This window comes from Prinia subflava, chromosome 1, assembly GCF_021018805.1.
Source record: "Prinia subflava isolate CZ2003 ecotype Zambia chromosome 1, Cam_Psub_1.2, whole genome shotgun sequence".
Taxonomy (NCBI): domain Eukaryota; kingdom Metazoa; phylum Chordata; class Aves; order Passeriformes; family Cisticolidae; genus Prinia; species Prinia subflava.
Window position 1 is genome coordinate 83,657,730 of NC_086247.1, and position 283,579 is coordinate 83,941,308.

Below are 283,579 nucleotides of genomic sequence, written 5' to 3' on the forward strand. Positions count from 1 at the left end.
GAAAGAAAACACTTTGTTGTCAAACTTGAGATCAGCCTCTGGTTCCTCGACAAGAATCTGCTTCCCTGCTACGTCCTGCAGACACTGACAGCAAGGGAAGCATATGGCTGCAAACAGTGAGAAAACAGCCAGGGGACAACTGTAGACATCCAACCTTCTTGCACTCGTTTGAAGCAAAGAAAAATCACAAGGAATATGCTAGTGGTCTGTTCTGCTACAGATTGAGTCATTGCATCTTGCTGTGAGGTTGTGTTCTGCTGATTGACATCACCAGCTGGATTTTTGGTTTTGCTTTGGCCTTCCTATGCTTATCTCATCCATGTCATCAGAACCCTTTGTGGTTTAAAAATCATACAGAGAAGTCTTCATTCCCTTGGTCCTGGCTCCAAGGCCATCAGAGACATTAAAAAACGTTGCTGGACAGTGAAGTAAAATTTTGAGGCTTTAAGTCAAAATAACTGCAAATAGATAAATGGTGCTGGGCAGAATTTATCCCTAAGGATAAGTGTTATTTACAGTCTTATCTAAATGTGTGGGATTTTAGGTATAGAAAGCAGGTCAGTCTGCAATCCATTCCTCTGTGCCTTAAGGCAACTTTACTATGACAAGCATCTGACCACCAGCTAAAAAGGCTGTCTTTGAAATCTACATTCTTGACAGAGTAGTCTAACTATCTGAAACAAAATCTGTCACTGCCTTTTTATTTGAAGTGCTTTTACATCTTCATCTTTTTTTCTGCACAATAACATCTCATCAACTACTTCTCTGTAACCTTTAGAAAAAGTCCTCCTGCTATTTACCCTTTCCTTTTAGCAAGGTTATGGAAAGGAATAAAGAGAGTCTCCTGATTCTAAGTACTCTGACCATCTTCAATCCTCTCCATTTTTCTCTGGCCTGCAATGAACCACTGCATTATTCAAAGAGCAAGATGGGAGTCAGAGATCTGGAAAATGCAGTGCAAGTCCTAGTCCAGCTTTCTGTTCAACAGCAGGATGAGCTGTAGCTTTGCCTTTCCCAGCAAGCATTTGCACAGTGTGTCTCCTCAAAACCTACAATTCAGCATATCCTTCAATCTGCTTGAACAAAAACTCCTGGATTTCTCAGATACTCCCATTAAAAAACTATCTCTGTCTAAGCCACACTCTAACCTACACTAAACTAACCTAGAACAGGACAAAACAGCAAAGCAGGAGAAGAACAGCAGGGACTGTTCTTTCTGAGAATGAATGCCTGTCCAGCTCCATTGTCTGTAATTTGACCACTGACAGAAAATGATTCATGTGAAACAAATATCCACCAAATGGAAAAATGGAGCCAAAGTTAATCTTCAGATTAACTCAAAATGAGTTAAGAACAGGAGAAAGAGAACAAAAGTCTTTTGTTTTAGAACAAAACCAGAGAAATAACAATGATGAAGAAACCTGGAGAAACCTGCTCACTTCAGACAGTTAAGATGAGCTCCAAAGTATTAGAAAACTAAGCAGGTAAGAGAGAGTAAGAGAGTAGTGTTTCACTCTGTGAGCATATTAGATAACTTGAACTTTGCTTTAACAGATTCTTACATAGAAGAATGCATTTTAAGGGTACTTGTGGCTTTAACACATACCCCTGTGCCTAAAGGCCATGAATTATTGTGCTTCAGGATTGCAATTTTCTATTCACTGTATTAATTAGGATTAAAATTAACAGTATTCCTGAAAGACAAATACTTGGTTGTGTCTTGCTGCTCAAAAACCATCTCCTTTCTCTTCTGGGAGACACTTGGATGCTACCCTGACTTAAAACTGTTATATCTTGTAGCTCCTACCTGTATACTTTCCCCCTCTTATATTCCACAACATTTTACCTCCAATTGTGCTGTGCCTAGTACCCAAAATAAGAATGCAGAGAACAGCCCATCATAGGAAGAAGGGGAGCAGTCTCTGCCCAGTTCTGCTCTGCAGTTCCCTGTCAGTGACAATGCTGAGTGTTGGGGAACCCATTCAGTGCAGGTACCTCGGGGTGCAGCTGCCGAGCTCTGGGTGCCCACCCAGTGCAGAACAAAGGGCCCAGGGAGCTGTGGCTTGGCCAGGGAACCAGACACTGGGAGACATAGCAGGAGCCAAGGACCTTGGGCTTTCCCACACTTAGGTGGTGAGGCTATAAAAGCCCAAGGTGTCCTTTGTTTGGGGTCCCTCCTTGGAGGCACCAGCTCAAGCTGATATTTTGTTATTGCACCATGATTAAATTATTTTAAGGACTGAGATGTCTGAGGTTCTATGATGGTAAGGAAATCTGGTGTGACTGTGGGTGTGGGGGCTGCAGCTGTGAAGTGGCCTTGATCCGGCCTTGGGTGGTGCAGATGTAACTGCTGGAGTGGCTCCTGGATGGTCAGATAGGGAAGTTCCCTTGACACTGAGGAACAGGCTCAGCAGGTGGGTTTTTAAGTGACTGTGATGGAGAGCAGCCAGAAACCAGGAAAGCAAGCCAGGTGATTCTTTGGGAAATTTTCTTGCCCCAGTGTTAAGCAAGTTAAACCAGAATCCATGGCTTTCGTTGCTTCAGGCAAAATCTGTGCAGGTCTGACTCTCTTGTTCTCAGGGCTTGAATGAACAGTGTGTTTTTAATTTCTATTTCCTCCCAAGAAATAGCTATGGGAAAATTCTAATTGAAAGAGAATTAAACCTGTGAGTACTTTATGACTGATAGGAAACTGCCTTCAGAATTTCCTAAATACCAGAGGAGCCCAGTATCCAGTTGGGTTGATGTGTAAACATATCTTAGTAGTGGTAACTAAGTACTTGTTACAAAACAGTGTTGTTAGTGCTTGCATACACTCATGTGAATACTTGCCCACCCACACACCATATCAGCCTGAATGTGAAGAAAGATAATTTCTCAGGAAAATAACACCAGAAATATACTACTTCTTACAAGTAGGTTGCTCTGTCTCTGCTGCCTATGCCTTGCTGAAGCATTACAAGAAAATGATCAGGCGTCCTCAGAGACACTGACAAAAATGAGGATTAATGAGAAGTTCTGGGCTAAACTTAGGATATAGTTTAGCCCAGGACTAAATCAGTGGGCTGGTTAGCAGTATAATTGTTTCTACTACAAAAATTGTATGTTGCATTCATTGGTACCACTTCTGATGTGAAAACACAACAAAATTCTTAGAATTATTTTTTTTACAAGTGAAAAAACCCTCTGAAAATGCCTTTATTTCTAGGAGTTTACTTTCTTTTTTTATAACCACTTTGATTTTTTTTACATCTTAGTATGCATTTAAAATTGTGACTTTTTTCTGAACTCCTAGGGATATGGAGAATGTCAAGATTCCACAACAGGTCCCCTAATTATAGGAACTGGTTGCAACAGACAGAAATGTGATTCATCACAAGTGAAATTTACGCTGCCACTGGGAGTGGCAATGATTTTTATATCCCACTGCTGTAGAGGCTCCATCAAGAAGCTCGACTGTCAAGTTGACACCGTCAGTCCCGAGGAGAAGGTAAATATCTCCATAATCTTTAATTCTAAATGCCAGAAGTAGGATCTAAGGATCAATATGCCCATTAGTAATATACATACCTTCTTTGCACATATATATGGCATGTGACATATTTTGAGGAAGTGACAATATTTCCAAGTTGCTGTGCAATGTTTCGGATTACATTAAAATGTATGGGCTGTTGTAATCAACCTGTGCTTAACTTTGATGGTACTTCTAAACTTCTACTTTCCAAGTGTGCTTCAAAAGAAGATTAAAACCATTTGTCACTTATTCTGTATGACCCAGACTGGTAATTTACAAAAGCACAGTCTTCTTATAATGCTCTATCTTTCAAATGCTTATACAGATAATTCTTCTTGTGCAATAGGGGAAATATGCTTACTACATGTGTGGAGGAAGTCATTCAGACTCAGTAAGAATCAAACCAAATGTGACTTAGAATAGTGGAACTTCTAAAATACTGAACTTATGATCAGATGCTTCTACAACACTTTACTGGATGCCGACACTGGGAAAAAATCTTTCATGAGAAAGGAACTCTCTTCTAGGTCTAAGATAGGAAGAGTTTTGCATCACATTCAAGAGGGTCTACTTGTAATAATTGTGATTGTAACTGAAGGATATCTGGGAAAAGGAGTTTAAGCTGCAGAAAAGAGAGTTTAAGCTTCAGGTAAAAATATATTTGGAATTTTCCACTAATGCATGTGTTTTTGTTCAAAATCTTACTAAGTGAGCCTGTCTGTAGTTCTATTTTCTGTAAAACATTTGTTAAGCAACCAGCATTAGAAGCACACAGTATGTGAGGCACAGCTGAGTAATACACACAAAGTTTTTAGAGAGAAATAAAGAGTAAGATATGATCAAGGTTGTAATTAATAAGTGCCATGCCTGGAGGACTCAAGGCAAAAAGATCAGGATATAAGGTGAGCTGGAAGTTTGGTTAGGACAAAGCTAGAGCTAAGTGGCAAAGCCATAGCTATTGCATGAGCTGGAGAAGCAGCTGAATTCAGGATACTGTTTCTGCAAATGTGTTTCTTCTGCTATTCAGGGTGCTGGTTTTCAGATTCACTGTGAAATCCCAAATGTTAATGAACAGGAAATTTCCATGAAGTACCAAATAATTCAGGCAAGCTATTGCAAAAAACCTTAACCAGAGCATCTAAACATAGCAGGTGTAAGGCTGAGAAGCCTAAATTATTTTTACCCTTGTTTCAGGTGATCACAGTGCCACAATGTGCTCTCTCAGTGCAGCCAATGCCAGGTTCTGTCTTGACTTTTTCAGAGAGCTGAACAAAAGAAAAAGAAATGAAAACATCTTCTTCTCCCCATTAAGTCTGTCAGCTGCCTTTGGAATGGTTATCCTTGGAGCCAGGGGCAGCACACTTGAGCAGATTGAGAAGGTAGGTCTTTGCTCTGAAAAGGGAATAGTGGCAAGATATGAGCCAAGAGGCTGATTGTACCATCTGACATAGTTCCTAAACAGCCAAAGTGCTGAAGCACACAGAGAGCCCTTTTAAAAATACATTATGCTGCTCCTAATACCAAACTTCTCAGACTAAGCAATATTATTGAATTGACTGTTCAATGAATGCATCAGTCCTAAAGAAAGTGTTTTGGGGGTAACCTTGCACTCTCAGAGCTCAGAAGAGTTCCTTAGCTTTTATGTGTTTTCTTGCCTTCTCTGGACACCCAAAGCCTCCTTTCTCATATGGAAAGACTGAAAAGATGTCACGCACTCACCATCTCCTAAAACTACTTGTTCACTTGCAAGGATTTTATGGTAAAGAACAAAGGGGCCTTTCCACAGGAACTGTGTCTGGCTGTGTTTTGGGATAGTCTTGCAACAGTGCATTAGCTTTGAAGTCCCTTCACTCAGCTGCATTCACCCAACATTTACATTGCAGGTCTTTCATTTCAGAGAGGTTTTGAGCAGTACGAGACAGGAAAACAGAAACCCTTCTGAGGAGGTAAGACACAATTGCAGCTCTGAGCTGGATCAACAGGAGCCAGTTTGTCAGCCTTTTTCCTTGAAGACAATCACCTAATCAGAAAGCACAGCAGGGCTGATCAGCCTCTCCATCTAGATATGCCGACCTGCTTATTACTGTTCCTTTATTAGTTATTTAAGGGGCCTTGTGAAATCACACATTTCAACAGCCGAGCCTTCTCGTTACGGGTTTCCAACCAAAACAGCAGTTCCAATCTAAAATGTAAGTGCTTCAATTGCCACCTGCAAAGGTTTGACTGCAGAGCATGCCACCTTGGAGCTTGCTTCTCCCTGTCTCTAAGCCAGCAGCCTTTTGCTTAGTGTGCACAGGGACATCATTGTAGGATACAGCATGGTTTGGAGGTGAACTAGTGCAGGCCTGATGGGGAACTGTTTTGTTGTTCTGTAGATGGCACAGGGGGAATAGGAGGTGGTGTCCTGGTACATTTATTCCAGTGCCTGTATCAGCTGGGTGGAGTAGGGTTACTCATGCAGGGAGAGGCTGCAATTCACCCTCAGGTCCAACTTTGCATAGGAAAGCTCAAGCCTACCACGAAACATCTGTTTTCCTGTTTGAAGTGTGAAGAAGATGAAGGAGTCCATTCCCAGTTCCAGGCTCTGTTGGCTGAAGTCAGTGAACCCGGACCAGGCTGTTGTCTCACCATTGCCAACAGGCTCTTTGGAGAAATTACTTATCCATTCTTCCAGGTAAGCAACCCTGGTCTCCCTTGCATCACCTCCTGGAGTGGGGAGCTCAGAGGAATGTTTTCCATCAGAAAGCACAAAGGGACATATGCCTTTTTACTAATTTCTTTCTTGCTGATATACTACATGGGATTGTCCTGAAGCCATCACATTCTCTATCTTACAAAAATAATCACATTGCAAGAAATTTCTCCAATTTTTACTTTCCAGCAATACTTGGAATCCACAAAGAAATTCTATCGAGCAGAACTGGAACCAGTAAATTTTAAATACACTGAAGAAGAAGTCAGAGACAAAATTAACTTCTGGGTTGAAAATGAGACAAAAGGTAAAGAAAAAAATGTGCAATAATGGGTTTTGGTTTACAGTTGAACCACTCAGGAATATCACTCTCTAGTTTTTTTCCAAAGATAGCAAGATTTTTATATATTAAACATCCACACTGGTTTTTTTCTTTTCAATAGAAAATAAATGTGGTAAGGGGAACAAAAATGCCTTGAGTTCCTTGATTCCAAATCTATACATAAATATTTGTAATTTGTCTGACAGCATTATACCATTTGTCAATTTAAAAGAAATAACAATTGATAGTCAAGATCAGCTGATTGCTGGAACAAAGTAATAATTCTTAATTCATTATTTTTAAAGGTAAAATCAAAGATCTATTTGCTGCTGGTTTTATTGATCCCTCTACTGTACTTGTCCTGGTCAATGCTATATATTTTAAAGGAAAGTGGGCAGTAGAATTTAAGAAAGAAGACACTAAGGAAATGTATTTCCACCTGAACAAGGTACAGTATGGGCAGGAGCTGAAGCAGCTGGGGGATGGAGGCCAGATGTCTGTCTCCTATAATAACAGATGGGGGCTTTTCTCCTCTCTGTTATCCCAAGACAAAACAGTGGTCTTAAGTGAGAACAATAGAAGGCTGTATTTCTCTGTTTTCCTAACCAAATATGTAAATGTTTGTACCAATTCACATCAGAAGTGGTTCTTGTGCAGCTGAGATCCTTGTTGGATCAAATCCACTGAGCACATGTGCTAACTTTTTGGGGATTTTGCAACTAAGGGTGCTGTTTCAAAAATAGTCTGCTCTTGAGACTGAAATGGAAGATTTTGTGTCTCTGCTACTATTTATGAATAGAACAGTGTGTGCTTTCGGGAAAAAAAATGTACTGAAGACAAATTATCACAGGGAAATGTATACATTATTCATGAAGAATTTAATTTATGGTTGCAAAAGATGTATTTGTTTCCTCATCTGACACCAGAAAAAAGAAAGATGTAATGAGGAACTTGTGAGTAAAGTAATTTGACACCATTAGAAAGGGAAATGTAGTTTTTATGCATCTCAAATGGATAACTTAATTGGGACTACAGTTGAGAGGAACATATCAATGCTACAAGTACATCAAATGCATGACCAGTTTAAATAATGCTTTTGAGCCGAACTCTAACCTCAGTGCTCAAACCAGTTAAAACCAGGGTGACAATTTCTGTATTTTCCATTTAATATGTCTCATGTGTTCCAGAATGAGAGCAGGAAAGTGCAGATGATGTTTCAAGAAGGATATTTTAACATGGCCATCATAGAGGAACTGAATACAAAAGTCATAGAGCTCCAATACTTCAATAATGAACTGAGCATGCTCATTCTTCTTCCTGAAGATGACTGTGAGGACTTTACTGGCCTAGAACAGGTAACACTCCATTTCCTCTCTAGCAACATACATAGAGAGCAGTACTTTAGCATTGCTCCAGTGTGGTCAGAAGACAAGTGTTAAAACTGAACTTGCTTTCCTTGCATTCATTATGGTGCCAATCATTACTCCCAATACCACCTTGCAGCTTGAATGTGCCCTCACCTATGAAAAACTCACAGAATGGACAAGCTCGGCCACGATGCAACCACTGAGCGTGAAGGTGTACCTGCCCCAGTTCAAGATGGAGGAAAGTTATGTTCTCAACAGCACTCTTCAGCAGATGGGAGTAATGAATGTTTTTGACTGGGGAAAAGCTGATTTGTCGGGAATCTCTATGAGAGATGGCTTGGTTGTGTCCAAGGCCATCCAGAAGACAATTGTGGAAGTCAATGAAGAGGGCAGTGAAGCAGGTTGTTCCATGGGGCTTCTTGCAGTGCCTCTGTGTTGCCCAGTAACTTATGAGTTCAAAGCTGACCATCCATTCCTCTTCTTCATCAGACACAACCAAACCAAGACCATTCTCTTCTTTGGAAGATATTCTTCTCCTTAAGTGGAGGTTATATTGGAAATTAGATCTTTCTCCCCACTTATATCCTAACTGATGAGCAATAAGGATAAAAGACAAAACAAAGACATCTCTGTAGCCTTTATCCTAAAGTCTAGTTTGCTGTAAATAAAAAGACTATCTGAGAAGACCCAAATTAAAGATAAAAACTTAAACTCCACGAATCTTAGGCATATTTTACTGTTAGGAGGCCTCATGAAAATGACATCCACCTTAAAATACACTATGAGGTATTTGCCAAAAAGCTGTAGTCCTCTAGAGACATCTGCAAAGAAAACTTTACTTTGAGCCTTTCCTAATGTAGTATGGATCCAATAAACCCATGACTTTAGTGCCCTGAAGATAAGTGATACATGCTCTCATGTGAAGTAGACAGGAGGATATGGATCTGCATTAAAAGTGTAACCTCAGGTACTTTGTCTCTCTTAGCCTTACCTACCTATAGTCTCAAGGACAATACCACTTCATAGAGGAGCAGCAAAATATTCCCCTGGGGCCTCCTATTCAACATTGACTGAGGGCAGTGTTTCAAACTGGAGCTCTCAGGGTTTATTCTCAGAGAGCAGAGAAGACAGAAGATTTTCTGGTGTAATTTTGCTTGTTCTCAGAAGGGCAGACCCATTACTTATTTTTTTTTCTTCTGTGAAAAACCTCGTATATGTAAGCAAATTCTTCAACTTCCTCATAAACTTCCACATAACAAAATAAAAAAGGGTTTCAGAATAATGGAACAATTTTCTGACAAGGTGTGCTCTGTGATGTCTGGGAACGAGACACATAATTCCCACATTAAACTTTAAGTAGTGATCAAAGAGTCAGCTCTGTGTGGGCCTCAGGCAGCATGAGTTTCTTATTCCAGCTATTTTATTCATCATTAACAAAAATAATAAAAATTCCATAGTGATGGTTTTTAGAATGGTAGTCTGTGTTTGTTATTTTTTATTATTATTACTATTTATCATGACAAACCCAGTGTAAGCTAAGTAATAAATGTAGTGTTCTGCAGAATTAAGTGAACAGAGGAATAATATAATATAGTAAGTACAAATAATGGTAATCCTTTCCAAAAATGTAAATGACACTGAAATCTACCACCCACTTTTAAATATTCACCATGCTGAGTTTAGGCACTGGACAATTCAACATCAGGGTACATAAACTCTGAAGCTGCTCCCTCTTCTACATGACTGCTATTAGTTGCCTGATTTGGGGATGAGCAATTCTCTGGGAAGTAAATCATGAGGAAAAATTCTGGTAAAGCTAATTTTCTTGCTTATGATCTAGTTCCCTAAACCACCTCCTGGATGTTGTGGAGTAGGTAGTGTGAAGGAATAGCACAGGGTCACAAGAAGGGAGCAGCCTACCCAGTCTGGCAGTATGTAACATCCAAAATCCACAGATACATGAAGAATAGTTGCTTTTATGGGAAAAATATTCCACTCTTTGATGACTCACTTTTCTTTTCCCTGTTACTCACTAATGGGAAGAAGGTAAAACACTGTGAGCATACTGGTGCCATTGTAGAACTGATGATTCAAATGGCTCTTCCAAATGCTGAGATGTGAAGGAAAAATTACAGTAAATTACAGTACTCACCACAGATTGAATTGCTAAATAAAGCAGACCCATTACAGTCTGCAGATGCCTCATATGGCTGCAATTGCAGTATGAAATACAGCCTGAAATAGTAAAATTACCCATAGAGACACAGTTTTCATACCAATTAGCTGGTAAGAGAACACAAACTACAGGCTGTGAGCTCTTTGAGAAATAAAGCATGCAAAAACCAGCTATACATGCTTTTCAACAACTGCCATTGGAATTTTGTGCATGGTTGTCTCCAATTAAAATTACTTAGGTTAAAAGAAAAAAATAGTAAAATGAACATTATTAGAATTTATTAGCACAATCAGGCCTGTATATTTTCAGATAAAATGTAAAAGAAAAAGAATTAATGTGATAAAAGGCAGTACCTTGACATATTATCCCAAAAAGCACAAGTCTCACAACAGGAATTCTGTGTGTGAGCAAAGGAGAAGCTGTGGCTGAAGGAAGGATGTCACTTAGTTTACTACAGCAGAAGTAATTCTGTATTATAATTAAAAAACCCCAAAAACTTACTTCAGGGATATCTAGATAATTCAGAACCAGCAACAAAGTACAGTATAAATTATAATTAAAAAATCCCTATCTTCTCCTTCTGCAATCTTTTTTCCTTATTGTCATTTTAATCTACAAGACATCAAACACCAGAAGCTGGAAAGTAGCCTCCAGCTGCTAGTGTGGTGGCAGCAACTCCTACTGTGGAGGGCAGTGCTCCCACAAAATCAGGGATGTGTACTTAAAAATAGAAGGCAAGCCCTCCACTCTGGCAGCAAATGCTTCTCTTGTGGGAAACTGTAGTTTGTAAAAGTTCAATGCCAAGCAATAGAGGTTGCAGAGTGGAGAGAAGCTGGAAACTCCAAACGGTGCCTGGAGCAGACATAGCCCTGCAGGGCATTCCACTGCCTCCTCCCCACGGAATGGCTCGATGCCAAGTGTTGAACCATGGCAGAACACGACAGCCTACAAAAGTGTAGACTGGCAAAAAGCAAAGCAAAAGATGTCAAATAGTGTTTGCATGAGGACCCATAGAAAGGTGACACACATTTGCCCCACAAGAGAAAGATCCATGTCTTTCCACAGTTTGATTACTGAGTAACTCTCTACATACTCACATTTCCACTAAACTCTGTTCCCTCTGATGGTTGCAGCAGTTCTCCTCAGTTTTCTCTGAAACTGTGCTTTCCTTTAAACAATTCTTAGTACCTATGTATAGCATATTTTTATTATATTAAATTTGTTTTATTATCTTCATATTTTTATTCATGTTCAAAGTTTTGCAATGGATAGGCAAGAAGGGCAAAGGAAGAATTTTGTCACTGAAGAAGCCAAAGAGGGCAGTTTTGAGTCACACCCCACCCACCCCCTCGAAAAAGAATAATGTTTATTTTCCTCAAAATATAACTAGTAGAAGGTTTTACTGTAGGAATTCCTGGTTCCTTATGATCCCAATAAGAAAGGCACTCAGGCACAGTAAAGTCTGTGTGATGCAGACAGCCATCCAAAGCACAAGCAAACATTGCTCTCAAACACTGCCCAACAATTCCTGAGTAACCAGAAAAAATTAAATGTGAAAATAAGAACAGAGAAATGTTGGAAAGAGCTGCTTTCCCAGCTCCTTGATCTCCTTGCTCATGCCCGTATCAAGGAAGAGGGGCAAACACCATGTACTGGTCTAGGCACAAAGAGCAGCAGAATCCTTGCTCACCTCTTTTTTGAGACAAACATAGATATGAAACAGATTTTAACTTGTTTGTCTTGCTTTGCTTGCAGAGCTACACTTGTAGCTTTTGAATTTCAGGAGAAGCACTTGTTTTCCCCAGGTCCTGTGTCCTAATGTTACAAAGGAGCAGGTGTCTGTTGGTGACTGCCCATGCTGATCAAAATTTGCAGCTACTGCCAGGCTGATTCTGCAACCACTTTTGCACTAACAGTTGATGTATTGAAAAGCCCCCAAATTAACCCATGACTTTGCAGCTACAAACTAATCTCTGGAGCTGTAGTGCCCCATCCATGATTACTGTCAGAACTAAACTTTCTTTCTTCCATGAGCTTCTTTACTTTGGATATTTTAAACCATCCCGCCTGTCTTGGCAAAGTAGTTTTTCACATAATATGGAAACTGAGCAGTTTCAGACTTTCAATCACTGTACCTGTGCATAGAAACTGTTGTGGTGGGCGTGTTGCATATGTAGGCATTTCAAATGTAGAGTGTACAAAGAAGGCAAATATAGTGCATGGGAGAAGAAAAGAACACCTGCATGCCCTTTTCCAGAAGACTTGGTGTAACAAAATGTTTTTTGAGAAAATCTTGGACATTATGCAAAGGAATGGCCTTTTTAGCATGGTCGGTTCTGTCCTTCCTGGACAATTTCCATAGGGGTCCACACGAACAAATGGAATCATAGCATACAAAGGACTGTGGGTGTCCAGGAAAATTCTTCATGGAAGCTCCAAAGATGAAGGATGTGCTTGAGCAACTTCTGAGTGATAGCTGGAACTCTAATGTGAATATATGAAAATGGGAGAATAGGAAAAGTCATAGACATGACAGCCCTTTGCACACAAAACCTGTGCCCTCAGGTAGTAATAGTTTGATAAGTACAGATAAAGTAAAAGCTGCAACAGCACAGATCACAGAACAGGGAGCATGGAACAAGGTGAGAGGAAAGCTCGTTCTTATCTTCAGGTTTTCCCATCCTCACTGCTGCTATTATACCCTCATTCTGAATTGGGAAACTAAAAGTCACTCCAATTATCAGGCTCTGCACATACATCCCTGCATTTCAGCAAGGCAAACAACACTCTTAAGGGTAAAGTTGCTCCCCTTCCTTTTCACAGAGGGTGCACCTACTGCTGTGTGTTCTGTGACTTACGAGGTACAAATTTGGATTTCTATTATCCGCTCCTATGGCCTTTGCAGATGCCAGATTTGTTTCTTTACTGTTACTTTACTTTGCTCATCAAGTCTATTATTTAATAAAGAGTAATAGCTTTTTACAATTGAATTATATTTTATATTGTGCATTATGGTTGTCTAACAGACCATGAATGTTCCTGTAAACAGATCCTGTAGTTTATTCACCTGCCATAGTTACAAGGTATGGAAGATCTATGGGAATGGCCTGTGCAAGTACCATGGGCCTTGTTGCCATGACCTGCACAGAATGAAAATTAAGAGCTGACTCTTAGTTATTTTTTAAATACCACTGGCTGGTTTAAATAAATTTCTGAATACCTGAATACTCTGGGGTCAGGCTTACAGCCCAGGAAATATGTAATTTCTGAGTGTTCCTCAAATCTCTTTCTCTTCCATGCCCATCTTCAGGCCTCTAAGTCATCTCAACATTGTTGCTTTAAATGTTGTCATCAAAATGAGGTTTTATCAGAATATGCTTTCTCCTCAGAACCCTTCTTCCCTCCTCCTGCACACCTATGCTGTAGACCTTCATAGTTTGGCCTCAGGTAAAATACTGTAGTCTCACCTAGGCAGAGAAATGGATGTCGCTGTGGTTTTAACAAGTACAAGCCATACACCACATCAGTCCCTGCACTCCAGGAATATATTTCTGCATTTTGTCAGATCCAAACACCTTTGACTCCTGAAAACAGAAAGTTTTGAGTTTGTTCTAACATGGAAAAAATCCATTTCAAACCCCTCTCAATAGAATGACCATCCTACAGCTGGCTTTGTTTGGAATGACATTATTTTGGCAAGGTCAGATGGGCACTGATCTTGAGGAACTTCCCTCTGTTCCACTGCATAGATGCTGCAGTGAGTTGTTGCACATCTACCAGACCTTTAAGAGTTAGCCCAGCACCCACCTCTCTCTTCATGGTTGGTGGGAGTGCTGTGTTAAGAGTGCTTCTAGCACTGACAGTGCCTCACCACTGAGAACAAGAGAAGGTTACAGCAAGAGCTTAAATAATTCATTTTAAAATCAGGTTTCACTTCAATAAATAAAAGTTGTCTTGCTGCAGATAGAATACCAGCTTATCATGGTCTGCTCAGTCTTTCAAGGTGCAATGAATCAAGAAGTCATGACAAAAGGCAGTGACTGAAAAGATGGTATCTTGAAGGCAACAGTGGGAGTGTCTCAAATTCTGCAATATATATCACCAACAGCTCAAGGAGCTGTTTAGGTTCAGCTGGCAAGCTGGATTATTGCATGCCTCTTTGAAGTTTGTGGGGTAAGTATTTCTCCAAGAAAATGTAATTTCTAATTTTTATTCTTTAAGATGGAAAAAAAATTTATCATGTTTAAGAACCTTAAGGTAAGTATAAGATAGAGATGTAAAAAGACATCATATACAGTAATTTTGCCTTGCCTTCTCAGTATATCTTATAATGTTTGACTGTCAAATACTTTACGTGTGCAAAATATGTGGCTTGTGCACCACAGCTTTGAGTAGAAATAGTTATTTTTCATTTAAAACCTATCATCACATTAAAACTATCTTTTTATAATTTTAATAACTGGGAATAAAGGCATTTCTCTTTTCTCAATCTCATTCCTTGACAAAACCCATATATTATGTACATATATTTATATATGTGTAGATATGCATATCTCTCTATATGTATGATTGTGCTAAAAAGCATCAGCAGAGATTAAATGTCTGAAACAGGACCACAGGAAACCCCTAAATTTATATGTCAGCATCTAAGCAGCTGTCTTACAGAACAATATACTCCTATTATTGCTATAAATTACAGAAAAGCAACCTCCAAATTTGTGGCTGGTTGTATGAAGCAACAGTAAGAAGTACACAAAGAGTGTAGTGAGTTGACTACATTTGATGTAAAGATCGAGAACAGCCACAGAAGAAATGGATATTAAGTTTGCATTGCCTCAAACATCATTCAGAGCCCTCTGGATGGCCATAGGGAAATTCATTCATTCAATGTTATATTTACCATATTGAAGAGTGGATGAAATTTTCTATTTCCTAAAAGGCAAATACAAGGTACTATTTTTCTGATAGTGTCTTGTTGAAAGAAAACAATCTTGTGTTTGTATGTAAATGGATCAGGAGTTACAATATTTCTAATGATTGCAGAATTTTTAGGCTTCACATCATTCACTGGTTCAGCATCACAAAACCAGCAATGAATTGGCACTTTCTGGGCTACTGGCAGTACTTTTTAAAACACGTGACACATTTCGTGACCATAAAGTCGTATTTCTGTTTGCTTTAGGTAACGTTTCACAATGGGCTCCATCAGTGCAGCAAATGCAGAATTTTGTTTTGATGTATTCAAAGAGGTAAAATTTCACCATCCCAATGACAACATCTTTTACTGCCCCCTGAGCATGATTGCAGCCTTGGCCATGGTCTACCTGGGAGCAAGAAATAACACCGAGTATCAGATGGAGAAGGTAAGTTACATCAATGGGTACCAACTCTCTTTGATCCCATTCCAAGAGGCAGCAGATTATCCATTTCTATCTTCCAAACCTGCCTAGCAAAAGAATGGCTTTCCAAATTCTGGAGCTAATTTTCACTTATTGCATTTCCCCATGAAGGGCAAGAACAGTCTTTGGTTTTCACCAAGAAAGAGCAGTTTTGGAGGATGGTTAAGGCAGGTCTCTTGCTTCAGCCTATATTATCTCAGAGACCTGATTCCTTCCAGGTGGAAAGGACAACTTGAGATGTACAAAAGATGAAGTGTTCAGAAAACTAGGCTCATAGTTATAAATACAATGCTATAAGGCTGTAGCTGATTTATGGACAATGCCATTAACTGGAAAAGAAGGGATCTAAGCTGAAGATCACAAGCTCAAATTTTCAGTGCGGTGCCTGGTTTAAAGCTCACATGAAATTTCTTCGTTCACCCATGTGCTAATCAGACTTGGTTAGTGAAAACCTACAGTTTTAGCACAAATATCAGTGACTGTCAGTGGACTTCACATACCTAATTTCTACCTTCAATTGCAGGTTCTTCACTTTGATAAAATTGCAGGACTTGGAAGCATCCAGACCAAGGTACAGAAATCTAAGGTACATTGATTTTTCTTTCACATCTTTTTTCTGAGAATAGACTGTTCTGCTTGTGTTTTTAGTAGTTTCAACACCTTGCCAAACCTTTGCTAATTCTCTTAATTTAAGATTTGTAAGTTAAAAAAAAAAAATACCACACACCACCAAATCCCAAAGAACAACAGCAACAAAACAAATGCCAAGCAACCAACCACCAACAAAAACAAAGGAACAAAAAAACCCCCAAAACAACAACAACCAAAAACACCACCAGAAAAACAAGACAGGCTGCACATATTGCAAGTAACAGGACAGGATAGGATGCTTTGGGCACCAGGAAACACTTTGGTGTAAATGAACTCCATACCTGCAAGTGCTGCTGGGGTACAGCACTTGAAAAGGTCTCAGCAGCTGAAGCCAGAGTACAATAGTCAGAGTTGCAGCTGGGACTCCAAAGTAGGACAGGAAGATGCTTCAGTAGAAAAGAGCCCAGAATCCTCAAAGGGTGGAAAGTAACCACACACTTACAAAGCTGCAGGGACTTTTCCAGCCTCCAATTCCCATTGCTAGCCCAAGATAAGCATGAGGGGTCCTAGTACCTTGATACCACCTGTATGCTTCTGCCCATGTTAATCTACTGCCTCTGTAAAGATAACAAAAGCCATGGAGCCTGGTCTGTCCCCATTCATTTGGGATCTAAAACACAAGGTGGGACTTAGAAAAAGATGAGGTTTGGGGTTTTTTTAAATAAAGGTAGTATCTAAAGCTAGAGTATTTAGAGACTCCTTAAGCATTCAGAAAGGAGCTGCTCAGCACATGTATTCTCAAAAAATAAAGCCCCACCTACTGTTTATCATTGTACAGTTTTTTAAAATGGTTTTAGCGTGTGTCACTGTTCTTGGGACTTGAGACAATACACCATTTCTTTGCTGTATTACAAAACACTTCCTGACTCCCTTGCCATCTGTCTCTCTTCTTCCATTTGCAGCTTCTGCAAAAAATGCAAGCAGCACCTGGGAATAAGAGGCTTTGTACCTATGGCAAGTCACCAATTTCAATAATTAACCACTAGAATGAGTGGCATCATAGGCTGTGAATCATTAGCTGCTCAGACGTTCAGTCTGAACGTCTTCCCATGTAACTCTTAGACTCTATTACATGTTCATTTGCAGATGTTCAAACACTGTGTATTATCTCCCATTATTTGTACCTTTGAAATAATCCCCTTTCTCATAAAATAACCTAATAGTTATACTTTTTTGTCTTCTTATCTCAACTTATAACAACTCAGTGTGGAAAGTCTGTGAATATCCACATACTGTTTAAAGAAATTCTCTCTGATATCACTGCACCAGAAGCCAATTATTCACTGCACATTGCCAACAGACTCTATGCTGAAAAGACAAGTCAGATCCTACCGGTAAGTGATCTCTTGCTAAACCCTGTAAAATTCTGTAATCCAGGAGGACTGGCCAGAGTAGGTGACCAGTTAATCCAGCAGTCCCTACAGGTGTGGATTTACATGGCTTTTCCCTTTGCCATGGCCCTGGCAACAGTCTAAATGGAAAGCAATTAGAGGCAAAAATATGGCCCTATTAAAAAAAAATGAATTGAGCAATAAACAAAGTTATTAGTAATATAACTTCTCACTCACCATTTGCTCCCCCAAAGCATTTCATTTTAATTGGTTGTTTGGGTTTTTTTAGAAAATAATTTGACTTTGGCATATTTCTTCATTTGAAAACTTATCTCAAAAAAAATTTGGAAAGTATCAAAATCATTCTTTGACATTTTCAAAGCAAAAGATACAAAGATTCTAAATCAAAGAAACTTCTTATTTTTAAAAATAATGAAAAATGCTTTAAAAAAAGAAAGTGGATTTAAAGATAGTATAACTGACTAAAATAAACCTGAAAGGAGGGGGTTTGAATCAGTCTTTATTTCAGAAATCCTTAAACATCTTTTAATATATGCTTTTAACTGGTCACATGGTAAAGATGTCAGATCTGAAATTATCATGAAACAAAATAATTTTTCTGGTTCAGCTTTAGCAAATTCTTTCAGGAAATAAGCAATGAGAACACTTCAACCATCACTATAAAAACTTTATTAGCCATAGGTTATTTCACTTTCATATTGTTTTTTAAAAGTTACTAGTTCACTGGCTACACTTAATTGGTGTCTTTACAGATCTACGTGAAATGTGTGAAGAAACTGTACAGATCTGGTCTAGAAATGGTCAACTTCAAAACAGCGCCAAATCAAGCCAGACAGCGCGTTAATTCCTGGGTGAAAAATCAGACAAAGGGTAAGTCGGACGAGATTATGAAATATACTTCACTCTGACCACTATATTATAGCAATTTCTGAGAAGATTAAACATTAGAGGAGAAATTTCCTCCTCCTGTCCCCATCAGTGGATATTTTCTGTTGAAAGGGATGACTCTATTGTACCTGTGGGCAGTGTGTGTTTCAAACACATCTGGCAAAGGCAGAGGTGCCAGAACATGCACACTTAATATGCACATTTTATATGCACACTTCTTGTGTCTGGAGAGATTAACTCATGCAAGGTTAGTCTCATCTTCTCTAGAATATTGGCATGTTTTTACAAGGATGTGCTGGATAAGTAAGAAGTGGTCTTCCAGGGAACAAAGTAATGCACCCTAAGCTGATAGTGGGAAATAAATGATTCAGAATCCTGTGTGCATTTATTGTGTTGAAGTGGGAGGAAAAACCTAGAGTGAATTGTGAGCAACAAACACATTGAGAAAGAGAAAATCTCTGTTGGTTCCTCCCTCTCCCTTTCCTTCTTTCTATATAAATATTTCTTTTTCCCAAGCATTTCTGGTTAGAAATGTTCCTGGGAATCTATAACACCCTTGAAGCTACCTGTCTTCTTGCATAAATGTCTGGCCAGATGCCAGTCTTTCAGTGCATTATTAAATCATCCTCACGAACCTTAATTCCATGTGCAGACTTTTGGAGAAGGAAAAGTCAAGTGAAGAAGCACTATATTGATTGATTTGTAAAATGCAAGACCACTGCTATAAAACTTACCACTCTGTACCCTACTTCTTCTTAAAGGACAGATCCAGGATTTCCTTGAACCAAGCTCTGTTAATCCTCAGACTGCGCTGGTCCTTGTGAATGCCATTTACTTCAAAGGGATATGGAAGACTGCGTTTAAAGAAGAACACACTGAGGAAGTGCCCTTCAATGTGACAGAGGTGGGGGGCACAGACACAGCTTCAGGCCAGATGTGTATTTGTTGTATTTACAGTTCTGCTTCATTGGCTGGGTGATTTACCTGGGTGCCTCACTGTCAGATTTATGGTAGCTGTGTCTGACAGAGCAATCCAGCAGATAAAACAAAAATGGAGACACAGGTTTTCTCCAAAGGCAGCATGATTGAAGACTGAGTCCTGTCCTGTCAAAGGGCTTGTACATTTTTCTGACCAAAGAAAAAGATTGCTCACACATCACCTCACATTTTTTGTTTTTGCAGCAAGAGAGCAGACCTGTGCAAATGATGCATCAGAACGGCACCTTCAGAGTAGCAAGAGTGGCTGAAGACAAAATTAAGGTCCTGGAGCTTCCGTATACCGGTGGAGAGCTGAGCCTGTGGGTGTTGCTGCCTGATAACATCTCTGGCCTGGCACAGGTATGGCTCTGGCAGGGCAAGCAGAAGAGTGATGATTTCAGTGGGGCTTGGCTGCTGTCAGACCTTTTGCTGTCCATTGACATCCCAGCTGCCCCCTCCCCGGCTTTGCTGGGCAGGCAGGGGAGCACAAAATCTGTCTAGATGATCAGGCAGAGCCTCTTAGGAGAATCCTGAGCTCAGTTTTATAAAATGAAGGTAAAGTAGTGTAGTGCTGCTGCAGCCCTGCAGAAGAGGATGCACTTAAGGGCAGTGTTGTAAAATTACCTATCTGTATCAACACAGTCTAAAATATATGAACAATTACTTCTATTTCAGTAATATTTTCAAAATATAAAGTAGAAATGTTACAGATGTAGAAGAGTTTGAATTTTTTAGGTTTTATCAACTGTGGGTAAATTTTCATGGCCTTGTTTTTGCAATCTTTCACAAGCTGACTAATTTGCTAGGCTGTGAAACTGTTGGGTTGTGGCTTATGAAGCACAAGATTTTTGGACAAAGGAGGATATGTTAATTTGGTAAAGAACTGAATAAAATGAGAGTGACACAAGCAGTACTGGAGAGGCAATTAATAAAACATCAGAAGGATGCCAAAATGATGAGCTTCAGGAACCATTCAGGTTGAGGTTTTACTTTTATGATAGCCTTGACAGAAATGAATGGTAGGAGGGAGTTGGATTTGCATCCCAGGCATTTCATTCCCTGCCTCTCTTCGCAGCTTGAGAACAAAATCAGTTTTGAAAAACTTGCAGAGTGGACCAGTTCCAAGGTGCTGGAAAAGAAGAGGGTGAAAGTGTACCTCCCACGCATGAAGATTGAGGAGAAATATAACCTCACATCTGTCTTGACATCCTTGGGTATGACCGACCTGTTCAGCCCCTCGGCCAACCTCTCTGGCATCTCCTCAGCACAGAGCCTGAGGGTATCTGAGGCCATCCACGAGGCATACATGGAAGTCACTGAAGAGGGCACCGAGGAGATTGGGTCAGCAGATGACACAGAAGACATCCAACATTCCTCTGAGCCTGTAGAGTTTAGGGCTGACCACCCGTTCCTTTTCTTGGTTAAACACAGTCCAAGCAACCTGATCCTCTTCTTTGGTAGATATTGTTCTCCCTAAAGAGAAAAGGGCTGGAAATAATGCTTGCCTACCCCTAAGAAATACACCCCCTTTACTCTAATATTATATTATAATCTCATCTCTCCAATACTTTCTGCAAGTGAAAAGGCTACTCTAAGTCATGCCCTTTCCTGAAGCTTCCATAACAAAGACACACCTGCAGGTGAGGAAACAACAGCAAGTATCTTTGCTCCTTTCCCTTCTCAGACTGGTTTTGGTATTGGTTGAGCCAAGCAAAGACTAAGACCACAGAGAATAGAGGCCCTCACAGGCCAGGAAGGGGTCAAATGATTTGCACTTGAAGAAGTAGTTGCAGACAGGGCTCCAAGTCTTTGGTATTCCATTATGTGGAAAGCCATGGGCTATGCTCCAAAACACTGGCTTTGAGATCCCCAGTCTGGAGGAGATGCTTGTGGACAAGATTCTTCTGTGCAGGGTATTAATTGGTGCCTATGTAATTTTTTTTTTTTTTTACTTATCTGTTGGGAAATTGTGCACATATCTACTATGACCAGAGCTGTCCTCTCATCATGAGTACCTCATGTAATACTGAATTTATTTCAGAGGTTCTCCAAAGTAATGGAGAGTTTCTCTTCCACTTCAGAATGTTCAAAGAGATCTAACTTTGTCTAGGTACAGTTATATCTTGTCACGGAATATAGATTTGAAAACTGAAACACATCCGTGTTATCCGTGTCATCTGGATATACACAACTCAGAACTGCCAAGCAAAAGAGTTGTCTGAATTCCTGTTTAAAACATTCTAAGTCACTTCATATTTGAGGACATTTTGATTTTTGTGAAAAATCCTATAAGTGATGTTAAAGAATCTGATTTCTCCATGGGAGATTTGTGAAAAAACACAACTTCCAAAATAATGCCTGTCTCTGTTGATCTTGCTTAGCAAGTAAACTTCAATTTGTTCCTGGAAAACTCTCAGTTGTTCAAAACTCAAGAACATTATTATTCCATGAATGTAGCTGGTCTTCCTTGTTCCTATGGTAGTTCAAGAGAACATCTCTTGCTTTCAAGAAATAAAAAGAATTCTAATTTTCTTTGTCTTTTGTTCCTATGTGTCCACTAGCATCTCCAAATATGGATCTGCTGGCACAATATTACGACCTGTTTTCATTTTAATCATATATTACTGTTTTTGATGCACATAATTGATTTTTTCCTTCTTAACACAATAAAAAAATAACAAATTCTTGTCATGAAAATATGTGAATTTTCTTAATTTTCTGGATGACTAACCCTTAAAATAATATTACATTGGTAACTGTTTTGAGCAAAATGGGATTTAGTACAAAATCCTCCAGTTTTTAGAATGAATAAAGTATGTAGATATGAAGTTTCCTACCCATTCATGAAATAAATGAATGCACACATCTAGAATTTGATTCCTCTCTGTAATACTGTTTACCAAGAAATAGCCCAGAGAAATGTTAACTTGTTCTTATGTATTTTTCAATACAATTCCAATGGGTATTAAAGACACACTATTAGTGAGATAAATATCTCAAGGAAAAACTATTCCAGCAACTCTGCTATTTGAGATGATGAAATCATCTAAAAATCATATAACTCAAAGGGCATACCTAAGAAATAATAAGTAGATGGACAAGTCTTTGGCAAAGCATTTCCCCACAGAGAGTTTTGAGAGGAGGTACTCTGTCATTAACATCAGCTATTCCAATAACAAGGGGAAGGGAAACCCTGAATGTACATATAGTCCGGGCAATAAGCTGCTGGAGAGCAACCCCACGGACAGGGCCCTGGGAGTCCTGGTCAGTAGAAAGTTGAACATGAGCCAGCAGTGCCCTGGCAGCCAGGAGGATCAAGTGTGTCCTGGAGGGCACCAGGCACAGCATGGCCAGGTGGGCAACGGAGGGGATTGTCCTGTTCTGCTCTGCACTGGGGCAGCCTCACCTCCAGTGCTGGGGACAGTTTTGGGTGCCACAATATAAAAAAGACAGTGAACTATTGGGGAGCATCCAAAGGAGGCCTGTGAGGATGGTAAAGGGCCTTGAGGGGAAGCAATAGAAGGAGCAGCTGAGATCTTGGTTTGTTCAGCCTGGAGAAAAAGAGATTGAGGAGGGACTTCAGTGGAGTCTACAGCTTCCTCAGGTAGGAAGCAGAGGACCAGGAACTCGCCTCCTCTCTGGTGACTTGTAACAGGCCCTGAGGGAAAATCGGGAATTTGTGTCAGGGTAGGCTTAGGTTAGATACTAGGAAAAGGTTCTTCACCCAGAGGGTGTTTGGGTGCTGGAACAGGCTCCCCAGGGTCCACAGCACCAGCCTGACAGAGTTCAAAAAGTGTTTGGACAATGATTTGGGGTACATGCTGTGATTCTTGGGGCTGTCAGATGCAGTGTCAGAAGTTGGACTTCATGATCCTGATGGGTCCCTTCTAACTCAGGACATTCTATGATTCTATTTCCACATTTACATATAGTGTGGTATAATAAAAGCAGATCTGTAGAGGAAAGAAGGTGGTACAGCCTGTCTGACATCCACATTATTTGAATACCATCAGGATGTTTGTGATATAGACTCAGTTGTTTTTCAGTGATAAGGATACCTATTTTACTGAGTACATTTTAATTCTTTTCCTTTAGAAATTAAATCAGTGGTCTAAACTGTTCAAAGAGATGAAAGTTTCAACATCTCAAGACTTGCCATAAGCAGTTCGATCACTTTCACCATCTCTTGTAGCCAGAAACACTTGATCCAATCTGTTAAATTTAAAAGCCTGTACACTTAAACAACGAGAAGACTTCAAAAGGGTTACATTTGAAAACTTTTCTTCCTTTGAGTATTAAACTGGAAAGTGCTTAAAGTACAAAGATATGCCTCAGTGACCAATGTTGATTCCTGGACAACAATAATGGTCAAAATGAAGGAATGAGAAAGAAGCAAAGGGGCCATGAGACTCAGAGGCAAGTACAAAGCTTCCCCTTTCCAAAAAGAAAAGACAGGAGGCAGTAATACGTGCAAATTTAGAAATACTGTACCAAACCTGTAACTTGCTTTAGTATTTACTTTTAACAATATTAAAATACTCCAAAAGTTTTTCAAAAGGCAAAAATGAATAAACCTTGAAAATGTCCTTGTTGTGACTGGCATTTTTGTCACAGCTCTCCAAATCATTTTCTGAAAAACTGAGACCCTTTTTCTCTTACAGACTGCTGTGCAGTACCAGAAATAAGGCTTAGCATATAGCAAGACAAAAGCTGAAACCTTCTGCATCTAGTGGCACAAATTGCACCCCTCCACAAGCACAGAGACATCCAAGGCTCTGCCACTATGAAACAACACTTCTCTCTGTACAGCATGGAAACAATGCTTGTCTGTGAAATGTGCCACACAGTCCCATTCCAAGTGCCTCATCCACACCACTGTACTTTCTTTGCATCTTAATGTGCAATAACCCTGCTCTCTCCATCTCCCTCGAGTTCTTCCTCTAGATAATATGCAAGCAGAGAACAGCTGAGACTGGAAGTGGCCTCTGCTGATCTGCTATTCCAAGCTCCCCCTTTCAATCAGGGTCAGCTACAGCAAGTTACTTGGGATCTTGTCCTTCTGAGTTTTGAATATTTCTAAGGATAGAAACTCCATAGTCTCTTCCAGTCTCTTCCAGCAACCTGGATTTATCTCCCTATCCAAAGAAAATGTATTTTCTTATGTTTAAATGTAATTCCTGCTATTTCAGGTTCTGTCTCTTCTCTCTTACCTGTTCACAGGTGAAAGTCCAGCTCCATCTTCTTTTTACCCTCCCATCAAGAAGGTTATGCACATGGATAAAATCCCCCTACACTTTCTCCTCTCCAGGATAACAAGTCCCATGTCCCTGAGTCTCTCCTTTCATGACAGATACTTTAATCACTTAATCATCTTCTATGGTCCTGCTCCAGTACATCCCCATCTCTGGTAATGGAAATCCCAGAGCCATACTGAGCATTCCATCTGTGGTCCCACCAGTGCTGAGCAGAGGGCAGGAAAGCCTCCCTTTACCTGCTGGCACTGCTTTTTCTAGGCTTCAAGGCATCCCCTCGTGCTGTTGATTTTATTTGCCACAAGGACACATTGCTGACTCACAGTCAACTTGGTGTCTGCCAGGCTTCCCAGTTCTTTTTCGTAAAGCCAACATGATGGCATGGACCCTTGTGCAGTGACATTTCTCCTTTTCTGCAGCAGTCTTTTCTTGTAGGAGACATGTCAGGAATATTGTCTAGAATCTCAGTAGGCTGCTATTCAGAGGAGAGGAAGGCTTTGTGGAAGGATGCCTGTGTCAAAACAAACCAAGAGATTAATTTCTCCTATTTTGTGTAAAAGAAAAGTGTTGTTTTTCTTGGGAGTATGTGCTGAGATAAAGGACATGCTAGGCAGACTTCCAGTGAGTGATGGGAGGTAATGTAACAGGCATGGTGACACTGGCAGGGTTAGTCACAGCCTGCCAAAACAGGCTTTTCTGTGGAGAGGGATGCTGGTAACTCAGCTCCCATGTGGCACAGCCAGTTAACTGTGGTGCCAGTGGCAGTGGCCATCTCTCCTGCCCTGTGTGTATGCTGGGCATGTGTGCTCTAAGGCCCTCGTTACCCTGTTGCCTCCTTAAGAGCCAGTGAGTTAGGCCTACACAGTGTCACCCTGGCTGCTGGCTGATTCCACAGACTTGAGGGATGAATAAGGGACTTCACGGGTTCTGTGCTGACTGCAAAAAGCACAGCTGTGTGTGCTGTACAGCTACAGACCCTGGAGTTGTGTGCACTGCTAAGCAGATGCAGCAGGGGTGAGCAACTTGTGACCAAATCCATCACAGGATCCTCCTGAAGATGCCTTCACTGGAGAAATTCACTCTGCCAAGCCTGAGGTATGCACAGCCCTGTCACAGCCTGTGACTGACCAAGGCAGCACTCCAAGCAAAGATGCCCAGCACTTCAGGATGGCACAGCGCTGTCAATGAAAGATACCAGGTGGACTAAGAGCTCCTGTCTGAAGCAGCTTGGCCAGACCCCTAAAGTTCCTTCAGACTGGGGAAAGAACACAGTCCTACAGGACAACTGAGAGAGAAACCATCATTGATTTGCTATACCACCAAGGCCTGCAGTGACAGCTAACTGAACAATCACTGGCACTCACTCTGAGCAAGACAAACATGAAACAATCAAAATGCTCCTTCCACTGACAAAAGAACAGCAGCAGGGATGCGAACTAAATCTTGAGCTCTGCGTGGAGTGTTGTGATTGGGTGAGAGGCTTTGGTCTGTGAGCTGACCTGGACTTCATATCCTTTTGCAAAGGTCCAGATGTCCAAGAGTCTGTTGGTTTAGGGACAGCACCACAATGAAATGCCTGGCAGAGGAAAGGGTGACCGAGCCTTAGCTGACCTCTTCCTTGGGACAAGCATTGTCAAACAAGGATATGTGGATAAACACATCCTTTTGTGTTTGTGCTGCATTACACAGCTGTGCTGGACAGGGAAATACATTATCTTTTCTCTGAGGAAGCATTTCAACTACAGCAAGGTTTGCTTAACCTCACTTGCCTTCATGACAGATGTAAAGTTCCCCAGTTCACTAGGCACTACCTCTCATATTCTTACAATTCTGTGCTGATAGCTGATCATAATCAAGATTTTTATTTATTTGTGAATTGATTTTGTTGCCTCTGCAGCTTGATTTACATTAATCTTCATTTGACCAAAAAACCAAGATATTCTAACAAAAACAGTAACCTGGGTTGTGCATTAACAAACTTCTCAAGGCTGCCTCTTCTCTACTGTAAACCAAAAAAATCTCTTTCATTAGTGAGTATATTCAACACAGAAATATTTTGCTAACAACACTAATGCTGTGAGCTGGCTGTTACAAAACAGCTGTACCAACTCATGGGACATCTTTGCAGCTACCAAGTGACAGGCTGTCTATGTTGATACAAATGTGATTCAGGTAGGTGGTGCATCAGTGCCAAGGTGGCTCACACACGGTGAGTTGGAGCACACCACCAGACAATTCGATTGTCAAGGAAAAAGACTCAAGGCATATTCAAATGTTAGAAGTGACAGGGACAAACATATTGTCTAATCCTTTGCCTTCTGAGCTGTCAAGTATATTGCAATGGACTGTGGCCACGATGTAGAAGGCAGGTTGAACAGAAACAAGGCAGTCCCAAGATGGAAAGGCAGAAGGAGCAGCTGCAGGAACAGCCTGCAGTCTAGGGAGCTCTCCCAGCTGTGCAGTTGATGGTGCACCCTACACAGCCACATGCACTCATTTGACAGGTTGTCCTCCAGCAAGGTGGGACCCTTTTCAGCTAAATGGGACTCACAACAGTGGTGTCCAGCTTACACACTGCTCCTGTGAGAGAATATCTCATTCTACTTGCAGTAGATCTGCAGTGACAAGCCACCCAAACGAGTCAAGGTCTAAAGATCTTTCCTCAAAAGCCCTGTTCCTGCATTACAAGGGTTGTAGTAGACTGGCCTGGATCATGCACTGTACCATGTAAAGTAACAGTGTGATGTAAATGCACCAGTCCAGACTGAGCTCTTCATGGCTCCTATTGCATGAGCAACTTCAGCTGAATGGGACTATGAAGAACTGTACTAGAGAGAAAGGCAGGGATCCTTCAGAGGTTTTCCTCTTGCACAGACCACTAAAAGGGTTAAAAAGTCCACCTCTAGTCTCCTGAGGCATAATTTGTTCTAGACAATTTCAGAGCCATTTCGTGTATTGACTTTGGATTTCTGTTTTAAAATTACGTGGCATTTAAGAGGTCAAAGCAAGCAGTTTCTTTTATTGTCTGTCCATTCTTTTATTTCAAAGGAATTATGCAACTGGTTTCTGCTTGCTATTGTATATTATGACTGTCTTGCAGACCATGAATGTTTCTTCAGCTGGTTTGTTCAGCTGATGTGCCATGAAGTTGCTTGTGGAAGAATGTAAGAATGGTCTTGTAAGAATGGTCTCTGTATGTACAAAAGGCACATTTTGAACCTAGCATCTGGTGCTGTGACCTGTGGAAAAGAACAGCACACCTTAAACTACCCTTCAAAATTATAGTGATGACTTCAAATCCTTTTCTGGTAGCATCTGACTAGGATCTAAATATCCTGATGCCTGAATTTAAAAAGTTACAGAAATCTTGTCTTTCTTATTTTCTGAACTTCTCTTTCCCCAACACATTTTTCATTAGTTCTGTAATTCTTTCCCATGTAGATGCACTGAAATTGCCTTTGAAATTAATTTATATTCCCAAAATACTCTCACTGAGGGTTTTGTTCCATTGATGAGCTGCACAGACTGTGACTGTGTCTGAGTTCCTTGAGCTAGATTGCTCTGGAATAAAAAACTGTGCTCTGTAAAAGTGTGCTCTATGTCTGTGGTTTTTTACAATACAGCAAGGGACACCAGGCAAATATATTCAACTTCTTGCAGAAAAAGCTACATAAATTTATTGAATTCAGCAATAAACATTGAAAGGATGTGCTCTTTCTTATGTTCCTTGGTGCCAAATTTTCTCCATTCCTTTGGAAGAGCTATGGATTCTGGTGGGAAGATAGATTGGTGATACTGGTATTCCAGCCAAAAATAGGAGAAAAGTTGCAATAAATACAGCCCCGCAGATGCTGATTTCACCAAAATTTGTGAGTTCACAGAATGGTGATTCTGAGATGGATCTGGCCTGTCAGTATTCAAGATAGAAAAATATTAAGGAAAATAAGACAAAAATCCTTACAGACATTCTGCAAGACTGAATTCCTCACAATTCTTTTTTAATTTCACAAGTTATGTTACATTATTTGCTGCCATAACCAAATCATACTTACTAGTCAAGTTCCAATGAGTAGCTTTTATCATTATTTTTCTTCAGTCTTTTTAATGTTCTTCTGTCTTTTCTACAAGGTTTCATGTGCTATGATGAGTAAATCTTCATTTTTGGAAACTTTAAGTTAAAATACTTTCATTCAGGCTTTTTGGGGTTTTTTTTGTTTCAAAGAATGGACTTATTCCAAGTAAAAGTTTATGTCTGACACTGAGCTCCATCCATCACTTTATTGGGTAAACACAGAGCAGGCAGCATGGGGCGTGTCACAAAATAACACGAGATATATTTCTAGGGGTTTGTCAAGTCTGCCCCAAGTACAGCTGAGAAGCTGTGCTATACCTTTCCCTGGTGAATCTGATAAGGTAAGCATTTATTTCAATTATGATTTAGGTTCTAATCTGCAAGATAAAAACCAGTTGTCTTTTACAATACTTATAATCGTATTGATGTAACCTCATGTTTGTGGCCTTCAATATCAGTTGAAGAAATTAATTATCACAGGATGCCTTCTGCAGTAACCTTACCTACCTTCAGATGTATCCTCTGTATTATTTTGCTGTTTCAGAGTCTGTCATGCATAAAGTCAAAGTATTTGTGTTTATGAATTATAGCTTTGTTTACTAACTCTTCCAAGATGAAAAGCTGGTGATAAATTACACGAGACTTTCTTCCTCTATTCTTTTATTTTTCATTTAGTATTAAAAGACAAAATTGAATTTGTTTAAATTCCAGGGTTTATGTAAGAGATTCTCTTGAAGGAAATGCAGAATGTTCAAATGATCCCATCATTCTACAGCTCTGTGTTATCTTTAATAGTTACATTTTCAAAGATAAATGACAACAAAAAGACCCCCATGCCTAAAATATAATAGTAAGTAGAATAGGTAAATAATAAAAAAATCCACCTTAAATCACCTATATAACCAGTTCAATTTAGAAAGAGAATGAGCATCCCTTCTATCGGGGAAGAGTTAGATGCATTGTTGTCCAAATCATCTCACATTAAGAGATCACTGTCACATGAAGATCTTGATTCCATAGGGACGTGATACATGGCGGAGTACCCTGGATTTTGTTCTCTAGTAGCTGCACAGAGAAACAAATGGCTTGAAGATGCTTGAGACCTTAAGTTATAAGTGATATAAGCTCTATACTGTTGCATTAGTCTTCAAAGTACTGTATTTTCTAATCAGTTTTCTTCTTTCAGCAGTCTATGCACAACTGGCAGATGTCCAGCACTTTGCTCAAGAATCCAAAAGCATCTCTGCCTTCTAAATCCACACCACTGGATTCTGTTTGCTGAAAAAACCCTGTGCACTAAGTTTGAGGTTCATGTGCACTGAATTTTTTGCCTTACAATTGACCTATTTCACCACAGTAAGTCAGACTCTTTCTGTTTCCTTCAAACAGGGATTCCACAATGGCCTCCATCAGTGCAGCAAGTGCAGAATTTTGTTTTGATATGTTCAAAGAGGTGAAATTTCACCGCAGCAATGACAATGTGCTCCTTTCCTCCTTGAGCATGCTTTCAACCCTGGCCCTGGTGTATATGGGAGCAAGGGGTAAGACTCAATCCCAGATGGAGAAGGTAAGTTACTCACACGAGGGTAAAGTGACCTCTACCTGCGCTATTTGTTCTGTCTAAGTAACATCACTGAAAAATATTATTCACTGATGAGGCTCTCACCTGTTTCAATGCACAAGAACTAAGCCAAAGTCACAAAATAGAGAACTGAATCAAGAGTTATATGTAGAAAATCCTAATTAAAAAGGTATATTTTCAATAAAACAGGTTGTTGACTTTAACATAAAAAAAAGTCTCAAGGAGAATAGCAAAATAGATTACCAGTCAGGCAATTTTAAGGTTTTTAAATTTTGACAAGGTCTAAATAATGTAATCAGATTTCCTTTTTTAATATATATAAAAGATAAATCCCAGAAATGCAGGAAGACAGTATTTTTAGCAATACATACTATGTAACTCAAATAATTTCTAGTCATTCACTAGAAAAAAATATCATCTAAGCAAAGAGTAGTATTTACAGTTTACAGGAAGGTCACAGAGGGTATAGACCAGTTGCAAGCTCATCTGTAAATTTTTAGTTAATCTATTTTCTCAGCATTTTTTTTTCTGAGCCAACAGGTTTTTTTACACAGGCAAATACACAAATCTCAAATTCACGCTATTTTTGGTCATGCTTCTCATTTCTACCACTGGTATTTTCTCTTGCAGGTTCTTCATTTTGACAATGTTACAGGAGATGGAGACATTTCTGACTCCCAGGTAGAGAAATAACTTAATCTTCCTTCCTGTCTTATTTTCTCCTCAGAACAAAAGTAGAAGTTTTCTGCCTCTCCTCCTGGCAGTTGCAGACCCTGACCTACAGTAATGGCCTAAACCCAAGGGGATCTGTGGAGGGAAGAAAGGAGGGTGTGATTTACCTGTTTTTAAACAAACATAGAAAGACAGCAGGCTGCTTATCTTGCACCAGAACAAGTAATGGTGTGGGGAGAATGCTTTGGGCACCAGGGTGTCTTTCCAGGAAAGTGCTGCTGGGGGATGACTGAAGAGGGCTCAGTACCTAGAGCCAGGGTACAGCAGTTGGATTTTCAGTTGGGCAGGAAGACGCTGAGCACAGAAGTCTCAGTGACAGGAACTCAACTGCAACTTTTAAAAAGCACATTTCAGGAACTTGTCTTGACAAGGATGTACTTGCCAGTTCAATGCACCACCACCACAGCACTGGCTGCCCCAAAGGTGACAGTCTGTGGGGGAAGATTGCCCTGTAGCATCACTTTTAACTGAAAGGGACAATACTTTAGGATGTTACTTCCTTACACAATCTATCTTCTTTTTTCATGTCATCACCTCAGTGTGGCACTCCTGAGTACATCCACAAAACACTCAAGGATCTTCTCTCAGACATCAGCAGGCAAAATGCTACTCACTCTCTCAGGATTGCTGACAGACTCTATATTGAAAAAACATACCCTATTCTCCAGGTGAGTTATATTGTGAACTGACTTCCATGAGATTTCCTGTAATACTTAGTGACTCTGCCCAAGTGACTTTGCATCACCAACAGTAGCCCAGTCTCTGTTGATGAAGAGGTGCGTGTGAGCCATGAGGAGAACTGGCACAGAATGAGTTTGGACCTTTCTGCGCCTGTTAGATGAAGGCAAAAGGTATAATGGCATAAAATATGCCTATATGGCAAATCACAGAGAGTAATCAAGATTGCTGTTATTTACTAGAAAAATGGCTTTTAATGAAAAATGTAACTTTTAATGGAAATTAAATAAATTTATTACTTGAAATAATGAAAACTGAAATTGTCAGTTTTCATAGTGAGAGGAAGCTTCACTTTTGAAATCTAAGAATGTGAGAACACAATATTCAAAACCCTAATGAGTGAACACAAAGAGAAGGAGACAAACATTGTGTCTTAGAAATTTTTGTTAAAATAAAACTGTTTTGATAAAACAAAGGAAATATATCAAAACTTTATTTTAGAACACTGTCTCATCAAAAAGCACCAAACCTATATATGTGAAGCAGTCATTCTTCTACAGCTTTAAGATTCTGTTACAGGAAGACAGATGTGACTGAGATGTACAGTGTCTGACATGTTCAAATCCAGGAGTAAACACTCACTGTTCCTTAAAACATTCTGGTTTATTTCACAAATCTTATGTTACACATCCATATAATTCAAAGCTCTCATCAGTCTGACAACTGTAACCCTTCTGCTTATAGGAATACATAAAGTGTGCAAAGAAATTCTACAGAGCAGAGCTGGAAGAAGTTGACTTCAAAACAGCTGCAGAGGAAGCAAGACGGCTTATCAATTCCTGGGTGGAGAAAGAGACAAATGGTAAGGACTGAAAAATGTGTAGCAGGTATTTTCCCTCACCTACCATAAACTATATCCTTGTCTTCCTCTCCCCATAATCTCTAGAAAAGGTGGGTCAAACAAGTTTGGTTGCTTATTGTTATGAAAATGAAACTCGACAAAGCAGAAATCCCCACTCTCACTCTAACATCACAGATATTTGTGCACACCAGAGGAGCTGCATCTTACCCCTCTCTGACCTGTCTCTTTCTTAAAGGACGGATCCAAGATTTGCTCGTGTCAGACTCCGTTGATCTGGATACTGTGCTGGTCATTGTGAACGTCATTTACTTCAGAGGGATATGGAAAACGCCATTTAAGGAAGAAGACACTCGGGAAGAGCCTTTCAATGTGACCGAGGTAGGAGGGCACAGACACAGCTCTGGCCAGGGCAGCTGTTGGCTCACACAGCCAACAGTCTGGGTGTTACAAATACCTGTCACAGGTTGGGTGATACAGCTGAGTCCATCATGGTCAGTGCCTGGGCCTAAAGCCAAGTAGTGTTTTCAAGATCTCTGTTTGACCAGGCTTCCAGGCCACAAAAGAAGGCAAGAGAGGAAAATGGAGACACAGGTCTTCTCCAAAGGCAGCATGATTGAAGATGGAGTCCTGTCCTGTCAAAGGGCTTGTACACTTTTCTGACCAAAGAAAAAGATTGCTCACACATCACATCATCTCACATTTTTTGTTTTTGCAGCAAGAGAGCAGACCTGTGCAAATGATGCATCAGAACGGCACCTTCAGAGTAGCAAGAGTGGCTGAAGACAAAATTAAGGTCCTGGAGCTTCCGTATACCAGTGGAGAGATGAGTCTGTTGGTGCTGCTGCCTGATGACATCTCTGGCCTGGCACAGGTATGGCCCTGGCAGGGCAAGCAGAAGAGTGACAACTTCAATGGGGCTTGGCTGCTGTGCTGGGCAGGCAGAGGAGCACAAAATCTGTCCAGGTGCTCAGGAAGAGCCTCTTAGGAGGGTCCTGAGCTCAGTTTTATACAATGAAGGTAAAGCAGTGTAGTGCTGCTGTAGCCCTGCAGAGGAGGATGTTGCTATATGCACCCATCTCCATCAGGTATCAGAAGCAGGCAAGGGAGCAGGATTTTTATCACTGTGAGTGATTTAAAATGTTTGCTAAAGAAGAAAAATTTATCCTGCAGGAAATAAAAAAAATCAAAGTGATGAAGAAAGCATTTGAAGAGCTGGCTAAAAGGAAAATGAGAAAAGTAATGTTAGGAAGGAATAAAGCTGAGGAAAGGGATCAACAAAATATCTTCCAAGAGGAACAGTTCTAAGGCCAATTTGATTTGATGTTTTCACAAACTGTATTTTTACAAAAAGAACTTGATCTGATGAAGAAATTTTCAGATGAAAAAGGTTTGAGGAACTTCCTCAACATGGACAAATGATACTGGCTCCATAGTCAGGAGGAAGCATACAGGATAAACAAGTGCATTTAAGAACAAGTATCAATTCTATTGTGTGTATAAAGTAAATGGAAAATGCCAGTATTAGGTGGTAAAAACACAGCTTTAAAGGCCATTGAACTTCTGTCTCAGAGATTTCATTCCCTGCCTCTCTTCGCAGCTTGAGAACAAAATCAGCTATGAAAAACTCATGGAGTGGACCAGTCCGAAGGTGCTGGAAAAGAAGAGGGTGAAAGTGTACCTCCCACGCATGAAGATTGTGGAGAAATATAACCTCACATCTGTCTTGACATCCTTGGGTATGACCGACCTGTTCAGCCCCTCGGCCAACCTCTCTGGCATCTCCTCAGCACAGAGCCTGAGGGTATCTGAGGCCATCCACGAGGCATACATGGAAGTCACTGAAGAGGGCACCGAGGCAGGGGGCTCAGAGGTTGTGACTGGGGACATCCAACATTCCTCTGAGCCTGTAGAGTTTAGGGCTGACCGCCCATTCCTTTTCTTGGTTAAACACAATCCAAGCGACATGATCCTCCTCTTTGGTAAATATTGTTCTCCCTAAGAAGAAAAAGGGCTGGAAATGATGCTTGCCTACCCCTAAGAAACATACTCCCTTTACTCTAGTACTGTAGTATAATCTCATCTCTTCATTATCTCTAAGTGGGAAGCCTTCAATATCTAGGGAGATATTCCTGAAGAAGTGTGTGCCTTTTCAGATCTTTGGGTGCAGATATTTCTGCTTACACGAGTTGTACTTAGGACTTATATCCAGGAATAAATGAGAACTTCAAGAGGTAGCTTAGAAGTATTTTCCATTGTGATTGAATAACTTAAGATTCAGGACCAGTGTTTTGATTCTTGTGAGAAATTCTGACACTGATATCGAGAGTCTGGTTTTTCTATAGGAGTTCTCTGAAGAAACCACAGCTTTTATAATAATCCTGTTCCTTCCTGTTGAACTCAGTGGGCAACCATCCTTGAATTGATGCCTGACAACCTGCAGACAAAGTTCTTAATTTCAGCAAGTCATTCTTCTTTGAGTAAAGCAATTGTGCTTCTTTGTGCTGCATGTACTGTAAGGCTACATTTCTTCTTAAATCACCATCTCCAAACACAACACCTTCCTGACTGATACAATTTCCCATCTTCATTCCTGTGATATGTCATTGACTTTGTGAATGTCAATTGTTGTCCTTCTATTTATTCTAATAAAAGCATTGCAAACTAAACATGTCTCTACATCTTCTGGGTTACTGCACCACACAACCAAAATATGTGATATAGTGGGTTGTGGTTATTGATAGAATGTGTTTAGACTAGGATTTAGATACTGTTTTTAAAACCAGAATGTACCCACATATGAAGTCATTAAAAAGATTAATATATTTTTTCTAAAATTCTGAGTTTAAGCAAGACAAGCCCTACAGCTCCTATTTTTACCTTGCACTCATCTCCAACTGACATATCAAATAACTCAGTTTTTTAATTTGCTACTGTATTTCCAGATAGTTTTAAAAGATTTCCTCTGATTGCCCTCAGTAAATACACTGAGGTGATGCCTAAGAGATACAACTTCAAAAACACAAGAAAAGCATTTTTCTTAAAAGGCGGGCTGTTTCAGCTGCCTAATATCCACAAGAGCTGTGAGTGGAAATCTTTATTACTGCCTTTTGATAACATAATCCCCTAGAGATATTATTTTCTCCTTCAGAGTCTTTAGGGGGAAGGTTCTTCAGGTTGCAGTTTATCCAATTGAAAGGCTTGTTAGTGTTAATCACTTACTTAAGCAGTCTTCGTTCTGCTGCCATTCATGTGCAGAACTGCAAATCACAATACTTAAAAGTGCTTAAAAAAGGCAGACACTTGGCAGCATTTGGAGCCGTCTCAAACATTTTCAAAGTAAGTATTAAATATAATTTGAAATGGTGATGCTGACTACAGGGAAACACATCTTGGCTGCTATGAAGCTTATGGAAGAACTGCAAATACTGGTTTTCCTGAGAGGGTTATAAGAGATTAGATATGGTTAACAGACATATTCAAGTAAAAATGTATTCTTATTTATGCAATTTCAAGGTTACTATGCATATCATGTTCTGCTTCCCTTAAAACCTGAGGCAGTAAAGAGAGTTTTGCTACAACTAAAACGAAAAAGAAAAAGGCAGGCTTTATAAAATACTGTTCTAAAAAGAAGAGGGTGAAAGTTAATAAAGAATTATAGATCTGTTATTATACTGAAACAAGCATATCTGTCACTCTGCACTTTCTAGGTACAATGAAAAGAAAATTAATATTTATTGAATTACATAACATGAATATAAAAAATAACTATTCTCTTGTTTAATTGTTCCTTTGCTTGATTATTATTTTAAAGAGAGAAATGGAGGAAATCAATAGTAGTGAAATGAAAATTGATGAGAGGGTAAATGGTTTCCTAAAACTACATATGAGAGAGGTCCACCTAATGTCCTCAGAGTGAAACAGAACTATTTGACTCATTGTACATTGAGCCATTAGGTGTCACTAGGGATACAAAATGATGCCTCAAGTCTTCTGACAGAGAGACATCTGTTGAAAACTAGGTCTGGGAGCTTAACATAGGTTCCAATTCTGTTGTTAATTTTTGTGCAAGCAGATGATTATGATCAATATACTGAAAATGTAAACCAGTGGCACTGAGCTTGAAACGCAATCATTTTTGAAGAAAAAGACAGAAATATTATTTGGTGAATGTTCAGAGGCACTTTAAGATGTCTGTGTCCTGGAAAAAATATCATGGTCAAATACTGTCGAATGGATAGAGCCTTTTTGTTTATGAAAGAGAAACTATCCTGTAAATAGGCTAAAATGAGAGGTGAAAGTGCAGATTCAGCAAGGCTGGATAAGATCCATACCCCTGTATCAATGGCTGGGCCCAGTACTGCGCCTGTGCATTGCTGGTTTGGGCTGGCAGGACCTGCTGCAAAGGCAGTGCCATGGCCAGTGGGGCTGCTGCAGCTCCCATGGGAAGCACTTCTGAAAAGACCAGTGTGGGGGTTGTTACAAAGGCATGAGGGAAGAGCAGCCACGAGGAGAGCAAACTCTGCCTGCTGTTTCCCGGCTCTGAAGTCTGGCAACAGTTTAATAACATGAACCCCAGCTCCCACAAAGTCTGGGTATTGTCCTGCAGTCCTTGTTGCTCCCCGGCAGCATCACTGAAGCTGCTATGTCAATAAACTGATGTCTGTCCATTTACTACACTCTATTTTCACTATGTGCCATGTTGTTCTGGATTTATTGTACTGCCAGGGCTCTGTGGAACAAACCAGACACACACAGGACAGCATTTGAAATGCTGTGTGAACTAAGTGTGCCTTTCCTTCTTGTGTCATTTGGGGAAGGGTTGGAGGTGACATATCTTCCCTACCCTTTGAGGAATATAAATTTCTGAGACCATTCCACATCCCTCTGCCTATATGACTTGTGAGAGGGGCCTAGCGTCTCCTAAGCAAACCAAATCCATGGCTGAAGGCCATGAAGATTTAGCAGGCATTATGCTTTAACTATAGTCACTAGAAGAAGTGCAGAGAATCCCCTGGACTCCAGGGCAAAGCTGGAGTCCCCTTTGGGGCCTGTTGGGGGACCTGACCATATCATTCAGCTCCTGACCCTTCCCAAATGGTATTTGAGAAAACACAGCATGCTGAATCTAACTGAAAGCTACTTGTCTGCTAGAAAGTCTTTGACACAGAGCACAGGGCTTCAGTTTTCTGTTTCTTGTAGCTAGTGAGCTAAGATTTGTCAATAAGGAAAAGGGACAGCAGAGAGGGGATTGTCAAAAACTGGCAAGGATGGGGCTGCTTGGCAAGGAAAGGGGATCCAGAGCAGGAGGTGACAACAAGATCAGAAGGGCTGGGGCTTTCCCCATAAGATATTAAATGCTGCTGTCCCCTACACTACTGCTACAGTCCAGTGATTGCCAAACAAGCCTATGGTGATGAGGTAGGTCAAATATCAAGCCTGCAGGTTAAATCCACAAATCAGTCTGTAGTGTTCCTAAGCAGAACGCTATTGTACATTGAGGAGTTAGTGACCACAAAAAAAATGGATCTGATCAGGCTGATCAGTGTGTGCAGTTTTATGCCAAGTTATGCTTCATATACTGCTTGGTGCTCTGAACACATTATGTGGCTGTGGGCTAAACTTTATCTGCTAATCATGCTGGAGAACCTCACAGATGGTCCCAAACCACCACCCTGTGATGATGCTGCAGGTATATCCTTGTCTTTATCTTGAAGTGAAGCAACATTATTCTGTATACTTTGATTCATCGGTAGAAATGATAAACAGAACAAACCTATAAAAGTACAAAGATCACCAGTGAACCTCTTCATGCTTGCGATATGCACAGTGTGCTGTTCCCTGAATGAAGATCCATCCAGTGCTGCACTGCTTTGGGATCTGACAACTGGAAGGGACATGAAATTGTCTATGCTCTCTCCTTTCCCTCTCCATGTAATTTCCAATAAAATGCACTTAAATAATTTTCTTACTGGTGTCCAAAATGAACACTTGCAGTGTCCATACTGCTGAGGTTCATGGCCAGGCAAAGGCATGTAAACTAGCAAGGGCCAGTCAGAGACTCTAATTCTTCTCTTGAGTGAGGTGGATGTAGACCCCCATGAAGGCATCTCACAGCTCTGCCACAAACAGTGCCCTGATCCAAGGCTTGGAAGCTGCTTCACATGTCCCTGAGCCCACACAGTCAAATTTTGAGGAGAGGGGTGATCTCAAGAGCACAGGTTTCTGAAGTCCTGAGTGTTATGGAGGCAGTGACAGAGGTTGGCTATTCGATACATCTTCTGACACAGGAACTTAATGTCATTAAAAGAGGTTAGTAGAAAGTGGTTAAAAAACCCCAGCACATAGATGTAGCTGATGACAAACAGTTGAATGATGGAATAAATGATCAAAGAATACAGAAGTTTATAAAATTTCACATGATTTTAAGGGGAAACTCCTCTTCTCTTCTGGATGGAAGAGAAATCAATTGAGAGGTAATATATATATATATATATAAAATACTACCAGTTATTTAAGTTGCAGGACTAACAATAGCCAGAGTTAAGACCTTGAGAGCATAAACAGCTTCAGCAGGAGATTTCCCCAAAACCCTCTGCACATCAGTCTGGAGCCTGTACTGGGCACTGGCCCTATTTGGGAGAGGAGGACACAAACTGTCCTTTTCCAGTTGCAGCAGAGCCTCTAATGAATGAAAAGAACACGTATGCCAAATCTCCAGTGTAATTAGGGAAGAGTGGACAGAGACAAGTGACAAACGTGTTTGGAGAAACAAAAGAGAGGAGACATGGGGATGTTAATAAGAAGGGGATGTTATTAAGAGCACAGCAGAAGTCACACTCTTGGGAGTCACCTCTGGGGCATTACAGCCACAGGCAGCTCCTGCCAGGGCAGTGACACTCCAGAGGGACTGCAGCCTGTTGGTCACAGATGCTGAAGCAAGGAGATCCCTGTGGAACTGCTGCTCCTGAAGCAGACTAGAGAACAGGATAAAAGTGAGCAGCAGCATCTGGCAGCTATAAAGTTATACACCAATCATGACCTCTTCCACTGCTTGCTGCTTCACCAAAGGGACTGGTGAGCACTGAGTGTAACAAGGAGCAAGCATAAGAGGAGACTTTTTGTATTGAAATGAAATGTGGACAAGCAGGGGGAAAGGTCTCTTTGTTTCATAGTTTGTTGTATTGATTTTGTCAGCTCCCAAATAAACAACAAATATTTAATGTTAATCAGCAAGAAATTAAGTGAAACTCCCCAAGTCAAAGCTGCCGCCCACAACAGAAGCCTGTTTCAGCCTAGACCTAGCACTGAAGTACACTGCAGGTTCCTTCTCCAGTTCCACCTCCTGACTGACCTCAGTCCCAAGCCTTGTAGCCTTGTCTCCAGGCCCATCTCTTTTGCTCATAAGTGTATGACAGAGCTCTGAGTGCACTGATGAATTTGTAATCGTCCTGCTCAGCCATACCTGGAGCCTCTCCCACACGTGTGACCCCAGGAGCTCTAAGCTATGTGCTGGACTTTCAGTTCCCATCTGTAATGCATCAGCGGTGTGTCAGCCTCCAGTTCAAACACAGCTGTGCCCATTCCTGGCCAAGGACTCCTAATGTGACCTTGGCCCTGCCTCGTGATCACTGGACCTGCACCTACCTCTGCTGTGTGAATTGACTTTGTGGTCAGTGTTGTCTTTGCACCTGCCTCACAGCCATGACGTTGCCTTATGATCTGGACTGCCCAGGATCTCCAGGCCTGCTCTGCCTAGCTGCTGATCCCTGGCTGGTGAGGCTCCAGCTGTGGCATCCCCCTTGCCTCCTGTTTTGTTCTTCCTTGGGAAAGCTGGCCCTTGCTGCTCCCTGATGGTGAGCTCGGTCCTCCCTGAGCCCTCTGCCGAGCACCAAGGAGCTTGGGTCTCCAGTCACACTGGCCTTGTCCTTACAAACCTTCCTGATCTCCACAAAGCACTCACTTATTCAGAGCCAGGCTCCCGAGTGAACGCCCTTCCACCCAGCCAGACCATCCTTCCTGGCTTGTTCCTGGCCAGCCTTTGGGGCCTGTTGGGGGGCCTGACCATATCATTCAGCTCCTGACCCCTCGTGCCATGTCCATTTCCTATCCACTGCCCCTATCCCAGCTCTGTGTCACCTGAAACAGCCCCCTAACACCTCTCAGCCACTGAGTCACTCCGGAGTAAGTCCCTCCCAAGCGCAGATCTCCCTAAGGAGCACGGATACGCTGTCCTCAGAAGGGAGGCTTCACTAGAAGCCTTCAGTGGCCTTGATCTTCCATGGCACCTCTCCCACCTGCCCAAAGCCCAAGACCGATATGCTACCCCCTGCCCCAGGCCATCTGCCTCTACCCCAGTGACACCACATCAGGGGCTGTTCTTCTGTTCCTCTCAGTCCTGCCCTGCTTGGCCATGGGCCCTCCTGAGACCAACTTGTGCACCCATTTCCTGGTGTGAGCTTGAGCCTACTCTGTCACCATTCACCTGCCTGGTAGTCACTGGATCTGAACTTGTGGTGAGACTCCAAGCTTGGTTTTGGACATGCCCTGTCACTTATATTGCCTCGTGTTCTGAAGGCTTGGTTGGACCTGTCACCCTTTCAGGATCTGTCCTTTTTCCCTTGTTCAGATGCTGTGGGGCTGGGCCCTGCTCAGTGAGACTCCCATTCTGCAGGCAGCAACCAGCTCTCATTGCTCCCTAACCCTGGGCTCTGGAAATGGAGCATGGCCCTGGTTCTCCTCTTGCTGTGTCCATGGATGCTGATGGGTCCTGTTACTGACATTTGGTTCTACCTCCCTGTGGTCAGATATTGTGGTATGGCACCGAGTGGTGAGCACACTGCCCTCCCTGGAGGCTGGCTCTTGGCCCAGCTCACTCCTCATGGAGCAGCCCTGCTCCTGCTGCATCTCTCAGTACAGACAACTTTCCACCCCAAAGGTTGCCTGCTTACGCAGCCCATAGCTCTCCAATGTGACTATAAGGGTACTCTGGGAGATCATCCTGAATGCCTTACTAAAGTCACGTGTACAATATCCTCCGCTCTCCCTTTGTTTATACAACAAGCTCTCCTGTCCTAGACACCAATGCTGCTTGTCAGGAGAGATTTGTCCTTGGTAAATCTGTGCTGGTTTTCCCCATCATCTTTTATTCTTTCACGTGTCTCAAAATGTTCCCAGGAGGCTTTGCTTGGAAGCCTTCTGCAGGGATTTGAGCTCGAATACAATTGTACACCAGGGTGTTAGTGACCCACATAATACTTTACAGGAGAATGCACAGGCCTGAGCTTGCCGAGCGTGGAGGTTGGCTCCCCATCCTGTGCTGTCCTGCGCATTGCCCTGGGCTGCAGCATGAACTCTGCGTGCAAGTCAGAAGAGAGGAACCTGTAGGTAGCTCCCACTTGGCTTGACTGACTGCATCCTCTGTATCCTTGCATTTATCATAAAGTGAAGCAGCAAGTTTTCATGTGAACATCCTTCTGTTTTTCAGAAGAATAACTGTTTTCTTCTTTAAAAATTCCTGCAAGAGCCCCAAAGAACGAAGTGTCAATGAACACCTATCTCTGTGGATGAGACTTGCACTGCATGCCATTCCGTGACTGGGGCTCTTTCCAATGTTGCACAGCTTGGGGTTCCCTGCAGCTAAGGGGATAACACAGAATCACAGAATCAACTTTGAGATGATCAAGTCCAGCCTATGACCTAAGACCACCATGTCAACTAGACCATAGCACTGAGTGCCACCTCCAGTCTTTTCTTAAACACCTCCAGGGATGCTGGCTCCACCTGGGCAGCCCATTCCAATGCCCAATCACCTTTTCCATGAAGAATTTCTTCCTGATTCAACCTAAATCTCCCCTGGTGAAGCTTAAGAGTATTTCCTCTTGTCCTATTGCTAGTTACCTGGGAGAAGATGCCTACTCTCACCTGGCTACAACCTCCTTTAAGGTAGTTGTAGTGAGTGACAATAAAAATTATCTATATTATCCTCTTTTTCTTTTCAATGGTAGCTGCAATAAATGGTCTTTCAAGCAGTAACTTAGAGACTGTGTCTTTCTTGATACAGATAATAATGAGTACTAACCCTTAGTGCAGCAGTGCACTACACCTTTTCAGTGACTGCAGAGACCTGTAGTCTCCTCAATTCTCCTCCTTTTCCTTTCTGAAAATTAGTCACTTTTTCAAATCATTAAGAACCTTCTTCAATCATCCTGACTTTTCTTTAGTCTTCATTTTCCTGTTGTGCCTTAAGAAACTTTTCTTACTCTCCTTCACATCCCTTGTCAGTTTTCCCTCCAGCACAATTTTTGCTTTTCAGAGTCCATCCCTGCATGCATGGTGAAAGCTTCTATACTCCTGCCTGGTGGCCTCTTCTTGCTTTCAACTCTTGCACACTTGCTTTTTACATTTGAACTTGGACAGAATGAATGCCCCTTTATCATCAGAGACATGTTGCTTCCACAGAAAGATATGTGGCATGTATGGAAGCAAGGCAAAAGTTTTGTGTGTATGTGAGGCTAAAATTCGTTCAACCATAGTGAGGATGTTTTTCAAGTTCTGAGTCAAAGACTCCCATCCAACCCATTGCTGGCCTGTGAAATTTTGATGTGATCATCAAAAATTATTCCATGAAGGTCACATGAACCTATGTCAGGGGGAGCAGCAAGAAATCCAAGGGGGAGTAGTTAGAAATCATCATCTGTACAATGAAGTCTATGCCTGTGTCGGGTTCCAATGAATAAAGGGATGTGAGATGTCATATGGGACATCACAATGACAGTTAAGAGCAATGACAAATGCCCTGTCACAGTCTGTGAGAGATCAAGGCAGCACTGCAGGCAACAGTGCACATCTCCAATGGCACAGAGCTGCTGCAGAAAGGCTCCAGGTGGACTATGGGAACCCGTCTGAAGGAGCTTGACCAGATACTTCATTTGCTTTGTACTGGGGAAAAACCAGAACCACAGAACAATGAAGAGACAAACCATCACAGATATCTGCAGCACCTAGGTCTGCAATGATAACAAGCTAGACAGTGAGCTGCAATCAGTAAATCTCTCTGTGGATGATTGCCTCTGTCCCTGATTGAAAGCCAGCTTCTAGAGTCACAATGGGGAATGAAGATAAACACAAAAGAGTTATTATGCTCCTTTCTATTGGCAAAAGAGCAGGCACAAGGACAGAACACAATCCTGAGTTCTGAGTCGGTTTTTGTGATTGGATGAGAGGCTTTGTTCTGTGAACTGACCTGGACCTCATATCCTTTTGGATAAGAAGTACCTTTTACACTGTCAGTTGTCCAAAGCTCTGGTACTCAAGAGTCTGTTGGTTTAGGGACAGCTCCACAATGAAATGCCTGGTAGAGGAAAGGGCAACTGAGCCTTAGCTGACCTCTCTCTTGGGGCAAGCATTGTCAAACAAGAATGTGTGACTGAACTGTTTGTACTGCTTTGCACAGCTGTGCTGGACAGGACAACCCCTTGCCAGCTGTCCCAAGTGGTCTTTCAAGTGCAGGAAGGTTTGCTTGCTCTAGACTTCACATCAAGTGGACTGTACGAGACCTTTTAGTGTTGATGCTATGATGGTCTGCTCTGATCCAGTTCTTCATTGCTCGTGGGTATATTCTGCTGCTTACAACTGGCTTTGCATTAACTCCCACTCTGAGCACAGCAAACCACACCAGACCTCTCATAAAGAACAGTGACTGCCTTTATCAAACATTATAACAGCAGGACTTGCTATCTTCCATGTATTTGCTTGCTGTGGGTGTGTTCTGAACCTGAAACTCCAATTCTTAGAGAGAAAACATGATTTTTGTATAACTCATGGAACAAAGCTCTGCATCAAATGAATACAAAGCTGTTCTTAAGATCTGGAACCAGGACACTACACAGAAGTCAAACTCACCAGATATAAAAAAACACTGAGATAATTTTTTATTCTATTCTTGCAACTTGATGGTGTGAAAAAAAAAATATCCCTAACAAAAGTACAGCTGCTTCCTGAATATGTTTATAGGTCCTAAAATTCAGGCCATACATGATGAGCTGGACTTGTGATGCAGGTCTGGACACTTCTGTAAGTCATGTATGATCCATCAGACTAAAGGAATGGCAATCATGGTTGTTTAGCAGAGAGTCTTGGAGGACATTTGAAAAAGGTTTCACTAAGTTAAATACACTGACCAACTCTTACATGCAGCAATGGAAAACCAATGTGGTGGAAGTAGAACTAAACCCTTGTGGACAGAAAGTGGCCCTGAACACAAAAGAGATAAATAGTGAAAACAGTGGCATATATCTGAGATGCACTATAAACAATGTGAGAAAACAGCTTATTCAGTAAAGACACACAGGTTCAAAGAATTCTGGAGTATCTCAGATTGGAAGGGGGCTATGAGGATCATTGAGTTCAGCTCTCTGATCCTTGCAGAACTACCTACAAACAAACCACATGACTAAGAGTTTTGTCCAGACACTCACTGAACTCTGACACACTGGGTGCTGTGACCACTTCCCAGGGGAGCCTGTTTCAGGGTGTGACTGACCACCCTCTGGATGAAGAACCTTTTTCCAGTGTCCAGTCTGAGCTTCCCTTGATACAGCTTCGTTCCATTTCCTTGTGGCCCATCACAGGTCACAGGAGAGAGGAGAGCAACACCTCCTCCTCCACTGCACCCAGTGAGGAAGTTGTAGGCTGAGATGAAGTCACCCTTCAGCATTCTCTTCTTGTCTTCAAGGCCTTTTACCCTCTTTGTCACTTCCCTCTGTACACACTCTTTTAGTGTGATGTCCTTCTTACACTGAGGTGCCCAAAGCTGCACAGAGGACTCAAGGTGAGGCCACATCAGTGCAGAGTAGAGTGGGAAAATCATAGAATCATAGAATAGTTTGGGTTTCAAGGGACATTTAAGATGTCCTTTGCCTTTGGCAGGGTTAATCACCTCCCTCAACTAGCTGCTGATTCTGAACCTGATGCACCCCAGTATATGGTTGGTCCTTTTGGCTACCAGGACACACTGTTGACTCAAATTCAACTTGCCATTGACCCAAACCCACAGACTGCCTTATGCAGGGCTGTTTTTAATCTCTCATCCCCCAATGTGTACTTGCAATGAGGATCACCCCATCACAGATGGAGAATCTTGCACTTGCTCAAATTTCATAAATTTGGTGATTGCTGAGCTCTCTGGTCTATTCAGATCTCTTTCTAAGACCCTCAAGGGAGTCCATAGCTCCTCCTAGTTCAGCATAGCTGGCATGTTCACTTCAGCTTTTTCATCATCATCTTAGAAGGATGACTGATAAACATTATTTTGTGGGCACAAAGTTTAAAAGGAAAGCAATGTATGATACCTGCCCTTTCACCTGGGGTCCAGTCACACCTCCCACTAATTAATCATATGACAGATTTTCTTCTGGCACCAGAAAGCCCTTCTGCCTCTTCTGATGTCCGTGTTACCACCTCACCTCCTGAGCGGCACACTGACAGACAGCAACTCATCAAGGGGAATGTAGATTTATACTGCAGATTTATTTTCACAAGAGGAAGCAGACTGAGGCAAAAAACCCTGCACTGCCTAAACTTTTGGCAGCAGTACAGGAGCCTACTCTTCTTAACAGACATCCCAAATTATGTCCCATATGTTCTAAAATTTATGTCATACAGACTTTGGGATCCCTCTCCTGCCTTTCCCCCCTTCTCCCCCCGCTCTCCGAATCACACAGTGCTTTGCAGAGGTCAGAATGGTTTCTTAACTGTTTGTCCATTCTATTATTTCAGTACAGAACAATAGCTCTTATAAGTGAAATGCTTTTCATAACTGAAATATATTTGCTATTGTATATTATGATTGTCCCACAGACCATGAACACACATCTAGCCAGATTTCACAGTTCCTCCATCATCTGTCAGGCCATTAAGTTACTCATGGAAGATCTGAGAGATACAAGGCCAGTGCATAAAGAAGTACATTTGGAAATGACTGTTTTTTACTTTGTCTAGAGTTATGTTTGGCTGTTAACCCCTGAGAATAAAATACTTTGCTATAAAACCAAACTCATAGAAAGATCTGTTATAAATATTCCAGCTTCTGAAAGAAAATGTTCCTGTTTTTGACTTTCATCTCAGTTGTTTTTGTTACATGCATCCTACTTTATTTCCCTAATTTTTTTGAAGAATAAAAGGCTGAGTTCTGTCCTCCCTTCTCTTCTGTCTAGCATGGCTGCATTTTGTACATTCAAAAAGAACTAACTGAAAGAGAGTTCTGGTCTATTACTACAATCATAATGACAAATTGACTAATTATTGACAATTGACTATTAACTGCTAATTATGTGTGACATCACTAAGGTTTTCACTTTTTTTTGTTTTTTACTGCCATCCCAGTATCTAGTTGCAAATGAGGCATTATTTCCCAGCCTTTTCTCCAGCCCAATAATCCTGACATACCAATGGAAAGCACTGTTATACTGAATAAAATACTAATATTTGTTCTCCCTTCAATCAAACCCAAACCCATTGAAACGAAAAACTGACCTAATACCATTAATTTATTTTTTATGGTGTCAAAAGTCAAACTTCTGAAGGAAAGTAATGGGTGGATCACAACTCAGACTGTATAAATTCCCAAGGGCTCAGCCGGTATACCCACATACAGCTGGAAAGCTGTATTGTCTTTGGTGCCGAAGCTTGAAGGTAAGCATTTTTCTAAGAAAATTTACCTCTGACTGTGTTATTTCTTGTTCCTGACTAAATTTAAAAAGACAGAAACTATTTTCTTGTGTTTGATATTTTTCAGGACAGAATATTTACATGGTATTCTCTACAAAACTCACCAGTGTATATGCATTCTACACTATTTTCTTATGTGTAAAATCTGAATATTTGTTGTTTTGGAGAGATTTTTAAAAGTTATTTTCTGTGCTTAAAATATTATTTTGTGCTCAAAACATGATTTTATTTCAGAGCATCTTATCCTCCCTTTCAGTACCTTTTAAGATTGATTTTGACAGACAAGTAATAAGTTTCCTTGCTTGACCTCTGGTTCAAAAGAGTACATTGAAAGCAAAACTTGGTGGCGTTCAGTGAATTTGCTAAGTTTATTTTAGTGTGAAATTTCTCTGAGAGTTGCATTCCTGAAAAATACAGTTGGTGAACACAAGGCAACATAAAAAGGTACGTGGGTCGACAGATGTAGAATTTTTAAATAACTTATAAATGGGAACATGTATACAGAAAGGAAAGTGAGAGAAATATGTGTGTGTCTGTATGTGTATATCTAAGAGGCCAGTCACCAAAACTTTGGTAGAGTTTAACATTACATAGAGAAAATTAGGATCCTAGAATCTAGCTCCTACATAAAGGGCTGGATTTTGAAAAACAACCATTTAATTTCTCAGACAGGTTATAGTCTGAGAAAATATAGCGTATTTAAGCAAAGCAAGCCATATCTGAAAGCACAATACAATGAAACATGAAGTCTGTGCATCAGTCTTGCTTCTGGCTTAAGTGACCTTAGACAAATTATATTGCCTGTCCATGCTTCCACTACTACAACAAGGCTAAGCTACAGGCCTTTGAAGATCTACAGAGAGTAAGTACTGTGCAACAAATAGATACTTTGCTACACCTACTTATTTTTAGAAAAAATAACTAGCCTCTGCTTTTACCTGTATCTGTCCAGACCTAGGCCAAATGGAAGTATAATTTACACTTAAATTTCCAGCTTTTGAAGTATACAAAAGAGATAATATTTTCTTGCTTTCATCAAGCTACTACAAAGTACTAAGGAACTGTAGCCTTCAGTGAATAAAAATAAGTACAGGTAACTGTTGTTTGACTGCTTTGAAAAGGTAAACAGAAATCACTTACAGATTCCAGAGCTCTGAGGAACCGCTACCAAAAGGTAAATGTGTAGAAGTGCAGAAGGAGACAGATTTGTGAAAACAGAGTTTCTAACATGCATGAGAGGTGAGCATAGAAATAGATATGTTAACATAGAATGATTTCCAAATTACTTGTTTATATTATACAGCCTGAAAATGTCTATTAAAGTGCATGTGCTGTGTGTGTCTGCTATTCCCATCATTACATTGTTACTGCACTTCTGCTCTGCTCTAGGCAATCCTGCTGCACAATGGGCTCCATCGGTCCGGTGAGCACGGAGGTTTGCAGTGACATATTCAGGGAGCTGAGAAGCCAGAGTGTCCAGGAGAATGTCTGCTACTCCCCTCTGCTCATCATTTCAACACTCTCCATGGTCTACATAGGTGCAAAAGATAAGACCAAGGCTCAGATAGAAAAGGTAAGACTACATTTAGGATTTAAACCCTCCTGCTGCTCAACAGAGCCTCAGTCCTTATTTACATAATAATGCCTCTCAGAGGCTAAAAGATGTGGATCCAGAGTTATCAAAAGCTGTGGCCACTGAGACTCCCACAGTGTTAAACAAATGCATCAGCCCAAAATCTTGAGACTGGATTTAAATTTTATCATAGTTTAGCAGTAGAATTCTCAAAGACAAAACTACATTCTAGTGACCCTCATTTTGGAATAGGGAAAGAAGACAAAATCTATAGGGAAAGAGCCAAAATATATCCTCAGAATGCAAAGTGTTTCATGTGTTTCCTACATTTCTCACTATCTTCATAAAGAGTGGCTGGCTTGTTACCTGTAAGAAGGTTGGTATTATTGACAGCACACATTGGAGCTGAATCCTAGAGGTTCAATAGAAAAAGGGATCATCTTAGCAGGCAACAGTAGGCATGGCTATTCAGAGATGGTACAGAAAGATTGCACTTTCTGAGTCATTCTCAGTTAGTCAATAGGTTTGTTTCAAATACTATGTGTCAATCTCAGTTGCATAAGCTTTTTCTTGTCATACCAGTTATTTCAACTACTGTTATTCTTAATTACAGGCTATCCACTTTGATAAAATCCCAGGATTTGGAGAGAGCGTTGAATCTCAGGTACAGAAACTATTTCATCTCTTCTCTATGTCGGTTTCTCCTGGGAGCAAAATCTATCAGATTCCATCAGTCACCTAGCAGTTCCAACCCTACCCCAATGTGCAGCTAGTGCTCCTCATCTAGCATTTGGAGGAACACTTCATTCATAAGAATGAATGGAGAAGGCGGGCTACAGAGAATTCAGAACAAGCACAAAATGAAACCCATCACCATAATATTGGACCAATAGGGGGAAATTATAGATATTTGTATGATTAGGCAAAGTAGCTGGGTGCTAGTGTTAAACAGGACTGGTTGGGAACTGATCTGCTGGAGTTGCATTAATGTAGCAGGTAATCAACCCCCCCCAAAGAATGGTATGAGGAAAATACAGTAGAAAACCAGCACCAAATTGTACATATTACAAAATTACCACACACCAGCACAGGATGAACAGTTTTGTAAGCAGAAGCATCTGTACTACTCTACTCTTTTCATATAGTATCTACTCATCATTAAAACTAGTGGGTTTCCTTAAAATTACTCATCATTAAAACTATAGATGATGTAGGTTTTTTCATATTTTTATTTGTATTCATGTCAATCAGTGTGGCACGTCTGTGAGCATCCACAGTTCACTTAAGGACATCTTCACCCAAATCACCAAACCAAGTGACAATTACTCTATCAGCATTGCTAGCAGACTTTATGCCGAAGAGAAATACCCAGTTCTGCCGGTGAGTTGCTGTAAGATCTGATCTGAATGTCAAAACTGTAACTTTCTGTAATGCAAACAGCGCTGTCAGAAGTCTAGGCTCTGCTAAAGAAATTTTCTTCTATATGGAAAGATTCTCTCTGTCACAGCCCTAAGCCGTGAAAGTCTTGAGAAAAAATGTGACTAGCCAAAAAGATACTCTTTCAAAGTACAATAAAGATACAAGCAAGTCAAGGTATGATTAATAAAGGTATTTTCTTTGTAAGAGATAACTCCAACTCTTTTCTCAACTTGCAAAACAAGTCTGAAAAATAACTTCAGGTTCTGAAAAATATTCCAAGGTTTTCCATTGAAAGGAACATTTAATTTGAAATTCAAGGAGCATACCATTGCAAAAAAAAAAACCAAACAACTCAAAAAACAAAAAACAAAAAATCACCAAGCAATCAAACAAAAAAAAAAAACCCAAAACCCCCAAAAAACAAAAAAACAACCCCATACTTAACTGAAATGAAAGTTGGTTTTAGATTAAACTCCGTTCTGGAAAATATTTTTTTAAAATATGGGCATATACTCTTGCTTGAAACGACGCATGTCAAATCTTAAGATGCTTATAAACTAGCTCATGGTTTACTGATTAGTCTTAATAAGCGGATTGCTCATATCTGTTAATTTCATTCTTGCCTTTTACATCTGCAAAATCCTTTGCCATTCTGGTCTGAAAATGGTATACTCTTTCTTTGCAGGAATACATACAATGTGTGAAGGAACTGTATAATGGAGGTTTGGAATCTATCAGCTTCCAAACAGCTGCAGAAAAATCCAGAGAGCTCATAAATTCCTGGGTTGAAAGTCAGACAAATGGTAAGAGGAAGCCAAATATCAGCATAGATATTTTTCCTTCTGCCACCATGTTTGAACAACATGTGAGAACATTTAAGTAAGGTGATGAAAAACCAAAACCTCTCCATCTGCCCCTTCTCTTGGATAATAAATCAGTTCCCAGATACACAACTATCATCTAATTTTTTTTTTCCTCAGACACACCCCTTTTGGAGGACTCTTTATCTGTAGAGGTTTTGTGGATATGTAATACTTCCAGTCCTGATAAAAGGGACAGCATTAAAATACGATTTTTAAACATTGAAAAATTGTTTGACACCAATGTTTCAAATTTTGTTTGAAGCAAAAAGTATTAAATGTTTGGTTGGGAGACCATCCTGGGATAAAAGGTTCCAATGGTTCTTCCTGTTGTCACAAAATATACTGATTTTGTACCAAGTAAATCTCTGGATCTTATATATCTCACTATAATTCTTTATAGTGAGAGAAAATCATTGCCAACAGCAGTGGGCAAATCAACCTTTTGAACTATGAGAAAACAGCTACAAAAGCAAAATAATGTTTCTGCCCTACACCCTCCTTCCCACAAATTCTTTACCCTCCATCTAATGTTGTAATTGCCAAGTATGATGTGTTATACACAGATGTGTTATACATGTTCTCTCTTCCTATGCATTCTTGAAGGGACGATCAAAAATATCCTTCAACCAAGCTCTGTGAGTTCACAAACTGACATGGTCCTGGTCAGTGCCATCTACTTCAAAGGATGGTGGGAGAAAGCATTTAAGGAAGAAGACACCCAGACAGTTCCTTTCAGAATTACTGAGGTATGTGGGCATACATCACTTTAAAGGTGTTATCTTCTAGAATTTATGAAGGAAGTAGAAAAGTTGCTGAACAATCTTCCTGCAATAGAGCGATTATCAACTTTAACCATAAGTAGGCATTTCTACACTAGAGGAATAATCCTTCTGAAAACGATATTATTTTCTTTGGTTTTGCAGCAAGAAAGCAAACCTGTGCAGATGATGTCTCAGACTGGTACATTTAAAGTGGCAGAAATCCCTTCTGAGAAATGTAAGATCCTGGAGCTTCCATATGCCAGTGGGCTGAGCCTTTGGGTGCTGTTGCCTGATGACATCTCTGGCCTGGAGCAGGTATGGGTTTCAGAAAACCATAGACACAGTGAAAATTCAGGTGCAAAGAAGCTCTTCACAATAAAGTTATCTTAAAGCACAACCCTAGCACAGTGCTGAATACTGGCAGCATGGCATAGAGGCACGCAGCTGTCTCAGTGGTCCCACAAAGGTTTGTGCTGAGGATGGATTGCTAAGCAATAGCTTTAGTGGGTTAAATTTTGGTCACTGCAGAACATATTCTGCTCAGATAAGCAGCTGTTACTCCAGCAGCTTGAGTTCCAAAGCTTTTCTATCTCGATTTCTGCATAATGAGGAACTTATTGGGAAGTTCATGTTAGCTTGAGTCTTTGTAATTACTGAATGGTTTGACAGCCTTCAATATGCTTCCTTCATACCTTCAAAAATCAAATTATCTAAAAATTGAATATGAGTATTGGAATGGTTAAAGCAATTTCAGAAAGTAAAACGTACACAACATATTGCTGTTGATATGAAAAGAATATAGCCATTAGCAGGAATGCAGCTTGAATAGGAAAAGTTATGCAATAAATCCAAGTTCATTGAAATGACTGCACACTAACTCAAAGAACTTAAATTGTAAAAACAGAGAGCTCAACACAGCTGAACACAGCTGAATTTCTTGAGTAAGAACTGATAGCTCATTGATTACTGAAGAAATTTAACTATGCTTAAATGCCTCTAGATACTTCAGATATTATTAAAACCATTAACAACACTTCTTTACTTGGAAGTCTTAAAGGTAGTTAGAGCTTACAACTCATAAGCAGCGAATGACTTTTGGAATATATTTCTAAAGAAAAGAAGATAAATAGGCAAGAGCTTTGGGAAATTTGCTAAATAGCCATCTAATGAAGACTATTAACTGGCAGTGAACCTATTAAAGAAATAGGAAGCAGGACAGAGAAGAGAGTCATGGTTTACTTTCCTCTTCTAGACACATGAATCCATATATACCCAGAAAATACACCATAATAAGAGCAGTCAGTTTAAGAGAAGAAAACCACAAATGGTACTGCATTGCTACAAAAGAAGTTGTGCTCTCATCCCAGAGATCCAATTTGTTTGTTTCCTTGCAGCTTGAGACTGCAATCACCTATGAAAATCTCAAGGAGTGGACCAGTTCTAGTAAGATGGAAGAGAGGAAAATCAAAGTTTATCTTCCCCGCATGAAGATTGAGGAAAAATATAACCTCACATCTGTCTTAAAATCCTTGGGTATCACCGACCTGTTCAGCTCATCAGCCAATCTCTCTGGCATCTCTTCAGCAGAGAGCCTGAAGGTGTCTGGAGCATTCCACAAGGCATTTGTGGAGATCTATGAAGCAGACAGTAAGGTGGCAGGCTCATCAGGATCTGGGGTAGATGACCCAAGTGTCTCTGAAGTGATTAGGGCTGACCACCCTTTCCTCTTCTTAATCAAGCACAACCGAAGTGACAGCATCCTGTTCTTTGGCAGATGCTTTTCCCCTTAAAGAGAGAGAAGCTGAAAGAGTTTCCGTCCCTCACAGCAAGACCCAAAGTGCTGCAGTATCAAGGGTAAAAAGACCAACAAACCTTCTCTTTTATCCATATTTTCTAAAACCAAAAGGCTTTATTAAAAAAAAAAAAAAAGGTTCAGACAGAAAAATTTTACCAGGAAAGCAGAGGCCCTTTGCCTTTCCTTTATGCTGAGTATTATTATCTACTCGTAGGTGAAGAGTTAAGGGGATGAAAATCTAACCCAAAGAAAGCATGAGCATTAACAGAGATATTCCTGGTGCAATCTAACATTAACAGTGCCAAATCATCACACTGAAAAAGCACATCACCTTTTTTGGGAAAAAAATGCAGTCTTCTAACTGAGCCAAGTTTCTCTATGGACAAATTTTGTGGTTACTCCTCTGGAATAAGTCACTCAAAATTTCCTAGACTAAACTCTAAACTACTACCAACCATACCCCCTCTGACAAAGCAATTGATTTTTATTTCTACCCCTGATACTGCAAGGCTCTTCCTCACTTTCTAAAGATGCAATATAGGACTCTTATAATTCATGTTTCTTCTTAAGCCGTTCTGGATCAATCATCATGACCAAGCATGGCAGGTTGCTATTCAAATTTTCTCCATGTACCCCATCCCTGTATATAATGGGTCTTGTGGATGTACACTTTTGCTCCTTTAATCATAATAAAAACTTATTTAAGCAAATGCTTTTTATTTGGAGTATTTTAAATGGGAGAGGGTAATCCTGGTTATGTGTACAAATCTGGGATTTTGGGTGGATGGCAATTTGAACATGACTCAGCAGTGCCCTGGCAGCCAGGAGGGCTGGATAGTGGATCTGCCCTGGGGGACATCAGGCACAGCAACACCAGCTGGGCAAGGGAGGGGATTGTCCTGCTCTGCTCTGAGGCAGCCTCACCTCGAGTGCCGGAGGCAGTTCTGGGTGCTACAATACAAGAACATCACCCTCTAAGAGTGTGTGCAGAGGAGGGGGACCGAAATGGTGAAAGCTCTCAAGGGCAAAACTTACAAGGAGTGCCTGAGGTCACTTGGCCTTGTCAGCTTGGAGAAGAGAAGGCTGAGGGGTGACCTCATCTCAGCCCACAACTTCCTTCATGAGGGCAAGGGAGGGGGAGGTGCTTTTCTCCTCTGTGTGGTGACCAGCAAGGGAAGGAGGAATTGGAATGAGGCTGTGTCTGGATTGGACATTAAGAAAAGTTTCTTCATTCAGAGGGTTGGTCACTGGAACAGGCTTTCCCAGGGAAGTGGTCATCATACCATGCCTTTTAGAGTTCAAGGAGCATCAGGACAATGCCCTTAGTCACATGGTTTATTTATAGATAGTTCTGTGAGGAGCAGAGAGTTGGACTTAATGATCCTTATGAGTTCCTTCCCACTTGAAATATTTTATGTTTCTGCAATTTTTTTTGTCTGAGTTGGTTCATTGATTTCAGAGAGGATGAGGAATGAGCCTGTCACAACTGAGTTAAGATAGAATACTGAGACCAATTTTCTGCCAGGAAGGGACCTCTGTGACCCATACTGCCCCCACTCAAACTAGTCAGATACAACAATTCCTGCACAAAACATGATTCATCCAGTTTCTCTGAAACAACAGTTGATAAGCAGTCTGGAAGGCAGCTGGGTATATGTAGAATCTACATGCCACTGAGACACAGCAGAACACAAGGGAACAGGAAATGGGAAGGAGTTTTTTACTTATCGTTGTGGTGTGTTCACAAAGCTTTATGTGCTTTTATTCAGAAGCTAAAGAGAATAATCATGCTAGAAGATGGGACATCTATGGTTAGTTATAGTTTTTCTCTGGAATTAATTATTCATGTCTTTGTCACTGAAGGAAGAAAGGAAACAGAACTATGAGGAACTGTCACAAAGAAGCACCAGCAAAGTAAAACAGAAAGATTTTGGGGGGTGCAGTTACTGCAAGAAGGCTATGCCCTTTCCTGATTCCCGTATGTACAGCATAGAACCAGTGCTGGGAGGATGGTGGTGGAATGTTTTTTCAGTTCCACCACACAATATTTGCTTGTTCTACTTGTTTTGGCTTCCCCCGCTCCATCCTCCACAATAACACATACTTTGGCAGGACCTAGGGGACACGACATGCTGGTAGCAAACATGATCTTGCAAAAGAACCAAGATAACATGACACCACCTTCACTGGTACGTAAATAGTTCAAATATATTCCTTCACTTTCTTTTATCTTAGCTGACTGCTGATCAAGAGATAACAAATGGGGAAATTTATTGCAAGAGAGCTAACAGTGTGTTTACTACAGTCCTAGAGTTTCTGTTGATCTGGTCATGGAAATAGGACACCTAAATTCCTAAGGACACTTACATTTCAGCAGATTTTTTCTAAAACTGCAACATTTCCAGGCTGTTTTAGTTTTTATCAGTTAAAATGTACTTCTTCACAAACAGAAGACACAAAGAAGTACATCTGCTCTTGTATGTACACAGATATTTTCAGTGCTACATCCTGATTTCTGGTGACTTCAGCTGCCAGGACAGCAACAAGCAGTCATATTCTTGTGCTCCGTAGTCACTTCCTTACAGGAAAAAAAAACCAAAACAACAAAACAAACATGTTCCCAGTCCTTTTTTCAGAAACCATTTTGGAATTTGGCAAATCATACCCTCATTGAGGAGTGGATGCTGGAGTTCTCAGATCTCACACAGAGAAATACTTGTTTGAATGCTAAAAATTTCAATAGCCTTCCACATCTGAGGTACTGTAGCTTCTGTAATAACAGGCACCCAAAGTACAGGCCCCTGGAAGCCTGGATCTCGCCCCAGCTATGTGCCAGATATCAGATCTCCACCACTCAGCATGAAACAAATCCTCTCCTTTGCGCCAACAAATGAGGCTACAGCTTCTTCTCACCACCCTCAAAGAAGCAAAATTGTTAGCATCATGTCCTAGAGACTTCAGCTTTCTGCTGTGTGATGAAGTACAGGTGGATTATGCTCTCGTTTGCCTACAGAATGTTTTTCAGCACAAGTATGGAAGAAGGCTTATACTCACAGCTTTAGGACCTGTCATTAGACGCTTTTATTGCTCTACCACCACACCCCACATATATTTGTAACTTAAGCATGTAAAGAGACAAAATTAATTCAAAGGATTAGTGAGTTGTGCCGATACAAGACCACACTTGCTTGCCTTCTGGTGGTTTTACAATGGGAAGGTAATTCCATAGAGATGACAGAATTTGCCCCCGAGGCCTTACTGTTTATTCCAGCACTAACTGTTCTAATACATAAAAATGCAAGTAATATTGCTTGGTTGAATAAAGTCAGTTATTTGCAAAAATGGTCTCCTTAAGTTCACAGAGTTAGAGAGTAACTTGTGTTGGAATGGGCAGCTGAGAGTCATCTGGTCTTAACTTCAGAAACATATCAAGGCTCTTTCCAGCACAATGTTGCATATCTTTAAATTTGGAGAATCCACAGTGTTAGAATGAATTTAATTTTAAACATAAATGCAAATATCACTAAGGTAGAAGTAGTGTAGACTATCTAGCCACCTTAGCCTTCTCTCACCAAATGAGAGTTGGTCACATGTGAGAATAAGCCCCACCAGTTCTTTCATTTTGATTCTCCCATGCCCAGTCCACAAAGCTCTCACTGTTCTCCCTTACTTTTAAACCTCTTGGAGCCAATGCAGAATACCTCTGAAAATCCCAAGGAGTGCTTAGTCAACCATCTAAACAGGAAATTACCAGGATGGTTAACAATTCTTAGGAACAAAAGTGAGAAAACAGATAACTTCATGTTACGTATTTTTAGTCCAGAATCATAATTTGTACTTTATCAACATTTTATTATATGGGAATATCACAGTGATATTGTTTGCACCTGGTCTCTATTTCCTCATTGCTACAGTATTCAACGTCACAAGAAAAAGTTTAATACCATATAAACCAACTGTCTTATGAAAGGAATAGTCTCAAATTGCATTCTACTACAAACCAATTTTGTGCTCTTATTTCTTTAACTCATTCATCACTTTACTGCTTTTTCTAAATGCTAGCAATAGCATCCCACAGCAGGCAAACATGAATATCTATTACTAGCACCTTCAGAGAACAGGAAGAGGTTCCTAGAGGTGAGCAAATCCTTACAAGGAGGGCTGACTTCTTAGTCACACAGGTAAAATTCCAGTTCAGTGGCTCTGATAAGAAGCCAATAAGGAGTGGGAGAATAGTGAGGTGCCAGATGTGTTTTTGCAAGGAATGGAATTCCAAATCAAAGAGGGCAGAGGAGGAATCACTGAGCTTCACAGGGCTGTGTGCTGGAGCAGTTCCTCTTTCCTCTTTCCTCTTTTCTCTTTCATTCTGCCTCATTTCCCTTGGATGTGGATCATTAACCATCTTTCCCCAAGGTGCTGACTATCCCCACCCTTAACATGCCCTCCTTTTTCCTCCTTGCCCTTCAGCAATCTCTGCTTCTGTGGGCAGTGAGGGAAGAGCACAGGACAGGAGTCAAGGCTTGACTCTAAGAGGAGAAATGTCAGGGAGAGGAAGAAAGTGGGAGGACATTTTACCCCTCCTACTGCCTGGAGGAACCATCTGCTATGAAATTATGCTGTGTCAGCTACAGAGGCCAAGCTGCATCTCAGCTGCATCTGCAGGAGGTGGGGGGAGAGCCCCTTCCTCCAGCCACAAACAGAGAGCCATTGCTCTGCCTTCCCTTACACGTCTTCTGGTAACTTTCCTTAGTGTGATGTTGCCTCTGTTCCACTGAATTCAAATCAGGCTTGACCTATGTGTTTGTCAATCTGTGATCCCAGACAAGCAATTAGCAACTACAGAAGCAAGGGATATTAAAAAAGATAAAAGATATTAAGGAAGATAAAGCTAAAGATCTAGAAAAGGAAGGGAGATACACCAAAATAAAGAAAAACGTAAAGCAGCTGAAAGGGACTACTGCACCAGTTTTAAACTACACAGAGAGAGTTCTGCTTTTGGCTTTCAAAGAGCTAAAACCGCCACAGATATCAATATAAAGATAATAGAGCCATGAAGATCTCTTACAGCTGAAGCAAAAGAGTTCGGAATGCTTTGGTAAAGAGCAGATGGTCATCAGGATAATTTAAAAGAAGGTCCTCAGTGCAATACCTTGCAAATTCACAGGTGTTTATGCCACTCTCACAAAAGTTTGAGGAACAAAATGAAAAGTTTCCATCTTATTTTAGCAGAGAGAAGAAATGAACATGAGATTGTCTTGTATTATTTGTCATGTCTCAGGTCAATAATTTCTCCTTAGTTGTGAAAGCCTTGCTAACTTGAACCACGCAAAGGATATCAGGTCTCAAGAGATTAAGATCATTTGTGCAACAGGCAGGGAATGTGAGTGATGGAAAGATGCAATTGCAAAGGCATTGATGAAACATGTTCAAGTGATGCTTATGACACTAGAGCTTAGCAGAGGTCCTTCTCAATCCAAAGGATAAATTCCACTCCAAGTTCTCATTTTTGGGGTTTTCCTCTTCCAGGACAAAGCATTACTCCTGCTGTATGTGCACTTAACCAGGTAGTTCAGATCAGTTCCAAGGTTAGCCTAAAAAGCACGAAGTGGTAGCAAGTGCCAAGCAGATCAGTGAATAGCAAAGATTTTCTGTACACCTCCTCAAATGAGTATTGGGAAAATTCTCCTGATTAAACTCCTGAAAACACCAACTGCCTTGGGAAACTCCTGGCCATTCCACCAAGCAAGAATAATTGCAATTAAACTGTATGGAAAACAGCAAATGTCAAAGAGGTTCTTTCCTCTATATTCTGCTCTGACACATCAGCACAAGGCTCCTGTTTAGGATGGGCACTTGTTTAGAAATGTGTGTTGAAGATGCTCTGACTCGATATTCACGCTCTTCACCCCATAATGTGGCACATCCCTCACTACAGCACTGGAAGGCGAAGATGGGATCATCTTTCTGATTCAGTAGTTGTGCAGCTGACATACAGTTCCACCCTTTGAGAGACTTCTTCGGAAAAATGACAAGTTTCAGCCGAAGTGCACACAAGCCACACACATAGATCATTACTCATAATGCAGAACTGTGTATCATGGCTGAGAAATTCAGGCCACTCTTCGTATTTTTGATGTCATCTGTGACCTGCTCACCACCTGAGTCATTCAAAGGAAAACTGCACCCTTACACATGTGGAAACAGTATACATGTTCATTCACAGATAAACTGCCCCTTTTCAGATATACAGATCACTCCTTTATCAGAAGTGTTGTGCTCCTTACTAGAGCAGAATTTCACAGGACAAACACTGCCTTTATTAATTACAGTGCCTAAGCTAAAGCATGCAGAAGTAATACTAAAGTAAGAGGAATTCTGCTGGGACTGTCAAATTTTACCACACCTTTGCCTCTGCAGGTGTGGAACAAAATGCCTCAATAATATTTATACAGGAACCTCACCACACCCTTTGGGAACTCCTAAGGTTTTACATAGTGTTAGAGTATGTCAGCAAGGATCGCTTGGCAAGGGAAGGCTTGCAAATTTACTTGTAGGAGGTGCACAACAGATCACTATCTGCTCTGTTTCAAAATAAAGACACGTGTATTATTGATCAAAGCTTTAAAGAGAAGAAGGATACTCAAAGAATGAATATCTCTTTAAAAACTATTTGAGATTTCAGGTTGATTAAAAACTTATCATCATACATAAAATTCCTTTACAGCACAGCCCAAAATCAGTCTAGGTGATGCATACAGGGTTTTTTTCAGTTGACAATGTTAGGTACAGCTCATGCCATGCTCTCAGTTACACTATGACAAAGTCATCATCCAGGAAAGAGCCTTCCTTAGCACAGAAAATGTTATGTTTCCTGTCATAGAATCATATGCTGAGGTAGAAGAGACCCGTGAGGATTACCGAGTCCTACTGCTGGCCCTGTATAAGACACCTCAAGAGCCACACAATGTGCCCTGCAAGAATTGCCCAAATGCTCTTTCAACTCAGACAGGCTCCGTGCTGTGACCACTTCCCTGGGGATCCTGTTTCTGTGCAAAATCACCCTCTAAATGAAGAACCTTTTCTTGATATCCAGCCTAAATCTCCCTTGACTCAGCTTCATGTTGTTTCCTCAAACCCTGTCACTGGTCATGAGAGTGAAGAGATCAGTACTTGCACCTCCACTTCCCCTTGTGAGGATACTCAAAACCACCAAGAGGTCTCCCCTGAGCGTCCTCTTCTCCACGTTGAACAGAACAAGTGACCTCAGATGTTCCTCATAAGGCTTCCCCTCCAGACCCCTCACCATCCTCATGGCCCTCCTTTGGACACTCTCTAATATAATAATATATAATAATATAATAAAAATATCTTTTTGATATTGTGGTGCCCAAAACTGCACACAGCATTCAAGGTGAGGCCACACAAATGAGGAGTAGAGCACTTATCACTCTTACTATTTTCTCATTTTCTATGCCCCTGTCCTCCTTACAGTTTTTAAATTTAAAACACAGAGAGATTAAAAAAAAAAAAATACACCACACTTACAAAAGAATTAAAACACCATATTTCAAAATTTCTCCTCCCCATGCATCTTGTATCTCGTAAAGCCCTTTTAAAGGTTTGAGGGTATTTAAAATCCTTTCATGTTTAAAATGTACTGGCCAACTCTGGCTGAGTCAAAAACTTGAATAGAGTGCTTTGCTGGGTGAATCAGAAATTCTTCCCTGCCAAGTAAATAAACAGTGCTTGTACTTGTAAAAAATACTTGAGGATGTCAGGGAAACTGAAGAGCTTTCTTTCAAACACCAATTTTTCTTTTGATCTACCTGAAGTATAGAACATGTGAATTAAATCAGGTTTCCAAGTGCTATACAGAATTGATAGTAAAAATAAGCTACCAATGGGCACGAAAACCAGCCATGGAAAGCTGTATCCTAAAAATACTTTGTGAGAGCAGAAGCTACCTCTTTTCTGTGACAGCAAATCTTTTTCTCAAGACCATTAAGAAACTTAATAGGGCACTTTAAAATGTTCTGTTCAGACATCAAACATATCACCTACTCCTAAATCCAGGCACTAATGAACAGAGCAACGCACTGTGTAGTCAAAATGACGTGTGCAAAGTTACACTGAAACTGGAGGAAAACAAAATGCCTTTACATAGCTGGCCAGGGCGCTGGTATCCTGCCAATATTTGCCCTAACCAAATGGAAACATGAATGACTGCAGTGAAAGGGACCACAGGTTTACTTCCCACAGGAAGGACACTATTAACACAAATATAAGTCTCCTAGTGTGCTGATGTGTTGACTTAGTAAGGAGTGGGAGTACCACTGCTACTGAGTCAGCAGTAGCACCATGCAGTGAGTTGTGTCCTCCAGTGATGCTAATTTAAAAGGATATTAGAAAATATTATCAACCCATCACATTGAAAAAGCAATTTTTGTCTTCTGAGATGAGTATAATTTTAGTTACTCAGTAGGTTTTTCTTATTTTTATTTCCTAACTACCAGCCATGCCATTCAAGAGGTGTTCTAAAAAGGTAGCTGTGCAAAAGCACAAACCTCTCATTCAGCCTAACCCAGCATTTCTGTGTAAACAGAACACCTCAGTCACTTCTTGTAAGGCAGCAAGCAGTAGCACAAGTTAGCAAATCAGGTTCACCCCTGCTTTATAACCAGAAAATCCACACTAATTGCTCTAAGGGCTGAAGTCTTTTCAGGGTATCTATCACTCTTCAACAACAGGGCTAAATTTGCAAAGATTACTCAAATCATTTATGCTTTGGAAACCATTTAAGGCCAATGTAAACAGATTACAACTTTCCCAGGAGCAATTAGTTCTGCAGTGAATAACTCTCCTACACTTTGCTGCTCTCTGGAAAACATAACAGATACATCTAATTACAACTCACACTGAAACATGCCCCTTTCGCATAGCTACCATTTCAAAATATCTGAGGGGCAGGAAAACACCATCCAATTAAAGTAATGTGGCTCCTCACAGGTAGGAAAGCAACTTTAGCAAAGCTTTCAATTTCCAAGTTACATCGATGCAGAAATTTCACTATTGTCAAAAGATCCTTTGCAGCTATACCCTCCTATGCCCTGCACTAAATTTTGCAGATATTTCCATGGTTCATTCCTCGTTAGGAGATCTTTCATGCAAACCTCTGCCCTACAACATAAGTCCATGTTAAATGTATGCTCACAGACAGCAGGTCAGGAGAAAGACCTCCAAAGGCAGTTCATGCTGAGGAAACAGAACTTGTGAGTGAGTCCTGCTCAGTGTTGGGGAGGTATCCAATTCCTACTCAGGTTTTCAAGGTATTAACAGTTCAGAGAGAAAAAAATAAATAAAGAGCAAGCTAGGATTTTAAAGGGTGCTTCATTTAGGAGTCAGAGAGGGGATGGACAGATACAGGAAGGAGTAGAGAAGAAGGGGCAGCATGATTGCAAGAAAAATCAGGGAAGGAGATATTTTAGTAGCCCAGGAAAAAAGAAAAAGAGGATTTGACAGAATAGTCATCTCCAGAATGGAAAATAAGGAATAGATCTCTGACATGCTACACGGGTCAAACGGCTTCCAGACTGGGTGATGAAATAGAAATGAAGTCTAATCTAAGACCCACACTAAGTTCAAGTGATGTTGCCCACTGCTATTACAAGCAAGGGTCTGGTGCCTCTCTCTTAACCTTTCCTATCTCACAGTTACAGAGTTTCCCGGCTGTGCAGTCTTAGAATCCTCCAAGATTAACAAAACCCATTTTTTCCAAAACAGAAACCCACCAGGAATGACAAATAGTTTCTCAGAAGGAAGCGGGCAATAGAAAAACTCACACACAAGGAGTCACTTTCTTTTCTTCTGTCTGTCTGTTTCTCAGAGATAAATTCTATGAGGCAAACCATGAAAGAAGTAGGTCAGTGACTACCTTTTTTTAAACTCTCCAAAGCACAAAGGAAAGATTATTCAAAGTTGTGTGGGTTCAAGTTGGTACTAGCCTGTTGCCACAAAAGTGTTTATAGAAATACTTAAGCTGTCACTTTTGTAAAATTCTTGTATGGGATCATTCTTACCATCACTTCACATCCTACTCTGAGGTGATTCAGTTCTTCCACAGGGATGTGGCCTACAGGGCACATTACATTGCAGAGCCATGAGTCATAAGAACCTTTGCAGAACCGGCCAGGCACACTATAAATTCATCCTACCCTTCATGTGAACTGCAGCAACCTTAGAGACACCCAGAGCAGCAGTACTTCTCCCTGCACAAAACAAGGTAATGTGATGGTTTCTAGATACTGTTTATTTCACTTATTCCGGATGATGTTGCTTTGTTGACAAATGCATAGGAAAAAAGGGAGCAGGTATTTGAACTGGAAACTACTTGGGAAATGTAATTAATGCTTGGGAGAGTAATTAAGATTGCACAGGCATAGTCTAGATGATGGAAGTCTTAAAAATATAGAGAAAGAGCAACTTATTGTTCAGAGTTCTATAATTTCTAGAGCTCACTGACTAACGTATATATCATGGCAGACTATGAACTACTGTGTTTTCTTATGTCAGGTAATTTGTTTTTATGCTCTTTAGTTATTAGAATTATCAGGACAGGTTCTGGTTCGAAAGTTATTAGGGTCCTAAATGATCTTTTTTTCTAAGGCCATCCTATACCAACCTATAGCTCCTAGAATAGCTCCTAATTCCTGACTAGAACCCTCAGCTAAACCAGCAAGGCAAATGATTTATAGCCTTTGTGATCTGCTGACTATACAAAGCCTCTACTGCAGAAGAACTGGGAAGCTAGGATCTGGGCTAGAGCTCTAAGACAGGGTTTCAGAACATTTTTAAAGGTCAGAAAGGTAATTCAGGATGCATAGCATGCAGTAGTTGGGGCAGTGCTTGCTCAAGTATAGGAAGGAGTGTTTTGGTTTGACCTAGAGGAATAGTTTGACTGCTCCTGTTACCAGATTATTTGTTCACTACAGAGATAAGCATCAAAAGGCTCTTGAACAAATTGAAGCATAAAATTTGTCATAAGAGACAGTTTCTTGGTGGTCTCTAGCCCAGGCTTTGCTGAGTAATGCTGTCAGCTGTCACTCCAAGATGCTGTAAAGGGCACTACAATAAATTTCCTGGTGAACAAATAAGAAACACAGCTAGAGACTTGTTCATCCCTAAAAATGATAGCTGCTGTCCTCAGTGAAACAGGACATGCTAAATTTTATGTGACTTTATAATAGTTAAGGCTCCTCATGCTTCATCTAGGCAATTTTAGAAAGCCTTTAAATCACAGAAAAGTTCACAGTGAAAAGGAACTTCTAAACAAACAGCAATCTCAGTTAGTGGCTCATTAATAGCATCTTTTCTGTCTTTCTGTGCAGCTTCAGGACAATGGATACATTGAATAAAGCAAACACAAGCTTTGCTCTTGACTTTTTCAAACAGCAATGTCAGGAAGATGGTGACAAGAATATTTTGTTCTCTCCTTGGAGTATTTCATCTGCCTTGGCTACTGTTTATTTGGGAGCCAAAGGCAACACTGCAGATCAGATGGCAAAGGTGGGTCTGGGCTTCTAAAAGTACCTGTCAGAAAGAGTTGATCTCTTTGAGTGATGTCCTCCATGCCAGAAATTTGATGTAACAGAGGAAAGCCATATTATGTGTAGAGTTTTGAGGACTCTCCCCTATAGTTATTTCAAGTTTTACACTTTGTTAAATATAAATCCACATCTACAAGATTAGAAAAAAACTACGTTGAGACTACAACACTTTCTCTGGGGTATGTATTTTACAGGCAGAATGAAATTGTCAAGTCACACTAGTTCAGAGCTCGCAGTGTCATCAGGGGACAGTGAGAAAAGTCCCAGGGCATGGTTACCCAACACCTAATGCAGGTACCTAGCTCCTGTTGTAGGAGGGGAGGCTTGTGAGTTTGCTTCTGCTATGGCAGAAGTTGTGCTAAGGCAGTGATCTAACTTCTGATTTACAGGACAAAAGAGACTCAGTAGGGTAAAAAATGAGTGATCTTCTGTTAGGATGAAGGGAAAACAAAAGAAAAGGCACAGCTCTTCCGAAAAGTGTTTCGAGATTGTTTGCACTCCTTTGCAGCCTGGGTAAGGTGAACAAGCCCAGAGAAAGGGATTTAAGCCATGGAACTGCCTGCACAGTTTTCAGGCTTTCTGACACATAGCAGAGCTCTATTTAGACTTCTCCTTTGGTAGACTCCATCTGGGGGTAATTGGCTCTTTCCAGGTATTAACTGATCATCTCAAGGCATAACTCAAAGCACACAGATTCCTCAACAAAGGCCAGGTACATAAGAGTTCCACCCTGCAGCCCTCAGCTTAGTTTGCACAAGCTATTTTGCACACATGAGCATCGAGACCTAGACAAAGGTTTCACAGTCAGTAAGGACCGGACGTAAGAATAAAATATGAGCTTGACTGTCCCCATTACTAGTCCCCTTGACAACACTGAAAAATTTCAATGAAAGAGCAAATTTTCTATTGTTGCGCTAATTACTGCTTTTCCCACTACAGGTACTTCACTTTAACAAAGCTGAAGGAGCCAGAAATGTCACCACAACCATAAGAATGCACGTCTACTCCAGAACAGAAGAGAGCCTGTCAAACCAGCGTGCATGTTTCCAGAAGGTATCTCATCCAAGCTGGTGATCAAGCTCTGGTCACATCTTTTCCTGCTTGTATTTTCCTTCCTCATTAGCATTTGCTTATATTTGCCTTTCTCAGCTTTAGTGTACAGAATTAATTGGTGCAGCATCCTATGATACCTTCACCTAATTCAACACTTATTACATGCTTCCCCCTTTCACATAGAGTTGCACAATCTAACCGCAAATTTGCAAAATGTAACACTTGATGATCAAAAGATCTCTTGATCTTTTGCTTTTAGCACTGAGGATAGATTTCTTTCTCAAACTATTGCTGTTCAAAAGCTGGCACAGTTCTTACCTCAGGGAGCTAATCCCAAGAAAAGAGCTGCTCTTCCACACATTTGATTGCAGCATCAAGACAACGAAAAACAGAACATTCTCCAGGCTACCCATTCTTGATATGTTTCAGAAATTAGTCTCCATTTCAGTTGAGGAGGTATCATTATAAATTTACATGTTGAGATTTTCCAAAGTAGACCAATTGTCTGCAATAAATCTTAGAGAAATAGGAATAATTTTATTCCTGAGATTTGTCTTTGCCATACTGGCAGGCATCTTGTCCCATCTTATAGGTAATTTAACACAGCAGAACAATACAGAGGAGCAAATGTAATTCCTCTGAGTCAGTAAAGGCTTTTTCCTAGCTGACCATTCCAACATGGTGATATCAAACCCTTCTCCCTGCTCTTTCTCGTCATCCTTATTCTTCAGGGGGGTGAGCTGTTTCCCTGCAATCTGCCCACGAAATCCCAACTGCTGCTAGTTTTGATGAATGGATCTGCATCCCACAGCCAAATCCCATGGTGGGAAGATTTATTTTAGGGGTTATGTCAACATGTCGTTTGCACTGCATGAACAGGAGAGGGATTGTTCCTCATGAGTAACACTTGCCCTAAGTGTAAGAATTACAGAGTGCTATAGGTAGCACTATGGGCAGTGCTATTGGTTCTAACACTCTGGAGATTTAAGGGTCTGTTCGTGCCTCTGACTGATATAATGATGAGATGAATACAGCACAGGTGCAGATTTTTAATTTACTAATTCACAGCTTCTTCCTTGAACTCACTGGAGACTCTGAACCCACATTCATTTAATCCTGTCACTTTAATATAGAGAATTTACTGCAATTACTGAAACATAAAAAACCCCAAACCACAAAATATTAAGAGAGATATTAAGAAATTTTTGGGCAAATCTTCCATGTAACACTTTAGACTTTCATAAATTAAGGGAGTGATAGAGCCAAATCTCATGCATTGTTTAAGAATTACTCTATGACTTTTGTTTTCTGGAAACCTAAAGTTTCACAATATTGACTTATAAACCCTTAAATATTTTACATAGTTCAGGCTCTTAACACTTGCATTCCAAGGTACCCACAGTGTCTATACCACATCTGCAATTTCTAATACTTTAAACTATTCTTTTAATAGCTGTCCAGTTTAGAGCATCTCTTCTGTTGTAATATAGGTAAGAGATCACATGAAGAGAAATACTTTACTTGGATCCGCGTGATGTAAAAACCCAGGATTTTTACACAACAGATGAATAATGTCCTTTTTATTTCTCTTTCTCCAAGACAGAGATTGGCAAAGCAGATAATATCCATAATGGATTTAAAGGACTCAGCTTTGAAATTAACCAACCCACTAAGAAGTACCTACTTAAAAGTGTCAGCCAGTTATATGGAGAAAAATCATTGCCTTTCAGTAAGGTAAGACTTTTATTCAGATTATGCCGTGTCATTTAATCTTCATGATCTACCTATGGCAACAAAAGCCATATACTTTAAATATATTCACTACATTTTCAAATTATGTTATTATCCTTAATATGAACATTTTCTATGATACTTTTGCTTAGACTTTGGACCCTAACTTCTAGTTTTTGGGATGTGTATCTAATCTCAGATACACATTTGGAGACGTAGTTAGATGAAAATGTTTAAATTGAGTGTTTCCACTAAAACATACTTTGTTCCTTTGAGAGAAAACTGTGCATGTGTCCATGTAATTTTTATCTCTGGCTGTAGTTGTACTCATATTGGCAGGCAACAAACCTAATTCAGGTGTCTCTCTTGCACTGCAGGAATACCTATTGTTAGCAAAGAGGTATTACAGTGCAGAGCCACAATCAGTCGACTTTGTGGGAGCAGCAGATGCAATCAGGAGAGAGATCAATTCCAGTGTTGAACAACAGACTGAAGGTAAATTCCAGCTTCTCCTCTCCTCTCTAAATTAAAAAGGAGTAATTTTGGCTTCTCTGTGCCCAAGGGGCCCATGGCAGATAGACAATTCACCTCAGAAAGGTTAATCAGACTTTCCCTAAATTACTCATCTACTGACAAGCTCTTAGTAAAATTAGTGTCCTCCATCTCAGTGTGTGAGGAATATGGCTTATTCTTGTTTGTAAATCAAGATGACCCCAGTAAATGCATATTTTTGAATAATCTCAAGCTAGATGGCTGCTGTTAGCACTTAAAACTTCCCCCATTTATGTCCCCAGAAACTGTGCCAGCACTTAAACTGAAAGAGAGAAACTGCACAGATGTGTGAATGTTCCTCTGTTTTCCCTAGGTAAAATCCAAAATCTGCTGCCCTCTGGATCTGTAGATTCACTCTCCAGGCTAGTTCTGATAAATGCACTCTACTTCAAAGGAAACTGGGCAACAAAGTTTGAAGCTGAAGCTACCAGGCAAAGGCCTTTCAGAATAAACACGGTATGGCAATATACTGTCCTATTTCCTACACTGCAGGTGGAAAAACCTGAAAGATATGGGGGGAGAGGAGGGGGAGCAAGAAATCCTGTCACCCTATAAATCCATGTGGTGAGATAGGTATTTCGTTTAAAGCATTCAGTATATTCAGTATATTTATTTTACCATACTTTCAGCACTAAAACTGCACACACATAGCAGGCCCTGAGTCACAAGCAAATTGTCAGAATTAACTTCAAAAAAGCTTCCATTCGCCAAAGGCAGGGAAAAAAGATGAACAAAACTGTATGGGTTATTTACATTTTCACTTTTAACCATTCAACAAATCAGAGTGGTGTACAGTTTCCTACAATTGGTGTCATCTGAGACAGCTCAGATAGAATGCCATGCCTCCTAGTGCCTTTCCAGTGCCTTGCAGGGATCCTCTGAAGATCCTGTGTTCTGTGTCCTATCCATAAGGATGTCTCAGACACACTGGGCAGCTTGTAGAGTAAATACAATAAACATCCACTGCGATACTTTAACTCAGTCATTTTACTGTTTGGAGTATAAATTTAAAACATTTATTTTGATTTGTTGCAGCATACAACTAAACCAGTGCCCATGATGTACCTGAGGGATAAATTTAACTTAAACTACATAGAATCAGTTCAGGCTGATGTTCTTGAGCTTCCATACGTCAATAATGACCTCAGCATGTTTATCCTGCTACCGAGTGACATCTCCAGCTTACCAAAGGTAAAAAAACTGAGAACATAAATCATGTGGAAAAGTAAGAGTGTCATTATTTACTTATTTTATGCATGTGTGAGGTAAAAGACTTCACACATGCATAAATAGATATGACATGCAGTCATGTAGGAAGGACAGTACTGATCATGTTCAAGGTAAAGCAAATCCCAAATCTGGTCTAGTACTAAGAGCTTGAAGCTCAGACTAGATTTCTTAGTCTTGGAAGCCAGCATATCTGTGGTTACTAAAGTTGATCAGTCCTGGAAACAGGTAACTCAAACCCTGTAAGATTGTCCCTTTTCCAGCTGAACAAAAATGAGGACAGAAAACCAGCCCTGCTGAGATCCACAGTCTGGACCAATTCAGACAGATATGATTTCGTTCTGAAAAAAAAACCCACCAAAAATTGGGCAGCCTTTCTTTTGTTCCAAGTTGTCCAGAACTAATATGTATGGACACTGCCACCTTCTGTAAAAAGCTTGATTCTGCCTTTGGATAACAAATCCTTAGGAAATTTTCATTTTTAAGGTGGTGTGTGTGGAGGGGGAAAAGCTCCTTTCACCAAATTCTAAAATGTGGGGAAGACAGCCCTGGGAACAGAAAAACAACCAGACTATTGTAGCTCTGCTATATTCCCTGACAGTTACTGAGAGCATTTCAAATCTTGCCTTGATATATCATAGAACAACCTTCTCCTTCAGTTAAAAAGATGTCCAAACTGCTGTTTCATTACTGTATTTCTTGTACTCTTACAACCTCTTGAAAAGTTCTCCATTTAAGAGAAGAAATAGCCTTTAGGGCACAGGTTTTTGAACATTTTTTGATTTTCCAATTTTCTTTTTACTTACTGCAGCTAGAAAGAGAATTGACTTTTGAAAATTTGTCTGCATGGACCAAACCAGAACTAATGGAGAAAATGAGCATGGAAGTTTATTTGCCCAGGTTCACGTTAGAAGAAAAATATGACCTCAAATCTACTTTGAGCAGGATGGGGATACAAGATGCCTTCACGGAAGGTCAAGCTGATTTCACAGCAATGTCCAAGACTGGTGATCTGTTTTTGTCACAAGTTTTTCACAAGTGTTACCTGGAAGTCAATGAAGAAGGCACAGAGGCAGCAGCTGCCAGTTCAGCAACACTGGCATCACGAACTCTTGGTGCTACTGTTATCTTTTTGGCAGATCACCCTTTCCTCTTCTTTATCAGGCACAACAAGACCAAGACTATCCTCTTCCTGGGAAGGTTTTCTTCCCCCTAGAAACTCGATTACTAAACAGGTTATTGCAACAATAACAATGAACTAAATACACACCACAAGGAACATCTCAATACCCTGTGCACTTCTTAATTTTCCTGTACTATTAACAAATCTTTCAAAGTTAGAAGAGAGTATTTATGAAAAATAACCTCACATTTATGCCTCTGGCTCATTTTCCTGGCCAAAAAATCCCAAAATGCTAGCACTACATCCTAAGTACCAAACTGTGCAAAGAAGAACATTAGTCTTTTCAGCACCTCCTGAACCAGAAATTCCACAATTCAGAACAGACTGAGTTGAGCTCAACCAGTAATTTTCAAGTTTTGATACTTAAGAAATAATAAATAAATAAATGAAACCACAACAGAAAACTCTCCTTCTTGCACAATGCCGCTGCATCTCCATCGGTTTCAGCTCATGCTGATCCTCAAGCCCGGCTACTCACCCACAGTCAGTTTTTTACCAGCTTTGCAGCCTGGCAAAACTGACTATGAAATAAATCTGCAAAACCGCCTTTGTTCCAGATCCTGGTGTTTCTTTTTGCTCAAAAAGGGGCTAACATACATACTTTCTAATCTCTTTCCCACAGCAATTGCAAATTATTTCACAACACTATAGAACTAGGAAAATAAAACACATGTGCCTCACAACCTTCTCCTTTGTAAACTTCACCCTTACAACACTAATTCCAGCCTAGCACTGTACTGCTCTGGTCTCGTTTTACTTTGACACTTATTCACTGGCTTGAGACAAGATCAAATGGTAGAATCAAGTCTAGTACTAGTACAAGTAATACTAATGTCCTTAAGTGCTTTCTGGAGGATGACTGGGAAACTCTCATGTCATATTTACTCCTGTCACTGCTCCTTCTCCTAAGAGAGTGTTCTGATCAGTCATGCATGTTTGCAGGGAATGCTCCTGACTCTCTGAATTCAGAGCAGAAAGCAAAGGACCAGGTTTCTTAATGGACTTGCACACACCACCAGCATCTTACTACAAACACATCTTCTTGAAACAGTAGGACTCCCTTTTCCTGGTGAAGAAGAGACTGCTGACTGTCCCTGAGTCCTTTCTCTTTTCTATCAAGTGGTCAGCTGCTCCAAGGACCCCCTCTGGCTCTGCTTCCCAAATGGGAAGTAGCATAGGAAAAGTTTTATGAATCATGTGCATTATACTATCCCTATAGAGCCCCTGTCTCAGTCATGAAACAGGACACTGGATCCCTGTGCATTCAGATGCAAGTCTGCCATACCCTTCCTCACCTCATGGAAGAGCAGCAGATCCCCATGGATAAGCCTCTTAAGCACTTCCTGATATGCCTTGGGAATAAAGACAGAAAAGCCACACCTGGAAGGCCAAGAGGGAACAAAACCATGACAACATGGACACAAACTCACTCAGGCCTTTAAAGTCAATGGAAATGTGAGTCATCTTTCCACTCTCCTTCACTATTTTAAGCAAATGTGACACAGTTGATGTCCTTTTGGCAGTGCCATATAATTACTGAGTGGCAGTGGCCACAACACATGAGAAGTGTGTTGTACATTAGGGAATAACCTTTTCTCCAAGTGAACAGCAGTACTGGAAATATTGTGGAATCTTCATCCTTGAAAGGGCTATGGCTAATCTTATCTACTCATGGACCTGCTTCAAGCAGGAGGTTGATCTCTGGATGCCCCTTTCAATTAGTATCTCTTGTCAAAAGCCACTCTGCCCTGACATCTCACTTTCTCATCCTGCATGGCATTCTTGCATCTTGGCTAGCAAAGGCAACTACCTTGCTCACAGTATATATATTTAGGACTTGGGAGTTTGCTGGCTTGGGTTTTCTCACCACCTAACCATTCAGTTGACTTTTCTCATATTCAGGTTTCTGGAGGACTTACTCACCGTACTAAAACTAGCACTTGTTTAATTTCTGGCATTTCTTCACTGTCTTGCCCAACACTGATTTCTGACATTTTTCAGAATTCTTGACCCACTGTATTCCTGTAATCAGGCTTGCAGTAAAATGCTTAGCACACAGTACAATTTCCTTCCTTTCCTGTACCTTCCACTGCCCTCTAGGGTCTTAAGAGTTGTTGACACCATGTTCTTCCATCACTGTCTCTCTTCTGGGACTTCAAAGTGACAGCTCTTGTGTCATATTTACCTCTCTTGTTTCTCTCTGTTTTTGCTTGAGCCCTTCCAGTAGGGTTGTTTCAATTCTTGTCCTCCTTCTTACTGTGCAGTAACTTAGAGTTTTGCAATGTTTGTCTCAAATGATTCCCAGCCATGACTGCAATGAGGTTTCTTCACCAACATAACCAGAGGGGTGTCCATCCCTTACCTGCCTTCATAGCTTTGCCTCTGTCTGTGTTCCTAATGATTTTCAGTCTGAAGCTGGACTTCCAGTGTCGAATTCAATCACTAAGCTTTGTGTTTTATGCTGAGGTACTGAATTTGAAACTCAGGAGTCACAGAGAGGAGAATCAGACTATCAATATCTGCTTAAATCCACAAGCCAAAACCAAGTATTGTGTGACCTTTTTACAAGTCACTTCTTTTAAACAACAGAGAAGTTATCTCCACAACACCAGAAACCTTTGGAATCAGCAACTTGCTTTGCTATCCTGTCAGTAGGCTATTGTGGTACAATAATAGACCTCAGAATTTAATTCCCTTGTCCTTTTGAAATGTCTAAACCTGAAAAGTGACCAGGTCAACAAAAAGCCCAAAATTTCATAAGATCTTTTGGGGACGTGATAGAAAGGAACTTTGGGTAGGTGGGAGCAACCTGGATGCAGATAAAAAGGAAAGGGAGGGGCAAGCAGTTCCTTATGTTCCTTAATTTAAAAATTGCATTGCACACAAACGGAGAACCTGACTGAGGACAAGACCTAAGTCTTCTCTCTCACAGGATTAAAGGTAAATATTTAAATCAATTTAGGTAAATTTTATGATCTTTTAAAAAAGTAATCTGTGCCATGTGTGACTGTATGGATAAATGATAATATACCTGTGTTATAATGCATTATTCTTGCCTTGTGTTTTTCTAAATGTCAACCATTAGAGAAAACAGTTCTGTAAGCCTATGGAAAACTGTTAATTTGGAGCAGAATTATTCACAAGGAGGAAGGTTTTCTTAGGGTAGTGACTGCATTACAAGTAACATCTTCATTTTGATAAAAAAATTCTGTACTTGAGGTGAAGGCACAACACTGCACATTATCAGGCCAGAGACTCAGAGGAGTATTATTCATTAACTGAAAACAGAAATTCCCACCCTGATGCTCTCTTGGTTGTGTTCTTCAAGGAAAGAAAATCACCCTGTGGTACAGACTTGGTCCTGAGAGCATACTGACTGCCAGAAACAGTGTAGTTGTTTGGAAAGCAAACACTTGATACATACCTGCAGACTTCAGAGATCACCTCTCAATTTTTGTTGCTCCATTCCATAGATACAAATATTAATACCACCACCACCACCAGCAATATAAGCATTTCTGGTCTCTTGAGTGGTAAATTACATAAAGCAAAGTTTCTGGGTAGCTATCTTAAAGCCTGGAGCACTTATAACCTCAAGGCATCTGGCAGTTTCTGGGGAAAATAAAATTGCTCAAATATACAGAAGGGGTGGTAGGTACACACAATGAATAAACTGCATAAGTCTAAATGGAAACAACAGCTTCATGAAACTACTCAGAATACATCACTGGCCAGGAAAGGCAAATGAGTCTAAAAATTACACGTAAATCCTTTCACAGTATCAGCTGTCAATTCTATATAGATCCAAAATGTAATAGTGGGAAACTCAAACATGTCGTGAACCAGTGTATTAAAAATGCATATAAATTCCCTTGGGAACATTGCTTTGATAAATCATTAGTTAAGGACAAAAAGGAAAACAAATACAGAGGTTACAAACATGCACATCTTTGAAAACCAAAGGTAGAAAGAATCACAAAGAAAACTACAGCTGTATAAAAGAAAAAACCTAAAAGAAATTGGTGCTCCTAACAGGTGGCAAACAGTATCTGTGTGCAAGATAAACATACAACTATGCTATTAGTTTTAGTGATTTAAATGGATTGTCTTGCACATGCAACTTTTCTCACCAATGGGTACTGGGTACAGAATTTTCAACATTCAAATAGTACAAATCTATCTGTTGCCTCTTTCCAGGTTGTAAAAATGGAAGTGGTCTCCACATCAGTTGGCAAGTTTACTGTTGATCTTTTCAACAAGCTGAATGAGACCAACAAGGGAAAAAACATTTTCTTCTCTCCTTGGAGCATATCAGCTGCTCTGGGTCTGACATACCTGGGAGCAAAAGGAACTACAGCAACTGAGATGGCAGAGGTAGGTTGCTTTTGTACTATTATTGTGGGGAGAACCATTTGGATTTGCGCAAACATATTCCTACTGCTGGAAAAAACCAGCTGTGGAAGGAAATTCTGCCTTGCAGCATGCAGACAGGAGCGGTGTTGCTGGTCTGGGAGGGGGATGGCACTACTCATTGTTATGCCATGGGATTTACTGTCACTACAGCTTAGCATCCCTTTGATTAGTCACCTAAGCAGCAGATAGCACGGTGAGTTATCACAAGGGGAGAAACATGACAACCATTTGATCCCCATTGGACTTGAAGTCTCCTAAGGTCCTTCATGCCTATTTCTTATCTTTGGAAACTCTGCTTGCAGGTCCTTCATTTCACCCTGGGAGCAGGAGCTGAAGCCTCTTCTTCTGTGGCCAGACCTTCTCGAGGGAGACCAAAGAGAAGAAAATTGGTATCTATTAGAACAGAAATTCCATGATAACCTCCAGAATCAAAATGTCCAGATACAGCTTTAGGAGTCCTAGTTATTGTCTGCACCGCTCTTTAAAAGTACAAACCCCAGCCATACTTCACAACAGGTTGAAGTTCAGTTCCTTTCACTCACTCAGACTCTTAGAAGCATGAAAAGATGAGTCAATGGGATAGTCTGGAAGGTTTGTTACATGGCAATTCAGTTAATCCAGTCATGAACAGAACCCTGCAAATTGCACTGATGGTAAACTTGGGAAAATAAAAAGTAAGGAAGAGGAACCCAAATTCCTCTCCTACATACATTGCTTAGCATGCTTTGAAAGCTTCATGCAAAAATTTTTTTTTGTTTGATGAAATGAAAGGTTTTGCTTCTTTTTCCAAGGATCCTGAGAACAAGCAAGCTGCAGATATCCATTCTGGCTTCAAGAAGGTCCTGACTGCCATCAACAAACCTAGAAGTACCTACTCCCTGAAAAGTGCCAACCGCATTTATGTGGAAAAAACCTTCCTGTTATTGCCTGTAAGTTAAATCTCTGAGATGAGTAGAGAAAAGGTGCAAAAATTATTTCTCTTTTTAATTACTTGCCATTAACAGAACAGGTTGGAAGCTGACCTTGAGTACTGCAAATAGGAGCTCTGGACTCCGTTGATAACCTTAACTGGAAAATACCAGTCAGTCTGCTGACAGAATTTAAGGCTGCATTGCCCTTTGACTGTATTGTAGGGATTCCTTTACATGCAATGTGCCCTTAGTATTGGAACCCCCAGTATGTAGAATTGTAAATGAGAAATTAAAACAGGCACATACATAGGATGTGCACAACCTTCCTCACTTCTCCAGATAAATCTTGGAACAAAAGATGTGAAATTTCTGTTCTTTCGTTATTTCTAAATTGTCAACCCACCGTCCAGCAGAAAGCAACAAGTAAGATCCTGCAGTCCCCCGGTCTAAGAATCTATCAAGTACAGGAGCTAACAACTTTCTTTTGGAACTAAAAAATAGTATATTTCTCTAGTACAGAACTTTTTTGCTCACTTTTTTGTTATTTTTCAGACATACATACAGCTCAGTAAGAACTACTACAAAGCAGAGCCACAGAAGGTTAATTTTAAGACAGCACCAGAACAGTCAGGAAAGGAAATCAACACCTGGGTTGAAAAACAAACTGAGGGTAAGCTGGGCTCAACCTCGATACATCTTTGCTCTCCCACCAAGTCAGTCTGCTATTACCTTTGGGCAGGTGCCCTTGCTTCCCCAGGTGCTACTGCAGCAGCCAGGTCATGCCTTCCAAGCTGGATGTGGGCTGGATGCGGGCAGTGAGGACAGAGAAAGAGGCAGCACACTTAAGCAGCTTCAAACACCTGCTCTGGACCTCAGTGAGCTCCCTGAGGAGATTCCCATTGAACTGTGCTCTGCAGCAGCTGCTCCTCAGGCACAGCCATGCTCTGGTGCCGCACCCAGGCACCACTTGGCAGAGCAGAGAGAGAGGAGAGACACCTCTGCCTACCAGCGTGCTCCAGGGCAGGGGGGGATGCCCGCCTTGCTGTACCACCCTGCACTGGGCAGAGAGGCTCCTCCTTCTACCTGGTAACCAGACAGTGAGGCCTTTTGCTTCTAGCTTCTTGCCATGAAGCTGAGACATTTTTGGAGGAAAGAGTAAATCCCTGTCAGTGAGCTAGGAGGACAAACAGCTTTGAAGACTGTAAAGAAATGCACTGATTTATGTCAGGGGAGCATTTTAGGGAGCAGGGCATTGAGACATGGATTTATTACTAAGAAGCTGAACTGAGAGAAAAACTGATCAAAATGTCCTCACTGTGCTATGCTGGAATGAAACCTGACTCTTGCATTTTCAAAAGGCAAAATCAAGAATTTGCTGGGTCCACAAGATGTGACAAATGCCACCAAACTGATCCTGATAAATGCCATTTACTTCAAGGCAGAATGGGAAGTGAAATTTAAGGCAGAAGATACACAGCTGCAACCCTTCCGACTTAGCAAGGTAAGTTCCTCCTGTATCCTTCTTACTGTAAACAACCTGGTCACAACAGCTATTGCTGAAATCTTTCCATTTCATAAGTCTTTTAGTTACCCTGTGGTAACTAGACTCTGTGAAAGCTGGTTGCAGCAAAATCTGTCAGTGCTCAGCTCACTGAAACATTAGGAAGTGCTCAGGTAAATGTTAGCGAGCTCCAGGTAACAGCTACTGTTTCCAAAGTCACCACAGACATTAAAAACCCTTCTGTAAAACAGTGCTAACATTGACTAAATTGTAAAAACATGATTTTGAGAGTCCAGGCTTCATGGACAGGAACTACATGGCATGTCATGGAGGAATACAGTACCAGGCCTCCGTGTTGTGCAAACAGGCTAGGCAAAATCATTCCTGCTCAAACACAGTGCCCTGAACTGGTGCACAGCTGTGTAAGGCTAGAGGCAATGTTAATGGCATGCATCCATCAAGAGATGTTAATAAATTCACAGTTAAAGACAAGAACTCTGTCCAACTTCCACAAAGTGTACCTTCTGCCTTCTGATTAGCACATACACATGGTTTCTTTCCTTGAATGAAGGGATATAGAAATTGATAGATGTTACATACACCTGACAGCATGACTGCGTCCTATCAACTCCTCTCACCATAAGTTCTTTTGCTCTGACACTAGTGTTATTTTTTGCCAAGCAATCAGCTGGTCACCTTTTATCACCAGAGAGAGACCACTGATAAGCTGCACAACACTCATCCTCTTAATCCACAGCTGTTTTTCTGCCAGAGTATTGTAAACCATATCCCACGCCTGCTCCATACCCCTAATCCTTGCAGACATTTCTAACTCTCCCTCCTTCCTCCTTGGGCATGTTTTGGGGAGAAGAGAAAAATATCTCAGTTCAGCCCCCAAAAAAAGCTTTGGGACAGACACCAAGATAAGCAATATTGTCCAGTCAAGAAAAGCTCTGGAAAATGGATGATAAATCACTGTTTTAAAAGCTTCTTATGAAATTTCCTCTCCCTGCACTGCACTGAGACATCATCACCCTTCCATTCAAGGAATGATTTCTTACTTTCTAGAACAAGACCAAGCCTATAAAGATGATGTACATGAGAGAAACATTTCCAGTTCTCATCATGGAAACAATGAATTTCAAAATGATTGAGTTGCCATATGTGAAACATGAACTCAGTATGTTCATCCTCCTTCCTGATGACATCAAAGACAACACTACAGGTCTCGAACAGGTAAGAAAACATGCTGCAACCATTTTGGATGACTGCTCAGTCACTTAAAAAAAGGGCAGGCTGACAATAATATCTCCCTTTCTGAGGACATGCTATCATGCTGTTTGACCTCCTCCACTAGCTGAATTATTTTTTTTTAATACTTATCTAATCCCAAGAAAGTTCTTCCATGCTGAACACCCTTAGTTTGGTAGGAACCTAAGACTGGCAACACTGTGCATAATCAGATGCTCAATTCTTCAACAGCCTCCTTGACTGACACGCAATTTTATGTGATCTGTAAGGGTTAAATCTCCCTTCCTTGCATGTTCAGGAGAGATACCACCACACAAGAAGTCACAGGTTCTTCCTGAGATGACACCTTTTCTCCATGGCCTGGGAGTCTATTTCCATATTGTTCTCACTCTTTTTCCCCCTCTCCCCTCCCACAATTTTTTTGCTCTATGAAAAACTAGGATTCTGGGGAGACTGCATTTGCTACAATAATGAGATCTGCTACTGTAGTCACTATAATTCCAAGATTGTTAAATTTTTGGAGTCTATACCATTCATTGCTTTCCTCCATTTGATCTGAGCTGAACCCTGGTGGCATAGTGCCCAGGACATAGAGTGGCAGTGAAAGACTTTACTGGAAACACTCTGTTTCTGAGCTGTCAAGGAAATAGATGCAATAATATTAGCACCTGTTTTTATAGAACTGGACCAAACCATCTGCCACACAGCAATTTTATTTGTATTAGGACTGAATTAAAAGAGAAGAAAGAACTACTATGGAGGATGGCAGCTGTTGAATGCCCTTCCCATCTCTCTTTTGCAATTAATTTGGAAAGGGCACTGCTCAAAACTTTGCAGCATTAAGACTCAAATATTTGTTGTGTACTTGTCTCTGATCATCAGTAAAACCAATTTCTATTTTATGCTTCCAAGCTAAATGTTAAATTTGCTATTTAAAATGTTTAATTCATTACATTGCCATAAAATTGATTAATTCATAGTTAATTAATTATTTTCCCTGCAAACACCAAATTCCTTCTCTTTCTTAAATGATAGCTGGAAAGAGAACTGACGTATGAGAAGCTGTCTGAATGGACTGAGTCCAAGAAGATGACCGAGACTCTTGTGGATCTGTACCTACCTAAATTCAAAATGGAAGAGAGATATGAACTCAGTGATAATCTGATCAAGATGGGAATGCGCAGTGCCTTCAGCATCAATGCTGATTTCAGTGGCATGACTCAGAAAGATAGGGTGATGATCTCCAAAGTTATTCACAAGTCTTTTGTTGCTGTTGATGAGAAGGGCACTGAGGCAGCTGCTGCTACTGCTGTCATTGTAGAACTAACAAGTGCACATGTTGGCCATGTTCTGAAATTTAGGGTTGACCACCCTTTCTACTTCTTCATCAGACACAACAAGTCCAAGAGCATCCTCTTTTTTGGTAGATTCTGCTCTCCTCTAGAATGAATTATTACTTGTTCTCAGACAGCAACCAAGGTTCACTGTTCAATGGAAAAATGTGAACTGCTAAAATCTCAACCTTAATCCATGTAGCAACCTGTACTGAAAGTGCCTGTTCTTTTCCTTCCACCCAAACTCCTCAAAGAGGGCAGCATCCAGAAACCATCCTGAGCCACCAGAGAACATGCCTCTACTGATTCTTTCTATTGTCCTAATGAGGCAGTCCTAAACAGAAAAGAAAGTGCAGAATTTTGCTCCTTTTTATGAAATCTACTCTTCTGGCTTTGTTGTTTAAAAGCAAGGTGGAGTCATAAAAGCTCTCTGCACACAGGCCATCATCTAGCCCTATGTCAAATGCTGACTTCAAGGGAAATGCAGTTCATTCTCTTGACTCTCACAGAGAGGAAGAAGAATCCCGAAAAGAAAAGAAACAAACTTTAGAAATCTGTATGCTCTCTTTTCCTTACTGGGAAACCTGTATTTGTACTACAATGCTATTTCATAACCTTAATTTCAAATTTCAATGACTGTTGGAAATTAACAAAATTTAATATAAATCCAGCAAAATCTGATGATGACCCTTACCATCCCCCATCTCACCACATGTACACAGGCACATCACATTCATTCTCTCCTGCTCTTTCAACTTCCCTAAAAAGTAAGGCTGTGTGGGAAAATTGTCCAACCCTTAATATTAAATTGCTGACTTCTAATGATGTTGCATTTTTTCTGCATTTTTCTAAATTTTGTAGTTTAAGGTTGCTGAGATTTCCAACCAGCAAAAAGACTAAGAAAACTATTAACAACATGCCTTCTTGGCACCTTATATTGATATGTAATCTAAACCTGTCAGAATTTTCTTCCTCTTTTCAAATTTACTTAGTTATATCTGTTTCCAGTTTAATAACTGCAAAGCTTCCTTGCCACCTCTAATATTGACCAATATTGGATTTGTACCTTATGAGTGCATCTTAGCAATGATATTGATGGTATTGACAGAAACACCAATGAAATTTTGTTTTGATTGATGCTTTACTTATTATTTTACCATGACCTCCATTTAATAAAAGAAATAAACTTGAAGTTGTGTTTGTGTTATTCAAGACACTGAGTTACTTGGTTCTCTTATAGCATCCTGCAATCAGCACAGCTGGCGCATGTTTCCATTCTTGTCACTCTAAATCAACCACCACACCATCCCAATAGACAAAGTTGGGAAACTTTAACACACCGGTGTCATATTTTCACTAGGTTTCAAATAGGGCTCCAAACACTGTTATTCTGCGTGCCATCCCAGGCATTTACAAACAAACCTTTCACAACACTCTAGAAATAAGAAGTCTGACCAGAGGCTATAGCCCAGAACAAGACCTCCCAAACATCCCTTCTGACCATGTTCAAGAGTGAACAAGCAATGTGAAAACAATGGACCTTCCACACATCTCTCTTGCCCATGTACAATAATGAACAAACCATGCTGTACAGGCAGCATCAGCTCCCTCTGGCAGCTTTTCTAGCTTTTCCTTTTTCTGGCAGCTTGGGAGGGCAGCAGTTGTGCTATTCCTGTGGCCATAAGGAATGGCATCAAATTTTGCAGCCACTGTGGTAGTCCAATAATGTGTCAGAGAATATTATATATGGCAACAGGATCTGAATGCAGGAGGGAGGTACTGCAAAAGTATTTACTCTCAACAAAATTACAACTCACTCCATCTCCCCAGAAGGTGTTCTATTTGGAACTATATCTCCCTTCAACAAAGTATATCCACATCTTCTTCCATGTACAAAGTACTGCTTCTAAAATCAGTGTCCTCCCCTGCCTGTAAGCCACAGCTCAGGATTTAGATGTCTGTCCCTCAGTGCAGCCCAGATATGTGCTGTTGACTGGGCTTTACTGAGAAGTTTGTTCTTTAGGTGTGCAAGGACACGCAAGTGAAGGTTGTGAAAAATAAGAAGAGTGAAAACAGAACCTCTGAGGCTCCCTGAGGAGTTACAGCACAGTGACTGCCAACTGGTGAGAGGTGCAAAGGCTGGGTTGGGTACCAAGCCACTTCCAGTTTCAGCTTTCCTTGAAGAGTACACATTCCAGTGTAAGACTTGGAATACAAGTGAAAAGTCTGAAAGAGAAGAAAAGGAACCCACCCAGGGAGGTGACCCTCTGTAGAGCTCATGCACTGCAAGCAATACTGGAGCTGCTTCATATGTGCTTCCCTGCATTATTGTCATGGTAAGCAGCATCTGCCTCTCAGGTCAGGCTAACCCTTCCAGAAACAGAGAATTGTCATGGTAGAAGTGGCCATTTGAGATCATCTGGTCCCACCCACTATGCTGGTTGCACAGGGCAATATCCAGTTGGATTTTGAACACCTGTCTCCACCAGTGGAAGATACATAAACTCTCTTGGCAACCCGTGCCAGTGTGTGACCATCCTCATAAGTGACCATCTTCATCCTCTCCTATGTTCAGACTGAATTTCATGTTTTCAGCCTGTGCCCATTGCCTCTTGTCCTCTGTCATGGTTTAACACTGGCCAACATCAGGCACCCACAAAAGTCGCTCACTCACCCTCTCCTGCCACAGCTGGGCAGAGGAGAGAAAAAAATGATAAAGAGCTCATGAATTGAGATAAGGACCAGGAGAAAACACTCCAAGGGCAAAACAGGCTTGGCTTAGAGGTACAAAGTGAATTTATTACAAACCAAATCAGAGGAGTATAATAGGAAATAAAATAAGCCCTTAAAACACCTTTTCTTCCCCCAACCTCCTTCCCATCAACAGTGCAGGGAGACAGGGCATGGGGGTTTCAGTCGGTTCATCACCTGGGGTTTTCTTCTGCTGCTCTGGGAGAGGAGTCCTTCCCCTGGTACACTGTGGGGTCGCTCCTAGGAGAGACAGTTCTGTGTGAACTTCTGCAGCATGGTCCAATCTCATAAGCAGCAGCCCTCCCAAAACTGCTGCAGTGTGGGTCACTCTTCCATGGGGTGCAGCTCTCCAAGAAAAGGCTGCTCCAGCCTGGCAGCAGGGCCTCCTCTCTCCACTGGGTCTCCCACTGGATCACAGCCTCCTCCAGGCATCCACCTGCTCTGGCATGGGCACCTCTCCACGGGCTGTGGGTGGATCTCTGCATCCCTGTGGATCCCCAGGGGCCGTGGGTGGATCTCTGCATCCCCCGTGGATCCCTACAGGTGCAGGGGCACAGCTGCCTCACCAGGGTCTCACCATGGCCTGCAGACGAATCTCAGCTCCAGCACCTGGAGCACTTCCTGCCCCTCCTTCTGCACCAACCTTGGTGTCTCCATGTGGTTTCCCTCACATGTTCTCACCTCCTCCTCTTCTCTGGTTAGAAAAAAAACTGTGTACACTTTGTTTTGATTTTCTTCTCACATATGTTATCACTGAGGTGTTATCAACCTCTCTAAATGCCCCAGATCTGGCGAGCAGCACATCCATCTTCAGAGCCATCAGGGATTGGCTCTGCTGGACATGGTGGAAGCTTCTGACAGCTTCTCACAGAAGCCACCTCTGTGGCCCCCTGCTAGCAAAAACTAGACTGGTTCTTCACGGGAACCTCTGAGAAGAGCCTGGTTCCTTCTTTGTTACATCCCATAAGACATTAGTCAAGTAACAGGTGCAACGTGACTGCATTTCCAAATAACTGTTTTCAAGAAGCCTTGGGTTTGTTCTGTATCATCAAAATTTGCAACTTCAGGTCCATGAACTCCTCCTTAAAAAGTCACAGTAACTTTGAAAACTAAAGAAAGAAGTACTTACTGGAAACTGATAAACAAGCCTTGACACAAACACGTTGTGAGCATGGACTGCTTGTCACTTAGTGATTCCATGCTTGTCAGAAAGCAGCATAGTAACATCCTACAATGAAAGATGGGAGTTTTGTGTTCCAGTATCAATCTCAGATACATAAAATAATGCCTGGCACCTCTGTGGTAGATGGACTTCATGAAAAGCAGAAATGGTAGACATAGGTTATATTAATAAAGTCAAGAAAATTTACAGTGTTAGCGCACTGTTAGTATTCAAGACAAGGACCCACTGCTTTCTAACTGCAATGCAAACACATCCATGTTTTAAAGGTTTTCTTTGCCCACCCGAAACAGGCATAAGAACCCCTCTTTTCATGTGTCATTTATAGTCCTGTCTTTAGTTACATTGAAACAGATGTGTCTCAATATTATTGAGACAATAATATTGTCTCAATATCTCAGTATTGGTCTCAATTTCTTCCTAGGGAACATGGCTGAATAGGATTTTTTGCAGAGTAGAAATCCATAATTTGACTTAGTCTAACACTGATTTTAAATTCTGCTTCTTATCACTAGCAATAACTACGAGAATTCAACAAATGTCCAAAAGGCCTCAGAATGGATCATTTACAAAGTACAGGTATAGCACTATGGTAATCAGTCAGGCAGGAAGATACATACTCCCTGCTGAGCCAGATAGGAATGAAAGATGGCTTCAAAAAAGACCAAATTTCTTCATCAGTATGCCAGAGGAAAATTACTGTTTTTATCAAAAACCTTTTAATGACCATTTGTCAAAGGTCAATCCACTTGAAGTCAATAGGCCAGGTGTTGTGATGCAGTGAAACCTTGTTTTTACCATTCTGTCTGCATCAGTTCACTATTTTTTCTCACTGTTTACATCTGGCACTGCAAAACCAAGAGCACTTCCTTGGCTAATGTGTTTCTTTCTGTAACTCCAATGTCTCTTTCCAAACAGGATCTTGCAGCAGCTGGTTTATACCACAAAGAGTGTCTACACAGTTTGGGAGCCCTTTCTTCACTTTCCTGTGTTTTTGGCCAATCTTTGTAGCTTGTAGTACCACTAACTGCTTGGGGTTTTGTTTTTTTTTCTATGAATTTATCTAGAAAACAATCAACAGCAGATTAAGATACACAGCAGAAACATTTCTTTATCTCATAAGTAAATATAACAATGCCTGTTACATTTCTGAAGCAAGAAAATAAGATGAAAATTCAAGGCACAAAAACTGCACTTAAAACCCAAAAGGTATGAAGAAAGTGAGGCACGTCTCTCTTGAAACCTTGCATGGCATATGCAGCAGTCAGATTTTAAATGTGTAGAAGCACTAAAATATAATCCTGGTTCAAAACACAAATTTCATACTTATGCTTTTTCCACATAGGTTGACAGCATGCAGCAATTTGTTTACTCTGCATGTGCCATACTGGTGGGCAGGGGCATTCTTTACTAAGGTTGGATGCAGCAGAAAAGACAGATAATAATCGCAAATGAAATTTATCAACACAATTTAATCTGAGTTACACACATTAGGATCAGAATTACACCAGTTTAAAGTAAAACATTTATGTACATCTTACATTACACCTTTGCTGATAACCAGTTTTACACATTCTCCTGTTTCTGCTCCCTACTCTTATATGACAGTTTCTGTAAAAGAAATCATTACAAGCAGCATTTCCAAGCAGCTTTTCAGCTTTTGGTGGATGATTCAAACTCTCTAAATCCATCAGAGAGGGATAATAAGCTCAGTACAATGCAGGGCCTGTAGGTATTGAAAGCACCTTCACTGACTTTGCTAGGAGCAGAAGTCTTTCAAAACAGCATCCACCAGTTCAAACGAGCCCAGCATTCAGTTTTATTTCATCACTTATTTTAGTGACTGTGTAAAAACCTTCTGAACTTCCTTTGTGATCAGTTTTCTTAAAAAAATAACAAAAATGCAAAATATCCTTGTAGGAAATAAGGGCTTTATGTGACCTGAGGTTTACAAGTATTTAGATGCACCCCCTCGAATTTAACCATAGGATCAATGAGATTAACAGTCTATTTCAATATTCCCTTTTAGCCACAGCTTTGAGATCAGTTTCTATTAATTAAAGTTGGTAGAATATAGAGAAAAGGAAGCTGTAAAGTTACTTTACCGTATCTGTTGGCAATGCAGTGTGGTTGAATTATTTTCTGCAATTGCTACTTTTTTGTGAGCCAAACTCCAAGGTTGTGGAGGACACCTGTAGGGAACCAGAACACTGGCCTTCACATTCCAGGACATACACCCACTAACAGTGACCCTGAATTGAGGAGGTCTCTAAGTTCTGAGATCAGGTGATAGAGAGGAGAACTAGGAATAAAGGAGGGAATGTACACATTTAATACCAGAAGAGGATGTAGATAAGAAAAGGGAGGTGCAAATGTTTCTACATTTCCAAAAGTAGTCATTGCCCCACAGACTGCCACAGATCCTGACTGAAGACAGATCTTAACTCCTTTCTCTTTCAGGATTTCAGGTAATTAGATATTTGTTTCAAAATACCTAGCTTTTATTTGAAAGTCTTAAAAATTCATTTAAAATTCTTTGGAACTGAGTGGTTAAACGATGGCACAAAAGCCATTCAGGGAAGGGAGTGCTTATTTTTTACTACAAAGTGTAGCCCTCAGAAAAACTCTGTGCCAAGCCCAGTAGACAGAATGCAAACCAGAGTTGGGCAAAACCTGCAGAGCCTGGGAAGGCAGAAAGTTTCCTGACCTATAGGAAAGGTGCCTTAATCACCAGGGATTATCAACATCTCCAGGAACAGCAGAAGTGATGTGATGTGAAGGACCTAAAAATGCTCAGGTATGAGCTAGGCTGCACAGCATTCACCTCTGAAGCACTTCTGGGAATGTTTCAAGGCTGTTGCAGAGCTCTAGGAAGCTTTAAAAACAGGATGGAGGACCTCAGAGGCTCCAGGCATCTCTGACACTTCATGGGAGCAGCCTGCTTTGAGGGCTGCAGTTCTGATTTAACCAGACAAATTGTGGGTGAAGATGGGTTTAAATGTACAGTTGCTGTTGTTCTAATGCTTAAATATTACTTGATGCCATCTTACATTGATTTTACCAAATGTTTCATTAGTCTTTATGCTGATGGAAATTTCTGAATTTGTCCTAATATATATCAAAGTATTACATGGACCAAAAAGTGCCAACAGGATGCACAGGTTTGTTCTGGATCCATGTATGAAAAATCAGTTCAGTCCTGGGGTTGTGGTTATTTGTTTTCTTTGGTTTTGTCCTGTAAAAACATGCTTTGGAAAAGAAGCAGAACATGGATGAAAAATATGCAGGATAAACCAGCAGGAAACCAGAGAAAAATTGTTGTTAGTTAAAAGAGGAACTATTTGGGTTGTATGTAAGCTAAAAGAATTTTCTTGAAAAACAGAAATTAGCAAATTCAGCTGCAGCTTCCAAATATGGGTTTACCTACACCAAGAACATGTAATAATCTGTATCTTCTCTCCAGTAGCCTTCAGGATATATGCAGTGAATCACCTGAATTCAGCTTTTTTCAGCAGAAAATAATAGCACAGGAAGTTTAAACAAATAGAAAAAAGCCCAAAGCAGCATGGTGAGAAATTACTCTGTTTCACTCTTTCAGAATCAAAGAATAACTCTATGAAAATTAGGGAAAGAGCAAATAAGTTTTTGAAACAAGTTTAAATTCTGAAAACATTTCTAGCTAAAATTGTACTCAACTGATGAAAAATAAATCTGTCAAGGACACTGAAAGTGACAAGGGAAGAAAAATTAATGCAGGTCTTAGAAAGAAACGTACTAGCTGACTGTACTTGGTTTCTGTCAGTATTTTACCCAGGAATACCTTCAGATTGTATTTGAGAGGTGCAGGCAATCTCCCACTAGTAGCTTTGTATTTTAAAAAGAAGTGGAGGCACTCATCAGCTCTCTCTGATGCTCATTTGTCTCAGGTGTACCAATGGAATCTCTCTCAGTGTCAACCAACAGCTTCGCTTTGGATCTTTACAAAAAGCTGAATGAAACTTCCAAAGGCCAAAACATTTTCTTTTCTCCTTGGAGTATTGCAACAGCTCTTGCCATGGTCCACCTGGGTGCAAAAGGTGACACTGCAACCCAGATGGCTGAGGTAAGCTCTGAAATTAGCCATGTACCACCTTACAGGGGGCTCCTACATAAATTGAACAGTTATTCTACCTATGGAGAGCAGCATGGAACAACATGGGAGGACAGTGATCTGTAATGCTGACAGTAGGAGTGGAGCTTTTTTCTGTGCCAACACTGTGGCGGGCCACTTCCACTTCATCTCCAAGATCTTTGCTCTCCACCAACCCTACATTTAGCTTACACTTAGAGTTCACAGAGCAAGTGATCTACCAAGGACAAGTTATTGACATTAGAAGCTACTGTTGGTCTTGCTTGGAACTCTATGTTCTATTTTAACTACCCTCTGAACAGAATTATTAATCTAACAGAGAGTTCAAATAGTAATGAGGACATCCTTATTTAAAAAAATGAATATAGAGCTAGGATATGCTAGAAAAAGGAGACACAGATAATATTACTACTTCTAGACCTCAACTGGTTCTGGCAGCAGAATTTCTGCTCTCTCATACTGCACACAGAAGGTAGCAAGCTCCCCTGTGTTTGGCTGCACAGGAGAGGCACAAATCTTTGTTTGTGATAGTTAGTCCATAGAAATGGTAAATCTTCCACGAATAATGGAGATATGTGAGTATTGAAAATATCAGAGTCATAGAATATACTGAGTTGTAAGGCACCCATGAGGGTCATTGAATCCAGCTCCAGGCCCTGCAGGACACCACAAGAGTCACACTGTGTGCCTGTGAGTGTTGTCCAAACACTTCTTGAACTCCTTCAGGTTTGGTGCTGTGGCCACCTCCCTGGGGAGCCTGTTCCAGTCCCAACACTGATCTATCATTAAAGCAGTCCATGTGACTAAAATCAATATAGTAATGATAGAGTTACAGATATTTAATCAGGAGTAGGGCCTTGTTCTCAACAACTTCAACAGACTAACATTGGGCATGGCTGGTGAATTAGGGTAGAAAACTAAGGTACTTACAACCCTTGGGCATATTAATCTCAAACAAACAAGTTGTTTTTATGAACATTTATCATCATCATCACAGGTTCTTCATTTTAACCAGACTGCAAGAGAAGAAGGTTCATCTGAGACAAGGTCTTCTGCAGCAAGACCAAAGAAAAGAAAGATGGTATTTATTACAACAAAAGACTCTGAGATAAAAATCTCTGAGAATGGGATAGTGCAATGCAACTACTGCTTTAGGCTTTTAACATCTGCTTGTTTTCAGTCTATTATCTACTGTCTTGGTTCAGTAAGAACTATATGTAGAAAAAGTGAACAAGCAGGTAATATGACTGTAAAACTTATGAATGCAGTCTTTCAAAAGCAGAACTGAGACACTAACAGCATTTAGACTGGCCATAATACTGTCTCACTTGTTTTTAGCCCAGCTGTGGAAATATCAAAAACTCATTGGTCCTAATATGCTTAGGTCAATTCCCTTTCGATGATGAGAAAGGGATTTTTTTTTTTCTGTAGTGATAATCTGCTTTCACAACTGACTCTAGCCCTACCCAAAAAAGTCCCTTTCTCCTTTTGTATGCACAGACACATCAGGGAGACAAATTTCCCCTTTAAGGTAATGTGTGTTGACTCACCCTTGCTCATCAGCTCTCCAGAAACTTGCCAGCAGGAGAAACAGCCCAGATATTTTTCAGAAAATGAACTCCCTAATCACCGAAAAGTATTAAACTCAAACAAGCTATGTTTTTTTTTCAGCATAGAAACTAAAAATTGGCAGAAAGAAATTAAATTTGACTAACTGGAAATAAAAAGGGCAAGAAGGGCATCTCCCTTGATGGTGTGAGATGGTTCTTCAAGATGAATCACTGCACCCAACTCACTGACTTAATAAACTGTAGCAAAGTCTGTCTAATCTTTTCCTTCAGGTATTTTCCCCTATCGCCTCTTTGTTCTGTTGCCATCCCATTGAAAAATTCAGCCTCTGCTATCCCTGTGTCCTCTGGCTACCAAATTCTTTCCTAGGTGTCCTTCCTGGCAGCCCAAGTCTCATCACGAGTGAGAAAAGATCATAGCAAGGAATGACTGCAAGTCACCCTGAGTCAGTGGCAGGGACTCTCGGTGTCTCATGTGCAGGGCACAGCACATGACGTGGGGGAGGACACTGCATCCAGGCAGCTGGTGGGGAGCAGCTGGCAGGGAGCAGCTCATTCCTCCATTTACAAGGCAACAGCTGGCAACAGCTGGCAAGCAACATCATCCTCTCCAAAACCATCAACACTGACATCCAGAACAAGCTCTCTCCAAAATCCAAACACTAACACACTAACAGGAAACACCCATGTGAAAGAGGGAAAATTTGAATAGTTGACAAGGCTGTGCCCTGACATTAGTTTCTGTGAGGGTAGAACAGCTTCTCAAAAGCTGCCAGGCTGCATTGATGGATCCTTGTGAAACTGAAAATCGGGCCTGAAAATGACAAAAGTTAAGAGACTCAGCTTCCTTGGTGCACCATCAGATGATGCCCCCAAAAGCCTACAAAGCACTGCAGCAATAAATAATTGCCCTACAAGTAGAAATCCATTTATCCAGTTATAAACAGTGCTGCAAACATGCAACATACTCAAAGAAGAGTTTCATTCTCTGAAACTCTTTTTTAATTAAAACAACATGAATAATTTAAAGAAACATAATAGGTACAAGAGAAAAAATTTTCCATATTAATTGGTGTCTTTTTCCAAGGATCCTGAGCATGAGGGAGCAGAGAACATCCACTCTGGCTTCAAAAAGCTCCTGTCTGACATAAACAAACGCAGAAACACTTACTTGCTGAAGAGTGCCAACCGACTGTACGAGGAAAAGACCTACCCATTATTGCCTGTGAGTTGAACATCTTTACTTGGGAATATGTTGACATTAAGAGTGATTATCGATAGAGATGATAAAAAAAATCCAAATGATAGCACTGGGGTCTGAGTGAGAACACGAGGACAGCCATAGAGGGCTTGTCTTGGACAGGCAAGAGGTCCATTGGTTTTCAGCAGTGCGCAACAGTTTGGCAAGTGCATGAGAAAGCTGTGTAGTATTTCTTCTCCAGAATCTGCTGTGGCCACCAACTGATCTGCAGCTCAGGGACTTCTTGAACCAGAGGACATGTCTGCTTAAGAGACCTTGATGAGCTGTTGTTTCAGGACTTTGCACATTTGTCTTTTGAACCCACTTCAGCCCTCAGCACTAGGATTTCCACAACTAAGCTATACACTGCAGGAAGCTGCTGTGCTTTTTGAGCTTGCTGCCTGTTGGCATTGCTGCTGGTTCATTTCTCTTCTGAAGGACATTTCTCATCAGGTCTGGTCACCCTCATCCCCTGTGTCTGTATCTTTTATACTGTAGCATTTCTGAGACTGGGGAGGCCACAACTGCATTGTGAACTCAGACAGTGGACACACTACAGTATTATAATGTGCCATTATAAAAATTTCTCTTTTGTTGCCTACTCTTTTCTTCATAGTTCTTAATTTTTTATTTGCATTTTTGGCCATGATTAGGCAGGGTTTTTTCATGCACCTATCCATTACAGCTTCAATACCTCATTCCTAAACCATAACAATCATTTCCTATAGCTTATGCTTTACGGGATCACCTATAAATATGTTAATATATATATATTTTAATGTAAACATCCAGGTTTTGGTTTTATAGAAAAAATACTGTAGCACAGATGCCAGTATACCTATCCCTGGTATGTATACATATACATACTCCAGCAGAAATAACCCTTTATTGTGAATGTTTTTCCCTCCTACTCTTGGTTTCCAGTCTTTTAAACAAATGAGACCTATCTCTATAGTTCCATAGATGCTCAGCCTTTGGTGACATGTCCTAATAAATGTGTTTCAGTAACCCAAAAAGACTGTATTGGCACAGCCCTTTTACCCATATGCTTCCTAACACCTTCAGAAAACTCCAAAAGATTTGTGGTTTTGGATTTCATATTACAAAATGTTGTTGACACTCCCCCAATAAGTCACGTTAACCCATACACCCACTACGCCCGTTCTATTAATTTGCCCCACACCAACTCATGAGTTTGTAATTACCTGTATCTCTGAAATCTTTTTAAAACTGATGTTGTATTAATCATCTTCCTGGCCCTTGGAAGAGGGTTTCAAATGAGATTTACTGTTCTTTGATTTCTGAGTTTGTTTGGTTTCCTGAGTAATCAGCAATTTGTCCTTCTGAATGTGTATTGCTCATCTTCTCCATAATCTCATGTACATTTGCTCTACAGAGAATCAAGGGAAATTCCTGCTGGGAATCTCCATGAATGATTTCACAGGAGACAGCAATGCAAATGTTAATTCTGCTTTTCTGTCATGACTTTATTCTACTAGAACATTCTTTTTATTGTCGTCACATATTTTTGGCAGGTTTCTCACCTCTGAAGCAAACTAAAAGCCTTTGTTCAACTTTCTGTGAGACTATTCTTCCATCTTGCACTGAACACTACTCCATAAAACAGGAAAAAAATACTTAAATGATATAAAAATACCATTTTGAGAAATTAAAAAAATGCAAAGGTTTCATGGATATTTCAAAATTTAAAATTTCCACCTTGGATTTCTAACACTAAATCTGCAGTTTCCCTGAGACTGAAGTTTGATCAGCCCTTACTTAGTATTTAGAATAGAATGTATCAGATTTTGTTATAAAGGCTGCTGCACATAAACCTGTATAATCTGTTAACCTGATTATTACCAACATTTTTATGATTCAAGTTTAACTAAATAAGCACACATCCTTTAATCCTATCTTTCAGAAATTCTTACAACTCATTACAAGATATTACAATGCAAAGCCACAAGCTGTAAACTTTAAGAGAGCTGCAGAACAAGTCAGAGCACAGATCAATTCATGGGTAGAAAATAAAACTGAGAGTAAGTATCACTCTGATGGCTTTTTTCTTGTCTAACTTTCAGATATTTTGTATTTCCACATTTATTGCTCTTGCAGCCAAGGATCCATAAAAGGTAGAAACTCAGGGCAGGGAGGTGATGACCAAAATCACAGCTAAGTAGTCTGAAGAATGTCTCTCTCCAACCTAACTGCTGCTCCTTACAAGGTCCATCCCTCAATCCTTCATGCTGTAGCCTCCTCTGAATCATTGCTCTTTGAAGGGATGCACAGGTAGATACTGTGTGGCTCTACACAATGACTAGTGAGGAGTTTACTTTGCATTCTTCAGCTGCTTGCAAGCAACTCCATAGAACATTCAAGCTGTTACACTTTACCCACTTTCCAATGCCATTTACTACCAAAACTCCAATAAATATAATTTTTAAAACCCCAGAGAATTCGCAGAATGGTTTAGGTTGATAGGGACCTTAAGGATCGTCTCCTTCCAACGCCCCTGCCATGGACAAGGATACCTTCCACTAGACCAGGTTGCTCAAAGTCCCATCCAACCTGGCCTGGAACACTTCCAGGGACTGGGCATCCACAACTTCTCTGGACAAAGGATACAGAGATACTTCAAAGGTCATTTTTACCATATGTACAACATAAAAATGTACAGTAGAAAACCCTCCCAAATGCAAACATTTTTGAAAGAGAGGTAGGCACAGACAAGGAACAATTAAAATTGGCAAGTTATGCAGTTACACTGGAATAACAGTCTCTTTGTCTGATCTTGAAGGGAAAATACAGAGTCTGCTGCCTGCAGGATCTCTCCATTCTCGCACTGTGTTGGTCTTAGTAAATGCCATTTATTTCAAAGGAAAATGGGAAAAGAAATTTCTGGAGAAAAATACTTCTGAGATGCCCTTCAGAATAAGCAAGGTAAATTCCTTGTTGATATGCCTGTTGTCCTATGTCAATATGTCTATTACTGAGGAGAAAATACTTCACCTGTATTTCCTAAGCCACTGCAACACTGCTTATAGCTGAGAAAGTGATATAATCTCAGGGACAATACCAAATGTGAAAATAACTCGGCATTGTCTTATTTATGCATATCCATGAAAACTGGATTTTTAATTTATAACTCAGTATCAAAATACTTGGGTACAGTTAAAGTGAATTAAAAAAAAAAAAGGAAACTCAGCAGGTCGAGAAAAGTAAGTTAAGGACAAGAAGAAATTTCTCTAAGCACCATTTTCAGATGGGTCAAGTTGCTTTTGAGAAGAATGTTTACACACCTAGAGCTCACTTCTGCTCTTGGGACCCTGGGATCTCATCCAGCTGTTCTTCCCACACGCACCCAGGGTGTTGTCAAACCCCAGAGGGAATTTTCACGGGGTTTGTCATTTTAGCTGAGAGTGTGAGGGTTATCTATTCAGATGATCTATTCATTGAGCTAATAGTATTTAAATGATCATGCACTGACAATTCCCAGTAGCTGACTGCACGCATATTTTTGGACTGTGTCAAAAGCAAGCAAAACTATTTGTCAGTGGAAACAAACACTTTGTTTGACATAGATTAGGGGTGCAAATATCTTTTGTACTGCCAGACATTGCCAGACAGTGTGAAGCAACTGATGTGACTGTGTACCTAGAATCTACTACACTATATGTGCAGTTTTAGGATCCATCACAGCAGTCGATGTGGTGGGTGACCTTGGCCAGCCACCAGGGGCCCACCAAGGCTCCCCGTCACTGCCTCTTCTCAACAGGATAGGGGGAGAAAAACTGGATGAAAAGGTTATGGGTCAGGGAAAGAATAGGGGGAGCATTTACCAATCATAGGAGCGCCATCATAGGAAGAACAGGCTCAACTTCAATTCTCAGAGTAAGTTAGTGGAAGTAAACCAAACATAAAGTGCCTCCCCGCCCTCCCTTCCTCCCAGGCTCAACTTCATTCGTGACTCACCTGCGCTCCAAAGCAGTGCAGGGTACTGGAATGGGCTAATGTAGTCAGCTCATCAAATGTTGTCTCTACAGCTCCCTCCTCCTCGTCCTCACACTTTTCCTCTGCTCAAGTGTGGGGTCCTCTCCATGGGATAGAGTCCTTCACATCCAGTGTGGGTCCTTCCATAGTTGTAGGAAAGCACCCTCCACATCCGAGTGGGCAGTTCTGTATAAGAAAAGAGGTTTCAGTTTATCTTTTGACGTATTAGGAACTTTAGCTAGAACTTTCCCTGCTTTGCTCACGATAATTGGCTCAGAGCCAAAACAGAAGCACTGATTGGACTTTGGAAGTGCATCTCAAAGCCTGTTGCCAAGTTCATTAAGCAAGGTGCTAAAGTAGCCCACCTATACAATCAAGTACTAAAGGGACAGCACAGAGGTGCTTGAAGCTTTTTTGGAATGCCTTAGCCAGTGTAAGAGTGTGTTCTACACCATGTTCAGCCTGTATTTCTTTGTTTTATAATGTTTATGATTTTTGTTGTTATTAAAACCTTTTATTTTACAAAGCACATCCAGAGACGCCGTCTTGCTATTTATTAAGCCATTTCTCTGCAAGGCTGGACCCTCAGAAGTATTGAGATCTTTCAAAACATGGTCTGCAGTTTTTCAAGAACTGTTCCAGTGTGAGTCTACTGAGGGTCACAGGTGATGCTCCTGAGAGGGCTGCTCTCCACAGCATCACAGGTCCTGCCAGGAGCCTGCTCCAGCACAGGTTCTCCATGGGTTACAGGGTGGATATTTGCACCACCATTGTCTTCACCATGGGCTGCAGGGGAATCTCAGTTCCAGGGCCTGGAGTGCCTTCTTCCCCTCCTTCCTTGCTGACCTAGGTGTCTTCAGGGCAGTTTCTCCCACATCATCTCACAGCTCTCCCAGCTGCTTTTGTGCATCAGTTTTTATCCTTTCTTAAATATGTAATCACAGAGGCACTACCAATGTCACGACTGGCTCATATTTGGACAGTAGCAGGTCTGTCTTGGAGCCAGCTGAAACTGGCACTGCCTTGACAGAGGCATCTTCTCCTCACAGAAGCCATTCCTGCAGCTTCCCCATTATCATGCAAAACAAATACATTGGTGCCAGAGAGGGTTTAATCCACAGGGTAAATAGCAAGGCCTGCAAAGAGTCACTTGATTATCAAAACTAACTCCTTTATTTTAAATTTAGAAATACATTACATGGGATTCAGCTAGTAGGTATTTAGCTGGTGTGTTTATGTTAATTTTTTACAAAGATCTCAAAGATGTTGAAAAGGGGGTGTATGTGATACTGTCTAAAGAAAAAGGTCCTGGGTTTCAGATGCTGCTGAATCTTGTACTTATCTTCAGCTCAATGAAGCAAGTAAATTTTATCATCCTTTTAATGTATAAGGTAATTTTTATGTCTGATTTTTTTCCAGACCAAGACTAAACCAGTACAGATGATGTTTCTGAAAGATAAATTTTTCATACTTCATGAAACCACCATGAAAATCAGAATCATTGAGCTGCCATATGTGGAAAATGAACTCAGCATGTTCCTCCTCCTACCTGATGACATCAGCGATAACACTACTGGCCTGGAGCTGGTAAGGCTGACCTACTGTTGCATCACATACACTATAAAACAGATTTAAAAAGTGAGGAAGAACAAGCTTCAAAATCTCAGTAGAATAGCTCTGATGTTCTCATACTTAGTTTCAGAAACCGTAACATCATGATTTTCAGCTTAGGATTCAGGACATGTGATAACATTGCAAACATCATACATCTAAAACCTATGTCCACACCACTGTCTTAGACTATTTTGTATCATCTTTCCTATCGCCAGTATAGCATAGGGAAAACAAGGACCACCTCTGAATCACCATGCCCTAGAGTTATCTTCGCCTGAGGGCTGTATTAATTCATTTGTATGTAATTTTCAGTCTGGATTTCCAGCTGATAGTTTGTGATGAGGTTTCTCAACCTACGTACTGACTACCCTGACCCAGAAGGTGTCAGTAGAAACTCATGACTATGCCAGCATCAGTTTCAGATTCTAAACAGAGCAGGGGAAATATTTTTATTTGTACCTCAGTTCCCATGCATCCCATTTATTTATCACTACTCAGAGAAAATTTATCCACATGCACACACATCAAGCACCTGTTATTATTGTTGTAAGTAACAGATTGCAAAAAGAGCAATGTTCTTCACACCAGAGGAAAAAAATGATAAACTACTCTGAGGCTTCAGGCCTACACCTAGCCACCTTAAAGAAAATAAATAGGAGTATAAGTAACTCAGCACTTTGTGGGATCATGCCCTCTCAATATGATGCACGTTCCATCTGTAGTCACTGCTGGTAGTTGGGTGTTGTTTTACATGTTCTTGATGAGCATTAAGACACTGGTCTGTGCATGTCTTGTCTCTGCTCTTCGCATTCCAAATGTTTTCTTCCTCAACTCATTGCAGGTGGAAAGAGAGCTGACGTATGAGAAATTGGCTGAATGGACCAAATCAGCCAATATGATGAAAGCTGAAGTGGATCTGTACCTGCCCAAGTTGAAGCTGGAAGAGAATTATGATCTTAAATCTGCTCTGAGCAGCATGGGGATACGAAATGCTTTTGACCCAAGTCAGGCTGATTTCACAGGGATGTCAGTGAAGAAGGACCTTTTCATCTCACAAGTTATTCACAAAGCTTTTGTGGAGGTCAATGAAGAAGGTACCGAGGCAGCAGCTGCCACAGGTGTCTTGATGATGAGATCAAGAATGCCGACAATGACTTTCAAAGCTGACCACCCTTTTCTTTTCTTCATCAGACACAACAAATCACAAACCATCCTCTTCTTCGGCAGGCTTTGCTCACCCTAGTCAGTGAGTCCTTGCCCTGCAGAGCAGCAGACGCTTGCTAGCACAGAAGCAAAGCCCAAACCTGAAGCTCTCTGCAGTCAGGGCAGTGGACTTGAACCCCTTCTTCATCAGACCATATACCCTGGTGCCTCAGGCACAGCTCCTCCAGTGTCTCCTTTCTGAGCTGAAGGTTCTGAACCATGGCAGTGCCACTGGGAGCGCACGATGCCCTGCACCCACGGAGCAATCCTGGCTGTCATTCGGACCAAGCCATCATCTCTGTCCTTACCACTATAAGCTACGGCATTTGTACCTCTCACAGCACTGTGCACAAATATATTTTGCTGAAGGCTTTCTCTCCACCCGCATGAAGAGGGCTGCTTATCCTGATGTGGTCAGCATGTACTCCCAGCCCGCTGCAATCAGACCCAGCTCCTGCTTTTTAGCCCTAGACTAAGCCCTTGAGTTATTACTGGAGGCTGATCCTCCCAACCTTCACTCTTAATAAAATGGAAAAAAAATACATATATATATTTATATATGCACATCCACCCTTCTTAGGGCTATTTGCCTCACTCAGACCCTCGGGAATGTGAGGAGGGGTTAAGCCCGTACCGTGTCTGGCTCCATCCAGCAACAGCTCAATTTGACTCAAAGCAATCCTAGTTTCAAAAACAAGTCATTAATAACGAACGCCTCATGGACCGGGGGTGTTTTCTGTGAGATCTGCCACCAGAGGGAGGCAGAAGTGGAGGAACACGGGCCGTGGCCGGCCGAGCTGCAAGGGAGAGGAGAGGCGGCTGCCAGGACTCCCTGAGGCGGGGGCCGCCATTTTACCGGGAGGGGCTGAGGCCGGCCCGTTCCCGGCGGGCAAGGGTGCAGCGCCTCCGCCTCTGGCCAGAGCTGCGAGGGGCCGGGCTCCGTCCTTTCCCTCCGCTCGGCTGCGCTTCCGGGAGCTGGGAGCGCGGCGGCCGGCGGGGTGAGTGCCAGGGCCGCGCTGCTGTTGCTGCTGCTGTGTTGTCCTGAACGTTTTCTACGGGAGGTGCCTGTGATTTTTAGGGTTTTCTTGGTTTGCGTGGTGGGGTTTTGTTTTTGGTTTTTTTTTTTTCTTTCTTTTTTTTTTTTTTTTATGAGTAGAGGTGAATTGCGTTGCTTTTACTGTGTTTTGTCTTTCTTTTTTATTTTCTTCCCTCTTCCGTGACATTCCCTAAGCGCCGCCGCTCCTTGGCAACTGGAGCCGCGGCGGTGCGGCTGGAGCGCTTCTTGTGGGAGCGCCGGGAGCAGCGCCAGCGTGCAGGGTTGGTCCTGCTGCTGCCCGCCTCCTGACCCCTGCGCCTCCGCAGGCGCGGGGAGGGGCAGGCAGCAGTCTGACACTGTCCCAGCAAGCCGAGGCACAAAAAGCCAAAGGTTTGGCCCTCCCTGGAGCGAAGAGTTCATCTTCCGCCCCCGCCTTGGGTTTGGCCCCCGGGAGGCGTCCCAGCCCGGCGGTGCTCCCGGCGCTCCCGTAGGAAGCGCCCCAGCCGCACCGCCGAGGCTGCAGCTGCCAAGAGGGAGCGGTGCTTAGGGAACGTCCAGGGAGAGCTGCGGTGCCAAGAGCCATCAGCAGGAGCTGTCCGTGGTCTCGCCCTGCAGATGTTTTAGCACCACTCCCAACTCTCCAAATCCTAAATGAAGCCTTTTCTCAAGGCAGCCTGCTTTGATTCAGCGGGTGGGAAAAGGGGTATCTGTGTCACAGACAGAGCTTTGTCTGTGGAGATGGACATGGCCTGGTGCTCATTGCCCTGAGTTCCCTCTGGTTGAGTTTGAAAAAGTCAGCTCTGATGTAGCTGACACAACATGAGGAAATGTCCTTATTTGCTGGACACTGATCCACGTTGTAGTTTTGGTGGGAAATATCTCTTGGGCCACAGGCTGCAGGAGAGCCGCACCCTGCTGTGGTTTCCCCATGGTGAGGCCCTGCAGTGATTGTGTGCTGATTGATCCACATGCAGCCTTTCGGTCCATAAAGACTGTCCTGAAGCATAGGTGTCAACTGCTGAGAATATACACTTCAAATTCAGAGTGGCAGGAACACGAACCCTCCCGTGCAAGTGTCTCACTGCTGACCTTCAGAGCATGGCGAGAGCAGAGAGAGGAATGAGTTGACCACTGAGGGCTTTGCAGCAGTTTACAGTTGACTGATAAATACACACTGGTATCATGAGGATTTTCGTTCCTTAAATTGCGGTCACTGTGCTTTGTCTCCGAAACTGTGATTCCAAATTGTGCATTGCCTCTGATGAGACGGGTGTCCGTAGTCATGTTGCTACTCCTGAGCTGCAGAGAAAACATAGCTGAATGTGCAGATGTAACTCCTAGCCTTGTGTCCCTGCTGTTGAATATTATTTATGATTTGGTTAAATGCCCCTGATTTTCAGGCAAATAGTGTTAGTTGTGTCCTTTTTTCTGCAAATTCTTGCCTGTTGTGGAAGCCCTACAAACACTTTCTAGAAAATAACTGCCTGCTGGTGTTGCTATTCCTGTGTGTTTTGACCCGAAGGTCAAAAAAAAACCTTACTGCTAGCAATCTGCAGGTATTGGGACTGTAGGAAAATTCTGGTCCTCATTGTAACCAATGTGAACTCCATGTGTCTCCTCTTTATGCTGTGCAGTGCATAAATTACTCATTCGGACACAATTGGAGGATTGTTTCCATGTAAGCATGCTTGTTTTTTGGTTGTATTTTTTTTAAGTTATGGGAGAAGAGAAATAGGATAAAATTGCTACTGTTTATAGTAAAGCTACTAGCAAGGAATTTTCTTGGGTGGAAAAGTATGCATGTGGAAACTTGCTCTTTTCAACTTTCTGTCTAAGATAATGAATCAGTAGTATGAATTAGGTGGTGGTTTTGTATTTGGTAGCAACATGTCAACACTAGGCCCAGCCTAAAGGGAAGAACAAAACGCAGAGATAGTAAAAACTGTCACCATTTATCTTATGATGACTTATGATACTTATCTGTGGTTAACTCAGTGCTCTAGTACTTATTGCTCATTTAATAGGTGTGGTGTTTAATCTCAGATTCACTACCTATAGTACATGTCTACAGAGTGTGACAGGCACTGAGTTTATGATTGCGTGCGTTGTTGCCGTGTTGCAGGCAATAAAATGGAACTAAAATGGACTTTGATTTTGTTTCTTTGTCATACAGCAGGAAATTGCAGTCACCTGTCATGCAGGCAACATAAATTTTTTTCTTTCCTTGTTTTATCTTGTAGGCCAAGTCATTCTGCTGACTTCTCCCAGCCTGGCTGGCAGGTTTAAAACCCAGCGTGCAGACGCAGAAGGAAGCTGCAGGCAGCACTGAAGGTCTGTTGACTTAGAGAAGGTAAGAGTGTGTAATTCCACCGTTCTGAGGTCTAACTTTGGCTCTGGTGGTCCCATAAAGGCAAATTATTTTCTGTGTGAAGTCAAGAGAGCTTGCTTTCAGGAAGTCCTGAACAGAATTCTCCTGTGCTGTTGTGCTGATCAGCTCCAAAGATGTCACACTGTGTGACACGGGATTGAAATCCAGTGCCAGACTCTAAACTGGTGAAATGTCTCAAATGTGTAGTATGGGATCTCAGGTGCTTGTGGCACCAAATCTGTCTCCACTGAGCTGATAATTTCTCAGCCTTTGCTGCCTAGTTTACACTGGGAAGTTTAAAAGACGAAACAGCTGTTTTGTATTCAAATAAATGTGATCCATTCTTGTTCTGTGTTTCATGTCCCAGGCTCGGAAGCATGGAAAGCCTCTGTGCAGCAAACACCACTTTTGCTGTGGACCTGTTCAGAAAGCTGTGTGAGGAGAGAAGTGGGAAGAATGTGTTCTTTTCACCATTTAGTATTTCTTCTGCTTTGTCTATGGTTTTGCTGGGTTCCAGAGGTAGCACTGAAGCCCAAATAAGTAAGGTAGGTCAAAATAAAGTGAAAATGGGTGGCTTGTGCTGGGATCGTCTGAGGCACAGATGTGTCTTACAGTCTGTGACATGCACTTGTGCTAACCTGTGATTGTCACTGTGGTGTGAGAGAGCAGAGCTGTTCCTCTGGTGTGTGTGTGCAAACAGAATCAGTTTTCCTTGTTTTTGAAGGGGCAGATTGCTTCATTATGAAGTGAAGAGTTTCCTGGGTTTTGTTGTCTTGGGTTTTTTTGTAGTTTTTTGTAGTTTTTGATCTTCTTTAATATGCAATTGAGTGGTATGTGCTTCGCTTTTTTTTTAATTTGTTTGTTTGGTTTGGTTTGGTTTGGTTTTTTTTTGGTTTTAGTTGGCTTGCTCAATCTCTAGCTGCAGAAAATAGCATCTTCTGCTTCCTTGATGGGGCTTAATATCAGACAATGTACGTTTTCAAAATGTAGCCAGACACATAAAAAAAGAAATCCACAGTGACTGAATGTCAAACTGTTAGCATGGTTTACACTTTTTTGTTTTAAACTTGCTCAGGTAGCAGACAGTACTTGCCGTGTATTTTACATATAACCTGACAATATTAAGTGCAGAATCAGACATTTTGGTTCTGATGTTTGGCTTTTTCTGCAAAGCAGTGAAGAGTAAAAAATTATATTTTTTTTCTTGCATTTTCTATTAACAAAAATTTCTCAAAAACTTATGTTGTTGCCATAGTTGGAGATACTTAAATCTATCTGGACACAGTCCTGGACTATGGGCTGTAGATGTCCCTCTTTGGGCAGGGCTTGGTAGCAGATTGGCCGCACAGGTCCCTTCCCACTTGAGCCATTCCTGTAGCGCTTGGCTCAATGGAAGGAAAGTCAGGACTTGTGATTATGCTACTCCTGAATTTATGACTTCTACAAGCACTGAAGATGTTGTCTTTGTGCAGGTGCTCTCTCTGAAGAATGCCCAGGATGCTCACAATGGGTATCAATCCCTTCTCTCTGAGATTAATGATCCAAACACCAAATACATCCTGAGAACTGCAAACCGGCTCTATGGAGAAAAGACCTTTGAGTTTCTTGCAGTAAGTAGCCATTAAATTTGTTATCATTCTTTGTATAATGTACTTGGTGCCTCTTTCCTCTGGAGGTCAAGGCAGGCTTTGGGGTTTGCCTTCTAAACTTTCTGGGCTGAGAGCCAGGAGTGCAATAGATTCTACCAGAGCCCGGTGTCTGAACTTGGTAGAGAATCTCCTTTTAAATAACCCATGATCTCAATATGGCAAAGCAGGGTAAAATCCATTAGTCTCTACAGTTGAGGGTTCTGTTGTTCATTCATATATTTGGTTGTGGGACAAATGGTGGTTATGTCTTTTATCAAAAGTCTCATAAACAAACTTTTCAAGTGATATGTCGTGTCCCAGAAGCACAAAATAAAAACAAGAAAAAAATTAGCCGTATCATTTTCAATGCATTTATATAGAAGTTGGTAGTAGAGTACATAAGCCATTTGATTTAATAACAATTCCTAGTTCATTGAAGTGGTATAAATCCTAGGAGGATTTTGTCAGCCAGAACTTTAATGGCCCTGTATGAAGCTGGGGAAGGAAAGCTGGATGATTTCCTTGGGGAATGCCAGGATCAGCTGTGTCTGAATGAGAGTGAATCCCTTGCTGAAAATGTGTTGTGAATGTCCCTGTTAGTCTTTCATAGAGTCGAGTCAGAAATCCTACCATGCTGGCCTAGAGCAGATGGACTTCCTGCATGCCTGGGAGGATTCCAGGAAACAAATCAATGGCTGGGTAGAGGAAAGGACTGAAGGTGAGTGCTTTGCCAAGTGCCCACTTGTGTGTAATGGCAGCCATGGTTTGGGTAAAGAGCTACTTCAGGATGGAGGATTGTGATTTCAAACAACTGAAATTTAGATCTGTTGCTGTGTCTGGTGCCTAATTCTCTTCTCTTTTGTGTATTAAATGCAGAGCAGATACTGTCTTGGATAATCATTTGATCCATGCCAACCTATGAAATAATGTGGGTTTTTCCTTTATATCATCAAGGTAAAATTCAGAACCTGTTGGCAGAGGGAATTCTCAATTCCCTGACCAGACTTGTGTTGGTCAATGCCATCTATTTCAAGGGCAACTGGGAAGAGCAGTTCAACAAACAGAGTACCAGAGAAAGGCCATTCCACATTAACAAGGTATGATGAGCTAAAATGCTGACAATACGCTGTTGGGTGGATGTTGTCTGAAATTCCCACCTTTAAGGAGAAATTAAATCTTTCGAGCAGGGTTGCCTTGGCTGGGCTGTATGAGATTCCTTATGCGCTGTCTCTTTCATATGAACTCCCTCTTTGCTGACTTTCTCTGAACTTTCACATAATTCCTAGAACATTTCCTATAGCACAAGGACAGGTGTGCAAGCTTGTGAATTTAAGTCTTCTTCAGTCAGAGCTCCCCTGCTGCATATCTGCCCCTTAGTCTATCTAAAAGCAATGGAAAAGAAATCTCCTTTGGAGAACTGTGTGCTCTGCAGTCTTGTTTTTAGAAGGAGATCAGTGCTCTTGAGGAGGACTTGGGCACTGGCATGGGCAGGCCATGACCCTCATTGGAAATTGTCCCTCCCCGCAGTGATGAAATGAATCCAAGAATGCTTTAAAGTGCCACTAGCATTTTAAATAAGGTAGTGTTGCTGCTCACCCTATACTCTGTACAAGAGCACTTCAGAGACTGCTGTACTTGCTCCGTTCCTGACTCCTTGTCCTTAGTGAACAATTGGAAATCCGAGGTATAAGCTGAAATCTTAAGCTAGTAATTTTGCATCCTGCTCAGTAACAAATAGTTACTTTGACACCTTAGAAACCTTTCCAATATCCTGTGAAATTATTTCTATCACTCTTTCCCTTCTTATGACTGACTGGATGATTTTCTATTGCTGTATGACTTTTCTTTTGGTTATCAATCCTTTTTATGTGTCATTGCTGCTGCAAAATAATTTCTGCCATGTTCTCTCTGGGCAATATTCCAATGGGAATTACTTTAATACCAAAAAGCTACTTCTGTGGCCATCTCATGAAGGGAACGCAGAAAGCAATGAAACTGAGAAGAAGGAAAATAATGATGTAAGTCGTAGTAGCTAATGCTCTACATGGAATTGGAATAAGATAGCAGAGATTGAAAATGAGAATAAAATCTCTCCACTTCTTATTATATTTGTGACTTTTAAGAGTTCAAAATAATACTCTAAGTTTCTTGGTAGTTTTAGTATATACATTTTAAAATATTTTAAGTCTTGTTATAGCGCTTGGAGCCACATGGACTAATAATACATACATTGAAATGACTTATTAATTTATAGCAAAGAACAATGCCCCTGCTTATTACTAGCTCACTTTAGTATTTGTCACTAGTTCTTAAGTGAACAAAAGAGTAAGGACACATATTTGCCTTAAAGGAATCCTCACAGACATTTCTACATTAGTAAGTAAAAATTAAATCTCAGGATTTTTAGTTATTTACAAGGAACAGTGTGGTGTCTGTGCTCTGTGGTGTGTGATCAGTTCTCTTTGGTCAGATCCTAAAAGGCCCTGAGTAACTCACTGCCTGCTTCGTAGTTTGAGACCAGCAGAGGGGTTCAGCACTGACTGTTGCCATCTCTTGATTTGTAGAACGAGACCAGACCTGTGCAGATGATGTTCAAGGAGGCGAATTTTAACATGACGTACATTGGGGAGCTGCAGACCAAAATCCTTGAGCTCCCCTATGTGGGTAATGAAGTGAGCATGATCATCCTGCTCCCTGATGCAATCCAGGATGGATCCACAGGCTTGGAAAGAGTAAGTTGTTGAGCTGAGTGCAAAGACAGCCTGAACCTTCCAGGGAAGAAAGGCTGATATTGCACAGAGACCTGCAGTTCAGTCCCAGAGTACCTGTGTCCCTGGTGCTCAAGGCCAGCAGAACTGTCCCTCTGCTCCTTGTCCCCAGAGTGACTGTCCCTGCTATGTCAGTGCTGCTCAGGCTGTGTGCTGCTCCCCTAGGCAGAGGCTGTGGAAGAAGGGCTGGTGAGGAGCAGAGGTCAGCTGTGGTTGTGGTGAAGGCAGAGTGGTGATGCTGGAATGTGGAGAGGGGCCTTTGGGTGGGCTCTTGTGCCGTCCTGTGCCTTGTCCTGTAGATCTTGTGAGGTGAGAGCTGGCAGGTGGTGTGTGGCTCAGTGCCTGGAAAGAGGCTCAGAGGCAAGGGCAGGATGTCTTTTGTGGTGAGGGTGGGACACAAGTTTGGGCTCCTTGACACTGTGGACAAGGAGTTTATTAATAAAGTTTTCTAAGACTGCAAAGGGCCACTGTACTCATGATCCTGTTGACTGACATGAAGGATGAATCTTCTGTAATGTGCCAGAAGAACGGGGTTTGGTTTCTTTGTGCTCTTGTTAGCTATTCTTCTGTTCCTTTCTTTCCAATAAGTAAAACTTAAAAAAACCCAAAAACATGTACAATTTAACAGGTTCTGTAGAAGCTGTAGAAGAAACTTTACATGGACGGAATTTATCCCTATTGTACCTACCAAAGAAACATTTGGTAATGATCTTGGCAGGGATAGTATTCTCTAGTGACAGATATAACTTACAGTTCTGGCTTGAGACACACTAACCAGGTTAAAAAATATTTGCCTTATGCACTCTGTAAACAAAACCCCATAATCAGGTCTTTTGCTTGTGTAACAGTAACTCAATTCACATTGTAATTAAGTCAATTTGGAATTTTTCTTCAGCTGGAAAGAGAACTTACCTATGAGAAGTTAATAGATTGGATCAATCCTGAAATGATGGACTCTACAAAGGTGAGGGTGTCTTTACCCAGATTTAAACTAGAAGAAAACTATGATCTGAAACCCCTTCTGAGCAGCATGGGAATGCCTGATGCCTTTGACTTGGGGAAGGCAGACTTCTCAGGAATTTCAACTGGCAACGAGCTGGTGCTGTCTGAAGTGGTTCACAAGTCCTTTGTGGAAGTCAATGAAGAAGGCACTGAAGCAGCTGCTGCCACAGCTGCAGTGATGATGATGCGCTGTGCCATGATAGTTCCAGAATTCACTGCTGATCGTCCCTTCCTCTTCTTCATCCGGCACAACAAATCCAGCAGCATTCTGTTCTGTGGCAGGTTCTGCTGTCCCTAAGGAGGAGATGTCTGGGCAGCACAGGTGCCATCACACAATAAATGTACATTTCCCTGGAACAAGGTGTCTCCTTTTGCACTAATTGTCTCTTTCAGCTGTGCCTGAACCCTCTTCTGCAGTGTTGATCTGAGGCTTGCCAGGACTATCAGAGCTGCTTAGACAAACACAGCCCCAGCCATGGCCAAGCCCCTGCACCTGTGTGCAGAGGTCTCCAGGTTGCTGCTGACACAAGAACCATCCCACTTGCTGTGTGAGTGCTTGTGTGCTTGACTTCACTCTGGGTGTCCAGCAGGCAGAGTCAGGCAGTGAGAGCCCGTGGCAGGGAACAAGTTACCTTTGCTTGTGACAAGGCTGGAGCGAGCACATTTGTAGCTGCCCTCCCCTTTTACCTTCCAGTCCCATCCCTTTAGTGCCTTGATCATTTAGTGCCTTGATCCATTGCCTGGAGCTGAAAGGAGTCTGTGGCAGCGTGTTCCAGGTGTTGCTGAGCATCCTGCAGGGATGTGGGCTTTTGGCTAACAACTGGCCAGCACTTAGGCAAGAATGGGAATGAAAGATGCTTTTATACCTGATGTCCCTGTGAGGTGTTTGTGGGGTGAGTACCTTTGTTTCATCAGCCCAGGACAGCTGGGTTTATTCCCTGTCACCTGGTTCTGGTCCTCTAACAAAGAATGTAACAGAAGGGTGCATGGTGCCTGTGCAATACTTGAATGACAAAGCCTTGTGGGTTTTATGGGGGTTTTTTTGTGCTACTTGTGATAAATGCCAATAACTCACTTTTTGAAATTTATGAAAATTTAATAAAGAATAAAAATTGGTTACAAAAGAAATTAATACAATAATAAAAGTTTAAAAAGTTTTCAGAGACAGGACAAATAATGAGGCAAATAAGAGCAAAGTAGGTAGCCCGGGTCTACCGTCCCCCCTCCCTCCCAGACAAAGGCTGAGAAGGAGAAGGGCCCTCTTTGGGAGGAATGTCCCCTTTCTGAAGACCAAAATTTCACGATTGTGCAATCTTTATCTTAAGACAGACCCGTTTGCCCAGAGTCCCTCTTCTAATCTTTGGCGTCCAGGTGTCTGGCTCGATCAGGTGGCCCTTGTGGATTCAGTCTGGTTTGACCAGGTGGCTTCTGTGGATGCAGGGAGATATGCCTCTTGTCTTCTGAAAGTCCTAAGGGGGGGTTCTCTTCTTCTTGTTGTAACTGTTATCTCTGTTGAGAAACACCTCTGGGCCTCTCCTTTTTTTTTTTCCTTCTTGAGCTAAAGAAAATATCTTACACACAATTCTTTTATTACTAAAACTTAATGCTAAAAATTACATTTACTATATTATTCAAATGTCAATACAGCATAACTTTTCTACCTAGCATTATTGTATATAGTAAATATCTGCATAGAGCCACACACACAACAAGCCTTTTTCACAATCCCCCCTCTTACTTTTTATAATAATTTTGGCTCGAGCAGTGTTTACTGCTTTTCTGCATCCATTCTACATTCATTTTCTTCATAAATCAGTCTAGCTTCCTGGAGGGGATCTTCTACTCTATCTTGTTTCTTTAATACCATAATCCTTTGCACCGTTTTTGTTGTATCCATCCTTTGATCCATGGTCACTAATTGCATTCCTTGAACTACACGAATGAAACAAGGGATCAAACAAGGGAGGAATATTAAACCAGCTGTGGCACATAAGAGGAAAAAACCTAGTTTCTTCCACCATTCTATTTCTAGTACATTATCTTACCAGCTGGTACTTAACATGGATTCTTACTTCTGAACTGGTACATGGGCGATTTTTCTAATATCATTGACTATATCCAGGACAGCTTCTCCATTATCATCTATTTTTAAACAACAATCTGATGTATTGAATTTTCTACAAACGCCCCCTTCTTTAGCTAACAGGTAATCTAGTGCTAACTTATTTTGGTACACAGCGGCTCTGATTTGAGTTTGTTGCCTGGATATTAATTTTATTGCCTTACCAGTTTTGTTTGTTATTATCTCTACGACTGCCTGAAGCCTTATGATACGATTTAACATATAAATGGGAGTTTGATATCCCCAACTCCCATCTTGTGCCCAGGTGGCTGGTCCGTATGTTTCCAGTATGCGTGCAGGGGGCTACTCATCATCTCCCCATTTTTGGAATCCTCCAATTACATCTCTCTTGCTTCTTTTTAGATCCTCATAAACTGGTATCCCTAAGTGATCCCCTTCAGGTCCGGGCAAAAGAAAAAATCCTGGTTGTATGACACCCAGAGTACAGCTCCCTTTCCACTTGGGAGGGAGTTTTGGATACGCCCTCTTCTTACATATCCAGAACAAACCGTCTGGAGCTTTCCAATAGTCTAATTTTTGCTCATTCATATTCTCCCAAAATTTAGAAATTTCTGGGATGCCAACATAAGGATTTTTTTCCTGTACCATTACATTGAAAAAGCCTGATTTTATTATTATATTCACAATTTCCTTTTTTTTTTTTTTTTTTTTTTTTTTCCTGGGTCCAGTACATGGTAGGTTCTTCTGGGATCCACCATACAGAGGTTCTATTACTAACCTTGTATCTTTTACAGGGGGTTTTTCCTACTTCATGGAGGAACTTTTTCCTTCACACCAAAGACATTCCTCCCCTATGACCACTGAACTTAAAATCCATCCTCCTGGCCGATTTTCTCCCCTTATACTTGTTTGGTTCCACTTAAGGAGCTCGATTGGGCCTAAGCTGCTGCCTTTCCATGGCCATTCTTCTGACATCAAAGCCCCTCCACAGACCCAACAACTGGTTACGTTAAGTTCCTTACTTATTCTTTCTCCCAATTCCACAAACAGATTTTTACCCATCCGTGAAATATCTATTTCTTTCTCTAATTGTTGTTCCAATTTCTTATACAAACCGTCAAGTGAAATTGGTACAGGTTTAGGTGGTGGTGTTGGCCTAATTTTTTTTATCTATCAATTGTTCTTTTACCAAATTCTTTGCTTTACTCCCAGTAATGTGGGTGAAACACATCCATTTGCCCCCTTTTGCACATTCACTTCCCCTTAAATTTTCTGCAGTCCAATACTTTTCCAATTGTACATGCAGTTTCCTAATCTGGAAGGGTTATAACAGTGACTGTTGATATGAGTGTGAGAAACAAAGAAGGAGCCTCGGTGTCTTTTCCATATACAGTTTTTGGTAACACCTGTAGCATGGCCTGGTCGGCATCCCAAAAGGGAAGAGCCAGAAAATGAGTGACAGAACCAGGAGAGGTCCAGTATGGCTTATACTCCCACCTCCCATGCCTATGGGGTTGCAAACCCACAGCAGGTGTATGTGATCTTCTCGGTGGCGATTATAGAGGCCAATCTGGTCTTGCCCTCTCCTCTATTGTCACTTTCTCTTAGGTAATTTCCAGGCAAATCGTTCTTGACACTCCTTAACCGTGGTCTCCCACTTTTCCTCAGCCACCTCTCGTTCAACAGGCACTAATAATTCCCATCCACACATCAAAGTTATTATTTTAGTTGTTTCAAATTCTTCTTGGATAGGGGGCTCAGGTGACACTCTACACTTCATGCAACGAGAGCGTCGTTTGTGTGAACTACAGTACCAATTTTTCCCACAGCTCAAACACTTACATTTATACCAACCAGCATGTCCAGCATTTGGGTGAATCAAACAGGGTATTTGGCTTGGCAATGTATGAGGTTGTAATTCACCCTCCTCTTTATATAAATCACAGGCTAAGGCAAAAACACAGGGGTTTTCTGTCCGAAACAATCCCGATCCTCCTGTCTGTGGTGGAAGTATTCCTCCCCAGGGAGGGTACCGGAGGTGTCTCAAAGTTTTCCCAGGTGGTATTTGAAACCACTGGTGCAAACTCGGTCTAGCTTCCCGGTCTGGTGTGATCCTGTGTATGTTTCCTGGATCATGTGGATCTCCCCAGTTCATCACCTCTCATTCCCGTTTTAGGGTTAATTTCGTATCACCCGGTTCCGATGATATTGTCCACTCCTTAGGCTTTTCCACAGGTCCTTTGATTCTGCTGGCATGGATCCACCCTCGTTCCCTGGTCCAGATCGCAGCCTCAGTGCCAGCAATACCTGAAAAGGACCTTCTCATTTTGGAGTTAGAGATATTAATCACAACAGTTTTGATATGGTGCAATTTATAATTCCTTTGAATAATATTTTGGCACAACATAATCGATCTGTGTGTGCACCATATAGCCAACAGAAATGGCAGCATATTAAATTGATCATAGGTTTTAACAAAATCTTGGAATACAAGCTGCACAATGTTAAAATGCGGTTATAAGTATATTATAACTAAGTTCTAAATGATAACAAAAAAATGGTCCTGTCTTTGTCTGAAAGACAGGTGTCTGCCAGGGAAGGCTGGAGCCACCCTTGGAATGAAGAATTCCAACTCTCTCCCTCTGAATTATTGTAATTTTGAAAATTAGGGAGCTCTCAGGTGAAGATATGGGACTATAATAATAGTTCCTTTCTGGTGTGTATACACAGGTTAACAAACAACACCAACCTTAGCATTAATAATAAACAGAAGCAGAACTCAGGAACACTTCCCCAAGGACACCCTGGGGCTTCTGGGATTTCCCTCTTGGGGACAAAGACATTCATTCGCTTCTGCTAGGGTTTTCTTACAGAGCCAGAGCTGCTGGGCCTGGGGTCCCCAAAGCTTTGAATTAATTGTTGTAACACTTTTTGGCATAAAATGTGTTCCTCTGCCCAAGTCTTTCTTATTAACCATTCTATATCTTGGACTAATTTTTTTTTTTCAAAAGGGTTTTACTTACCACATTAGCAGTAGCCTTGGCAGTGGGAACTGCCTCCACCCAATGAGTTAAATGGTCTGTTATTACTAATATATATTTCCATCGTTGAACTTGAGGAAGTTCTGTAAAATCTACTTGGATACTTTGAAATGGTCTAAGGGCTAATTCCTTACCTTCCAGTGTAGTTCTCTTCATTATCTTTTTATTTTATCTTTTGACAAGTTATACATCTTTCAGTTACCCTTTTTGCTACCCCATAAATCCCAATGCACCCATAGTTCCTTAAGAAATAATCACACAAAGCTTGGGTACCTCAGTGAGTTTTCTGATGCATGTCTTCTAATATTTTTCTAGTAAGTACTTTATTAAGTAATTGCCTTCTATCAAGAAGTTTCCATTTCTTTGATTCATCTGGTTCACCTCCTATCTCTTTCAATTCTTTTTCCTCTGTTTCACTAAATTTTGGAATTTCCAACATCTCCTCATTGGTAGTTAATACCAACATTACTTTTTCTACTCCATTCTCTGCTGCATCCTTTGCTTCCTGATCTGCCAAATTATTTCCCCTTACTTCTGGAGTTACTCCCTTTTGGTGACCTCTAATATGTACTACAGCTATCTCTTCAGGTAATTTTAATGCTTCTAGGACTTCTAAAATGAGCCCCTCATGTACTAATCCTTTTCCTCTTGAATTCAGCAAACCTCTTTCTTCCCAAATTTTTCTAAAGGTATGTACCACTCTAAAACAATACATGCTGTCAGTATAAATTGTACCCCTTTTACGTGCTAAGTGTTCCAGTGCCCTTTTTAGAGCATATAATTCACAGGTTTGAGCTGACCAGTTTGAAGGTAATTTCCCTTTTTCAATAGTTTGCATGTTCTTCCCATCAATTACTGCATATCCTGACATTCTTTTCCCTTGTAGGCATCTGGAGGATCCATCCACATAAATTATTTCTCCTAGAAGGGCCTGGTCCTCAAGGTCTTCTCGAATCTTTGTCTGGTATTGGATAATTTCTAGACAATCATGTATTAAGTTATCTGTTGGTTCCCCATATAAAAATTGAGCTGGGTTCAGGCTTTTATTTACTTCTAATGTCAAATCATCACTGTCTATCAAGATCGCCTCATATTTTAGCATCCGAGAGTCTGTCAACCATTTTTCAGCCTTTTGGTTTAACACATTTCGAACTGCATGAGGCGTGCACACAATTAGTTTACCTCCCTTAAATGTTGTACCAGCCTGTAACTTCCATCAGACTTTTTTACTGGAAGAATGGGGGTATTATGAGGAGACATACAGGGTTTTAGTGTACCATCCCTTATCAGTCCTTCTATTACCGGCTTCAAACCTTCCCGTCCTTCTAATGAGATAGGATACTGACGCACCGTATGGGACAATCTTCTCTTTCAATTGTAACTTTAATGGGATCAATATTCAATCCTCCCCTATTTCCTTCAGCAGCCCATACCTCCTTCTTAATTTTCTTTTCATCCTCCTGTTCTAATTTCAATATTTTAGCTGTCATCTTCCCATTTTCTGGTATAACTCCTATTCCTAATTTTATTTGGAAGTCTCGTCCCAATAAATTACTCCTTGTTCCTGGGACTAACAAAACATCTCTTATCTAAATTCTGGTATCTCTCTATATCACCGCATCCCTGATGACAGGCAAAACTCTTTTCTTGCTCCCACCACTCCACTGCATCTTTACTTACACTATGCCTTCCTGAGATATCTACCAAACAAATTCTTCTTGCTATTGCACCTTCCATAAATTCTAACTCTTCCTCCTGTCTGCATCTTCCAAAATATTTTCTACACATCTCATTTTATAGCATAGACTAAGCAAATAATCCAGTGAACACTAATACTTCCCTTTCTTCACTCCTCCTCCTTCCACATCCATTCATCAACTGTAGAAGAGACACTTAAAAAGCACTAAACACTGACTTCACATGGCCAAGCTCTCTCTCACCAAGTGAAAAACGCTTGAAAAATGTTAGCACATCAAGCAGCAGTCATTTAAAAAACACAGCTTCAGACACTGTCTCCTTTCCTCTCAAAAAAAACCACAAGTCCTTCCTAAAACATCCCAGAACACGTGTGCACACTGTCTGAGTTTACAGGCTACCGATTTGAGAGAAACTGAAGGCTAGCGCATGAGAAACACTGAAAAAATCTTTAAAACTTCTATGACCCGAGTCACTCGGTCATAAGGAAAAGGGCAGCTGCAGTGGGCGCTGATAAACGAGCTGGAGGAGGGGCGGGCAGGGAGCAGCGTGTCCCACGCGCGGCTCGGCGCCGCCGCCTCCACCGGGCAGCCTTCTGCCATGGCACGGCTGTGCAGGAATGCGGCGGCCGCCCCTCTCCGCCGCCGCCACTGGGGACGAGAGCCTCGCTCGTCCTCCTACTCCCGGCAGGAGAGGCGCTCGGCCCACCGTCCCTCTCTGCCCACTCCCTTTCTTCCTGAGAAGATCTGCATTGACTGCGGTTTCCAAGGGAACGGCTTCCCCAACAGGAAGTGGGGAGCTCTGGAGGACTGACCACTGATTTTTTTGGTCCTCCAAGGACGTGGCATGGGCGGGGTCTGCCACCGGAATTCCCGAAGGGGAAGCAATTTCCGGTCTCCTCCATGTAGCCGCGCTCTCCTGCATGGCCCATGCTGGCGGCTCCAGCTGCCTCCGGCAGTCGCCCAGCACCACCGGAGCTGGAATCGCTACTGAGGCAGCTAGGGACCGGACCAGCCCGCCACACGCCAACAGCGGAGGAACCGCCGCCGGGAAGGGGAAGGGGGGAGGGGGAGCCCGCTGCCCCGCCGCCGCCGCGAACGGGAGGGGGGTGAGGGGGAACCCGCCGCCGCCGCTGGGAGGAAAGGGTGAAGGAACCAGCCGCCCCCCCCCCCCGCTCTGCAAGCGGAGGGGGACTCACCACCGCGGCTGGGGAGGGGAGGGAAACCGGCCGCCGCTGCTGCAGCTGGGGGGCTTTTCCAGGGTCGGCTAAGCCACCACGCGGTCACCCCCCCACGTGGCTCATGGCTACTGTACTCGCCGATTCCAACAAAAAGTAAGGCAGTGGCGGCAACGCTCAGCGCTGCTAAAACAAACTAACAAACAAATACCGGGAATGAGGTTGAAAAAGCCATTGCGGGAAAATAGCGAGAGGGACCGGGGTGGGGGCCGGGTACCGACTGAGCCGCCGCTGCGAACAGCGATGGGGGGGGGGGAGAAACCGGCTGGGCTGCCGCTGCGAACAGCGGACTCTTGCCTGGGATGGAAACTGGGGCAGAAACAAGCGACAAGCCAGAACCTGGGGCAAGCACTGGGACTGAGACAGGCACCAACACCGGAGCCGGCAGTGCAACTCCCAGGGGACGATCCTAGGGTGGTATCTCTGTCGATGATTTCTCCCCACTGGACTTCTATCCCTTTTCTTTCAAAATTTTCTCTATTCTACCCATCCCTGTCTCTGTTCACCTTCCCTTTTACCCCCACACAAAAACTACTTTTCTCCTTTCTCCCACACTATTTCTTAATACAATTTACCTTCTCTGAGGAACTATAATAAAGCTTAAAATAAAATAAAAATCTACACTTTCTATACTTTCATTCGTCCACATTCACTCCATTTTCCACTTAATCTCACACACAACAAAACAATCACAACAACAAGGTACCTTTTACTTTCCACACACTTTTACACTCTTTGAGAGTACCTGGCCAGAAAATGCCCTTCATAAACCCTCAATCTGGCAGTGTTGGGGGTTCTCCCTTCCCAACCCCAGGTGCTCTTGGGTTTATTTCATAGATAACCCTGGATGTCTCAGAATTGCTTCCTCCAATCCAGCTGGTTATCAACCCGGGCAGACAATGCCCTTCACAAAACCCTCAATCTGGCAGTGTTGGGGGGTTCTCCCTTCCCAACCCCAGGTGCTCTTGGGTTTATTTCCTAGATTCTGCAGAATTTAACATAACCCTGGATGTCTCAGAATTGCTTCCTCCAATCCAGCTGGTTATCAACCCTGGGTGCTCTTGGAATAATTCCTCAATCCCAGTAAAAGTTTTTTTTTTTTTTAGGGTCCCCTTTTTCACACACTTTACCTTTTCCCTGGGGGGTTTCTCTCACTCCTTTTTACCATTCACTTTCGTCCCGGTGCTGGCCGCCTCCCTCGCGGGACAACGGAACCGCAGCGTAGGGGACTCCGCTCTCGCTTGGAAGGTCTGGGTTTTACCCCAGCCCGCCTCTCAGGCACACACACTTTCAGCCCCCGTTCCGCGCCAAACGCTGCCCCCCCCCAATCCCAGCAATTCTTACCACTCCGTTGTTCTTGGGTCTTTATTCTTCGTGTACACTTTGATGTTAGGAGCTGGTTACCGCGGTTTTTAGGGAATTCTTTCCCTTCTCTTTGCCTTATTGTCTCCCTTTGTCCTTGGATCTTACCCCTTTCTGGGGTACTCTGCGAGGACCAGAGCCGAGGCCGCCTAATGCAGGCGGGACGCGTCTTCCTGGTCTCTAATCCTCTCACAGCACCCGCAGTGGGGGTATTTTAACCGTACTCTGCTACCAAAATTGTGATAAATGCCAATAACTCACTTTTTGAAATTTATGAAAATTTAATAAAGAATAAAAATTGGTTACAAAAAAAATTAATACAATAATAAAAGTTTAAAAAGTTTTCAGAGACAGGACAAATAATGAGGCAAATAAGAGCAAAGTAGGTAGCCCGGGTCTACCGTCCCCCCTCCCTCCCAGACAAAGGCTGAGAAGGAGAAGGGCCCTCTTTGGGAGGAATGTCCCCTTTCTGAAGACCAAAATTTCACGATTGTGCAATCTTTATCTTAAGACAGACCCGTTTGCCCAGAGTCCCTCTTCTAATCTTTGGCGTCCAGGTGTCTGGCTCGATCAGGTGGCCCTTGTGGATTCAGTCTGGTTTGACCAGGTGGCTTCTGTGGATGCAGGGAGATATGCCTCTTGTCTTCTGAAAGTCCTAAGGGGGGGTTCTCTTCTTCTTGTTGTAACTGTTATCTCTGTTGAGAAACACCTCTGGGCCTCTCCTTTTTTTTTTTCCTTCTTGAGCTAAAGAAAATATCTTACACACAATTCTTTTATTACTAAAACTTAATGCTAAAAATTACATTTACTATATTATTCAAATGTCAATACAGCATAACTTTTCTACCTAGCATTATTGTATATAGTAAATATCTGCATAGAGCCACACACACAACAAGCCTTTTTCACATACTGTTATATGTTTTTGCTGTTAATATTTTCTTAGACACCACAGTTTACCTGTATAATACCAAAGGCACGGGTGCAACCGCTTTCCTTGCACTGGGATGTGTTTGTGGGGCCTGTTCCTGGAATAATAAAAGAAGTGCGAGCGCTGCAGGGGTGTTTCTCTCGTTTTTCGATGCTAAGGGATGGGCGGGCGCATTGTTCAGCGTGTGGCAGGAGCAGAAGGCCGTGGCGGCGGCAGGCGGGCGCTGTGGCCGCCGGGCAGGGACGCGGCCGGGCGGGCTCGGCTGCGCTGGGGCTGCGCGGGGCGGGAGGGGAGCGGGGCAGCGTCCGCCCTGTCCCCGCCCGCGGGGCATCCCCCGGGAATGGGGCGGGCTCGGGAAGGAAGGCGGAGATGGGCGCTGGCCTCCCGCAATCGCAGCGCTTCTCGGGCGCCGTGGGGTGCGGGCTGTGCAGGGCTTTGGGTGCCGGGCTTGCACGGGAGGTGGAAGGGAAGGGAAGGGACGGGAGGGCGCGCTCTGCGGTGTTGGTTTCGATGTTGGCTCGGGAGTGCGGGTGTTCTCTTCAGCACGGAGCTCGATAAAAGAACATTGCAAAGGTGCCGTGCCGATTGTGTGTCTGCTGGAGAGAGCTGACAGTGACATTTGGAATTTCTGTGGGAGGACTGTGCAGGAAATCCCCAAATTCCGATGGAGACTCTTCCCCGTATTTGGGTCTGAAAGGAAGCAGCAAAGCGGACAGTTCTGCTTTAAGAAGTGTGGGGGAAGCTGCTGTGTGATTAAAATGTGTGGGGTGTGCCGGGTCTGTGAGTCTGAAGTACTTTAACCTGCAGTCAGGCCAGCACAAATCCTTCCAATTTCCAGTTACAAGGAAAGGAATTTTTTTTAATATAATGCCATTAACTTGGCGTGATAAGTAAGGATGGGATATATGAGTAATGTGGGGAAGAAATATCCTGTTACAGTGTGACAGATTTCTGCTTGGTATAGTTGGGGTTTTTAGTTTGTTTTGGGGAATTATTATTGGGTGGGGTTTTTTTGGTTTTGTGGGAGTTTTGGAGGGATTCTTTGTTTAGAGATTGTTGCAGTGACTATGAAATTCTTGGTAGTTTTCTTGCTGTGAGGCAATTCCTCCTGCCGACTTCTCCCAGCCTGGCTGGCAGGTTTAAAACCCAGCGTGCAGAAGGAAGCTGCAGGCAGCACTGAAGGTCTGTTGACTTAGAGAAGGTAAGAGTTGGTAATTCCACCGTTCTGAGGTCTAACTTTGGCTCTGGTGGTCCCATAAAGGCAAATTATTATCTGTGTGAAGTCAAGAGAGCTTCCTTTCAGGAAGTCCTGAACAGAATTCTCCTGTGCTGTTGTGCTGATCAGCTCCAAAGATGTCACACTGTGTGACACGGGATTGAAATCCAGTGCCAGACTCTAAACTGGTGAAATGTCTCAAATGTGTAGTATGGGATCTCAGGTGCTTGTGGCATCAAATCTGTCTCCACTGAGCTGATAATTTTTCAGCCTTTGCTGCCTAGTTTACACTGGGAAGTTTAAAGGATGAAACAGCTGTTTTGTACTCAAATAAATGTGATCCATTCTTGTTCTGTGTTTCATGTCCCAGGCTCAGAAGCATGGAAAGCCTCTGTGCAGCAAACACCACTTTTGCTGTGGACCTGTTCAGAAAGCTGTGTGAGGAGAGAAGTGGGAAGAATGTGTTCTTTTCACCATTTAGTATTTCTTCTGCTTTGTCTATGGTTTTGCTGGGTTCCAGAGGTAGCACTGAAGCCCAAATAAGTAAGGTAGGTCAAAATAAAGTGAAAATGGGTGGCGTGTGCTGGGATCGTCTGAGGCACAGATGTGTCTTACAGTCTGTGACATGCACTTGTGCTAACCTGTGATTGTCACTGTGGTGTGAGAGAGCAGAGCTGTTCCTGTGTTGTGTGTGTGCAAACAGAATCAATTTTCCTTGTTTCTGAAGGGGGAGATTCCTTCATTATGAAGTGAAGAGTTTCCTGGGTTTAGGTTTGTGGGGGTTTTTTTAATGGTTTTTGAGACCAAACTTCTTTATTATGTAATTAGGAGGAGCCTGGAACTTTTTTATTGCTCATTGGGTGGCTACATGAATTATTTTCTTTTCCTTCTTTGCTTGGGGTTAAAATCCTATGATATATGTTCTGAAAATGAAGCCAGATAAATAAAAATACCTTAGAAATCCCACAGACTGCATTTGAAACTGGTAACTGCAACTTGATTTATTCCTTTTTAAAAATGTAGTCCGGTATGATATATCTCTTGGCACATGTTTTATGTAGGAAGTGACATATTAAGTTCAGACACACTCATTTTGGTTTGGATGTTTGGTTCCTTTGCAAAGTGGGACAGGAGTAGAAAGTCGTATTGTGTTTCCATGTAATATATAAAAATATTCTGTAAACCCTGCATGGTTGCCAGAATTGGAGATATTCAAAATTCATGTAGACACAGCCCTGGTCTCCCTGCTCTGGGTGTCCATGCTTGGGCAGGGCTTTGTCCCCACAGGTTCCTCCCCACATGAGGCATTCTCTGATCCTGTAGCACTTGGCTTGAGGGAAGGAAAATCAGGGCTGCTGCCTCTGCTGCTCCCTAATTTAGGACTTGTACAACACCTGGCTGGGTACATCAGATATGTTTTGCATGATAAGCTCCAGATGGGAGGTGTGGTGAGAAAATCTCTTGGCTTCATGTGACCTTATTTAACCTAACATTAATTTTAATATAAAACAATCCTGCTGATCAAGTGTGCTTAGAGAAGTTATGGACACTGCTGTGGGTGCTGGTCTTTGTGCAGGTGCTCTCTCTGAAGGATGCCCAGGATGCTCACAATGGGTATCAATCCCTTCTCTCTGAGATTAATGATCCAAACACCAAATACATCCTGAGAACTGCAAACCGGCTCTATGGAGAAAAGACCTTTGAGTTTCTTGCAGTAAGTAGCCATTAAATTTGTTATCATTCTTTGTATAATGTATTTGGTGCCTCTTTCTTCTGGAGGTCAAGGCAGACCTTTCTGGTTTGCCTTCCAAATACTTGCACTGAGAGCCAGGAGTGCAATAGATTCTGGCGGATCCGGTGTCTGAACTTGGTGGAGAATTTCCTTTAAATGATTTGTGTTCTGAGTGGACAAGTGATGCCAAGCCAGGTAAAATCCATCAGTCTCTACACTTGAGGGTTCTATCCTCCATTTGTATATTTGGCTGTGCAACAAATGGTGGTTATGTCTTTTATCTAAAGTCTGGTAAAGAAACATATAAAATCATATGTCATGTCCCTGAAGCACAAAATAAAACAAGAAACATCGCTCCCCACATGCTTTTCAATGAAGTGTAGAAGTTTGTAGTAGAGTGCATAAGCTGAAACAATGATATCGATTCCTAGTTCATTGAAGTGGTATAAATCCTAGGAGGATTTTGTCAGCCAGAACTTTAATGGCCCTGTATGAAGCTGGGGAAGGAAAGCTGGATGATTTCCTTGGGGAATGCCAGGATCAGCTGTGTCTGAATGAGAGTGAATCCCTTGCTGAAAATGTGTTGTGAATGTCCCTGTTAGTCTTTCATAGAGTCGAGTCAGAAATCCTACCATGCTGGCCTAGAGCAGATGGACTTCCTGCATGCCTGGGAGGATTCCAGGAAACAAATCAATGGCTGGGTAGAGGAAAGGACTGAAGGTGAGTGCTTTGCCAAGTGCCCACTTGTGTGTAATGGCAGCCATGGTTTGGGTAAAGAGCTACTTCAGGATGGAGGATTGTGATTTCAAACAACTGAAATTTAGATCTGTTGCTGTGTCTGGTCCATAATTCTCTTCTCCTTTGTGCATTAAATGCAGAGCAGATACTGTCTTGGATAATCATTTGACCCATGCCAACCTATGAAATAATGTGGGTTTTTCATTTATATCATCAAGGTAAAATTCAGAACCTGCTGGCAGAGGGAATTCTCAGTTCCCTGACCAGACTTGTGTTGGTGAATGCCATCTATTTCAAAGGCACCTGGGAAAAGCCATTCAGGAAGCAGAGTACCACAGAATGGCCATTCCACATTAACAAGGTATGATGTGCTAAAATGCTGACAATATGCTGTTGGGTGGATGTTGTCTGAAATGCCCACCTTTAAGGAGAAATTAAATCTTTCGAGCAGGGTTGCCTTGGCTGGGCTGTATGAGATTCCTTATGCACTGTCTCTTTCATATGAACTCCCTCTTTGCTGACTTTCTCTGAACTTTCACATAATTCCTAGAACATTTCCTATAGCACAAGGACAGGTTTGCAAGCTTGTGAATTTAAGTCTTCTTCAGTCCCTTCTGCATTTGTACCCGTGAGCGAATCCAAAAGCAATGGAAAAGAAATCTCCTTTGGAGAACTGTGTGCTCTGCAGTCTTGTTCTTAGAAGGAGATCAGTGCTCTTGAGGAGGACTTGGGCACTGGCATGGGCAGGCCATGGCTGCCCCTCAGGATCCCCTGCAGCTCTGGGTTGGCTGCAGGAGTCATCAACAAGAACTGGTGATGTGTCCTCCTTAACTCACCTGCTAGAAGGAACCATTGTGGAAAAGTGAAGCCCTCATGCCTGTCCGGAAACTGTGCCTTGCTACAGTGGTGAAATCAACCCAAGAATGTTTGAAAGTGCTAATATAACTTTTAATTAAGGGAATGTTTCTCATTACCTAAGACTATCTCCAACAGCAACTTCAGAGACTGCTGGACTGATTCATTTCCTGACATCTAGCTCTCTTTCTGTGTGAATGTGTTGAAAAAGCTGGCAGGAGTATCCAGAGACTGTTCCCTTTTGTATTTGCTGCAGCTGTGCAAGCTTAGAACCAGGTCTGAAGATGCAACTCCAACAGGATATAGGGCTGATGAATAATCTCCTTTTGAGTTGTGCTGGAGTACTGTGCATTGCTGCTGCACATGGCCAGTTTTTACCTCATGCTTTACAAAAAGCAGTGGTGGGGATGCCTTAAGTTTTAGCTTTTATATTTTTCAGATCAGTACTGCTTCAGTGTATAATTCTACAACTCCATGGTGTGTCAGCTACTGTTCTCCCATTTTATTCAGACCAAAGAATTTCTCTCTAAGCCTGAAACCCAAGGACGCCTCACTTTCTCAAGCCCTGAAAAATGTAAACAACAGTGAACCAGGGGGTGCAAACTGTGCAAGTGGGGCTCAATTACTTGAGTCTGTAATTGAACAATGAACCTCTGATATGCAAATAGACCAAACTTCGATCTGTCTGAAAAACCTGTGACAGTCATCCATCTTGGGTGCTGTCTCTGTGGGAGCCTGCAGAGCCCAAGGTGTACCCTCTGAAGGCCTTCCCATAAATACCTACCTTAATCCTTGAAGTCTGTCTAGACTCTGTTCTAGGTAGCCTCTCAAGGCGTGAGTGTGGCTGCACTCTGTGGTGTGTGATCAGTTCTCTTTGGTCAGATCCTAAAAGGCCCTGAGTAACTCACTGCCTGCTTCGTAGTTTGAGACCAGCAGAGGGGTTCAGCACTGACTGTTGACATCTCTTGATTTGTAGAACGAGACCAGACCTGTGCAGATGATGTTCAAGGAGGCGAATTTTAACATGACGTACATTGGGGAGCTGCAGACCAAAATCCTTGAGCTGCCCTATGTGGGTAATGAAGTGAGCATGATCATCCTGCTCCCTGATGCAATCCAGGATGGATCCACAGGCTTGGAAAGAGTAAGTTGTTGAGCTGAGTGCAAAGACAGCCTGAACCTTCCAGGGAAGAAAGGCTGATATTGCACAGAGACCTGCAGTTCAGTCCCAGAGTACCTGTGTCCCTGGTGCTCAAGGCCAGCAGAACTGTCCCTCTGCTCCCTGTCCCCAGAGTGACTGTCCCTGCTATGTCAGTGCTGCTCAGGCTGTGTGCTGCTCCCCTAGGCAGAGGCTGTGGAAGAAGGGCTGGTGAGGAGCAGAGGTCAGCTGTGGTTGTGGTGAAGGCAGAGTGGTGATGCTGGAATGTGGAGAGGGGCCTTTGGGTGGGCTCTTGTGCCGTCCTGTGCCTTGTCCTGTAGATCTTGTGAGGTGAGAGCTGGCAGGTGGTGTGTGGCTCAGTGCCTGGAAAGAGGCTCAGAGGCAAGGGCAGGATGTCTTTTGTGGTGAGGGTGGGACACAAGTTTGGGCTCCTTGGCACTGTGGACAAGGAGTTTATTACTAAGGTTACTTGAGTCTTTTACTGCCCTATTAGAAATGGAAAGAAAACCCCCATGGACTTGATGCCTAACCCAGGGGAAAAAAATGCAAGTTATGTGCTATGTGAAGAAATACAGAGAAATCACTTCTTTGGCTATGTAATACTGACTCAAATTTCATTGTAATGAAGTAAATTTGGAATTTTTTCTTCAGCTGGAAAAAGAATTTACGTATGAGAAACTGAGGGGTTGGATCAGTTCTGAAATGATGAAGTCTACAGAGGTGAGGTTGTCTTTACCCAGATTTAAACTGGAGGAGGATTACAAACTGAAACCTGTTCTAAGCAGCATGGGAATGCCTGATGCCTTTGAGCTGGGGAAGGCAGACTTCTCAGGAATCTCATCTGGCAAGGAGCTGGTGCTGTCTGAAGTGGTTCACAAGTCCTTTGTGGAAGTCAATGAAGAAGGCACTGAAGCAGCTGCTGCCACAGCTATGCCGATGTGTGGATGTTGTGCCATCATGTCCACTCCACCACAATTCACTGCTGATCATCCCTTCCTCTTCTTCATCCGGCACAACAAATCCAGCAGCATTCTGTTCTGTGGCAGGTTCTGCTGTCCCTAAGGAGGAGATGTCTGGGCAGCACAGGTGCCATCACACAATAAATGTGCATTTCCCTGGAACAAGGTGTCTCCTTTTGCACTAATTGTCTCTTTCAGCTGTGCCTGAACCCTCTTCTGCAGTGTTGATCTGAGGCTTGCCAGGACTATCAGAGCTGCTTAGACAAACACAGCCCCAGCCATGGCCAAGCCCCTGCACCTGTGTGCAGAGGTCTCCAGGTTGCTGCTGACACAAGAACCATCCCACTTTGCTGTGTGAGTGCTTGTGTGCTTGACTTCACTCTGGGTGTCCAGCAGGCAGAGTCAGGCAGTGAGAGCCCGTGGCAGGGAACAAGTTACCTTTGCTTGTGACAAGGCTGGAGCGAGCACATTTGTAGCTGCCCTCCCCTTTTACCTTCCAGTCCCATCCCTTTAGTGCCTTGATCATTTAGTGCCTTGATCCATTGCCTGGAGCTGAAAGGAGTCTGTGGCAGCGTGTTCCAGGTGTTGCTGAGCATCCTGCAGGGATGTGGGCTTTTGGCTAACAACTGGCCAGCACTTAGGCAAGAATGGGAATGAAAGATGCTTTTATACCTGATGTCCCTGTGAGGTGTTTGTGGGGTGAGTACCTTTGTTTCATCAGCCCAGGACAGCTGGGTTTATTCCCTGTCACCTGGTTCTGGTCCTCTAACAAAGAATGTAACAGAAGGGTGCATGGTGCCTGTGCAATACTTGAATGACAAAGCCTTGTGGGTTTTATGGGGTTTTTTTGTGCTACTGTTATATGTTTTTGCTGTTAATATTTTCTTAGACACCACAGTTTACCTGTATAATACCAAAGACACGGGTGCAATCGCTTTCCTTGCACTGGGATGTGTTTGTGGGGCCTGTTCCTGGAATAATAAAAGAAGTGCGAGCGCTGCAGGGGTGTTTCTCTCGTTTTTCGATGCTAAGGGATGGGCGGGCGCATTGTTCAGCGTGTGGCAGGAGCAGAAGGCCGTGGCGGCGGCAGGCGGGCGCTGTGGCCGCCGGGCAGGGACGCGGCCGGGCGGGCTCGGCTGCGCTGGGGCTGCGCGGGGCGGGAGGGGAGCGGGGCAGCGTCCGCCCTGTCCCCGCCCGCGGGGCATCCCCCGGGAATGGGTCGGGCTCAGGAAGGAAGGCGGAGATGGGCGCTGGCCTCCCGCAATCGCAGCGCTTCTCGGGCGCCGGGGGGTGCGGGCTGTGCAGGGCTTTGGGTGCCGGGCTTGCACGGGAGGTGGAAGGGAAGGGAAGGGACGGGAGGGCGCGCTCTGCGGTGTTGGTTTCGATGTTGGCTCGGGAGTGCGGGTGTTCTCTTCAGCACGGAGCTCGATAAAAGAACATTGCAAAGGTGCCGTGCCGATTGTGTGTCTGCTGGAGAGAGCTGACAGTGACATTTGGAATTTCTGTGGGAGGACTGTGCAGGAAATCCCCAAATTCTGATGGAGACTCTTCCCCGTATTTAGGTCTGAAAGGAAGCAGCAAAGCGGACAGTTCTGCTTTAAGAAGTGTGGGGGAAGCTGCTGTGTGATTAAAATGTGTGGGGTGTGCCGGGTCCGTGAGTCTGAAATACTTTAACCTGCAGTCAGGCCAGCACAAATCCTTCCAATTTCCAGTTACAAGGAAAGGAATTTTTTTTAATATAATGCCATTAACTTGGCGTGATAAGTAAGGATGGGATATATGAGTAATGTGGGGAAGAAATATCCTGTTACAGTGTGACAGATTTCTGCTTGGTATAGTTGGGGTTTTTAGTTTGTTTTGGGGAATTATTACTGGGTGGGGATTTTTGGTTTTGTGGGAGTTTTGGAGGGATTCTTTGTTTAGAGATTGTTGCAGTGACTATGAAATTCTTGGTAGTTTTCTTGCTGTGAGGCAATTCCTCCTGCCGCCTTCTCCCAGCCTGGCTGGCAGGTTTAAAACCCAGCGTGCAGACGCAGAAGGAAGCTGCAGGCAGCACTGAAGGTCTGTTGACTTAGAGAAGGTAAGAGTTGGTAATTCCACCGTTCTGAGGTCTAACTTTGGCTCTGGTGGTCCCATAAAGGCAAATTATTATCTGTGTGAAGTCAAGAGAGCTTCCTTTCAGGAAGTCCTGAACAGAATTCTCCTGTGCTGTTGTGCTGATCAGCTCCAAAGATGTCACACTGTGTGACACGGGATTGAAATCCAGTGCCAGACTCTAAACTGGTGAAATGTCTCAAATGTGTAGTATGGGATCTCAGGTGCTTGTGGCACCAAATCTGTCTCCATTGAGCTGATAATTTCTCAGCCTTTGCTGCCTAGTTTACACTGGGAAGTTTAAAGGATGAAACAGCTGTTTTGTATTCAAATAAATGTGATCCATTCTTGTTCTGTGTTTCATGTCCCAGGCTCAGAAGCATGGAAAGCCTCTGTGCAGCAAACACCACTTTTGCTGTGGACCTGTTCAGAAAGCTGTGTGAGGAGAGAAGTGGGAAGAATGTGTTCTTTTCACCATTTAGTATTTCTTCTGCTTTGTCTATGGTTTTGCTGGGTTCCAGAGGTAGCACTGAAGCCCAAATAAGTAAGGTAGGTCAAAATAAAGTGAAAATGGGTGGCGTGTGCTGGGATCGTCTGAGGCACAGATGTGTCTTACAGTCTGTGACATGCACTTGTGCTAACCTGTGATTGTCACTGTGGTGTGAGAGAGCAGAGCTGTTCCTGTGTTGTGTGTGTGCAAACAGAATCAATTTTCCTTGTTTCTGAAGGGGGAGATTCCTTCATTATGAAGTGAAGAGTTTCCTGGGTTTAGGTTTGTGGGGGTTTTTTTAATGGTTTTTGAGACCAAACTTCTTTATTATGTAATTAGGAGGAGCCTGGAACTTTTTTATTGCTCATTGGGTGGCTACATGAATTATTTTCTTTTCCTTCTTTGCTTGGGGTTAAAATCCTATGATATATGTTCTGAAAATGAAGCCAGATAAATAAAAATACCTTAGAAATCCCACAGACTGCATTTGAAACTGGTAACTGCAACTTGATTTATTCCTTTTTAAAAATGTAGTCCGGTATGATATATCTCTTGGCACATGTTTTATGTAGGAAGTGACATATTAAGTTCAGACACACTCATTTTGGTTTGGATGTTTGGTTCCTTTGCAAGGTGGGACAGGAGTAGAAAGTCGTATTGTGTTTTCATGTAATATATAAAAAAATATTCTGTAAACCCTGCATGGTTGCCAGAATTGGAGATACTCAAAATCCATGTAGACACAGCCCTGGTCTCCCTGCTCTGGGTGTCCATGCTTGGGCAGGGCTTTGTCCCCACAGGTTCCTCCCCACATGAGGCATTCTCTGATCCTGTAGCATTTGGCTTGAGGGAAGGAAAATCAGGGCTGCTGCCTCTGCTGCTCCCTAATTTAGGACTTGTGCAACATCTGGGTGGGTACATCAGATATGTTTTGCATGATAAGCTCCAGATGGGAGGTGTGGTGAGAAAATCTCTTGGCTTCATGTGACCTTATTTAACCTAACATTAATTTTAATATAAAACAATCCTGCTGATCAAGTGTGCTTAGAGAAGTTATGGACACTGCTGTGGGTGCTGGTCTTTGTGCAGGTGCTCTCTCTGAAGGATGCCCAGGATGCTCACAATGGGTATCAATCCCTTCTCTCTGAGATTAATGATCCAAACACCAAATACATCCTGAGAACTGCAAACCGGCTCTATGGAGAAAAGACCTTTGAGTTTCTTGCAGTAAGTAGCCATTAAATTTGTTATCATTCTTTGTATAATGTATTTGGTGCCTCTTTCTTCTGGAGGTCAAGGCAGACCTTTCTGGTTTGCCTTCCAAATACTTGCACTGAGAGCCAGGAGTGCAATAGATTCTGGCGGATCCGGTGTCTGAACTTGGTGGAGAATTTCCTTTAAATGATTTGTGTTCTGAGTGGACAAGTGATGCCAAGCCAGGTAAAATCCATCAGTCTCTACACTTGAGGGTTCTATCCTCCATTTGTATATTTGGCTGTGCAACAAATGGTGGTTATGTCTTTTATCTAAAGTCTGGTAAAGAAACATATAAAATCATATGTCATGTCCCTGAAGCACAAAATAAAACAAGAAACATCGCTCCCCACATGCTTTTCAATGAAGTGTAGAAGTTTGTAGTAGAGTGCATAAGCTGAAACAATGATATCGATTCCTAGTTCATTGAAGTGGTATAAATCCTAGGAGGATTTTGTCAGCCAGAACTTTAATGGCCCTGTATGAAGCTGGGGAAGGAAAGCTGGATGATTTCCTTGGGGAATGCCAGGATCAGCTGTGTCTGAATGAGAGTGAATCCCTTGCTGAAAATGTGTTGTGAATGTCCCTGTTAGTCTTTCATAGAGTCGAGTCAGAAATCCTACCATGCTGGCCTAGAGCAGATGGACTTCCTGCATGCCTGGGAGGATTCCAGGAAACAAATCAATGGCTGGGTAGAGGAAAGGACTGAAGGTGAGTGCTTTGCCAAGTGCCCACTTGTGTGTAATGGCAGCCATGGTTTGGGTAAAGAGCTACTTCAGGATGGAGGATTGTGATTTCAAACAACTGAAATTTAGATCTGTTGCTGTGTCTGGTCCATAATTCTCTTCTCCTTTGTGCATTAAATGCAGAGCAGATACTGTCTTGGATAATAATTTGACCCATGCCAACCTATGAAATAATGCGGGTTTTCCTTTATATCATCAAGGTAAAATTCAGAACCTGTTGGCAGAGGGAATTCTCAGTTCCCTGACCAGACTTGTGTTGGTGAATGCCATCTATTTCAAAGGCACCTGGGAAAAGCCATTCAGGAAGCAGAGTACCACAGAATGGCCATTCCACATTAACAAGGTATGATGTGCTAAAATGCTGACAATATGCTGTTGGGTGGATGTTGTCTGAAATGCCCACCTTTAAGGAGAAATTAAATCTTTCGAGCAGGGTTGCCTTGGCTGGGCTGTATGAGATTCCTTATGCGCTGTCTCTTTCATATGAACTCCCTCTTTGCTGACTTTCTCTGAACTTTCACATAATTCCTAGAACATTTCCTATAGCACAAGGACAGGTTTGCAAGCTTGTGAATTTAAGTCTTCTTCAGTCCCTTCTGCATTTGTACCCGTGAGCGAATCCAAAAGCAATGGAAAAGAAATCTCCTTTGGAGAACTGTGTGCTCTGCAGTCTTGTTCTTAGAAGGAGATCAGTGCTCTTGAGGAGGACTTGGGCACTGGCATGGGCAGGCCATGGCTGCCCCTCAGGATCCCCTGCAGCTCTGGGTTGGCTGCAGGAGTCATCAACAAGAACTGGTGATGTGTCCTCCTTAACTCACCTGCTAGAAGGAACCATTGTGGAAAAGTGAAGCCCTCATGCCTGTCCGGAAACTGTGCCTTGCTACAGTGGTGAAATCAACCCAAGAATGTTTGAAAGTGCTAATATAACTTTTAATTAAGGGAATGTTTCTCATTACCTAAGACTATCTCCAACAGCAACTTCAGAGACTGCTGGACTGATTCATTTCCTGACATCTAGCTCTCTTTCTGTGTGAATGTGTTGAAAAAGCTGGCAGGAGTATCCAGAGACTGTTCCCTTTTGTATTGGCTGCAGCTGTGCAAGCTTAGAACCAGGTCTGAAGATGCAACTCCAACAGGATATAGGGCTGATGAATAATCTCCTTTTGAGTTGTGCTGGAGTACTGTGCATTGCTGCTGCACATGGCCAGTTTTTACCTCATGCTTTACAAAAAGCAGTGGTGGGGATGCCTTAAGTTTTAGCTTTTATATTTTTCAGATCAGTACTGCTTCAGTGTATAATTCTACAACTCCATGGTGTGTCAGCTACTGTTCTCCCATTTTATTCAGACCAAAGAATTTCTCTCTAAGCCTGAAACCCAAGGACGCCTCACTTTCTCAAGCCCTGAAAAATGTAAACAACAGTGAACCAGGGGGTGCAAACTGTGCAAGTGGGGCTCAATTACTTGAGTCTGTAATTGAACAATGAACCTCTGATATGCAAATAGACCAAACTTCGATCTGTCTGAAAAACCTGTGACAGTCATCCATCTTGGGTGCTGTCTCTGTGGGAGCCTGCAGAGCCCAAGGTGTACCCTCTGAAGGCCTTCCCATAAATACCTACCTTAATCCTTGAAGTCTGTCTAGACTCTGTTCTAGGTAGCCTCTCAAGGCGTGAGTGTGGCTGCACTCTGTGGTGTGTGATCAGTTCTCTTTGGTCAGATCCTAAAAGGCCCTGAGTAACTCACTGCCTGCTTCGTAGTTTGAGACCAGCAGAGGGGTTCAGCACTGACTGTTGACATCTCTTGATTTGTAGAACGAGACCAGACCTGTGCAGATGATGTTCAAGGAGGCGAATTTTAACATGACGTACATTGGGGAGCTGCAGACCAAAATCCTTGAGCTGCCCTATGTGGGTAATGAAGTGAGCATGATCATCCTGCTCCCTGATGCAATCCAGGATGGATCCACAGGCTTGGAAAGAGTAAGTTGTTGAGCTGAGTGCAAAGACAGCCTGAACCTTCCAGGGAAGAAAGGCTGATATTGCACAGAGACCTGCAGTTCAGTCCCAGAGTACCTGTGTCCCTGGTGCTCAAGGCCAGCAGAACTGTCCCTCTGCTCCCTGTCCCCAGAGTGACTGTCCCTGCTATGTCAGTGCTGCTCAGGCTGTGTGCTGCTCCCCTAGGCAGAGGCTGTGGAAGAAGGGCTGGTGAGGAGCAGAGGTCAGCTGTGGTTGTGGTGAAGGCAGAGTGGTGATGCTGGAATGTGGAGAGGGGCCTTTGGGTGGGCTCCTGTGCCGTCCTGTGCCTTGTCCTGTAGATCTTGTGAGGTGAGAGCTGGCAGGTGGTGTGTGGCTCAGTGCCTGGAAAGAGGCTCAGAGGCAAGGGCAGGATGTCTTTTGTGGTGAGGGTGGGACACAAGTTTGGGCTCTTTGACACTGTGGACAAGGAGTTTATTACTAAAGTTACTTGAGTCTTTTACTGCCCTATTAGAAATGAAAACCCCCATGGACTTGATGCCTAACCCAGGGGAAAAAAATGCATGTTGTGTGCCATGTGAAGAAATACAGAGAAATCACTTCTTTGGCTATGTAATACTGACTTAATTTTTATTGTAATTAAGTCATTTTGGAATTTTTTCCTCAGCTGGAAAGAGAACTTACATCTGAGAAACTGAGGGGTTGGATCAGTTCCGAAATGATGAAGTCTAGAAAGGTGAGGGTGTCTTTTCCCAGATTTAAACTGGAAGAAAACTATGATCTGAAACCCCTTCTGAGCAGCATGGGAATGCGTGATGCCTTTGACTTGGGGAAGGCAGACTTCTCAGGAATCTCATCTGGCAAGGAGCTGGTGCTGTCTGAAGTGGTTCACAAGTCCTTTGTGGAAGTCAATGAAGAAGGCACTGAAGCAGCTGCTGCCAGTGGGCTGGTTGCAAATTTCAAGTGTGCCATGAGAGTTCCAGAATTCACTGCTGATCATCCCTTCCTCTTCTTCATCCGGCACAACAAATCCAGCAGCATTCTGTTCTGTGGCAGGTTCTGCTGTCCCTAAGGAGGAGATGTCTGGGCAGCACAGGTGCCATCACACAATAAATGTGCATTTCCCTGGAACAAGGTGTCTCCTTTTGCACTAATTGTCTCTTTCAGCTGTGCCTGAACCCTCTTCTGCAGTGTTGATCTGAGGCTTGCCAGAACTATCAGAGCTGCTTAGACAAACACAGCCCCAGCCATGGCCAAGCCCCTGCACCTGTGTGCAGAGGTCTCCAGGTTGTTGCTGACACAAGAACCATCCCACTTTGCTGTGTGAGTGCTTGTGTGCTTGACTTCACTCTGGGTGTCCAGCAGGCAGAGTCAGGCAGTGAGAGCCCGTGGCAGGGAACAAGTTACCTTTGCTTGTGACAAGGCTGGAGCGAGCACATTTGTAGCTGCCCTCCCCTTTTACCTTCCAGTCCCATCCCTTTAGTGCCTTGATCATTTAGTGCCTTGATCCATTGCCTGGAGCTGAAAGGAGTCTGTGGCAGCGTGTTCCAGGTGTTGCTGAGCATCCTGCAGGGATGTGGGGGTTTTGGCTAATAAGTGGCCAGCACTTAGGCAAGAACATTTTTGCAGCTCATGTCCTTAGAGGGTGTTTATGGGTTGAGAACCATCACGACAGGAGACATTGGGTTTATTACCTGTCACCTGGTTCTTCTCCTTTAACAAGGAATGTAGTCTAACTGCAGAATACCAGTGACGAAGCTGAAACAGCTTTCGTGACTCAGGGATGTTTTTGCACTCTCTGTTTCTGAAATACTAATAGAAGTGTAGATGCTGTAGATTTCTGTTTCTTTTTGCTACTATTAGTAGTGCATTTTAAAACCAGTTTTCTGAAACCCCCGAATATTTCCTGTAGTACCAGCTGCTATGTAGCTTGTTTGGGATTCATCACTAAATACAAGTTTTTTTCTGGATAGGGAAACCCGAGGCACTTACTTGGGTTGCCATGCATTATTGCTTGGCCTTGAAAGGATTTCAGGGTATTTGCAAGGATAGCAAGGGAGTCCCTAGATAATAATTTTTTTTCTGGGCCAGACTGCAATGCTTTCTCTTGTTGTTTTGCACAGGTTCAAGCCAAGGTCTGCTAGATATTTTCCAAAAGGTGCTAGATGGCCCTATCCTTTATTCACTGTACAGTAACCCAGCTGTCTCAGGTGAAGCAAACAAAAGCATTTTTTGCAGGGGAGAGGGACAAGACCCTTTTGTCACCAGGATGCATGCCATACGCTCCAGTTACAGGGCTGGTGCTATGCACCTGGAACCAAACCGGGCAGTAAAGCTGGGGACCTCCTGGGGGCCAGACCGAGGACTGATGGAGAACAAAGATCCTGCTACACCAAAGAAAACTCTCCATGCAGTTACTTTCTTTGACATGAGGAAAACAAACAAACAATCCCCCCAAACCCCAAATAAACAAACAACAAAAAAAGGCAAAACAACAAAAAACCTCCCATAAACCCTAAACGAAATAACTTTGTAAAAGATGAGTGTAAATAGAGACACAGGGTGGGAAGGTAGAGAGGAGCCTCCCTGGGCAGGCAGGGTGCGCTTGCCCCTCGGGTCTAAAACACCCGGGCTGTTGGTTAATCCCACTCCCGAAGCTCCCTCTTCCCTCTGCCGGGACACGGGGGACACCCGGACGGGAGTGGCGCGGTGCCACCTGCGCCCCGCCCCCGCCGCCCCGCCCCGCCCCGGCGGGGTCCCCGCGGGTGACACCGCGGTGTTACTCGCAGCTCGGCTCCTTCCGATCCATCCCATCCCAGGTAGGAGGCCAAGCGGCCCTTGGCGGGCCTGCCCCCGGGGCATCCTACGGGAAAGGGACGGTAACGGGATGAGAAGGGGCAGTTCCTCCTCCCCGCCGCGGCGGCGGGGTCTGCGCGGGGCGGGGGGCGCTTCTCGGGCCCGGGGGTGGGCACTGCCGGACAGAAGTTTGGGTGAAAGGCTTGCTCAATGAGGCAAACGAAAGTGAAAGTACGCCTTGGGGCTTGGGTCTGGGTATTTTTAGGGGTCTTGGTGCTCTTTCTTTAGCTCCTTCTTTAGCTCGGTAAGAACGGTGTTTGTCTGTCTGGCACGGAGGAATTGTGACACTTTGCAATTGCTGTAGAAAGACTGCGCAGGAAACACCCACATTTTGTTCTAAACCCCTCCACGCAGTTGGGTTCGGAGGAGATAGAAACAAACCGAGAGTCCGGCTGCCAGCAAGCCCAGAGCAGCCAGACTCTGAGCCGGGCGGGCAGGGAGCTCGCACAGCATCCTGCGGTGCCGCCCCTGGCCCTTGCCTGGGGTTTGGTGCCCGACCCGGCCCTTGCGCCTTTCATCCTGCTGGCGAGCATCTCCCGAAAATGCATCGCTGCTCCGTGACAGCCCTGCAGCTCTGCCTGTGCGGCGCTTCGCTTGTGTCCTCGGCGCTCGGTGGGTGACCGTGAACGCCGGGCCGCCTGCTGTGCCTTTAGGGCCGCCTGCTGTGCCTTTAGGGCCGCCGGCCGGGCCCTTAGGGCCGCCGGCCCCGCCGGCCGCGGAGGCGGCGGGCGGGCAGCTCCGTGCTCGGGCAGCGCCCGCGGGGCACGGCCGCGCTCTCCGCTGCTCAGAGCCAGCGAGCGCCGCAGCCTTTGGCGGGGCTGACAGCGCTCGGGGACGTGGGTGTGCGGCGTGAAGACGGGCAGGTTACTGAGAGGTGTCTGCATGTCCCTGGGCAGATTCTTTGAGTGTTCTCTGTGCATTATAGAGGAGCAGAGGGAATGCTGCAGGAGGAGAGCCCTGGCGTGTGCTGCGTCTGTGAGGCTGAGGGACTTTTGCAATCCTACCAGCACATATACTTCCCATTTCAGATCTGCACGAAAGGAGTTTTTAAAAATAGTGTCTATGAAGTTATCATGATAAGGAAGGTCTGAATACATAATTAACATGGAAAAAAACCCCTTCTTTTTTCAATGCAACTGATTTTTTTTAAGAATAAGGTGCACTGACGATAATATTCTTGCTGTTTCTGTAAGCAGCTGCATCCAGCTTAACCCAGTCTTTACTGTGTGAGTCACACAAGTTTAGACAAGGTGTTTGAAGAATGTTTCCCAGGGTCCTTATCAACTGTTTTATTTTTCAGCTATAACCATGGAGAACCTGTCTAATGCCAACAGCAGATTTGCACTTGATCTGCTCAGAAGGTTTAGTGAGGCCAACCCAACAGGAAATGTCTTCTTTTCTCCTGTCAGTATCTCTGCTGCTCTGGCCATGGTCCTTTTGGGGGCCAAAGGTAACACAGAAGCCCAGGTGTTGAAGGTTAGTAAAATAAAATTATCATTTTATTTACATAAAAAAAGTTGTGTTTTAGAGGAGGGAAGATTAAATGAGGATATTTTTATCTGTTCAAGACAAGATTTCTGTCATGCACACTTAGTCTTCCTCAGACTCTGCAGCTAGTTACCCTCAGCCTACCCTACTCGAGAGCCCTCTGTCTCTATTTTCTATGGCTCTTGTTGCTCATATAATTTCACTTGTTAATTCTTGACAGAGGAAACTAATTACATTCGTTAGTCTCTTTTTAACTGATAATTTCCAGTAGCAAGGCTTTATGAGTTTTCAAGAGACAGTTTGACAAACTGTGACTTTATAGCACAAAATCACCAACGGTATGTTCATTTTTAATAATTCTGTGTTTTTGTAAAAGCCGAAGTAGCATTCTGTGGTTTTATATCTGAAGTGTAGCAGCTGTGGTGATGTAGGTAAGTATCAATGCCTCACTAACAGGCACTCAGGTATCTTGAAGGAGCTAAGCCTGCATGGTTATCCTTACCATAGCTTTAGGGTAGGTAGGATAGTTTAAAAAAAACCTCATAAATTGCAAAAATGGTGCACAAAGGAGTGTGCCAGTTTCCCCTGAAACCTCTGTCACACAAGGGACTCAGTCACTGTTATTTTTGCACTCTCGTTAAGCTAACGCCTGTAAAAAGGTGTATGAGTGTCCTCATTGCAGTCATCATCATGCATTTGCCTATGAATAATTTCACCTTTGTATTCTGGACTTTAGGAGGAACTGTTTTACACTGTTGAGTGTCGCTGTGCTTACTCAATAAAATTACTTTCCCACTGCTTGTTCAAACAGACTTTGAACGTATTTCATGTAATCAGACTGACAGCCCCACCTAGGATAAACCTACTGACAGCAGAAATCATGCATGAGGAACTTAGGGGGAAAATAAATGGCTTTCAACCCATTCATTCACAACAGGGCATGTTCCTGTACCATAATACTTCACTTATGAACACAGTGCTAATTAATGAGGCAGTGATTAGCAATTGTCGAGAGCTGTTTGCAAGGACACGAAAATTTGTTTCCGGGATCATAATTCTATTGTGAAGTTGCCTCCGTGATGTTCTTGCTCAGCCATTCCCCTGTACAGCACAGCTTGCACTGAGGTGGTCAGTGAAGCCTGACCAAAAACCCAGTGAGAGAAAGAGAAGGCTTTCCCCTGAATCCCATCACTGCTTCACAGCAGTCTGCCCTACTGGGAAACACGTGGTTTGAGTTTGAATATGAGTGTCCCTGCTTTGGTGTAGCCATCCCTGTCCATGAGGTCTGGCAGCTTCTGCTGTGATATCTTTAAGCTTTGGCCAGCCAGTCTGCCTCTGGAAGAGGGGGTACTGGTAAAGAGATATTGCAGTAATGTATTTGATCTTAAAGCTAATACTTACTTTGTACATATATATATATATACAAAGTATATATATTTATATATAAAAAAGTATATATGAAGTGCATATGTATTTATGGAGTTATATTTCATAAAATTGTGAAAGGTAATTGCTCGAAGTTTTCTTAATTCCTCACTTGTAGTAGTGCTGGTTCTATATTCTGAAAATATACAACCCCAGGTTCCCTTGGGCCAGCGGGGGAACCAAGAAAGCAAAAGAGTCTCCATAGTATTATCTTCTGGATTCCTCACCTGGAAACAGGTTCTTGGGCCCAGTGGTCTACAGAGGAGAGGCCCACAGAGAAGCAGACAGGACTGGGGGTTTGATCAGGAGCTTCAGCTGTGACTGTGTATAAACCAGGATCACCAGACAAATGGCTGGCATGGGCAGCATAGCACTGAGAGACAGTTTGATTCATTCTTTGAGGTTTACAGAAGCCTCTAAGCAGCTTCCAGCCTTTTCTTTTCTCTTTCTCCAGCTTACCTACTGGATCCTACCTTGCTGCATCAGATCTACCCTACAGATTGACTGTGTTCTTTTAAGACAGTATTAACAGCTGCTAGTTCACTTCTTTGTTATTTCAGACGCTTCATCTTGACCAAGTTGAAGATGTTCATTCAAGATTCCAGGCTCTGACAATGGATATAAACAGAAGCAATGCTCCCTATCTCTTACGGCTGGCCAGTCGGCTCTTTGGGGAGAAGTCCTACAGCTTTCTGCCGGTACAGTGGTGCACATCAGGATGGCATGTGGTGGGATCTGGGGGGGAAAGTGCAGCCACTTGGGAATTTATGAATTAGAACTATTTCCAAGCGTGTTTCTAAACGTTTCTGGGAAGTTGACAAAAGTGGTTCATACTTGCCGTGTTTGTTTCCATAGCTGTGGGCATCTGTGCCTCTCACCTAAAGGGTGTAACACAGCAAACCCTTTTCTCTTCTTGTTCACCTCTGCTATTCTTGTCCTCAAGAGAAGAATTACTTGTCTATGTTCTTAGTTTACAGTGCCTGTCATGACATCCCACTCTGTTGCAACCAGATTTTCAGGTTGCAGCCAGTTCTGTTCGTGTTGCAATCAGCTTTTTAGGATTTTCATCAGAGTAGTACCACATAACTTCGATATTTTTGAAAACACTCTTTATTTGTGAGGGGATATCCAATATGTTTTAACAACATACCTCTTCACCAGTGAATTACAACTTTGTGTGCAAATAGGTTGATATTTTTGTCCCTCTTCAGCTATTTTGGGGAGTTTTGTTTTATCCTAGTTGTGCTTGAGCCTGTTTCAGGAGAATGATGGGTAAATATTGCAATGCCTGCAGTAAGCACCCCATGAGCTCTAGATATGGCTGGTGTACTATGAGGGTGACTCTAAGAGTGGGGAAAAACCCCTGCTAGCTTCAGAACTCCCCCAAGCAACACTGTTAGAACCCCACCTCAGAGCTGGTGACAATCCGAGTTCACCTAACCTACCTGATAATTAGATGTTTGCTTATCTGCATGCAGTGAAAGCTGTTCTTATCGTTCCCAAATCTAGGATTTCCTGACTAATACTCGGAAATTATATGGAGCTGATTTGGCTACAGTTGATTTTCTTCAAGCTTATGATAAAGCCAGGAAAGAAATTAACCAGTGGGTCGAGGAGAAAACTGAAGGTAAATGACTTTTTTTTGGTTAATAACTGGCAGTGTTTCGTATCTTGGGAGCAGGAATGGGCTTTATTTTCTTCTGTCTTTAGAACAGTTTAATTCTGCCCTGGGATACTCATTTGATGCATGGACAGAACCAGAAATTACCTGAGCAAGACATTTGAACAGTTCCATAAGTCCTGAGATTTTTCCCTTCTGCTTTTATGTTCAGGCCATGTGTCCAGGAGAGATGCCTAAACATGGAGATGTACTCATGAGCTGGAGAATTTGTTTTAGTATGTCTTGGTCCATATATATATTGTATATATATTTCTAAATTCAGTATTCTTTAATGTGGGTGTTCTGTAGTTCTTGTATGATGAGTAAATGAGTTGCATGTGACAGTTTAGCAATACTACGTTTTCATCAAATCACTGTATGTCAAAAGTTATAGTAGTGTGTATTAAGAAAAATTACGGTGAAGTAGAGAGACAGGTACTGAAATACACAATATTACAGAAATAGATCGGTATTATATTTGTAGTATTTCTATGGCATCAGTTTCTCAATGTGTATTTTATATGCTGTCAGCTTCCTACTGATGACTTTGTTGTGACCCTTTTTTCTGCTGCTTCTGAAGGCAAAATCCCTGATCTGCTGTCTGAAGGCTCAGTTGATAGCATGACCAAGCTGGTACTGGTGAATGCTATCTATTTCAAAGCGAACTGGGCAGAGAAATTTCAAGAAGCTGACACCACTGATGCACCATTTCGGTTAAACAAGGTAATACAGATACATCCTGGTAGGACATACCTAATGGAAAGGTCCAGGAATAGAGGTGGTAATGTGAAGCTTTGCTTACAGATAAAATAATTAAGAAATACGAAGTAATTTATTAATGTTTTAACCTTTTTAATGGATTTTAGTATTTTTCTGTGTTCAGCATGCTATTTGTTGTCTCACTCACTAGAGTAGTATTAGAGACAATTCTCACCTGTGATTTAGGACCTGGTAGGGTTTCTGTCTGCAGCAGATCAGCAGCTATGAACTGTATCTGTTTGTGATGCTAGGTAAGCAGTCTTAAAATGTCAGGACATTGTGATTAAACTCCATCTTCTTCTTCTATATTCTGCTTATGTTAACAGCTTTACAAGTCAGAGTATGCAGTCACCTGCTTTATGCCAAACAGAGTTAGTTGATCTTGGTTGGCTTAACATTTTCGTTCAGCAATTTGAAGAAACTGTTTCTGTGAGGATTGTGCTATAGAAGCCAAAGGAGAGCCAAATATAATACAAACTCATAATTTGTTCAGAATAAATTTTAATAAAAAGTTATAACATTGTTTATATGATAATATAATAATATAATAAATATTTATAAATATAAATGTTTATAAACAATATTATATTTATTTATATATATAAATATATTAATATTTTTAAATAAATAACAGGCAGTGAGAAGTCTGAAAAAAGCAGTTTTATAATGGAGGACAAGTGTTTACATAAAAGAAATTTTAACTTACTTGTTTGCTATCAGTTCTTTAAATGAGTATTTCCTTAACTGGTACCTTTGGTGCATTTTTTCCATCCAGAATGAAAGAAGGACAGTTAAAATGATGTATCAGAAAAAGAAATTTAATTTTGGATACATCCCTGAAGAGAAGATCCGTGTTTTAGAGCTGCCTTACGATGGAAGAGAGCTTAGTATGGTCATCCTGTTACCGGATGACACTGAAGAGGACTCCACTGGACTGCAGAAGGTGACCCATCTAAGCTAATACAGTTGTTCAATGTTTTTAAGTTCAGCCATTCAAAATTAAAGCCTTAGTGTACCCATGTTCTCAGGGCACCACATCTATCTGGTGTCTTTTTAGACAATTTGCTACTAGTACAGCAGTAAAGAAAAAATGGATGTACTGCATCAGGAAGAAGAGTTGTGTTCTGATTTTGTAGCTTGTGTTCGTGTGTCCTCTGCTGAACTGAACCATTATGGAGACTGAAAAAAGAGGTAACTGTGAGAATTAACTTAGCTTGATTCTTCATTTTTAAGGACAGAATTCATCTTTCAGTAAGACTTTTGAAAGTCTTTCTTTTCTTAGCCATAAAGTAGTAAGGCTGTTTTCCATTAAATGACCGGTTTCTTTGAGCTCTCTCATTATGATTTTTGTTACTTGTTTTTAATTCGGTAATTCCATTTAGTTAGATCACACGGTAAGAAGACTGGCTTGCTCTCAGTGCATATTTTTCCCTTCTGTAGACTGCAGCAAGAAGCAAATGTCTGAATTACTTTGGAAAGTAAAAACGGCACTGACTCCACTTAGTTTTGATAGTATTTTTTTGATCTCTGTTTATTTATCAAAGATGTTCATGATGTATGTTCATTTTTGCATAGCTGCTTTATCCATGTATAATGTTCTGTAAATAAAGCCTCATAATTGTTACGGAAAATGAAACCCTACACTGGTGACAAGTAATGCTCTCTGTCCTTTTAATTCTAGATGGAAAGGCAGCTTACCTTAGAGAAGCTCCAGGAATGGACACGTCCAGAGCATCTGTACTCCACTGACGTGCGTGTGCGCTTGCCAAGGTTTAAGCTGGAAGAAAGCTATGACCTTAAATCAGATTTAGCCGCTATGGGCTTGCTGGATGTATTTGACAGTGGCAAGGCTGACTTGTCGGGAATGTCAGGGGCACGTGACCTCTTCCTCTCTGAAGTGGTCCACAAGGCTTTTGTGGAAGTGAATGAGGAAGGCACGGAAGCTGCAGCTGCCACTGCTGGCATTGCTATGCTCTGCATGGTCATAGAAGAGGATTTCAATGCTGACCATCCTTTTCTTTTCTTTATTCGCCACAACCCAACACAAAGCATACTTTTCATGGGCAGATATGCTTCCCCATAAAAGTTAGCATTTGCAGCAGTTCCTGTTGTTGTTAAAGCTTTGTTCCTGAATGAGTTAATCCTTCTGTCGTGAGTTCCTAGTGATTTGACTGAGATTCTGCCTTTCCATTAAAACAAACCCAGAGAAAACGAAGAGTAATTGATTTTTCATTCTCGAGATTGACATCTCTTAATTGAACAAGGAAAATCTTGACTGTAGGCAGAAGAAATCTTGGAGTAGAAATAAATATTCTTTGAAGAAATGCGCATCTCTTAAAGCACAGTATCAGCCTTTATGCAACCTCACATGGGTTTTTCTGTGTCCACAGCTCCTCATTGTGATAACCAGTCACTCCCTAATAATCCAGTCACTCCTTATGCATAAATACTAGGTTGTTCTTGCAAAGCTATTCCTCGCCTAAAATCTTTCTTTACAAAAACTGTAATAAAATCATTCTAGGCACCAAAAGGCATGTCTCAAACAGCTGGGTTTACCCAGTTCTATCATGAATTAGAAGGTCAGATAACATTTGTTTAGAGACATCTATTAATAGAGAAAGGATTAAGCTATTTAAACAAAAGAACCCCTTGAAACTAGTAGCCAGAAGAATTGCAACACAGCTTTTGAATGAGAAGGAGAAAAAATTAGTAAAAACTTTGGGTGACATGTTTAAAAAGGATTTTGAAAATTTACATTAAATGTTACAGGAAAATGTTTCAGGGATTAGAGGTCTCAGGTGCCTTTTCCAAAGTTCAGAAGCTGCCAATATGACATTAGATTCTAGCCAGAACCTATGTGATTCCCAAAGGATACTTCAGCATTCCAGAGGAGGACTGGGCATAATCTGCAAGAAATGTTTGATGTTTCTCTTTATGTACAAGGGTTCTACATAATACTGAGCTGACTTCCACTACCTCTATGCACAAACCTCTGGTACTGTACCACAGCCTTATTCCTGGTAGCCAATGTGATTGGCTAACATACTGTCAAGTTCTGTGATTATTTTTGGAGGTTATTTTCTTGTATCTTGGGTACTGTAACATTTACCTGTGCAACCTCAGCGCTGAATGGGGCACAGTAATATATATGATTGCAAACTGTATTTTGTCTTTAAGCAACAAATAAAAGCATTTTACTTAAACTTTTGTTCAAAATGGCAATTTTTTGCATGTAATTTAGTATTTCAGATTACCAAAATAGCTGCCTGAAGAGTATATCCAAAGAAAACCACTGGTGCAGCAGGGGCATCCAGCTGTTTGAAGTTGTTCAGAGTAGGTGAAAATACTGAAAACCAAATTGCTCAATAGAAGAGATGATTGCATGAACCAGCAGCTTCCCCTGGAAGTGTAAGCTGAGCTGCTTTCCCCCACAGGGAACAGGGGGAGTCGTGGTTTTATGAAATGGCACAAGCACTTGGTTTGCAATACCTGGCTGCAGAGGCTCGGGTAGGTTTGCGAAGGAGAGTGTGTATTGCAGCCTGCAGATGTGAATGCAATCCTCTCTGCACTGAGTGCTTGGAAAACCCAATGCCTTGCAAACAAAAAGTACTAGCACAAAACCCACGCAGAAATTTGGAACACTTTGGTGTTGTGTTTGCTCTGAGTTTCTGGGCCTTGTTTCAGCATTTTAGCAAAAAAAGCTGCTGCTGTAGATGGGGTTTGCCAAAGCAAGGCTCAAAACCTCCATTTTAATTACATCCTTATCTTTATTTGCACAAACTCAGTCAATGTGTGCAAGATACATGACTGAAGGCTTTTAGTGCAGCAATTACCAGGAAATCAGAAGAAAGATAAAACCTTGCATAATTGTACAAATCAGCGTGGCTTTATGAGGAGACTGATGTCTGTCTGTATTTATTGTGTTGGTATCAGCACTCAGGAACTGAACTGTAGCTCAATTATATTGAGACAACTTTGGGTTTCTACAAACAGGGTGCACAAAACAAAATCTCAGCAATAAGAATCTCAATAAAATCAGCTTCACATTCAACCATTTAAAAAACCCCAGCAACCCTACCAGCCAATATTCCTCTTCCATAATTTATGTCCCACAATAACATGGTTGTGTTTTTCCTTAATACTCCTTGTTTGTTTCCTGTGCTCTTGTCAGAACAAATGACTGACAAGGGCTGACACCAACAGAGAAAACTGGCAAGCCATCTGTATTCACATTTCTAAATAATAATATGCTGCTTCAACTACCTCTTGAGAAGGATTTTGTTTGTAGAACTACTGAATGAACAAGGCCTCACTAAGTTCAAAGCAGGGTAATTTTGAGTACAAGATGCTTTAACCAAGGAAAATGGTAGAAAATATAATTTTAATGAGTTAAAGAGATTGAAGATGAGAGACTGAAACATCAGAAGTTTCAATATAAAATCAGGAGCTTAGCCTTAGTCTTAGCAAAGTAGCAGTCATAAATCCACACCCACCACATTAAAAAATACTGCTTGCAAAATCTTTGGTTTATATTAATCCTTAGGAATGCAATGTTAAAAGGTCAGCCTGACTGCAGTTGAATTTTCTAGGAGGGAATTGGTAAATTCTTGAGCACCTTGAGTACTTGAGTACCCTGTGCAAAACCAATTTGCAGCAGGCTGCTGGTTTGAGTAGACAACATGAGAGTTTCTTCCAGTGGAACAGAGGATTACAGTAGCTGGATTTCTCCCTCCATTTTGGCCTCTCCTAAGCAGACCAGCCTTTATATAACAAGACAAAACTCTGAGAAATATTTGTTCACTGTGCTGTGATGAGTAATCCAGACTTTGTGCTGCTGCTAACAGACTTCCTAGGAAAGCCCTTTGGTTTTGTAGTTTAAACAGAAAAACCACCACCACCCACCACCAATTGTCTGCTTTTTGTCTGATTCATACAGTCGAAATTGCTCATCCTAGGAAGTACACACTGTAGTACAGATAAGGAGGAGAGTTATCGCTGCATTTTACGTCACCTTATATTAGAGAGAATTTTACTAGAGATAAATTTACACAGATGATTTAACTCAGAGCGCATGTAGATATACTTTGCTGTTAAACATTTGTATGTGTCTACATATGACCAAAATCCTTGTGAAGTACATAAAACTGATCAGTCCTTGGAGATGGGTTTGTCTTGATTTACTATGGTTTATTACAGAAATAAGAACAGTCCAGTTCACTTGCTCCTACTGAGATAAAAGGGTACAATGGAAATCAGAACCTCACTTTTTTTGTGTGTGTTTTTTTAGATTATTTTTTGGTTAGGTTTTTATTGTTGATGTTGGGTTTTTTAGGTTTTTGCTTGTTGTTTGTTTTACTGTAATGAACCACTAGTTCTGTCCTATCTCGTGGTACCATCTAAATGCATGTTGTTAGCCATATTCATTAAGAGGCCTACGCAATCCAGATTACTTAGTAACAATAAAAGACAAAAAACCACAGCCAAAATCCTGGAGAGTGCAGCCTGTCTGGAAACATGCTGAATGTGCCAGGTAGCTGCTGGCAATTCAGATAATGAACTCATCACAGCAGCCAGAAAATGTACCTTTGGCACAGATGGGAATTCAAACAATCAGATTGTTTATTAGTCTATTTTTAAGTCATGTCATGGAAAATGGTATGCAGTGATTTTAGTCAAGTGCTTTTCTCTCAACATGAGAGAAAATGCCCACAGAAAAGGGAAAACAATGCAGTCCAGAGGTTAAACTGAGGGTTTCAACCCTTTGTGCATGGAAAACAGGACAAGAAAAATGAAATCCAAGTAATGATTTCATATAAATATTTAGTATAAGAGCCTGGACAACTCCTTGTCAGCTGTATCATCCAAATTTTTATCTGTGAAAGTCAAACAAGCTAAATGATGGAAACAATATTCATTAGGTAATTTTCTAACAAATTCCTGCAGTGGAACTCATTTGGGGCATTATTTGATATTTCTGTGTGGCTAGCCGTATCTTTCACATGGGCACGTTACTACTGGAGGAAACACATCAGTACAATTTGTTTCTCAAAGTATTGAATTTCATGAAAACATGGAATGGCTGTGGCACGGCCTTTCTCATGATCGACATTATTTCTTAGTAGGACAACTTATGTAAGAGAAAAAGAGATCGTGCCATTGTGGGTTTTTATGGTGTTCCTTACAGCAGAAGCAACTGTTACCTCATGGGATGCAAAATTTCTAGTGACACTTCAATATTTGGTATTTCCTTAAAGCTCTACACTCTGAAGAGTAAATAAATACACCACTACACCAGCATGCAATTCATAACCATGTTTGTCCTTCAGAGAGCTTCTCAGGGTCAACCCCAGGTGGCCAAAAGCCAGAAAGCAAAGAAATGTGCTTCGTGATTTTTTAATTTCATTTTTTCATCTTGTGCTTTTGATGTAGTTTCACTAGAAGATTGGCTGCTGCTTGTTGAAAGTAGCATTGCCAATCTTGTGTGGGGACTGCATAAATTGTGCTGAGAGGAAATGGATGTTATTGCCTTGGGTCTGTTTTGGAGGGACGGGAGGCGATGCGGGGTGAAATGTTCACCTCTGAGTGCATCTGGTTCTGATGGATGTTTTAATGGAGCACGGAGCTCTTCAAACAGAGGAGATGACCCTCTTTAAGGGGATATAAAAGAGATGCACATCAGCAGCAGGGAGAGAGCAGGAAGCAGCCACTCTCTGGTGCTGATAATTACCACAGGGAGGAAGGGAAAAGGTAAATAATACTTGGCTTGGAGAGCAGCCATGAGGCACAAGGGCTTTGAAACATTCTTCTAACCAGTATTTTGGCAGCCCATTAGACAGCACTGTCTGATGGATCTGACCTGAGGGGCACGATTTCTGCCTCCATCGGAGGCTGAGAAGTGAAGCATCAGCTCTGAATCCTTTGCCAACCTGTGCTGCCCTCTGAAGGTGAGCATATGCTGGTCAGATTCACTCCAGCACTGGAAAAGACCACACCTTGCTTTACTCCTCCAAAGGCATTTCAGAAGACCATCAGGATAAAAATACTAATCTAATTAATTACCCCCTTAATTCATGCAACAAGAAAGTTACAACCAAACAACAACAAAGTGAATTGTGTTAAAAAACATGCAAATGTACATAAATGAAGATTGTTGAAATGCTTGTCTTTAGAACAGCACTTTGCTCAAAGCATTCAAAAACTACTTGAGGTAGGAGAACATAGAAATGTTTAAAGAATATGACTAAAACCCTCTAACAGTACACAGTCATGCAAAAGGTTCAATTTCTGAAACAGTTACATCATGATCTTTGGCTTGAGCCTTACCTCATGCAGAACTTCGTATGAAGGGAGTCTCACAACAAAATTAATCTCTAATACAAATCACAAAGTTTCAGAGGCTCTATATCCAAGACTTTTGATCAAGGCCAAGGGTCAGCAATATGTCTTGAGAATTAAGAGCAATAAGCAGAATAAAGTTTGCTTCTGGACTTGGCACTGCATTCTCAGCCCACAGAGCTCCTGGCTTGTGAACGTTGCTCCGAATGAGCTCCAGATGTGCAGCTGTGGCAGCTCCTCTGATCTAAGCCCCACACAGCACCAAATACCTCTGCTGTCAGGAAACACCCACCTGCAACTGGTGTGTCCCAGAAAGCTGACCCGCAGGTGGCTGGGCCACATCACAGCTGGAGAGAGGCGCAAAGAGCTCGGTATCACGCCAGTGGCCATTTTCATGTCTATTCCATTAACAAAATGAATTAAACTTGCTCTGGAAAGTAGGAATAATAAAATTAAAGGATATCAAACTTTCAAAACCACACTGCTGTCATAGGAGTATTTGAACAAATGCACAGACACTATTTGTAACAGCTTTATTGGTTTAATAACTGTTGTACAAAATTGGTCTCTGAAACAAGCTAAGAGCAAAATTACTCTGCAATTATATTTTGTACAGTATTTTAGCAGAGGGGGTGCAATTTACTATGTTTCTGGAAAACAACGTTCTCAAAATCTGAAATAGATACTGATTTACAAAGCAGCACAGTAATATTTTTTGTCTCACAGCAAGAGCCAGAGGAACAAGTCTTGTTTTTATGGATATAGCTTATTTTTGCATTTCCAAACTGCCTAACTACAATTCTTTACAAAATATCTTCTGAAAAAGAAAGAGCAATAAAATCAAGAGGATAAAAAAGTATCTGGAAGGCTTGGTGGCTTAATCCTTTCAACCACAGTAACAAGCGGCTGACACTGTAAGGGCAATTTTTATCCCAGCAGAAATGTTTGAGTCATAAAATGAAAACCCATTCTGAGCACAGCAGTCACGTTTCTCGTTCCTTGAAGAAGTCTGTTCCTTTCAACTCTTCTGGCAGATAGTCCTGCTCCACAGGTCCCTTGTACATGGGGTTGTATTTGTAGCCTTTTCCATAGCCCAAGTTCTTCATGAGCCTTGTTGGGGCGTTTCTCAGGTGCAGAGGAACCGGGGGCAGTGGTCCCGTGTGCATCCTCAGGCATTCCTTGACGTTGCCGTATGCCCTGTACACCTCTATAGACTTCGGGGCTCTGGCAAAGTACACGACACACTGTGCCAGAATCACCTGCAAACAAGCAGAGGGAAAAGGTTAAATGACTTCTTTCAAGCTCTTTGGGAAAAGGTCTGCTATTCAGGTTGTTTGTACAGCATGGCAGGGATTGTGTTTAAACTGACCTCTGCCTGCTACTGTCATATGAATACTATTATTTAACAACATCATAGCTTCATGGTTTCCACTACTAGAAAATAACAGCTACTTTATTTATAAGAGAAAAAAACAGGCAGAGAAAAATGATAGATGTTCACATATCACATTTTAACAATAAATACGCAGTGACTTTTATTTTAAACTGCAGCATCTATTTTAAGAGCTACAATGTTATCTTGTCAAGGAAGGGCGATGCGGAATGAACAAGTTACTAAGTCTGCCCTGTCCTTGCAATCTGCTTCTTTTTATAGTTACAGATAGGTTTTACAGATTGCAGAACTTTCAAATCAGTGAATTAATGAAGCCTTTACCTCACATTCTGGCATTCCAATGAAGTGACAGCCTTGATAAGCAGCAACTGCTTGTGTTAAAGCCAGAGGATCTGCCAGTCCTACAGAAAGGGATCAGATAAAAGCAGGGTAAGTCAATTTACTTTAGTTAATGTCTTTTTTTTTTTTTTTTTTTTTTTTTTTTTTTTTTTTTTTTTTTTTAATGATATTTTTTTCCCTTTCTGTAATGTATCCATGCACATTTCAGAGCTGCTTTCTCAGATACTGGAATTCCTGGTACAATACCACACTATACTTAGGATGTATTCCCTCTATCCACAAGCTTTCCTCCTCCCCAGAAAAAAACACAAAAACGAAAGGTCTAAGCTGTGGGTAGGATTTACAGACTGAATCTGCTGCCACACAGTGGCAGCCTGAGCAGTAGCTGACCACATATGATTCTCCTGTTTTTCGAAATTGATAAAGAAATGAGGAAAATACTGCTACACAGAAATAGCTTCCCCAGGTCTCCTAACTCTTCACCCACCATATATGTGCTAAAGGTGTTGCTTGATCTGCTACCTAGGATAAGTAAATAAAGATGCCTTGCAGCTAGGGAGCCAGCTATCAAACCTGAGGTTTGCAGGTCAGAGCAGGCATTCCCATGCCAGACACATTAGAAAATCTGACATCTCTGAAGTACATACTCTCTGTGGCACAAGTTTACTGGTGACCTACAACAAACAGAATTTAAAAGAATCCATATCAATGCACACTAAAACTGACCTCAGAAATATTTGTCTTTCCTGAAATAAGTAATCATCACAATGACACCTCATGTAGGTCTCTGCCTGCATATACAAAGTTTTTGTTGCATGTGGAGCATTGCAATATTTTGTACCTATTTTGTCTGTAAATCTTTTGGGTTTGTTTCTATTTCCAAAAGCCAACTTTTAGAAACCAGAGAAGCCTGGCAGATGTTCATTCAACGTGATATTCCAGTATGAAATGCTGCAAATACTGACCTATATCTTCACTTGCAAACCTCACCAGCCTCCTTGCCACGTAGAGTGGATCCTCACCGCCCTCGAGCATTCGAGCCAGCCAGTAAAGGGAGGCGTTTGCATCAGAGCCTCTCATAGACTTGTGCAGGGCAGAGATGCAGTTGTAATGTTCCTCTCCTGTTCAGGATGGGGGAGAAGCAATACACAAAGCTGTTAGGAGGAAATTAGGTGAAATGCATTTAAGGGAACAGAATGTATTTTACTAGATCACATCAGTAAACATAAGCTGCTTTTTCAAGTTTTTTCATGGATATGTGGTTACAGCATTCGTTAATGTTTTCAGTGCCTTCACGATTTCCCATGTGAATCATTCCCTAACTATGTAAGCAAAACAGACCAACTGCTGAAGAAAAGGAAGTTGGTTTTTATTCTGCCATTGCTATGCACACAATTTGGGTTTTGTATTCTAATGGCCTTCCTTTCAAAAGAAAAAGAAAAGATAACCCCAGATATTTTAAGCTATTAGGAAGAAAACTCTACATAAATAGCTTACAATTGTCAAAGAGTAAAGTACAAGCATATACAAACAACTGACCATTGCTTTTGGACACACACAGCTCTGAGAAGACGACACAAGAATCAGAGAAATCCAGTGCTATACAGTGGTGGTATTTTAGAAAAAAGATATTTGACATCATCTAAAACTTGAAAATGAAAGTGCATAGTAAAACATGAGTTTGATGTGCTATAGAGGGGTGAGAAAAAAGGAAATGACATGGATATACAATGATGAAACATCACACAATTTGGAAAAAAACCAGAATTGCAGTGCACAACCCTGGCAAACCCCTAAGAAATACTGAGTTCAACTGTGGACACCTGCACTACTGCAAGAACACTTGAAATGCCAGACTGCTAAGTAAAAAGTGGGAAGACTGAAAGAATTACAAGGAACTTTTTTTTTAATATTAAAGTTTAATATATTATTAGATTTGGACTCCAAGGAGAAACAAAGCTACTATTCCACAGATCTTCTAGGGCAACACTTAAAAATTGGAAGTCATTACTACAAACACTGAATGAGACCCTTCTTGCTTACAATTTTCCTCTTACAATGTTCCTCAGTGTTTTGATTTTTATGCATATCTTTTAATCAAACTTGTAAGAGCATTTTGCTGCAATATTGTTAAACTTTCCATGTTATCTGCCTTTTTTATTTTTTCAAGTGCCTGGCATTCCTTGGCTCACAGCTAAGTATGTAGTTTAAAGGCGACTGGCTGCATGCACAGCCATCTGTTAATATTCCTCTTCTTCCTAAGGCTGAAAGGATTTACAGCCTGAGGGCCACATCAGAACATACCACTTGTAGGCCCTCAAAAATAAAAGGGCTGCCTCAGTGAGTCTGAGAACCAAAATCAGCATGCTGCTGCAGTTGCTCCTTTTGTAGCCAGCAAGACCTCCATCTCCCAGGTCCATTCCCCCCATCTCTGCTCCTGCTGGAATGTGATTCTGTGGGGAATTCAACATGCTGCCTGTGAGCACAGGCAGTCAGACAGCTATTTTTGCTAGGACTCCACACAAAGAGCCGTGGTATGCAGCCCTCACTCGAGCCAACACAAACAGCATGTCCATGCTCCATCACAGCACTTGAATCACGAGTAACAAACCCAAGCAGCTGAACTCGCACCATCCTCTTGCAAGAGGCGTCTCTTGGTCTCTCAAAAGTAAGGAAGATGGTCTTTAAATATCTCCAGAGGTTGCACTCATCCAGATTTTTCTGCTGGAGGCTTTTATATGTTGTTCAGGCTACTGTAAAATGTCATATGTGGGGATACCAGATAGAGAGGCAGAAGGAATCCAGCGGATAGGTTTGGTCTAGATATATATACCTGCAGGGAACTTCAGACTTCAGGCTGAGAAGGGAATTGGTTTTCTCCTTTTATTTACTTCCTTACAAATTTAGTGTTGTGACAGAGCTACAGTGACAATGCTTATACATCAGAATTGTGTTATTGATTAAAGACAAAATACAGTGATGTGCATTGTGGGGAGATCTTACATTTCTTTCTAAAAATACAGTTTATAGATAGCCTGAGATACCAAAAGGTATCAGGTTAAAACAAATTAGAACTTTTATAGACTATTTTTTATTAGCTTTCTCATGCTGGTTAGCTAACATACAGGTTTGGGCCTTACCAATTCAGTTGAGAGACAGACACATACCAGCTTATCTATATCTGCTGTATCCCAGATGCCTCTTGAAATCAAAACTTTGCAGAGTTTTTGGAATCAAAATACATTTTCTCTATGCCATTCCCACAAAGGCAAATATCTTTCTGAAACAAGATACTAAACAAGAGGCTTTGTGGAAGGAAGGGCTTTCTAGTGTCTGACATACACAGATGCACAAATCTTGCTGATTGCTTTATGTGCTCCTCAGGAGTTCTCAGGCTAGGTTAAGATGCTGATTTATCTAAAGTCATATTGCTAGAAGACAGGTACAAGGTCTCATTCACTGACCATAATCAGTATTTGGGCTTCCGAAACATTCCCCGGTCACAAGGTAGTGGGCAAAAGTCAAATCTCAGTCCCCATCTCACATTATTTTTTCTCTTAGCCAAAAGTAAGCATCAACTGCTCATTGACAAAGGACAAAAGAAAACCTTGGAAGTAAGACTAGAGCAACAGCATGGATAAAAAGACTTCTTGTTCTGATCCAGCAGAACAAAACTGAGATGGAAAAAACCATTATGGTGTGAGTATGGTGGTTTAACACCAGCTGGGAATTCAACTCCAGATAAGCCACTCCCCTACCCCAGCAACGATGTGCATGGTACGGAAAAGCAACTTATCCCTGCCCACATGGCTTTAAGCTCTGCCCTGACAGCAAGCCAAGGATTGTCAGACACCTTCTCTTTTCTCCTCCACAGAAGGGAAAGGAAAAACTGTGTTCCAGATTGCAGAATAATATATATATATATTGAATTCACCTCAACACATTCCCAGTCTTTACTATAACTGATGTTACCATACAGACAGTGAAATTACTGACATTTATCTTATTAAATCAGTGTTAGCAGAGTGACACAATATGTAAAAAGAAGGGGCAACAATACAACTCTATTTAAAAGATCTAGTCTCTGCCCATCTGCAGTAAACTTTAACGAATTTGGCTGCTACATCATTTTCTAAAAGGACCAAAGTTTTAACAACTGCAATTAAAAGCTAAAATATGCCAAATACTTTTTGTTTCCTCTCACACTGCAAGGGCTTCAGGTGGCTGCTGGCAGTGAAATTCGATTAAAGTTGCTTCTTTGTCCTTCCAGCTACAATGCATAAACTATCTGCACAAAGACCTTTTCTTTACATGTCTGCACACCGATCAAAACAACAGCCTAACAACTGCTTTATAAATTATTTCTTTCCTAGATTACTTGATGAAAATACAGAAGTGAATGCTGAACTACATGTATTTGGCAAATTTTGCACAGTAACAAAAAAAAAAAGTAAAATAAAAAAGTCCATATTTACACAACTCGGAACACTAATCAATTATTTGGTGTTTTCTACATGAACATGCATTACTTGTAAGTATGTTGCTGCTTTCATGATTAGACCCTCCACTTTAAAAGACTGAAGCATTTTATTTTAGAGGATTGTAGATCCCACCATGACAGCTGTGTTTCAAAATATGTTAGCTAAAACATGCTTCCAAAAAAATGAATATTTGTTTATGCAGTAGCTGCTGTCAGGAAGTCCTTTGTATTTGAGATAGCTGACAAACAGCGCTCTCTACTATGGACTAAAGTGGTCAACCTGCAGTCAGCAGTCAGTGGCCAACACAGACTATTCCACAGAAGAGAGAAATTCAGAAAAGGCATGTACTCTGCAACCTGTTATTGTGACATTATCTGTGTCAGGCTTTTTGGCACTTACACAATCCAGAAAAACAGTTTTCACTGCCTTCGTCACTCTGAAAATCTCTGGCCAAGAAGTCCCACAATAAATGACAACGAAGACTTCTGCAGCAGAGAAGGGCCTGACACATGCTACCCAGATTTGATGCAAGCCTCAGGAAGGGGCACTCTGTGCCATCTCTACCAGAGAAAGAAGGTGTAGGAGGGCTGGGAGCAGTGGACACAGCCAAGAGTTCTGTGTGACAGTGGCCACAAGGCGACAGCAAACACACAAGGGACCCACACAGTTCAAGAGACTGGCACCAGCGAACCAGTCAGATTTTCCACTTCCTTCCAATCATGACCTCTTCCTGCCACAGACCCCATAACATTTTTCTTCTCCCTCCCCCTGCCTACCCTTCTCAGCTGCCATTAGATCAGTATCTGCCCAGCTGCCTTTTTCCTGACAGTGAGTCATCATTACTACTTTGTAGCAAGAAGGCTGCAAGCCAGCATATGCTACAACCAACCTCAAGAAACCTCTCATCACAGGTTTTGAACAGTGGCTGTTAATGCAGAGTATCAGAAACAGTGGCAAAAAAAACCCCACAACAGTTCTTCAAATACTGCTTGGTGTAATCATTTCATACTATTCTGCATGGTCATTCAAGTATTGCTGAAGAACTAGCACATGCATTCAAAGGGATTCACCTCATCTCTGATACTCACTGATTTTTAACCCTCTAACATAAAATGGTTTAGTGGCCAACTACTGTGACGCCTAAGATTGCCAAGTCACAAATTTAGCAAGAGTGGTTATCACACTAGGAAGCCTTAACTGCAATGAGATTTATGTGGCCTCCCTAAGCAAGCTACAGAATTCATTACCTTAAACAGCAACTCTAAAAATAAAGCAAACTGCTCAGGTTTTGACATAACATATTGCTGTGAATGTGAGCACTTCCAAGATTTTCAAAGGAGTAGAAGTGCAATGGAAGATATCCAACCTTTCAAGAAAAATGTTTTTATCAAATTCTTCTCCCTCTTTACACTGAAACCCTCACAGAAGACAGTATAACCTTAAATAACAATTTCACCATTCAACTCTTTTCAGGACAGCAAATAGGTCTTTCAGCTAATCTACACTTCCTGGTTTTGATGGAATGTCCAGCTGAGCTACATTGTAGAGGAAAAGTAACTTTTAGGATAAACTTCAGTACAAACACTGTTTCACTAGAGCACCTGGTTGGGAAAAGGGAGAGGAAAGAGAAATTAGAGAAGCTATCACATCTTGAGAACACTGCATCTCTGAAATGCATCAGTTACTCACCTGCTCGGTCATACAGGATGTGAGATCGCTGCAGCCCCTCCTTTACGTGCTCTTCTGTTACCAGAATGCCATCTGCAGCACCCCCTTTGGTAGAGTTCAAAGGAGTGGTCCTTCCTGCTGCTAATCTGGCCTGAACTGCCAACTGGAGTCCATTCAGCCCAGTCCTGGCATCCCCATCGCAAAGATAGGCAAGCGTGTTCAGAGCTTTCTCCTCTATGTACACTGGGAATCTGCAACAGAATAACCACACGACCTTAGCCCCCATCACACTGCTCTCCCTGCCTGCTGGGTTGGAGATGACATTTCTTAACAAAGTTTCTTGATACACAGCTGGGTTTAAGATTTGCCTTAACTCATCCTGCAGAGCCAGGGGCTGACCCTCTTCCTCCTGCTGCAATGCCTGCTAAATACAATTGCATGAAAAATGTAGGGCAGGAACTCTCATCTGTTTAACCTCCTTATTTTTCCTCACCTCATTAAATTCAACAAAAACTTGGGTTAGGTTTTTGCCACAGCCCAATTCTGACACAGCCAGCTGAACTTTGCAAGGTTTTATTCCATCATGATTTCACTGCTAGCACTTCAAAATCCTTGGTGGAAGAACAGTGAAAAGGTAGGAAGCTATCCAAATGCAGGTGAGACAATATAGTGAGTTATAAGGTAATTAGCATAACTAATAACATTTTGAACTAACTACTAACAACAGCACGAGGTGCTAACAGTTGTTCTTTAAAAAACAACAAATGGAAACATTGTTTACAGTGTAAAACACATGCATCCTACTTTTTCTGGTATTAGTCACAGGGGTACAAAAAAAAATCTTACTAGAAAGGAACTGCATTCCAGTACATGTTCATCACTCTTCTTGCCATCTACTGCTCTAACTGTGCCACAACTAAACAAACACATTTAAAAGGCCAAATTTTAATGACACCACAAGTCGAAATGAACAAGTCACTGAGATTAGTTCAGTTGATTGGAGCATGGTGTTGATAACATCAAGGGTTCAATCCCTGTATGGGCCATTCACTTAAGAGTTGGACTTGATGATCCTTGTGGGTCCCTTCCAGCTCAGAATATTCAGTGATTCTGTGAAGACAGGAAGACCTATCTTCATAGAAGAAATGCAGCAGCAGGATCTCCTGAGATCCTCTAGTGAGTCCATGAAAAATCTGTGAGAACAACAAAGTCCTCAAGTTTTATCTCTAGGTTTCCACCTGCTGGGCTGCAGTCCTCACTGTCAGGGCACATCCAAACCAGTTGACCCTCTGCATGTTTCATAGGCACCCTGTTGAGGATTCAATCATCAAACCTCAGCTAAGCAGACAAGGGAACATCAAAGTGTTGCCAGGCAGAGGGTGTAACTGATCTGATTTGGAGCAGCTAATGGCATTAATGGCCCTAACTGAGCCACTTCTAGTAGCTGCACTGTAAATCAAGAACGACAGGTATCAGTAAGGATTAGCACATAGAGCTTGGTGTGAAAGGCCATTTCTTATGAAGCTCTTGTGTGTCAAATAATTAAGGATTCACAACAGCCTTGCACTTCAGTTGCCAAAAGATGTGTTACTACCAGTAGTGTACAAAAAGGCAGCATCAGGGTTCCCAGACAGATGTGTCCACTGATTTTCATTACTTGCCATCTCTTCCTGCTTGCAAATCCACTTTGCACTTGTCACACAAAAGAAAAGCACTGTAGGTTCTGGAAAAATTTTAGCAGTTAATATTTGAGCCCTCTCATGGCCACACATAAAAAGGAAAAACTAGTACAGCTGCAATCTTAATCAACCACTGCAGTGAAAGCTGACATATCTCTTCTAGAGGCAAAACCAATAATGCAGAGAGCAGACAGTAGGAATCACGTCCTCGCAAAAACAGATGCATCACATGCATCTTGTCACGACTTTTTTCCATCTCCATATTTTTCATGTATTTGATGAATCTAGAAAAAAATTAACACACACATACAGTGGCACTTTTACCAGGGTGTTTCAAACACTGTCTTTGAACAAGGAAGCAGAACAATACAACTGCACAGACTTATTCAGTCAATTATCTCAAGCATCAAATTCCTTGAAAATCAGGAAGCAACGTTCACCCCTCAGCATTACAGATGTGCACCTGATCTTTCATAAGCGATTAAAAAAGCCAGCAAGGAACGCAAAAGCTCTTTTTAAAAAAACAGCAGGCACTACACATAGACATCCTACTGCTAATACCTCCTTCAACAGAAATGATCCCAAATATATAGCATGCTGAGCAAACACTTCTCACACATCAGCGGGGCATACTTGAGAGGTTTCATCTTCAAGGACTAAGCTCTTTGCCTGCTGTTTGCAGAGAAGCACACCCTGTGCTCGAGGCCTCCTCACACTGATACCACAACTGCAGGCAGTGCCTGCAAGTAGAGGGAAAGCACTGAGAGCACTAAAAGGTACGTACTACCTAGTAAGAAGCTAAGTACTGTCTTTCCGCAAAAAAGGTGAGGCCTCAGAGCACTTTTGTCATTTATCTGCTAATTTAAAGCTGAGTTTTATTCCTGTCTCTTGTTTCACTGTAGGACTCTAATTGCCGTGTTGACTCAACATAAGCAGTTTATATTACAGAAAGTGAAACAAATATTTATAAGAAACCATGAAAGATCTGGTTACAAGCAAAGGCCTTGTCTACTTTCATGGTGAAATTTCAGTTGTAACATAAGGGTAATGGCAATTCCAATCCAAATAATGCATTATGTATTGGCTGATCCAGTCTATGCCTACAATAGCATGACATGCAGGATGTGATAAAGAACAAGAATAAATGGAGAAAACTTCCACATACAAGCTGTTTGTACAGCAATTGATGAGAATCACTGATTGGAAATAACATAATGCTTCCCTGTTGCATAATCTCAGCTCCGTACACACTCAGAATTGCAAAATAATAAAATGTTACACTCAGAAAAACTGAATTAAGATTTTTTTTTTTGAGAAATGAAGACTTTAAATTCCACTTTCTGATTATTTAACTTCACTAGGCAGGAGTCTAATTTCAAAATATGGATGGCAATTATTTCAATACACTGGCTTCCAAAAAACCACTTGCTTGTTTTACATTTTTAAGCCCATCCTGTCTTCAGAAGCTCAAGTGCCCTACTCCCTCCCACTTTACCCAACTTCTGTACCCATCAGAACCACAAGGCAGAATAACTCCCATGCTTTCTGACTTCTTTCCAAGCTCCTGATACTCCTGCAGATGGGCAATCCCATATTTTATTCAACTTCCAAAATTAACACTGAACACCCACTGGATGCCAGTGGTCAATGTTGGTACCTTGTAACCAATGATACGAGGAGACAAAAACATAAACAAGCCAAAGGGACGTGCTGGGATCCATCGCTCACTGGGCTGAAGGTGATATGCTAGCTCAAGGAATGGAAAACTACCAGTACAGGATAATAAATCCTTCTTCCAGTTCCTCTTTATCGCCATACCCTCAAGACAGTTTGTGCCAGTAACCAACATGAAATGTGTGATGAACTACCCATTAAACCCGCACAGCACTGCAGCATTTGAGCCACTGACAAAGGATCATAAGTAATATCAAGGAGTAAATATAAGGAAGCCCAAGCAAGGAGAACCTTATGATTAAAGATTTAAAAAATTACTGAGTGAAACAGGAGATAAAGCACCCACTGCATCATTCCCGTACAAATCAGTACCTTCTTACTTCCTCAGTGCAATTATTCTCACTATATTCACTCCTTGGCAGATTGCTACACTTTTACAGGCAAACACAGTTCTTCAACTGAACTACTGCAGTGTGATATGCACTGCTCACTACCTTACAGCATTGTCTCACCTCAGCAACTCATTTCCTGCAAGGAAATTGAATGAATATTCCAATTAAGGAATAACTTCCAAGAAAGTATTGAACACCAAAGATCCAAAGGAATTCCACCTGCAGTGTTGTGATTTACGAACCAGTGAATTCAAAACATGCCAGAACTTGTAATACAGCCAGTAACAAGCTGAAATGCATGATGTCTGGGCTTGCCAAAAGGAAACTGGGGTTCCTTCCATTTCCCTCAGCTGTGTGCCTCCTGTGCTATCTAGCTTCCAACACATTAATCAACCATCCAGTTTACTGTTTGACTTCAATTAGAGATACCATTCTGAGGGCAGCACTTGAAAGACAAAAATAAAAAGCCAAGAGATGAATATGATTTCTTCCACCACTGACACAGTACAAGTGTAATGTGTCAATGCACACCTAGAAGAGCTTGCACTATTATTGACAGAGCATAAGCTGCAGAAAGCACAAGCAGTTGCAGCAATAAAAAACATCTCTTTAACATTGACTTCTTACTTTTCATCATGAGTATGTTTCTTCCTTTCCTGTTTCTCCATCTTTCAGCTTGATTTACTGAAGACTTTAGAGGCACAGTTTGATGGCAGTAATGCTGATGAAAATACATCAAAAAGTGCATATTATCTTAAAGAAATCCAGTAATTAACATAAAAACTGTCAAAGAACCTTAGTGAGCCATGATGACACAACAAATAGAAAGATATCCAAGAAGTAACACCCACTGCTAGTTGCTCCAGCTTTAGAGCAAGAAAAGGCCACGGTGGAGTCAAAGAGAATCCAGGTGATCTAACCTTATCAGAAACCTGCAGCAATGGTGGAAACAAGAAAAATCCACAAAGAAAATCTAAGGAAACAGATTTAGATGGAGCACACTTTCCCTGTGGAGTGCAGATGATGAAATCTGTTGAATCACTCAGGGATAGTTGTATTCTTGCTGAGCACAGAAGATACCTGTAAAGACTAAGGAAGATGCACCCTCATCTTATTCCTCAAGGTAATAGGAGAGACCCCAAAGAATCATCCTCTCCTTCAAAATCTCTTTTAGCTAAGCCATCCTGTCAGACAAGTGATGTGATACTAAAATCATCTCATTAACTGAGGCCAAACAGCACATGCAGTACTTCATACGACACTGCTGTGGCTTGGAAAGGGAGACTGACATGGGAAATGAAACCCAAAATTCAATGTACACATCTCTTGTGCCTTCTTGCTAGATCTTTGCAGCATTTTCAAAGTGGGTACACCCCATCATTTGGGAATGTGCTGCCTTACAGCTCCTTTTCTCACTCTGGAATAAAGATAAGCACTGTTGACAACCAAATCAATTGTAATTGGTGATTTCCATCTATTCTTCAGGACAGCTGAACAGTTACCTGCCTGCATCTAATGACAGTCCTGTTCCATAGAGGCAAGGGGGTAAAATGCTGAGACAGCTGCTCCTGCAGAGCAGTGGAGAGGAAATGAAGAAGCAGAAACTGGACACTGAAGCAAGAAGCAGAAAATGGACACTGAAGTAAGAAGCAAGAATTATTGAGGAATCCAAACCAGAACCACAGTAAGGGACAGGATGGCTTATAAAAATCTGAACTTATCAGCATGAGTGAGAATGTAGGAACTGCAGTCCAGCACCAGACCGCATCATGAAAGATAAGAAAGACCTGACACACAACTGCAACAAACCCTCCTCAGTTCAAAACCCTTTTTATTTTTAAATGCTTGGCTCCCATGACTGCCTTTGGAGTGTGAACCTCTCTCCCCATGGAGAGACTTCTGAAACTGTGTTAGTCTGACAGTCTGCCTGCCAGACTTCTTTCAGTTTGATGAAGCACCGCGCTGTTTAAATCATCCATAGCTATTGGAAGGTTACAGACATGGAGAGTCCAGCGAAACCCAAACCCAAACAACTGCAGCTGAAACTATGCCTTGTACTTTAATCCTGTACAGAAAGGAAAGTCTCTGAACCCCAGTCAGGGTGTAGCCACAACCACAGCTGTGCTGTTACATTAATGCTGACATGCAGTACTGCCTTCCCTTCTAAAATTCACATTACTACAACACATAAAAGCTGCAAAGGAGTAAACTGCGAGGCAGGGTAACCTAAAAATAAAAAAAGAATACTTTTCCTTACCTGTCCTGACCTTAGCATTCAGGTTAGCAATTCTTTGCGCTTACATTCTGGATAAAGTTCAAGTGGATTCCGTGTCATTTATTTCATACAGTCTGTCAATCACCACCATGTCAATGCACTGTAAATTACTAGGAGTGCAGCCAAGAGCCAACACGAAGGAAGTGTAATAGTTTGCATGTGAGTACACAGTACCACGCATTACTCTTTTTTGCCAGCCTCCTGTTCCAGAAGGCAGATAACATCTCTTGTAGACAAATCTGGATGTTGTTTTTTCCAAAATTTTCTCAAGTGTTTAATATGAATTTATCTGTCTGGACATCAAGGGGTGGAGAAAAACAGTCCCTCTTAAAACAATCTATGTCTCACAGAAACAGCCTCCTCTCATCACAGGATATCCTAAAACACAGCACAGGACTTAGCCTGCAACGAAGCAGCAGCACCTTCCGTGATCTTATTAAAAACAATTCTGGTCAAAAACCAAACTTCTGGCAGGCACTTCCAAATTAAGAGAGGATACCCCATCCAGCATTTAACGGTAATGTGATGCTTTTACAACCAGTAGCAAGAAGTAACACACATTAGGACATGACAAAGACTCATTTACAGGCTTCCACAGCAAATCCTCAGCAGCAGAACAGATTTAAATATCCTGAGAGGGTGAGTCAGGAGTTACGGATCCAAGTCTAAAATTCTCTCCTAATCCAGATGGTGAGATTATGTTTTGGATGGAGAGAGGCAATGCTTTGAATTCTCTCTCTCCTGTCACCCCCGCCCCTGCCATATGCTGCCACTTCTTTTCTTTACTATCAGAAGTGGCTAGGGTTTCTCTTCCCACCCCCCAACTGCTTCATTCTCTCCCTGGCAGGCAGTCAGCTCCTCGGGCTGTGCACGTTAACACCCCGCAGCCCATAAAGTACTCACTCCGAGCTCTTGCTGCTGCTGCCAGTCGCAGGGGTGCCGTGCTGCTTGCCCTGGCCCAAAACCTGGAGCCCTAAGGACCTGACGGCCCTCATCAGAATTGCCTCCATCGCCTCAACCGAGAGCTTCTCCAGGACGATCACCCGGCACCGGCTCAGGAGAGCGGCGTTGACTTGGAAGGAAGGGTTTTCTGTGGTCGCTCCGATCAGGGTCACCGTCCCACACTCGACGTGAGGGAGGAAAGTGTCCTGAGCATGGGAGGGAAGCAGAAAAAGCTGATCTCGATCAATGACAACCTGAAACATCCCATGTGAGTAGGCTACGCTTTTTTGCGTCTTGCGAGATTTTGGGTTCCCTGTTGATATGACAAATAACCACACTGACAAGGCAGTTCCTATGCACAGATATAGAAATGATTTAATTTCATGCACCCAACACCTTAATAATAAATTACTGCATTGAGAATGACCCTATCAGCTGAAAAGAAATAGGGTAAAGAAATCTGCAAATTTTGTGTTTGTGTGACTTTGGTTTATTGCATGGCAACACAAGAAATCATGAAATTGCTTTATCAAGTATAAAGAATAGTGAGGCTACTCCTAAATACGCTTTGAATCAACCTTGATGGCTACAATTCCCAGCCTAATTCTGTAAAAACTGCAGGAGGACTAGAGAATAGTTCGATTTAAAAACTGCAACCTGTAGTACAGAAGGCAAGATTGCCATGGCACAACTGAAAAAAACCTTATACTAGGAAAGGAAAAAGAAAAAAAAGCCCCAAGTGATGGCTGCAGTGTTATCCTGAAGTACCATGCCATGACTTATTTTTTCTCACACAGAAGAGAGGACAACATTAAAATACCCACCTTTGGCACATTCACATTCCAAACCTTTGTAAAGGTAATACAGAATGCTACCCCCCAGATGGAGGCTGAAATGAAGATGTGCGCAGCAAACATTACTAACATGACCTTGCAGAAATAAAATTCCATAAAAATATAAGAATGGCACATAAGACAGCAATAACTCAGTCTTTTATTTAAATCTTTGAATCATGGTAATTAAATGTCGGTTGGAAGTTAGCTAAGGAATTAAATTTTTATGTTTCTCCTAAATTCATCTACTAAAAGTATTAACATTGAAATCAAATGCCCAAACAAAAGTATCAAGGCAAAGTGGGAGATTTTACAGAAGTGCTGACAAAGGCTCTTTAAAAAAAGCAGCTTAGTACAGTACCTGCTGAGATTTATTGAAACGATGGATCTCATCAATAAAGAGGATAGTTTTTCTCTTGAAGAGTCTTTTTTCATTCTGGGCTTGGCTGATGACATCTCGAACATCATTTGTCTTTGCACTTGTGGCTGACAGTGTCACAAACCTCATGCCATTCTTTTTGCTGCTGTTGGCTATGATGTGTGCCAGTGTAGTCTGAAACAGCAATAAGAGGAAAGCTTTGTAAAAATCATTTCAGACACAGAAAGTACCAATTTAAAGGAAATATGTAAAGAACAAATCTATGTATTTTGGACATAGGGACAGTGTTGACAGTTTACAGAGTTAAGGCATTTTAGCTCACGTTATTCTAGAGCACAGAAGACTTTAAAACTTCCTGCTAGAGGTAGCTGCCAATTCCTCTGCTGCATTTCTAATGCCTGCACTTTTACGTACCAGACCCAGTGAGCCTCAGTACTGAAAAGGACAGCACTGACAGCTGTCCCCTTTGTCACAGAAGAAGAACTCTCTGCCAAATACATTTCTGTCACAGAAGATGGGCTGACTGCAATTCTCTGTGCAGTTATTTTGTGGAGTATGTTAATGGATAAAGAGCTGGACTACCCCGAGACACCTGCCTAAGAGTTTACAGTGCAACTGCATGTGAGAAATAAAAAGCTATTAACTAAACTTAACTAAACCAAACCCTTTATAACTAAACCCTTTTATATTTCAAATACACATAAAAATGAAATTAATCAGACGGCAGTTTCTACAAAAGCATGAGAACATTAATACTAAAAAATGACATGAGTACTTAAGAAAATGTAACTCTTAAATCTAAACAGTCAACAGCAATCAAATTCTGGCCCAAGGAAGCCAAAGGCAGGTGACTGAACAAACCGTTTGTTTTTAGTAAGCAGCTATGTTGTTTTTCTGTTCGTATGAACAACCTCTTCAAATCCTAATTTATTTATAGATAATGTCACTTAGCCTACCAAAGCACAGAACCAACCTCCACCAACCTCTTGGGTATATCTACTACACCTGAACATATCACAGACATGATTTTGAGACTTTCCTTCACAACCCTTAGTAAACACAGGTGTATGCCCTAAAGAGAGTGTGTCTCTATTTAAAAGTACTGCTAGAGAAAAGCTAGGTGATTCTTCCATCAAGCTCACTATTCAGTCAGAGAAGGATCTATCAGAGAATGATTCTACTAGAGAAGGAAGACAGGAGACCCTCAACAGATGAGGAGTGGGACAGGTGCCGACAAAACACCTCAGAAGATATTCCAAGTGCTGAGGTTAAAGCAGCAGGTGGTGTCAACCTGATCCTCCTGCAGGGAGGCTGCAGAAACAAGCACCTAGCACTTGACTACCAACGGTGTTGCAGTACCCTGCTCTGTCCCTTTAATGGATCTCGTCCCTGAAACCACAACCACCCCAAAAAACAGGAAAAGAAAAAAAGAAAATAGGAGGCTAAGGAGAAGGATATATTGTTATTTATTCTTGCTTTGGTTTTAGGAAGGGCCTCCTGATTGCCTTCAGAAGTGCTGTCATTTCAGATCCTGATACAAGACTCGCATCCCATATCAGATCCTCCCTCGCTTCCTAGGGCTCAATCCACCAGCCCATTCCCAAATTGTACATTGCAGAACACAAGACTGGAAAGACACTTGGAAAGTGTTTGCAGCAAAGCCTACAGATATTAGGAATATCTGAGAAAATAAAAAAATAAGCAAATTCCACCCCTGCCCCACCAAAACCAAAAGAAAACTATCTTTGAAACTGAGCTACCAAATTGAAACCAATGTTCATGTTTCCTTACAAAAGGGTCTTGATTCAGAATGTAATTTCAGGGGACATACCCATGCCTTAAAAATCTCTGAAAGCACAAAAACATGCAACACATCAAATCTAAAGATGAAAATGGAAAAATGTACCTCTTCCTTCTCTAAAAGTGGCAGTGGTGAGGGGACAAAAAAAAAAAAAAAAGCAGCTATTCTTCTTGTAGCTCCACTTGGACTGGCAGTTCACATTGCACCATGGCTGTCACTCAGAGTGTTTTGTTATTTACAAACATGCAGGATGGACTTCATTTTAAACACATGCACAGGAGTCCATATTTCTAACTCTAATTTAGGAAAAAAAATCAAATAGATTTGTTTGAAAGTTACTGTTAGACCAAGAGTCTACTTGAAATCTGCTGCATGGATCTCAGCCAGCAGATACCTTTCCCTCTCTGCCAACTTGTGGGTCACCAAAGGTTGCAATAAGAATAACATACATTGCCTTTCCAATGCAATGCTTGACAAGGACAGGCATGTTCACAACCTCTTCTTCCTTCTGTTCTGCACAATCAATCATTCAGCAAGTCAAACTGCCTATCACACAGATGTAAAACTTTCCCCAGTCCTCTGAAAGACTTACTTCCCACGAGTTCAGTTTTTTTATGCTGCTTTTTGCCCTACCACCTCAAGCAAAAGTCAGTAAGAAGCTACAGTTTTCTCCCTCTCATTACTTCGGGTTATAGCCTAAAGGAACACAAACTAGTGGAGAATTCATGAAAGCAAAGCAGCTTGAGTCTGAAGGCACTAGCACAGAACAACTGTAACTCATATGCTGGACTCCTAGTTTCCCTCAGGGGCAATGTATTTAAGGGACAATAAGAAAATTAGCAATCTGATATGGAATAAGGCAGAAAAAAACCTCTTGATTATCTTTCATCATGTAAAATAAATTCTGAAGTTTGATTCTTACACTGGAAAACAAATATTTTAAAATAGTGACAGTAATGTTGCAATTTACTATGAGTGAGCACCCCTGAATCAGAACCCGCGTAAGAGGCACAAAAAGGAAATCCAAACAAGTTGATAATGTGCTTTTATTATACAGATGTTTCTTATTTAGCTCATGTTTTTCTCCTTATGGCAGGAGCAGTAATACTGTTTCCCACAAATTAAGGAGTGATCCAGTTATCCTGCAAACTAACCTTTTGCTAACTTCACTAAAAATTATACCTTGCAAAGCTCACAGTATAATATCCTTGCCCCTTCCAGAAACCCTTCTTTAGTTCTTCTCTATTATGACACTGAACTATTTAAACTCATACCTATTATCTCAACTTTTATGCTGAATCTTGTGAGACCTTACTGACCTGTTTAGACAAGCTAATGCAGTGACACATAAAAAACTGTTCTGAAACAGAAACATATTCACCAAGAAACTTCTGAACCATTATTCACCAATGAATAACTCTTAACTACAGCCCTTGGTCATTTATTTCCAGACCCATTACACACAGAACGAACACTGAATTACTGAAACTCTCCTCCACCATCTTGTACCTATTGCTTTGTGTCAGCCCAAACGAGAATATCCTTTCCCAGAGGCTGAAACCATTTTAGATTTACAAATAACTAGCAACCAAACAAAAAAACCCCAAACAAACAAGCTCACTCTCAGCAACCATGCTACCTGTTTTTCCAGCCTTTGATAAAAGTTATGGATGAAACAAAAGCAACCCACAAAGCATGCTTGACTCCATACACCTCCCACTGTCAGAGCACAAAAGTCAATCAGGTTTGCTGCTTGGTAAGCTGGGTGTTTGCACTAGGAGACAAGAATTTTCTGTATACCCAGAAGTTTCCTTGACTGGGCAACAATCTTTAAGTATGAACTATTTCCCTCTTCTCTGCACTGCCACTAGTCAATGCTGCCTCACATTCATGGCTGGAAGAAAACAGTAAAAAATCTCATACCAGTTAATCCGGTCTTATTGATGCTCACATTCAATGACTACATTACATGCTGAGAAGTAAGGTGGTCTTTTTCATTTTTGCAGCCCTGTACCAGGCCACTAAACTATGCTCATCACATTAGCTCACCAAAGCTCCTTGCAGGGATGAAGAGCACTACTGCCTAGCTCACTTCAGAAAGTGGAATTGGAAAAAACTGAGAAGGGATTAGCACACAGGGTTAGATCACATCAAGAATACTGTGAAACTTAAGATCCTTCCAATATACACAGTTCTCCCAGAAAGTCTGGAAGGCTGTAGGCTCTGCTACGCCATGTTTAGGTGACCAAAGCACATCTGGCACAGACTGGCACAAGTGCAGTGCAGCATGGATTATTCCTGAGCAGGGATAATCTAGTTGGCATGAAGGTTTCCCCAACAAGTGACTTTGCTGGTTTGTTCCAGAGCAAACCACAGTGTAAATTATGTTTGTGGCAGGGATGACAAAAGACTGATAAGCCTAGTGCAAAACACAACAGGTGTGGTTACACCTACAGACTTGTAGGGTCTAAGCTATGTTATCAGAGTGCTGAACTAGCACCCTGATTTTCTTTGCTGCTGTTTGACCATGACTTTCTGGCTGGTTTTTCTCTTCCTTTATTCTGGCCAAGATTTCCAAATCTTTGTTTACATGGTGTTGCCATCAATGGCCTCTCCTCACCCTCAACCTTCCTTTGCTGGCAGCAGGGCCATACTGTGGTTGCCAAGCGATCAGGCAAGGCCATGCTCTGTTCCACTGCCTCGAGGGAGACACCAACAGCATCCTTGGATGCCACATGGGGCAGGAGTTCTCTGGGATGTAGCTCTGTGGATGTTCTCCGAACCACACTGCGTCACAGGAGATAAGCCAGGCCGTGTCTAAAGGAAACTGGCAGCATAGCCTGGGGACACTGTCTATACAGATAAACACAATCAAAAGTAGCAGCAGTTGGCATTTATATAAGGGCAGATGCTATTCTTACCCATCTTGTTTGGTTCCTCAAACCCCAAATAGCCCACTGAGATACTACTGGAGGAGTAAGCGTCACTGAACAAGAGACACAGCATGTGCTCTACAGCACTTCCAGAATCCAAGCCCAACCAAGCACAAATAGATGCAAGGTCTTTGCATAATGTTTATTGAAATTGAGCTGTATCTCCATTTGCTGTATTCGTGTACTCACATTCCAACTGTTCTACGGATACAATCGTATATTCTCTTCCAGCGTTCTCTTCCTAGAGAGCTACCCCAAGTTATTCCTGATTTAGACAGGCATAAGCAAAACCAAGCACACTGCATTAAAACACTGCTCCCGGGCACCTGCAAAGACAAGTCCTTTTTTCAGAGCTGTCCTGGACTTTCAGCTTACACTACTGTAAAAGACATGATGCATTTTCAGTTTAAAATGTCATGCTGATCAATCAAAAGAACTCATTACTTCAAACAGTTCAAATCAGGCCCCAAGATTGTATGATTGTATGAATAAGAGAAGATGAAATCCTCAAGCAATCAAACAGCCTGTTAGGTAACCACTTGAATTAGCAAAATAGGAAGCACTGCAGGGACAGGATGATAAATATGTGGGCACCAAAACAGGTGTTGGACTTGCTGTTTGTGTTTCAATGTGTCATTTACTGAATGCAAACAAAGAAAAGAAATACAAGGGAGTTCTAGAAATAAAATATAATGTCAGACAAGATTTGATAGAAACTACAAAGAACACTTACTGGGTTTTTTAATATTTTGCACTCGTACCAACATTGCATATTTTATCTTATTACTAGAGTCAGACGTGAACCTCAGAAAATCATGCATGAATGCTTTATCTTCTATAAGGAGAGGGTTCATGTCACTTGCTACCTATTTTTTTCTTGTTAAGCAGCAGACATAAGAGGGAATGTTTACTGTATTCAAATACAGAATGTTCAGGTTTATAAGGCTTAAACTTCATCTGTGGCAGCAAAATTATTCGGTGCTCAAGTTACGCTGTGTCCCCCCGCTAACTCTTTACTAAAATTGGTGCCCCAATGGCAGACATGCAAAAATCTAAATCCCTGTATTAAGGTGCCATAAATCAGAGTACAGCTTACTCACATTACACTCAGATTCATACAGGCCTTTAAAAATTTGCATAGTCAGGATGAACAAGCTAACTGTTCCTAAGTTAATAACCACGGCATCTCTTTGGGCAGTGTTTCTTCTGGCCTGAGAATGGTCAGCTTCTTGAAGAAAATAGGCTCTTGTGTTCAACACTTCAGAGTGACAAAAGTGCAAAGAAAAAGTTGAAGTCTTCTCACCCAGAGGACCTTGGCTTCCTAAGAAATTAGGATGACAGATTCAAGGTACAAAGATCATGTTCCCTTAAAGTAAGAGGACTCAGTACAGACTGAAACTTGAATGAAAAGGGGATCACAATGCAAATACCCCAATTTTGTCTTTTCAACTTTGAGAGTGTTTCCTTGAATATTCAAGCGCAGCTAAGGCCAAAATCGACTTGGGCAGAGAAAATACACAGCACACATATTTTTACTCCAGTACCTAGCTTTATTGTTCTCATGATAAAAATTCCCCAAAAATACTCCTAACCTACAATATGAAATATTACATCTATAGCACTTTAACAGGTAAGATTATTTTCTTCTTGCTTAGAAGAAGTCTGGTGAACTACAATTCTTCATAAAGGAAAAAGAATACATAAATTGATTTGAAGTTTGGCCCTGATGATCTATTCCACATTCTTTTGGGTTTTTTTTTGTTTTTGTTTTTTTTTAACTTAGTCCTGCTCTACCCTTTTTAAAAGTATCAGTTAGCATGGCATTTGGCTGTAGAAATGGAAGAAGGCATGGATGGGCTGCAATAACCAGATTCCATGGGTAGCAAGAGCCTGAAGAGGTTTAAGAGATGTACGACCATCTTACACAGCACTTCTGAAATTAGACCAACATATCTAATTATGCTGCTATTTTAGCTCTTTGATGGGCAGAGCTTAGCATATGGCCTTGTTACATATGAAACTACATAACACGCAGTTATTTTTTAGTATTTTCTGTGCTGGAAAGGACTGTACTTAATGGAAGAAGTTCTTGCTGATCAGTCAAATCAGGTCCTGAGGCAGAGAGAATACTTACAGAGATCCTCCACAGGATCTTTCAAGTTTTCAAGCACTAAGTTGCTTTCTTATGAAATGTTTTCTTAGACACATTATATACATACAACCTAAATAGTAAGTGAGCGGGACAGGCAGGTAAGAACAGATGTCCTTCTCCATCTTTAGGCTGACAACTTTACTTGCATGTTAAATCTGTTAGGAGAGGAATTTTATAAGGACATATCTAAGGAAAGAATAGAACTTTCAGGTATTTAACTCAGACAGACAGTATGATTCATGAGGAAAAAGACCTGAGATAAATCTATACTCTAGCACCATTCCTGAAATATTGAGAAATGTGGGTGAAAGGGCAAAATTCAACTTTCTGCAAGAGTTTCTGGTTCAGCCAATAATGGATGTTTTATCAGGAGCCAGCTGAAAGCACATACACTCAAAACTCTTTGCTGAGAAGGAATAACCTAGCAAATAGACAAGTTACTCAATAGTCTAAGTACTTAGGGAGTAAAAATGTAACAGAGAAGCTGTGCAGATGTTCTTTGATGGATCAAAAGGCACAGAAATTATGCAAGTCAGGCAACAGAGGAGCAAGAGAATTTAAACTCTGTAAAAAGCAAGCTTACTAAATACAATTCTGTGTAAAGCATACGGGTGAGGAGAATGGGTCATATGAAAGGAGAGTGGAAACTGTGACATTAGAGGCATAAAACAGATCAAATGTTACTCAAAGACACTTTCAGTACCACAGAAGGTTCCTAAAGACCTGGAACACAACTGTTCCTGAGCTGTCACAAGCTCATGAAAAAGCACTTCCATGGTCAAAGCCAGGTGCATTTATCAGATCACAACCCAAAGGCCACTACAGCCAGTGCCAGTTTGCAGAGACTGTACTTTGCTTTGCTACCACTGTACTTGTACAGCTTTTCTTCCTGAGGACAGAGGGCTTCAAGAAAGAGCAAGCACATGCTGTTGACAGAGATAACAAGCGACAAATGGTAGGAGACCACAAAGAAATATAGAAGCAAGCCCCTGAATGTGTTACTCATTCAGCAAGGAGAATTCCTACTTATTAAAGAGCTGAATCCCACTTCTCTCTCTGGCCCTCTTACTTCAGCCAATCCACATCCCCTTTAATCAGTTTTCAGAAATGCATTGCTTTCAGAAACAGCCCTTCTCCACCCCATCTATTCTGAGCTCTTGCTTTCTGCTATTACTTTGTTATTTTAAAGGAAGCGGCAATTATTGAAGTTCACTAGTTGGTTCTTTTGAGGTATATGTTATCTAGCCTAAACAATTCACTCCATCGTTGCTAATGGCATGCATGTAATTCTAACACCTGCTGCTTAATTACTGTGATTGACTGGCATTATTATTCAAACACCATACACAGCAAGCCTTTTTTATTTTCAATTAAGTATGCTTACATGACCAAGCTGCTACTCTCTGTCCTTAACTTGCCTGCTAAGTAGTAATTACCTCCCCTATCTCAGATTTCTCAAACATACTCTCACACAGCCAACACACCAACTAATATATATATAATGTGAAACAATGCTGTTATATGTGAATGTGACTGTGTTATATGTGTATAATGAGAATACATTAGAATGACAGAGAAAACTGTATTTTGTTTGCCACACCACAAATCTGAAATTGTGGACAAAATTAAGGCGAGATCCTAAAGAGTGCTTGACCACACCTGAGGCGTTCCTTTGGTCCTTCCCTCACAACTGTGATTCCCTTCACTGCTGTGCTAGAGGGTCTTTTGGGATTCTCAAAGGTCCCTGACATGCTACAGGAGGCAGAACAAGATGGTCAGATCCTGCAAAGATCCATCAGCTTAGAAGTGTTTGAAGGTGGATGAGTGCTCAGCCCTAAGGCTCCTTCCACACCACTGCTGCCTTACCTCGGGGCAAGATTTTGTAGGCTAATGCACACCTAGCACTTGCAAAGCGTGCTGTATTAATCTGCTGGTATAAGCTGCTTGTTTCCTAGACATATTTACAGATTCTGTGTTGTTTTTCAGCTTCTCAGCCATTTGCTAAACCACGGCTCATGTTTTAGGTATGGACTTTGGAGTTACAAAATCTGAACTATCAGAAAGCAAGAGAGCCCTTGTGTAAGCAAAGTGCAAATTGCATGGAGTGGCGCTGATGGGGGTGGGCCAATTCTCTTTGATTCGTGAGCCAGGCTGTGTTTTTTGTAATCTTAAGGGAAAACTTGTGGACATCAGCCGCAAAATAAGGAAACTACGAAAGAAACTAAGAAGACAGAGGGGCGAAGAAGAGAGCGACTCCGAAGTTACCAGGTTTTAGGGTCACCGGCCCCAAGAGCCACGTGAAGCAGCGCGGGGCTGGGCGCCCGCCGCCCGCACTCACCTTCCCGCAGCCCGGCGGCCCCCAGAGGATGAGGGAGGGGATTTCGTGGGACTCCAGCAGGGCCCGCAGCATGGTCTGCGCCCCCAGCACCCGCTCCTGCCCCACGTAGTCCCCCAGCGTGTCCGGCCGCAGCCGCTCGGCCAGGGGCTTCCCCTCCAGCTTCTGCGCCAGGCTGTCCCCGCACAGCGCGGCCGCGCATCCATGGCCCGGCTGCTCGGCGGCCTCGTCCCGCCCCGCGCCGCTCCTCCCGCCGCCCGCTGCCGGGCTCTGCCCGCCGCCGCGGCCCTTGTGGAAGAGGGAGAAGACGGGGGACCCGGCGGCCGGGCGGGCCTCTTCCGGCTGCCCCTCGGCCTGGCCGCCCGCCGGGGCGGCGGCGAGGCGCGGCCGCTTGCTGGAAGGCTCGGCCTCGGCCCCGCCGGCCTGCAAGCAGCGGTCCAGGTGCGGGTTGATGTCGGCGCCCGGCAGCTCCCGCAGGCACACGGGGCACTGCACCAGCCGCTCCTCCTCGGCGCCCTCCGTCGGCTCCATGGGCTCCGCGGCCGCGGCAGGAAGCGGGGCCGCCCGCGGCCCGTCGGGAGCTGTAGTCCGCCCGCCCCAGCAGCCCGGCGTTCCTGCCCCTCGGGGCCGGGCTGAGCAACATCGCCACGGGCTCTGGGCTGGGGCTGGATTCCACCTGGTCCTCCATTGAAATATGTGAAAACCTCCTTCTCTGTGGAAAAACCATCAATAAATTACTCCTTCCCCACCCCCCCCCCCCATTAGATTCAAACCCAAACTCTTGCAGAATGCAGGGGCAAGATTGTATTTCAGAGATGGGCCCAGTAAACGGTACCACTCGCATCTTAATTTACGACCCGAACTTGACCCATTGGTAATTCTTTCCACATTACATCTTGTTTTCTTTCTTAAAGTATATGTTTAGGTTTAATTATACACGGTGACATAATAGTTCCCAGCTTGTAAAATTCAGGTCAGTCTAATGTCAGCTGTAGTAGGAGGTAAACAAGTCTGGCTACTGGCTAACAGTACCACCAGGCCTAAAATTTGAAAATCGCTGATTAGAGAGTGGCCAACAGGTCAGAAATAAAATTTTTATTTGACCTGATGATGGAGACCAAAGGATTGAGTTTGAAGTGAAGCCCATCGTGCAAACCTAGTTCTGACTGAAAGGATTACAATCTAAACCCAGATGTTGAAAGTGAAATGGGGTGTTCGTGGGTTCTGCTTTTGGACTTATACCTATTTGCCTGCCCATTTTTACTTCTGATCAGTTTTAGAAACATTGACTATATTGTTTATAAATTTTATAATGTTGATATATTGACTTGCTGCTATAGGGCAGAAAAAGCAGCAGGACCATAGGTATGCACTGTCTTACAGCTAAGCAATGCTTTTATGACATGTGTGGTGACTAAGTGTGTAAGTGAAGATGTCATTCAGGAAGCAAGATACTTTGCTTGAAGTGAGTGATTAGCTTGCTGAAGGTGACCCAGAAAGTAGAAGAAAGTATCTCCCAGGCCAGAGCTGGGAAATGTAAATGATTTGGGGAAGGTTTCACCCTCCTTTGGGGGAAATGGAACTTCACTTCATGTGAAGGTCATAGTTTCCCATCGCTCAGTGGCACATGACCAGGGTGAGATTTCTTCTCTGGGACTTTGGAGGAGGCACTTACAAACAAATTTCACTTTCCTTTGTTCAGCTTTTTGTTTCAGCGATGTATCAAGATAATAATAATGGTGGAGATGACAATCACGTTTGGACTCAATCCTAGTCTCTGCTTGGTAACAGAGCCCAGTAAGACATTTGAGCTTGCCATCCCATCAGTATTTTCCCAGATAACTGACTCACTGGTGAGCTTGAAGAAACATGTCCTTTAATTAGGACATGTCATTCTCATTAGATAGGTGGCCACATTTGGTGATCAAAGCATAGAGGATGATGTGCTCTTTGAAGAGCTATGGAGAGCCTGAATCAGCTTTCCTTGGTTGCAGTCTTGTGAGGCCACGAGGTCTTCACAGCCAGGTCACTCTAAATCACTGTGGGATTTGAGTAGCTGCAGACATGAAGGTAGCAGGAGGACATCTGGAAACATCTCCCATCTTTTTCTGACAGCTTTCATTTACATCTTATCATCCCTTGTCATGGAGTAGATCAAACAATCTGTAGAATAATGACTCGAAGGTCAGACTGAGCCATTGGGTATTTCACCTGCAATTGTCAGAGCCTTTAGAAAATCCACAAACATACTTTTGAGAAATGGGGGGAGAAAATCTCATAAAGAGTTCTTTCAGCTGATGGCGATGGAAAGGAAGGCATGTCAGAGCTGTGAAAGTTGGTGAGAGATGCTAGAAGCAGCAGACTGGACATTTTTACATACTGGATGCACAACTTCAGATGATGAATGCCTGACATGCACGACTTCTGAAGAAGACAAATGCCTTGCAGGCCCATGATGGTGTGCCTGCATCTCCCATATTAACTGCACAATCTACAACAACGTGGTAGCAGGAATCTCTCTGGAAAGCTCATTTAAAAACTACAAGCTTACATGGTTCTTTGCTGTCCATCATCTTTAAATAGTTGGCTAGTCACCACTATCCAACCATCTCTTCCCATGTCACATGGGATAGCATATGGTGTCTTTCACATCTGGGAAGCTTGGATGGCTAACTGTGGGCAGAGCAGTTTTTTGATATAGGTACACATTTAATCTGCTGCACGTGCACAGATGTGGGGTCAAAACACTGAGGAACATTTTATGTTGGAAGGTGTTTGGGTAAAAATAACTGATTTAATTGGGTCTTTGGTTGTATACTGAAAACTATTTCTCTGTGCTGCCAGTGACTGTAAGGTTGTGTATAAGTTCTTAATAACACCATATAAATTATGTTATTTATGCAAGTTAAATTGAAAACTATGAGCTGTGTAATGAGATTTAACAGGTCCAGCTTTCTACAGCTAAGGCATTAGCACTGTTCCTTTGTAGGTGGGTTTCCAGTACAGTGAAGGAAGGGTTGCAGTAACAGCAATAGGAATGTTTTGGTCCTCTGTTTCCTGAGTATAGAAAGAGATGCTAAGTGAAATTTTAGAGTAGCTTCTCTCACTCTTTTAAAAAATTAGTTGTTCAGAAGAACATATATTCCAAGTGTAGCCAAGTGATTGCTTGAGGTGGAAACCCATGACCTGGCTGTGTAATAGAAGCCTTCTCTAGAGAAGGCTTGACTTACAGTGGCCTTCCAACCAATCCTACCATTAGACAAGCCTTGATGATCTTATATCCTGTAGTGCCAGGCACATCACAAGGGCCTGCAGTGGAGAAGAACCCAGCTGAGGACTGTGCTCTTCTGCAGCCTTCAAGAGAGGGCCAGAAATTGCTACTATTTTGGCAACTACCTAATTTTGTGGTACAGGATAGTGGGAAGAGAGAGAAAAGGACTATGTTCATGCCTGTACTACTTTGTTTAGTATCTAAAATCTTTCTGGACTTAATAGCAGGGTCCTTGTGTTATCATCTTGCTGGAATCACAACAGAAAAAAGAACATGGTGAGCAGCAGGGAACCACTGAGGTGGCTAAAAAGTGAGGAGTGCTCAATAAGCAAGGTCTGCAGCAACAGCAGCAGGTATCGATTTCATTGAGCTAAATAGTTTCTATGAACAAATTAAGTTATATTGGTCTTGTAGCCTTCTTGAATTATCTGGTGTTCAGTGCAGAACAGTCTTTGTGAACAGGCAGTGCTGTACACTCTGTGTATTGGTTCACCAAGTATATGGAGAGAGAGTTGAAATATAAAGTGTTGCAACATGGTAATTTTCTGAGCCAAAATGCATGAATAACAAGACCTCTTATTTGTCTTTCTTTTGTACAGCCAAGAAAGAGGAGAAATCAGAAGTTACGAGTGTTCACTGGTTTATGAATCTAAGGTGGAGAGGAGAACAGACAGTAAATTAACTGGACATAGTATGAAGCTACTTAAGATTAACAGGCTGGAAGAGATAAATGCACGATTCAGCACCAGCAGACTAGAAAAAACAGCCTTTTTCCAGAGTGTGGAGAAAATGAAGATGACTAGAAGCTTTCAGGAAGAAAAATTCAGTGAATCAGGTCCTGGAACAGAAGATAAAAAGGTAACTAACTAACTACCTTTTTCCCAAAAGCACTGCCTCATTCTTTTTTCAGCTAGTTAAGGAGTTTACTTTGTATATTTCCCAGTAGACTTGAAGTTTTCATTATCATCTGTGAAAATGTGTTGCAGCTGTGAGAGACTGTGTTAGGATCTGATTATTGAGAGATGCCTCTGCCCAAATTAAAGTGCAAGAGACCATACGCCAAAGTCAGTAGTATGGGTTTTATTTAATAATGAATTTGAGGTAGAGAGATAGAAATGGAAAAGAGGAGGGGGAGAGGGACAGATGGAGTAGAGGCTAGTCTCCACCTGTGGATCAAATGACATCCCACTGGCCTTTTTCACCCATGGCTTCTCAGTGGTGGAGGTCCTGAGGTAATTCAAAACTTTTCTCTGTTTATATGTCTTACCAGAGAAAGGAATTAATGTTCATTGGCTACACAGTTCTCTTATTCCATTGGTTAAATGATTGCCTCTTGACTTTTAATGACTACTTAGTGCACATGCTCAGTCTTTTCTTTTGGGTTGGTGGGTTTCTGGAGTTGTGAGTAGTTTCAATTTCCCCCTGCTGGAATTAATTTTTACCCACTCAGAGCTGATTTCAGCACAGTTGCTGAGTTGGCTTTCCTTGTGGCCCATAAATTCTGCATTCTTTGTGTCTATTTTCAGTGATACATTCTTCTCCCTGGGCTTCGTTAACATCATCTTCAGTCTGAGATAACACTTGGACAATAGTAACATTGTTATCTTATTTCAAGTTCTTGTCACAGTGGCTTAACTATTTGGGGGAGGGCTTTCGTGGTGGCAGATGCCATCTGTCCCATAACTTGTGGTGACCTTTGGTGATATATATATGAACAGTTGCTTCTTTAACTAGCTTGCCACACTGAGAATTTTTGTCTGGATGAATTACCAAGTATATTCCAACAGGATCTCGCCTCCACCAGGTCTGGAGTTAGTGCCACACTGGTGCTCCATTCTGTGCTTATCTTGTGGCAAAGTCCTTCTGTGGCTCTGACAGTATTTGGGACAGGCAACATGATCTTTAGGTTCTTACAGATTGGTTAGAATCTTTTAATCTTTTGTGTTTATAGAAGCAAGCATGTGTTGGTATTCTGGGGTTTGATTACTACCGAACTTAATATTCAGAAATTGTGAAAGGGTCGTGTGGTTCAACCACTCTTCAAAATCAGAAGGTAAACATGGATTTTGTTTGATTCATGTTTTGAAAGCATTTTTCCTGCCTACCAGCTTTGGAGCTAGTGGAGACTGAATGAATCCCATGGAAAGAGCAAATTCCCCAGAGGAACTGAGGCAGCTTTGTGCTTTGCTCACCACTACCTGGTGAGCATGGTTACATGCTGTGTGCCACACGTGTAGGGGTGAGTGTTGTCAGTGTAGCTCTGTTCTCCACCTGTCTCCAGTAAGAACAGTGTTGGGCATCGTGGTATGGGGCCTCTGGTAGGAAAATGACTCTGTGATCAGCCAAAATATGTTTAGAAATATCAACACATCTCCTTGTATTATAGAACTTTTTCTATGCAGGAATCTAAAGCAAACAGTATTTTTACTGACATACCATTTAGATAAGAACGGAGGAAATCCACTTTCAGTAGAATGAGAGATTAATTTTACATACCAATTTGTGAAAAGACGAAAAATTTTGTGCTGTGGGTGTTTGTATGCTGATTGTGCTGATATGGCAGAGCAGTTTTTCAAGTATTCTGAATATTTTTGTGTTCAGATAATACTCTGGAGCATTGGTGTAAAGTAAATTTCATGATGTTTCTGTTTGTATTATCAAATCAAGAAGCTGAATTTTTGAAACTCCTAATCTGTTGAGTCATTTTTGTTCAAAATTATTCCAGTCTTCAAGAAGGTACTACAATTTTTACTTTGGAAACGTAGGAAGAGAATTTTACATTGAAAAGAATGAAATCACAGCTCATGTAAGTAGGATGTGTGTTTTTTTAGAGAGTTTCAATTAGTGTTACAGTGACAATAAGAACTAAAAAAACCCCACAATTGTGTGGTTGGGGTTTGGAAGGCATTATTGGCTCTTTTAAGAGAGTATACTTCCAGTGTGAATATAACAAGTTGCATGGGTGAGGCAGCAAAACGTGATGTTTCTTCCATGTAGCTCTTTCTGTGAGCCTAAAGATCAGCAAAAAAACCGAGAGTCACTTTGCCAGTGTAAATGTATCTTAGTTTGATGCTGAGTTCCAGATAGTAGCTGAAAGTGTTTGGATTTTTTGCCAGTTTGTGTTGCAGAGTCTCTTCATTCGTTGTCTTGATGTTTGCTTCTTTAGTCTGATGGTTGGAACTGACTTTTTCTTAAGAGTGCTTTACGAAAGGGTAGTGAAATTTTGGTGGTGCAGTAGAGGAGAAAGGAATACATTTAGAAGATGAACAGCTGGTGACTAGTTGCAAGCTGGAGAAATAGCTCTGTAGTTCCATTTTAGCTCGTCAGTCTCCTGGGAACAAGACTTCAAAGGTGAAAGACAATCTAACTGAACTCTGGTAATGTACCTCCCCAGAGTGAGCCCTCCAGATATATAAATATTAGTTATATTTCTCCTTTTAAAATGTCACTGTTACACTGCTTTTTGTTTGTTTGTTTGTTTTAGGTGTCTGGGTTTTTTTGGGGTTTTTTTGGGGGATTTCTCAATGGGATAAAAAATTGGGCTCTGTCTGTTAATATTGATAAAAGGAAAACCAAGACCTTCCCTTAAAAGGTCTTAATGTGGTCTGCTGGCCTGATGAGCAGTTTTATTACATTGATCAGGAAAGCAAGAAGAGTATGTTGGCAGGAGATATATTAAAACTTGCCCAGGTGTATGTGCTTGTGTACGTAACTTCTGTGAGTGAAGGTGAAAGCAATGACAAATCAGTTCACTTAAATGAGAGTTGTGTTGGAGCTCAAGAGGCCGAATAGATGTCAGTGGTCAACTGTACTTGCAGGAGAAAATACTTATGTCTGAAACTACCTAATTATAATTAAAATTATCCACTTCCTCAAAACAACCATTTCTCTAGATTTTTTTTTCTTTAAATAAAAGAAGCAAACACAATTTTTGTCTTTTGGTACAGTATATTTTTGTAAAAAAGGACCCAATCCTAAACATGTCGTAACAGTAGTAATAATAATAATGATAACAATAATAATGACAATAATAATACTTTCATAGCTAGTGAAGGACTTCTATGGAAAGCAAATCCCTCAATCGTTGACCATCAAGGATGAGTGGTTGGTGCTGTAGAGCAGTAGTGCCGTCGGTGCCCTCTAGATGGCAGCCTTTGCCACCCCAGCTCTCTGCCGACCACTTCCCGCTTGGCCAGGGTGTCAAAACAGCTCGTGACAAAATTCCTCCTTATGTGTTCTACCTGTGCTTTGTTCAGAATGCCCTCTTGTCTCCCATTTCTACTGTTGGCAGCACATATATCTTTGTATCTTGGCTAGGTTCTGTCTTCAGTGAACGTGAAGTTTTGCATTAGGTTATATGTTAGCAAGCAAGAGACATTTTGTTTTCACGTGTGAGAACCAACATGAAATTAAAAGAAGACTAAAAATCTAGACCTGACCTGACCCATTGCACTGAATGGACACACAGAGATATCTGAAGGTGCTGGTTCAAGGGAGGAGGTGGTGCAAGCTAGGAACAAGCAGGTGTGAGAAGATGAAATAATTCCTTTTGACAACAGCACCCGTTTATGCAAATGTAAGTTGATTGTGAAACTGCCACACAATTGACCTAGCTGCATTAGATCCCCATGAGCTCCATGTTTTACTGCTGATGTGATGCTGTGATGGCGCTGTTCGCCATCACACCTGCTGTCTCTCCCCTCTGGCTCTTACCTGGGTAAATTTGGTGTCAGAATGCAATTCAAATAGTTTGATCTTGAATTGCTATCTGCAAAAAGTGTTCATGAAATTATTATCCAGTGTGGGTGAATAAAGAGGAGCCTGGGAGTTTCTGTAGTTGTGAACATCACTAATATGAAACAACCAAGTTGCACTCCTGTGAATCATGGAGCTAGGGTTTAAACACAAGTCACTGACCCTGAAGAATATAACTTTACAGCATTTTCCATGCAAGGCAGTCCTTTTGCTGGTATTCTGAAAGCAGTTTAAGGACTAGTTTATAAAATTTAGTTCAGCTAGAGCTATTGGATACCCTCGTTATTTGGTGTTCAGTTAAGCTAGGCCTGGGGATGGCTAATTGTCCTCTAATTTCCTGTTTCCTTTGAGTCTTCTTTCACCTCCTTCACCACCACCACTGTTTCCCTAGCGGTTACATTCCTTGCAGGTTCTGTGCTGGAAATGACTGTGGTGGTAACAATGCTTGTACAAGTTCCTTTTTCCAGGGGAGGACAGAGTCACGGCAATATTTCATACAGGGAAAAAATGATCACTGTCACACAATTATCTCCAAATAACTCTCCTCTGGTGCCTAACACTGTTCAAGATATTGAGCTCTATATTTTGAAAGAAACCTATTTCTAGTTTTAGAGTTTTAGTCAAGAATGGCTTTTTAACAAAACCTTGTAAGGGACTCAATACATTTGGAGTAAAACTTCTTAAATGAAGAAGAGATGAAAACCCTCAAGGCTGTCTCTACCCTTGAAATTGAAGCACCGTATTTAAAACTTGCCTTGGTATGGTCAGGAAATTGGAAGTGGACTTCAGCCAAGTTTGGGTCCATTTTGTTTTACCAAGCGCCTTTTCAGCTTGCTTGGAATGCTGTCATGAGATACTGCGCTGCCAACCTCAGCCTGGCGCAGCTTTACAGAATATCCTTTTTGTGGTGCCCTCTTCATGTCCCAAGTTCATGGCACTCTCTTGTCATGTGGCAATGTGTGTGTGCAATTCTGTGACTTCAGGTAGCTTCGTTTTACCTAATGCTCCCTGCTCCCATGCTTGTGAGAATATTTTTCTTTCTTAGGAAGAAAAAAGGGAAAACGTTTCCTGACTGAAAAAACCCCCATCACTACACTGACCTTTCCCAACATAACACTTACATACCAACTCAAAGCTGTCTTGAGACTGCTCTGGAGTCACAGAAGTCAGAAGCTGACTAAGGAGAGGACAACAGTCATTAAAATTTTTTAATCTCATGACTTGTTTTTCCAAATGATGTAATGATATTTGTAAGTTGATTTGTGAATTTTTATGACTTGAGATTTCAAGTGTTCATATTCTTTGCTTATTTACCTCTGATCAGGTAAATACCCAAGCAGAGAAGAAATGACACCATTTCTTCTTAAATCTTCAATGACTCTTAGTGCACTGTAATTATGGGCAGCTGTTGCATGGAAGATGTATAATCCTTATATATAAGGATTCCTTCCATAAATATAGACCTAAGATCTTATGTAGTAGTCCTTCACAATCCTTACATATATCTTTATAACCTTATCTATTAGACAATAAACCACAGCATGCTTTGTTACTCCAATTATCCTTTTTTGATATCTAAAAGTAAATTTCCCTGGGCTTACAATGGAGCTGGTAGCAGGATTTTTTTTTTTTTGTTACTTACCATTTCCAGTTTTAATACCTTGTTTTTAGTTGTTTAGAAATTTCCCAGGCTTTGTCTGCTTAAGCAAATATTTTCCATGCAGAATTTTCATCGCATTGAATTGCTTGGGAGAATTCAGCTAAAGCAGTCTATCTGGGAATTTTAGGGGAAAGAAGATACTTTTATGATAATGTTGAGTGTTTCACATCCATGTAGTTGGAATAACTTTGCACCTTCCATCCTTTGGATCAAGGAATCGATGGTTGGCAAGTGAGCAGTTGAAAGGGCAGATAGCTAGGACTCCCTTTCTGCATGGTGTTGGTTTGGATACAGGCGCAGTGGAGATACACTGCAAGCAGAGGAGCAGAAGAGACTGAAGACAGTAAAACTATGGCATTTCAAACTGACCTTTCCATGCACATGCACTGTGACACGTTAGGTTATTGCCTTGCATTTTTTCCCCATTTCTTGTCTATTAAAAGGAAAAAAAAGGTCATCAATTGCCTGAAATGTTAACTGCAAATGGATTGTGCTAACAGTTTGCTTTCATTGGAGAAGTTCTGGAATGTCAGAGTAATTGCCTTCAAGTGCGCGCAATACACATCCCATGTAGATGCTGCACCTGTTTCATGCTTGTCAGTGATCCATCACTTCTTTTCCTTATAGGTTCAGGGAATGTGTTGAAGTGTGAGATGGGATCCTGCGGCGTGTCCGAGCCTTGTCCGGCTAGGTGGTACTTACAGAGCTGGGGAGGGTTTTGAGGGTGCTGCCAAGTTGCATCTGCTAGAGCAGGAGAACTAAGTTAGTCAGATGATTAAAATTAAAGGGATGGATCTAATCCTGCAAAGAAATGCTGCCTGGATTGTAGGTAATTTCTGCCTTTTGGCTTCATATCTCTGGCACACCTTGTGGACTGTATTAAGCTGTGGAAGAAAGAAAGGGATCCCTGCTCCTGGAAATGCACAGGTAGTAGATATACTTTTAATAAATTAGATACGTTTCACTGCTCAGTATTGTTTAACTGGATGAATGCTGCTTGTGTTCGGATGTCACCAGTTAAACCTATTTGTTTTTTCCTGGAGCGGCATTTATTTCTCTCTTTCCTACTGGCAGTATCTAGGTCTGCCCGGCAGTAAATCCCAGGCAGATGATGTGCTTTTCAGGAAGGTGCATCTCTTCCCTTGCAGTCGGAAGGCTTTGTCTTGCCATTAAAACATCCTCTAGTGACCTCTACTGGGTGCAGTACAAGGGAGTGCCTCAAGGTTACCGTCCGTGGCCGTGGTGGGAGCAAGGTTATCAGCCCTTCTTGCTGGGGAACTTAGAGATCCCTCGTAAGCCCCTTGTTTTCCTGTTTTTATCAAGTGAATGTAGCGTTATCTCCCCAAAGAATTAGCATCACTTGTTATTACATCATGTTGCAAAGATCGTATGCGTGTTTGCTGTGGTTTCCCAGAAAGTAATGCAGGGATGACCCATCATGTGGTAGCTTGAGAGTTTTTAGAATTCCTAACAGGAAACAAGACTTAAACAAAAGAAATAAATGAGTTTAGAAAGGCAAAAAGGAAAACACTTCTTTCTAAAGTATCTCCAAGGACGTAGATTGCCAAAATGCTTAGGATTTTAATTAGGTTGCTACAAATGACATTTTTCATTCTTTCTTAGAAGAGAGCCACTTGCAGAATGTCAAAAGTGTTTTCATGACAAAGGTTTGAGGTCTGAAAAGTCTGCAACCTTACTTATACCCAGAATAATATCTGCAAGTATATTCTTCTAGTGTTTTCAGCCAAAAGTCATGACCTATTTTGTGAATTTATAGCAGAATTTTTCACACATAGTGTAAGGACCACCCAGGATAGTGATAAGGAGAATAATTGAAGTATTGCTACATATATCAGCACTCAGGATTAATAAGATTCACAAAGAAATCACCTGGCAAATAAAAAAAAATCGAATCTGTTATTGGTAGTTTGCATTTTGTCTGAAACTATTCCTGCACTCGCACCTGAGCTTTAAAAGGATTCAATCCTTTCTTTATGTCTAGCTCATTAAAATTTTGTGTTTTCTCTTGAGTGAACTGTAATTTGAAATGAAAAATAAATTAATTTAATTCCATGTATTTTCTGGTTTTTAAGACTTAAAGCCAGCAAAATACATGGTATTTTGTAGCAAGAGAATTGTATCCATTGCACTGTGAAAAAAACAGATTTTAAAATACCCTGGGGTAAGACTACTAGACATTGTTTTCTAGTCCTTGTCAGCACTGAAGTATTTTATCCTGAATTTGGCATAAGTCAGAGCTCTTTGCCCGTTTTGTTGCACATCATGAACCCACTTTTGAAATTCAGAGTGGTAACATCTGTAAGACTTTTTTGTCACTTTTTTGTCAGACTTTTTTCCTTTTTAAAATTTATTATTAATTTTATTTTTTATTTTTATTTTTTAATTTATTTCTCTGAATACGGTACATTTGTTCTTTTGAATTAGAAAGTCCTTCGTGAAGTGCAAGTTTCCCAGGCTGCCTTGTAAGTCCTCATACACAGAAAGGTGGCATGGACTCACAAGTATTCCAAGGGCAGGGCAAGTGTCCTTTCCAGGAACTGGAAGTAGGGCTGTGCCCAAGCAGGGACTCCTGGGTAACTGGAATACTTAGCTTTGGGAGGAAGTGAGCCAACAGCTGCCTGAAACCAAGACTGTTGTGTCATCTCAGGACCCCATGGCATGTCCATTCCAGACTCATCCTTCCTTCTTCCTTTCTAGAGAAGCATTGTTGTCAATTGCAAAAAAACAGTTCCTAGAGCTCCCTTGTCCCTGTGCATGCTGATATGTGTCCCAGACCTGTGAAGGTTTGGACTGCTGTGATGAGAAAGGCTGGTGATCTTCACCAGCATTCGTATTTTGAGAATGGTTCTTCCTTGAACTCCCAAAGTGAGGAAAAACGGGGATCAGATCAAAAGAGCTTTGTGGATCTGGCACATTTTTCTGTGATTCTGGTGAAAATATGGGTTTGGCTTCCTAAGAGAGTATATAGAAACAGTGCTGCCCTTTGGTCATGATGCTCCTTCCTCAAAGAAGTGCTAATTGAGAAAGAAGGTTTTAGAGTTATAACAAGTAACTAGCAGTAAATCCATTTTGTTTCTGTGTATAATACTAGAGCAGAACACTCCTGCTACTGGGAGGTAACTGGCCTGTTGGTGAGCCTGTGCTTGATCAGCAGGTTGTGAAGGACCTTTGGTAATAATTACGTGTGTTATTATGAGCAAGCAGAGTCCCTAACTGGGATTGTGTGAGGCTTAGTACAGGTCACATCCACCCCACAGAATTCATTGTCTGAACAGCTGGATAAGGGAGAAGTGAAATGGGAAACAGGTACAGACATGAATGAAGGCTATGCTGAGGTCAAGCTCTCAGTCAGTGGCATCTGTGCTGAGACATCTGCAGTATGGAAATGAAATTGCTGACTCTGTCTGGTGTCCTCTTTATGTGGCTATATGCTGGGATGTGAGGGGAGGCATGCCTCAGAACCCTCAGCCTGCTGGAGCTCAGCAGTTTCATTGGTGCTGATTCCTTCACAAAGCTACTGCACACCATTTGGTCCAGGATCTAAAATTCAAAAAATCTGTGGCATCTTCTAAATATCTTCTTTATTTTTCTGATGTTCATTTACATACAATTCACTTCTTCCTCACTCTGCTAATTCTCCTTGGTTTTTATTTAGATCCTATTAATACAGTGGTTAGAGGCTTATTGTAACCTTTGGACTATATGACTGTTAAAACATCTGAAAATCAGATCAGTTTCAGTACAGCAAAGGCAGATACATTTTTCTGTGTATAAGATGTTGCATCTTGTCTATCTTCCCTTAAAACCTTTATTACCCTGTGTGTACGGCTTAGCAAAGAATTCTTTTGGCCATAATAATTCAGAGGTGTCTTGTTACAGATTAATTACCCAACCAATTTGTAATACACACAGAGGTCCAGGGAGAGACATTCAGACTGTCCCTGTGACCTTTCTCTTCTGGCATCCTTGTGCAGTGTCCTGTGGACACATTTAGCAGAAGTCACGGTGCAGTAAAAGTGACTTTCCAGCACTGAGTGTGGCATGAGAATTCCAAAGAAGGGCCCTTGCATGGGAGAGGTCACATTTCTGTTATCTTGAACAGAAACTTCACATGTAAGGAGCATTTTAAGGGGTTCAGTATCTTCATTTTTCCCCTTATATGGACAACCTGATGTAGTTCCTGGTGTTTGGTCCTTTTGTGTCCTTTTGCTGAAAATGTTTTTTTAACTCTCTTGAGTTAAAGAAATTGCTTAATTGCTTATATTGAAAACATAAGTTAGGCATGCATTGTATAGTATGTAAAGGAGGATTTTTTCAAGTACTATGTAGACAGGTACTTTTAAGTGCTTATTTGACATTTACAAATTAAATTCTTGAGAGAAATTAAAATGAGGCTTTATAATATGACCTCAGGCTAAAGAAAAGGCATGGGATGTGGTTATAATACGTGTAAATTAATTTGTCATTGACAATAAAAAGAGTATTTTTCCATAGTTCCCTGTCTTCAAGGCTAACTAAGCAGACATACAGGTACACGAGATCTCCCTAACACCTGGACTAAACAGTGATAGACCAGATATGTGGGCAGATAGGTTTAATTTCAGCTATGACCCTACCTAATTATGACTCTGTCTAGTTTACTTCATATTCTAATAGTGACTGTAATAGTTGAAGATGATAGAGAAAATCTCTGCCTTTGAACTTAAGTATTTTGCAGGAAGACAGCAAACTGTGGGGTGATTTCCTCTTGACCTTTGATGCTCCCATAGCCTTTATTATCATCACTACATTTTAAAGGACATGTTCACGAAAGGAATTATTGCTTTATCAAATCAAATATGTTCTGCTGTCTTTCTGAAATAGACCTATGTTTGGTAATTCTAGATCTGGAGCAATTGCCTAAAGCCTCTTGGTCTTGCATAATGGAGGCATCCTACATTCTCCTATTTAAACCTACCCTATGTATTTCTTCCATCTCTATCTTGGCAGGGTTTTATAATGGTTTTGTAAGAAGTCTATTCTTTAAGTATAGAAATGTACAGTATGGAAATGTAACGATGGTGAGAGCTTTAAAAAAGCTTAGGGGTCTAAACATAACTTCATATAGCATAAGTAAAATGGAAGAATGAACAAAATTCAGAAGATTAGGACAAATGAATAGGACAAATCGACTAAAATGATTAATTTATTATTCTGTTTTAGTAACTTCTAATCAATTAAGCTGTCCTTTTTTTTCAAGACAATATTCTATTCCCTAAAATGCATCTTTCCAGCATTACATCCAAGATCTGTATCTTTAATCTCCCTTGTGTGTGCACATTGTTTTTAGTTGTATAATAGTTCACTGTCTGTTAAAATAGAGAAATGCTGAAAGGCATGAATTTGTCCAAAAATTTAAATTGGGCAGGTTTTTGAAAGCATTTTCTCTTCCTTTTACTGATTCTACATGCAACTACTGCCTCTCCTGCCATTGTTAGTTATTGGGCTTATTAAACACAGTATTTACACCACTTTTTTTACTTAAGGAGAACATCTTAATGCTGCATAAAAATTGCACTATGATCATTTGTCAGGCAGCTACTCCAGAGAATAGGCAAGAAAATCTTTAGCTTGGAATTCTAGCTACCACTGATTGCCAACAGATTGTTTCAAAATGTTTGAGGGCCAGCATGGGACTTGTAAAGAAAGCCTGTGCAATGCACTATTCCTGGCTCCCACTGTGCTTTACAAGGTCCCCCTGCTTTGTTAGCAGTAATTTCATGGATGGCTGAGGATGAGGATTTGCTCCTTATATCCCCAGACAACAGAAAGTTTAAATGTATCAGAGATTATTTATGGACTCTGTGAGTGACATTTGTCACATCAGAGACACCACAGTCGAAGTAGTCAGGCGGTTATGAAACTGAGTGGAGAAGCAGGGGCTTAGAAGGATGGAAATAAGCATCCAAGGTCACCCAACAGATCTGTTACAGAAGCAGGCTGAAAGTCAGACTTTCTGACTTCCAGACTGGGGCCTGAGTCATGCTGCTACTGCAGCGGGACCCCCTTGCAATGAAAGAAATGTCTTGGTTATCACACCTGTTTCTTATATCTGGAACTGTATTCTCTGAGACACATTGTATGAAAGCCTTCATGTTATCAGCTAGCATTTGCCAAGTATGTGGGAGATAATTTTCCCCCAAGGAATTCTTCAGTCATCTCCATTTCAGCATCATGTGACTGTAGTAGAGAATATTGGCTTCTTAGCTATCTCTGAGTTCCAAAATCATAATTGCATAATTGATGGAATGTGGGTTGGCAATAATGATTTAAGCTCCATTTCCATGTCTGCCAATCCTCCTATAGTTCCCAGGATCATCCTGCATCTGGAATCATACTCTTAATGTATGCAGTTTCTGGAGCTATCAATTTTCCAAAGTGTTCAACAGACACCAAAGAAAAAATTAGACTCTTAAAAATAACCTCCCCTCACTATTATCTTTCAATAACATTTGACTTTAGAAACTGCATTTTGTCTTTTACCTTGGAAATCATAATAATTTATAAAGACCTGTCAAGGCAAGGGAAGTCAAGAAGAAGAGAAATGCAATTCTGTAGTGTTGCAAACAACTGTTATCAGCATGAATTTGGAATGAGAATTAATTTGTCAAAGGAAACACCTAAGTTTATGCCAAACAAATGTTTTCTGAAAAAAAAACCCCCAACCCCCCCAAAACAACAACAATAGCGACAACATCAACAACAACAAACCAAACAAACAAACAAACAACACCCACCCCCAAAAAAACCCTACAAAAATCATTGCTTTGGAGCATCTGTTTATCCATTGTTCAGTATCTGTCCTGGTTTGTTGTTCTTCTCAGCTTTTAAAAGCGAGCTTTGTTTGGTCTTTGTGGTACTCCATGTAACTCAAAAGATTCCTTCAGTATTAGAAAGAGCTAACTGAAATGAAAGCATAGCTTTCTGAACTAAGACATTTAATATCCTGCTCTCTGTTTGTCAATTATAATTGCAAATAAGCAAGTACTGTTTGGTCCAGTGGAAAGATGGGATTTTCTACCTTCCAGTAAGCCACAATGACATGCTAAAGGATATGGCCAGAGATGCTTCACCAAATGGGTGTTCTCAGATTATACATTATTTACGGTGAGTCTCTTCACATACTTGAAGTTAAGCATCTGCTGAAATGCTTTGTTAAGTCAGGGTTGCTGGGCATGATGTATTCATTTACATTGAGGTTGTCTGGGCATACATCCAGTGGAAAGTTGCATTTTCATGGAGCTCACAGTCTATGTGTAAAGATAAACAAAAGGAGAATGACACAACAAAGCAGTAACATTATTGATCAGTGTTTTTGTAGCTAGCCTTTGCTTGACAAGGGTGATGCTTTAATCACTTTAGAGCAGTTTTTGCAATCTTCATTCTGCAGGGTTTGGTCTTTGTTAGGTTTTTGCTGAACCATGGATTGTGTGATAAGTCTTCATAATTGTGTGATAAGTTGCTGATTTCTTGAAATAGGTTAAAGTGCGTAAGAATAAAGAGAAAATTAAAAGATGGATCAGAGGAGTGAAGCAAAGCTGGTCCCTTTTCAATTTATTTTCAGTTTTTTAGACACTTATATTACTTGTCTTTTACAGAAGTTCTCAATTTGAGTCAAACAAGGCCAAACTCCTTTGATGTTCTGGTTGACACAAGCCAAGAATTGGTCTGCTGTATTTCACTGACCAGAAAATACAGAAACCTGCATTGGGATAATTCCCCTTCCATATAGAAACTATAACTTCAGTGTATAAAACGATATTTTAGATGAAACTTGCCCAGCTGTCACTGATTCATTGTCAGAATTGTGATGAAGTAGGAGTTTCAGATGTGAACTTGAAATGTAAAATTTTTGGTTTATGAAGCTGCTAATTATTTTTTTAATACTTTGGGAATTAGCTGAGCTTATTTGTCTTTATTCTTTTCCAGTGCTTTCATACTTATTTCCCCTGTAAGTGGCCCACTGTTTTGTGAGTACTGGCTGTTCCTTCTGATATCCATATCAGTAGCACTCCTACAGTATGGGAGACAGGAACTCAGACAAACATCCCTCCACTGTCTGAGCATCAGTTTAAAATTAGCAATGAATACAGTATGTATGCTACCTGATTGAATGTGGTTGGCTAGAAAATGTTTGAAAGATTGTTCCCAGTAATGGTTCTCTGAATGCAATGAAATGAGAGAAGAAAATTACATTCAGATGAGCTATGATTTATGGATTACATAGGATATAAACCTTGAAACCTAGAAGTTTTCCTTTTTCTTTGGAACTGTTGCCAAACTTTTGTCTTTTTTTAACAGATCCTAATCCTAATGCAAGTAATCCTACCCTTGTTTTCTAAAAAAACCCGGGATTTTCATGAGTAGCAGGAATAGGTCTCCCATTGTGCCCCCATCACCATAGCTGCTGTTAGCTTACCAGTGTTCAGGGAGAGTGTCTGCAAGACCAGCGAGAGAGGCAAGCTGTCATGAAGAATGAGCCTCTTGTATATAGGCAGGCACATGTCTAAACTCTCAGCAGTCTGCCCATTGCTCTGCTTGAAATGAGTTGAAACAAGACTAAGTTTGTCTCCAGCAAAGACAAGTCCTCACCAATTAGCTGTGGGTGTTTTTCAAATACTCTACTAGTGGTATTTCATTTCTGTCTCACCTCAGGTTCTGCATCCTAGGTAACTTGCCTGCAATATTTTTTTTCCTTTTCGAGATGCTGATAAAGAGCAACTACAGCTCACAGCGACCTCCAGTGGTGAAAATCCTCTTCTGAAAGAAGAACAGAGCTAATACCCAATTTTGTCTGAAAGTCGCTCTTCAGAGGGTTTACGTGATGCAGCTTCACTTCTATACAGCACAATACATTTAGATTTATCATGTTTTATGCCATGTTTGTGTTGTTTCCTTTTTAAAAATAAAATAAGATATTTTTCTTCTTTCTACTCCTTCTTGTTTCAGAAACTTTCTACTTTTTGTGTTGACAATAGTTGACAATGGTCCTACTAGAGCCATATTGTATATGAGCTATGACGCTTTGCTTGATTAGGTGTCTCCTGGTGTAATGGCATCAGTTCTGTTCTTCTTCCCTCAGAAATCTTGATTTTTTTTTTTTATCATCTCCTCAATGCTTCTAATTTCTTTAAAGCTTCTTCTATATCTTTCCTTCTGGCTTTTCCATATATTTACAAATGTTGTTCATTGAGGACTTTTTCTGCTTCACTTCAGGTGGTTTCTTCAGCGGTCTGTGCTGAGAGTTGATTCTGCAAAGTTTAGCCATCTGGATAGCCTACACCCCACAAATAGTATGAAAGAGTAGATTTTTGGAATTGAGGATGCTGAAATGTGCCATTGAGAGTGAAGGGAAAATATTCCCATATTTTTCAAGGCAGAATATACCCTTTTGCTTTAGAGTCCCTGGTAGCAATTTGAATAGAGGAATATTTGTCTTTGCCTACACTGGATTCTGTCCTATGGGCAGCACAGAATAATCTGCGTATTTTACTTCCACTTCTCAGCATTACTGACCTGTCCCTGTAGAAAATAGACAGTTATCTTCAGGAATGAAAATAGAGCTGGATTCTACAAAGAGCAGTCTAGATGTCAGGTCGCTTGTGGTTTTACAGGTGTGGGGAAGAAATTTTTGGGCGTTAAGTATGACACAGGAATCACTAGCCTTTCCCAGATGATTTTCATTCTTTTGCACTTCATAGACCAAGTAACTGTGCTCTGTGCTAGACATGCAAGGAATCAGAAATCAGCAGGCCTAAGACAGCTGCTGTGAATGTGAATCCACATGTGCATTACTTGAGTGGACATTTCTGAGTTGCCAATATGGTTATACTGGGAGTTGCCTTTTCCTGGGAATATCTAGATAAACAGAATGAAACCCAAACAGGCATGAAGGTCAGGTTTCAGAGCTTGCACAGTCTTGTTTGCTGATTTTCTGAACTAAATTTTGCTGATTATTATGGATCTTTCATTCTCATGGACTTTCTTTGGACCTCTGAGGTGGTATTTGAGAGGTTGTTGCAGTGCCTTGTCTTCCTCCAGATAGACTAGAATTTGGAAAACAAACTGAACAATTAAACAATACAGCAGAGCAGCTCACTGAAAGACAGAGCACAAAATATTCTACTACAAACTGTGCTTGAGCTGGCTATTCTCTAAATCCTTCCCAAACAGATCAGTTGGGTGCTGTTGTATTTCCTTTACAGAGGCTTGTTGTACCTTTGCCACACCTCCAGTGACTGATGGTGAAAGATCCTGTTGTTATTGTAAAAGAAAAGGGTGTATTGACCACATTTCTGCACTCCTTACTCTAGATTGCAAGGGGGCAGCTATGCTTGTAAATGGGAATATTCAAATCTTATAGGGAGGGAGAATGGGTGTCATGCTGACAAGGTGCTTCCTAGCTTCCTGGGAATCTCCCTGTAGCCTTCTCCTCGTGAGCCCTGTAAAGGCCTCGAATTTTAATGCATATTTCTCATAGCTGTCAAAGTGTGTAAAGATAGTCCATTCATCACATTGTCCAGGCCAGCAAAAAAGCGAGGCTCAGATTGGAGTTGAGGTGAAGTATTGGTGATAGACATAACCATGGATGGTTCTGCTGTGGCAGGCATGTGCTGCTCTCCCTGTAAGGTTTCACTGGTAATCTCTGGGCAGTGGAACACAGACATCAGGTTTCATGCCTTTCTGAGAGACCATGGACCGCTGGAGAGATGCTGATGGTGTCAGAGCAGCTTGAAAAGTTAGAAGACTGTAGTTGTCAGCACAACAGCAGGTGTTGTAGGGACAAAGGTTCAGACCTACGACATGACATGTAGTGGTGCAATGGCTGTAGCAGGCTCTGCTCTTCTGGCTTATGAATCTTCACACCAAAGCTAACTGGGAACTGAAGTACTTGCAGATGATGATGAGTCCTATGGGCTTATGAGATTTTCTAATCGTGGTGTTCAGTGATATGAATGTTAACTATAATGAGTCCACCTCTCCCCAATTGTTTCTGCTCCTTAAATGGCTCCAGTCATATTTCTTTATCCCTGCTAATAATAGATGGGATTTACAGATGGCTCATATGCCAAGGACTTAATGCTGAGCACTGTGAAAATGTGTCATAGCTTCAAACCATAGTTTTGGATATTCTCCATGAACCTGCTTGTGCCAGTACCTTTCAGAAGTGCTTCCTGAGGACAATGGTGTTTCCTTTTTTGGTTTGGTTGTCAAGTGGTGGGCATCTTGACAATGAATTGCTTTCTGAGTGATTCTTGAGAATCACAGGATAACCTTTGGGAACTAATGCAAACTAATTAGAATACATGATTATAAGCTGCCCATCCTATCTTAAAATCTACAGATCTGTGGCTTTGTGTATGAGCTTAAGAAAAAAAAGGTAAAACTGCTTGCGTGCACCAATGTTACTTCCCAGTTCAAGATTAAGAAGGGCAGAAACAAGATTTGTGCTTCCAGATAAGGAACGAACGATATCACTGTAAACATAATTTCTGATGCCTTCCTTAGAAGCTTGTATCTATCCCACCTTGGATGAAGGAAAGCTGAGATGCAAGCCACTGAACCTATTTACAATGCAAAGGCATTTGCAGGGTTTCATGTTTCAAATGACAATTATATTTATCCTTAGTTTGGAGAGGTGAGGTGAGGAGAAAGAAAAGAGGGAATAGATGAATTTCTTTAAATTTTTTTTTCATTTCATTTTATCTGTCTTCTTTATATGTTCTTGCCTTAGATTCTTTTGTTAAGTATTTAAAAAAGCTAAATTTTACAACTGTCTACTCAAATAGTCTGTCCTGAACTTAGGCTGACTAACTTACAGTGCTGTGAGAGGGACTGCAGAACTAATGAAGCATCTGAAACTTTTACTTTGCTATCAGGTTTAACTCTGTCTCTGCAATTTCTAATGAATTCTGAAACCTTGGGAAGCAAATTGCATTGTTTATTCATATTAAAGCACACCTCTAAGTCTCTGTTTGGGTCATGTAAATTATTGTACCTCACAGTGGAGTAGGGTATTCAAGGTTCATGATTGTTTCTTGCATGTAATGCTCCCAATGCTCCCTCAGTGCTTCTGCCCAGTGAAATTTTTCCTTGATTTGGATTCGTGTGTTCAAGCAGGTGAACATGTGTTTGTGCACTGAAATGATGTGGCTTTAGAGCCTACCAGGATGTCCCTACTTAACCTTCACATATTTAGTATATATCCATATAGGACATGGATGAAGTCAAGGATTCTTTGAATGTTTCCTCATACGTTGAGAGCCTAAGGGGTGCTGTGCATGGAGTTAGTGAGAAGCAGGGAGCATGCTGCCAGTGGATATTCTGTCATGTCCAAAAACCCAGGATACAAGATTCAACAGATTTTACAAAATACTTCTGAACAGCAACATGAACACAGTGATAATGTGTTTGAGAGATGCAGATGGCTGACTGGTCCTTGATATTCAAGTTAGAATCGTGTCTTGAGATTTCAAAGAATCACATCTCTTTGTCTATTACTCATGGCTTTGTGTCCATAGCAGTAGGCAATCATGCGAGCACTTCTTCAGGAAGTGGAAAGGTTAAAAGAAATTGCTTACTTTAATTATCATTACTCAAAAGACACATAATTTTTCTTTCTGTGGGTGTGATGTGTATCCACTCCACTCCAGCTCTGATTATGTCCATTACAATTAAAGTTGCTCCTGTGGAGAGCTTTCAGCTTAACAGTCTGTGCATTTTCATGGCTGGATGCTTCCTTCCAATCTCAAAGCTCTCAACATGTTATGAATCATGATATTTCTGTATTATTATCCCTGTTTGAAAAAAAGGAGAAACTGAATCAGAAAGGCATTACACAACTTTCTTAGGGGGATGCACTGCAAGCAAGTACTGACTGACTTTAGTTCCCTGTTATTTTCCCTTGATCTCAAAAAACTGAACATGAAACAAGATACAAATGAGAGGAGGTTTTTTTTCTTTCTATTTTTCTTTTTAACTTCATATTCTACTACAGTTTTGGCTAAGTCTTATAGCACTGGGCATACTGATATGTTCAAGAGGAGTAGAGGGCACTGAGAGGTCCTTGAGGTTGAAATTAGAGCTTTTCAAGAAATCGTGCTCCCTTCAGGAGCGCTGCTGTGCTAGTTTGGGATGTTCCCCTGTCATTACATACATACATACATTGAAGGTGTATTCCTTAAGAAAACAAACAAGTATTTACACATTGAGCAGCAAGCCAAAGGCATGGCTAGCAGTGTCTGAAAACATTACCTGTGCACACAGAACTGCAGGTGCTGCCTGCCTAGAGACATGCCTGCATGAACAAATCAATGTTTGGCGAAGAAGCATTGGGTTCCCCTAGGAGGATAAACATTTAATATGCTTTGCCTTTGCTGCATTAGTCCTCGACTCCCAGTGGTGAAGCTTTAGGGACACAGCCTCCCCACTGAGGTCTGGGCTGGGATCTGCTCCTTGCTCTGCCACATGTGACTCTTTATTCCTGGCTGTTACAGTCCTGATCCCTGACACTTGATTCTGGATGGAGGCAATGCAGACATCTGAGCCTTCGTGCTTGATCTCTGACACTGGGCCTCTATTAGGAAAATAACTGGTACCTGATCTGCCTGATTACAGCTACTTGATATATGGTGATGTTCCTCATTGTGGCATGTTTACCAGTGGAAGTAAATGCAAAAGAGCTTGTACAGGAGAACCAACAAATTGAAGAATTTTGCTGTGGTTTGTAGACACTGTGGATGAATCTTGATATTAAGAAATGCCATCTTTTAAGGAAAATAGCAGGAAGTAGTGACGCAGGGTTAAAAGGAGAACATAAAGAGGAACTGTTAAAAAAATCAGTGCAGATCCCAGCACCTCTACCTGTTGTCAGAGCTTCATGCTCTGCCTTAACTCTGTATGCTGTATTCAACATGGAGTAGCATCTAAAACCAAAATGAGCTTCCTTCAGCTTCATGTAAAATTGCCTTTTTATGTCAAGTTTAGTTGATTCTATTTCACAGTAAGTACATTTCAGTTCAGTCAGTGGGTTTCCAGAAGATAAAAAAGGCCTTTGACTAAGCAAGCTGGATGAAATTAGTCTGCAAAGAAATTTATAATCTGGCTCATTTCATAAGGTTTTGAATTTCATTGTAATAATTTCACGCCTTTGAAGAGAGGGCTGCAAAAGAGAAAAACTGCACTGAAATGAAAAATAGACATTCTTCATTCCAATAGGGTTGCAAGTATTGATCTGCCTTCTTCCCCAGTTAATTTTACCTGGAAGAGCACATCATGTGTTGATCAGTCTTCTGTTTTCATGAGCCATCATTTTCCAACACATTCCAGTGTTTTGTTTCAGAACTCTTTGGTTAGCTCCAGTGACGACTATTTTTAATTCTCATGTTGGATCATATGAATTGGTCAGGGAATTGAGGCTTGTGCTCTGGGTAGTCACAGTTCATTTTCCACAGTGTCAGATGAAAAATTTAGGTAAAAAAAATGCAGCAGTAACGAAATTGAATCTCAGAGGCAGAAAGGTGAATGAGGTCATGACAAGGCTTCCAAATGTTTCTAGGTGCAAGCACTATGTTCTAGTGGCAGAGAGAAATGCTTACAAGCATCAAAGCAGGGGTTTTCATGTGAGTATTTTTGATTTAGAGGTTGGCTAGCATCCCAGCTGCAGGTGACTAGTAGCAGTATCTAAAATTGGGGAACATAAGATGAGATTCTTACCCAGTGAGACCTTCTGAGCTTAAGTCAGACATCAGACCATGGCCAGAAGTTAATCTTTGCTATTGTCTCTAATTCAACTACGTAATTCTGTCCAATGCCTTTTCATCTGCCCTTATTCCACTGCTCCATCAATATCCTGTGTCAGTAAGCTCTTCTACACGTAATTATTGTGAGAATCTATTGTTTCTGATTCAAAACTGATGTGCAATACTTGTTTTGAGTATCTGTATACTCTTGCACTGGGAGAAATGGGGAAATGGAGTCATTCCCTATTCATCTTGTCACAACAAGCATGATTTTCTAGAGCTATGGTATGTCTTACAGGTGTATGTATGACTCTTCAGTGAGCACTGAGAAAAGGCATAAGGATTAGTTAGAAACCATGTAGTTATTAAAAAAAAGTAGGGGGAAGAAAGAGCAACTGAGAGAGGTTTGAAATATTTTATGAAACCATTAAACCAGCTAAGCAGACTAATAAAAAACTGAACAACATAGCCTAATGGGGAAGTGAGATTGCTCTGAAATTGCCCACCTTTCCAAAGACTGTGGATTTTTTTCCAGCTTGCAAAAATTACCTTTCCAAAGAGTTAAAATTAGGTATTTTGAGAAGAAAAATTCCTTTTGCAGTGCTCATCTGTGTTGTATAGACAGAGAGATGAAATAATTTTTGATTTCTGATCAGTTCTTATATATTTCCTACCCTTAGGACAAGATTTAATCTATGATTCCTACCGACGCCATCTTTCCAAGCAACATTCATGAATTACATGATAGAAGTCATGATGAAAATACCATCTGCCACATTTTCTCACAAAATCAAACCCCCACTATTTGATGTTCTGAGATGAGAACTCAGAATGAAATGAATATTTTCTGTTTCTGTGTGCTCTCTCATTACAGCCCAACACAACAGTGCAGTAGAAGAAAGGTTACAAGGCTGGCTCTTGCCCAGTGCAGGAACAGACATAACTTAATGCTGAAAACTACCATTCAAGTTTCTGTGATGACAGACTTGTTTTCTAAGCTTTCTTGTAGTGAGGGCAAAAGGTGAGATTAGATTTCTCTGCCCCTAGTCCTTGAAAGAGTAGCAGGTTTCCTCCTTTAGTCAGGAAGGAGAGCAATACCACCAAGGATACTTCTTTCCATTTCTTCTCTATTGTAATCTGGTGTTGAACTGTCCTGTAGACATTGCTCACTTTTTTCTCCCTTGACTATACAGAATGCCAGCTTTAGGCTAAACATCTTTTAAATGACTGGAGTTATATTATAGCATCTAGAAGTTCTATAATTTCATTTTCCTTGTGTTTATACTCAGCTTTTGCTGGTGTGATAGCTGGCTATCCTGCTGAGGAGAAGAGGAAAGCCAGACAGGGGTTATCAGTAGGGATTTATCTATCTCTGCTTTCCCTTCAAATAGGAGAGAGAAAGAGGATGCTACTTGTCTCTGTGATCCCAAAAATATTAAGAGTTTAAAAGGTAAAAAGGCCTATAACATAGGCTTTCATCAGTTGCATGAAATGAGACAGGACCATTTTTATCTTTCAGTCTGCCCTTCCGTGGTGTAGAGGCCATGGAAATTGGCCAGGGGGTTTCTGTATGGAACCCAAAAACTTGTGATCAAATTAGAGCGTGTAACGTTAATGGAGTTCTGTAAATAGAAGCAGGGGACAGATGAGGATAGGTCAGGGGAAGAGAGGAAAGTGACTTTGAGGTAAGAGGAGAGTTTGTTTCATAACATGACTGCTCTTCTCGTGTTTCCCTGTCCCAGAGGCAGTCACTAGACACTCAGGAATCCAGATCTGATCTTTCATTAACATAAATACAACAAACCTATTCTAAGCAATGTTATGTTTCCTTTTTTCAATACAAAATATACATATGCAAAAGGTCTGGCTCCTAAGAAATGTTAATTTTCTTCTATTGCATAGGTATACTATTTCTTTTTCCTGCTGTATTTTCAAGTCAGATTTCCTGTTTGTGAGGTTTATTAAAGATTATACTCCTGTATGACATAGGATGTACACTGCGGTCAATTGCAATGCAGCAAGGGCCCTAATTTTTCTGGTTGCTGTTTCTTTGCATTTTAACCATTCAAATTTAGAGAACCAATAGCCCCTCTTAATGCAGAAGTGGGGAAGTTACAGGTGCAAGAAAACCATGCTGTCTAAACATCATCACGCCCTTTTCTGTTCTCTCGTAGAGAGGATAAGAAATCCAGATGGTGATTGGGCCAACTACACGGAGCAAGTGGGGAAAACTAAGGGTACATACTCCTCACCTGTCTTTCTTTTAGCTGGACAAGTTTCTAGGAGAGCACTGCTCTGACCATCTGCTTCACTAAGCTGGGCCTGTTTACCAGGACACATGGCTGCATGAATTGTTCAGGATGCTCTTTTCTTCAACTTCTGAAGGGTTCCCACTCCTATCACACAGCAGCACAGTTGTTTTCACCTGAACTTTCCAGAAGGCTTTGGAGTTCAGAAGTTCATACAAGTAAGTATGAACAGCAGGCAGAGCTTCTCCCTGAAGGGTTTTCAAAAAGCAGTCAGTAATGCTTCTGGGTGCACCTAATGACATCAGATGTTGAAAACACTGAAACATGACTACTGTCAGCAGAGGTTACCTTGCACCTGCTCTGGCCACCTGCATGGATGGGCCCTCCTAAATGGTTCATACTTCCGTCCTGGTGTCTGTAGCTTAAAATCGTCCTCATAAACGAATGCTGAATCCAACAGCAAGGAACAAGCAAAGGCTTAAAGCCTCCACTTTGGTGGCCTGCAGGTGTGCACTGTAACAGTTTTAATTTGGAGCAGGTGACAACAGGAAAGCACAATGTGTGCGTTTTGGCAAAGAAGTGATACAGCTGCTGAGCTTCAGTAGACAGAGTTCATCGGTTTGGTTCTTCTGCACTTGCTGAGAGAAAATATCTGGCCTTTGGCACTTGTGATTTAATTTAAGCCATTCTGTTAACACAAGGCTTTCATTTTGGACTCTAGCTTAATAATCCTGACTACTGAGTTCTTTAAAGTCTTATGAAAGACTGCACTGGACTTTCTGGAAGAAAGAAGAAGGACTAAACTCTGATAATTGCATGAAATCAGGGATTTAAGAAGTAGAACTGGAAACATGGAAGTGATACAATATGGTAGGAAGGTGAGGCTTCTCAGCAGGCAGCATAGAACTAATAAAATATTTTTCCCTAAAAAGAAAAAAACAATATTTCCCCAGTATTTACAGGCTGAAGCACAGTAATATTCAGGAATATTAATAAGTGAGTCATACCATACTCTGTTTAATTAGCCAAGTTCTGTGACACTGGTGCACTTTATCATTTACTCAAGCTGCAGACTTATCCAGTGTTACATGTTGATAAAATTTCTGTGAAAAGAAACTCCTGCCTGGGAAAAGCTACAGCTGGCCAAAGGAAATGCTGTTTTTGCTTAGCTAGTTGGCCCAAAGGCCAAGCACTCTAAATCTTACATGATTTTACTTAACCTGTGCATTAAGGTAGGGAAATGTTGTTTCAGTTGTGGGCACTGTGATCCAGTTCTGTGTGCTTTGGGTCATTGTGCTTGTCAGATGCCCAAACTGACCTTTGAAAGCAGTTTTTCTGCAGCATTACCATGAAATAAAACCGTAGCTGTTCTTTCCTGAATGACACAGCTGTTGTTTTATTTCTGGCCTGCCTTAAGGAACATTGCTTCCCAAGAAAAAACTAAAGTTGAAAAATTGCAAACATGCAACCTCAGTTTCTCCCCCAATTCTCATGGACTGTCTTAACATGTGGATGCATGCTATTTTTTGGGGGACCTTCCTGGATGGTAAACAGAAGCCTGGTTACAACAGCTTGATTTTCAGAACATTTGTTTCTTCTTATTTAGTGCATCCTTCCTTGTGATACTCACTCTCCTCAATTTTAACAGGTTCTTTACTTTCCCTAGAATGCCTAAAGGGTGTCATAGACAGAAGTGAAAGCATGGGAAGAAAAGATATCAGTGTTCAGGGATGCAATTACCAGGGCCACTGTGGGTTCTTGAAGGTGAAAGAAGTATCTGCAAGATAAATCCTGCTTAAACTCCTTGCATCTGCCAGAAAAGTCCTCCTCTGTTAGCAAAGGCAAATGCTTGGCAGCAAGTATCCTCTCCCCAGATTTGGTGAAAATGATCATAAGATTATATTTAGTACACACAAAACATCTTTTAAATGTTGTTTTTTCTTGGAAATAATGTAATTTGAAATTTCTCACAACAGTAAGGCCAAGACTGATGTTCATCTTTGGAAGTTTTCAAGCTGAACAAAACCCAACAAATTAAAATGGAAAAGCTTTATTATAGAAGATATTTGGTGAATCTCAGCTTCTTTTGTATATCAGTGTCCTACCAGCTACCAGAGAACCTTTTAGAACTCACCAGGAAATGCAAAATTGAAGAAGTGACACGCAGGGTCTCTGTCTGTAACAGCTGTTGATATTCTTAATTTGCTGAATGTCTTTGGTTGGGCAGTGGATGTGGCTAATCTTTGCAGCCAGGTGGCCAAGCATCTGGAATGATCATTTAGTTGAAATATGTGGGGTTTAAAGGAGACAAAAATAGGTGATGATTGTGATGGCTTTCAAAGTTCAGCTGTGAGGCTGGGAATTTGCCATGTTTCATTTTGGAGTGAACACTTCAGGGGTGAAAATAGCTAAAAAAGAAGACATGTAGCTAAAAGGTATTTCCACTTGTGCAAAATGATATTAGCATGTGCATACTGGGAAGGACAGAAAGAAAAGGAAAAAGATTTCTGTGACCTTTATTTACCTCACGTCCGTTCATGCTGTTATGAAATTGAGCCGAATGCGCAATTTGTATTGGTATAAAACAAATAGATCAAAGGTGAGAAATATTGAATACTTAGCTTCTTGGATTTTAGAGCTTTTTAGTATAGCTCAGAAGTTAAATTTTTGGTAACACCCTTCCTTTGAATTCTTCATCCCTAAAGCAGAAAGTAATGCTATGGAAACTTGCCAGGCTCAGGTTACAATCTTAAATATTAAAATCTTACAGTAGTAAAATAAATAGTAATCTTACAATATTAAAAGATCGACATTCACCAGAATTAGCCAATGCTACAGATAAAATAAGCTCAAATTGCCCCTTTTCTGAAAACACTGGTTACCACTATATGCATCTTATGGTGCTTTTGCTTTTGTCTTCTGCAGTCCTGAATTCTGACATCCATGCCTAACATGAATGTGCCATTTATTTCACTTTTTCTGATGCTAGACTTTCAAAAGATGAGTCAAGACATTTTCTGCATTCAGCTTTTTATGCTGATTTTCTTAGTTAAAGTCTGTTTAATTCCAACTCTGGTTGCAGTCATACTGGTAAAAAAAATGTTTGCTTCAGCAGAGTCAGCCTGGATAAATAACCAGTGCCCTGGCTTGCTTACAGAATGAGTGAATTCCTGTTTTTTGATGTGGTAAGTGTATGATACAGAATTGGGCTAATACTAGTTGTGGGTAGGGTTTGCTGGTATTCTAAAGAAACAGACAAGCAAAATCCATAAAATTTCTGTCCCACTTGTGCACTGCCGTAGCTGGTCTCTCAGTAGAAGGCAGCAGGGAACAAACCACCATGAGTAAGAATGAATCAGTAGTCATTCTTTAGAAGAACACTTCTTTCCCCTCTTTGCCACATTGGGATCTTCACTAGCCTGGTGGTGTTATCTTTTGGAGTGCTCTTATAGCAGGGAATATGGGTTAGCTCTGAGGGAATCAGAAGATGATTGCCTTTGCATTGTAAGGGTGTCACGAGCCAAAGGATGGTCGTGATGGTTCGTTTTGATTTCAGAGTGCAAAAAGAAGCAATGATAACTTAATTCAAGTAAAATCAAATGTATCTTTATTGATACACACAATTATGCGATAGTAGAGAAGGGAAAAGAAGAGAGAGAGAGAGAGAAAAGGGGTAAAGGATGGTATAGCTACCGACTGAACAGACATGAGTCCTCGTGACGCTGGTACCAATAGACCACCTTTGCAGTCCTCGTGGCGCAGGCCAATAGATCCGTCGTCTGCCGGGGAGGCCTCAAAGTGTGAGTCGCAGGGGGAAGCTTTTAGAGTCATTTCAGAAGCAGGGGGCACCCAGCCAATGCAGGCAGAAGTGGGGGGCACCTGGCCAGCGTGGGGGGAGCAGCCAAGAGTCACTGTGAGGAGGCCTGTTGCTCTGGGAATCAGGTGCAACCATTCAGATCAGGCACGTTTGGGGCAAGCAGGTCTGGGCTCTGCAGCAGGTACAGCACAGTCAGTCAAAGCAAACATGGCCTCTGCAAACACGGCCCAGGAAGCGTGACAGTGTCCATTGTTCCTGCACAGGTCCCTGAGGAGGGCGTCTTGGTCCAGTGGGTGCAGCTGCAGGGAGAAGCTTGGATCTCTCCTGTGCTGTGGTCCAGGGTCCATGGGGGTCTCAGCCTCTGACAGTCGTGAGGCAGATGAGGGATTTTCAGACCAACTCTTACAAAGGGTTAGTTTGTAAAGCCAGCTGATCACAGAGTGACAGCCTGAGGCATCCATGGGTCTTGTCTGCTCTGCCTGTTGAGTGGGCAGTCACCACAGAGGATGCCCACTGTTTCTGACCAGGGCTCTGCTAATTTGTGCTGGACAGTAGGTAAGTTTTGCATCTTGAAGAAAGCTGATCTATCAATGTGTTTCTTCTGCAGAAGATAATACATACTTTTAAAAACTTCTACCTCCCAACAGGACGGCAGCTCTGGGGCTCTTCTCCACAGCTCTTTTAAAGATCTTTTAATCAGTACAGTTTCCCTTTCTCACTGAAATTACATTTACTGTATTTTTAGTATGTTCTGATGGAGCAAAAGGTGTTACTTACATCCAATTTTCCATATAACCTGATGACTGTCCCTTTCAAGTCTTTTCAGCCTATCCATCCTGAATTAACTTTTTTGTAAGAAAAGGCCTTTTGTAGTTTATAAATTTTAATACAGGATGCTAGCTGCCAGAACGTTTTGGATTGAAACCAAAGATTTTAACCAGTCTACCCAGCAGATGAAATGAGGTATAGCTCCTGCTGCACCTGGAGACAGTACTTCTTTCATTGCTCTGTTTCAGAGTTATGACACCTCTGCTTTAGCCTCAGAAAGTCAGGAATTTTCCTTTAAACAGGCTTCCTGGAAATAGAGTTTTAGGCTATTAATGGATAATTTATCACGCAGTATTTTTCAGCCCTAAGAAACTCTGGGTTTTGAGGTTGTTTTGTTTTTAGCGTAGTTAATTGGGGACAGCTTAGCAAAGGTGAGACTCTTGATGTGATATCTTGACAGCAGGAGATGATAGTGGAGACCAACCCTCAGTAAAAGAACACCGTGCACTTTGATGATGAAGTGCTTTGAACTTTGGATGTTAAGCAGACAGATGCTGATTTTGGTGGCTTTTTGAATGTGTTGTGCAGATCTTATTCATCCAAAGAAACCCATTTACAGCGGGATGCCAGGTATATATTAGTTATTCTTGACCTGGATAAATGTTGCATGCTGCACCATGCAACTTGCAGTTACACTGCGTTTCCTGGGCACATGCTTTTCCTCATGAAGGAGATCTGCAGAGTTCCAGAATATGAGATTTCACCCCCAGAACATGGTTAATGCCTTCTGTTATCATTTTCATCTTCAAAGATATTTTCTGCAGAAGGATATACAGGTCAATCTATTTTTCTGCAAGAGGTGGTCACATAAATGCTTACAGAGAGGCTCAAAATTTGAAGGAGGTAGTATATCTGAAAGACCAGTACCAGACATCTGCAGATTGATCACTGAAGTGTGTTGGGATCTCTCTGTGGTTTGTTTCAGGGCCTTGCTCTGATCATTTATCCCCAGGATATTCCAGGGTACTTAGTTACCAGAGTCATTACAGTAAAGGAAGTCAGAATTCATAATTAATTAATAGGTCATAGAGTAGTTGTGTGCAGAGAGCCCTGTGGAGCAGTAAATTCCCTAGTCCTACCTCATGAAGTTCAGTGCCAGACTTTTCTTGCTGTGTGCTCCTGCACTATATGAAGCTGTTTCCTTTTCTGACCCTAAGCAGAGCTGCAGACAAGTGTTTTGGGCAGACCCCGGAGGAGCCATAAAGGTATATCAGTTATGATACAATATGTCACTTAATCTTAGGCACACAGTTATTTCAGCCCCCATGGTGAAGGAGTCCAACATCACTGCTCATTGTAGAAATACATCCTTTTGGATAAATTTCCTCATCTGTCTTAATGGATCTTTTTTGATTGGGAAGGTTGGGAGGAGTGGGGATGAGGGAAGAGAATGATTTTTCTGTTCTACCATCAGGGACATCTGTGAACTTTCAGTAAACAACATGACTTTCTGAATCTGGTTCATAGCTTTCATGCTTGCTTTCTAATCTGTTTCAGAGCTGGGCAGCCATAAGGTTATACTGTTTCTCAGGGAGATGTTTTTGTGTGCTAGAGAAAGAGCAGACGTGCTTTAGCTCTCATGTGCATTGCTGTGTACAGATGTTCTCAGCTTTGTGACTAGCACATAGAAGTCTTTGAGTAGTTTGGAAAGTGGCTTTCCTGTTCCCCAAAGTCTTAAGTTGTTCCTTCTTTGAGACTTATTGAGATATTTGTCCTGCTGAGACTTCTACACAAATATCCTGTGCATGATATAAGGGTCTTCTTCAAAACAACTCATTTGCAAATGATTAAGGGAGACAGACTGTTTTGCAAGGGATGTCTGCAGTTTATGACCACTATCACAATAGGGAAAAATACAAAGAAATGATTTATCTCTAAAACACAATTGGTGATTCAGATATAAAGGATACTATTGGAACTGCTCTGCTATGTGCTGTAGCCAGTGCAGCCACGAAATATGCATTGCTGGGGAAAATCTGAGAACAAAGTCTGCATTTCTCTTAATCAGAGCTTCAGAAAAAGGAGTGATTTGTTGGTTGTGTTTTTTTAATTTTTTTTTAAATTTGTAGAAGATAGATAACTAGAATAGTTGATTTAAACTAGAACTTCATAAAAGTGGGGTAACAAATATTCCCTGATCTTTCTTAATTTGTGAATGAGTTTTCATTAAGTGAATTCAGCTCACCCATAGGATAAATGCTGAAGACAAAACAGTGGTTAGCATGGCAGGAGATAATTAATTTTAAGGAAGGAATAAGAATATGGAAGTTCCAGATATGTAGGGCAGGGATATATGAGGCATGAACTAGACATTTAAAAGAATAAAAATAAATGAGAAGCCAGCAGAAAAGTAAGATAATCGTCGATAATCTTACAAAGGTCTTACTTTAACTCATTGAAATATAAAACAATGGATAGTAATTTTGTTACGTGGGCTCCAGGAAAGCATCTTGCTGTATGTTTATGAAGCTTTTCTTTTCTCTGTCCTGAGGTTTTATTTTAAAGATGTAAGTAAATTTTTTTTTAATAGAAAAGAAGATTTATATATTCTAAGGAAAGCAAAATCTTACCGTTTTCTGGGAGATACAACACAACATATTACCTTGTAACATGAATTTATTAAAATTCCACAAATGAATTTATTAAAAATCCATAAACACAGAATATCTTAGATTTTTTTCATCTAGGAAGGCAACTTCTCCAGAAAAATACTCAAGAAAATTCCCTCCCATTTTTCACAATACTGATTACTTCTAGGAAATGGTAATATGTTTTTGTGTGCAATGTATATATATTTGAGAGAACACTGAGAGGGGGGTGCAATAATAAACTTCAAACACATTCGAAGTATTTGCAAAAGAGAACAGATTATTCTAGTCACGCATGGATGGCATAGGAAGAAATCAACTTCAATTGCACCAAAGTATCAATTGCAAAGAAGTCAACTTCAATTGCATCAACTTCAATAGCACCAATTGCACTCTTGGTATATTCCCCATGTAAACCCAATCCTTGCCAAGACACAGGCACAGAAATATCAGGAGAACATGAATGAGCAATGACTGGAATGTAGAGTGTGCATCACACACATGCTGCAAACTCATGCATGGCAGGTGGCTCCATGTTATTTCCGAGGGAAAAATACCCCAATCTGCCATGGCAGTAAAATATTAAACTGGACATAGAAGTTTTGGAGAAAACTTGTTTAGAACAACTGAAGATTGATGAATGTGTACCATGTTCTCCACATAATGTTCAGTCGTAGCAGTCTTCCACAAAATATGGCATATCCTGGTACATGGCTTACAGCATGAAAAAGTTGGAATAAGACTCTACAAGTAAAACATTTCCACATGTTCTTCTTTATAATGTTTGATTCCAGCAGTCATAAATTTGTGAGGTGCACTGTCTTGACCTGTAATTGTTAGTAAAAATTAAGAACTGAACTGAACTAAATTGAGAAGATTCAGTCTAAAAAAAGCATGGAGAAAGAGGGTAACTCCTGGTAACTTGGGTCCAGTGGAAAAAGAAAAAGTAAGGCAGGGTAGTTAACAACTCAGCTGTATGATCAGAGGACCAAGAATTGATGAAAATTTAGTGAAGAACTTTTTAAAGCAGAAAGCAGGCTTTCTTTGGACTGATAAGTTTTCATGTGAAATGAAAAGGACCACAAATATTACATATTTTCATGTATTTTTACTGATTAGAAACTGTTTGGATGTTTTGGGCTATGATTATTTCAATTTTTGTTTTTTTCTCTGATGCCTATGAGACTGAGATCCAAACACTGTGGAAGTGAGGTCCTCCTGCCTTTTACAGGCTTTGGGGCAGAATGTGCTAAAAGCTTTTGTCTGGGCGTCTCTGAACTGGAGGATCACTGTTCAGAAGCAGACAGCTAAGAGAGCTAAGGAGCAAATAGCTATGCTGGATAATTTCCTAACGCTAGCCAGCTTTCCATATTTGTGTGTGCAGAGAAAATAACACTGGCTGAGTTCAAGAGAGAAATCAGAAGGAAAATTTAACTTCTCCAGTCTGTCCAATCTTCACCGATAGCCCGTTTAACTGTGTGTATATAAGGTACAGAGTTCTGCGGCATCTCTCACAGGCTTGCTGTATCATGTCTGCAGACATGTTAAAAATGTGAAAATCACAGTAGGAGCAATGTATCCATTGGTACTTCATTGCTATTTCTTCCAAATTTTCAGGGCCATGACACTTGGAAAATTGTATATGCTGCTTAAGGGCTTTTGCAACTTATCTTGAAGTAAAAGAAAGCTACAGGTTAATTTTCTTTTATGTAAAAGCCACTCAAAAGAATTCATCATCAACAGGGCAGCAATTGTATGGAAGAAACTAAGCTGCATGGCAAATTAGCAAGTACCATACATTTTCTCAGTTTATTTGCAGGTGTTTGTTACACCTGTGTGCAAAAATTCCCAGGGTTCAATGTCAACCTTTAGGCTGACATTGTCACTGCCATGGTGCAGCAGCCTAATGTTAATATTCTGAATTGTAGTAGTATGCTATATTGGGAACAGGGGATCATGTCATCTTTAAAACTAGTGGAATTGCTTTCTTTCTAATTTATTTTAATCAGTTGTGTTTCTTTGGTTTCAATTAATGAAAAGTAACCATTCCTGCAGCTCATACCCTTAATTTTCAACAGACTTTTCAGCATCTTTGGTTCTGTGCAAATCCAGTGATCAGTCATCACTAAAATTTGTGAGATGAAAATAAGAATGCTGTTATATGGGCTTATTTTGTGCCTTAATGATAGGTACAGGTGCTAAAAGGTTATCTTAGTTACTAGGAAACCTGCATTCAGCTATTTGTTTCTTATAAATGGCTCAAATTATTTACATATATTATTACTGAATTTCATAATGTAGCAGCAAGAATTCACAGTTCTAAGAAGGAAATATTCAAATAATTTAAATCACACTATTTTTTTACAGAACAATTTCCCTTAACTAATTAATTCTCACTGAACTCCTGAAGAGCATTTCCAGTTTACAGACCAAGAGGCAGAGTTCACAGCTGTGAAGAAGTTACTGGCAAAAGCTTTCTGAGCCTAGAAAGCAAACTGATGTCAGTTTCTTTCATTTATTCCTATTTTCAGTCCCTTGCACAGCAGTTCTCTCTTCCAGTTCACTTCAGCTTCAGACAGAATTGCTACCATACTGATGAGCTTTTAATGAAGCGTTTTTATAATTTGCTTTCTACCCTTTCAGTGTATGTAATGGTAAAATATTAAATCAGTAGGACTTTATAGATGATACTTGATAATAGGATCTTACCTCACAGAGGTTAAAAATTTTATTAGTGTTTATAGTACTGGTTTGAGGTATTTCACATAGTATTTCCCTGGGCAACTGTTAGGAGAGATTTAAATGTTTAACATATGTGTCTGTGCACAGTAATATAACACATGATTTTACCATTGCTATTCATATGTCCGTTTTTCTTTTAATAATTTCTTGCTTTAACAAAATGCTCTTTTTGAATAGGATCCTTGTGCCTAACAGTCTTTGCCTATGAAATTCTCCAGACCAGGAGCCCTAGCTGAATGGATGGCAGGTCTAATAAACCTTCAATCTTTTTTTTAATGTGTAGGGAGGGCAGGGGACAGGGGATGCTAACTGTGAACTCCTGCATGGATGTTTCATCCAAGATAAATGGCTTTTCAAACCTGGCCAGTTAACCGACATGCAAATGCCTCTTCTGGAATTTTGTGTCTAGCAAGGGCTTCTGCAGATATGAAACTGTCAGAAGAGTTTAGTTCTTGTCTCTAGCAGAGATGAACAGAATAAGAAAAAGGGCTTCAAACAAAACTGCTTTGCTGGAACTGATGTGATGTTCTTTGCTTTGTTATTACTTCCTCTTTTTAAACTGTTGTGGTGTACATTGTTCTTTTAATGAAATAGAGAACTTTAAACTTTTCTTTTAAATCCTGTTTCCTGTTTTAAAAATACTCAACCGTATCAGTGAATATACTGTGCACAGTAACCCATGATGGCCACCTCTAGATAATGTCTGTTATTTAACGAAGAGATTTCAATACATGTTTTAGGGTCATGCATGAGCACACTTCACTTTCACTTGCAGTAACATGCTGATCCCAGAAGGTGACAAATGTGCTTGTGAACCTGCAGTAACTGGAGAGCAAGCTCCTGAATTAGCTTGTCCTTGTCAACACTGACTGCATGTTGAATCACGAAAGATTGCGGGAGAATGCCTTTGGAAGCTTTTGGAAACTTCAGCTGTGATTGACTCTAAAAAGACGTGTTTGGCACCTAAAATTGAAGAGAAGACCATGCTATTTTGAAAGACTATTTAGTGTGTTAGGTATTCAGAACTCACTATGTCCCTTACCTAATTATCCCTCATGATCCCTGCTTAAAGGATGGAGAAAGAGGTTGGCAAAAGAAATAGTCCACAGGGATCACAAAAGAAGCTCTTGATCCTTTGAGCAGACCAGTAGTCTGGCTGTTTTTCAAACAGCTGGCCAACTTTATGTGTTTATTTCTATAAAAGATGTGGCAACAATACAGACTGATCTATGTGTGATCAATCTATGCCATAGCTGTTTCTTTGTGTTTCAGAGGCAGCCTGTCTCCATCAAGCTGATCCATACTGATTTATTTCTTGCTCCTGTGGAGTATAGCTGACTTGAGATGAGAAATTCTGGTTTTATTTTTTATTTTAACTTCTGTTTTTATTTTTCTAGCCAACATGAAAAGTCTTCAACAATTTAGACCTACCCTTAGGGGAAACCTGTTCCTAGTAATGAAATTTCTTTTTCGTCCAATGTTGTCTTTCTGAAAGAAACAAAGGTCTTTTGCAAAAGCAAAACTTAAATATACTGTTTGAGTTAGGAATATCGATCACTGATCATGAGACATTTACTGTCAGGCACACAAAGAAAAGAGTGGAGCCTCTATCAGATGTTCTATTTTGGCATTTGGATGACCAGATCATAGTAAAACATAAGCCTCCTAATTTGCGGCAAATTAGAACAGCCTTGATAAATACAGAAATAAATTAAGATAGTAGCTATGGAGCTAATTACTTGTGCATGTAGAACTGGCTATGTGGTAGCTGAGACATAGGATACATAAAAACATAAAAAGGCTCTGATTTGATTTTTTTTCCCCAAAAAATATTTGCATTCCAATGTCTCTCTCTTATTTTTTTTAATGTATGTGTTTTTTAACCACTCTATTGACTCCCTGTCTGGCATAACTTTTCAAGGAATAAAAGTTTTCATCTGAAAAGTCTACCTTAAAACATAGCAATTTCAAGCAGCCACATTTAAGTTCCCTGTAAGGACCCTTATCCTCTTCAGAGCAGGGATCATATTACATACTAGGCTTGTGAAAAGCAACAACACCAGTGCCAAAGTCCCTTTACCCTTAATGACTTCTCATGTATCACGTAGCCTTTTTGCTGTCAAATGCCATTGGAGTGCAAATAGTTTGGTCCTTGCTAGGGCTGATGTCACTGAACCAAGTGCATTTAGGATATGCATCTCTATATTCACTTCCTTTGGACATAGATAGATATATATATGTATGTAAAGAAAAGAATGGATGAAAGGCATTTTTCTGCTAAATAATTTGGGTGTCTCTTTTCTCTGTTTTAGTCAAATACATAAGAGTAGTTTATAAATTAGTTGAGCTGGAGTTGCCAAACTTGGCTGAGCTATATCTGAGCAGCCTGGATGGAAAGCCTTTGCAACTGATATTGTCCTCAAGCAGCTGATCATCAGAGCATTTCCTTCCCCTACCCAAACCAGCAAAATGACCACACACAGCAGGCAGAGCTCTTCTACGTCTATGGTCAATAACTTGGCCAAAATATTCGATCCAAACACTTTGCAAAGCCAAGGGCCAGATAATGGAATGGAACCTCCTCAAAGTCTTCCTGTTGAGAAAATTGATGTCAGCACATCTGAAAGTTCCAGCATCATGGATGTGAAGTTTGCCTCCCTTGAAGAGAAAATTGATAAACTCTTGACTCTCCAAGACAATGTCCTTAAGAAGCTTAACAGTGTTTCCCAAGAAATCTGTTTCATTGAAAAAGACATGGAGATGGTAAAGGCAGAAACATCTGAACCTGGATCAAGGATGGAAAGAAACAAAAATATGAGAAATAATGAAGTGAAGAGACTTTGCCTTAAAATGAAAAAATCTCTCTCTGATATAAACAGGAAAGCAGAGCAGCAGGTTAAAAGGCTAGATGGACTTGAACAAAGTGTTTCTGGACTACAGAAACTTGTAGGACCTCTGGTAGAGAAGGTGAAAACATTAATAATTCATAATTCAAGTGTAAAACATCATGTTAAAAAACGTAAAGTTTGCAAGGCAGGAGCTGAACATCCCTTTAGGATGCATGTTTTCTCGGAGACAACAGCTGGTGATCTGCTCAAGAAGAAAAATGAAAAGGTGAGCCCAGGTTTGTGTTTCATCTTGGCAGGAATCATTGCAAGCTATAGATATGTTCTGCTACATGCTCAGCTTTTTCCTTTTGTTGACATTTAAGAAAGAAAAAACAATGTGCTCTAAAAGTGAAAAGTATAAGAACAAGCTGAGCAAGTTTCAGTGGAAAAAATATAGAAAAATCTACTTGTTATACAGACTTTCATTTTTGTCTAATTATTCCTTTGCAGCTGTAAAACATAACACAAAGAACATAAAAAAGATTGACAGACTTCAGTAGTCTTGGGTCCTGGCCATGAATTTTACAGTGATCTTTTCTGGATTTATAATTACCTGGGGGAATCAAGTTGCAGCAGTTGTGTTATGAGCACCAGGGTCTAGAGATTAGTGGGACTGGTAAAAAGCCTCCTTGGGTCAGGGCATGTACATGTGTTTGTCCTTTATTTCAAAGAACATCTTAAGTGTGCTGTTCCGATCTGATATTTCTCTCCATTGGTGAGGACTAGGGAACTTCTAAACTGGGATCTGAGGTAGGATTACCGTAACTGGAGCTGTGGTTTGTGTAAACTTCCCTGGGTAAAAAAATGCCTCTGTTACCATAATGAGAGTTTCATCATGTTCTTTAAAGTCCAGATTAAAAGACACCAAAAATCTCTTGAAAGACTCTTGACTCTAGTAAGCTCATGTAAGGTAGTTTGAGTATTCTTTTTTGGTAAAGAAAACATAGCAGTTTCTTCTGACAAAGTATGTTGGTGTTTAATTAACACACAGTGAACCAAAAAGGTTACTTTTCACAGTTTGTTCCATTTTGCCTAATTTTTTTTCTCCCAAGAAGTCCCATGCAGGCTTTACTCTTTTATTCATTTAAAGAATAGTTCTTGGGTTTGTTTTTCTAAAGTTTCTGAGCAGGAAAAACATCATGTGAAGGTATTACTGGAAACAGCATTCCTTAAAGAAAAGAAGCACTGCACCCAATATTACTCAGAATGTCCTGGTCAGCAAACCATGTGCTTTCCAGCTTGGTTACCCTAAGGCAACCCCACTTCTTAGTGGCATTTGAGCCTTCAAGAAGCATGTGAGCCTTCAAAGGAAACTATAAAAATATCAGACAGTGCTGAGTAGCAGCAGAGGAACATCTTTAAAGCTCTGTCAGCTGAACTGACCAGTCTGTCACTTTGTAAGGATATAAACTGTGCAACCAGAGCATCATTAACTGAAGAGGAAAAATAGCTTCCTTGCCAAAGACTGACAACAAAAATCATCATTACAGGACCTTCTTGAACATTAGGCTGGACTGGTTTAAAAAAAGGAGTTTCAACAGGAGAGAAGTTTTCTTGGTTTATTCGATTACTTTGACAAGAAAAAATTATTTATTTTCAGCATCTGAGTTTAGGGCTTCTTTTACTTTTCAAAGCATCGATGAAAACATGTGTTGAAAAAGCCCCATTGAAGTGAGACCCACAGGTCATCTCTGTAATGCTGCCATCACTGCAGTTTGTGGTAGAGACCTACTTATCTCAGTGAAAGTACATATTCATCTAAACTATTTATAAATGTAAACTGAATCAGACCTGGCATGTTAATGAACTGGCACCTCCTGGAGACCAGAGTAGGTGCAAGGCTCTCTGCAGTAGAAACACAGGGTTGGGGAAAGGAGAGGACCTTGCAGACTTTGCTAGTGAGTTTGGGGGAACCAACGGGTGTAGCAGAACAGGAGGAGCACGTGCTCCTGACAGATTGGAGGGGAACCAGGATGGCAGAGATGCAGGTGCCCCCATGGAGAATTCAGGGCTATAAAATACTTGTAAGTAGAGGCAAGGAGCCTTGAACATGATGGGAACAGAGGTAGCCTACTGACAAGGACCCAATAAAGGGAGGAACAAGTGGAGTCTCTGTCTTTTTCCAACAGCAGCAGCAGCATTTGTAATTCCCACACTGATTCATTTGTGTTTAGGCAGACTCTTGGCGATGTTGAGTGTACTTGGTAGGAACTTGTCTAGCATGTGGGCTTAGAAAAGGCAGCATGAGCATGTCTGGAATCATGCTGATGATATTATTATGTTGTTTATATTTTGTTTGTTTTATGAGATAGCATATGTATGTTAGCCTGTCATTACCTCCTCTCTGCGTGTTTGATTTATTTGAAAAGGGCCATCATAAAATTACCAAGCTATCCTGTGAACAACAGCTGGCTTTGGGAAACACTTAGTCATCTTAGGTTTAAGTAAAAACAGACTTGAAGTCAGCCCTGCATTAGGAGTAATAGAACATGGAATGATATGCTTCAGCAGAGACTGCTGGGCTTGGCTGTCAGCTTAGCAGGAGACAGTGTGTACCAGCATTTAGGGCAAACAGACTCTCCTCTGGGTGAAAGGGAAAGAACAAGATCTCTGAGCAAGTTAGTCAAAATACTGGTCCATGAGACACTGCGAAGTTGGTTGCTCATGCCTCCATATTTGAATTAGATCTACATATTTTTCTATATGTTTTATATAGTTGTGATTAAAAGAAAAGCAAAGGAATGGAAAAAACAGGGAATTTCACCCTTGCAGAGTTTCACACCTGAAATGCACCACAAATATCTGGTGACATAGCAATGAACAAATTTACCCAAATGTGCAGACACCAATCCTTGTTTCTCTTAACAGAATCCTCATTCCCTTCTCTAGTCCCATATGATGATAGTTTTGAACAGTGCTGACCCTGTAGAAGTGCAAGTTGCCAGGCAGCAAGAACAACATCTCTTGTATCATAGGTGGCCTTCTTGTGGCAACACTGAGCACCCTTCAGTCCCACTAAACATGCACAGTCCTATTCTGTTTCTGTATGGCCATGAACAAGGCAATCCCTTCATGGCAGTTAGTTCAGAAGGACAGTGCCCAATTCTGTGCACCTCTACAGGTGATCAGATGTTTTATATGATGTTCCTGTTTGTCATCCCACCTGCTGCAGCTATGAGTAAATGCCATCTCTTGGTTCTAATAGCTGCAAAATGTTTGTCTGTCCCCAGCCTCGTTTGCAAAATAATCCCACCATAACTTAAGAAAGAATTACTAGTGGGTGGTGGAGTAGCTGGCCATGGGTACAACTGGATAAGGCAGTACTGCTCACCTGCCTTTCCATTCTTCCTTCTCTGGAGAGGTGCTGCTCTTTGCATAACGTAGTACAGGTTTTTAATTTTCTCCCAACTGCCTCTTTTTACAGAACCATATTATATAGAAAGCTGTGAAAGAGGCAGAATAGAGAGGGATGTTCTAGCATCAGCAGCAGCTGGAACAGTTTCCTAATCATGGGCTTCACAGGCACATTTTGTGCTCTTGCAAATTATATGGATTGCTCTCTTCTGAAGCAAATTTCTGCTTTGCTGCCTTTTACTGCCATCCTGAAATACCTCCACTGCTTCATACAGGAGCTTAGTTTATGTCTGGTTTGGGTTGAAGTTGTAATATGGTGTAGCTTAGAGACACTTCTTGCTTTGTTGATGCTGCCAAATGTGTCCCAACCATATTCCACTGAGTGCAGCATGACCTTATGACCACATAGCTGAGAGGAGTAGTGTGTGTTACTTGTCATTTAAGTTATTTTGTCACTATTGCCACTCAGGGAAATCAGCAGTTCTACAGCAAGCGTTTTTAAAAGCCTTAAGGTTTTCCTCAAATTCACCTTTTTAAGTAGTCTGTGATAATCCTATTGCAAAATGTTCCTGTCTATAACTCCATTTCCAGTCCTACTTCTTCCACTTAGAAAGAAAAAAGGTAATGTAATACTTCACTTATTTCCTCCAAATTTAAGAGTTTAGAGATTCTGTACTATTAACCTGCAAATACTCATCTGGAGAGTCAGAAAGTCCATTTTGTGGCCATCATAAAGTAGTGTTGAACAGTTGCCTGCAGGTGTCTGTAACTTTGGTTTCCTGACATTTCTACAGGCTTTGCTGTAGGAATAACAACTATTAGCAGTTTGGGGCTGCTTCCCACACTAAAGACACGCCAGAGGTGGGAGCTGTATTTTCTCCTTGAACCCTCTGTACCTCCTGTGCAGGTATCACACTGCAATTGCAGGTCGCTGGCTGATTTAGTAGGAGCCCACAATGAAACTGCTGTTTGCCACATGTGTTTTAAGATCCATTCAGCCTCAGTCTGTAACTGTTCTGATTCCTTCTTTTTGCCTACAAATGCTAACAGGTCCCTTATGTATTATTTAAAGTCTCTCCAAAATGGCCATGTTCTGTGTATTTTTCATCTTTCAGCCAAATAGGTGGGATTTTTTTTTATTGTTTATTTTTTTAACATCTATTTGCAAGAGTTTCTGCTGGGCTTGTTGGTGTCAAGGGTAGAGATTTCTGCAGAATCTCAGCAGATTGGTTGTTTGTTGCTTGGGCAATGCAGCTGGTCAGCACTCACAGGTGCCATTATACTTGGAAATGCTCTTCTTTCCCTCAGGACTGATGCCTTTACTTAAATATGTTCTTGGTAGAAGGATTTTGAGTGAGCTGCAGTATATCAGAATTAAAATTCTCTCTCTGGCTGTATACCAGTCATAAAACTGGTATGTTTTCTTAGGACAATGTTTTCATCTTGTTTTGCTCTGCTCTCTCCCTTACTGACAGCTGCCGGAGTTGTTACACGCCTTTTCAATTCATAATGCTGTTTAACTTTGTTTCCATTTACCCTTGGAATTTGCTGTCTGCAGTACAATCTTACCTGTGTAGGATCCCTTCCTGAACACTGTTGTGATTTTGCTGTCTCTGCAGCTCTGAAATGTGTGAAATCAAAGTAGACACAGCTAATTTTTAAATAACAACATGCCACATTGGATGGCTTTTGGGACATGAATACTTATGTGTTAGAGCGACCATTGTAGGAATCCATTAAAATTCCTTTGCAAAACTAGGGAGACCTCATGATGAAGATAAGGTGATAACTGGTAAGTGCAGGAAAGCAAAGCAATGCAGCTCATAGGAGAGCAGATTCAGCAGAGAGCAGACCTGGAAAAGCAGAAAGTTCCTCAAAGAGGTGAGACACCAGTAGGAAGGATTTGCTCATGGAGGAAGTCTTTATCTGCTGCAGCCATCTAAAATTCACCTTTTGTCATCAGATATCCTAGACATTTAGGCAGTTTTCTGGTAATGACTCCTCTCTCTCCTCTCTCCTCTCTGACAGCCTCTGTCAGAAGGTGTAGAGGTGCCATACCTGAGTATTTCCTCTGGTAGTAGAGTGCCATTGCAACTCAGTGTGGAGTCTCCACCACACTGAGTTTTAATGACAAGGATGACTGCTCTGAAACACAACTAATTTGGTGCCATCCTGGCAGCACGTTGGGTTTTGAATACACATGCAGCGGTGAGAAGGAGTAGACATGGGTGGCTGAGCAGCAGCCCCAACAGAGCCTGGAATGAGCCTCACCACATTTCAATAGCTGGGTTCTGCCTGGTGAAGTGCCACAGAACTATGGTCTGTCTATAAAGGGAAAATTTTTAAAAAACCCAAACAGGTCTTTCCCCTCAACCCAAACTGCCTTCTTGTTAAATGAATTTTTAGGAAACCTGCATTTCTAGAGTCCAATCCAAAGTGAGTCATCAAAGCTGTAGGAGATGATTTCTTAAGTTTATAATCCTTTGGATGGAAAATTCCCAACTGTGTGATTTTGGAGAAATACTTAGCAAGGGCAGTTCATGAAGTCTGAAGATATTTGCCATCCATACCATTTCCTGCTTGGCTCAGCTGAGTTAGTTAAGTTGAGAAATACTCTCTGTAGAGTATTCTAATTGAGCCTGCTAAGTGAGGCTACTTAACTGATACTGTAATAAAAAAAATTTGCCTGGGTAGTTTGACAAGTGGGTGGTTTATCCCCACAGTTAAAAAGATCTGCCAGTGATTTGGCTTTCAAGATGGACTTTTTTTGCTCCTTTCTCACACTGTGACAATAGTGGAACCCACTTAGGAGAGTGTACCATTTAATAATAATGGTAAAAATGTGAAGAGTAGTACGTGGAAAACTTTTGGGATTATGGCACAGGTGGATATGAGGCACATGTGCACCCTGTCATTCATCACACATGTAAGGAAATCGCGCAGTTTAGAGAAGGGATAGATGTGACACTTTCCATTGTGTTTGTAAGAAAAGCAGCTGAATTCTTCAGTGCTTGTGCTTGCCTGATGTTGCCCCAGATTTGTTCAGATGAAAAACTCAAAAACAACAGTGTCTTGTTGATTTGATTTCCCAGATGCAGTGAAAGGACAAGTGTCAAAGCCAGGTAACGCTGAATGCTCTGGTTCTAGTGGTGTCTTGACAGCCTCAGATTTGTTGGTGGTTATACTAAAAGTAACCCAGTCAATCGGAGTTAAAAGATCTACCTCCAAAGTCCTTCTTAGGCCTGATAATGGCTCTTTAAAGTGACAGTGACTAGAGCTCAAGACAAAAGTAAAGATGTTTAGAATCAACCTGTCACTGTTACTGCAACCTGTTGCACCTTCACCAAGGCCGTGGGCTTTGTCAGGAGCCTGGATGCATGAAAGTCTTTTCTACTCTTCAGTTCGAGATTCCCTGTTTTGAGAAAAATGGCCTGGCAGGAGGAAGCATCCTTTGAAACAGGTCAGCCACAGCTTCTGCAGCACAGTGGGTGAGAAGTCAGAAACTTTAGTGGGGAATGAACAATGCTTTGTCATCAGTGATTTTCATCTTCTGCCCTAGGATGATGTTTGGAGGGATTTTTTTATGCAGAGGTCATCACCTCATTACCTATGTATTTTCAAAGCAGCAGGTCACATAGAAATTCTCTTGTATTTCATATTGGGTGAATCATGGTTCTCATGGTTCAGAGCTTATTTTTTGTATATGACTACTAGATGTTTGTGGATTGAGTTTAGATTTTACAGAAGAATGATTTCTTATCTAGTTCAAGAAGCTTTATAAAAACAATGCAAGAGTCAAAATCTTTACCTGAAAGTGCCAGCAGTCGTTATAGTGTACCAAAAAAATAATGACACACAAGCAGATGTACCACCTGCCAATGAAAGCAGAATTCCCATGTGTGTGGTTTTTAGCATTCATAAGATGTTTCAAAAATACTCTCACTAAATATTTTACATTGCTGGAGGGCAGAAAGGTATATGTATGGAAGAGGAACACGAGAGGGCAGGTGGGGATGGGTTCCAGCTTTGATGGATGGCACAGGAGACATCACCACATGTGGTTGTCCCAAGGTCTCTGTGTTGTGTTCTGCACTCTCCTGAGAACTGGTGAGGAGATACTGGGGGCACCCTCAGTGGCAAAGCCCATGGCTGAGTTCTGGCTATTAGGGAAACTCGTTGTTTGCAAATCTCAAGTAGCTTAGTAATTTTGATAAATAAGTGGTGATCAGATCTTACACCAAACCAGGTTATCTTGCCATAGTACACTTCTGCAAACTATCAAGAATATGAGAAAGTGACTCAGAGTTGAAATGTGGTTTAGGCACATGCAAACCTTTGTGTCTTGATATTGGCAGATGGAAGCTGAGGATAATGTCTTGGTATCAAATCAAATGTGGTGAGGTGATAAAGGACCTCTAACTGAATGGTTGGGGCTTCTTCATGAGGCCATTCATTACAAAAATTTTTGCAGTAGGAAAAAAAATCAAAGACTTTTATTAGGTGAATAAAAAATCTTAAAGTTAGCTACAAAAACATTCCAAGGGTAGGACTGCTGCAGTATAAAGAAGGAATTTAACTATGTGGAGGTCATTAAAAAGGAGTCAGATGTCTATAAAAGACATTAATTTCTTGCTGCATTTGAAATTTCAATTAGAATATATTATATTAGTATATATTATTGCTTTTTGCTTGATTTCTGCAGGTTTCTAAAGTCAGTTTAAATAATTTCCAAACGCTTTTTTTTTTTCCATTAGTCTGTACTGAACTTTCAGCCTCTGGACTATCTCACATTATTCTGTATCATCAACCAAGCTTTTATTCTGTCTCTCTTATTTAGGGTCTGGCAATACTCTATGAAAGAATATGTTTAAGTCTAGAAAATGTATTTTTGAAGACACAATACAAAATTGTGTAGATACAGACACCTTTCTGCTGTGGTATACTTTACTGGGTCACAATGCAAACTTTCATATTTAACCTTTTGTGAAATGAAAATGTAAAATTCATTGGAAGCTTATGGCCTTGTGTGAGTAGGAAAAATTACTATAGTGCCATTACCCAATTTTACATATTCAAGCTATTAAAGAAAGGGGGAAAAATGTTTTCTACTAAGAAATATTGATTACTGTAATTTTAGAAAATATAGACTGGAAAAAGTCATGTTACCTAAGTTTGGGAAGAACAAGACATAAATAAAATATTATTAGAGATTAAATTTAAAAGATCTTTAAGAAAGCTCTAACAGAGTGAGGGAAGAAGAGTGGTATAAGGAGTAATTAGGTGGGATAGATGTTTTAACAAACCACCACACCTTTCAGATGAGGTTTTCAAAGACTGTGATGGCTTTTGGGAATTGTGGGCTCTCAGAGCAGCTGCCTGGGGCTGGACATCACACATCCTCATGTGTGTTAGTTACAAGGAGGTCTTTGTACCACCTGTGGCTGGGATGGGAAGGGTACATTGACTTCTGTCAGCTCCAGAGAGCCTGGTGAGCCCCCACCCTTTAGAGGGAAGGAATAAGGGGCAAAAGATCTTGATTTTATTGCCAGGTCAAGATTTGAAAGTTGGAGTCACATGTTGCTACAAACAGCAAAAGGTGGAGAAAACTGGGTTTTTCATGTATAGACTACTCATGAATTTAGAAGTATTTCAATATCTAGTCCTTGTACTTGTATTTCTTACTCTAGTGCACTCGTGTCTATATTTATTGAAAATTGATTCTGAAGAATATCTGTAAATATTTCATTTGTATGATTTTTTTAAAAACATTGAATTAATATGAACTCCTCATCTGCTGGTGAAATGTCAGAGATCAGAAATGGTGCTTGAATAAACACGGTAGTAATTTATGTAATGCCTTGGCAGTCTCAGGCATTCAGCACTGTCCAGTGTTCCTTCCACTAGACGGATTTTCAAAAGCTGGCTTCTGTATTTCACACCTGCAAACTACAGCAATATTTAGTTGGAAGTGCAGTGTGTCTGCAATTAATTCTGAATGCAGAAGTGAAATCTGGCCTCATGCATCAAAGAGCTTGGAGGCCATTTCTCTGGTTATTTGCTCAGCTGACTGTGTTTGATCAGAGCTGATGTCCTCAGTGGTACAGAGAGGCTGACATACTTACAGGAATGCGAGTGCATTACTAATTGCCAACACAGTGCAGAATAAATAAGTCTGTGGCTTTTCCCTATTTAATTTTTTTAGTGCTTTTTAGAGCATTGGTTGATTCCCTGTGTTCAATCTGGCAACATTACATTATATTTAAGTTCTGTGGGAACAAGGCTCTGATTTATATTTCAAAGGTATTTACCTTGTTGTATTCTGGCCTTTTTCATTTTGTGGCCTGCAACTTCCTGGGACAAACTGCATCCAAAATAATTGTCAGTCTCAGGTTTTATGCTCATATTACAGTTTCCTTGTCCCTTGTGGATCAAGATTTTCTGAACACGTCCTGTTCAAATCCCTCCATGCAGTAATATCCAGTTTGTCTCAACTCTTTTGGCTTCTCATGGAATTTCCTTTCCCTTGAACTCTGTTTATACTGGATACACATTGCTTTGATTTCATGCCTATTTTCTGTATAGCCTGATGAAATTAAAATTAACAAAAAAAATAAAGCATAAAAAAATGTGGAGGACTTACCAGAACAAATGTTTAGTAATAGGACTGGTTGGTGCCCCGAGCTGTGGGACTGATCACTTAGTTAAGACACTCAAAATTAAGTGCCTGAACCTGTTTATTTTGTTAGGATACATAGAATACTGCTTTAGCTGGTAGCCTCTCTGGAAAATATTTTGAGGTAAAAACATTTTTCACACCATGTGGATCTAATAATAGTCATGGCAGTGCCAATTTTATAGCATTGCGAGAGGACGAAGGTGAAAAGAGGAGCACCGAGCAGCAGCAGATACCATATTGTGCTGTGGTCACCTACTGACAAGCCTAGGAGTGGCCAAGAAAAAACACAGGGAGAACAGCATAGAAACAGTGGGTAATATCCTCAAAGGTAACAGTAATTGCAGAGGGTTTATGAGGACCTCGATTGGGGTATGAAGCACCTCTAGATGTCACTGCAACATTGTAAAACGTAGGTCAAAGAAGGGTACAAAGCTGAAGTTGAGGCTTTTACGCTCCAGTTCCTGGTAACTGTCTCAGTCAGCCTTTAATGAATCGTTGCATCATTAAAGAAGTCATTACCAAATGTTGATTAAACAGCAAGGAACCTTTTGCTAACTGTCAGTAAGATTGTTGATGAACATTTTACTAGAATAATAAATATTCTGAGATTTGGTTTAACCTATTTTTTTTAACAGCAAAAGCTAGGGCAGGGCAGCAGCTGAATCCTGGATGCTTCTATGGTTTAGTCTCTGAGGTTCAATCCTAATCTTTTCCAGGCTGTTTTTGTGCCAACACTGATGCTGATTACAACCAAGATAATTTCTCTTGCTTTGCACTGGTATCTACTCAATTGGCTTGTAGTGATTAAAATAAGGACCATCATTTATAGGAAATGTGTGAGTTAGAACACAGTATTTGCATTTGACAAAAAAAAAAAATTAAAAAAAAAATCAGGCTGCAATTTCATGAGGACCAATACAACATGTACACTGTATAAATTGAGTAATATGTCAATGTTTTCTCTGCAGGTCATCAAAGAAAAGTCCCATTTTGATGCAACAGAAACAAAAGAAAAGAAGCCACCAGATTCAACAGGTTAGACTATTTTTTCCTCTGTTCAACTTCTAGTTCCTAAGAAATAGCACAGAAATAGCCATGACTTTCCTGAGCAACTCCAGTGGAGTTGCTTGGGTTACTCTTGTGCTCAACAGCATGAGTGAGCATAGGGTATCCAACTGCTCAGTAAGGTGCTTTGCATGAGGAGTTTATTAACCTTGACTTGGTTGACAATAGCTTCTAGTGAGAAAAACATTTTCTAGTGCAGTGTCTCAAAGAAAGCATTTTGTGACGTATGGAATCCCAGTTTTAAATAAGTAGTCTGCTCTTGCTTAGGAGACACTTGTACTGACCTTGAAAGTGGGAGAGGGAAGCAAATACCTAGATCAAAATTCAACAGAAGTTATGCTAAGTGTTCAGTCCTACTTTAATACTTTTACTGACTGTCAGAAAACCACTGACAGATTACTTTGTAACGTCTTGTAGATGAGGACACCCAGCAGAGTCAGTCCTGCTCTCAGGAAGAAGAAGTTGATAAGCTCAACAAGGAAAATGCCAAGAGGGAAAGTTCTGTTCTGCTTGAAGTGGATCCTCCCAAATTTCATACTGAAGAGTCAGAGGAGAAAGAACAAAATTTGTCTTTAGAAAGCCATTACGTATACAGGAGAAACTCTTTTCAGGAATCTCTCACCCCAGAAAAACAGCAGGAAGAAGATGCTGTTGATGATGCTTGTCAAGAGCTAACTGTGCAGGAGATAGAGAGTGAGTCCCCAGCAGATGAGGAGAAGAAGGAACATCAGGTGCCTGAAGATGCACATGAGGAACAGCAAGAGGAGAAAGAGAATGAAGGAGAGGAAAATGCTGATAAGAGTGAAAAAGGTGCTGAGGAACCACCAGCTCCTTCCCAAAAGGAAGATGAGGCAGAAGAAAGAGATGATGAAGAGGTATCAGAGGGAAGGTAAGGTCTGAAACTCAAACTACACATTTTCTGAAGAGACCCTTGTTTCAGAAAAATGTGTAGTTCAAGTTTCAAGTTGAAGTGGCTGATTAATATAAATATTGGTGAAAATTTAGCCCAATATAAAAGTGAAAAATAGTTTATATCTCTGATCTAAGTGAAAATATACTCTTAAAAAACAGGTAAACAATCCACTATACATGGTATTAACAGTGTTCTATGGTTGTTTTCTTGGGAAATATGTTAGGAACATGGGAATTATGTTATGCCATTCTTTATTTCTGAGGAGAATTCTCCCACAGTTATGCTTATATATTGCAATGTCATATAACATCAACAAAATAGATTAGGCCATCTGCCAACTGAGAATTAACTTACTGCAAATGTAGCAACTTAAAGGACAACCTTAAAATTTGAACATTTGCCTGGGCAATTGACCTAATAAATTTGTTTACTGCAATTCTTTCTTTGCTGGATTTAATATATAGCCTTTCAGGGATAAACAGGTTCAAGCTCTCAGGAACCTGTATGAGCAAAGGGAATTCCAATGCTCTCCCTTTGCTTTAAAGGTGAGATTGATAGCCTAATGTCAAGTTTAGAAGAACTCAGGTGAGGTTTTCAGGAACATTTTGCTGTCATGATTAATCTAAGGGCCATTTTTATTTCTCAATGTGAATATTAAACCAGTAAATTTTACACCATGAAACAAAATAGCTTAATGTTATTTGAATGCAATATCCGTGTAGGCATTTTTCACCTATGTTTCTAAAGTTGCTCTGCTTTAAGTGTACTCTGCACTAATACCATGTTTTGTCCTTGCAGGTGTAAAAGCTGCGAAAAAGGTACAGGAAATTCTAGTTCAATCCCTGGGCAGACCTGCCAATTTGAGCATAGTGGTAGCAGTGAGCATCGAGTGCATGATGAAGGTCTAGTCAAAGATGACACAAAAAGACCAGAGTAGTTGCAAAAAGTGCTGGTGGCATATATAAAACTATAAAAAAGCTGTTAAAGAAAGTATCCTAAAGGCAAGGCATTTGATTCCCCTGGTATTGCCGTGAGGAACAGAGACAGAGATTTGTAGAAGAGAATGATTTCATGGTTCTAATTAGTAGGGGAAAAAGGTGTGCAGAAAACTCTGATGGGAAATAGTTTTTCATGGACTGCATCTTAAGCTGATGAGAAGTAACATGATTCTACTTGCTTTCATATTAGAGGCTTCTACTCTGTCAGAAATTACTCAAAATTAATTTGCTTCTGTCACAACTACTTCACTAACGCTATCCTCTCTCCCTCTTCCTTTAACAGAAGAGCTAAAATCCCTAAGTATAGAGTGGAGGGAGAAATTGTATCAGGTGCAGCAAACTTGGTCCACCTGTGGAAGTGTTGAGAATGTGTGTTAACAGGGAATCTGCAATGCTGTGGACGTAGCCTGAAACACCAGCTTCCTCATGTTCATACCATTGTAATCTGAAGTGAGAACAACTGCAGGCTACAAAGCAAAGAAATACAGACTTTTGTGTGGAAGCCTGAGTGATGTTGTTGAACTGTGAGATAAATGGTGCTCAGGCACCAAACTCTGAAGCAGTGCTCACCATGGTGAGGCAGAGATTAGGCTAATATTAGACCTCCATCTTGAGAATTTCAGTGCCTGTTCCTGTATATGAAATTATGGCGTGTGAAGAGGTGGCCTGAAACACTTGGAAATATATGCATGTGTATGTGCATACACAGGACTCAAGATGAATTTAACTGCTTTGGGAAAGGGGGGAGAGTGTGGGAGGGAAACATTTATTACAGGTTTGTGCTAGGCTTTTGTAGCAGAAAACAGGAGACAGCAGACTAAAACTTTAAAATCCATAAACTGTTGTGAGCTCTGGGAGATTATTATGGATGACATTAAGGTTATAGTGGCTCTGTTGGAGTGTTTTCATCTATAATAGGAAATTGTTCTTGAATTGAGAGAAATCCCCTCTGGTTTGCAGGAAAAGAAAAATAGAGGCTCTGTCATGGGGAACATCTTGAAGGCAAAATCTTAAACATAGTTTTCAAAAGCAGTCTTGTATCTTTAAAAGAATATTTCCTTGCCCAAAGTTTGGTAATATTTTTAGCTGAGCTTTCAGAAAGACATTTTCTTCTGCCACTTGCATGCTGGTGCTGATGGAGTTGGTGTTGTTAGAGTGAGATTTTGCCTTAGGTTAGAGGTTTTCTTGGCCTTGGTAACATGCAAAGACCCATACTTACAGTCATGCAACACAAACTCTGCAGAATCCCAAGTAGGTGGCAAACTTCCAGAAGCCCCAGCTTTTCACAATTCCTTGACCATGAACTAACTTCCTGACCATGTAAGTTATTAACACTGTCAAAAAGAAGTCTAGGTACACAGCTGGTGTCCTGGAAAAATGGACATTGACTGTGAATAAGGACAATCTACTGCCACATTAATGACCAAAGTGTTCCTGCCAGCTACATGCTGTCGTGGGGTTTCTTGTTTGTGTTTTTGATCATTTTCACTGGAGTAATGAATGGTTTTAAAATTGCTCAACAAGCCTCACACAAAAAGGAGCTGGCATTCCAAACCAGAGAGCTCATATTGAAACACTGGGACTGTAGCCCTCCCAAATGGTTGAAGAAGTATTTGTCACCTTGGTCAGCCAAAGGTCACTCTGGGGAGTATCAATCAAATGAAAAAGAACGTGGGTATGAAATTGAAGTCACAACAGCCTGCAGAAAGTCCAAATTAGGCATGGAGGGCTGGTCTCCAGCAGGGATTTTGACATCAGGAGGGCAGAAAGGTCCAGCATGTGGAGGTCCAGAAAGTAACACCTGAGACTGGCCAAAACTCCATAGCTGCTGCAGTGCAATGTTGAGAACCATCCTTTCTCTGTGCCCCTCTTTACATTTTGTCTGCCATCTTTTTTTAAGGACAGAAATTCTTCAGAGCAGCATATGACAGTTTCTGTGTGTCCTGAGCCATACTGGAAACCCCGAGTGCTGTCTGCCAGGGTGAAACTCCCTCATGTGCACAAGCTCTAAATGTGATCTTTAAAGGTGATGACCACACTGTGGAGAAAGACAAGTTTTGGCAATCAGTTGAGAAGGGGATTCTTCACTGTCAACATCAAAAGCTGGGAAATAGCCTCTCTTAGCTGGGCCTGCAGGAGAGTTGTTTCTCTTCCTTCCCCACTGCAGAGTTACAGTACATACTCACCTATTAACAGTCCCTGAGGAGGAAAAAAATTAAAAAAAATCAGAGATTAGCTGAATTGCAGAGGCCCCTTGCGAGTATGAAGCTGCATCGGTATGGTGTCAAAGTGGTCTTCACTTTGCCTCTCCCGACTGTTGTACAAAAGATGATAGCTTAGAAAAGGAGTCCTTGTCTTGGGAGTGTAGCTCCCCAACCACAACCTCCTTTTCTGAGCTAGAGCTTCTGAGAGAAAACCCTTGTTCAGTAACAGAGAAAGACCTATCTATAAAGCTTCCAGTAAGTGTATTCAGTTCTTAAATGAAATTATCTGGGGCAAAGAGGAACTAAAATATGGGATAGACAAGCACTGCATGTGACAACTCATATACTCTCTGTGTGTTTTGTCTTTTTCAGATGATATTCCTACTCCACCAGCACCATTTGATCACCGGATAGTCTCAGCCAAAAGGGTGGGGATCAGCAATTATTACAACGTCAACGAGGATGAAATTCTGGGAGGGTAAGTCAGGTGAAGTAAATCAACTTGGGAAGCAAGGCATAAATTTACAGCCAAGCACCCTGGGAGGTGAATAGAGGCAACATGCCCCACTAGAGCCAAAGCCATGAAAGTCTAAGCTCTTACAGTGCTTTATAGAGGGATGAAAAGAGGAGGCTGGTTTTACAGAGTGAGTGAATTGTGGCTTACTATTTGGCATCAGCAGACCTGGCCTGTGTTTGGCATTGTTCTAGGCCAGCCAGATGCCCTCAGGCTTTATGACAGGGTTCCTAAGATGTTAAAATACCTCAAATTACAGCCAGCAGTATGTAGAGACACATTGTAGTCTTCTTCCTGTCCAGGACTCTCACCCCTGAAAACACATCCATGTTTTCAGATTAGCAGGCTGACCTGACAGGCCATGCAGTTACTTATCTTTCATGTGACATCATTTAGGAGAGTGGGATATTGTAATTTTCATGGCAGTGTACTCTGGGGAAAAGCTTTGTTTCATCAAGAAATCACAACCCTCCCATGGAGGAGAATGATGCGATGGAGAGGGGCAGATGATGCACATTATCTTTACAGTATATCCTTGACTTTCCTGGAATTAGTCATTGCAGGTTATGAGGTGGGTACAGCGAATCATACCAGTGGAGTAGTACCAGATAGAACAGTGTGTGATGTTGGTGTGCCCAAATGAGTAGTAGCAAGTACAGGCTACACAATAAAATAGCAACAGCAGAGCAATTGAAATGAAAGCCAGTAGGGAGAGGATAATTTATGGTTGTTTATAGTGTAGTTTACACTCTGAGTTGACACTTGTACTTGTTTGTTTCTCCATTTTTCTAGAGGACGATTTGGGCAAGTGCACAAATGTGAAGAGAAAGCAACAGGTCTCAAGCTGGCAGCCAAAATTATAAAAGCACAAGGTCCAAAACAGAAGGTTGGTAGAGAATGATATTCGTCTTTTGTTCCCCAGTGGATCACACACTGTTCTTCAGCTACACAACAGGCCATAACCAAGCGTCTCACAAGCCATCACACTCATAGGACCTGCTGGAATACCATTAATTCCATTTCTATTTCCTTTCTCCTTCAAAACTTCTAGTAGCTCATGAAAGTACTATTCTTGGGGTGTTTTGTGGTTCTTTTAAATTTTATATTACTTTTTTTCTTTCTGTTTCTAATTCTATTAGTATTTTCTTTAGTGGCAAAATGGCAAAAATATTTGTCAGGCCTGTGACATAGTGTATTCCCTCCCAAGCACACTGTAGCCTTTGCTGCAATGACTTGATGTCAGTGGAGGGGATGCTGATAACAGACATGATCTGGGCACCTGACATCAACACAAATACAGACGAGACAAATTGGTCCGGTCTGTTTTGCAAACCTCTTGGCCATCTGGGACTGGCTTTCACAGGAAAGACATGCATAGCATTCTTTATGTGACATTGGTGTCATTAAGAGCATTCAAGAGTGGGATTTGTCTCAGGTAACTGGGATTGCTAAGGTACAGCTGTGGCCAAGCTGATGTCCAAGAATCCCTTTATGGTGAATTTAGAGACACTGACATCATCAGAGAGTGATTCAGCGTGCCTAAAATAGTTGGGCTGAATGGAGGTACCAGTCTCTCTCCTCTGACTGCAAAGTTAGGTTTTGGAGGACTGTCCTGGACTTCTCTCAGCTTGATTTTGTACACCTACAGCTGTTTGAACAAAATCCTCCTCTGCTTCTCTTTTTCCTTTACATCCCTGGGAGCCCACTTGTCCATGTGGGCTGTCCTCTTCCATTTCCAGTAAATATCTTATTACTGAAACACCCCACTCAAGCTCTGTGTTCATCTGTTAGTTCCTGTAGCTTTGACATCTACTGCTGCAGGAGCCCTGAGTTTGGCTACACAAGAGAAAACATGAAGATAATATAGATTTCCTTCAAACATGGCTATCTTAGGAAAGAAGGCATCTGAAGCAATACTCATGGTTCTTTACAGGATGAAGTAAAAAATGAAATCAATGTTATGAACCAGCTGAATCACGTCAACCTCATCCAGCTATATGATGCTTTTGAATCTAAAAATGACATTGTACTCGTCATGGAATAGTAAGTGTGTTCTTTTCCTTTCTGTGTTTACTAGTTTTTCTGCAATTGTCAATTTCCTTCTTGCTTTCTCCTGAAATTAGAAATGAAGCTTCTTACAGGTGGAAAATGCATATGAAATATGTTCTCATGAACAACAGAAAAAAAGGAGAATTTAAAAGTTTTCCGATGCAGTCATTTATGATTTTTTCCAGTAGTGTGCAACATTCCTGGTGCTGTAAAGCAACTGCTTCAGTTGAAGCTGGAGCTGTGTTACATATCTTATCTTTAATTTATCACTTTAATTTGTGTCAGCTAAGAAATAAGCCTCTCAGATTATCTCCTGTTCTCTGAGGCAAACAGACATCTAACACCAAAGAGGAGCCAGATGTGGGTGTTGTGGCTAATCCTTATACTGGGTGCCTGAAAGGATAAACCTGCTTTTTATGGTGGGTTATCAGACTAATCAGGCACAAAATACCTGCCTTAAGGTCAAGTTAAGCAGATGCTGTCTTAAGGAAGCCAAAAAGGCCAAAACTAAAACACTGAAGTGTGTGGTAGAAGGTTCAAAGTTAAGTGAGTTTGAATATTCTGGATGTTCTCAGATAGTCCCCTGAATTTGGTCTATGGATTAACATGACACAAAAGAAAAGTATCTGTGTACCTCTGAACAGATAAGCTGGAGGCATACTGAAATGTGAAGAGAAATTAAGTCATTTTTGTTGACATTAGGTAGGTTGAGATTGACATTTTGGATCTGTCCCTCTCAAACTCAGATGAAAGAGACCACAGGTTTAAATACAGGTTCTCCATCATGCTGTTTTGGTTTTCCACAGAACTTCATTATTTCATTGGTACAAAATGATGACTCAGACATAACATCCAAATTTCAAGACGTTCATGGTTTTCAATGGATGGGAGGCTGGACTCTTAGACCTTGAAGAAGTTCAGACCAGTCTGCATCAGAACCCAGATTTTAGATAGTTCAGATCAGAATACAAGCTCATCTCACTGAACTTGACCGGGAATTATGAAAATAGTCAATAGCATATTTTCTGCATTAGTCTTACTGTATGAGATTAGATTTGAACTTGGTCTTTTTCTCCTCAGCGTGGAAGGAGGAGAGTTATTTGACCGAATTATTGACGAAAACTACAATTTGACAGAGATGGATACTATCTCGTTCATAAAACAGATCTGCAAGGGAATTCAGTACATGCACCAAATGTACATTCTTCATTTGGATCTCAAGGTAGAGTTTTGAGATGTATGTTTTGTTTAATGACAGATGTGGAAATTCCATTCTTAATGGTAGGCCATAAAGCTTAGCAGATTCCTGTGGCAGAAACAACAAAGACCCTTATTCTGCTTTCCTTATTTCAATGCATATTTAATTTAACCACACTGAGATCAGTTAAATTACTACAGGACTAAGTAAATTAGATGAAAATTATGGTCATATGTCATCATGCTTCATAGTGCTTAAACTTTCCACAGACTGACTTTACAGAAAGCCAGCAGCTGACTACAAATATGTTGTTATTTTCAATTTCAATATTTACATCTCAAGATATTGAGAAAATATTATTTAATTCAACTGCACAAAATATGTGTTTAATACAGCAGCTATGGGGTGGCAATTATCCCTGTTTTTTACTATGCAGAAAGGCATAAGGGAGTGGAACTAAGTTCAAGGGTCATTTAGGATCAGTGTAAGACCACACAACCTTCTGAGGCACTAAATGGCTGTTGTCATGAAAAGGCATCAATAGATAGCCAGATTAAGGGAAAGTACATTAAAAAGTACTTTCTACAATGACAGGAATAAAAATGGTCAGTGGCTAATGTAATGAATACAGCATGTCTATGTTGGATTAGACAATAACTGCTCACGTGGCCGAAAGCCCAGAGAAAGGTGGCAGATTCTCTACTCCATACCTACACATGTCCAAGTACTCTGCCATGGACTTGCACATTTTTACTCTGGTCAACTGCAAATGGTCAACTGCCACTCTTAGTAAACATTTGTTTATTATTATTCATTAAACTGTGCACTTGAGCTGGCTCTTTTTCCCTTACACCAAGTTCTTATTAAATAATGGACTTGTTTATTACCACTATTTAGTGGAGGAATAAAATGGGATGATGTCTTTAGTTTTATGACTGGCTAGAAATCTGTCTAGTGATCGTTGAGCTTTACAATACAATAAAAAGAAACAAGGAGTGCACAAGATTGTTTTCTCTTTGGTGAGATTTTTATAACGGCTGCTGGTTTTGGCTTGTACTAACAGACTTAATATAGTACATCTTTAATAATGTTAGCATACATATTATTGCAGTGCTTAAGGAAATTAGCAGATGCTTGTTGGGACCTGCTTCAGTAACTGATCAATGACCAGACTTACTTTTGTCTTGCTCTACAAACATCCAGTTGCCTAGAAACCTGTCAAACAGAAGTTCACACAGTTCTTTGGGACGTATTAATTATGATCTTGAGATGGCGCAGTTTTAATATGAGGTCAAACTGCTGACAAAACAATACATATGCAGCCCAAGAAATTAATCCCAGAGATCTCTTTTCATGTGCTTGCCAGCTATGGCTTCTCCCTTCTGTTTTGCTTGTTCATAGACTGCTGTCAGTAACAAATGAGTTTGGGAAAGAAAGCTTGAAATTGAAAGAAAATGATCTTGACAATAATCATCCAGGACCTCAGAAACTATGGACATGTGGTGTTTAAAAGTCCTACATGTAAAATGAATTAGTAATGGTGACAAAGGTTAACTAATGTTTTAAGTGTTGAGGGCTGGTTTGTTTCAAAGAGGACTCACTGAGAGTAGCTATAAAAGTGCTGGCAGTGCATATGGGACTGTGCTTTAGGTATTTACATTTCAAAGACAATTGGCCAATTCCTTCTCTCAGTTCCTTCTGTAAGAATTTGGAATAACTCTTGGAAGTTAGTGGATACCTGCCAGGAAAGTGAAAAGTAGCATCTGGCCCTGTGAAAATCCAGAGGGGTTTAACCTGTGAATCCTAACTTTTGCTAAAATACCTGAAAAAAACAAAGTTGATGAGACTGGCTTAATTTATTAATGTTCAATCTGACAGAATGTTTGAGAACTCAGAAATGTAAAGCTGTAAGATAAATTTCAAAGTCCCCCAAGTTTGATTAAAAAAAAAAAACAATGAGAACTTATTAAGGTCTGTATAATTACAGTGAAAGCATCCTGGAGCCCCTCCTTGGAAGTCTGCATTCCCTGTCCCCTTCCCCCTAATGCGTTCTTTATCTGAACTGTGCTTTATGTCAAATTGAAAAGCTGTGGAAAAGAAAAAGCAGTTGGAAGGCACAAAATGCACTTCTCTGATTGTGTGTGACAGCAAGGGGGGTATCCATGCAGAGAGATTGGAACAAGGAGGAAAGCAAAAGGTGCTTATGAGATATTTTCACTGTTATTAGTGTTTTTCTCCCTACATTTTTCTAAAAGCCCAGTTTTTCATACTTGTTTCTCATTCAAGTGTGGGGTTTTTTTTGTTTGTTTCTCTTGGCAGCCTGAGAATATCCTGTGCGTGAACCGAGATGCAAATCAAATAAAAATTATTGATTTTGGATTGGCAAGAAGGTACATGCATGTGTTCTCACTAATCATAAATGAATTAGGAAATAATGAAAAAAGTATTGCATCCCTGCAATGATGTATTTGATACATAATGGTCTTCTACTGTTCTTGGGACAAATTTATTTCTTTTACCCAGGGATATCTTTTACTATGAAACATTTGGAGCTGAATGAAAAAGATTTGTCCTGAAACCTTTTCAGGTAGAGGGTTGAATAGGCTGATTGATACTAAGAATGCGTATAAGTATCTTGGAACAGGTAAAACAGACAAAACCAGTGGTACATCTTGTCTAGCCTCTTGTCTCCAGTTTTAAGAGATTCTTCAAAAGAGAGTGTAAGATACCATTGAGGCTCTTACAGTATATATCCCATGCTATATCCCTTTCTAGTTTAATTAGGTGCTATAACCTCAGTGGAGGATTTACTGGTTAAAAATTTCATATCTATGATGTGGAGAAGTCCTAAAAGGATGGTAAGAGCTGCTCTGAGAAGTCCTTGAATTGTGAATGTCTTCCTTTTTGTAGGAATTGCATTTTATCCTAGTATGATACAAAGCTTGAAAATACTTTGCATTCTATATATGGGTATATTTCTTATCAGTTTGTGCCTCTGTCTGTCCTTGTTTTCCTACTGAATTTTCTGTATGCTTCTTTAGTTACTCTATGTGCTAGACAACTGATGCTGCAACTTCAATAGGAACTGTAATTGATGTCCTTTGTTAATGTTTCTATTTCCTAGATATAAACCCAGAGAAAAACTTCGAGTTAACTTTGGGACTCCAGAATTTCTTGCTCCTGAAGTTGTGAATTATGAGTTTGTCTCTTTTCCTACAGACATGTGGAGTTTAGGAGTCATTGCTTATATGCTGTAAGTAGGATTCAGTCTCTGCTTTTTTAAGCTGTTTCCAGGTTGAACTGTGTCTGTCATCCCAGTTTGCTGTTATACTGGAAGAGTGAAAAACTGTGTACCCAAAATAGGAAATATAAACTTCTTTCCAAGTTCCATATTGAGAAATCTCTCCTCTTTTCAAATTGCCATGAACTTTTTGCTGCGTGGTAATTTCCCAGTGGTTAGTACAAGAGTGGTCAGAGGTCTAGAAAATATGATGTGCCTTGAAAGACAGTAATGCTTGATATATTAGAGAAGAGGGGTGATTATTTAAACATGTAAATAGATGAGAAAATGGGAATGGTCTGAAGACCTTCTTAGAGAGTAGTATTTTGTAAGATAGGCCAGAGTGACGGAACAATCTTAGCTGTCACATTGGAGACAATGTACAGAAAGAGGGAAAGATAGGAAGACTGAACATATTCCTTTTTACTGCAGCCTCACTGGATTGTCTCCTTTTTTGGGTGATGATGACAATGAGACCCTCAACAATATCCTGGCCTGTAACTGGGATTTTGAAGATGAGGAATTTCGAGATGTTTCTGATGAGGCCAAAGATTTCATATCAAAGCTTCTCATCAAAGAAAAATGGTATATAATCCTGTAACTTTGAAATGTGTATTCCATGCTATCACGACACAGTTGTGTGACTTGTGCTGCTCCATTGCAGAACTAATATGACTTATATAAGTTTTTTATGCCCACACATGGTATTATAATGACACTTCATCGATGTTGTTCATTGTATCCATCAAATGCTCTGAAATTACCTGAATACATTTTTGCTGAAACAAAACTTAATTAATCTGCTGTCTGTCATACTGTTCTGAAATGACACCATTGCATGATGGCAGAAGATATGACCTGTAGCAGATAATTGTTGAATTGTAAAGTTCTAGGAAAAAACTCTTAATAATATTCTTGTTTTCCTTTAGCTGGAGATTAAGTGCAACTGCTGCCTTAAAACACCCCTGGTTAACAGACCACAAGCTCCACTACAGACTACAGGTCTACATTTAAATATCCTTGTGCATCTGCTGTTGCCCTCTTGTGTTGCCACATCACTTTGCTTTGACATTTTTCTTTACTTCATTTGAGTCTTTGTTGCTGATTCATTTCTTTCCACTGTGAGCCACATGTGTCCCATTGCTTTTTTTAGGTGTTAGAATTTGCATGCTCACACTTGCTCATCAGTTCTTGCATGTCTGGGAGGAACAGTGCAATGCTGTGTGTTGCTGAGTGGATCAATTTCTTAGCAAAATGAAAGTATTTACATAATTAGCGCTGAATTACCTTTTGAAAAGGATTTTCCAGCTGGGGATGATTTTTGTTCCTGCTTTGAAAACCTTTTCAGGCTCTCCTGAGACATCCCCTGAGTGCTGTTTCATCCTGCCTCTTCACCTCGTGCATACCTTTGTACTTAAGCACCTTCTTGCCCTTCTGTGATAGCCAGCTTAGTGGCCAACACAGAAGAAGCTGTTTGCTCAAGCAAACAATTCATTTGGGCTGAGCTGGAGGAGCAACAAGATTTTAAATCACTTCAGTTATTCCTGTGTCAGTAATTTTTGGAGATTCACACTGTTGGTGATTCCTCTCTTGGCTGTTTCTAAGTGAGTCCACTCTGTGGTTCAGTGGTTCATAAGGGGATAATTTTAAGCAGGTTTCAAAATTTTTACAGCATTTGAAGTGCAATATTCACATTGTCCTTTGCAGGCAAAGCACTTCTGTGTTAAATATTATGACTAATGTATTGCCTAAGATGTATATATCAAGGTGCATTTTCATATACAGCCATCATCAAGAATTAATAGATGATATTCTTAATTAACAAAATAATGTTATTAAAATAAGAGCAAATATGATGATAATCAAGCAGAGGTAGCCCTACTGATAAGGCGGTGGGATGGACTGAATAATGTCTTGACTGCTCTGTCTTCGCAAGATGTTCCTCTTATAGACTAAGGCTAACCAGAATTACTGTAAAATAGGATATAAAAATCAAATAAATTACTCTAGTTTTCACTGAAATTTAGTTTTCATTGTAGTCTCTCAGAACAGCAAAGCCCATGAGATTATTAGATTTGTAAGTGTGTGTGTACAGTAAAAAAGGGAGAGTTAGTTGTGCCTAATGTATCTTCAGAGATTTTTGTGGGATATAATTTCACTTCTTTAGTTGGGCTCCAGTGAAGCTCTGATTTCTGCAATCTGGGGAACAGACAGTCTGTTCCAAATGCTGCAAGAATACAAACTGCTGTCCTTCCTATCACCAGTTTTTTTCTCAGGAAACTCTACCCTAATGCAAACCTTACAGCTCATGTTGTTCTTTGCATCTTCCCCCTCAATATTTTTTATTCATACTTGGCTTTGCAAAATAGCTTCACTAAACCTGCTGATGTTGCAGTGTTTGTCTGCCAATACCTTACGTAGAAGTAACATATGATTGATCTTCAATTAGTGCTCCAATAATGGTATCTTTCTTTTTTTCTTTTTTTTTTTCTTTTTTTTTTTTCTTTTTTCTTTTTTTCTTTTTTTCTTTTTTTCTTTTTTTCTTTTTTTCTTTTTTTCTTTTTTTCTTTTTTTCTTTTTTTCCCTTAGAAAAAGGCTAAAGGTGTCTGTGTGTCTCAAGCACCCCCGGCTCAATAGCCTCTCTGAACGAGCTGCCAAACAGAAGGTTTGTTTCGGGTCCCAAATGTTCCTTCAGATGTAAAAGCTGTAGCCCCTGTGGAAGGGATCAGTGGACAGCTGAAAACCTTGTGCAGTCCAAAGTGCACGGTCCAAACTGTATTCACCACCACCATCCCTGCTGCTGTCTGGAAAGCATTCAAAATGTAAACTGGCTCTATTACTTATACCAAGTAACAGCAATGTGCAAAATAATTAATGGGTATGGAGCCATATGTACTGCAAAACCTGGCCATTTTAGAGGGAATGGTTATGCTTCCACTGGCTCTCATGGGGCAGCATTTCACCCAATAATTTTTCAGTGTTGAAAGCTTTCGGGTTTTCATGCTGTAGTTAGAAGTATGGTTTAAAAAGGGTAGAAATATGAAAAAAAAAAAACTTTTTAGCAGAGGCACGGGCCAGACCCTCAGGGCAGCTTGACTAACTGCAGTGAAATCAAAGCAAGGTGACTCCTAAAAGAAGCTGCTCCACATGTCCAAGGACCCAGTTCTGACAGGGCACTTACCTTCCCTTTTAGCAATCCAAACAAGTTTGACAGAGCGTCTCTCTGTCCTTTTTCCCTGGCTCCTTGTCTTTGCCCTTTCATTAACAAACAGTTCATTAGTGGTTCTCAGGCTGGCTTGGTTCCTTCCCCTGAGGATCAGGGAGACTCAAGTCTGGACTCTTTTTTCTGTCCCTGGTCTTTGACCAGTGCATACTCACTCAGCCACTTTGAAATCGCACCGCCTCGGGCGGTGCAGTGTCTCCATAAACCAGAACTGCAATTCCCACTGCCACTTTCACCAGCTACCACAGAAGTTGGTGGCTGTGCTCAAGGACAAGGGGAACTGCTCAAAGGTTCTGAAGGTCATTTCTGGGCAAAACTCAGTGGAGGGTCAAGATGTGAATTAGGCTGAGAACACACACATACACTGTAAACCCGCTTCCTTTTGGTAGTGCGTCATGAGTAATAACAAGATACCAAAATAAAAGTAGTCCACCTTTCACCACTTGCCAAAAGGCAAGTTTTAAATGGTGCTATCATCCATCATCTGCTCAGTAGGACAAGTGATATTCTGGCTTTTTTTGCAATGAGTTTTTTCCAGGAACACGTGGAAAACAGTTGAAATTTTTGTTTGGACTAAGTAAGATTAGAGCATATTTTATACAGTATAGTGTACTAACACAGAAGTTAGTGATCTCTACTTGAGCTGCTTCAGAGACATGAAGATGCCTTTCCGTGATAGTGGAAGCCAGTAAGGACTAAGGTACCATTATTACATCTCGCTCTCTGAAGCCATGGAACTTCTGGATACACTAATATCTGAGCATCAACTTCTGGAGTAGAAATCCAGTGGGATTTTATACCTCTTTGTGATCCTCAGTATTCACCCTCACTTCACTACTGTTGAGACAAATTCCATGAAGTTTTGGTCCACTCACTTGTGTGCTTCTACACAGTAGTTTTCTAAACAGGTTTTCCACCCCTGTTGGAAGATTAGTGTTTGTATCTGGATTTCCCATTTCAAGCCACTAACTTGTGGCAACAAACACAACAACAAAATGGTGAAAATTCTCCCTCTGTAATGCAGGAAGTGCTGTATTACACAATTTTCTGTTACAACCAAAGTCAACTTTAAGATAAATTGACTGTCCAACAGCAGTGAAAATTATTTTTAAATAAACTTTTAATAGCTTTGTAACATAGTAACCTACCCATGATCTAACTTGCAGGAAAATCTGGTTTTGGCTTTTGCAGTGTTATTTCCTCTGTGTGTGTTTTTCTTTTTGGAGTTTATTTGAGTTTACTTAATGAGTGGATCTAAAGTCATAGCTGTGCTTTATTTTTAAAGAATCCATTTAGCTATTTTTATCAGGCAAGTAGTATGGTTACCACATTTAACCCAAAATAATGCACTCAAGTGCCAGTTGATTTAGACCTGGCATTATAAGTGCTTGCAGTGGTAATACAAATAAATGGAGAGGTTTGCAGCACGCCTTTGCATCTGTAGGACAAGAGAGGCAAAAAAAGCAGAGTAGCTGCATTTAAAGAGACACCTCCAGGATCAGTTCTCCACTTAACAAAGAGGTCTTGTCTTTTTAATAATGTGCAAAACATTTCACAGATAAGGTGGCTGTGAGAATCCTTTGTAGGCAAGAAGCTTCAGTGCTGCTTTCTTTTCTTTATGCACGAAGAAACCACCATGTGGTCATCCCAGAACACTTAACCAAATGAAAAAAATATACTGCTGAATTAACTGGATTCTTGTTTTGTTTATTTTGTAGAAAAGCTGCTGTGTGGTTACTGCTGCTAAGAGATTTGAAAATATCAGCCGTCTCGGTGCTTTACCCTCCTGCCATGACTGAGACTTCTAAATGGACCAACAGCTCTTTAGTTGCAGGACAAGTCCCAGCATTGTGGAGCTGCTTCTTTATTCAGCTGTTAAAAGAAGGAAAGTATTTCTCCAGGTTGCAGGAACGTGTTTCTTCTGGAGCAGCATGTTCTCCATGCCTGCAAGTGCTACATTAGCTTGGTTTCATAATGAACTTCTCTCTATATAGTCTTATATTCTCATTTACTTATCAAAGACTCCCTAAAGTTTAAATTACCATGTCAAATTAACTGTTTCTCATCGGAGCCCAGAAGGCAACCTGTCATATGTTATATCTGTAGCCAAGGTTCATTTGACACTGGAATCACATAATTTAAAAACAAAACAAAACAAAAAAAAATTGCAGCAAATTTAAAGCTGCTTTCTGTAGAAGATTTGAAGTTTGTTTTTTCTGTCACACTAAAATGAGTTAAGGATTAGCACAACCAGAGTTAAAGCCACGTTAATGTAACACCAGTGGAAGGGAGAAATGAGTCTTTCCTTGTGTATAAGCGAATTTTCCACAACTGTGATACAGTACATTTCAGGATTTTTGGCCCGATGAATTACTGCCTGTTGTAAATACACTTGGATTAATTAAACAAGAGAACAAGGCACTATTCACTTGTACCCGTGCAGACCCAGTTCTCCAAAATGCAAATATAATTCAGAGTTATTTTAACAGAGGATGATTTTATATCAGCTAATATGTTTAATGCTAATTTAACTGATTAGGACCACTGGCAAAGAGGTGAGTCAGTGCTTTGCTCATTATAACCTCTGAGTACAGGCTCAAGTAAAAATCCTCTGTATTTCTAAAGTTTTCTTCTCTTGCTCCCAAGCCTTTCTGATTCTTACCTAGGTAAAAAAATGGGAGTCAGAACAGCTAATTTTTCACCTGAAATTTTTTGATTATGGCTTATCATTAAGTGAATCTAAGTTGCCAAGGCTCTGAAGTTAAAATAATGAGACTTACTCTCTGCTATATATGGCTTTCTTACTGCTTGGTTTCAGAACTATATAAATGCAGATTGTAATGAGTATTTTATTTATTCATGCTGTTGTGGTGTCTTTACATTGTCTTTGCTTAATCCAGTTCTGATCAAACCATATATTAACATGGCTATCTCTATATATTTATCTATGCATTTCATATGTTTATATATTTAAGTTCTGTCTTTTTAAAAAAGGGATCAACATAAAGACACAACAGTATTATTCATTACCACACAGTGAATTGCTTCTCACACCTTTATCCTCTCTGGATAGCATTCATTTTGAAATAAAAAGGGGCCCATTAATGGGACATCATGGCCATCACACTCTCTACAGCCAGTTTGCTCCAATGTTTTAAAATCATTGTAGTACACCCCTTAAGACTGTTCCTGTAAATGAACTGGGCTTCTCACAGCTGTGACATTTTAGTAATACTGATGTGTTGCACGAGAGGCTGCAAATACTGCTATCACACATGGACATACCACATAAATTTTATATGATATAGAGCATGGCCAGCTTCAAGTCCTCATCTGTAGTCTTAACTAAAGTAAACTTTGACAAGCAGAAATGGGAGTTTCTTTGGGAAAAGACTGAGCAGTCTCAAAGCAAGAAAATGAGCATCTGACTTTTAGGTAGAGGCTGGGCTGCTTGGTTTTAGTCATCATTTATACTTGCCTAGTCAAAATGAATAGAAAAGTTGCCTTTCTGTTAGGGCTGGAGTTCCCACTCCTGTTCTGACTGTCTTCAAGATAGTGTAGCTTTTTTTAACAGTAAACAACTCAGTGATCAGGCTGATATGCTGCAAACCACTTTGGAATACAGGATCTCATTGTGCACTCTGGTGCTGTGATTGTAGAATTGGATCAGGGTTTTGTTTTTCCTTTGGTAGATTTTACAGGGATAAATTGCAAGTAACTTTGAATCTTATTAACTATACTAAAATAATAGTGTGACTACAGTCTTTTCTGCTTTGTTACTCAGTTGAATTAAGAGGATTTATTATCTGCTGATACATACATCTGAGTAGTAATTAAGAGCTTAGTGCCATCCAGATCAGCCCAGTGGTAGAGTGTGTTACGCTGAGTCAACCACAAATACTCCAGAAGCTGTCAGAAAATGTGGCCTCTCCTGAGCACATCCCCCAAGTTCATCTGTACAGTGCTCTGTCAGAAATAGGAATGCATGGGAGGATAGAAGAGCTGGACGTATTTCCCCCACCTTGAGAATTTAGGCATAAATTGAGGAGGGGACCCCTCATCAGCCTCTGGCTTGTGCAACCAGGCAGTGTGCTAACACAATCAAGACATCTAACTTCCATTCTTAATGACATGGATAATGGTGGTCACGCTCTAGAGTCTTGTCTGTAAATTGTCCCACTGTTTCATTCTTGGAGCAGCTCCTGCAGTAGGGGGTGAACTTGAGGGAGGGACAATCAGAGAAGGTTGGACTAAGGAGTTCTCTTCAGTGACTGAAGGTGCCATTTGGTGCCCAGGGTTAAACCCAAGCGGGTCTGCTGGTGTCCAGTGGATGAGGAGAGAATCCCAAGCACACTTCTGCTTTTTGCTCCACAGACTCTGGATCTGCAGCACCGAGTCAAAAGGGAGGTACATTACCTAGGGCCTTACTGTCACCAAGGGTAAAAAATGATGCTGCTGTGTAATCATCACTGCTGTGTGTAGCAATGTGCCTGAGAGAAATGTCTCCAGAGGTGTTCATTTGTGTCTTGTATCCACCTCAACAGGAAAAGGAGCTTCTTTACGTTGAGGGTGGCAGAGCACTGGAACAGGCTGTCCAGGGAGATCATGCAGACTCCCTCTCTGGAGACATTCCAAACACCCTTAATAGTAGGTTCCTATGCCACCTACTTCAGGTGACCCTGCCTTGGCAAGGGGATTGGACTGGATGATCTCCAGAGGTCCCTTTCAACCCTAAAAAATTCTGTAATGCTGCGATCTTTTCTGGCTGTTGCAATTTTAGTAAATAATAACTTGAGACAGATTCTTTCTAGTGGCTTCCTAATTGTGTCTCATTGCACTTTGAGCAGCATGCTGTTTTGTGTGTGTGCTCACATATGCAAGTTTTTTGAGTTCTCTTTTACTTTGCCCTACCTCTGGAAACATTCTAGGGTGAGTTGGACAGGGCTGTAAGCAACCTGATCAAGTGGGAGACTTCATTTCTCACTGCAGGAAGGTTGGGCTAGATGACCTGTAAAGGTCCTGTCCAACTCAAACTATTCTATGATTCCATGATTTTATGATTTAAATATGTTCTGTAATGACTAATAGCTAAAGCCTGCTGTGTTAAATTATTATTTTGACACATCATCATTTATTTTCTACTAGGTTGTAATAATACCAAGGCTACTAGGTTCTATTAAGTCACCCACATCTGTGTGCGTTTGCTTGTAATTTTTGGTACATTTTGGCTTATGTGATTGCATTTGGAAACTGTGAATTGCTGTGCTTGTGAGCAGGTTTGGGTGTGAAAGGCACTGTTCTAGCTGCTGTTATTCCATTTGTCTGTATATTCACCGACAGACAGGGAGGACTGCAGGTATCTCAAGGGTGTTACAGAAAGATCAGTTGTGGTGGGAGGGATGAAGTGTCCAGATGCAGTGCTTGTTTTCTGCATTCTTCCTGACACATAAAAATTAAAAAATAAAATCCTGGGAACATGACAACTATCACCAGGCACTCATAAGAATCAGGATGCAGTTATTCCCACTCTGATAGATACAGCGGATATACTGGATGCCACATAAACCAGAATAGTCTAAGACTGACATTGATATTAGAAGCAAATACACTTGGCATAAGATGGGACACTAGTGGTTTTTCAACTGTTTTGCTATGTTGTACATCCTGAAGATTATGAAATGGGTAAAAACCTGTTCTGCAGAAAGATCTCCATATTATCTTGTCCATGTTTGTGAATGCCTGCAGCCAGTCACTCCTCTGGGTACCCTCACAGCGTAAGCAGTTGACAACCTGGATAATCTACTCTGGAGATTACAAGAGCAGCTGCTTTTTAATTTCATTTTTATATTCCCTCTAATGTCAGAAGCTGAATAAAGTTAAAGCCAAGCTAAATTCTTATTCCAACCAGGAATAACAGGGTAGCTCACAGAAATAAGTAAGGGAAGTGCTAGATCCACCTTTGTGATGTGAGTAGTAGAAGAGCCCAGTTTAACCACTCCACCTTCCTGCCAAAAATATCTACTTTGCACCAGTTCTGATCAGTAAAAATAAAAAGAACCTTAATATTTTTAACAGTGAAGAAATCTCAATCAAGAAACAGTTCTTCTGCAGTGGTTAAATTGCTGCAGTAAAAGTCAAGTTATTTTAGCATTTTCATTTTAATGCTGGCACTGTAAATCACTGACAGCCTCTTTCAGCAAAATGACCCCCACCAGGAGCTGTGAGAAAAGAAGGTGTTTGTCAGCTCTTCTCCACGGATGGATACTTGGAAACATTGGATTCCATTCTGCTGGATCAGTGAGCAGGGCGATTCCTAGCTTTTGGGCTTTAAATACGTGGTGCAAAATGCAGTTTTGCACCCAAAGTAGTGATGAATGGACGAATGAGCACTGATGCCCCAAACTCCTTCCAGGAGGCTGATGCATCTTCATCTACTGCTTTTATCACTGACACTTACTTGTTCTTGTGTCTCCTGTGAATAAAACTGAACGCTGCATGACTCCAGGTAGGAATGCTAGACTGTTTCACCTTCCGTGAAGGCTTGGTAGCTGAACGACTAACTACCTGTTTCAAACTTAGATGAAGACTGGTAGAGATAGTGCTTTGTAGAGATGTTGTTTAGCTGTGTCTGTAGAGTTAGTGATCTCATTTTGATGTGGCAGAACTAATGTTTGGGTACCCCATGGCAACTTCCCTTGAGTTTGGAGGACAGGCATGTGGCAACTAAATAATGAAGCATGTGGATTTTCATGTACCTTATCACTTTGGTTTGCATATCTGGTTTTGTAGATTAACTCATGTATCTCTGGTATGTGTTTTTTTGTGAAAACCATGAAGCAATCTTGTAAAAAGATGAATGAGAAATAAATGCTGATTTTGTTTACTCCAGGGTTTTTGGTTGCTGCATTTAATGTGCCTGTCATTTATATTAGTGACAGAAAGAAGCATAGCCTTTTTCCCAACTGCTGTATCTAGATACATGAAGAGAAAAGTAATTTCCATTGAAACAAATGTACCTAAGTCAAAGGTTGATTTGGACTCACAGTTTGTACTCATCCCTTTTAAGAAAACCTCATCTCTCTCTGCAAGTAACTGAGACTTGAGGTGCTCTTGATTGCAGTCTTGCTGGAAGCCCTTAAGACCAGGTTACCAAGGAGGAAATTAGAAATTACTGAAATTTCTGGTGTTTGGTCACTCAAGAGACCTGGTGTACTTTTCTCCCTAATTTGTCACACTTTCACCACTGGCCTATTCAGTGTTGCCGTCTGGGGGCTGCACTTTAACCTTACGCCATCTAGGAATTTATCAACTACCATAACAGTCTGGAATCAGAATTTTTGTTTCCTGCAGAGTTAAATCAAACTTCAAGTGGGCTGGCTAGTGAGAAAATAAAGAGCAAGAGTAAAAATTGAGAAAAAGGTTACAGGGTAAGAAATCAGGAAGCAAACTCTAATGGACACTGGCCTATATTCTGTAGGTAGAACTTTTTCTGGCTGGTTTACCCACAGCTCTGGTTGCAGCACTTGAGACATGCACGATACCTGAGAAACAACTTTGGCTTCTTACAGTGGAATATTCTCATTTAACACCAGCCTATGTTTGATATGCCTGAGGTTTGCAGGGGTAAGATCTAAGTGCACACCCTCCTGATTAAGCTGCGAGTTAAATCAGCCAGAGGGTTGCATTCATTCCACGGAGAGCTCAGTGCTCCTGGCTGACACAGAACAAAACCATTGCAATCTGGCTGGCAGAGCTTGGGGGCTGAAGGAATCAACAAGAGAACAATTTTACAGTAGCCAAGCACAGGACATGGAGCTGCTGCCCCTTTGCACCTGCCCAAGGCAGCCCCAAGGCCACCAGCCATTTCAACAGAAGCCCAGGTTAGCTGGTGAGCCCAGGCAAAACCTATCCTCCAGCATCTGTCCACAAAGGACCCTGGGGAGTTCAGTAGGTGTCTGAAAGTCTTTTGGGGTGACAGCCTGAGTGGGTTCCTATGCATGACCAGGCCTTACATTTTGCTCTTCATTTGCCTTTCTTGAGACCCATTGCTGTGTTTTAGTTTTCACTGCCTTTGACCCTGGTGTAGGAGTTCTTATCCAGAAAATATTAACATCTATGCCTTAAAACTGATGAGGAAGACTTTGTTGTAGTATCTTGGTCCTCTCAACAGCTCCTGCTAAATGCATGCCACCGGCAAAAATAAAATAAATAAATAATGCTAAATAATGCTCAGCTCCCTGTATGTGTCTGTAAAGCAACTCCACACTTTTAAAATGTGTTTCCTAAGTTCATGTGGTTAAAAATATGTTGACTATAAGGAAAAAAACCCAACATGGGACATTCATAATTCTTCATTAATTAATAGTCAACCCTTTTTCTCCCCCAATTATTTCAAACACCTGCTCACAGTAAATTTCTTTGGCAATTTTTTTAATGCTATTTTAATATTACCCAGAGTTGGAAACATACACTAAGCTTCTCTTGTTTTTAATTATTTTCAAATTAATTTTAATTTTCTGAATATTTTCAGTGCTGCCATTTCATTCAATAAAACTAAATTATAATTTTTTTGTTTTTTTCTTTAAAGGCCTCCTAAACTTTCCCTAAAGAGAAGCTTTACGGGCTGTTTTAATGAAAGCTTTTGGAAAAGGGACTGGATATTTCAAAATTCCTCTCTTGAAGCCTCCTCATCCAAAAAGAAGTGGGTGGAGGGGAAATCACTTCATCTGGTGACTCACATCTCTTGCATGCAAGTAGGAATTCGTCCAGGAGCTGAGGCATCTTGTATGTGGAGTGCAGGCTCTTCTGGGGGCAGCAGCAGGGCCACCTCTCCCAGCAGCGCCTCGCCTGTGCTGGGTGGGCTGTGTCCATCCGTGGGCTTCCAGCTGGAGCCCGTCCCTGGTGGGGGCACAGGGAACATCTGCACTGCCACCACAGACGGGAGACTGTCCCCAGGCTCAACATACACTCCTGGGGACAAAGAGTGTGACTGTGGCAGAGATGACAAAGGGAGAGTGAAAGTCATTCTTTTCCAGAGCTATCCAGTCCTCACTGGCTAATCTACATGCCCGTCCTCTCTTTGCTTTAGGTGCCCAGTCACTGTTTCATGAACTCTGATCTTTGTCTGTCTCCATGACTTTTGTAGGTGTGACATCTGACCACTGTAAACAGACCAGGGCAAACAACTTTCAGGATGACCTCTGTCCCCCAATAACATGAGTACTTTCACGGAGGCAGTACCAAGACACCCCTGCTGTGAACCTTGCATGTGTTCACCCCATTTCAGTCTGTGTGGTCTCAGGGGTCAGGCATAATTTAGAGACAGGTGGCAGGGTCTTGGCTCATAAAAATGTGGTGGCCTCATTGTGTCATCTGAGCATTCCTGCTGCATCGCCGTGTCACCCGCTGCTTGTACCCCACCACTTTGTCAGGTGGTTCATAATGGGCTTCTAATCCCTCACTGACAAAGCTCCTGACGTGGCTAACTCTGGGGAAGCCAAACCACCAGATTGCTGAAAGGAGATTATTTCACTGGCACTGACATTTGCTAAGTTTCTTCCTTTTGCTTTTAGCTTTATTTTTTTTTGTTATGGTTCACTTGTGCAGACTTAAGAACTATCCATTGCAAGCAGCTTTCATCTACTCTGCTCTTAATCCCTGCACTTGCCCATGTTCCATAGACAGGAAGAAGCTTTCTAATAGTAGGAGTTTGTTGATTTTTTTCATCTTTGCCCCAGTGGAAGTGCTGTCCCAGAGCCATTCAGATGGCCTGAAGTGTTAGACTTAGTCCCACAGGCATTTGTAGTCGGAGCAAAAAGAAATAGTTACTGCTGCAACGGTGGACACCTTCCTGAGCTGGGGTCAAAGCTGTCTGTCAGTCAGTCAGTCAGTCAGTCAGTCAGTACCACCAGGGGCTACCAGTGGGAAGGTGATGTCCCCAATAATGGGGAGCATTTCAAGGCACAATGTGTGGATGTGGTGCCCATTCCCTGGGCAGCCCTGCCAAGGCCCGGGAGGCTTTGACTAATAAAAGACTGTTTATTTGCAAGGAGAAAACCTGCAGTAAGAGCAGCTTTTAACCTCTCCCCATCCTTAGCCTGTCTTTAGCACACCAAGCAGGAGGATGCAGGGAAGTGCCTGAGCTATGAAATCAGAAGAAGGTTGGGGAGCTTGCACCATGTGAGGCTGGCAGGGTGACTGCGGGCAAACATAGAGTGCAGCCAAGGGTGCTCCTTACTTACTGCCATATTTTACACCCTTCTCCCTTTGGCAACAGCACTGCTTCAGGTCACCTGCAAAACACAAACAGAAGATTGATGTGATTTAGGATTTGCCTGCAGATCAACTGACAGGAGTAGAAAAACATGAGGAAACTTGCACACTTCTGCTATAAAATAGGAATCTACAGAGGATATGGGGTTTGTGTTGAGAACGAGATCCTGTAAGAAGCTGAACACATCAAGTGAGGCCATGGGTACTCTGCTGGCTTGAATGGGGTGTGAGAGAAATAGGCAGCCACTCTGGTTGGCTCTTTACATACTGAAACACTCATTTTGTCTTTGCCCTGTGCACGGAAGTCCTGTCTTGAGAAAGCAAGAATGGAGGTCCAAAGTTCCATAATGTTATCATTTCTTTATTCATATGAAAGCTGAATAATTATTCATTAATTCGAACCAGAAATTACATGATCAGAGATCTTTGTGATAGCTTCATCTGATCTTCAATGACATAAGACCTCCCCCCATAAATTTCTGCTTGCACTATGGCACATTTAAAAAAAAATCTCACTTCTTGTCTGATTTTGTTCACCTTCTAGCCATTGGTTCTTATTTTACATTTGCCAAACTGAACAAATCCCTGCTAGCAAATGTCTTCTCACCTGTGTACTTCTAGACTGACTGTCCAAGCCCCCACTCCACCTTCTCTTTACAAAATGTGGAGTTGCCTTTTCCTGTCTTTCACCACAGACCATAAAATATGTTCTCACAAGTCTCTTTTTAATGTATATGCTGGTTTTCCAAAACCATTTTTATTCTGTGGGCACTGTAATACAACCAAAATCCCCAACCAGGAACTGTCACCTCAGTGTCAGCTATAAGAGGAGTATGGGGTCCTTCCTATTAATTCCTCACTTGTCCCTTCCTACACTTCTGATCACCATTAGCCTCACTGGCTGTTAGGTCACTAAATTTTGGCCATGACCTGCAGGTTACCAGTGCCTGGCTTTCCCTACTAGCCAGGACAGAAGTTCCCAGCCCACCATCAGGCCCTGTGTTCCTTTGGTATCTGGTTAACAACATTGCTACACGGGTAGCAGTCACTGGACTCCAAAAATAATGTCACTTTGCACTCATCTTCGCTCTACCAGTTGAAGACCCTGTGTGACAGCAATGTCTCAGGTTAGTCCAAAGGTTTTCACCTCAGTCCCCAGAAAGGTGGAGCTACATATTCTTTCAAGCAAAGTTTAAATAAGAAGAAAAAAAATAAGGGTTAACAGAAAGGGTTTGTTATAGAAATATGGCATAAATCAGGCAAGGCCCTGTTTCTGAGGGTCAGGGAATGACAGGGGTCCACAGGCAATATGAGACCAAGGTAGAAATAATTCAGCTTTAAGAAAAGTCAGGAATCTGACTTACTGGAAGCACATGATGCTGATGAGGGTACGAGCAAAGAACCCTGTCAGTATCATATTTGGCCTGAGGATTTGGCAGAATCTTTAGAAGTAAGGTCCTAAAAGTACTGAGACCAAATTCAGCTGCTGTCATTTATGCTGGTATTCCAAGCCATAGCTAAGACAGAGTCCTTTGCCTATACAGTTTACAGTGCAAGTAGACAAACAAGCCAAAGGCAGCAGGAGAGCAGACGTGCAAAGTTGTTGACCAGGGTCCACTCTTGCAGATTTGGTCACACACCTCCTCTCCAGTCCTGTCTCAACAAACTACCACATACAACACATGCATACTGCCCCAAACCCCTGCCATCCAAGTGTGCTGCTTCACCAGTACTGTGAGCATTTCACAGCCTTTCCTGAAGCAGAGCCTGGTCACTGCCAACCCAGCTCACGCTGACAGAGACCAGCATAAATCTGTGGCACAGACAGGGAACGAGGCCAGCTCGCTTGGAAAAGGTGGATATGACCCCCAACAACCCAGCGGGTCAGGGATGAACCTGGTTGAAGATTAGTGGGTGAAGGACAGCAAAAGGCTGAAGAAAGTTACAAATGTGCCAAACTGGATGCAGAAGGTGGAGGACACAGGGCATCCACTTACACTCTGCTTCCTGCCTCTGTGATCACCGCTCAAGTTACAGCAGCATTACTGGTGATTTGGCTCAACGGGGTCAGGGCCTTTGGCTGCACTGTTTGTAGGGAAGGATCTTGCCCAGGGACAATGGAAGATCATCCATTGGCCTCATTCTCCTGTGAACCCCAACCCTGTGTTTGTGTTTTCCCATTTAAATACTAAAACACCTCCACACCGTACAGTGTGTGCTTAGACCACCTCTCTTGTACATGGTGAGAGGTCACGAGAGTCTGACTAGCAAAGTTGACAGAGGCAGCAAAGATGAGATGGGCAGTTGTCTTCTCACTGCCACTTGCATCAAGAAAGCAAGGAACAAGTTGAAAGGGCTGGTGTAGCATACGGAATGAGTCTTTACTCCTAATTTCTCGAGCAAATTTGTGCATGGTGGCACACTCGATATAAAGGCAGCATTGTCAATTTTTAGCATCAAAGCATCACGCCCTCCGAACTCCTGAGAGTGGCTTAAAGATCCTGAGACTTCTTAAAAACAACAAATGGCAATTTCCTTTTATTTTCCTTTGGGTTTTGGAGCCTTTTGGGGAGAATTTTCTTCCTCTTTGTTGTAAAAGTAAGGTTTACCTTCTGCTCTGGATGAATGCAAAGGGCCTTATGGACTCCCTTGATTCCAGCTTCTGGGTCTTTAAGGGAAACACCAAAAGTCATTAAGATGTGCAATTAAATCACAACCGTGGCTAACACAGCAAATGTAAATGCAAACCCTGCCCTAGAGAACAAAGACCCATTCATTCTTCTTAAATTGGTCTTGAGAGTTGCTTGCTACTTCATTTTTTTTTCCTTTTCCCCCCTGCCCATATTCCTTCAGAAGGAGGGGGAGCTTTCTTGGCATATGCCACATCCTGGATCCTCAGAAAAGCCTGTGCTCAGCAGCCTGAGTCTGTCTTGCCTCCTGTCTGCCAGCCCTCTAGAAAAGTGAGGTTACAGACAAGCATCAGCAATGAGTGAGCAGCAATAAAGAACCTTGATAACTGAGGTAAAGTGGCCATTATGCAACTAGGAATGATAGGTAGAAAAATAGAAGCCGGAAATGTTGAAAGGCAGCTGAGGTTACATTCCTCATTGGAAGTAAAAGGTGGAGGAAGATCATTTGGCAGCAAGCACTCCTGCTCTGTACATAGGGAGGGATTTGCCAGCAAAGGATATTAATGATCTGAGAGTGAATTGCAAGTCCACAAGGGAAATCTGAACTGAAAATGGAAAAGACTGAAAACTAGGCAGGGGGATTTGTATCAGGTTAAAATGTCAACATTTGGGGATGGATGAATCACTGGAGCTCAGACTAGGAGGAACAAAATAACCCACCCTCTCTACAAAGAAACCAAAGAAAACAGCAAAACATAACACCAGTGTGTCCCTTTGTCCCAAAGTTAAAGCTCTGTCAGTCTGACCTTTTTTTAGTTGGTCACATTTGTGCAAGAGATTGTCTAAGGGGGGAAAAGTGGTGGTCTACAGAAGGGGGCAGGTTGCCTCTGCCAGCTTTCAAAAACTGGGTTTGTCCCTTTTTCTCCAGCCCTCTCTTTTTTTAACCTGTCAAAGGGCACCTCTGTCTCTGTGGTATTCAGTGAGCTCTACCTGACCAAGTCTCTATTACCAGATGAAGGGCGTTCAGAAGCTAATCCATCTAAAGGGATTTTTGGCCAGGAAAGAGGAAAGGCCCACAGTGCAAGGTTTGGGGATTCGATTTTTTAGAGACTACAGTTTGTATTGGACTGCTCTGTTCTATAATCCTATCTCTGTTCCTGTCAAGAATATATTACAAGATGTGAAAAACATCTACATTTTTTGCTCAGTGGAATACCTCTTTTTAAACATGAGGACCACAAATTTGAAACTTTAAGTAAGTTCTGTGCTAGTGCTGCAATTTACAGGGTGGGTTGGCGCTTTGATTGCTTTTTTCTTTCCTTTTTGGGAGTCAGTTGAGCTTCAGGCATTTCCAGGGCTATTTATGCCTGTTAATCCCTAGAAACTGGCTGGGAGCCTTGGATTTGCCTTCCTCTGCCTGAAATGAAGCATGGTCCACTCAGGGTTGTAGCTGCTAATGCCAAAAAGTGGCAGGGCATGAGCCAGGTGAGAGGCTGGGGGGAGGACAGGGAGGTCTGTGCCCCCCTCTGCTCTGCCCCAGAGAGGGGCAGGTGACAGAAGAACCTCACCTGAAGAGATAATTGTCAATCCAAAGAACAACATTAAATTGGCACAACTTTCTCTTTCAAACCACAGGATTTTTCAATAAAATATGAATTTCAGCAGTGAGATGTGATTTTTGGCTGCTCTTTAGGCTTAATTTATTAACAGTTTAATCAAAACTTTTGGGCAATTAGCCAAACTTGTTACTTTGTATGGCCAAACTAGATATTAAGCCTTGTTTCAGTGGAGAAAGATATTCCTAGTAAGTTCCCCGGGATGTCTTGGTTTTGGGTATCTGAGAAGCACAGATCCAGCAAAACCTATTCACCCACCATGGTTTCACTCTCTCTTCTTCCAGTTCTAAATGTAAAATATGCTGGTGTGTGAAAAACATTTATATGTGTTTCCCACACTTTCCCAAAGCCCAGCCTGTATTCCAGGGGAATGTGTGAGCTAACTTTTCCCCAAAGCCATCTAGCCTCTGCTAAATAATGTAAAAGAAGGAGTCAGGCTACTTCAAGGTCTCACAATGTGGAGTGAGGATTGTTGATTTTCATATTAACTGGAAACTGCTCAAAACTTCCTTCATATTGCCTTCCTCGTACCACTTCCCTTGAATCCTGGTGGTCTCCCAGATATATCGCCTCATGGGTTTTTTCTGACAGTTTTTTCTCAAGCTGTGAATTACCTTATGGAGCTGGTCAGAAAATGTTCCAGAGCATCAGGATTTGCAAGTGTTTAAAATAAAACTAAAAAGCTGACACAAGGAGTAATAGTGTTCTGAAACCTTCCTATTCATTTTTGCTGTGTTTAAGCAAAAAGGCTGATTAGATAGAGCACCTAAACCAGCTGGGATTGAACATGATCATTCCCCAATTCTTACAAGAAAGGCTTTTAAGACATTAAGAAGTCAAAACTGTGATGAGGGCTCCCAACTTTCATCACTTAAGCTACGTGAACTGTCAATTAAATCGCCATGGATTGAAGAGACTCCCCTGATTGCTTCTATTTTATGGCATAAAGTTAGCAGGCACAAGTTTTCCAGGAGACCCCACAAGACTGGCTCATTCTGGAGAATTTCTTCCCTCAGGACATGAGAAAGGACAGAATATTTGTGAAGGACGGGATTCAAGAACAGGAAAATATATTTATTAGCTGGCAGCCACAGCAGACGGCCAGAGGAGTGAGCGGGGAGAGGAGCTTGGCATACACTCTGAGGAAATTCACCTCTCCAGTAGTGCTGTGGATAACTCTGACATGGCTCTTTTTATTTTTAGGGTTTTGTTTGTTTGTTTGTTTGTTTGTTTTTTAAATTTGTTTTGGTGTTGATGTTGTTGTTTAATCTGACTTGTAAAGAAGAATTGGACTTTCACTGGTCTAGAAACTGCCATTCATTAACTAAAATGCACCCTGGCTCACCAGAGAAATCCCAGGTTCACACAGGCTTGGAGGCATCTCGTTTGAAATGAAGTACCAGTGTATGCCTGCAGACCTGGCTTCCAGGCAGGGCAAGCCAGACATAAGGGCTGCTGCTTCTCACCCCAGGGACCAGACATCTCCTGCCAAAAAGTGAAGGCACACAGATGAACTTCACAGTAAATGAGGAGCCTCAAGGGCACTTGGAGTGAGAGTTACAAGGGCAGGAGCTCTTGCAAAGCACCTGACATGGAAGGGCCAGCAGAGCTACCACAAACAACTGGGGCTGGCTCCTGACTTTCGGTGATACTGGCTGAGTCACCGCTGGCAAACGGTGTCCCAGGGAAGTCACAGAGTCTGCCTCGTGTGAGTAATCATTTGTAGGCTCAGACCTCCCAGCCTCTCTCTCCTCTGCTCTTTGGCAATGGTGCTTGGAGAGAAAACAAATAAATAATCCAAAAAAACTTCCCTCAAACCCCCAGCAAGTGTTTTCCAACATGTTTGCGGCCCTTAACAAAACATTTGGAACCTATCTTCCAAAAAAGTTCCAAAGGTTTTCCAAAGCCCAGATTTGTCTAGACTCTCCCATCCTCAGTGCAGGGAAACAGGGTGAATGGATAGGGTGTGATATGGATTTTTTCAAGAGTTTGTTTGGATTTCAGGAAGTGAACAAGATAAGCCAAATGGCCCTTTCCTGCTTTTGCTCTTTTAATATTTTCCCTCAGTAAGTCCTGACAAGAAACGTTTGAACTAAAGGAAGTCAGATGAGCTTGCTGAGTTCCCCCTGCCTCACTGCTCTGCTAAAAAACCACCCACACCTGTGGCTGGGAGATGGCACCAAATCAGTCTTTACAATAGGAGCCCTTGGGCAGGTGGGACAGCTGCTCCCTTTGTCATTTCTGCAACATAGAAAACTGCTTTCCTTCTTTTCCCACCTTTTTTAAAACTTGTAGGAGGCAGTGGGAAATAATCCCCTGGGGGCTTCGGGATGCACTAGAGGCACTGAGGGTCTGATCCACGGGGGAGGGAAAGAAATAATCCCCATTGCATTCAGAGCTGCAGGTGCTGATGTGTGAAGGAGCCCTTTGATGTCACACCAGTTTCATTGCCAGAAAAGCCTGAGCAAAGACAAGTTGGAGAAACTGGTCTGCAGCCCAGCTGGCCCAGGCCTGATGGAGGGGTTTGCATAATGACCAGAAATCACTTCTCCTCCACACAGGTTTGTTCCTTGCTGCACTCCTTGGCTTGGCATAAGGTCTGGTGAAGGAAGATTCATTGTCCCTCTGTTTTTACACAGTTTGGTGTATTCATGATGGCAAAGGTATCTGACCTGAACACAGCCCTTAATGTCTCAAGTCAGACATATCTCTGAATTTTAGATGTAAGAAATTTAGATTTCATACTGATGCACTTATCTCCACAAAACTGTTTCTGTGAGCATTGCCTTCTAGAACGGCACATTTGTAAGAAATAGAAAATCCTGTGGCCCAATAAAAATTTCCTGACCACCCAACTCCAGCACCAACGTGCTGCTCTCCTTTCCTCCCAGGTCTCTGGCCTTGCTCCTGTAAATTATTAAAAAAAAAAAAAAGGTCCTACCCTGCTTTGTAGAGAGGCGAGTTTTAATATTCGATAAGAAAAATCTTTTTAACCCTGAATACTATTGTTCAACCAATTCTGAGGCTGGGGAAATAAATTCTGTTCCTTTGCTGGAACATACTGACCTTCCTAGCCTGTTGTTTATTTGTATGATCTGAATTAATTTTTTGTTTGAAATCTACACTATCTAAAAGCATTTAGTAGAACTATTTTTTAAAGCAGCTTGCTAAACTGACTCTTAAAGTTGCTTAGTGGTTGCTTGGTATTTGAGAATCATTTACTGTAGTAGAGGCTTTCCCACCAGCAGATGTTACCATAGCATAACAGGAGGATGGAGAATGACCATAATAGGCAGGAGAATAGTGTTGCTGAAGGAATGTAAAGGGTTAATGCACCAGCTGGATAACCTTTGAAAAGATACACAATAAATGGTCAAAACATTTTGAAATCTGCAGCAGCCAAGTGAGCTACTTGTTGCACAGCATCTGTCATGACAAGATGTTGTTCTGATGCAGAGTTTCTCTTTGTGATAAAAATCTCAGAAAATCTGTGCTATTTCTGTAAGAGTTTCAGAAGTGCTAATTTTTTACAGGTTACTAAGTCATTTGCAGACTGGTGGTCTTTTCTTTGAAGATACATCCTTGTTGTGAAAAATGTAAGTACTGAAAAAATCTTAATAAAACACACGTAGCATTATAAACATCTGCCCTTCCAGGAGGCTTCATCTCAGTTTTTGAGGTCTCTAAAATGGAAAAAGTATAGTTTATTTTCCAATTTTCTTAAAGTCCTTCCTCTTTGTAATGGGGTTGTCAGCAGTGAATTATGACAGGTGCTGCCTAGGCTCCAAAAAGACTCAGCTTTGTAGGTGTCTGAGCACCTTACCTCAGTTGTTGGTAAGGTGCTCAGACCCAACCCTTTTCCTCTAACCTGTCCCCAGTTCACCAGGTTCACTGGTTCTAAATCTCTTAATCTGAAATAACTCCAAGTCTTCCAGGTAGAATGTGTGCGGGTCATGCTTTTCTCACAGTGACAGGTTCACTGCTCTGCAGACTCCAGCTGCATAGCTACAGACCCCTCTCAACACAGAGACTTTAAAAAAGGGTATGAGTGTATTTCACCACTCGTTCTGCTACAGAGGCCATTTTTGCCTTTTCCCTTGTTTTGTTGCTTTCAACTATTCATTCATCTCCCTGGCGGGCAGAGAGATGAGACACCAACATACAAAAACTGTAAATGGCCCCACTTTTAGGACATCTGGAACAATGACAGAGATGTTGTCATTTGGACAGACTGGGCTTGGCTAAAGAAAAAGTCCCAAAGAAATTTCCACCTAGGGGTCAAATGACTGCTGCTCCAATGAGCTTATTAACATGTATTTGGGGCAGCCCAATTTCTAGTAGCGTAGGCTTGGGGTCAAAATTGAGAAGCGCATAAATGCCACGCACAGGACACCACAAAAGCATACTCCTTATGCGTGTGCATATCTCATTCTGAGTGATTTGATCCATACCTCTTGCAAAAAAAGACTATTCCTTTCAAGTTTTGACTGCTCCGAGTGTACCTAAAGCATCTGAGGGGCCACGGATGCTCTTTTCAGTGTGGGTGGCTACACAAACCCCAAACCCATCTGGCAGGAGTTGCGCTGCAAGTCTCAATCTGCCTTGTCCAATTTCACCATTTATGGCAGCAATACATTATGTTCAGAGAGGGAGTATCAGCAGCATGCTGTGCATTATTCCAAAGGCTGCATTCCTTAACAGATTAAATAGCCTCCATCTCTGATAAGTGATTGCATTTCTGGTGCATGAGTGGTACTGTGGAGCACACACTGCTGTTAATAGCTGGGAAAGAGGACAGCATGAGAAAGCCCCTTTCCAGACTCACTTCCTCAGGATGTCATTTGGACTCAGAAATATCTGTGGGCTGCAAAGCTTCCACCCACATTTCTAACTTCAACCTTTCCTGGATGCTTAGGTTCCCTTAGGACTAACATATCATGACATACCAAAAAAACATTATATATAGCTTTGCCCTCTAGATCAGCAGTGCCCTCTGGAAGAACCCTTGGCTTTACTGGCAGCAGAAAATACATGCTTTCCAGAGTTGCAAGACCAGCAGAAATGAGGAGCTTTTCTCTTTGACAGCAGCTGTAGCTGTCTGGCCTAAAATACCTCAGATTAAAATGACAGTTTACCACAAAATATTCCCATCCTGCTGAAGGAGCTTGTCCAAAACATGCCCTTTCTGTCTTTACCTTCCAATCTTGGCAACGTGTGAAGGCTTATTTTCCAAGTCCATCACATAAGAAGCTCTTAAGAAATGTTCCTTTCTCAGTCATTTCTGCTAATTCTGTAGCAAAAGGTTAAAATGCAATTGGGACAAAACTACAGAAAACTATTTATAAGGGAAACAGGGCAAATGTTGTTTCTACAACACAGAGGCAATAGAGAGCAGTCTATAACCAAAGGTTGAAGCCAAAGCTGCTTTTAGATCTGAGATAATCACCAAAATATTTAGCAGAACAGAATGCTATATTTTATGGCACGCTCTCTGCCTGAAAACTGTTACTTAATGCACTGGGGTGACAGTAAAAGAGAAGGCATGTCTCTAAGGATTTGGCCAGCACAACTATACTCTGAAAAGTAAGCCATGACTCTGTACACTGAAAGCTGAAATAAAAGTGGAATCAAGTGTATTAATGAACAAATAGGAAGTTAATTTGCTCTAGCCACACCTTCAGATCTAAAAAAATCAAAATAAAGTAAACTCTTGCTGGTTTCAGAGACAGTATTAATAGAACAGATTCTGAAAATCAAATTCTGCACTCTTTTTCTGTTTCGTTCTCAAATTCCAGAGGTAGCTGAAGGAGCAGTTTGGTCTTTTTGACTGAACCTAGAAATTCTGTTGTGATGTAGGAACCAGAAGAAGTTCCATAGGTCACCACCATAGGTCATTCTTCTGGAGGTGCATGAAGTCTTGGGAATATTAGCAGGAATAGAAAGAAGTTACGAATCGTTCATGAGACATTACATTAACTCTCCATGACCAATAAGTTTAACTCCTTGTTAGTGCTCATCCATGGTCTAATTTCTGTGACTCTGAGCTGCCTCAGCAACACTGTATAGTAGGGTGCTATTTTACCTATATATTTGGCATAGGCATTCTCTTCAAGGATTATGTGCTGGTATGAAGTCAGGAACAAGACCCAGTTCCTTTGCTTGCTCCCACATCTTGCTACAGAGGAATGTGCTTCCATATGGAGAGGACAAGTGTAGCCCCTGATACAACTGTGATTGGATTGGTCAACTGGATTGGTCCTGGAGGTTGTTGTCCATGTTTGCTTAATCCCTTTTTTCACTGACTGCAGTCTCTGGGACCATGCTCCTTGGAGTTTGGCCTAAGATTTGGTTCTTTAGAAGCTGGTTAGGTAGATGAGGGCTAAAAAATGGCTTGCACTTGCTGATGCAGTCTTCTTGCTCTGAAGGTATTGCGGCTAAATTAGAAGAAAATTAAGGATTCTGAGGTTGGAACGCACAGCTGCTGATGAGCTCAGGGATACCATGAACTTTTTCTGTTTGCTGAGACCTAACTTGCTTACCAGAAACAGCAAACACAAAAGCATTTCAGGAGCAAAATTCCAAGTAAAACCCAAGCCTCTGGATTTCAGTCAGTTGAATTTCACTCATTAGCTTTTCTCATGTGGCAATTTGCTTATTTTGCATTAGTCTGTGAAATTATACACAAAACCCCTTGAACTACAGCGTTTTCCTAAAAATCAAGAAGGATTATAGCTGTATTTATATCTGTCCCTCACCAGGAGATGCTGGATTTTCCCACAAAATGGATATAGCTGGATGTATCTATGAACATTTATGAGCACCTGTGCATAGGCATGCACAGAAGACTCAGAATGGGGTAACAGTGTCTCTGGGATCACAGACACAAAAGAGGAAAATCTGAAGAGGATCAGAAATGTGAACGGCTCCATGTTCCTACTTCCCTCTCCTATAAGAGGACTTTGCAGAAATTTTGTTTCCTTTTGTGGTCTTGGCACACCCAAAGGATCCTCGAAAAGGTTTCCTTGCCATAGTGTTCAGGACAGTAACATTTACATGTTTACATGTTTACAAGTCTAGGAAAGCGTGTTCCTCAGTTTGAGATTTGCAGGTCTGACCACAGCCACCTAAGCCAGGATTTCCTTACAGCTGAAGGGATGGCTGTACCTGCCTGCTTGACTTTGGGCAGCCAAGGGCTGGTAAGCCAGGGCATTTGTTACAGGGCTTCTATGGCATCCTTGACAAAAGGATGAGTTGTGATGAGTGTCACAGCTGTGGTATGGAGATACAGATATCATCACTGAGGAGCACTCTGGGGTGTTCAAAAATTAGCTTAATTCTTGCTTCTGTCTGAGGGGATCTGAATGTACCTCCCATGAAGGTGTGTTTGAGTCATGAGCAGGCTGCACACAGTGTCCCAGGCCCAGACTTTCCCACCAGTGAAGTTGTTTTGCTTTGTTGGTAATAACTCTTCACCAGACTGGAGAAGGTGAAGTCTAGAGGTCAGAGCATTTTTGTGGGAATATGGAGATCTGCATCATTCATCCCAAGGGGAGGCTTTGTGTGTGGCCTGTGACACTATCACTCACTTTCCTTCTGCCACACTGGCTATTTATGCAGGTTCAAATTACTGCAGACAGAGGAAAGATCTGAACCAGGGTCTCCCAGGTCTCCTCAGTGAGTGCTTTAACCTTTTGGCCCCTGGGGTAAGCTGGTGAAGGGGCATCACCTTCCCTGGCTGTTTTCTGTAGGCGCCAATCCTGTTGGATTGGCCAAGATCCACTTCACAAGTGAAATGGGCAAGGTTTTTTGTGCTTGTTGTGCATTTGGAGAAAGGCTGTTGTTCTGGCTACAATGCCCACCTTTACTGCAGTGAGGGAATTTTCTGGCCATCTCTGCTGCAAGTGAAAGGAGAGGCTCCAGGCAATCCCCTACCATGGTGAACCTAAATCCCTGGATTAGCGTCGTCTGCCCCTGGTTTCATTAGAGCCATTACATAAGGATGATACCTGCATAATATACATGCCAGACAAAGAGCTCATGAGGCAGCACAGCAAGGAGCAGAACTAGAAAGGGTAAAGTATATTTTTTCCCTCCTGATGGAAAAAGAGAGGTGCATTGGCTGAGGTCTGTCAGAAACAAACGTTGGTGTTGAGACTCCTGCAGAGTTCGGTGCTGGCATCTCTGCTGGAGACTACAAGGAGTGGTGCACAGGAGGAGACTGAAAAGGAGTGATTATTTAGCACTGAGGGGTTTGTGAGTCTCTGCAGCAGAGGGTTAACATGTGGCATGCCAGCGAATCATGGTATAATGCTGACACTTTGGATTCAGTGAATTTTAGTTGCAGGAGTTATGCAAACACAGCTATAATCAGAGCTCTGCTGTAGCTATCTATGGAAGAACAAATTTCTCAGGGAAGCCCGGAGTGTCCCCAGTCACGACAATGTTATTTCTGAGTTAAAGGTCTTTGTGGGCTTTCCTTGGGAGTGGACTGTGCAACCTCCAGCAAGATAGGTGAGCATTCATCCCAGTGACTGAGCATCTCCATAAATGACCACAAGGTTATGAAAACTGGAATATAGCACCCACTCAGGTATGGAAATTCCCAGTGAAGGGAAGGGGAGACTTTCCCAAAGACTGAATTAGTACCCAAACATTTGGTTGTTACAACCTGTTTCTTATTTGCACTAAGAGTCTTTTCCACAGTTGTGATCCCTCAAAAGAAGCTGGGACCCAACTTACTATGCACATGGTTGAATTACAGATATGATTCACATTCATACATACATACATACATACATACATATATATATATACATATATATATATATATAAGCATAAGATAAAACAGACATAGCATAAATGGAGATTTTTGCAGTTTTTTCTTAGATTTAGTTAAGAAGACAGGACAAAGAATATTCCTTCAGGGAAATAAAAAATAATTTCAAGGGCACTGAAGCTTTCTCAAAACATCCAAATATTAGTCAGCTCAGAAACTCAAAATTAAGATTCTGTTTGAAGGAGAGACGGCAAGATTCAAAGAAGGAATGCACAAGACAGCATGCATAAGAGCTAAATCCTGCAGGGACATAAATTTGTCCTGCCTGGAAATCTGTGGACAGCAGACAAGCCCCATTCAGCCCCCAGCCACCAGACTCTTCACTAAAAGCTCCCTGGGGAAAGTGGGAAAGGATGTGGGCAAAAGATTTAGACAGAGTTACTGAATCCCTGACCCTGCTGTGGTCAGGGGACAAGACAGGGACACTGGAAACCCCTGCAGAGCCAGATGATCTGTTTATCTTCCTCTGCCAGTACCCCACCCCTGAAGGAATCCCTGAGACAGCAGGCACCTCCTCTGACAAGGCTGGCTGAGCCTGTGATGTCTTTTGTGGCACGGCACAGCCGGGGCAGCAAGGCCCCGGAGGGTGCAGCCTTCCGGCTGGTTGGGAATGACAGAGGAGAAGGCAGGCACCGGAGGAGGAGGGACACGGGGCAGAAAGCCCAGCAGGGACTCAGAGCGTGCAGGAGACAGAAGGCAAAGGCTGAACCCCAGGGGAGAGGAGGTAGTGACGTGGGTAAGAAGTGGCAGACGAGAGGGGTCGGCTGTGCAGAGCCTTCCTGCAGTCCCTGCTCCAGGGCCCATCTGGATATTGTTAGGCCCCCTGCCCACCCACCCACCATGCCTGGAACGTGCAAGTACCTTATCTTGCACTTCTTGTAATGCAGAACACCAACTTCTTTTTATGGTTCTTGGCACGGTTTATGACCTTTTTACAACTCCTTCCCTGTCAGGATATAGGCCATAAAGATATTTTAAATGGCTTCTCTCGGTGGTGATCTATTAGTTGGAATAATGGCTCCATATGCAAAATATGAAGCCATAACCACTGTAAGCTAGCTCTCTACATTCACATCGTTCAAATCTTGCTTAGAAAGCCACTTGTGCTTTGAAGCGATGAGAAAATAGCCAGCAAATAATTAAGTAGAAGGACTGTTGAGCATAATTTATGTAACCTTTCACATTTTCATACTGCAATTACCTGCGTAGGGACTAAATGAATAGTGGGTTTTCAGTTCAGTTGCTGAACAGAATCATCAGAGGAAAAACATTTGGTTAAAACCAAAGCAGAGTTTTTCAGATTTTCTTGAAATGTAAGACAGGAATTATTTATTTTCTGTTTCAAATTACTTAATCCCTTTAAAATGCTTTAGAAGCTGTAGATTGCCTGTGAAGTGAAAAATGTCATTTCAGAGTGAAAAGTCACGGTGTCACTTCAGCCTTTAAACAAAGGTGTTTGGCTTCCCAAACTTATTGCTATATAACACTATCAGGGCAAACTCCTTCAAGAATTTAAAGTCTTCCATAAGCACATGATTTTTTTTCCCAAGAAATGCATTTTTTTACCCATGTATAGTTCAGAAGAAGAAAGAAAAGACCAAAAATAGAGTGCTGTGTTTGCTGCCACCTCTTACTCTGACCTCTCTGCCCTCTTGCAGTCTTTCTACCCTGCACCATCCATCCACTTGCATCCTTTGGTGTTGTGCTGGTTATGTCAGCCCAGAGCACACCCATCCCTCCACGGGTATTCCCACCACCAATGGCTGAGCAGATAACTGTATTTCCACCAGAGACTGGCACACAGCACCGTGGGTCAAGATGTTACACCCATGTTCTGGAGAGGGAGAGTTGTCCTGTGATATGTGGGGAGTGCACAGGTAAATTAAACAAGCAGCAAGGCTTTGTACATTCATCTGGATAACTTAATCAAAGTGCAAGGAACATGAACCATTTTCTTTTTTTACGAATCCCTACAGGTTTCTGAACTGCCAGAAGAAGAAAAGTGGCCAGACTTGGAGCCCTTTGGACAGCCCAGCATAGCACTGGTATTCTTGATCTTGCTGGTTCATCATGCTTCTTCTCTGCTGCTCACATACTTGATGTGTTGAGCACTGAACTGACTAGCCAGGAAAAGAAAATTCAAAAATATGAAAGACAAAAGCTATCAAAGGCCTATGGAATAACCAGGGCACAAAATGGCTGTTTCGTCAACCTTTTGTGGGTTCCTTCTGCCAATTAATTGCACTGCCATATTTTGGGGTGAAAGGATTTCTGCTCCTAACTCTGCTTGTGCTAGTCACTCAACTGCTGCACAAAACACACTGCTACACATCCAGGAAAACAAAGGATTGCGAACTGGGATGCGTGTGTGTGTATATATAAATGTATACATACATATATATATGCGGGAGTGTGTCCGTGTGTGTGTGTGTGTATGTGTTTAAAAATCAATACAAAAGGATTGCTCTGGGGTATCTGCCTCAAAGTTCAATAAGGTGTTAAGTGTCAGACACTGATATTACATGAGAAACTCTTGACAAAATCTCTCGTGCACTTTAATGGCACTACTGAGAGAAGGAATGAGTTCATAATGGGGTCACAGACCCTTTTATTGCAAACAGTACTTTGTTGAGAAGGCGTTTCAGGTGTGTCACAATGTGGGCTGGGTTCACAGAAGATAAAATCACTTACCAGTATGGGCATTTTCACTCACTTTGCACCAGCTTTTACCCAGTTGCCTCTAAAGCCTATGTGTCTATAAGCATAGCTCCAGAGCAGTCATGACAGTGATTTCTTCGTGTACTGAGGAACGTGTCTTGTCCATAAAGTGGGCTACACACAGCGCTTCAGCAGCAGAGGAGTCCCTGGCAGCTGCAGTAAAGATGCAGGTGCCTGCCTGAGGGAGCAGGCGGGCAGGTGTGAGGGAATACCAACACACAACACAAAGAGCAGCACACCACAGCACAGAGCAGCTACAGAGCCCCAGTGTCCTTTTGCACACCAAGGTGGTGTAGTCAAGCAGCAGATTTGAGCAGGACAGGGTGATGAATGCCCAGGCACAGCCATTGTAGCGGACAGTCCTAGACAGTAATGAAGAGTCTCCCCTGTGAGCTCATGAAATGCCTTTTATTGCTTATTTTCAAACTCACTCCCATTGCAGGAATCCAGCCGATGTTAATGGCAGTCACATGCCTTGGAGTCCTCTGTGCCTTGGAAGTTCAGTTGGCAATTTGTTGGATTTCAGCTGTGTACCTGGGAGATGAGGAGATGACCAGAGGGGCAGGAGTCTAAAATCAAAGACAGTCTCTTATGGCACATCAGGTCTCCATCACCTGCTCAACCTCCCCTTACAGTGAGTGGGACCCCGTGGGGCTCTTGTGTCATTACAGCCCATGTCTCCTGGGAGCCACCCCCTTGCCCTCAGGGAAGCAGTTGGGAGGTTAAAATTTAGAGAGCAGCTCTCTGCAGCTGAAAAATGTGCGGTTTCACCCTGACCATAAAATATCTCAAATCATTGGGATTAGCCCTTTTCTGCTTTCCCGTGTGCCTTCAATTAGCCGCATGAAAGCAAACCCGCGGCTTTAGGGCCGAAAATAGCTGGAGCGAAGTGACGCAGGCTTCGCCCGAGATGAAAGAGCGGCTTCCAGAAGCCTAATTAAAAGCAACTGAGAAACCAGTACTTGATACAGCCCCTACTCACCTGAAAAAATAAACGAAGAGCTGCAGCCAGGCTTCGGCGCGGCGTTGTGGGAAAGCGGCTGGAGGGTTTCGCCTGGGTCACGGGAAGGCCCAGCTCCGCCGGAGCACAAAATCTTTCTGTTTCTGCCTGCCCCGAGTCAGGGGGAGGTCAGCCAGGCAGGCAGGCAGCGAGGCCAGGCTGCGCTCCTTAAGGCCCTCTCCGCACTTGGGACGAGAGGCAGCGGCACGCTTCTGCCACCGCGGCCGTGCCCAGTGCCTCTCTCCTTCCGTGGGCCATGCCCACAGGGTAAGGGAGAAAAGGAGCTCCGGGAAGGGTTTCCAGATTTTGCTGCAGTCTTGTGCTTGCAAGCAGCCTTACCGGCTCTGTGAAATGACACATGGATGTAGCTGCCATTTAGAAAACAGCCAGGCAAGATGACAGGTTACTAAAAATCATCATTTCTCTTTTAAAATTCACTGCCAGTAGTGTCATCCCTGTAGTGCCCTGCTCTGTCCCTCTGAGATGTCAGTGGTTTTGTAATTTTGTTCTTCAATTCAAAACGTGTTTTCTTCCTTCTAATATCCCTCTTTCGGCTCACATGCACTAAAAATTATCGAGGCAGGGGTAGTGCAAAAATTCTTGCAGGATGGTTTAACTGCAACCTAAAAGTACTTCTGTGTTCAAGCTCCACATCCTTGGTGTTTGGTCTGCTTCCTGATATTGGTGGAGGGTCTTGATTGGGGAAAAAGCCCCCAAACCCTCTATAGAATATGAGTGAACTTTACAACATTGAGTTGGCACTCTTGAGCTAAAACAGCTCAGTTTTTCTTCTGAAAATAAAACTATTCCAAGATAAATTTTACTGAAACAAAATGCCTTGAATAAAATATTTGTTTCAGTAAATTTTATCTTGATATGGTGAAAAAAAATTTCCAGAATGAGGTGAAAGTGCTGAAAGAAGTATTGTTTTTACCAATGTTCTGAAAAATCAAATAGTTTATGTTTCCATGTTAATTAGGATTGCTATATCTGCACTAACATGGGTATGAACACTAAATTTATACCTTAATGTAAAGAAGTAAGCAGCTGCTTGCAATATGCACTTATCACCCTATGACACAGGCACAGGAATGGGACGGCATAATTTTAATAGATTTTAAATTCCAGGAGGTTAAAGGGAGAACTTTCTCTCAGCAGAAGAGAAGGACTAAGACAAAACAGCTTATTGTCATATGAGTTGTCACATTTACTTGCCCTGGACTTTTCTCCTTCATAGATGAAGTATTCAGTTTTGGCCAGAAATGTTCCTATTTTTTGCTGATTTTCATCTTAAGGCAATGAGAGGCCAGCTAATTCCCACTGCATGCTTTTGTGTGTTTCACAGGTAGCCTGAACGAGGAGCTGAGAAGCTGTCAGGAAACCCCACATAGGAGCAGCAGTATGCAGCACAGAAAAACAGGACTCATAACTTCAAGCTAATTAAGAATCTTATAAAGTTGATGAAAGTCACTCAGAAGTCATAGCTCAGAGCCTTAAGAAGAGCCCCTGCTGCACTGAAAGGGATCATCATGCCCAGCACAGAGGTGTCTTAAATGATAGAGCTAGGTGAGACTTAAACCCTTTTTATCTTCTTACTGGATAAATCAAATATTTGGGACAAAACCTAAGCAGGCAATTGGCAGATTCTGTGGCAGGGATTATCTGTGGTGTTGTCTGTGAACACTGCTTAAACTGTAAGTTGATAAGAAGGTACCTTTTTCATTGGTATAACCTTGTTCCTACCCAGTGGGAACAGATGTGTGTGTGATCTGTGACTATGGTGCATGTTTTCTACTCTGATGGAGCTGCAAATTCAAAATTGAGAGAAACAGTAAATGTTTTAAAAAAACACAAACCCAAAAAGCCAAAACAATCCCCAAACCAAGCAAAAAACCAGAAAAGAATTATTACGGGTTGTGAGAAACCCTTTGGGAGAGGGTTGAGGGTGGAACCAGGGAACACTGAAAATTCAGTAATAAAATCATAGGCACATGTATCTAGGGTGGCTGAAGAGACCAAAAAATACTGATAATTAATCCACACCAAAGGAAACACAGTCATATGGAGGCAAAAAGTGACAGAAGGTACTGCTATATTTTAAGGGGCTTTGTGAGGAACACTTTTCCTTAGAAATCATTGGAGTAACATATTCTCCTTTCTTGAGTTTGCTGAAGTGTGAAACATTATCCTGAAAGCTGTTTATTTATGAGCCCTCTGCAAGGCACATGGAATTCTCAGGGACATAATCTCTCCATTTCTTGTAAAAATATTTGAAAAGCATTTCAGAGGCCTCACTGCACCTCTCAACCCACCACTACTGATTCGACAGCCGCACTTATGGGACAGAATAATTTTGGGGCTCCTTTGAAGACGCACACCGGAGATGAAATTTTTGCCTGCATTTTACTCTGCAGCACTCAACATGAAAAGAGCTCAGCCTACACAGTGAAGCCTGAAATTATCAAAGAACATGAAACTCTCAATTTTAAAGTGTAACTTTTGTGTTTATGGGTATAATTTCTAGAAGCATGCCTAGAGAAAAACTACAATTCATCCTAAGTAGGACCAGACAGGAATGAGAAGCAGAAATATGAAGGAATAGTCTTAAAGATTTTTCTTGAGGCAGTTACCTTTTCATCTTAATAAAAAATTTGATTTGCTACTGAAAGACTTCATTTTGAATTATTCAACTTTTAAAGAAATGTTCTCTAGAAAATATTAATAACTTTAATCAGTACTCAAGTGTGAAATAAGGTTCATGTTTAAATGTGAGTGCATTAATTACCTTTATTTCTAAAACATTAGAACATATAAATGATCAAATTTATTATATTCCTCAGCTGGAATTTTTTAAATGCATTTTACCCTTGATGTCAAGCAAAACCTGCTTTGTCATTGCTCTGTTGTTCTTTATATCAATGTCTGAGTTACAAGTGAGGGGTTGCTTGTGGGAGAGATGAGGTGTGAAAAGGAACTTTTGTGTATGACTGAGAGCGAGGAATAAATGGATATGTGATGTGGCACATATTTTAAAGGCAAAGTTTTTTAGGAAGACAAAATTGCTAGTAGTTCTCTAAGGCAGGCATTGAAAGTAGTCTTAATATTTTAAAAATAAATGTAAAGTTTCAGCTAAGGAAGAAGGTGCATCATCTAAACTGTCTGAATTGCATTTTAAAAAATTATCATTGCCCAATCTATCATCATTGCTCCAATCTTCTATTTACAAACTTGGAGAACAATGTGTGTTTCATCAAATAGTTGTTTCTTGCATGTTTACTAATCCTTTGATAGCAATGCTAATAAAACCACGTCACTTAATTTCAGCTCTCAGGTGTTAGTTTTGTTAATGTAATTGACATTCTTTAAGAGATTTCAGCAAGACCTTTTGGCACTTCAATCTTTCACAAACTTTTTCTAAAGCTGAATTTTCATTTGCTTATAAAGTGTCACTGTATGTCGAGAAAAATAAAAATTAATTTGGGAACAAAAGGCCCTATTCAATGTTCTTAACATTCTTGTGAAACAAATTTCATATTGACTTCAGCTGCAGTCAACAGATTTTTCTGTGAAAAGCACAAGAAAGGGATCTAAATTAGATCCAGAAAAGTCACTTATAACAGGATAAATCCCCTTAAAACTCTCTGTGAAGAAGCAGATGGCTCTGCTGCTCCCTTGGCTTGCTCCCCCAGAACTCTGCCTGCCTCACCCTGATTTTCAGAAACATTGAAACCCATCCACCATACCGGAGATTAACATGATTTGGCTGCTTAGCAGCATCTTGAGACTGGAAACTTCCAGGACATTGTGCAAAGTGAAACTTTTAACTTCGAATGAATCCTGACCAGGTCTGTCTGGAGGAGCAGAATTTGTGCAAGGATGCCCAGTTGCCCATGGGATTTCTCTGTGCTGGTAGGGATACTGGAGGCAGGACTTCTCTGCTGGCTGCTCTGTGGGGGCTTGCTGGGAAGCTGGCAATTCTGAGAACACTGACAGGGATGGAGGAGAGGTCTGCTGCAAGGATAGCAGGGGACAGGACCTAAAGAATAAAGAAGTTAAGCTGAATAGCCCAAGGCAGCTAACTGATGTTATTCTTCTGCATTTGGAGGCCATTGGTGTGACAGGGAACAAGCAGATCTGCCTCTCCACATGGACCTTCACAGCCCCATCAGCTTCACAGGTGAAGCCAGGAAAGAGGAGAATGTGCTGCCCACGCCCCTGTGTACCTAATTTAACACTAGAAGGGTTACAGGCTGCAGTGTCCCCCAAACTGGTAAAAGAGATCTTCACCACTTGTTTTGTTCCTCACAGATTTAGGCACTAGAAACTTGGTGGTAGCAGGAAGATCTTGCACTTGATTACATGTTGGGGTGTCAAGATTACCCTGTATTTTTCTTAGCCCAGACTTAATTCTATGAATTAGAGTCCAAAGATGAAAAGATTAACTTTTTTTCAACTCACTTCTTACTTCCCTCCTCCCTAGTGTCTTCTCCACAAAGGAAAAACAGGAGAGAAATTTACTCCTCCCAGGAGGCAACTTATTCATTACACAACTCAGCATGGGGGCAAAAACTGAAGTTAAAATTTAATTTTAATGCCACTAAATTAAACCACTAAATTATCTTCTTAAAATGAGGTTGGTAATCCAAGAGGCAAAATATCTCTCTCTGGGCTTAATTGAGAAAACAATTAGATCTAGATAAAGCCAGTTTTTTGCCAGATGACACAGTCCAGAGCACACTGAAAGAAACCTAATCCTCAAAAGCAGAAGCAAGAGAAGGTTGTTATAAAAAGGTGTCTTTTCCAGGTTTCTCTGGTATTTCTGTGGAAAGTCTTGCAACTACCATGAGGAGGGAGGTCCATGAAATGTGAATCAAATCGGTGGTGCCTGTTCTGCAGGCTGGGAGCTCCCGAGCAAAGCCCTGATGTACTGAAGGCAGAGCCCTGGGACAGAGGTGTCCTCTGTGGGCACTGTGCTCACCCCAGCGTGGTGCCCACCAATCCATCCACTTCACTGGGGAAGGTGCTGGGCAGAGCAGGGAGATATTCCCATGTGGAAATGTCTCCTAAAAATCAGTTTGAGGCTCCTGCTTTTCTGCTGGAGTCAGGGTTGAGATATGGTCCCCAGGTGTGCATATCTTTTGGGCTGTCTGAGAGCTGAACGCATTGAGTGAGCACCACAGTGCTCAGCTGAAAGTTAGTTGTGAGGGTGTTTTTTTTTTTCCTAAAAACCTTCATTTATTCATGTTTCCTGTAGGTTTGCCTGGTGTTACCAGTGGAGGAGCTCCCCAGGCCAGTCTGGGAGCAGGGAGTGTTGATCCAGCTGGGCCTGGCTGCCTGAGCAGCCATTCCCTGCAACAAACCAGCAATTGTTTGGTGGCCCTGGGGGCCCCAGGGAGCTTCTGTGCCCCACAGGCAGGGGGTGGGTGGAGCAGGGCTGGGGGCTCCTGTAACCCCCCTCCTTCTAAAGGCAGTGCCTTCAGCCACACCATGTCACTCTCCTGCTACCACTCACTTCTGGTCATCATTTTTTTTTCTGTTTCATCTGACAAAACTTTTTTTTGTAAATTTGCATTCTGAAAACTATTTCGTTTTTATACAATACAATAAAATAGCTGCCTCCTTATCTGTTCACTTTCTATAGCTCTAGAGACATCAGCAGGGAGTGCAGCCCCAGTGGGAATTTATTTCCCTTCTTTCTCTTCCAGTGGCAGAAAAGAAGTACTGGCACCTTTTCGTGAAGATTTTATCTGATAAACTGGCAGCACAAAGTGTTTTGGTTGTTGTTCTTACTTTCCATACATCTCATACCTTTCCGTGTGTGCCAGCATGATGGAGCCCTCCAGGAAACTGTGACTGCCCCCAGGCCCCTAAGGAAGGACTACAACCAAGCAATGACATGGCAATCCTCATTTTGTTAATGGATATTTGTGCTCAAGTGTGTGCTGGTGAGACAGGCAGAGTTTGGAGGAGATGGGGAGAGGATTAAATACCATACATGCCCACAGCAGTGAGAGACTTCTGTCTTAATGCACAGCTAAGATTTTGGAGAACGTAAGTCACTTAAATTTCAATGAAATAGCAAATTTTTTTTACGTGCAGCAGATCACAGGCTGTACATGCAAGATGTCCTTTATGCTCACCGGTCAGGAAATTCTTCTTCCAAGCTGCAGGAAGTGGTCTGCAGGGAATAAAAGGCATCTCTTTCAAGCTATGCAAAGTCTAGTGCATTTTGCAAGGAAAGGTAGTTCTTCCAAAAACCACTTCATGCTTTCTCACTGCTGCCTGCTGGAATGACTATCACATAGGCCAACTGGCAACTATTCATCTGCATTCTTAATTCAGTGGGGAGTGAAACAAGGAAAACATTTTTATAAGACTGCTTAAAAATTATATGCAAGGGAAACAATTAAAAAAATGTGCAGCCATTTTCTTGATGGTGCAGAAATGCCATATCCAATGACCAATTTAAATGGGCCAATTTTCTCCAACTGGATTTATTGTGCAAAATCTGCCAGGCAGACAGAAAGCTAAATGGTGAAGTGTTTCATTTTAATATAACTTTAATTTAACAATAGTGCCAGAAATACCCAGACAGGTTTAGAGTGAACAAATTATACTATTCCACTACTCCTCTTCTGGCCTCTCCCAGGTGACAGTCAGTTTTTCAGACTGGTTGGTTGGAATCTGGTTGGAACTGGTTTGGATTTAAAATCTACCAGACTTTCTTAGGACCCAAATTTTCAACTTTAAACCCTCAATTGCTTTGTCTCCGGGCATACTCAGGCCACTAACTTCAAGGGCCTCTTTATTGCTTTATAGTATATACATCACAGAATAATTTCAGTATTGGTCTCTCTATGCTTAATTTTTGTAGCATTTTGGCTACATTGGGAAAATAACAGTGTAAAGAGTTGAGTGCCATAAAAAATCAGCAAATGTTTTTTTGTTTGAACACGTGAATGGTAAGAAACTGCTCCATCTGTAACTCTCTCCAGCCTGTACTACACTTTACTCTGTGCACTCATTGTGAGGACTTTGAGACCAGCAGCCTTTTCAAGAAGCTTAACTTTCTTCTGGAGGTGAGGGAAGAGTGTCCAAAGTATAATGAAAAAAAAGTAATTGTTTAATTGTAATAATGCTGCTGAGTCAGGTTGTCTTGTAACATATATACAAGGTCAGGCTGAAATGGCAGCGGTGTTCCCGTCTGGCTTTAAATCTGGGATTTACAAATTTTCCTGTGCCCTGATTCACAAAGTGGGGATGGGATTTTTGGACTGGGAGAGGCTGAATCCTCCATTCACCCTGTGCCTGGCAGATGGAGGAGCTGCTGAACGCTTTACAGCATGGTATTTCAAGGTAAACCCTCACCAGTCCCACTTTGCCTCTAGAAATTGCGCTGAGGGAGAGGTTTGCTCCTGCAAAGACAAACTTGACACAGGATGACAAAAACATTCTGAGATTATTTTCTTCTCAGCTGCAACAGGCATGCCAGCCCTACATGAATTACAGTCCCAAGGCTGAACAGTGAAACCTTCAGATGTATCTTACAGGGTAAATAAGCTGGTGTTCCTTGATGGTTTCTCTGAATGATACATATTGCCAAGAATGGAAAAAATCACTTACCAATACCCAGGAACTTACTCTAGGTAAGCTGGGATTCCTCAAAGAGAAAGCCTGGTTTTGGTTGGTGCTTTCAGGGAGTACTTCAGTAGAGCTAGAATAGAGGGGATGCAAAGGACAGGGTAGGGAGAAAAATACAAACACATATATATTTTAAGTCAAAGCAACAGAAAGAATGAACTAAATTAGGGTGTCAGTGTTAGGAATTGGATGCAGTTTGTGTATCTGTAGTCCATATTTTCTGTCTTTCACAAAAACATAGGTGAGTTTGAGATACTCTGGTTTCACTCTCACCTGTGCTTCTCAGGTTGATAAGGCTGTTCCCCTTTATGAGAAATGGTGATAGAAAGCTCAGTATCTCACACAAACATTTCTGATTTAGTGTATCTGTATGGATCAGGTAAATACCTGAATAGTCTGAACAATTTCTTCACAGAGCTCTCCAAAAAGGTTAGCTGTTTCTGAGCACAAAATTAGGGGACCAAGGTTGCTAATTGAGCATTTTATCCATGTCAATGGCAAAAATCAAACATTTGTGAAGATCAGCTGGTTTGGAGGAAAAAGGGATCTATACCAATAAAAGTCTCTAGAAATGACAGGATAACATTTTCTACCATAATCCATAAACAAAATACATTCTGAATCACAGTCTGTGATTATTTGAGGTCTAAAAAATGAAATAGGAAATTATATCAGTTGAAAGATCATGAAATTCCTCATACCAGAAGACTGCACCATTCCTAAAGAAACCAAACAAAATACATTCTAAAATTCATTTACTTCTACCTTTTCTTTTCTGTTATACCTTAAAATTTGCTGACTTTTGAATAAGTGCTTGTTGGTGTAGCAGTGCTGTATAACTTAGAAATATTAAATTATTCGTTGCCATTTTTCTACAGAAAGATATGTACGGTAAACAAACAATCATATTCTGACTTTCTGGCTATTTAGTGTTGTACAAATAGGTAATTTCTTCCCAAAACTCACTTCTAATTTACTTGACACCTTTTAAATATTATAAATTACTTGAACACTAATTCTATTTCCAAAAGTAATTATGTTTGTGTTTATCCTTGAGGATCTATTAAAAAATGGAGAAAAGTAAAACCTCTGTGGATGTTTAAATTCTGTGAATTTCTTGAGGAGGGGGGAGGAAGTTTTCTAAGCACCTCCTGCAATTAAAACTACCCAAAAAAACCCCAAAACAAAACAAAAAAAAACCCACCAAAAAACAAAACAAAAAAAAACCCACCAAAAAACAAAACAAAACAAAACAAAACAAAACAACCAAAAACAAACCTGTGTAATACTACTGACATGTATTCCTCCACAGAATAAGCAAATATATTTTTTACTCTTTCTGCACTTATCATGTATCCTCCCATTTCTGTTATCTTTCTGATTTATTAAACCAGATAGTTTTCTTTTCCTGTTTTTATTTTATTGAACAAAAAATCTATAAAAAAAAAAAATAAAATAATATATATATGAAATTTACAGAATTACACACAAAAAACTTGTGTGACATATAAAGAGCAAAAGATAAATAGTGCAAGAAAGAAAACCTAGGAAACAGAACCTCTAAAAAAAGACTTTATTCCAACCCATTTTGTTAAATTCTTTAATTTTAAAAAACTGTTTCTGCTGAAGTTTTTGTGTTCTTACTGCTTAAAGTCCTATCTGTGGATGTGATCTATTTCAACCAGTTTAAATGAGTTGGGGATTTTTCCTTGGTACTTGAAATATTTTGCTTTTATTGTTAGACTGTGGCTGTTGGAAAATATTTGGTGGAAAGAAAGATGAGAAAGGTAAAGAGGAAAAGCATACATCACTGTAAAAGAGCTTACTGAAAAAACAGTGAAGTACTGAGAATTTGGTTTTTAAATGAATTCTGCCTTCTTATATGTTAGCTGAGAAAACAGAAAGGAGTTAGGAAAAATTGTTCTGAACTGATGTGAGCATTAAAATGGGTTTTGAGAGCAGGCTGGTGACAAATTGTGGTTGGTGGAGTTATGTCAGCTGCAGCACAAAGGCTGAATGAACCCCCCGTGTTACTCTGCTGCTGTGGTCCCCAGATCCCGCAGGTGCAGGGGCACTGACTTGCCTGCAGGGTTTTGTCCTGTCCTTGTCTCCTCAGCCTGCCCGTGGTGACCAATGCTCTGATCTTCCCCCTGCTGCTTCTTGGCCAGGGACACTTGTACCCATGACTTGGAAGGCAAAAATCCCCAAACCCAATGGCTTTCCCCTTGCTCTGTCTATTCCTAAAGGTCCCCTGCAGAGGGGCCAAGGAGCACTGCCCATGCTGATTTGACAGTGACCTTGTGGTGAGCTGCCTTTGCTACCCTGTGTGAACTTTGTCAGCTTAGAAGGGGCTGTGCTGTGTGCACAACCACCTAAACAAGGCTAGTGTGGGTGGAGGGGAGCATCCCACCAGCAGAAATTAGGACTGTTTTCTTTTTTGATTTTTCCCATTCTTTTCTGTGATTGGCAGCCTAGAGAAACACCACAGGAATGAGGAGAATTTCGGTCAGTTGGTCGGGTGCAAAGGCAAGGCAGGATGTCAGAAATGGGTGAAAGATAAGAAGCTGCATTTGCTTAGCATTTGGGAAAGTTGGAGTAGAAATCTGAGGAACAACTGTGAAGAGGTGTTCAGCACAGCAAGGGTGGAGATCAGCAATCAGTTTTGTACTACCCAGTCACAAAGAATGCTGTCATGATTCTTGCCATCCTACAGGATGTAGGATGTTTTCCTGTAGGAAGATACATTTAGGAGGCTTAGGATCCCACAAAGGCGTCAGAGTCTCCATTTGCCAAAAGCTGCTGTAGGGAACCCCATAAATCCCTGAAGATCATGAAAAGAGGCTCTTCAGATGCTCTAAAGCACTCAAGGGGCCTGGAAGTGACTGAAGGAGACACTCCATGGCTTTCCGTCTCCCTTGGTTTGCCTGAGAATGTGGCACTCACAGAAATAGTTCCCAAAAATAATTGGTTTGGATGGACAGAAAGACTTTGGCTCTGGCATTTAGCTCCTCTGATTTATGGCCAGTGTTCTTGCCAGCACCCTTTGTTGGGAGGTCACTCATGCAGGTGGGAACTGTGCAGAGGTGCTCGCTCCATGGGAGCAGTCAGAATAGCAAGGTGTGATATCTTCATTACACAGCACTTGAATTCTCCTCTCACACCCCGAGTACACCGATGGAGCATGCAAATAGGGTGTCTCTTTTGAGAACTGTGAAGAGTACATGAATTAGTGTGTTAAATATTAGCTATTGAATACTGGAGGTAATGGGTAGTCATAGCAATTAGCATTTGCTTGTCCTTTCATATCAGAAAGCAGACAGCTCTCTTGTGTTAGAGGCTTAGGAGAGGGAACATTCAGCCTTTTTTTTTTTAACATGTTAACATATAAAACATTCTAAGGGAAATCCAGTAATTTTTTTCCATAACTAAGACACCTTTCTCTGGAAGAAAATATACAGATGTTTTACATTTTTATATCATAGTTTTGGAAAATATGGAAAAATGTTTATGAAAAATACCAACAGTATCATTTTTTTTCAGACCTAGGTTAGCGGGCTGCTTTGATGCAATTTGAAGATATCTGTGTGAGGATAATTATTTTAGACAAGGGTGCTTGTTTGATTAATTTTTTTAAGGTAAGGCTATCTACATTGATTTGGTATGCCAAATATGAGTTACAAATGTAATTTGTTGATCTTCACGGCAGTTGAAACTTCTTATAAAATGAGACATATGAGATGCCAATGCAAGGAAAAATGATTTCCAGAGCAAAGTACAACTAAAATGGGAAAAAGACACCTGGAAATAGATAATAGAACAGAAAAAGCCCTGCTCTATGCTTTGTCTTGAATGTTCCTGAAGTGACAAGGTGAAGAGTCACAGAGTATGGTTTTATGGTGCCTTCTGCTCAGCAGGTTTCCAGAGTGTTTTACAGAGCATCTCAGGTGAGCAGGAGACAGCACTGAAATGCCACAAATTTATGGGTAGTAAAATGTATTAGCAGCGCATAGTTATTTTAAGATGTCACTGGTCTGTGTGAGGGGCCAGAAGCCTTTGAAATTCTTTCATCTCTCAGTTTACCAGAGTCTTCCCCATCAGTCATAAAAGACACTGGTTGTGAGGACATGATGATACACCGCACTCGGAAATGGTGTCAGAAGCAGGTGTTGTTTTAAACACATCCCAGGAGCTAATCACCCAAGTCCTGTGCTCTGGCTGGAAGTGACAGGAGGGGCGGGAGGACTCAGGATGCCCAGGTACTGAATCTGGAGAGCCAGCTTGGGTTTCTCTGCCTAGAAGTGGGCAAGCCTGGTATTGCTACAAAAAGAGCTGGAAAGTATGCAAAGAACAAAAGTAGTCTGGTTCCCTCTTCACCTCAGACAGTGACTTCAAGCACTTTTCTAGGGAGGGTGATGGAGCTGAACAGCTCTTTGCAGCCAGGTCTCCTTACCAGCTTATACTGTGCCCAGGCAGAGAGGCATGGAGAACCAGCAGCAGCCTCTCTGAAACTAATTTACAGGGACACAGGAGATATGTGACAGGCAGGGTTGAGAAGAGTTCACCTCCCCACTTTCTTTCTCTTTTTTTTTTCTTTTTACATAAGAACACATGCAGAGAAATATCTGATTGCACTAATAGCTTTATTACTTTTAGCATGTACTCACTTAGCCAAACAGGTGAAACTGATTTGTGCCAGGTTTTACGAGCCCAAGGGCCAAGCCAGCAAAACGGGAGTTTTGTGTGACAGGGCCCAGCTTCTTCTGGTTCTCATCCCAGTCTGAAATTTGTGAGAAAATTCAATTTGAGCAAAGCACCCTTTTCAACTCTGGGACAAGCTCGCGGCCACCTGAATCAAAACCAGATGTACTTATCAGGCCTAAAGATAACAAATATCGGCTTGAGATCCTGTCAGCAGAGGACCACCGGAGCAAGGGCTACAAAACTCGCTTGCCTCATGAAATTCTAGCACGATGCATATTAATGCTCACCAGATCTGGAGTCAAGTCTCCTCAGCTCCTTTTCCGTGCTCCGCCCCCAACCCCCCCTTAATAAATTTTGAAGAACATCGCTGCATTGTAAACTGGATATTTGAGACTGTTTAAGTAAAACCAAAAGCCCCCACATCCCTCTAATTCCTCCCCCTTCTCCCCCTCCCTCTCCCTCTTCCCGCCGGGCTGACAAAAGCAGGTCTTTTCAAGTATGCCCATAGCAGGAGATGGTTTGTTTTGGCAAGGGAGCAGGTGCCTTCCCCGGCTCAGAGATCTGGAGTGTCAGCAGTGACCCCGAGGTCTTGGGTGGCCACATTCACGCTTACACTTCCCCATGTCAGCCGATACACCTACCACCCACACGCTGAAAGCTTCCAGCCAGCTCAGAAATGCTTAAAAAGAGAGCTGACCTTTCCCTCCTCTCTTGCCTCCTCCTCCTCCTTCTCCTCCTTCTCCTCCTCCCTCTCCTCCTCCCTCTCCTCCTCCCTCCCCAGTCCTTTTCTCCCATCCCCTTGGAGCAGCCCGGGATCGTTGTGAATGTCAGGCCCTGCTTCCTATAAACAGCAAGGTAGGGCATCGTTCGAGCGCTGGGGCTGTGTAACCTTAGCTCCTGGCAGATGATTAAAATATGACCATGTAAACAAATGATGCCTTAAATCCCCGGAATATTCTGCCCCACTCTTATCTAAAGAGAAAGAGAAGATGAGAGGATTATGTGGATATTTTTCAGGGTAATTTTATTTGGTGCTCCTAAGCCCAGGGTGTCTGTTTCAGCACTAAGTGGACCAGTGTTCTGTTACCTTTTAATTATTCTTTTCTATTTGCATCTTCCAAACAACATCATTTTCCCACATGGTGCTTTAATGCACCACTGAAAAGAAGTGTAAAGCATGTCCTAAACCAGTCCTTGGGCTGCTCTACACTGACATGCAAGCAGACCCTGGCAAAGCTCTAGCTGCCCATGCTGAAGGGTTTCCAGCCCATGCTGAGGTGAATGCTATTAATTGCTAAATACGTTGACTGGAGGTGTTAATTTAACAGAAAAATCTCACTTTGGCGTTCCAGCATTTAATAATACAACTATAAAATATGTCAATTATGAAAATACCATTTCATAATTTTCTCCTGGCCTGTGGGACCCTGCACTGAAATGAATGTCAATAGCAGTGTAAAATTTTTTTAAACGCACATGCACACACCCCCAACCCCTTGCCCAGAAATGTCTTTCTAGATAAAATTCTCTAGTTCAGCATATTTATGTGATGATAAACTGATAACTACAGCACATCCCAGGACCACATTTCATTCTCAGGCAACCCTGCTGAAACCTTATGACTGTCCAAGCAGCCACCCAGGGGAAAGAGAGGCACATTTTGACCCAATAAGGAGCTGTAAAAAATGGCTTTTTTTCAGGGGAAAGCCACCAAGACCACGATGTACAAAGTAAGTTGATGTTCCTTGTATGTCCTTTCAAGACACATTACACAAGCAATATCAGACAAAGCTCAGTTTTCTTACCAGTTACTGAGCTTTCCAGTTAATGCTACCACTGTGGTCACTGGAGCAGAGGCAACAAAGTTCCCATGGTTATAATCAGGCCAAATAAGCCACTTCCTCTGCTAAGTGCTAATCAACATTTTCCTTTTGCCTTCCTAAGCAGTTGCAAGGGGAATGTTGCCTCTTCCATGCAGGCCAAAAGAATTAGGCAATTAAAACACAGTCTTACTAAAATTGCACGTCTCCCTTGCCCATGGCAGGCTGGATGCAACACCCAGGGTAACTTTCTGAAAAAGACCAGCAACCCTCAGGCTCCCACCCAGCTTCTGCTTTCCTTCTCCTATCACTCACCCTAATCAAGCCATGCCCTCCTTCCAACTGCGTCTTGGTGGGTGTGGGGGGGGTCACATTTCCAGAGGCTTTTGGGTCACCTGTCATGTCGAGGCTTTTCCTTTGTGTGTACATTTCCCAGTTGGTTTTTATTCCCTGATGCTCCATGTGGGCTCAGTTCTGTATTGTCTACTTCTGTTTTTGCTGAAGATTTTGGAGCCTGATGTTCCCTCTCCCTCAAGCTGCTATTCTCATTACCTGCATAGGATGATGATGATGATGATGATGATGATTGATGATGATGATGATGATGATGTCTACAGCTATGTGAAAGAAGGCTGTGGCATGGAGGGGCTGGTCTCTTCTCCCAGTCAGTTAGTGACAGGATCAGAGAGACAAAGAGTCAAGCTGTACCAAGGTAGGTTCAGGCTGGACATAAGGAAGAATTCCTTCATGCAAAGGCTTCTTAAGCATCAGAATGGACTGCCCAGGGAGGTGGTGGAGTCACCATCCTTGTAGGTGTCCAAGAAATGACTGGAGGTGGCACTTTGTGCTGTCTCACTCACAGGACAGTGATCAGTCCTTGGATTCAATCATCTTGGAGGTCTTTTCCAGCCTAAATGATTCTGAGCTGCTGTAGATTTTGAGAGGTTTTTCAGTAGTCCCCTGAATCATAAATCCAACTGCACCTTGAACTACTGGGTTAAAAAAGGGTGACTAGATTTGCTTCTCCTATCTCAAGCCTATGACTAGTGTAGAGACCTATGTTTCTTGTGCCGTGTGGCACTTTCCTTTTCTAGAAGTAGCAGCCTTGGGTTCCCAGGAGTTCCCTTTTTCTCCTGCTGACAGGGACTTGTGCTGGCAGGACTTGGCCACAGGATGGCAATGTGTGAATGGAGTCAGACAGACGCGCTGCTGTCCTGCTGGGACGTTCGGGATGAGAGATGAAGCTGGAAAAGCTAGACCCGGGAAGAGAGAGACACCATAATTTTCCTGGGCTCTATTGTGTTTCGTAGTTGTTGCTTAAGTCAAATACAGTGTTGGCTGGAAAGTACCTCTCTCCAAGAAGAGACCCGTATTTAGCTAATTATCCCAAACCAAGCCGTATGTAATTACAGCTTCTGATTTCAAAGGCATTTGCCAGTTCGGGCCCATTGCCATCTTGTGAATAATTCTTTGTCACACAAGTTTGCTGGCAGGCTGGTGCAAGGGGCTGCTATGCATTAAATTTGAGCTGTGTGATTGGTCATGTACTTTATAATGGGACGTAACTCTTCTCTCTTTTAATGACGGTGACTCTTAAAAAGAACCTGTTGGGGAGGAAGAAGGACATGGTGATTAACACCTCCTATGGACTACGGGAGACCCAAGGTTCAAGACCTTGGACTGCTCTAGCCTTCCTATGCAATCTTTGGCAAACCTTGTAATGGTAGATCCAAAAGACTGCCTAAGTGCCTGAAAGCCATCTGTGAAAAGCTCGGGTTTTGGCAGAAATGAAGTCCAGAACAGTATATTAAGAACCAGTGCTCCCGATCCAGTGTGTGGGAACACCATGGCCCTTTCAAACTGAGTTCATTGCCCCTTCCTCCTGCCCCCTGACAAGCAGGGCAATGCCTGTCCCTGGCTAGCAGGATCTGGGATGGAGTGGGATCAGCCTTCAGCCCTTTCTCCTGGGTGCTGGAGGTGCCTTAACTTTCTTTGGCACTTCGGTTTGGAGCCTTCTCCTGAGGTAGGCACCATCAGCATTTCTTTCCGGGCAAGGCTGCTATTTCATGCTCTTTTGTGGTGAAACTTGCCTCCCCTGTCCTGTCTCTGGATTTGTCCTCGATCTCCCTGTGTTTCTCTATGCTACTCAGCAACAGCATGTGGGAGTATTCTGTGAATGTTTCTCTTTTTAAGGTTCATAAGGTTTGAGGTGAGATTGCTTTAGTAATTTAGTAATCCCACTTTAGTAAAGTGGGATTGCATGAAGGCTTGGGTATTGACTGCTTTTGGAAATGCAGTTCAAACAAGTGTATAAGGCAGAGTAGAACTCTCAAGATATCTGCTGTGCTTAAACAACTTACAGTGAGCTTTACACTAGTAAGGGATTCAAAGTTGGATTCTCCAAGCATGGGGGCAATAATTACAGCTCTCAGAGGGAGCCCAGCTCCAGGAATCAAATAAAAATACACCCAGAGGTGTTATTTCTCAGCAACCTCCCTATTAGAGCCACCACTTTACAAGGAATTATTTCAATTCCTCCTGCAGTAAGCTCTTGTTCTCAGCTGGCAGTCAGAGTCTGTTTTATTTTGGCTTTCTTCCTGCCCTAACATGAGGGGTCTTAGGGCCTCCTGGGGAACTGGAACCCTTCAAACAGCAGCTGAGGGGAAGGGGGAGCTGAGCAGTGTTTGGGACAAGTGGGTTTGAGGGGCCTGTGGTTCCCTGCCCAGCTCTGTGTCCACCTTTGGCTGCTGGGGTCTTGGGAGAGAGGCATTCATAGTTTTGCTGGGGTAAATGCAACAGGGAACTGGGCAGCAGCAGCTGCTGTTGATCTGCTTGTACTTCTGCTCCAGCTGTGTGAAGGTTAACTTAGCTTTAAGTATTTGACACTCTGAGTGGTTAGTGTGGGTATGTAATTGTTGCTTTTAAATATGACTGTCTCAGAAGAAACTATCAGCTTTTGATGGTTTTGCCACCTTGGCTTCTCTTTAAGACTTTACATTTTGATCACCCAGTCATCTTCCATTATTGAAATGATCCCTTTTTTGTTGTTGTTTTTGGTTTTGTTTTTGGTTTTAGATTGTGGGGGTTTATTTGTTTTGTTTTGTTTTTGTTTTTTCTGAAGCCATCATTCTGTTATCACATGTCACTACAATGGTTACAGTCTCCACCTGTGATACCTGCCACATCCTGCTCCTGTGATTCTATATGCCAGAGACTGGTGAAGACCAGGATCCCTGGAGGCCTCTTTGGGAATAGTCCCTGTTAGCCAGAAAATATCAGGGGAAGGAAGAGCCAAGGCTGCTAATGGGAATCAAAGGCTTCTCTGGCTTCATTTGGCTTTGGAGACGAAGGCTAGATGTAACTTAATTTACTGCTTATGTATCCTGCAGGGTAAATAAAGCTTACATTTGAATTAATTCAGAACCTGGATTCCTTCCTAAAAGAGAAGGACTGTGTGTGTGTGTGTAGGTGGACTAAAAGCTACTTCTCAGCTGAAGAGAAAACATAACAACTCCCCTAAAACATCACTACAATAAACATGACTACTTTTCTGGTGCTGTATTTTCAGCCATAAATTCTAAATGGGAGATCTTCTCTCTATTCCTCACAGGATGAGGCTCCTACATGTTTCTGTGGTCTTCCTAGGCATCAAGATCAATTGGTTGTAGAGTCCTTTTATATAAATCCCACAACCATTGTCTGCCCTGCCCTTTGATATGCCCTATATTATTATACTGGAGTGATAAATCCTGGGCATGCAGTCATGTTCAAATATTTATTTCTTGCTCTAAAGAACTTGCCAAGAGTGTCATCTTTAATGATGGTAGAAATAATTGCTGAGAATATCCAGTCAAATAATTGGTGTATTTTGGCCACCTTGTATTACCAAAGCACTGAAAAATCACAGAGGTAGAATACATCAATCCTGCAAGATGTAAATTTGGCAGCTGTAATCCACAATATTAGGGTAATATGTGCATGTTCACCACTCCTGTGTGTCTTCATTTGAATGTAGTTTACAAGTTCTCCCTTAGATGATTTCCCTCAGACCAAAGAATTGAGTCCTGAAGTCCTCTTGGACAGATCTGCATTAAGAGTCAAAAGGTTTTAAGCGTGCACACACAGAAAGATCAAATCCTATAGGGAAAAAAAAGCCCATTTCAGGAAAGAAAGGCCCCTTTATATTTCATCTCTCTCCCTTCAGCTTTCACTGGTGACCTTTCTCTTCAGGAAGGGCTGAGTTTGCAGTGTCTCTGCCCATCCTGTCCCGAGGATGGGTGTTTCATATGTGTGTCTATGTGCTTCCATGTGGTTTTCCCTTATTTTGAGCTAGTTCTTAATTTGTGACTTTTTCTGCTGCCACCCTGCTGCTGATCCTGCCTTAGGGGAGATGCCACACAGGAGTCTCAAGAAGAAACACCCTTTTGTGTAGGTCCTACAGCAATAGCTATGCAATACTAGCACGAGTTATGTGACAGGCTATGTGTGGGTTGAAGTGAAGCCACTGAGGTTTATGAATTCAGGTCAGGATAGGGCTGAGGCTTTGAAATAAGTGTCTCTGCCTCCAACTGCCCTATGAAGATGACTGGGCTTTGCCATCAACACAAAACAGCAGCGAAGTCTGCCAGACTGACTCATACAGAGAGAATGAAAGGTGATGTCCTCTTAAAAAACACTTATTCCCATAAGCCCCAAAATCAGGAAAATAAAGCATTATGGTGAAAATTGCCATTGCTTAAGGAAAGAAGAGGAATTAAATAAGAAAACCATATGCATTATAAAATAATGAATTTGCACCTATTTTGATGTCGTTTTTCTTTTATCTTTTTTTCTTTTATTCCCCTACCCTGCACTTGGTATGTCTGCTATAATGTAATTATAGCAATAGTTATACCAAAATCTTTCTGCCTTTTGATTGAGCACTGCTGTGAAAATTTCTGGGATCTGATTTTATAAGCTGAGGAATGAGTTGGGTGGGAAAAAGGTTATATCACCTCAAAATCAGACTGTGCTCATATGTTACGAGGTTAAAATGTAAGACTTCTTCCTGATAATCAACTTGTGTGACTCAGGATTGAATAATGTGGATGTTAAAAGGTCTGATAGGTCTATTCTTCCAAATGATATCTGGCTAGTCAGGCAGTCATCAGTTCATTCCTAGTGTATAACACAGTGTCACAAAGACAAATAACTTGGTGAAGGAGCCCTGAGAGTGGCTGTGGAATTACCTAATTGTAGACAAATAGGAGTAGAGGTCACCACCATCCTAGCTGTTACTAAATTTAGGCTGACTACTTAAAGGAAATAGCTTTCAAGAAAATGTGGAATTCTCACAAAGGAGCTAGGTGATGGAAAAATAAAGGATCCTAAAGGGGCTTTATATTCTACAGTGCAAAGCTGAAGGATAGCCGAAAAATTTTCTGATTGTGCAGCAGCAAACTGCAAGAGTCCCTACTGGGTCACCAGAATATAGAAATTTAGAGACTGAACAAAGACATTTCTTGAAAATACAGGTGTAAAAGATGCACGTGTGCTCTTCTATGTACATGCCCTAAGCAGAACAAGACACATAAAGTGAACAACATCTGACTGGTTACAACTAGTTTCAAATGGACTTAAAAAATATATATATCATGGATTAATTTTAGAAAGAATAAATATAATTCTTAAGAATCACATTTAAAAGTTCCCCTCTCTTTTCCTTCCCACTGGCAGCATTCATTCTCCCTTTTATCAGTCTTCCCTAGACACTTGTTCCTTCCTGAGCCCACAGTCACTCAAAGAATTGGATTAACATTTGCTTCAGCTGAGAGGAGAGAAGCTCTGAGGAAGAGGGCAAAGGAGTGAGATAAGAAGCAAGAAGAGAAAAGAAGCTGAAATAAAGCATTGGAGGAATAAACACTCAAAAGTGCATTAGTAAATAACCTGACATATTTTCTTCCAGTAAGTCTGATTTTGGAGACTTGACTCATTTCTGGACACCCATTTTCCTTAAGATCTTCTTGTGCAAAA

The 283,579-nt window shown here is 41.4% G+C and overlaps 13 protein-coding genes and 1 long non-coding RNA gene across 40 annotated transcripts; 12 read left to right on the forward strand and 2 right to left on the reverse strand.

Annotated features, from left to right (window-relative positions):
• The first annotated feature begins 1,340 nt into the window (after positions 1-1,340).
• On the forward strand, positions 1,341-9,367 carry LOC134552362 (leukocyte elastase inhibitor A-like). 6 transcript variants are annotated; one of them, XM_063400973.1, is made up of 9 exons: positions 1,341-1,484; positions 3,296-3,490; positions 4,709-4,893; positions 5,398-5,460; positions 6,060-6,188; positions 6,396-6,513; positions 6,834-6,976; positions 7,716-7,883; positions 8,032-9,367. In XM_063400973.1, exons 3-9 carry the CDS (start codon positions 4,726-4,728, stop codon positions 8,434-8,436), a joined length of 1,194 nt encoding a protein of 397 aa, XP_063257043.1. In that variant the 5' UTR covers positions 1,341-1,484; positions 3,296-3,490; positions 4,709-4,725; the 3' UTR covers positions 8,437-9,367. The 6 variants fall into 6 exon arrangements, with proteins under 6 accessions (XP_063257043.1, XP_063257075.1, XP_063257060.1 ...); XM_063401005.1 differs by having other exon boundaries at positions 1,343-1,484; positions 4,776-4,893; XM_063400990.1 differs by lacking the exon at positions 1,341-1,484 and adding an exon at positions 2,154-2,264.
• Positions 9,368-13,992: 4,625 nt separating this feature from the next.
• Positions 13,993-22,036, forward strand: LOC134552387 (ovalbumin-like). Of its 2 annotated transcripts, none has more exons than XM_063401035.1 (8): positions 13,993-14,244; positions 15,254-15,434; positions 15,994-16,041; positions 17,327-17,455; positions 18,226-18,343; positions 19,123-19,265; positions 19,544-19,699; positions 20,415-22,036. In XM_063401035.1, the coding sequence occupies exons 2-8, from the start codon at positions 15,267-15,269 to the stop codon at positions 20,814-20,816; spliced, it is 1,164 nt and encodes a 387-aa protein (XP_063257105.1). In that variant the 5' UTR covers positions 13,993-14,244; positions 15,254-15,266; the 3' UTR covers positions 20,817-22,036. The 2 variants fall into 2 exon arrangements, with proteins under 2 accessions (XP_063257105.1, XP_063257097.1); XM_063401027.1 differs by having other exon boundaries at positions 13,998-14,244; positions 15,994-16,056.
• A 6,830-nt stretch (positions 22,037-28,866) lies between these two features.
• On the forward strand, positions 28,867-35,183 carry LOC134552399 (ovalbumin-related protein Y-like). Its single transcript, XM_063401048.1, has 8 exons — positions 28,867-29,004; positions 30,053-30,230; positions 30,876-30,926; positions 31,517-31,645; positions 32,400-32,517; positions 32,753-32,895; positions 33,233-33,388; positions 34,115-35,183. Exons 2-8 carry the CDS (start codon positions 30,063-30,065, stop codon positions 34,514-34,516), a joined length of 1,167 nt encoding a protein of 388 aa, XP_063257118.1. The 5' UTR covers positions 28,867-29,004; positions 30,053-30,062; the 3' UTR covers positions 34,517-35,183.
• Positions 35,184-47,062: 11,879 nt separating this feature from the next.
• LOC134552408 (ovalbumin-like) lies at positions 47,063-54,365 on the forward strand. The gene is made up of 8 exons (XM_063401062.1): positions 47,063-47,208; positions 48,634-48,817; positions 49,431-49,481; positions 50,069-50,197; positions 50,922-51,039; positions 51,703-51,845; positions 52,023-52,175; positions 53,255-54,365. Exons 2-8 carry the CDS (start codon positions 48,650-48,652, stop codon positions 53,648-53,650), a joined length of 1,158 nt encoding a protein of 385 aa, XP_063257132.1. The 5' UTR covers positions 47,063-47,208; positions 48,634-48,649; the 3' UTR covers positions 53,651-54,365.
• Positions 54,366-63,843: 9,478 nt separating this feature from the next.
• Positions 63,844-71,551, forward strand: LOC134552350 (serpin B10-like). Its single transcript, XM_063400947.1, has 8 exons — positions 63,844-63,934; positions 65,040-65,217; positions 66,198-66,311; positions 67,911-68,045; positions 68,420-68,537; positions 68,908-69,050; positions 69,630-69,785; positions 70,633-71,551. Exons 2-8 carry the CDS (start codon positions 65,050-65,052, stop codon positions 71,035-71,037), a joined length of 1,239 nt encoding a protein of 412 aa, XP_063257017.1. The 5' UTR covers positions 63,844-63,934; positions 65,040-65,049; the 3' UTR covers positions 71,038-71,551.
• A 1,041-nt stretch (positions 71,552-72,592) lies between these two features.
• LOC134552357 (heterochromatin-associated protein MENT-like) lies at positions 72,593-81,575 on the forward strand. The gene is made up of 8 exons (XM_063400958.1): positions 72,593-73,944; positions 75,202-75,378; positions 75,720-75,806; positions 76,209-76,346; positions 76,881-76,998; positions 77,687-77,829; positions 78,898-79,065; positions 80,116-81,575. Exons 2-8 carry the CDS (start codon positions 75,211-75,213, stop codon positions 80,527-80,529), a joined length of 1,236 nt encoding a protein of 411 aa, XP_063257028.1. The 5' UTR covers positions 72,593-73,944; positions 75,202-75,210; the 3' UTR covers positions 80,530-81,575.
• A 6,704-nt stretch (positions 81,576-88,279) lies between these two features.
• Positions 88,280-98,719, forward strand: LOC134552535 (heterochromatin-associated protein MENT-like). Of its 3 annotated transcripts, XM_063401219.1 has the most exons (7): positions 88,280-88,447; positions 89,472-89,555; positions 91,130-91,267; positions 93,207-93,324; positions 94,083-94,225; positions 96,695-96,862; positions 97,731-98,719. In XM_063401219.1, exons 1-7 carry the CDS (start codon positions 88,280-88,282, stop codon positions 98,130-98,132), a joined length of 1,221 nt encoding a protein of 406 aa, XP_063257289.1. In that variant the 3' UTR covers positions 98,133-98,719. The 3 variants fall into 3 exon arrangements, with proteins under 3 accessions (XP_063257289.1, XP_063257292.1, XP_063257299.1); XM_063401222.1 differs by lacking the exon at positions 89,472-89,555 and having other exon boundaries at positions 88,280-88,468; positions 91,145-91,267; XM_063401229.1 differs by lacking the exon at positions 89,472-89,555.
• A 323-nt stretch (positions 98,720-99,042) lies between these two features.
• Positions 99,043-107,254, forward strand: LOC134552472 (serpin B6-like). 2 transcript variants are annotated; one of them, XM_063401169.1, is made up of 8 exons: positions 99,043-99,090; positions 101,369-101,459; positions 101,864-102,041; positions 102,969-103,106; positions 103,725-103,842; positions 104,079-104,221; positions 105,689-105,856; positions 106,788-107,254. In XM_063401169.1, the coding sequence occupies exons 3-8, from the start codon at positions 101,874-101,876 to the stop codon at positions 107,190-107,192; spliced, it is 1,140 nt and encodes a 379-aa protein (XP_063257239.1). In that variant the 5' UTR covers positions 99,043-99,090; positions 101,369-101,459; positions 101,864-101,873; the 3' UTR covers positions 107,193-107,254. The 2 variants fall into 2 exon arrangements, with proteins under 2 accessions (XP_063257239.1, XP_063257232.1); XM_063401162.1 differs by having other exon boundaries at positions 99,060-99,090; positions 101,369-101,478.
• Positions 99,046-124,922, forward strand: LOC134552424 (serpin B6-like). 9 transcript variants are annotated; one of them, XM_063401123.1, is made up of 8 exons: positions 99,046-99,090; positions 101,369-101,459; positions 118,830-119,007; positions 120,036-120,173; positions 120,794-120,911; positions 121,148-121,290; positions 122,761-122,928; positions 123,595-124,922. In XM_063401123.1, exons 3-8 carry the CDS (start codon positions 118,840-118,842, stop codon positions 124,003-124,005), a joined length of 1,146 nt encoding a protein of 381 aa, XP_063257193.1. In that variant the 5' UTR covers positions 99,046-99,090; positions 101,369-101,459; positions 118,830-118,839; the 3' UTR covers positions 124,006-124,922. The 9 variants fall into 9 exon arrangements, with proteins under 9 accessions (XP_063257193.1, XP_063257172.1, XP_063257182.1 ...); XM_063401102.1 differs by having other exon boundaries at positions 99,062-99,090; positions 101,369-101,478; XM_063401112.1 differs by lacking the exons at positions 99,046-99,090; positions 101,369-101,459 and adding exons at positions 117,536-117,659; positions 118,327-118,444.
• On the forward strand, positions 117,612-131,595 carry LOC134552489 (serpin B6-like). Of its 7 annotated transcripts, none has more exons than XM_063401197.1 (8): positions 117,612-117,659; positions 125,859-125,982; positions 126,368-126,545; positions 127,576-127,713; positions 128,334-128,451; positions 128,687-128,829; positions 130,300-130,467; positions 131,129-131,595. In XM_063401197.1, the coding sequence occupies exons 3-8, from the start codon at positions 126,378-126,380 to the stop codon at positions 131,531-131,533; spliced, it is 1,140 nt and encodes a 379-aa protein (XP_063257267.1). In that variant the 5' UTR covers positions 117,612-117,659; positions 125,859-125,982; positions 126,368-126,377; the 3' UTR covers positions 131,534-131,595. The 7 variants fall into 7 exon arrangements, with proteins under 7 accessions (XP_063257267.1, XP_063257279.1, XP_063257273.1 ...); XM_063401209.1 differs by lacking the exon at positions 117,612-117,659 and adding an exon at positions 125,086-125,192 and having other exon boundaries at positions 125,859-125,963; XM_063401203.1 differs by lacking the exon at positions 117,612-117,659 and adding an exon at positions 125,208-125,349 and having other exon boundaries at positions 125,859-125,963.
• Positions 131,596-133,152: 1,557 nt separating this feature from the next.
• Positions 133,153-141,852, forward strand: LOC134552413 (leukocyte elastase inhibitor-like). Of its 3 annotated transcripts, none has more exons than XM_063401077.1 (7): positions 133,153-133,280; positions 134,618-134,793; positions 136,791-136,928; positions 137,740-137,857; positions 138,471-138,613; positions 139,425-139,592; positions 140,331-141,852. In XM_063401077.1, the coding sequence occupies exons 2-7, from the start codon at positions 134,626-134,628 to the stop codon at positions 140,730-140,732; spliced, it is 1,137 nt and encodes a 378-aa protein (XP_063257147.1). In that variant the 5' UTR covers positions 133,153-133,280; positions 134,618-134,625; the 3' UTR covers positions 140,733-141,852. The 3 variants fall into 3 exon arrangements, with proteins under 3 accessions (XP_063257147.1, XP_063257158.1, XP_063257141.1); XM_063401088.1 differs by lacking the exon at positions 133,153-133,280 and adding an exon at positions 133,541-133,561; XM_063401071.1 differs by lacking the exon at positions 133,153-133,280 and adding an exon at positions 133,636-133,929.
• Positions 141,853-146,503: 4,651 nt separating this feature from the next.
• On the reverse strand, positions 146,504-171,858 carry WRNIP1 (WRN helicase interacting protein 1). The gene is made up of 7 exons (XM_063401242.1): positions 171,264-171,858; positions 162,022-162,213; positions 160,789-161,033; positions 153,887-154,116; positions 148,682-148,837; positions 147,699-147,778; positions 146,504-147,243 (listed from the first exon to the last, which is right to left on the reverse strand). Exons 1-7 carry the CDS (start codon positions 171,789-171,791, stop codon positions 146,968-146,970), a joined length of 1,707 nt encoding a protein of 568 aa, XP_063257312.1. The 5' UTR covers positions 171,792-171,858; the 3' UTR covers positions 146,504-146,967.
• A 3,314-nt stretch (positions 171,859-175,172) lies between these two features.
• On the forward strand, positions 175,173-238,732 carry MYLK4 (myosin light chain kinase family member 4). Of its 2 annotated transcripts, XM_063401252.1 has the most exons (15): positions 201,571-202,368; positions 210,284-211,085; positions 221,858-221,924; positions 222,372-222,843; positions 223,666-223,685; positions 226,442-226,547; positions 227,376-227,469; positions 228,517-228,626; positions 229,713-229,854; positions 232,150-232,220; positions 232,955-233,083; positions 233,543-233,695; positions 234,040-234,112; positions 235,700-235,775; positions 238,052-238,732. In XM_063401252.1, the coding sequence occupies exons 2-14, from the start codon at positions 210,441-210,443 to the stop codon at positions 235,745-235,747; spliced, it is 2,130 nt and encodes a 709-aa protein (XP_063257322.1). In that variant the 5' UTR covers positions 201,571-202,368; positions 210,284-210,440; the 3' UTR covers positions 235,748-235,775; positions 238,052-238,732. The 2 variants fall into 2 exon arrangements, with proteins under 2 accessions (XP_063257333.1, XP_063257322.1); XM_063401263.1 differs by lacking the exons at positions 201,571-202,368; positions 210,284-211,085 and adding an exon at positions 175,173-175,389.
• Positions 238,733-262,792: 24,060 nt separating this feature from the next.
• LOC134552569 (uncharacterized) lies at positions 262,793-269,690 on the reverse strand. The gene is made up of 3 exons (XR_010080901.1): positions 269,546-269,690; positions 263,388-263,749; positions 262,793-262,974 (listed from the first exon to the last, which is right to left on the reverse strand). It is a non-coding gene; the product is annotated as an uncharacterized LOC134552569 (long non-coding RNA).
• Between the last annotated feature and the right edge of the window lie 13,889 nt (positions 269,691-283,579).

What these genes read in the sequence shown, in the direction of transcription:
- LOC134552362 (XM_063400973.1), top strand. Translation starts at nt 4,726, where the DNA reads ATGTGCTCTCTCAGTGCAGCCAATGCCAGGTTCTGTCTTGACTTTTTC. An exon ending in CACTTGAGCAGATTGAGAAG is followed by an intron (nt 4,894 to 5,397) that starts GTAGGTCTTTGC and finishes TTTACATTGCAG; the next exon opens with GTCTTTCATTTCAGAGAGGT. An exon ending in TTACTTATCCATTCTTCCAG is followed by an intron (nt 6,189 to 6,395) that starts GTAAGCAACCCT and finishes TTTACTTTCCAG; the next exon opens with CAATACTTGGAATCCACAAA.
- LOC134552387 (XM_063401027.1), top strand. Translation starts at nt 15,267, where the DNA reads ATGGGCTCCATCAGTGCAGCAAATGCAGAATTTTGTTTTGATGTATTC. An exon ending in TGCCCTTCAATGTGACAGAG is followed by an intron (nt 19,266 to 19,543) that starts GTGGGGGGCACA and finishes TTGTTTTTGCAG; the next exon opens with CAAGAGAGCAGACCTGTGCA. An exon ending in ACATCTCTGGCCTGGCACAG is followed by an intron (nt 19,700 to 20,414) that starts GTATGGCTCTGG and finishes CTCTCTTCGCAG; the next exon opens with CTTGAGAACAAAATCAGTTT.
- LOC134552399 (XM_063401048.1), top strand. Translation starts at nt 30,063, where the DNA reads ATGGCCTCCATCAGTGCAGCAAGTGCAGAATTTTGTTTTGATATGTTC. An exon ending in CTCAATCCCAGATGGAGAAG is followed by an intron (nt 30,231 to 30,875) that starts GTAAGTTACTCA and finishes TTTCTCTTGCAG; the next exon opens with GTTCTTCATTTTGACAATGT. An exon ending in ACATCTCTGGCCTGGCACAG is followed by an intron (nt 33,389 to 34,114) that starts GTATGGCCCTGG and finishes CTCTCTTCGCAG; the next exon opens with CTTGAGAACAAAATCAGCTA.
- LOC134552408 (XM_063401062.1), top strand. Translation starts at nt 48,650, where the DNA reads ATGGGCTCCATCGGTCCGGTGAGCACGGAGGTTTGCAGTGACATATTC. An exon ending in AGAAATACCCAGTTCTGCCG is followed by an intron (nt 50,198 to 50,921) that starts GTGAGTTGCTGT and finishes CTTTCTTTGCAG; the next exon opens with GAATACATACAATGTGTGAA. An exon ending in GGTTGAAAGTCAGACAAATG is followed by an intron (nt 51,040 to 51,702) that starts GTAAGAGGAAGC and finishes GCATTCTTGAAG; the next exon opens with GGACGATCAAAAATATCCTT.
- LOC134552350 (XM_063400947.1), top strand. Translation starts at nt 65,050, where the DNA reads ATGGATACATTGAATAAAGCAAACACAAGCTTTGCTCTTGACTTTTTC. An exon ending in AGCGTGCATGTTTCCAGAAG is followed by an intron (nt 66,312 to 67,910) that starts GTATCTCATCCA and finishes TCTTTCTCCAAG; the next exon opens with ACAGAGATTGGCAAAGCAGA. An exon ending in ACATCTCCAGCTTACCAAAG is followed by an intron (nt 69,786 to 70,632) that starts GTAAAAAAACTG and finishes TACTTACTGCAG; the next exon opens with CTAGAAAGAGAATTGACTTT.
- LOC134552357 (XM_063400958.1), top strand. Translation starts at nt 75,211, where the DNA reads ATGGAAGTGGTCTCCACATCAGTTGGCAAGTTTACTGTTGATCTTTTC. An exon ending in CAGCAACTGAGATGGCAGAG is followed by an intron (nt 75,379 to 75,719) that starts GTAGGTTGCTTT and finishes CTCTGCTTGCAG; the next exon opens with GTCCTTCATTTCACCCTGGG. An exon ending in AAACCTTCCTGTTATTGCCT is followed by an intron (nt 76,347 to 76,880) that starts GTAAGTTAAATC and finishes GTTATTTTTCAG; the next exon opens with ACATACATACAGCTCAGTAA.
- LOC134552535 (XM_063401219.1), top strand. Translation starts at nt 88,280, where the DNA reads ATGGAATCTCTCTCAGTGTCAACCAACAGCTTCGCTTTGGATCTTTAC. An exon ending in GACCAAAGAAAAGAAAGATG is followed by an intron (nt 89,556 to 91,129) that starts GTATTTATTACA and finishes TCTTTTTCCAAG; the next exon opens with GATCCTGAGCATGAGGGAGC. An exon ending in AGACCTACCCATTATTGCCT is followed by an intron (nt 91,268 to 93,206) that starts GTGAGTTGAACA and finishes CCTATCTTTCAG; the next exon opens with AAATTCTTACAACTCATTAC.
- LOC134552472 (XM_063401169.1), top strand. Translation starts at nt 101,874, where the DNA reads ATGGAAAGCCTCTGTGCAGCAAACACCACTTTTGCTGTGGACCTGTTC. An exon ending in AGACCTTTGAGTTTCTTGCA is followed by an intron (nt 103,107 to 103,724) that starts GTAAGTAGCCAT and finishes TGTCCCTGTTAG; the next exon opens with TCTTTCATAGAGTCGAGTCA. An exon ending in GATCCACAGGCTTGGAAAGA is followed by an intron (nt 105,857 to 106,787) that starts GTAAGTTGTTGA and finishes ATTTTTCTTCAG; the next exon opens with CTGGAAAGAGAACTTACCTA.
- LOC134552424 (XM_063401123.1), top strand. Translation starts at nt 118,840, where the DNA reads ATGGAAAGCCTCTGTGCAGCAAACACCACTTTTGCTGTGGACCTGTTC. An exon ending in AGACCTTTGAGTTTCTTGCA is followed by an intron (nt 120,174 to 120,793) that starts GTAAGTAGCCAT and finishes TGTCCCTGTTAG; the next exon opens with TCTTTCATAGAGTCGAGTCA. An exon ending in GATCCACAGGCTTGGAAAGA is followed by an intron (nt 122,929 to 123,594) that starts GTAAGTTGTTGA and finishes TTTTTTCTTCAG; the next exon opens with CTGGAAAAAGAATTTACGTA.
- LOC134552489 (XM_063401197.1), top strand. Translation starts at nt 126,378, where the DNA reads ATGGAAAGCCTCTGTGCAGCAAACACCACTTTTGCTGTGGACCTGTTC. An exon ending in CTGAAGCCCAAATAAGTAAG is followed by an intron (nt 126,546 to 127,575) that starts GTAGGTCAAAAT and finishes GTCTTTGTGCAG; the next exon opens with GTGCTCTCTCTGAAGGATGC. An exon ending in GGTAGAGGAAAGGACTGAAG is followed by an intron (nt 128,452 to 128,686) that starts GTGAGTGCTTTG and finishes TATATCATCAAG; the next exon opens with GTAAAATTCAGAACCTGTTG.
- LOC134552413 (XM_063401071.1), top strand. Translation starts at nt 133,860, where the DNA reads ATGCATCGCTGCTCCGTGACAGCCCTGCAGCTCTGCCTGTGCGGCGCT. An exon ending in GCTTGTGTCCTCGGCGCTCG is followed by an intron (nt 133,930 to 134,617) that starts GTGGGTGACCGT and finishes TTTATTTTTCAG; the next exon opens with CTATAACCATGGAGAACCTG. An exon ending in ACTCCACTGGACTGCAGAAG is followed by an intron (nt 139,593 to 140,330) that starts GTGACCCATCTA and finishes TTTTAATTCTAG; the next exon opens with ATGGAAAGGCAGCTTACCTT.
- WRNIP1 (XM_063401242.1), bottom strand. Translation starts at nt 171,791, where the DNA reads ATGGAGCCGACGGAGGGCGCCGAGGAGGAGCGGCTGGTGCAGTGCCCC. An exon ending in GGCCGCCGGGCTGCGGGAAG is followed by an intron (nt 162,214 to 171,263) that starts GTGAGTGCGGGC and finishes TTGCTGTTTCAG; the next exon opens with ACTACACTGGCACACATCAT. An exon ending in CATCCTGTATGACCGAGCAG is followed by an intron (nt 148,838 to 153,886) that starts GTGAGTAACTGA and finishes CATCCTGAACAG; the next exon opens with GAGAGGAACATTACAACTGC.
- MYLK4 (XM_063401252.1), top strand. Translation starts at nt 210,441, where the DNA reads ATGACCACACACAGCAGGCAGAGCTCTTCTACGTCTATGGTCAATAAC. An exon ending in TCAAGAAGAAAAATGAAAAG is followed by an intron (nt 211,086 to 221,857) that starts GTGAGCCCAGGT and finishes TTTTCTCTGCAG; the next exon opens with GTCATCAAAGAAAAGTCCCA. An exon ending in GAGGATGAAATTCTGGGAGG is followed by an intron (nt 226,548 to 227,375) that starts GTAAGTCAGGTG and finishes CCATTTTTCTAG; the next exon opens with AGGACGATTTGGGCAAGTGC.